The sequence below is a fragment of the Coloeus monedula genome (assembly GCF_965178545.1).
Source record: "Coloeus monedula genome assembly, contig: HAP1_SCAFFOLD_67, whole genome shotgun sequence".
Classification (NCBI taxonomy): domain Eukaryota; kingdom Metazoa; phylum Chordata; class Aves; order Passeriformes; family Corvidae; genus Coloeus; species Coloeus monedula.
In genome coordinates this window covers 580,503-865,980 of record NW_028120824.1, presented here as the reverse complement: position 1 = coordinate 865,980, position 285,478 = coordinate 580,503, and the positions used below count along the sequence as shown (strand labels likewise).

The 285,478-nt window shown below is 51.5% G+C and overlaps 2 pseudogenes across 2 annotated transcripts; both read left to right on the top strand.

The window, feature by feature from the left end:
* The first annotated feature begins 54,771 nt into the window (after nucleotides 1-54,771).
* Nucleotides 54,772-194,500, top strand: LOC309585542 (epidermal growth factor receptor kinase substrate 8-like protein 2; annotated as a pseudogene). The gene is made up of 11 exons: nucleotides 54,772-54,780; nucleotides 179,165-179,239; nucleotides 179,901-180,049; nucleotides 180,195-180,321; nucleotides 180,676-180,791; nucleotides 190,297-190,408; nucleotides 191,175-191,294; nucleotides 192,145-192,292; nucleotides 193,380-193,563; nucleotides 193,970-194,102; nucleotides 194,429-194,500. The product of its transcript is annotated as an epidermal growth factor receptor kinase substrate 8-like protein 2 (transcript).
* Nucleotides 194,501-204,178: 9,678 nt separating this feature from the next.
* Nucleotides 204,179-280,524, top strand: LOC309585541 (epidermal growth factor receptor kinase substrate 8-like protein 2; annotated as a pseudogene). Its single transcript has 11 exons — nucleotides 204,179-204,187; nucleotides 265,109-265,183; nucleotides 265,845-265,993; nucleotides 266,139-266,265; nucleotides 266,619-266,734; nucleotides 276,321-276,432; nucleotides 277,199-277,318; nucleotides 278,169-278,316; nucleotides 279,404-279,587; nucleotides 279,994-280,126; nucleotides 280,453-280,524. The product of its transcript is annotated as an epidermal growth factor receptor kinase substrate 8-like protein 2 (transcript).
* Nucleotides 280,525-285,478: the final 4,954 nt, after the last annotated feature.

The window sequence follows — 285,478 nt, the reverse complement described above, 5'->3', positions numbered from 1 at the left end:
AACAGCAACACAGAAGTTCTAAACCAGCTGTCTGGATTTGAAAAGACATATGTCTTTGGAAGTGAACATAGAGTTCAACCTGATGTAGTGATCGACTTAGGTTCAGCTTAAAAAAGGCCCTACCGACATTTTATTGTATCTAATCCCTGCTTTCCCCTGCGTTTTAGTTCTTGCCTCTCGGCCCACTCTGTTTCACGGGGCTGTACATGGTAAAACACTTCCCTGTGTGCTTTCTGGGTTTGAGCTGCCCTGCCCCGGCACGGTTAAGTAGAAGAGTTATCAAACTTAGTGGTTCATCTCTTTTTCATGGGTTTTTGGGCAGAAGACTTATGGGCCCGGTGTGGGAATAACTCCCAGCCCTCGGCGTCTCGTTGACCGCCTCCCGTTGTCTCGCAGGTCCCCGAGGCGGCTCCGGATCTCCGCGGTCACCGACGCTGCCGATTTTCCCGGCGCGCGCCGTTCGACGTCGAGGAGCGGCATCCAGAAGCTGTGTCGGAGCATCTCCATGGCTGGGATGTTTGGAGTAAGGGCTGCAGTCAGGGTGTAAGCTGAAGGGTGTGTGACTGTGTGTGTGTGTGCCTGTGTCTGTCTGCCTGCGAGAAGAGTGCGGGTGTGGAATGGTCCTAACCTTGTGTGTGTGAGTTTTGCCTTTCAGGCTTTTCAGCTGCTTTTTAAACTCAGAGTAAAAACAACCCAGCTGCGCTGTCTGGGGATGTTTTCCCTCCTGGCTGGGTTTGTTTATCTGGGACCCGGCCGGTCTGTGAGGTGCCGTTCATCGCCAGGGTTTGGGTGCCGACCGTGCCGGGGATTTGTCAGGCGGGATGATTTTGGGGCTCCCGGGAACCGCGTTCCCATGGGGTGCTCTCGAGACGAGAGCGAGGGTGGGTTTGTGTGTCAGCTGAAGGAGGTGTGTGGTGGATGAGTGTTTTCTTCTCCCTGTGCTGCTGTTGTTTTGGGTTTCCTGAAACAATAAAATGTAATGAATTTTCCAGAAATAGAACAATTGTTCCATTGTACTGATAGGGGGTTGGCTTGTGTTGCTCTGTGTTGGTGTTTGCTGCTGCACTTGCACATATTGCTCTGTATGTCAATTGGACTTTGACCAGTGTGCATATGGATTGTATTTGTGCTTGTGCTTGTGTATGTTGTTATTTCCACTTGCTTTGCTGAAGTGTAAATAAAAAACCCTCGTTCAGTAAAGTTGAATAAACCCTAATAAAGATACCCCCCCTCCCCCCTTTTGGTTGCTCTCTTCCTTTGGTGTGGTTTAGTAATTTTTTCGCCGTATTTCTTGCTTTGCTGCTCTGCTTTGCTTTACTTTTCAGTCTATTCCTCCCTTGACTTTTTCTAACTCTTTATCTTTTTCTCACTGTTTAACTGTTTCTGGATGTCTCTGTCACTCTATTTCTCAGTTTCTTTTTTTCTCTTCAACAGTAATTCTCTTTTAAACTCGATTTCTTTTTCTCTCAAACCCTATTCTGTTTCTCTATTCCTTTTTCTCTCTATTTTTCTTTCTCTTTCTTTGTGACTCTGACTTTCTTTCTCTCTGACTTTCTTTCTTTTCTCTGACTTTCTCTCTCCGACTTTGACTTTCTCTCTCTGACTTTGACTTTCTTTCTCTCTCTCTCTCTGACTTTGACTTTCAAACGACCTTTCTCACCTTCCCTCCTTTGTTCATTTTTACCTTTCTACCTTTGTTTGTTTCTGTAGCAGCTTGGAAAAAAACAGAGACCACTCTTTCTTCAGGCATGATCTGCCCCAGTCTTTGGTTAACAGAGCACAGAGGTGTTCAGTGCCATCGTGAGTCTTTAGGGCTGTGGCTCCTGCAGAGGTCCTTGGTGCTCTGATGGACGTGCTCCAAGCGTCCATCCTGGACTCCTGTATCGGGGGCGAGAAGGAAAGCATGTTTTTCCATGTCACAATTGTGACTTCTGCTACTGTGCGCGTAGTAGCCTTTCTCTGTGCGCTACCCTCACCTGCCGGGTCGTTTGCACCGCGCTGACCTGCGTTGTTTCAAACGTTCGTCTTGCGCGTTGCTGCACTCCTCCCGAACCCAAGCACGGGCTGGGCTCTTCTCCTTCTCGCTAACACCGCAAGTAAGAACACCGCACCCGTGCATGTGAACTCAGCAGCGCCGTGCACGTGCAGTTAAAAAGCAGTAATAAAACTCCTCAAACCTAAAAAACCCCCAGCAAAAATACCTGCACATAAGCGGCAGAACTCAAAAAAGCAAAGGAATGAGCAACGACTTGGAGAGCGGCACACGCGCAGTAAATTGAGAAGCCGTGCCCGTGCAGTAACGCGGAAAACCGCACGGGTGCAATGACAGAAAGCGACGTGCGCGCAGGGAAGCGGGAGAGCTGCGTGGTGCTGCTCGCTGCTTCCACCTGCTGGTGCACAGGAGGCACTGCAGCCACCCCGGGGAGCAGCTGCAGGCGCGCATTGGCCCAACGATGCCGGCTGAAGAAAGCTGCGCGTGTGCAGGGAGCGGCCGCAGCTACCCACGCGCAGCGCCGCGGGAAGGCCGTGCGGGCGCAGCGGCTTTTTACGCTCGGTGCTGCCGCTCAGGGGGTAACATCCCGTACCGCAGGCCACGACCTCACGATTTCCGTGGGTGCCGCCGCCTCATGCTTGTCCCGGCCGTGTGGGGCTTCAGTGGCCAGAGCGCAAATCGCGGAGCGGTGGCGCTGCTGGGGCCAGGCATTCGCGGTCCTGTTGCTCGGATGCTGGGCACGTTCTGTAGGGGATAAAACGAACGTTTTGGGGGTAAAATGTGAGTTAATTTGTATGGGAGGAAATGAACGTTTTGAGGTAAAATCGGGGCAATTAGTAGGTGACATTTGGGATGAAAATTGAGGTTCTTATCGGTAGGGGACAGTCAGAGACAATTTGAGGGAAAAGACCTGAGCTAATCTGTGAGGGACAGAATGAACGTTTTGAAGGTACATACGAGGAAAACTACAGGGGACAGAGTGAAAATTTTGGTTTTAATATAAGAAGGGCAGCGCGCCCGCGCAGGCGCAGTAGGCAGCGCGCCCGCGCAGGCGCAGTAGGCAGCGCGCCCGCGCATGCGCAGTAGCCACCGGGCCCGCGCATGCGCAGTAGGCAGCGCGCCCGCGCATGCGCAGTAGGCAGCGCGCCCGCGCATGCGCAGTAGCCACCGGGCCCGCGCATGCGCAGTAGGCAGCGCGCCCGCGCATGCGCAGTAGCCACCGGGCCCGCGCATGCGCAGTAGGCAGCGCGCCCGCGCATGCGCAGTAGCCACCGGGCCCGCGCATGCGCAGTAGGCAGCGCGCCCGCGCATGCGCAGTAGCCACCGGGCCCGCGCATGCGCAGTAGGCAGCGCGCCCGCGCATGCGCAGTAGCCACCGGGCCCGCGCATGCGCAGTAGCCACCGGGCCCGCGCATGCGCAGTAGCCACCGGGCCCGCGCATGCGCAGTAGCCACCGGGCCCGCGCATGCGCAGTAGCCACCGGGCCCGCGCATGCGCAGTAGCCACCGGGCCCGCGCATGCGCAGTAGCCACCGGGCCCGCGCATGCGCAGTAGCAACCACGCCCGCGCGGGCACGCCCGCGCGGGGGCCGCGCGCAGTGGGGCAGCGCGCCCGCGCATGATGCGCAGAGGTTTCTTTCGGACCTGGGCTGCATTTCCATCCCCTGCTCTGGGAGTCACCAGGTGCGTTAGGAGCGAGCCGATCCCGCTCCCTGAGACACAAGGGCTTGCTCGAGGAGACTGTTCCTGTTCCTCTCTTCCAGCCACTCTGCTCTCCCCAAAACACCCATTTCCTCGGAGCTCCTCTGCAACTGCATTTCCATGGACCCAGGGCTCCAGAAGCTGCAGAGTCGTGCAATGGGGTTTCTTTGGGAAGGGACCTTAAGCTCTTGCAGTTCCACCTCTGTCATGAGAATTTCAGGGCTCTAAGACTCACAGAACCATTTGGGCTTGGAAGGACCTTCAAGCTCATCCAGTGCCAGCACTGCCACGGGCAGGGACACCTCCCACTGTCCCGGGCTGCTCCCAGCCCCAGTGTCCAGCCTGGCCTGGAACATTCCAGGGCATCCAGGGGCAAATCCTCCTCTCTGGGCAGACAGAATGAGCTAAACCTGGCTATTCCTGAGGGAGTGATGGCAGCACAGCCGAGTCCTGCATCCCTGATTCCCACGGGGTTGTGGTTTGGGGATTTCTTTTCCATCCATTAAAGCTCCTTTCTAGTTCCGGGAGCTGGAAGTTTGGGAGGATGTGACACCTGGCATTAGAGCCCCCATTCCAGCAGCATCCATTGCACCTGAACGTTGTGCTCGAGTCCACTTTAGACTCAGCCCAGTTTTGATTAAGTCTACCAAGGCTTTTGAGGCCATGAGATGTTGCCTGGAAATCAGAAAATGCCAAAGGGGACTGGAGATCCGTGTTGGAATCACGGGATCGCTGCTGCAGAGGGGAGGTGGAATTCAAAACCCCTCATGAAGAGATTATGTGCAGAGTTTTGACTGAAATATAACTGTTTAACGAGCTCCAAATTGTGTGCTTTATTATATAAACATTCTATTTGCAGGAGAATGTCTGGAAAAGACCTTTGGGATCGCCAAGTCCAACCCTCAACCCAGCCCCACCAGCACGCTCCCCAGCCACCCCTGTCCTCCAGCGCCACATCCACGGTTTTTGAAGCCTTGCAGGGATGGCGTCTCCACCCCTGGCCCGGCCTTGGTCATCCAGGGACAAGGATTCCTCTGCTTTTGCAGGAAGAGGGAAGGGGAAGCGTTTCCCTCGCAGATGGGACAGGAACATGTTCCACAGGCTCCAGGCGTGGGTGAGTGACAGCTGAAGGCTGAGCCACGGTGAGCAGCAGAGCCAATTACCACCTTCCCCCAGTGCTCTAATTACCACCTTCCCCCAGTGCTCTAATTAGCACCTCCCTCAGCTCACCCTTCCACCCAGCCACTTCCTCAAGCCTGTTTTTCAGGGGTTTTGTCACCCGGCATTCGGCTGCCGCGCAGCTTTGTCCTCCAGGTGCTGCTCCTGCCCGGAATTGGACCCAAGGGGATGGAAAACGCCGTGGTTCCAGTGGGATTTGGGTCTCCGGCACATCCCGCCCGCTGTGCCCTCAGCCTGGTGCCCCCAGCCACAGGGAAAGGGAGCAGGTGGTGTAATCCCCCACCTAATCCTAAAGATTTCTCTCCAGGAATGCCGGGGCCTCCCAGCTCAGCAGAGCATTCCCTGGTGCCAGGCGCTTCCTCACACGCAGGGAAAAGGTGGAAACCCAACGCTTTTCCCAAAAGCCCAAAATATTCCCCAATGTGGCAGCCGGGAGCTGAGGGAATGGGCACCTTCCCCTTCTGTCTGGGTGCCTGCGGCAGCTCCGAGGTGTTGCTCGGGGATTTTCAGTGCTGGGGCTCCTGCAGGGCCAGGGAAGTGCTTTGGGCCCCGTCATCCGTGCAGGGAAAAGCAGATATTCCATTAACCCCTTAGAGACCATTGCAGGAGCTTCCTGGGAGAACTGGGAATGGGGATCCGTAGGGGGATTGACTCCCAATTAATGCTGTCAGAAACCCTTCAGCCACCCCAAACCACCCCAAACCTTCCACAAACAAACCTGGAGGAGAACCCAGGGCCTCCTTGTGCCCTGGCCGTGTCACACCCTGGCAGTGCCACTCTGTGCTTCCCCTTCTTTGGGCCAGAATTGTTCCCAGAATGATAAACCCGGAGGGAAGTGTTTCCACCTGGGAAAGTGAGGCTGTTCCCACACCACCCTCCTATTTATTTCATGAGGAATTTTGAAATTTTGGTTTTCTGCTCCAGCCAGGGACAGAAGAAAGTTTGGGCAGCAAAAAAAATCTGAAGTTGAATCAGATCTTAAGCCTGGATTTAAAATGGATCACATTAAAAGAACCCAAAAAATCCAGAAAAGAATGAAAGAATTCGTAATTCTCTTTCTGATCTCCCTCTGCTGCATCCCTGTCCTCCCATCCACTCTTCCCATCTCCAATTATAGATCCCTCCAGGCAGAGCCCTGCCAGTGTTTCTGTCAGGGAAGTGCCAAGCCCATCCACAATGCTTTACAAATAATCACAGGGAACACAGATTTTGTGAAATATTGAAGCTTTTGCTGTTAAAAAAAATGAAGTCTCTCTGCCATATCAGCCACGATGAAATGTCAGTGTGCCACCCTTCCCCAAGTAACATCCTTCCCTCTGTCACTCTCGCTCTGGCACATGGCAGGCCGGGATCATCTCCTCCTTCCCACAGGGAAGGAGTTGGGTTTAAATTCGAGACACAAACTTGGACAAAATTGAATGTCTGAGGTGTGTAAGAATAAGGGAAAATCGTCTCAGATCTTCTTCAGCTGCCTTTGTTTCCTGCCCTGTAACTCTTCACTCCCTGAAATGACTCAGAACTTCTGTCCCTGTTCCCTGGGAGCAGAGCCCGCCCCCCCCCCCCCCCAGCTGCCCCCTCCTGTCAGGGAATTCCAGAGAGAGAAAAGGTCTCTCTGGAGCCTCCTTTTCTCCAGGCTGAGCCCCTGGGAGAGCAGGGATTGAGCAGGTGTGGGGGCTGAGGTGCTCCAGCTTTAAGGTCTCACTCTGAGAGCACTCCGAGTTTGTTTCCAGGCTGGAAATGGTGCCTGGAATTTTGGGTGGCCAACGGGGATCTCGAGGATTTGAGGTGGCAGCTGGGAGAGAAACCTGCTGCCCAAATGGTACTGGAGGTTATTTCCCTCTCTCTGGAATCTCTGTCAATTAAGAGCCCAGCCTTCTCCGGGGCTGCAGTTGCATTATTTGCTTTCACCTCCGATCTGCCCGAGGTGGAGTGAACTCCTCTGGAGCTGGCAAACGCCAACAGATCCCATCTCCACAGGGTTAAGGGATGGAATTGTATTTCTCTTAACCTCTTTTGACCGGGAAGTTGGGATTTTCCCCCTCTGCCTGATCCCTGTTTCTCCTTTCTCGAGTCTTGAGTTGTTTTGGGGAGCAGAAGGTTCAGGGCTGTGCCCCTGAAGCAGCTCTGGCTGTGTGAACACAGCAACTTTCTGCAAGTTAAATCTGCTGCTATTTCTGTATTTGAAAAGGAGCTGAAATGCCAGTGGTGATGTAATGTTCATTTACATTTAGGGTCTGTTTCTATTTATTTTTGCTCCTATTAACTTCATCTTGATTCCAACAGTTTGGGGTTTGTTTTTTTTTTACCCGCTGAGGCTCTCTTTGCTGTGAACAGCTCGTTTTTTACTTCAAGCCTGCCAGATTTCCTGCCTTATCGAGTCCATGAATGAAGAAGAATGACAGGTAGAAGGGGAAATGGATGTCTCCTCCCCAAGGGAAGGCTCCTGAATTGGATAGGAGCCGTTTCTCTAGGAACTGCTGCCTCTGGTTGCCGCTGGAATGGCTCTGGAAGGAGCTTGGAGGGGATCATTCACCTCGGCTTTGTCCCGGGTGTGCAGAGCTGGGGAGATGCTTTCGGGCTGAGAGATTTCCTGTGCCATCTTCCATGAACATGAAGAGAGGTGGATTAAAAGTGCCTGCAGAGCTCTGATGTGCAGCCTGTGGCTCCCTGCTCCCACTGCTGCTCCGCTCAAGGAGTTTCTCAGCCCCAGAGCAGGGGAAAAAGGCAGAAAATCATGGAATCCTGGGGTTGTTGAGGCTGGCAAAGGCCTCTAGCATCATCAAGTCTAAACATCAACCACCACCATGGTCACACCAACCCATGACCTCAAGTGCCATGTATTTATCCATACATATTTATCCCTACATATTTATCCCTATATTTATCCATATGTTTATCCATGTATTTACCCATGTATTTATTCCTATATTTACCTATGTATTTCCCCAGGTATTTTATGAACACTCAAGTGCCATATCCATGTATTTTATGAGCACTTCCAGGGTTGGTGACTCCACCACTGCCCTGGGCAGCTGTTCCAGCGCTGGACAACCCTTCCCATGCTGGGCCAGGAGATGGATTCTGGAAATGCAGACTCTGAGGAGCTGGGGATTAAGGCAGCATTGGATTCCTTTATTCTCCCAGAAGGATAAAGGAGATTTATCCCCAGACGAACCAGAGGTGATCACACTGAGGTCATTAGTGGGATTTCTTCCTTACTCCCACAAATACCCACTGGGGTGACAGAGTTCCCTACAAGGGCGGTGTTGGAAGGAGCTGCTGGAATGTTTTGCTGTTTATTGGGATCCACAGGATGTTTGGTGTCTCTCAGAGCTGTTCCAGGCTTTCCACAGACCCAAACGCTCCTCACACTTCTCCTCAGAGTAGAGAGGTTTCCCAGAGTGCTGGTTTTTAATTTCAGATGCTGGGATAACGACAGCGCTTCAGGAGGCAGGAGACTCATTGTGCTGTGCCTCAGTCCAGGCAGGGACAACCCCCAGCTAATAAAAACCTCTTTAAAGCACAAAAAGTCCCATTAAGCTGATATTATAAAGGCTGCAAATTGAAGCAGGCCTCAATCAGAAAGCAGCAGAATTTAATTCCTCCCCCTTGCCCATTTGCATGATGATCTCCTTCCTAATGGCCCATCTACGCTTTTCCCACAGAAGTGCTGTCCCGAGGTTGGAGATGGTTCCAGCTTTATGGAGCTTTGATCTTTATCTGCTTTTACTTTTTACAGGGCACAGAACCCGAGAGTGGCAGCTGCTTTCCTCTTGTTCCTCCTGTGGCAGTGAACTGCTCTTCCCAAGGACGGCTGCAGGAACTCTCAGGCAGCAGAACGTATGGAATGCCAGACACGCTACAGAATTCCAGTGGGAGCAGCAGGAACTTCTGTTCTTTACTGGCAGGGCTGTGCCATGAAGGGGAGCTCGGAGATATTGGTCAGCTCAGGGAATGAGCCTGGCTCATGGTAAGGAAATTCACTGTGCAGTTACTTCGGGCCCTTCTCCTTCTCCTTCTCCTTCTCCTTCTCCTCCTTCTCCTCCTCCTTCTCCTCCTTCTCCTCCTTCTCCTCCTTCTCCTCCTCCTTCTCCTTCTCCTCCTCCTTCTCCTTCTCCTTCTCCTCCTCCTTCTCCTTCTCCTTCTCCTTCTCCTTCTCCTTCTCCTTCTCCTTCTCCTTCTCCTTCTCCTTCTCCTTCTCCTTCTCCTTCTCCTTCTCCTTCTCCTTCTCCTTCTCCTTCTCCTTCTCCTTCTCCTTCTCCTTCTCCTTCTCCTTCTCCTTCTCCCTCTCTTCCCAACACCAGTTCCAGACCTCAGTATAATCCATGTTCCCACAGCCTGACCTTGCAGTTTTCCCAGTTTAGCAGCCCCAGCCACACTTGCAGCCTCTCTGTCTGGACTTTGTCTTGCTGAAATCTCCCTTTGTTGATCCTTTGCTGCCTCACCTTTTATCCAGCAATAACGTGCAGTGGGTGGAAGCTTCTCAGAATTCCCTCCCTGTTCCACTGGAAACATTCCCAAGTGGAAGCAGCTGCACTGCCCATCAGCACTTGCCTGCTTTTAGGGGTGGTTGAGGCATGAAGGATGCAACAAATGGAGTTGGCTCCAAGGGGATGAAATGCTCCCCCTGAGGCTGCTCAGAGAGCTGGAGCTGAGGAATCCGGGTGGGAATCACTCCAAGAAAAAGGAAGGAAAAGAGAGCAGAGGAACAGGGATGCAATTCCAACCTCTCCAAGGACTGGGATGGGCACATTCACCAACACCATTTAATCTAGACACGATTTCTTCTTTGCCTCTGGCTGCCAGGAGCAGGATGAGCAGTTTAATGAGTTTAAATAGTGAATAGTTTAATTAGCTGGAAGAGACTGGATCAATAGCTGCTTAAACAAACAACTGGATCCCTGTTTCCAAGCTTGGATGTAGTTTTGGAAGGTTCCTGGCAGTTTGGCAGGGATTAGTGATGCTGAGAATGTGCTTTTTTGTGGGTTTGGGGCTTTTACTCCTGTTCACATGGCTGCTCTTTTTCTTGTTGAGTGGAAAACAGGAGGGAAAGAGCAACGATGGAAGGAATTCCACTCTTGCTGCTTGAAGGGATGGATCAGGAAGGGAACAGGCTGCAGGGAATTTGGAGTGCAAACTGAGATCTCTCCGATATTTTCGGCTCAGTCAGTCCATCAGTGCTTGGTGGCTGTTTAGGCCACGTGCAAGGTGAATGATGGTGCACATGGCAGAGCTGCTGGTGGCTCCTTCCCCTGCCCGGCTGTCAGTCACCCTGCAGGGTGCTGGAGCAGCGTGCCAGAGGCCGTGGATCCTATGGATCCCATGGATCCCAGGGGCGTGATCAGGAGCCTGGGCCTGCTGGCCACTCCTTGCTCTCTCTTACCCTGATTTTTCAGCTCTGCAGCGAATCCAGCTTGAGTTTTTCAACCCCCTAGAAACCCAGGGACCTTTCATGTCTGTTCTCAGATCTGGGATTTAAATCCAGCCCTTATCAAAGCACCCCGTGACCAGGCAGGCCCTGAATCCCAGCAGGGATCTGATAAAGAGGGACCTGACATCCTAAAGAAACCCTTTGAAATCCTGCTGGGATTGATTTGTATCCATAATGGAGCCCCGAGCTCTCTGCCAGGGAGAGATGAAGCTGCTCCTTTGCTTTATTATCCTCAGGCCCTTCCCAGCTTTGAGGGAAATTCAGTCCCTCTTCAAGCCCCAAAATCATGGAAAAGCTCCTTTGTATCCTCTCCACAGCCCCTACGTGGATTAATCAACTTTTTATTTGATATGGTGTCATTCTCCTTTTTTTTCCATGGCTAAAACTCCACGGTGAGCAATCAGAGCAGAAATAGGAAATGCAGGAGTCTTGGATTCCACAGTGGGATTAACTTCCCTTTTCTGCTCTCTTTCAGGACAGGAAAAACCACTGAACTCGCCCCATCTTTGGGACCAAGAGCTGTGGTGCTGGAGTAGGCAAAGCCAGCTAGGGCCCCCCTTGTCCTGCCCATGGTGTGGGTCAGGGACAGGCTCCTCTTCTCCTCTGTGCTGGGATGAACTGCCTAGGGAATGCTATTTTTGACAGCCCGGTCCTAGCCCCGGCTACTGGAAATGGGCAGAGGTGAAGAGGCAAGTGCCAGAGTTGCTTGGGGATGATGGAATTGTGGTGTTTGGCTGTGCCCAGAGGGGCAGGTTGGGCATTTCTGTGTGTCTGAGGACCGGTTTGGGTGCTGGGGAGCCCGGGGAGCCGAGCTCTCAGTGCATTCCCAGCTCACCCGGGGGTGGGAGCTGGTGCAGGGCTCTGGTCGGGCTCGGGGCAGGCCCTGGCCCCGGCACAGACACGCTGGGGTGGTTTGGGGATGCTTGGGGAGCCGTGGGAGGAAAATGAGGGATGGTGCTGGGCGGAACGGTCGGCCTGCGCTCGTGTCAGCGCAGCCGTGCAGGGCACTGGGATCTGGGTAAAACACCGGCTCTCCTGGTGTTCAGGGAAGCAAGGTCTGTATTTATCCATACATATTTATCCCTACATATTTATCCCTATATTTATCCATGGATTATCCATATATGTTTATCCATATACATTTATCCATATTTTTATCCACGTATTTACCCATGAATTTATCCCTATATTTACGCATGTATTTCCCCAGGTATTTTATGAACACTCAAGTGCCATATCCATGTATTTTATGAGCACTTCCAGGGTTGGTGACTCCACCACTGCCCTGGGCAGCTGTTCCAGTGCTGGACAACCCTTCCCATGCTGGGCCAGGAGATGGATTCTGGAAATGCAGACTCTGAGGAGCTGGGGATTAAGGCAGCATTGGATTCCTTTATTCTCCCAGAAGGATAAAGGAGATTTATCCCCAGACGAACCAGAGGTGATCACACTGAGGTCATTAGTGGGATTTCTTCCTTACTCCCACAAATACCCACTGGGGTGACAGAGTTCCCTACAAGGGCGGTGTTGGAAGGAGCTGCTGGAATGTTTTGCTGTTTATTGGGATCCACAGGATGTTTGGTGTCTCTCAGAGCTGTTCCAGGCTTTCCACAGACCCAAACGCTCCTCACACTTCTCCTCAGAGTAGAGAGGTTTCCCAGAGTGCTGGTTTTTAATTTCAGATGCTGGGATAACGACACGGCTTCAGGAGGCAGGAGACTCATTGTGCTGTGCCTCAGTCCAGGCAGGGACAACCCCCAGCTAATAAAAACCTCTTTAAAGCACAAAAAGTCCCATTAAGCTGATATTATAAAGGCTGCAAATTGAAGCAGGCCTCAATCAGAAAGCAGCAGAATTTAATTCCTCCCCCTTGCCCATTTGCATGATGATCTCCTTCCTAATGGCCCATCTACGCTTTTCCCACAGAAGTGCTGTCCCGAGGTTGGAGATGGTTCCAGCTTTATGGAGCTTTGATCTTTATCTGCTTTTACTTTTTACAGGGCACAGAACCCGAGAGTGGCAGCTGCTTTCCTCTTGTTCCTCCTGTGGCAGTGAACTGCTCTTCCCAAGGACGGCTGCAGGAACTCTCAGGCAGCAGAACGTATGGAATGCCAGGCACGCTACAGAATTCCAGTGGGAGCAGCAGGAACTTCTGTTCTTTACTGGCAGGGCTGTGCCATGAAGGGGAGCTCGGAGATACTGGTCAGCTCAGGGAATGAGCCTGGCTCATGGTAAGGAAATTCACTGTGCAGTTACTTCGGGCCCTTCTCCTTCTCCTCCTTCTCCTCCTTCTCCTCCTTCTCCTCCTCCTTCTCCTTCTCCTCCTCCTCCTTCTCCTTCTCCTTCTCCTTCTCCTTCTCCTTCTCCTTCTCCTTCTCCTTCTCCTTCTCCTTCTCCTTCTCCTTCTCCTTCTCCTTCTCCTTCTCCTTCTCCTTCTCCTTCTCCTTCTCCTTCTCCTTCTCCTTCTCCTTCTCCCTCTCTTCCCAACACCAGTTCCAGACCTCAGTATAATCCATGTTCCCACAGCCTGACCTTGCAGTTTTCCCAGTTTAGCAGCCCCAGCCACACTTGCAGCCTCTCTGTCTGGACTTTGTCTTGCTGAAATCTCCCTTTGTTGATCCTTTGCTGCCTCACCTTTTATCCAGCAATAACGTGCAGTGGGTGGAAGCTTCTCAGAATTCCCTCCCTGTTCCACTGGAAACATTCCCAAGTGGAAGCAGCTGCACTGCCCATCAGCACTTGCCTGCTTTTAGGGGTGGTTGAGGCATGAAGGATGCAACAAATGGAGTTGGCTCCAAGGGGATGAAATGCTCCCCCTGAGGCTGCTCAGAGAGCTGGAGCTGAGGAATCCGGGTGGGAATCACTGCAGGAAAAAGGAAGGAAAAGAGAGCAGAGGAACAGGGATGCAATTCCAACCTCTCCAAGGACTGGGATGGGCACATTCACCAACACCATTTAATCTAGACACGATTTCTTCTTTGCCTCTGGCTGCCAGGAGCAGGATGAGCAGTTTAATGAGTTTAAATAGTGAATAGTTTAATTAGCTGGAAGAGACTGGATCAATAGCTGCTTAAACAAACAACTGGATCCCTGTTTCCAAGCTTGGATGTAGTTTTGGAAGGTTCCTGGCAGTTTGGCAGGGATTAGTGATGCTGAGAATGTGCTTTTTTGTGGGTTTGGGGCTTTTACTCCTGTTCACGTGGCTGCTCTTTTTCTTGTTGAGTGGAAAACAGGAGGGAAAGAGCAACGATGGAAGGAATTCCACTCTTGCTGCTTGAAGGGATGGATCAGGAAGGGAACAGGCTGCAGGGAATTTGGAGTGCAAACTGAGATCTCTCCGATATTTTCGGCTCAGTCAGTCCATCAGTGCTTGGTGGCTGTTTAGGCCACGTGCAAGGTGAATGATGGTGCACATGGCAGAGCTGCTGGTGGCTCCTTCCCCTGCCCGGCTGTCAGTCACCCTGCAGGGTGCTGGAGCAGCGTGCCAGAGGCCGTGGATCCTATGGATCCCGTGGATCCCAGGGGCGTGATCAGGAGCCTGGGCCTGCTGGCCACTCCTTGCTCTCTCTTACCCTGATTTTTCAGCTCTGCAGCGAATCCAGCTTGAGTTTTTCAACCCCCTAGAAACCCAGGGACCTTTCATGTCTGTTCTCAGATCTGGGATTTAAATCCAGCCCTTATCAAAGCACCCCGTGACCAGGCAGGCCCTGAATCCCAGCAGGGATCTGATAAAGAGGGACCTGACATCCTAAAGAAACCCTTTGAAATCCTGCTGGGATTGATTTGTATCCATAATGGAGCCCCGAGCTCTCTGCCAGGGAGAGATGAAGCTGCTCCTTTGCTTTATTATCCTCAGGCCCTTCCCAGCTTTGAGGGAAATTCAGTCCCTCTTCAAGCCCCAAAATCATGGAAAAGCTCCTTTGTATCCTCTCCACAGCCCCTACGTGGATTAATCAACTTTTTATTTGATATGGTGTCATTCTCCTTTTTTTTCCATGGCTAAAACTCCACGGTGAGCAATCAGAGCAGAAATAGGAAATGCAGGAGTCTTGGATTCCACAGTGGGATTAACTTCCCTTTTCTGCTCTCTTTCAGGACAGGAAAAACCACTGAACTCGCCCCATCTTTGGGACCAAGAGCTGTGGTGTTGGAGTAGGCAAAGCCAGCTAGGGCCCCCCTTGTCCTGCCCATGGTGTGGGTCAGGGACAGGCTCCTCTTCTCCTCTGTGCTGGGATGAACTGCCTAGGGAATGCTATTACTGACAGCCCGGTCCTAGCCCCGGCTACTGGAAATGGGCGGAGGTGAAGAGGCAAGTGCCAGAGTTGCTTGGGGATGATGGAATTGTGGTGTTTGGCTGTGCCCAGAGGGGCAGGTTGGGCATTTCTGTGTGTCTGAGGACCGGTTTGGGTGCTGGGGAGCCCGGGGAGCCGAGCTCTCAGTGCATTCCCAGCTCACCCGGGGGTGGGAGCTGGTGCAGGGCTCTGGTCGGGCTCGGGGCAGGCCCTGGCCCCGGCACAGACACGCTGGGGTGGTTTGGGGATGCTTGGGGAGCCGTGGGAGGAAAATGAGGGATGGTGCTGGGCGGAGCGATCGGCCTGCGCTCGTGTCAGCGCAGCCGTGCAGGGCACTGGGATCTGGGTAAAACACCGGCTCTCCTGGTGTTCAGGGAAGCAAGGTCTGTATTTATCCATACATATTTATCCCTACATATTTATCCCTATATTTATCCATGGATTATCCATATATGTTTATCCATATACATTTATCCATATTTTTATCCACGTATTTACCCATGAATTTATCCCTATATTTACGCATGTATTTCCCCAGGTATTTTATGAACACTCAAGTGCCATATCCATGTATTTTATGAGCACTTCCAGGGTTGGTGACTCCACCACTGCCCTGGGCAGCTGTTCCAGCGCTGGACAACCCTTCCCATGCTGGGCCAGGAGATGGATTCTGGAAATGCAGACTCTGAGGAGCTGGGGATTAAGGCAGCATTGGATTCCTTTATTCTCCCAGAAGGATAAAGGAGATTTATCCCCAGACGAACCAGAGGTGATCACACTGAGGTCATTAGTGGGATTTCTTCCTTACTCCCACAAATACCCACTGGGGTGACAGAGTTCCCTACAAGGGCGGTGTTGGAAGGAGCTGCTGGAATGTTTTGCTGTTTATTGGGATCCACAGGATGTTTGGTGTCTCTCAGAGCTGTTCCAGGCTTTCCACAGACCCAAACGCTCCTCACACTTCTCCTCAGAGTAGAGAGGTTTCCCAGAGTGCTGGTTTTTAATTTCAGATGCTGGGATAACGACACGGCTTCAGGAGGCAGGAGACTCATTGTGCTGTGCCTCAGTCCAGGCAGGGACAACCCCCAGCTAATAAAAACCTCTTTAAAGCACAAAAAGTCCCATTAAGCTGATATTATAAAGGCTGCAAATTGAAGCAGGCCTCAATCAGAAAGCAGCAGAATTTAATTCCTCCCCCTTGCCCATTTGCATGATGATCTCCTTCCTAATGGCCCATCTATGCTTTTCCCACAGAAGTGCTGTCCCGAGGTTGGAGATGGTTCCAGCTTTATGGAGCTTTGATCTTTATCTGCTTTTACTTTTTACAGGGCACAGAACCCGAGAGTGGCAGCTGCTTTCCTCTTGTTCCTCCTGTGGCAGTGAACTGCTCTTCCCAAGGACGGCTGCAGGAACTCTCAGGCAGCAGAACGTATGGAATGCCAGGCACGCTACAGAATTCCAGTGGGAGCAGCAGGAACTTCTGTTCTTTACTGGCAGGGCTGTGCCATGAAGGGGAGCTCGGAGATATTGGTCAGCTCAGGGAATGAGCCTGGCTCATGGTAAGGAAATTCACTGTGCAGTTACTTCGGGCCCTTCTCCTTCTCCTCCTCCTTCTCCTTCTCCTTCTCCTCCTTCTCCTCCTTCTCCTCCTCCTTCTCCTTCTCCTTCTCCTCCTCCTTCTCCTTCTCCTTCTCCTTCTCCTTCTCCTTCTCCTTCTCCTTCTCCTTCTCCTTCTCCTTCTCCTTCTCCTTCTCCTTCTCCTTCTCCTTCTCCTTCTCCTTCTCCTTCTCCTTCTCCTTCTCCTTCTCCTTCTCTTCCCAACACCAGTTCCAGACCTCAGTATAATCCATGTTCCCACAGCCTGACCTTGCAGTTTTCCCAGTTTAGCAGCCCCAGCCACACTTGCAGCCTCTCTGTCTGGACTTTGTCTTGCTGAAATCTCCCTTTGTTGATCCTTTGCTGCCTCACCTTTTATCCAGCAATAACGTGCAGTGGGTGGAAGCTTCTCAGAATTCCCTCCCTGTTCCACTGGAAACATTCCCAAGTGGAAGCAGCTGCACTGCCCATCAGCACTTGCCTGCTTTTAGGGGTGGTTGAGGCATGAAGGATGCAACAAATGGAGTTGGCTCTAAGGGGATGAAATGCTCCCCCTGAGGCTGCTCAGAGAGCTGGAGCTGAGGAATCCGTGTGGGAATCACTGCAGGAAAAAGGAAGGAAAAGAGAGCAGAGGAACAGGGATGCAATTCCAACCTCTCCAAGGACTGGGATGGGCACATTCACCAACACCATTTAATCTAGACACGATTTCTTCTTTGCCTCTGGCTGCCAGGAGCAGGATGAGCAGTTTAATGAGTTTAAATAGTGAATAGTTTAATTAGCTGGAAGAGACTGGATCAATAGCTGCTTAAACAAACAACTGGATCCCTGTTTCCAAGCTTGGATGTAGTTTTGGAAGGTTCCTGGCAGTTTGGCAGGGATTAGTGATGCTGAGAATGTGCTTTTTTGTGGGTTTGGGGCTTTTACTCCTGTTCACGTGGCTGCTCTTTTTCTTGTTGAGTGGAAAACAGGAGGGAAAGAGCAACGATGGAAGGAATTCCACTCTTGCTGCTTGAAGGGATGGATCAGGAAGGGAACAGGCTGCAGGGAATTTGGAGTGCAAACTGAGATCTCTCCGATATTTTCGGCTCAGTCAGTCCATCAGTGCTTGGTGGCTGTTTAGGCCACGTGCAAGGTGAATGATGGTGCACATGGCAGAGCTGCTGGTGGCTCCTTCCCCTGCCCGGCTGTCAGTCACCCTGCAGGGTGCTGGAGCAGCGTGCCAGAGGCCGTGGATCCTATGGATCCCATGGATCCCAGGGGCGTGATCAGGAGCCTGGGCCTGCTGGCCACTCCTTGCTCTCTCTTACCCTGATTTTTCAGCTCTGCAGCGAATCCAGCTTGAGTTTTTCAACCCCCTAGAAACCCAGGGACCTTTCATGTCTGTTCTCAGATCTGGGATTTAAATCCAGCCCTTATCAAAGCACCCCGTGACCAGGCAGGCCCTGAATCCCAGCAGGGATCTGATAAAGAGGGACCTGACATCCTAAAGAAACCCTTTGAAATCCTGCTGGGATTGATTTGTATCCATAATGGAGCCCCGAGCTCTCTGCCAGGGAGAGATGAAGCTGCTCCTTTGCTTTATTATCCTCAGGCCCTTCCCAGCTTTGAGGGAAATTCAGTCCCTCTTCAAGCCCCAAAATCATGGAAAAGCTCCTTTGTATCCTCTCCACAGCCCCTACGTGGATTAATCAACTTTTTATTTGATATGGTGTCATTCTCCTTTTTTTTCCATGGCTAAAACTCCACGGTGAGCAATCAGAGCAGAAATAGGAAATGCAGGAGTCTTGGATTCCACAGTGGGATTAACTTCCCTTTTCTGCTCTCTTTCAGGACAGGAAAAACCACTGAACTCGCCCCATCTTTGGGACCAAGAGCTGTGGTGCTGGAGTAGGCAAAGCCAGCTAGGGCCCCCCTTGTCCTGCCCATGGTGTGGGTCAGGGACAGGCTCCTCTTCTCCTCTGTGCTGGGATGAACTGCCTAGGGAATGCTATTACTGACAGCCCGGTCCTAGCCCCGGCTACTGGAAATGGGCGGAGGTGAAGAGGCAAGTGCCAGAGTTGCTTGGGGATGATGGAATTGTGGTGTTTGGCTGTGCCCAGAGGGGCAGGTTGGGCATTTCTGTGTGTCTGAGGACCGGTTTGGGTGCTGGGGAGCCCGGGGAGCCGAGCTCTCAGTGCATTCCCAGCTCACCCGGGGGTGGGAGCTGGTGCAGGGCTCTGGTCGGGCTCGGGGCAGGCCCTGGCCCCGGCACAGACACGCTGGGGTGGTTTGGGGATGCTTGGGGAGCCGTGGGAGGAAAATGAGGGATGGTGCTGGGCGGAACGGTCGGCCTGTGCTCGTGTCAGCGCAGCCGTGCAGGGCACTGGGATCTGGGTAAAACACCGGCTCTCCTGGTGTTCAGGGAAGCAAGGTCTGTATTTATCCATACATATTTATCCCTACATATTTATCCCTATATTTATCCATGGATTATCCATATATGTTTATCCATATACATTTATCCATATTTTTATCCACGTATTTACCCATGAATTTATCCCTATATTTACGCATGTATTTCCCCAGGTATTTTATGAACACTCAAGTGCCATATCCATGTATTTTATGAGCACTTCCAGGGTTGGTGACTCCACCACTGCCCTGGGCAGCTGTTCCAGCGCTGGACAACCCTTCCCATGCTGGGCCAGGAGATGGATTCTGGAAATGCAGACTCTGAGGAGCTGGGGATTAAGGCAGCATTGGATTCCTTTATTCTCCCAGAAGGATAAAGGAGATTTATCCCCAGACGAACCAGAGGTGATCACACTGAGGTCATTAGTGGGATTTCTTCCTTACTCCCACAAATACCCACTGGGGTGACAGAGTTCCCTACAAGGGCGGTGTTGGAAGGAGCTGCTGGAATGTTTTGCTGTTTATTGGGATCCACAGGATGTTTGGTGTCTCTCAGAGCTGTTCCAGGCTTTCCACAGACCCAAACGCTCCTCACACTTCTCCTCAGAGTAGAGAGGTTTCCCAGAGTGCTGGTTTTTAATTTCAGATGCTGGGATAACGACACGGCTTCAGGAGGCAGGAGACTCATTGTGCTGTGCCTCAGTCCAGGCAGGGACAACCCCCAGCTAATAAAAACCTCTTTAAAGCACAAAAAGTCCCATTAAGCTGATATTATAAAGGCTGCAAATTGAAGCAGGCCTCAATCAGAAAGCAGCAGAATTTAATTCCTCCCCCTTGCCCATTTGCATGATGATCTCCTTCCTAATGGCCCATCTACGCTTTTCCCACAGAAGTGCTGTCCCGAGGTTGGAGATGGTTCCAGCTTTATGGAGCTTTGATCTTTATCTGCTTTTACTTTTTACAGGGCACAGAACCCGAGAGTGGCAGCTGCTTTCCTCTTGTTCCTCCTGTGGCAGTGAACTGCTCTTCCCAAGGACGGCTGCAGGAACTCTCAGGCAGCAGAACGTATGGAATGCCAGGCACGCTACAGAATTCCAGTGGGAGCAGCAGGAACTTCTGTTCTTTACTGGCAGGGCTGTGCCATGAAGGGGAGCTCGGAGATATTGGTCAGCTCAGGGAATGAGCCTGGCTCATGGTAAGGAAATTCACTGTGCAGTTACTTCGGGCCCTTCTCCTTCTCCTCCTCCTTCTCCTTCTCCTTCTCCTCCTTCTCCTCCTTCTCCTCCTCCTTCTCCTTCTCCTTCTCCTCCTCCTTCTCCTTCTCCTTCTCCTTCTCCTTCTCCTTCTCCTTCTCCTTCTCCTTCTCCTTCTCCTTCTCCTTCTCCTTCTCCTTCTCCTTCTCCTTCTCCTTCTCCTTCTCCTTCTCCTTCTCCTTCTCCTTCTCCTTCTCCTTCTCCTTCTCCTTCTCCTTCTCCTTCTCTTCCCAACACCAGTTCCAGACCTCAGTATAATCCATGTTCCCACAGCCTGACCTTGCAGTTTTCCCAGTTTAGCAGCCCCAGCCACACTTGCAGCCTCTCTGTCTGGACTTTGTCTTGCTGAAATCTCCCTTTGTTGATCCTTTGCTGCCTCACCTTTTATCCAGCAATAACGTGCAGTGGGTGGAAGCTTCTCAGAATTCCCTCCCTGTTCCACTGGAAACATTCCCAAGTGGAAGCAGCTGCACTGCCCATCAGCACTTGCCTGCTTTTAGGGGTGGTTGAGGCATGAAGGATGCAACAAATGGAGTTGGCTCTAAGGGGATGAAATGCTCCCCCTGAGGCTGCTCAGAGAGCTGGAGCTGAGGAATCCGTGTGGGAATCACTGCAGGAAAAAGGAAGGAAAAGAGAGCAGAGGAACAGGGATGCAATTCCAACCTCTCCAAGGACTGGGATGGGCACATTCACCAACACCATTTAATCTAGACACGATTTCTTCTTTGCCTCTGGCTGCCAGGAGCAGGATGAGCAGTTTAATGAGTTTAAATAGTGAATAGTTTAATTAGCTGGAAGAGACTGGATCAATAGCTGCTTAAACAAACAACTGGATCCCTGTTTCCAAGCTTGGATGTAGTTTTGGAAGGTTCCTGGCAGTTTGGCAGGGATTAGTGATGCTGAGAATGTGCTTTTTTGTGGGTTTGGGGCTTTTACTCCTGTTCACGTGGCTGCTCTTTTTCTTGTTGAGTGGAAAACAGGAGGGAAAGAGCAACGATGGAAGGAATTCCACTCTTGCTGCTTGAAGGGATGGATCAGGAAGGGAACAGGCTGCAGGGAATTTGGAGTGCAAACTGAGATCTCTCCGATATTTTCGGCTCAGTCAGTCCATCAGTGCTTGGTGGCTGTTTAGGCCACGTGCAAGGTGAATGATGGTGCACATGGCAGAGCTGCTGGTGGCTCCTTCCCCTGCCCGGCTGTCAGTCACCCTGCAGGGTGCTGGAGCAGCGTGCCAGAGGCCGTGGATCCTATGGATCCCGTGGATCCCAGGGGCGTGATCAGGAGCCTGGGCCTGCTGGCCACTCCTTGCTCTCTCTTACCCTGATTTTTCAGCTCTGCAGCGAATCCAGCTTGAGTTTTTCAACCCCCTAGAAAACCCAGGGACCTTTCATGTCTGTTCTCAGATCTGGGATTTAAATCCAGCCCTTATCAAAGCACCCCGTGACCAGGCAGGCCCTGAATCCCAGCAGGGATCTGATAAAGAGGGACCTGACATCCTAAAGAAACCCTTTGAAATCCTGCTGGGATTGATTTGTATCCATAATGGAGCCCCGAGCTCTCTGCCAGGGAGAGATGAAGCTGCTCCTTTGCTTTATTATCCTCAGGCCCTTCCCAGCTTTGAGGGAAATTCAGTCCCTCTTCAAGCCCCAAAATCATGGAAAAGCTCCTTTGTATCCTCTCCACAGCCCCTACGTGGATTAATCAACTTTTTATTTGATATGGTGTCATTCTCCTTTTTTTTCCATGGCTAAAACTCCACGGTGAGCAATCAGAGCAGAAATAGGAAATGCAGGAGTCTTGGATTCCACAGTGGGATTAACTTCCCTTTTCTGCTCTCTTTCAGGACAGGAAAAACCACTGAACTCGCCCCATCTTTGGGACCAAGAGCTGTGGTGCTGGAGTAGGCAAAGCCAGCTAGGGCCCCCCTTGTCCTGCCCATGGTGTGGGTCAGGGACAGGCTCCTCTTCTCCTCTGCGCTGGGATGAACTGCCTAGGGAATGCTATTACTGACAGCCCGGTCCTAGCCCCGGCTACTGGAAATGGGCAGAGGTGAAGAGGCAAGTGCCAGAGTTGCTTGGGGATGATGGAATTGTGGTGTTTGGCTGTGCCCAGAGGGGCAGGTTGGGCATTTCTGTGTGTCTGAGGACCGGTTTGGGTGCTGGGGAGCCCGGGGAGCCGAGCTCTCAGTGCATTCCCAGCTCACCCGGGGGTGGGAGCTGGTGCAGGGCTCTGGTCGGGCTCGGGGCAGGCCCTGGCCCCGGCACAGACACGCTGGGGTGGTTTGGGGATGCTTGGGGAGCCGTGGGAGGAAAATGAGGGATGGTGCTGGGCGGAACGGTCGGCCTGTGCTCGTGTCAGCGCAGCCGTGCAGGGCACTGGGATCTGGGTAAAACACCGGCTCTCCTGGTGTTCAGGGAAGCAAGGTCTGTATTTATCCATACATATTTATCCCTACATATTTATCCCTATATTTATCCATGGATTATCCATATATGTTTATCCATATACATTTATCCATATTTTTATCCACGTATTTACCCATGAATTTATCCCTATATTTACCCATGTATTTCCCCAGGTATTTTATGAACACTCAAGTGCCATATCCATGTATTTTATGAGCACTTCCAGGGTTGGTGACTCCACCACTGCCCTGGGCAGCTGTTCCAGCGCTGGACAACCCTTCCCATGCTGGGCCAGGAGATGGATTCTGGAAATGCAGACTCTGAGGAGCTGGGGATTAAGGCAGCATTGGATTCCTTTATTCTCCCAGAAGGATAAAGGAGATTTATCCCCAGACGAACCAGAGGTGATCACACTGAGGTCATTAGTGGGATTTCTTCCTTACTCCCACAAATACCCACTGGGGTGACAGAGTTCCCTACAAGGGCGGTGTTGGAAGGAGCTGCTGGAATGTTTTGCTGTTTATTGGGATCCACAGGATGTTTGGTGTCTCTCAGAGCTGTTCCAGGCTTTCCACAGACCCAAACACTCCTCACACTTCTCCTCAGAGTAGAGAGGTTTCCCAGAGTGCTGGTTTTTAATTTCAGATGCTGGGATAACGACACGGCTTCAGGAGGCAGGAGACTCATTGTGCTGTGCCTCAGTCCAGGCAGGGACAACCCCCAGCTAATAAAAACCTCTTTAAAGCACAAAAAGTCCCATTAAGCTGATATTATAAAGGCTGCAAATTGAAGCAGGCCTCAATCAGAAAGCAGCAGAATTTAATTCCTCCCCCTTGCCCATTTGCATGATGATCTCCTTCCTAATTGCCCATCTACGCTTTTCCCACAGAAGTGCTGTCCCGAGGTTGGAGATGGTTCCAGCTTTATGGAGCTTTGATCTTTATCTGCTTTTACTTTTTACAGGGCACAGAACCCGAGAGTGGCAGCTGCTTTCCTCTTGTTCCTCCTGTGGCAGTGAACTGCTCTTCCCAAGGACGGCTGCAGGAACTCTCAGGCAGCAGAACGTATGGAATGCCAGGCACGCTACAGAATTCCAGTGGGAGCAGCAGGAACTTCTGTTCTTTACTGGCAGGGCTGTGCCATGAAGGGGAGCTCGGAGATATTGGTCAGCTCAGGGAATGAGCCTGGCTCATGGTAAGGAAATTCACTGTGCAGTTACTTCGGGCCCTTCTCCTTCTCCTCCTCCTTCTCCTTCTCCTTCTCCTCCTTCTCCTCCTTCTCCTCCTCCTTCTCCTTCTCCTTCTCCTCCTCCTTCTCCTTCTCCTTCTCCTTCTCCTTCTCCTTCTCCTTCTCCTTCTCCTTCTCCTTCTCCTTCTCCTTCTCCTTCTCCTTCTCCTTCTCCTTCTCCTTCTCCTTCTCTTCCCAACACCAGTTCCAGACCTCAGTATAATCCATGTTCCCACAGCCTGACCTTGCAGTTTTCCCAGTTTAGCAGCCCCAGCCACACTTGCAGCCTCTCTGTCTGGACTTTGTCTTGCTGAAATCTCCCTTTGTTGATCCTTTGCTGCCTCACCTTTTATCCAGCAATAACGTGCAGTGGGTGGAAGCTTCTCAGAATTCCCTCCCTGTTCCACTGGAAACATTCCCAAGTGGAAGCAGCTGCACTGCCCATCAGCACTTGCCTGCTTTTAGGGGTGGTTGAGGCATGAAGGATGCAACAAATGGAGTTGGCTCCAAGGGGATGAAATGCTCCCCCTGAGGCTGCTCAGAGAGCTGGAGCTGAGGAATCCGTGTGGGAATCACTGCAGGAAAAAGGAAGGAAAAGAGAGCAGAGGAACAGGGATGCAATTCCAACCTCTCCAAGGACTGGGATGGGCACATTCACCAACACCATTTAATCTAGACACGATTTCTTCTTTGCCTCTGGCTGCCAGGAGCAGGATGAGCAGTTTAATGAGTTTAAATAGTGAATAGTTTAATTAGCTGGAAGAGACTGGATCAATAGCTGCTTAAACAAACAACTGGATCCCTGTTTCCAAGCTTGGATGTAGTTTTGGAAGGTTCCTGGCAGTTTGGCAGGGATTAGTGATGCTGAGAATGTGCTTTTTTGTGGGTTTGGGGCTTTTACTCCTGTTCACATGGCTGCTCTTTTTCTTGTTGAGTGGAAAACAGGAGGGAAAGAGCAACGATGGAAGGAATTCCACTCTTGCTGCTTGAAGGGATGGATCAGGAAGGGAACAGGCTGCAGGGAATTTGGAGTGCAAACTGAGATCTCTCCGATATTTTCGGCTCAGTCAGTCCATCAGTGCTTGGTGGCTGTTTAGGCCACGTGCAAGGTGAATGATGGTGCACATGGCAGAGCTGCTGGTGGCTCCTTCCCCTGCCCGGCTGTCAGTCACCCTGCAGGGTGCTGGAGCAGCGTGCCAGAGGCCGTGGATCCTATGGATCCCGTGGATCCCAGGGGCGTGATCAGGAGCCTGGGCCTGCTGGCCACTCCTTGCTCTCTCTTACCCTGATTTTTCAGCTCTGCAGCGAATCCAGCTTGAGTTTTTCAACCCCCTAGAAAACCCAGGGACCTTTCATGTCTGTTCTCAGATCTGGGATTTAAATCCAGCCCTTATCAAAGCACCCCGTGACCAGGCAGGCCCTGAATCCCAGCAGGGATCTGATAAAGAGGGACCTGACATCCTAAAGAAACCCTTTGAAATCCTGCTGGGATTGATTTGTATCCATAATGGAGCCCCGAGCTCTCTGCCAGGGAGAGATGAAGCTGCTCCTTTGCTTTATTATCCTCAGGCCCTTCCCAGCTTTGAGGGAAATTCAGTCCCTCTTCAAGCCCCAAAATCATGGAAAAGCTCCTTTGTATCCTCTCCACAGCCCCTACATGGATTAATCAACTTTTTATTTGATATGGTGTCATTCTCCTTTTTTTTCCATGGCTAAAACTCCACGGTGAGCAATCAGAGCAGAAATAGGAAATGCAGGAGTCTTGGATTCCACAGTGGGATTAACTTCCCTTTTCTGCTCTCTTTCAGGACAGGAAAAACCACTGAACTCGCCCCATCTTTGGGACCAAGAGCTGTGGTGTTGGAGTAGGCAAAGCCAGCTAGGGCCCCCCTTGTCCTGCCCATGGTGTGGGTCAGGGACAGGCTCCTCTTCTCCTCTGTGCTGGGATGAACTGCCTAGGGAATGCTATTTCTGACAGCCCGGTCCTAGCCCCGGCTACTGGAAATGGGCGGAGGTGAAGAGGCAAGTGCCAGAGTTGCTTGGGGATGATGGAATTGTGGTGTTTGGCTGTGCCCAGAGGGGCAGGTTGGGCATTTCTGTGTGTCTGAGGACCGGTTTGGGTGCTGGGGAGCCCGGGGAGCCGAGCTCTCAGTGCATTCCCAGCTCACCCGGGGGTGGGAGCTGGTGCAGGGCTCTGGTCGGGCTCGGGGCAGGCCCTGGCCCCGGCACAGACACGCTGGGGTGGTTTGGGGATGCTTGGGGAGCCGTGGGAGGAAAATGAGGGATGGTGCTGGGCGGAGCGATCGGCCTGCGCTCGTGTCAGCGCAGCCGTGCAGGGCACTGGGATCTGGGTAAAACACCGGCTCTCCTGGTGTTCAGGGAAGCAAGGTCTGTATTTATCCATACATATTTATCCCTACATATTTATCCCTATATTTATCCATGGATTATCCATATATGTTTATCCATATACATTTATCCATATTTTTATCCACGTATGTACCCATGAATTTATCCCTATATTTACCCATGTATTTCCCCAGGTATTTTATGAACACTCAAGTGCCATATCCATGTATTTTATGAGCACTTCCAGGGTTGGTGACTCCACCACTGCCCTGGGCAGCTGTTCCAGCGCTGGACAACCCTTCCCATGCTGGGCCAGGAGATGGATTCTGGAAATGCAGACTCTGAGGAGCTGGGGATTAAGGCAGCATTGGATTCCTTTATTCTCCCAGAAGGATAAAGGAGATTTATCCCCAGACGAACCAGAGGTGATCACACTGAGGTCATTAGTGGGATTTCTTCCTTACTCCCACAAATACCCACTGGGGTGACAGAGTTCCCTACAAGGGCGGTGTTGGAAGGAGCTGCTGGAATGTTTTGCTGTTTATTGGGATCCACAGGATGTTTGGTGTCTCTCAGAGCTGTTCCAGGCTTTCCACAGACCCAAACGCTCCTCACACTTCTCCTCAGAGTAGAGAGGTTTCCCAGAGTGCTGGTTTTTAATTTCAGATGCTGGGATAACGACACGGCTTCAGGAGGCAGGAGACTCATTGTGCTGTGCCTCAGTCCAGGCAGGGACAACCCCCAGCTAATAAAAACCTCTTTAAAGCACAAAAAGTCCCATTAAGCTGATATTATAAAGGCTGCAAATTGAAGCAGGCCTCAATCAGAAAGCAGCAGAATTTAATTCCTCCCCCTTGCCCATTTGCATGATGATCTCCTTCCTAATGGCCCATCTACGCTTTTCCCACAGAAGTGCTGTCCCGAGGTTGGAGATGGTTCCAGCTTTATGGAGCTTTGATCTTTATCTGCTTTTACTTTTTACAGGGCACAGAACCCGAGAGTGGCAGCTGCTTTCCTCTTGTTCCTCCTGTGGCAGTGAACTGCTCTTCCCAAGGACGGCTGCAGGAACTCTCAGGCAGCAGAACGTATGGAATGCCAGGCACGCTACAGAATTCCAGTGGGAGCAGCAGGAACTTCTGTTCTTTACTGGCAGGGCTGTGCCATGAAGGGGAGCTCGGAGATATTGGTCAGCTCAGGGAATGAGCCTGGCTCATGGTAAGGAAATTCACTGTGCAGTTACTTCGGGCCCTTCTCCTTCTCCTCCTCCTTCTCCTTCTCCTTCTCCTCCTTCTCCTCCTTCTCCTCCTCCTTCTCCTTCTCCTTCTCCTCCTCCTTCTCCTTCTCCTTCTCCTTCTCCTTCTCCTTCTCCTTCTCCTTCTCCTTCTCCTTCTCCTTCTCCTTCTCCTTCTCCTTCTCCTTCTCCTTCTCCTTCTCCTTCTCCTTCTCCCTCTCTTCCCAACACCAGTTCCAGACCTCAGTATAATCCATGTTCCCACAGCCTGACCTTGCAGTTTTCCCAGTTTAGCAGCCCCAGCCACACTTGCAGCCTCTCTGTCTGGACTTTGTCTTGCTGAAATCTCCCTTTGTTGATCCTTTGCTGCCTCACCTTTTATCCAGCAATAACGTGCAGTGGGTGGAAGCTTCTCAGAATTCCCTCCCTGTTCCACTGGAAACATTCCCAAGTGGAAGCAGCTGCACTGCCCATCAGCACTTGCCTGCTTTTAGGGGTGGTTGAGGCATGAAGGATGCAACAAATGGAGTTGGCTCCAAGGGGATGAAATGCTCCCCCTGAGGCTGCTCAGAGAGCTGGAGCTGAGGAATCCGGGTGGGAATCACTCCAAGAAAAAGGAAGGAAAAGAGAGCAGAGGAACAGGGATGCAATTCCAACCTCTCCAAGGACTGGGATGGGCACATTCACCAACACCATTTAATCTAGACACGATTTCTTCTTTGCCTCTGGCTGCCAGGAGCAGGATGAGCAGTTTAATGAGTTTAAATAGTGAATAGTTTAATTAGCTGGAAGAGACTGGATCAATAGCTGCTTAAACAAACAACTGGATCCCTGTTTCCAAGCTTGGATGTAGTTTTGGAAGGTTCCTGGCAGTTTGGCAGGGATTAGTGATGCTGAGAATGTGCTTTTTTGTGGGTTTGGGGCTTTTACTCCTGTTCACGTGGCTGCTCTTTTTCTTGTTGAGTGGAAAACAGGAGGGAAAGAGCAACGATGGAAGGAATTCCACTCTTGCTGCTTGAAGGGATGGATCAGGAAGGGAACAGGCTGCAGGGAATTTGGAGTGCAAACTGAGATCTCTCCGATATTTTCGGCTCAGTCAGTCCATCAGTGCTTGGTGGCTGTTTAGGCCACGTGCAAGGTGAATGATGGTGCACATGGCAGAGCTGCTGGTGGCTCCTTCCCCTGCCCGGCTGTCAGTCACCCTGCAGGGTGCTGGAGCAGCGTGCCAGAGGCCGTGGATCCTATGGATCCCGTGGATCCCAGGGGCGTGATCAGGAGCCTGGGCCTGCTGGCCACTCCTTGCTCTCTCTTACCCTGATTTTTCAGCTCTGCAGCGAATCCAGCTTGAGTTTTTCAACCCCCTAGAAAACCCAGGGACCTTTCATGTCTGTTCTCAGATCTGGGATTTAAATCCAGCCCTTATCAAAGCACCCCGTGACCAGGCAGGCCCTGAATCCCAGCAGGGATCTGATAAAGAGGGACCTGACATCCTAAAGAAACCCTTTGAAATCCTGCTGGGATTGATTTGTATCCATAATGGAGCCCCGAGCTCTCTGCCAGGGAGAGATGAAGCTGCTCCTTTGCTTTATTATCCTCAGGCCCTTCCCAGCTTTGAGGGAAATTCAGTCCCTCTTCAAGCCCCAAAATCATGGAAAAGCTCCTTTGTATCCTCTCCACAGCCCCTACGTGGATTAATCAACTTTTTATTTGATATGGTGTCATTCTCCTTTTTTTTCCATGGCTAAAACTCCACGGTGAGCAATCAGAGCAGAAATAGGAAATGCAGGAGTCTTGGATTCCACAGTGGGATTAACTTCCCTTTTCTGCTCTCTTTCAGGACAGGAAAAACCACTGAACTCGCCCCATCTTTGGGACCAAGAGCTGTGGTGTTGGAGTAGGCAAAGCCAGCTAGGGCCCCCCTTGTCCTGCCCATGGTGTGGGTCAGGGACAGGCTCCTCTTCTCCTCTGTGCTGGGATGAACTGCCTAGGGAATGCTATTACTGACAGCCCGGTCCTAGCCCCGGCTACTGGAAATGGGCGGAGGTGAAGAGGCAAGTGCCAGAGTTGCTTGGGGATGATGGAATTGTGGTGTTTGGCTGTGCCCAGAGGGGCAGGTTGGGCATTTCTGTGTGTCTGAGGACCGGTTTGGGTGCTGGGGAGCCCGGGGAGCCGAGCTCTCAGTGCATTCCCAGCTCACCCGGGGGTGGGAGCTGGTGCAGGGCTCTGGTCGGGCTCGGGGCAGGCCCTGGCCCCGGCACAGACACGCTGGGGTGGTTTGGGGACGCTTGGGGAGCCGTGGGAGGAAAATGAGGGATGGTGCTGGGCGGAGCGATCGGCCTGCGCTCGTGTCAGCGCAGCCGTGCAGGGCACTGGGATCTGGGTAAAGCACCGGCTCTCCTGGTGTTCAGGGATGCAAGGTCTGTATTTATCCATACATATTTATCCCTACATATTTATCCCTATATTTATCCATGGATTATCCATATATGTTTATCCATATACATTTATCCATATTTTTATCCACGTATGTACCCATGAATTTATCCCTATATTTACCCATGTATTTCCCCAGGTATTTTATGAACACTCAAGTGCCATATCCATGTATTTTATGAGCACTTCCAGGGTTGGTGACTCCACCACTGCCCTGGGCAGCTGTTCCAGCGCTGGACAACCCTTCCCATGCTGGGCCAGGAGATGGATTCTGGAAATGCAGACTCTGAGGAGCTGGGGATTAAGGCAGCATTGGATTCCTTTATTCTCCCAGAAGGATAAAGGAGATTTATCCCCAGACGAACCAGAGGTGATCACACTGAGGTCATTAGTGGGATTTCTTCCTTACTCCCACAAATACCCACTGGGGTGACAGAGTTCCCTACAAGGGCGGTGTTGGAAGGAGCTGCTGGAATGTTTTGCTGTTTATTGGGATCCACAGGATGTTTGGTGTCTCTCAGAGCTGTTCCAGGCTTTCCACAGACCCAAACGCTCCTCACACTTCTCCTCAGAGTAGAGAGGTTTCCCAGAGTGCTGGTTTTTAATTTCAGATGCTGGGATAACGACACGGCTTCAGGAGGCAGGAGACTCATTGTGCTGTGCCTCAGTCCAGGCAGGGACAACCCCCAGCTAATAAAAACCTCTTTAAAGCACAAAAAGTCCCATTAAACTGATATTATAAAGGCTGCAAATTGAAGCAGGCCTCAATCAGAAAGCAGCAGAATTTAATTCCCCCCCCTTGCCCATTTGCATGATGATCTCCTTCCTAATTGCCCATCTACGCTTTTCCCACAGAAGTGCTGTCCCGAGGTTGGAGATGGTTCCAGCTTTATGGAGCTTTGATCTTTATCTGCTTTTACTTTTTACAGGGCACAGAACCCGAGAGTGGCAGCTGCTTTCCTCTTGTTCCTCCTGTGGCAGTGAACTGCTCTTCCCAAGGACGGCTGCAGGAACTCTCAGGCAGCAGAACGTATGGAATGCCAGGCACGCTACAGAATTCCAGTGGGAGCAGCAGGAACTTCTGTTCTTTACTGGCAGGGCTGTGCCATGAAGGGGAGCTCGGAGATATTGGTCAGCTCAGGGAATGAGCCTGGCTCATGGTAAGGAAATTCACTGTGCAGTTACTTCGGGCCCTTCTCCTTCTCCTCCTCCTTCTCCTTCTCCTTCTCCTCCTTCTCCTCCTTCTCCTCCTCCTTCTCCTTCTCCTTCTCCTCCTCCTTCTCCTTCTCCTTCTCCTTCTCCTTCTCCTTCTCCTTCTCCTTCTCCTTCTCCTTCTCCTTCTCCTTCTCCTTCTCCTTCTCCTTCTCCTTCTCTTCCCAACACCAGTTCCAGACCTCAGTATAATCCATGTTCCCACAGCCTGACCTTGCAGTTTTCCCAGTTTAGCAGCCCCAGCCACACTTGCAGCCTCTCTGTCTGGACTTTGTCTTGCTGAAATCTCCCTTTGTTGATCCTTTGCTGCCTCACCTTTTATCCAGCAATAACGTGCAGTGGGTGGAAGCTTCTCAGAATTCCCTCCCTGTTCCACTGGAAACATTCCCAAGTGGAAGCAGCTGCACTGCCCATCAGCACTTGCCTGCTTTTAGGGGTGGTTGAGGCATGAAGGATGCAACAAATGGAGTTGGCTCCAAGGGGATGAAATGCTCCCCCTGAGGCTGCTCAGAGAGCTGGAGCTGAGGAATCCGTGTGGGAATCACTGCAGGAAAAAGGAAGGAAAAGAGAGCAGAGGAACAGGGATGCAATTCCAACCTCTCCAAGGACTGGGATGGGCACATTCACCAACACCATTTAATCTAGACACGATTTCTTCTTTGCCTCTGGCTGCCAGGAGCAGGATGAGCAGTTTAATGAGTTTAAATAGTGAATAGTTTAATTAGCTGGAAGAGACTGGATCAATAGCTGCTTAAACAAACAACTGGATCCCTGTTTCCAAGCTTGGATGTAGTTTTGGAAGGTTCCTGGCAGTTTGGCAGGGATTAGTGATGCTGAGAATGTGCTTTTTTGTGGGTTTGGGGCTTTTACTCCTGTTCACGTGGCTGCTCTTTTTCTTGTTGAGTGGAAAACAGGAGGGAAAGAGCAACGATGGAAGGAATTCCACTCTTGCTGCTTGAAGGGATGGATCAGGAAGGGAACAGGCTGCAGGGAATTTGGAGTGCAAACTGAGATCTCTCCGATATTTTCGGCTCAGTCAGTCCATCAGTGCTTGGTGGCTGTTTAGGCCACGTGCAAGGTGAATGATGGTGCACATGGCAGAGCTGCTGGTGGCTCCTTCCCCTGCCCGGCTGTCAGTCACCCTGCAGGGTGCTGGAGCAGCGTGCCAGAGGCCGTGGATCCTATGGATCCCGTGGATCCCAGGGGCGTGATCAGGAGCCTGGGCCTGCTGGCCACTCCTTGCTCTCTCTTACCCTGATTTTTCAGCTCTGCAGCGAATCCAGCTTGAGTTTTTCAACCCCCTAGAAAACCCAGGGACCTTTCATGTCTGTTCTCAGATCTGGGATTTAAATCCAGCCCTTATCAAAGCACCCCGTGACCAGGCAGGCCCTGAATCCCAGCAGGGATCTGATAAAGAGGGACCTGACATCCTAAAGAAACCCTTTGAAATCCTGCTGGGATTGATTTGTATCCATAATGGAGCCCCGAGCTCTCTGCCAGGGAGAGATGAAGCTGCTCCTTTGCTTTATTATCCTCAGGCCCTTCCCAGCTTTGAGGGAAATTCAGTCCCTCTTCAAGCCCCAAAATCATGGAAAAGCTCCTTTGTATCCTCTCCACAGCCCCTACGTGGATTAATCAACTTTTTATTTGATATGGTGTCATTCTCCTTTTTTTTCCATGGCTAAAACTCCACGGTGAGCAATCAGAGCAGAAATAGGAAATGCAGGAGTCTTGGATTCCACAGTGGGATTAACTTCCCTTTTCTGCTCTCTTTCAGGACAGGAAAAACCACTGAACTCGCCCCATCTTTGGGACCAAGAGCTGTGGTGTTGGAGTAGGCAAAGCCAGCTAGGGCCCCCCTTGTCCTGCCCATGGTGTGGGTCAGGGACAGGCTCCTCTTCTCCTCTGCGCTGGGATGAACTGCCTAGGGAATGCTATTTCTGACAGCCCGGTCCTAGCCCCGGCTACTGGAAATGGGCGGAGGTGAAGAGGCAAGTGCCAGAGTTGCTTGGGGATGATGGAATTGTGGTGTTTGGCTGTGCCCAGAGGGGCAGGTTGGGCATTTCTGTGTGTCTGAGGACCGGTTTGGGTGCTGGGGAGCCCGGGGAGCCGAGCTCTCAGTGCATTCCCAGCTCACCCGGGGGTGGGAGCTGGTGCAGGGCTCTGGTCGGGCTCGGGGCAGGCCCTGGCCCCGGCACAGACACGCTGGGGTGGTTTGGGGACGCTTGGGGAGCCGTGGGAGGAAAATGAGGGATGGTGCTGGGCGGAGCGATCGGCCTGTGCTCGTGTCAGCGCAGCCGTGCAGGGCACTGGGATCTGGGTAAAGCACCGGCTCTCCTGGTGTTCAGGGATGCAAGGTCTGTATTTATCCATACATATTTATCCCTACATATTTATCCCTATATTTATCCATGGATTATCCATATATGTTTATCCATATACATTTATCCATATTTTTATCCACGTATGTACCCATGAATTTATCCCTATATTTACCCATGTATTTCCCCAGGTATTTTATGAACACTCAAGTGCCATATCCATGTATTTTATGAGCACTTCCAGGGTTGGTGACTCCACCACTGCCCTGGGCAGCTGTTCCAGCGCTGGACAACCCTTCCCATGCTGGGCCAGGAGATGGATTCTGGAAATGCAGACTCTGAGGAGCTGGGGATTAAGGCAGCATTGGATTCCTTTATTCTCCCAGAAGGATAAAGGAGATTTATCCCCAGACGAACCAGAGGTGATCACACTGAGGTCATTAGTGGGATTTCTTCCTTACTCCCACAAATACCCACTGGGGTGACAGAGTTCCCTACAAGGGCGGTGTTGGAAGGAGCTGCTGGAATGTTTTGCTGTTTATTGGGATCCACAGGATGTTTGGTGTCTCTCAGAGCTGTTCCAGGCTTTCCACAGACCCAAACGCTCCTCACACTTCTCCTCAGAGTAGAGAGGTTTCCCAGAGTGCTGGTTTTTAATTTCAGATGCTGGGATAACGACACGGCTTCAGGAGGCAGGAGACTCATTGTGCTGTGCCTCAGTCCAGGCAGGGACAACCCCCAGCTAATAAAAACCTCTTTAAAGCACAAAAAGTCCCATTAAGCTGATATTATAAAGGCTGCAAATTGAAGCAGGCCTCAATCAGAAAGCAGCAGAATTTAATTCCTCTCCCTTGCCCATTTGCATGATGATCTCCTTCCTAATGGCCCATCTACGCTTTTCCCACAGAAGTGCTGTCCCGAGGTTGGAGATGGTTCCAGCTTTATGGAGCTTTGATCTTTATCTGCTTTTACTTTTTACAGGGCACAGAACCCGAGAGTGGCAGCTGCTTTCCTCTTGTTCCTCCTGTGGCAGTGAACTGCTCTTCCCAAGGACGGCTGCAGGAACTCTCAGGCAGCAGAACGTATGGAATGCCAGGCACGCTACAGAATTCCAGTGGGAGCAGCAGGAACTTCTGTTCTTTACTGGCAGGGCTGTGCCATGAAGGGGAGCTCGGAGATATTGGTCAGCTCAGGGAATGAGCCTGGCTCATGGTAAGGAAATTCACTGTGCAGTTACTTCGGGCCCTTCTCCTTCTCCTCCTCCTTCTCCTTCTCCTTCTCCTCCTTCTCCTCCTTCTCCTCCTCCTTCTCCTTCTCCTTCTCCTCCTCCTTCTCCTTCTCCTTCTCCTTCTCCTTCTCCTTCTCCTTCTCCTTCTCCTTCTCCTTCTCCTTCTCCTTCTCCTTCTCCTTCTCCTTCTCCTTCTCCTTCTCCTTCTCCTTCTCCTTCTCCTTCTCCCTCTCTTCCCAACACCAGTTCCAGACCTCAGTATAATCCATGTTCCCACAGCCTGACCTTGCAGTTTTCCCAGTTTAGCAGCCCCAGCCACACTTGCAGCCTCTCTGTCTGGACTTTGTCTTGCTGAAATCTCCCTTTGTTGATCCTTTGCTGCCTCACCTTTTATCCAGCAATAACGTGCAGTGGGTGGAAGCTTCTCAGAATTCCCTCCCTGTTCCACTGGAAACATTCCCAAGTGGAAGCAGCTGCACTGCCCATCAGCACTTGCCTGCTTTTAGGGGTGGTTGAGGCATGAAGGATGCAACAAATGGAGTTGGCTCCAAGGGGATGAAATGCTCCCCCTGAGGCTGCTCAGAGAGCTGGAGCTGAGGAATCCGGGTGGGAATCACTCCAAGAAAAAGGAAGGAAAAGAGAGCAGAGGAACAGGGATGCAATTCCAACCTCTCCAAGGACTGGGATGGGCACATTCACCAACACCATTTAATCTAGACACGATTTCTTCTTTGCCTCTGGCTGCCAGGAGCAGGATGAGCAGTTTAATGAGTTTAAATAGTGAATAGTTTAATTAGCTGGAAGAGACTGGATCAATAGCTGCTTAAACAAACAACTGGATCCCTGTTTCCAAGCTTGGATGTAGTTTTGGAAGGTTCCTGGCAGTTTGGCAGGGATTAGTGATGCTGAGAATGTGCTTTTTTGTGGGTTTGGGGCTTTTACTCCTGTTCACGTGGCTGCTCTTTTTCTTGTTGAGTGGAAAACAGGAGGGAAAGAGCAACGATGGAAGGAATTCCACTCTTGCTGCTTGAAGGGATGGATCAGGAAGGGAACAGGCTGCAGGGAATTTGGAGTGCAAACTGAGATCTCTCCGATATTTTCGGCTCAGTCAGTCCATCAGTGCTTGGTGGCTGTTTAGGCCACGTGCAAGGTGAATGATGGTGCACATGGCAGAGCTGCTGGTGGCTCCTTCCCCTGCCCGGCTGTCAGTCACCCTGCAGGGTGCTGGAGCAGCGTGCCAGAGGCCGTGGATCCTATGGATCCCGTGGATCCCAGGGGCGTGATCAGGAGCCTGGGCCTGCTGGCCACTCCTTGCTCTCTCTTACCCTGATTTTTCAGCTCTGCAGCGAATCCAGCTTGAGTTTTTCAACCCCCTAGAAAACCCAGGGACCTTTCATGTCTGTTCTCAGATCTGGGATTTAAATCCAGCCCTTATCAAAGCACCCCGTGACCAGGCAGGCCCTGAATCCCAGCAGGGATCTGATAAAGAGGGACCTGACATCCTAAAGAAACCCTTTGAAATCCTGCTGGGATTGATTTGTATCCATAATGGAGCCCCGAGCTCTCTGCCAGGGAGAGATGAAGCTGCTCCTTTGCTTTATTATCCTCAGGCCCTTCCCAGCTTTGAGGGAAATTCAGTCCCTCTTCAAGCCCCAAAATCATGGAAAAGCTCCTTTGTATCCTCTCCACAGCCCCTACGTGGATTAATCAACTTTTTATTTGATATGGTGTCATTCTCCTTTTTTTTCCATGGCTAAAACTCCACGGTGAGCAATCAGAGCAGAAATAGGAAATGCAGGAGTCTTGGATTCCACAGTGGGATTAACTTCCCTTTTCTGCTCTCTTTCAGGACAGGAAAAACCACTGAACTCGCCCCATCTTTGGGACCAAGAGCTGTGGTGTTGGAGTAGGCAAAGCCAGCTAGGGCCCCCCTTGTCCTGCCCATGGTGTGGGTCAGGGACAGGCTCCTCTTCTCCTCTGTGCTGGGATGAACTGCCTAGGGAATGCTATTTCTGACAGCCCGGTCCTAGCCCCGGCTACTGGAAATGGGCGGAGGTGAAGAGGCAAGTGCCAGAGTTGCTTGGGGATGATGGAATTGTGGTGTTTGGCTGTGCCCAGAGGGGCAGGTTGGGCATTTCTGTGTGTCTGAGGACCGGTTTGGGTGCTGGGGAGCCCGGGGAGCCGAGCTCTCAGTGCATTCCCAGCTCACCCGGGGGTGGGAGCTGGTGCAGGGCTCTGGTCGGGCTCGGGGCAGGCCCTGGCCCCGGCACAGACACGCTGGGGTGGTTTGGGGACGCTTGGGGAGCCGTGGGAGGAAAATGAGGGATGGTGCTGGGCGGAGCGATCGGCCTGCGCTCGTGTCAGCGCAGCCGTGCAGGGCACTGGGATCTGGGTAAAGCACCGGCTCTCCTGGTGTTCAGGGATGCAAGGTCTGTATTTATCCATACATATTTATCCCTACATATTTATCCCTATATTTATCCATGGATTATCCATATATGTTTATCCATATACATTTATCCATATTTTTATCCACGTATGTACCCATGAATTTATCCCTATATTTACCCATGTATTTCCCCAGGTATTTTATGAACACTCAAGTGCCATATCCATGTATTTTATGAGCACTTCCAGGGTTGGTGACTCCACCACTGCCCTGGGCAGCTGTTCCAGCGCTGGACAACCCTTCCCATGCTGGGCCAGGAGATGGATTCTGGAAATGCAGACTCTGAGGAGCTGGGGATTAAGGCAGCATTGGATTCCTTTATTCTCCCAGAAGGATAAAGGAGATTTATCCCCAGACGAACCAGAGGTGATCACACTGAGGTCATTAGTGGGATTTCTTCCTTACTCCCACAAATACCCACTGGGGTGACAGAGTTCCCTACAAGGGCGGTGTTGGAAGGAGCTGCTGGAATGTTTTGCTGTTTATTGGGATCCACAGGATGTTTGGTGTCTCTCAGAGCTGTTCCAGGCTTTCCACAGACCCAAACGCTCCTCACACTTCTCCTCAGAGTAGAGAGGTTTCCCAGAGTGCTGGTTTTTAATTTCAGATGCTGGGATAACGACACGGCTTCAGGAGGCAGGAGACTCATTGTGCTGTGCCTCAGTCCAGGCAGGGACAACCCCCAGCTAATAAAAACCTCTTTAAAGCACAAAAAGTCCCATTAAACTGATATTATAAAGGCTGCAAATTGAAGCAGGCCTCAATCAGAAAGCAGCAGAATTTAATTCCCCCCCCTTGCCCATTTGCATGATGATCTCCTTCCTAATTGCCCATCTACGCTTTTCCCACAGAAGTGCTGTCCCGAGGTTGGAGATGGTTCCAGCTTTATGGAGCTTTGATCTTTATCTGCTTTTACTTTTTACAGGGCACAGAACCCGAGAGTGGCAGCTGCTTTCCTCTTGTTCCTCCTGTGGCAGTGAACTGCTCTTCCCAAGGACGGCTGCAGGAACTCTCAGGCAGCAGAACGTATGGAATGCCAGGCACGCTACAGAATTCCAGTGGGAGCAGCAGGAACTTCTGTTCTTTACTGGCAGGGCTGTGCCATGAAGGGGAGCTCGGAGATATTGGTCAGCTCAGGGAATGAGCCTGGCTCATGGTAAGGAAATTCACTGTGCAGTTACTTCGGGCCCTTCTCCTTCTCCTCCTCCTTCTCCTTCTCCTTCTCCTCCTTCTCCTCCTTCTCCTCCTCCTTCTCCTTCTCCTTCTCCTCCTCCTTCTCCTTCTCCTTCTCCTTCTCCTTCTCCTTCTCCTTCTCCTTCTCCTTCTCCTTCTCCTTCTCCTTCTCCTTCTCCTTCTCCTTCTCCTTCTCCTTCTCTTCCCAACACCAGTTCCAGACCTCAGTATAATCCATGTTCCCACAGCCTGACCTTGCAGTTTTCCCAGTTTAGCAGCCCCAGCCACACTTGCAGCCTCTCTGTCTGGACTTTGTCTTGCTGAAATCTCCCTTTGTTGATCCTTTGCTGCCTCACCTTTTATCCAGCAATAACGTGCAGTGGGTGGAAGCTTCTCAGAATTCCCTCCCTGTTCCACTGGAAACATTCCCAAGTGGAAGCAGCTGCACTGCCCATCAGCACTTGCCTGCTTTTAGGGGTGGTTGAGGCATGAAGGATGCAACAAATGGAGTTGGCTCCAAGGGGATGAAATGCTCCCCCTGAGGCTGCTCAGAGAGCTGGAGCTGAGGAATCCGTGTGGGAATCACTGCAGGAAAAAGGAAGGAAAAGAGAGCAGAGGAACAGGGATGCAATTCCAACCTCTCCAAGGACTGGGATGGGCACATTCACCAACACCATTTAATCTAGACACGATTTCTTCTTTGCCTCTGGCTGCCAGGAGCAGGATGAGCAGTTTAATGAGTTTAAATAGTGAATAGTTTAATTAGCTGGAAGAGACTGGATCAATAGCTGCTTAAACAAACAACTGGATCCCTGTTTCCAAGCTTGGATGTAGTTTTGGAAGGTTCCTGGCAGTTTGGCAGGGATTAGTGATGCTGAGAATGTGCTTTTTTGTGGGTTTGGGGCTTTTACTCCTGTTCACGTGGCTGCTCTTTTTCTTGTTGAGTGGAAAACAGGAGGGAAAGAGCAACGATGGAAGGAATTCCACTCTTGCTGCTTGAAGGGATGGATCAGGAAGGGAACAGGCTGCAGGGAATTTGGAGTGCAAACTGAGATCTCTCCGATATTTTCGGCTCAGTCAGTCCATCAGTGCTTGGTGGCTGTTTAGGCCACGTGCAAGGTGAATGATGGTGCACATGGCAGAGCTGCTGGTGGCTCCTTCCCCTGCCCGGCTGTCAGTCACCCTGCAGGGTGCTGGAGCAGCGTGCCAGAGGCCGTGGATCCTATGGATCCCGTGGATCCCAGGGGCGTGATCAGGAGCCTGGGCCTGCTGGCCACTCCTTGCTCTCTCTTACCCTGATTTTTCAGCTCTGCAGCGAATCCAGCTTGAGTTTTTCAACCCCCTAGAAAACCCAGGGACCTTTCATGTCTGTTCTCAGATCTGGGATTTAAATCCAGCCCTTATCAAAGCACCCCGTGACCAGGCAGGCCCTGAATCCCAGCAGGGATCTGATAAAGAGGGACCTGACATCCTAAAGAAACCCTTTGAAATCCTGCTGGGATTGATTTGTATCCATAATGGAGCCCCGAGCTCTCTGCCAGGGAGAGATGAAGCTGCTCCTTTGCTTTATTATCCTCAGGCCCTTCCCAGCTTTGAGGGAAATTCAGTCCCTCTTCAAGCCCCAAAATCATGGAAAAGCTCCTTTGTATCCTCTCCACAGCCCCTACGTGGATTAATCAACTTTTTATTTGATATGGTGTCATTCTCCTTTTTTTTCCATGGCTAAAACTCCACGGTGAGCAATCAGAGCAGAAATAGGAAATGCAGGAGTCTTGGATTCCACAGTGGGATTAACTTCCCTTTTCTGCTCTCTTTCAGGACAGGAAAAACCACTGAACTCGCCCCATCTTTGGGACCAAGAGCTGTGGTGTTGGAGTAGGCAAAGCCAGCTAGGGCCCCCCTTGTCCTGCCCATGGTGTGGGTCAGGGACAGGCTCCTCTTCTCCTCTGTGCTGGGATGAACTGCCTAGGGAATGCTATTACTGACAGCCCGGTCCTAGCCCCGGCTACTGGAAATGGGCAGAGGTGAAGAGGCAAGTGCCAGAGTTGCTTGGGGATGATGGAATTGTGGTGTTTGGCTGTGCCCAGAGGGGCAGGTTGGGCATTTCTGTGTGTCTGAGGACCGGTTTGGGTGCTGGGGAGCCCGGGGAGCCGAGCTCTCAGTGCATTCCCAGCTCACCCGGGGGTGGGAGCTGGTGCAGGGCTGGGTGACAGCCTCTGGTCGGGCTCGGGGCAGGCCCTGGCCCCGGCACAGACACGCTGGGGTGGTTTGGGGACGCTTGGGGAGCAATGGGAAGAAAATGAGGGATGGTGCTGGGCGGAGCGATCGGCCTGCGCTCGTGTCAGCGCAGCCGTGCAGGGCACTGGGATCTGGGTAAAACACCGGCTCTCCTGGTGTTCAGGGAAGCAAGGTCTGAGGGACCGGATTTACTTGGGGTTTTCCAGGACAGCAGGAAGAAGAGGAAATGTGGTGCCAGAGGTGCGTCCCATCAGGTTGCAGTTCCCTCTTTCCCATTTCCATTTCCTCCTCAGTGCGGGTGTCCCCTGCAGCCCATGAGCACGGGGCCGGTGACAACTCCCTGTCTGTAGAGGGATTCCTTATGGAACAAGGGCAGATGACACTTGTGTGAGGCTTACGACTGTTAGAATTAGACCGGGATGGGTTTAAGGAAAACTAGAATCGTGTGTTAATCTTACTGGTCAATGAACAAATGGAATCCACACTTCTATAAGAAAAAATAGAGTGTATGGAGCATATAGAAGAAGCTGTTTTTGCCTGCTGCTGCTGCTTGGCTTTATCATGTAACCCCATTCGAACTCTGCCTTCAAGACAGCTGTGAGACCGTGAAATAAAGAACTTAGCAGAACAGCAGCCTCCTCTGCTCTTTCACCCTGGTCCGAGAAGGAGGGGTACCCTGTCAAAGGCTCAACACTTGCCTTTCTGACTTTGTTTCTAAATTTCTACCTTTCTAATTTTGTTTGTTTCTAATTTTTTTGTTTGTTTGTTTCTAACTTTGTTTGTTTTCAACTTTCTCCCTTTAGAAATTTGTTTGTTTCTTGTATTTTACCTCTTTGTTTGTTTCTAAATTTCTGCCGTTGTAACTTTGTTTCTAACTTTCTACTTTTAAAATTTCATTTGTTTTTAACTTTTTACCATTCCTCCCAGCGAGGGCTGTGTGCAGAATACTAAAACCTGTTAAGTTCTTCACTTTTACGTCTATAGGCAAATGCTACTGATTTAGATGTAAATTCATTTTGAAATGAGCCAGCCCTCTCTCTCTACTCTGTCGCATACAGGAATATAAGAAGCTGGGAATAGAGATCCGCAGGTTTTGAGAATAACGAGCCGGCGTTTTTCTGTAGGAAGGAAAGCAGCAAGCGCCTGGCCCCAGGAGCCGAGATGCTCGGGCTGCAGGAGCTGCAGAGCGCCCGGAGCCGGCTTTTCCCTGTGCTCTGTGCCTGCCCCCGGGCTGAGCTGGGCGGCGCTGCTGCCGCCCGGTGGCGGCTGAGCCGAGAGGGCGGCGGCCTCGGTGGCTGCCGAGCGTGGCAAGGAGCGGGAGCGAGCGGGGCCGGGTCTGTCAGCGGAGGGGAGGGGCGAAGGGCGGTTCGCAGTGCCAAGGGACACGGCCGTGCGTGAGCGGGGCCACAGCTATGGAAAGGAACGGGCGCCGTGCGGGGCGGTGACCGCGGGGAATGACAGCGCGGGGGGCGGCCCGGCGGGGCCGGTTTTGCCGGGCAGCAGAGGCGCGGTCGCAGCGCGACCCGGGCGGGAGGCACCGGGCGGGCACGGTCGGAATCGAGCCGCCCGCGTGTCGCTCTCAAGGAGGCGGCTCGGAAAGGAAGGCGCAGTTCCGCGCTCTCGGGACGGCGTTAAGTGACGTTTTTATTAGAATATGACAGTCTTTATTTTATTTTATTATTTTATTATCTGCCAGGACCTTGCAGAGGGTGGTTTACACTTCCGCCACACTCAAGATGGCGGACGCAGTAGGCCCCCTGCGAGAGGTGTCCCTGCCGATGCCTGCCGCCGGTCGCGGAGCCGTCGCCCGCCTCCGGCGCGGCTGACCCCGCCAGCCGTGTCCTCGCACCGGGAAGCACGGCGGAAAATCGCGCGGAAAGCGCGGGGCCGGCGTCGGAGTCCGGGCCGGATTCAGGCAGCCGACTAGACAGAAGCCCTTGTGAGGGGCGGCGGGGGCCCTAAGTGTACCACACTAAAGATGGCGGCTCGACCGGAAGTGGCTTCTGCCAGCACCCAATATGGCGGCGAAGGGCGGAAGTGTCGTCACTGCCACACTAAAGATGGCGGCCGTGTGCACTGTTTTCTGACCTTCTCAATATGGCGGCAGGGAAGGCCCCCCCCCCCCCCCAAGCTGCGTCTACTCGGCTGCCTGAACGCGACGCCGACGCCGACGCCAGCCCAGCGCTTGCACGCAATTTTCTGAGGCGTTTCCCGCTACGCGGACACCGACTGTGGGGTCAGCGGCGCCTGGGGCAGGCGGGAGCATTCAGGCAGTCGAATAGACGGAGCGGTGGTGTCCTTCCGGCCGCCATCTTGAGAAGGTCGAATAGCCACATCGGTGCCGTATCGGTGACTTCCGCCCTTCTTCGCCAGGAGCGGCGATGGCGGGGAGCCCGGGGAGCAGCGCTGCCGGGCCGGGGGCACCGGGGCGGGTGCTCCGGGCTCGGAGGTGAGCGGGGAACGGGGACAGCCCCGAGCGGACGGTGGGGGCCGCGGGGGATCGGTATTCCGGCCCAGGGATGAGTGTTCCGGCACAGGGGTGGCTGTCCCGGCACAGGGATGCGTTCATGGACTGTCTAATAATGTTATTTAACGATCGTGCAAGGAGATCTGTATAAAAAAATCCTCCATGGTCATCCTTCTCCCAGCCCCGCTGTGTTTTCAGGATCTTGGGGGAAGCGTTTGGGTCTGGACAAGGCTCTCGGGCACAGGGTGGGATTCTTGGGGTGCAGGGCCAGGATTTGGACTCGATGCTCCCTGTGGGTCCCTTGCAGCCCAGGAAATGCTGCGATCCTGTGCCTCTGAGGGTGAAATAAAGGGGAGCGGTGGCGTTTGTGCCCGCTGTGTTCACGGCCCCGCCGGCTCAGGGCGGGTTAAAGGCGCAGCTGCCCCGAGACAGCGGGACCGGCCGGGGCTGCTCGCTCCCGGTGCTGCCGCCCCGTGGGGAGAGCCCGGCACTGCAGCCCGGAACGGCGCTGGACCACGGGATGGGCGTGGAACAGCAGCGCAGGGGATGCTGAGGCAGCCCAGGGAATGCTGCGGTCCCAGGGAAGGCTGAGGCGTCCCCTGCCCGGGGCACTCGGCAGCAAAGCCCTGATGTTGAGCAGAAAAAGGAAAGTTCTGGGTTAGTGGGAGGAGGTTTCTGGAATGGAGCTGGGACAGGTGCTGATCCACGCATGGAATCACGGGCTGGTTTGGCTTGGAAGGGACCACCAGGATCATTTACACTCTGTTTGTTGTCTGATTGCACAGCGAAGAACATCCAGAACTGCCGCCTCACCCTCACGGACAGCAGGAATGTCTTCCATAGCTCTTGTTTTGGAATGGGAATGGCTGTTGGGAGCTCTGGCAGGACCAGGTAAGAAGAGAAATGGGATCATTGTGGCTGCTGCTGGAGGTGGTTTTCTGCTTTCCGGCTGTTCTTCTCATTGATCCTTTCACAGCAGTGTTCTAGGGCACATTTGAGGGTAATTCCAGGAATCTGAAACCAGATAAAAACTGGTGGGGAAAAAATGTGAACGCGATCCATTTCTGGTAGTTCCAAGCTTCTCCCACAACACCGTTCCAGGGGAAAGCTGATAAAAGGGTAAAGATGCAGAGGAACAAGTGCTGTAAAGCCCCCTGGCGCTCTGAGAGAGCAAACCTTCCAGTACTCCCAGCAGATCTCTTGGAGAAAGTGTGGGATCGCAAGGTTTTCCAGGAAAGCAAAACAAGGGTGGAGATGAGGGAATGGGCTTCCAGTTCTTCCTTGAGCTGAAAGCCTGGGGGAATTGAGAGGGGCCACAAGAACTGTTTGTGTAGGAAAATGGGAGTTTGGGGGCTGAATCTGAGTTTCCCTCTGGGGCATTTTTGAGGGAAAAGCTGAGGTGCTGTTTAAGGGAGAGAATGCACATTTTTGGGGTGGAAAAGGTTGAATCAATATTGTAGAGGAAGTAAAACGCTGGGGGTAAAAGTGGATGCAATCTGGAGGGGACAGAAGGAATATTTTGGAGGCAAAATGGGGAACTGAGTAGTGGAGAGATGGGGAACATTTTGGAGGCAACACTTGACAAACTCTCTGGGGTGGAGAACGACCACATTGAGGGAAAAATGAGGTGATGAGCAGTGGGCACGTAGGGAAGGTCGTGGGGGTAAATCTTGAGAAAAGCCCCGTGGTATTCAAGAAATGCTTGAAAGCAGGACTGAGGAATTCAGTGGTGGAAAAATAGGGGAATTTTGCGGGGGTAAAACTTTAAAAGATCTAAGAGTTGAGAGTGTGTGTTTTTAGGTAGAAAGGATGTCTTGTTGAAGTTGGGCGTCTGGATTGTGGCATTTATGGATCCAGAAAGTAGAAGATAAAGGAGACTCCCAAAGCCTCGGTAGCTGTGTTAAGAAATCCGTCCCAGGGAAGAAAGGTACCTAAACCTCCTAGAAGTAGGGACTAATTAGCATGGGAAGGGGAAAACCCACCCCCAGTGGGAGAGAGCACGCCGGGTAAGGGAAGAGAAGGATGCCCTTAAGAAGAAGTAGGGAAGGTGAATTTCTCGGCTTGCTGAAATGTATCCAAAAGTTTGGAACCTGGGTCTGTGTGGAGGCCGGGATTTTCTCGGCCATATGCAGAGCCCAGCACTAGGAATAGAGTAATTCCAGGCTTTACAACGCCAAAAATGCAGTACCAGAGAGTTCTGTTATCCCGAGGACTTGGGGGATATTTGGCAAAAATTTCCGGGGGCCCAGGCTGGACCGAGCTTTTAACGCTCCCCGGATTCACGGGATCGGGGATTCCAGCGTGCCCTGCACGGGTTTTTTCAGGGAAGTCCCAAATCCTTCGTGTGAGCACGAAGCAGAATCCCCTGGGAGCTGTGAAGGCAACAGGATATTTCTTGGGAATTTTGAAGGGTTGGGTGAGTCCTCAGTGTTAGGTTGGAATGAACGCAAATTGTCCGGGAGTTGCTGGTTTGGGGATGGCCGGGTCTGGGTTTGGATTTGTGGGCACCGAGTGTTCCTTGTGTCAGCTTTAGGTCTTCTGGATTGGTGGGAATTGTCAGAGAAAAGAGAAGGCAATTGAAATGCGGAGCTCCATTCCCGGAGAAATGGTCGGGATGGGAGAGGAAAGGCTGTGGAGCTGCTGGGAGCTCCTGGAGAACGAAAGGATCTGAGGCCTGGAGGCAAAAGCTGTGGAACAAAGCCTGAAAAGGGTGTGGGGTGGGGCGGGAGGGGGAGGAGGGCACCGTGGTGGGGGGAAAGAGGGAAAGGATCCCTGCTCCGGGAATCCAGCAGGGACCAGGAGAGGATCATTTTCCATCCACTGCTCTCAGTGGAATCCTAATAAGGACGGTGGAAGGGAAGTGATTCGTTTGTTCTTAGGTTTGGAATGAAAGGTGCTCTTGCAGAGGGGACTATTGACCTGTTAAAATTCCGTTGGATACAGGAAAAGAGGGAGGAAGCAAGCAGCTGGGGAATGAAGGGGTGGATTTTTTGGTGGATACAGGGAAAGACACGGGAAGGGGCTCTCAAGTAAAATACACCTCATGGGCAGCACCAGGAGAAGCCTCAAGTGCCCTTTTTTTCCAAGCTCTGACATTCCAGAGGAGTAAGCAGTGGTCAGCCCATCACTTTCTGTATTCCTTGGATGCCCAGTGCTTTGTTGGGAAGAGATAATATTTGGAAATGAACGAATCCGGGGATGTAATTTCCTGATAGTAAAGCCCCAGAGAGCCTGGTTTTGATATCCTTCCAGCACCCAAACGCAGCAGAGGGAATCCTGGCGGAGCTGGAAAACGCTGTCGCTCCGTCGGTGGAATTCCTGGGAACTGGAAAGCAGCAGAAGCAGCAAGAACAGAGTTGGAAGCAGGCTCCAGCCGGGTAAGGCAGACACCAAATCCTTTGGAACTGGGCAGGGGTGGGAAGAACGAATTCTTACATTTGTAGCCCAGGGATTCCTGAGCAGGATCCCGGCAGGGAAGACTGCAGGGATCAGGCTGGGGCCTGATCGCAGCTGGGGGCAGCGAGCCTTGGAATTGGCTGAAGGGAAGAAAGAGGGATCCTTTGAGCACAAGGATCAGGTGCCAAATGCGGAGATGGCATCAGACAATTCCTCGGGAGGGTTTAGTTCCTGGGCCAAATCGATCTCCTGCCTTGTGAAGGAGCTCAGAGAGCTGGGAAGAGCCCAAGCAACGCAGGGAATGCACCGGCAGATAAAAGTGCCGGGGAACGGTGGGGAAAAGCATCCGAACAGGGGGCCTCGTTTTGTACAGGGACGGTGCAAAAAATTGTCCGAAAGAATAGGAATGGAATGGGATTTTACGTATTCCTCGGAGGCCACAATCCAGTGGGAAGGCTGAGAGAAAGAAACAAGGCCTAAAAAGGCAGATGAGCCAAATCTGCCCAAAGCCTCCAATGGCCACATTCCCTGGCATTGCTGAGGACTTCAGCCAAGCTCCAAGCAAAAGGTGAGCCCCTGATTTTGGTGCCAAGGGAAACTCCAAGTTAAGAATGATCCAAATATGAAGCGCTTCTCACAAAACTCAGCTTTGCAAACCTTTCTTTGGGCTAAAAAAGAAAAGATGGGAATGCCCTTGGCAGAAAAGCAGCTGTGAGGCACAGCAGGCTTCAAATGCCTGTCAGCAGGAGCTCCAGGAGAAACGGCTGCTGGCTCCGGGCATCCTGGGCTTTCCAGGCAGGTTTTGTAGCGGATTGCAAGGCAGTTTTCCTGCCTCTGGGGGGTGGCACCTGCATCCCGCTGGAAAGGGAAAATGTGGAGAGAGGGGCAAGCGGGAAGACGGTTGCTGATGTGTGTCCTTGGATCGCAGTTCCTCCCGGTGAGTCTGTGCTGCTGGAAGTTTGAAGGAGATCAGTCCTGGAGTACGTGTGGGTTCACCTGTGGGGTTTGGGAGCGACGCCGGACATGAAATTCCAGGGATGTTCCCTTTGCTGGAGTGAGAAGCAGTGGAAGCACTTTGCTGTCTGCTTCTTCATCGCCTTCGCCTCGGTCCCCTGGGGCTCCAGGTAATCCCCTCTCACCTTTGCTTTTCCAAGGGTCTCTAAATGAGGGCTTGAGCTTTGGTGTAGCTCCCTTTACAGGGAAGATCTGTTCCAGGAAAGGTCTCCTGGTCTGGCCCGATGGCGTTGCAGGAAGAGCAGGAAACCCCGCAGCTCCTGTGGCTCCCTCATCCGATTTGCCTGCAGGCAGCAGCAAGGATCATTCCCAAGTGTCATCCCCTGGCTCCGTGACTCGGTGAGGTTGTGTTCCCCCAAAGGCCAGGGGCCGCTTTGTTTTGCAGCTCACGAAAGTCCAGCTCGGTGGTGCTGGGTTTGGTTTTTGTGTGTAATGAAGGCACTAAAAAATTCCCCTCCTTCACTGGCACAGCCCTGGAGTGGGAGCAGATTCCCCTTATCCCGCAGTTATCCCGCTCCTGCCCTGGATCCCTGCGGTGCCGTGTGTTCTCCAAGCTCACAGCACTGCTGGCTCTAAACAAGAAAAACAATCCCTGTTCCTTCTCCGTCCTTGATGTTCCCAGGCCCTGCATCTCCCTGGCTATTCCCTGTGGGAGTCTTCATCTCCATCCCACCTTATCCCGATCAGGTAAGGGTCTGAGACGTGTTTAGCAGCAAATGCATTCCTGTGAAGAAAGCCAAGAGCAAAGAGCATCCAGATGCAGAGAAGTCTTTAGAAAAGCGTTCCAGACGTGCAAATGAGGGATGTGTCTTCCTGCATGTCCTGTTGTTTTTCTCTGTCGCGTTTTGGAAGGGTTTCTCTCAGTGATTTCCTGCAGTCCAGGTGCGTCCCTTCTTTTGTCCAAATCCAGTGCCAGAGGATCGAACAACTGACGAGTGGGGCCTGGGATAAAAACGGTTCTCCTAAAATGAGGGAAACAATGCTAGAAGAGAAATGAGCATCCTTTTAATGCCTGGAATAAAAATGCTGGGAAAGGGCACTTTTTATTTGATATGGTGTCATTCTCCTTTTTTTTTCCATAGCTAAAACTCCACGGTGAGCAATCAGAGCAGAAATAGGAAATGCAGGAGTCTTGGATTCCACAGTGGGATTAACTTCCCTTTTCTGCTCTCTTTCAGGACAGGAAAAACCACTGAACTCGCCCCATCTTTGGGACCAAGAGCTTTGGTGCTGGAGTAGGCAAAGCCAGCTAGGGCCCCCCTTGTCCTGCCCATGGTGTGGGTCAGGGACAGGCTCCTCTTCTCCTCTGTGCTGGGATGAACTGCCTAGGGAATGCTATTTCTGACAGCCCGGTCCTAGCCCCGGCTACTGGAAATGGGCGGAGGTGAAGAGGCAAGTGCCAGAGTTGCTTGGGGATGATGGAATTGTGGTGTTTGGCTGTGCCCAGAGGGGCAGGTTGGGCATTTCTGTGTGTCTGAGGACCGGTTTGGGTGCTGGGGAGCCCGGGGAGCCGAGCTCTCAGTGCATTCCCAGCTCACCCGGGGGTGGGAGCTGGTGCAGGGCTCTGGTCGGGCTCGGGGCAGGCCCTGGCCCCGGCACAGACACGCTGGGGTGGTTTGGGGCCGCTTGGGGAGCAATGGGAAGAAAATGAGGGATGGTGCTGGGCGGAGCGATCGGCCTGTGCTCGTGTCAGCGCAGCCGTGCAGGGCACTGGGATCTGGGTAAAACTCCAGCTCTCCTGGTGTTCAGGGATGCAAGGTCTGAGGGACTGGATTTACTTGGGGCTTTCCAGGACAGCAGGAAGAAGAGGAAATGTGGTGCCAGAGGTGCGTCCCATCAGGTTGCAGTTCCCTCTTTCCCATTTCCATTTCCTCCTCAGTGCGGGTGTCCCCTGCAGCCCATGAGCACGGGGCCGGTGACAACTCCCTGTCTGTAGAGGGATTCCTTATGGAACAAGGGCAGATGACACTTGTGTGAGGCTTACGACTGTTAGAATTAGACCAGGATGGGTTTAAGGAAAACTAGAATCGTGTGTTAATCTTACTGGTCAATGAACAAATGGAATCCACACTTCTATAAGAAAAAATAGAGTGTATGGAGCATATAGAAGAAGCTGTTTTTGCCTGCTGCTGCTGCTTGGCTGTATCATGTAACCCCATTCGAACTCTGCCTTCAAGACAGCTGTGAGACCGTGAAATAAAGAACTTAGCAGAACAGCAGCCTCCTCTGCTCTTTCACCCTGGTCCGAGAAGGAGGGGTACCCTGTCAAAGGCTCAACACTTGCCTTTCTGACTTTGTTTCTAAATTTCTACCTTTCTAATTTTGTTTGTTTCTAATTTTTTTGTTTGTTTGTTTCTAACTTTGTTTGTTTTCAACTTTCTCCCTTTAGAAATTTGTTTGTTTCTTGTATTTTACCTCTTTGTTTGTTTCTAAATTTCTGCCGTTGTAACTTTGTTTCTAACTTTCTACTTTTAAAATTTCATTTGTTTTTAACTTTTTACCATTCCTCCCAGCGAGGGCTGTGTGCAGAATACTAAAACCTGTTAAGTTCTTCACTTTTACATCTATAGGCAAATGCTACTGATTTAGATGTAAATTCATTTTGAAATGAGCCAGCCCTCTCTCTCTACTCTGTCGCATACAGCAATATAAGAAGCTGGGAATAGAGATCCGCAGGTTTTGAGAATAACGAGCCGGCGTTTTTCTGTAGGAAGGAAAGCAGCAAGCGCCTGGCCGCAGGAGCCGAGACGCTCGGGCTGCAGGAGCTGCAGAGCGCCCGGAGCCGGCTTTTCCCTGTGCTCTGTGCCTGCCCCCGGGCTGAGCTGGGCGGCGCTGCTGCCGCCCGGTGCCGGCTGAGCCGAGAGGGCGGCGGCCTCGGTGGCTGCCGAGCGTGGCAAGGAGCGGGAGCGAGCGGGGCCGGGTCTGTCAGCGGAGGGGAGGGGCGAAGGGCGGTTCGCAGCGCCAAGGGACACGGCCGTGCATGAGCGGGGCCACAGCTATGGAAAGGAGCGGGCGCCGTGCGGGGCGGCGACCGCGGGGAATGACAGCGCGGGGGGCGGCCCGGCGGGGCCGGTTTTGCCGGGCAGCAGAGGCGCGGTCGCAGCGCGACCCGGGCGGGAGGCACCGGGCGGGCACGGTCGGAATCGAGCCGCCCGCGTGTCGCTCTCAAGGAGGCGGCTCGGAAAGGAAGGCGCAGTTCCGCGCTCTCGGGACGGCGTTAAGTGACGTTTTTATTAGAATATGACAGTCTTTATTTTATTTTATTATTTTATTATCTGCCAGGACCTTGCAGAGGGTGGTTTACACTTCCGCCACACTCAAGATGGCGGACGCAGTAGGCCCCCTGCGAGAGGTGTCCCTGCCGATGCCTGCCGCCGGTCGCGGAGCAGTCGCCCGCCTCCGGCGCGGCTGACCCCGCCAGCCGTGTCCTCGCGCCGGGAAGCACCGCGGAAAATCGCGCGGAAAGCGCGGGGCCGGCGTCGGAGTCCGGGCCGGATTCAGGCAGCCGACTAGACAGAAGCCCTTGTGAGGGGCGGCGGGGGCCCTAAGTGTACCACACTAAAGATGGCGGCTCGACCGGAAGTGGCTTCTGCCAGCACCCAAGATGGCGGCGAAGGGCGGAAGTGTCGTCACTGCCACACTAAAGATGGCGGCCGTGTGCACTGTTTTCTGACCTTCTCAATATGGCGGCAGGAAAGGCCCCCCCCCCCCCCCAAGCTGCGTCTACTCGGCTGCCTGAACGCGACGCCGACGCCGATGCCAGCCCAGCGCTTGCACGCAATTTTCTGAGGCGTTTCTCGCTACGCGGACAGCGACTGTGGGGTCAGCGGCGCCTGGGGCAGGCGGGAGCATTCAGGCAGTCGAATAGACGGAGCGCGGGAGGGGGGGGGGGGGGGTCCTTCCGGCCGCCATCTTGAGAAGGTCGAATAGCCACATCGGTGCGGTACCGGTGACTTCCGCCCTTCTTCGCCAGGAGCGGCGATGGCGGGGAGCCCGGGGAGCAGCGCTGCCGGGCCGGGGGCACCGGGGCGGGTGCTCCGGGCTCGGAGGTGAGCGGGGAACGGGGACAGCCCCGAGCGGACGGTGGGGGCCGCGGGGGATCGGTATTCCGGCCCAGGGATGAGTGTTCCGGCACAGGGGTGGCTGTCCCGGCACAGGGATGCGTTCATGGACTGTCTAATAATGTTATTTAACGATCGTGCAAGGAAATCTGTATAAAAAAATCCTCCGTGGTCATCCTTCTCCCAGCCCCGCTGTGTTTTCAGGATCTTGGGGGAAGAGTTTGGGTCTGGACAAGGCTCTCGGGCACAGGGTGGGATTCTTGGGGTGCAGGGCCAGGATTTGGACTCGATGCTCCCTGTGGGTCCCTTGCAGCCCAGGAAATGCTGCGATCCTGTGCCTCTGAGGGTGAAATAAAGGGGAGCGGTGGCGTTTGTGCCCGCTGTGTTCACGGCCCCGCCGGCTCAGGGCGGGTTAAAGGCGCAGCTGCCCCGAGACAGCGGGACCGGCCGGGGCTGCTCGCTCCCGGTGCTGCCGCCTCGTGGGGAGAGCCCGGCACTGCAGCCCGCGCAGGCGCTGGACCACGGGATGGGCGTGGAACAGCAGCGCAGGGGATGCTGAGGCAGCCCAGGGAATGCTGCGGTCCCAGGGAAGGCTGAGGCGTCCCCTGCCCGGGGCACTCGGCAGCAAAGCCCTGATGTTGAGCAGAAAAAGGAAAGTTCTGGGTTAGTGGGAGGAGGTTTCTGGAATGGAGCTGGGACAGGTGCTGATCCACGCATGGAATCACGGGCTGGTTTGGCTTGGAAGGGACCACCAGGATCATTTGCACTCTGTTTGTTGTCTGATTGCACAGCGAAGAACATCCAGAACTGCCACCTCACCCTCACGGACAGCAGGAATGTCTTCCATAGCTCTTGTTTTGGAATGGGAATGGCTGTTGGGAGCTCTGGCAGGACCAGGTAAGAAGAGAAATGGGATCATTGTGGCTGCTGCTGGAGGTGGTTTTCTGCTTTCCGGCTGTTCTTCTCATTGATCCTTTCACAGCAGTGTTCTAGGGCACATTTGAGGGTAATTCCAGGAATCTGAAACCAGATAAAAACTGGTGGGGAAAAAATGTGAACGTGATCCATTTCTGGTAGTTCCAAGCTTCTCCCACAACACCGTTCCAGGGGAAAGCTGATAAAAGGGTAAAGATGCAGAGGAACAAGTGCTGTAAAGCCCCCTGGCGCTCTGAGAGAGCAAACCTTCCAGTACTCCCAGCAGATCTCTTGGAGAAAGTGTGGGATCACAAGGTTTTCCAGGAAAGCAAAACAAGGGCGGAGATGAGGGAATAGGCTTCCAGTTAAGAATGGTTTGGTGGGTGTAGGAATGATTCTTGTATGTTTGATGCTTCCCTTTTTATTCCTGAATAATTTAAAAATGATTCCTTGAATAAATCATCTAAATTTGGGAATTTAAATTTGAGAGGGAACAGTGCAACATTAATACAGGCAGAGATCATGGAATGATGGAATGGTTTGCATTGAAAGCCCCATCTCTGAGCCTGTTCTGGGCAGGCTCCTGCCCATCGGCCACTCGTTGCAGGTGGACATGGAAGTGATGGAGGCGTTCAGGGAACGCTGATTGGTTTTCCCTGCCTCTGGCAGTCAGGTCATTAAAAAGACTAATTGACCTCTTCCAGTGGGGAGACATTTAAACAAGAGGTGCCAAAAAGAATTGGAGCTTCTGCACGATGAAATCTGCAAGTATCCAACTTAAGATCCCCCCTGGATCGTCACCGGTCCGACTCCCACGGACTGGTCACCTTGGCCAGGAGTGTCCAATCCTGCTGTCAATGCACTGGGCCGGGGTCTCATTTTCATTTCATGTAAAGACCCTCTGGGTGCCCCCCAGTCACTGGAAAGACCGGACTGGGCTCCCAGGGCAGTAATTCCAGGTGTTCTCTTCATGGGAATAGCACAGGAGCCTTCCCCTTGGCCAGAGGAGCGGCCAGTGCCTCCCTCAGTCCACAAATCCCCAGGACAGAACACAGAGAAAGCAACAGGAATATGGAAATCCCCCACAGTGGGAGATTCTGGTGCTCTGGATTAGATTTTGGATTTATAACGTTAAAGGGAGGGGTTTCAAAGACTGAAATATTATGTTTTATGACTCAAACATTTTCTTAAAAGACTTTTAAAACTGTATTACAAAAGCTGCAGAAGACTCCCACACCCTGAATGGGGCCCCGAGGCCTGACACTGCTCGCTGATGAAGGTAAGATAAAGTAACAGCTCAGGGCTGGGGATATTCACGGAGCTCAGGCTTAACACCTCCAAGATGAGGAGCACAGCCCCAGGGCTATCAGCTGCCCGGGCTGGCACCAAGGGGTGGAGGGAGGAGAGGCTTTGGGTACCTTGGAAAAGCCGGTGGTCACAGCCGCAGTGACTGCCCATCCTGCACTGTGCAGAGCCCGGCTGCGGGGTCCTCACCGGGGGGAGGAAGCTCATCCACAGCAGAAGGGGTGACATGGCCCAGCACAGGGGCCCCCAGACCCTGCACCAGAGCACCAGAGATGATGCAGCAGACCCTCAGTGTTGCAAGGGACAGCGTCAAGCCGGCCCCTGCAAGAGAGGCACGTGGGCGTTCCCAGCTGGCCCAAAGTGTGCATTAACCCACGGAATTCTGCACCCTTCGGCTGGGGCAGCGTGTGGCGGCGTGGCCACGGCGCCCACGGGGGACCCTCCCCACCGGCAGGGCGGATGGAGGGGAGCAACGAGACGTCGTTGGCACCCTCAGATGGGTGATGGGCTTCCATCCAACCCCTCTCCCTGTTCCCCACGCACCCTACCCTTCTGTTTTCTATTTCTCTCTCTTCCCTTCTCTTTGTCTCTCTACTATTAAATAAAATACATCCATTTTTTTGGCAACAACATCTAGCCTCGTTTGGTTTTAATCTCGTTTCTGGGGATATTTTGAACCTTCTAAGTTCTTTCTGGTTTAGGCACAGAGACTGAGCTTGCTTTGCTTTTCTGCGTTTAAACCGGATCATAACAGGGCAGGTGTGGAGGGGTTTTTCTCCCTCTCCTGTTCATTAGTGTTACCACTGCTCTTGTTGCTCTCACTGTTACTATGTGTTGTCATTAATCTCAAATGATTGTATTTGTCTTGGTTTCCATTCTTAAACTGTTCTGAGCTGGAATTTTGTCTCTGGTCTCTTCCCCATCCCACGGGGGGGTGAGGGAGCGGCTGCTGGTGCCCAGCTGGGGTCCAGCCATGGCCCCGGGCACTTCTGGGGGCTCCGAACCCGAGGGACAGGAGCGGTTTTGGGCTCACAAAAAGAGACCCAGTGCTGCGTTTCTGGGGCTCAGAAGCAGGCGCAGAGCTCAAAAGCAGAGACTAAATCCTGCATTGTGGAGTCCTATTAGCGCAGGCCGAGGCCCTAGGGTATATCACTGTCCCACAGCCGTAGGGAGGAGGAGGAGGAGAGAAGATCCAGCAGGCAGGAATTGTGCAGCAAGATTGATTAATTATTTTACAAACTCTTTTATAGACTTCTTTCTTCATAGTCTAATTGGACAAAGGATCAGCCTCCCCTTGGGGGTGATTGGCTAAAATCCTAAAACATCCATTGTCAAAATATTTTTCTACTGTACTTACATAAAGAAGACTTTTCAAGGTTGCAGGTGGCTTGGTTGTTTACATAATTCTGCTACCTCTTCTGTGAGAGAGAAAAGTCTCTCACAGAAAATAGCAAGAAAATCCTTGCTAGCAGCATTTCTCGATCTACAGAGTCCTGAGAGCAGGCTGGTATGGCCAGAGTTGGGACTCAGAAACAGTGACTAAATCCTGTTCTCAGGGCTTGAGGAAGAGAGCGAGTCCTGTGTGTTTGGGCTCACAAAGAGAAACGGAAGTGCTGCGTTTTGCTGGACCTGAATTAAAGGCCAAGTGCCGTGTTTTGATGCTCAAAGCGGGCTCTTCGGGCCAGGGCGAGTGTGTGTCTCTGAGCTCCGAGTCCTGCCTCAGGCACAGCCCGAAGCCGGGCTCGCCGGCCCCACGCAGAGCTCGGGAGCAGCGACTCAGCGCCGCGTCCGGGGCTGGCGGCAGAGCCCGGGGCCGCGTCGTGGGGCCCAAGGCGGGCTCCGGGAGGGGCTCAGGGCTGAGAGCGGAGCCCGGCCCGGCGCGTCGGGCCCGGCTCGGGATCCCGGGGCTGCCCGGGCGCCGGCACAGCCCCGGCTCCCCACGGAGAGCCGGCCGGAGCAGGAGCGGCAGCGCCGGGCTCGGCCCCAGCGCCCGTCCCGGAGCGGCTCCTGCCGGTGCCGATCCCAGCCCCGATCCCGCCGGGGGAGAGGCGGCACCGCCCGGGACCCGCAGCGGCCGCCGGCACGACCCGGAGCCCCGGTCCCGGGAGCGGCCCCGGTGCGGCCCCGGTGCGCGGGGCGGGCCCGGCCCGGGAGAGAGGGGCGGGGCCCCGAGCGATGGAGCCGCCCCCGGGCCGGGCAGGGCGGGCCCCGGGGCCGGGCGGGGCCGGGGCTCTGGGGCGGGGCCGAGCGGGGCCGAGCGGGGCCGGGCCCGGCTCAGGTGCGCGGGGCGGGGTCCGCACAGGTGCGCGGGGTCCCAGGGCGGCTGCGCAGGGCGGGGCCGAGGTGATTTAAGCCCCCGAAATCGCCCCTGCCGCCATTTGCTCCCTCAGAGCTCGGGGAGGCTGCGGCCGGGCCGGGCTCCCCCGGCGTGGCCCGGGAGAGGCCCCCGCTCCCCCTCTTTCTTCCCCGTCTTTCTTCCCCCTGTTTCTCCTGCCCTTATCCTCCTCCTTCTTCCCCCGCTTATCACCTCTTTCCTACCCCCCCCAGTTTCTTTCTCTCTCCCCCACACCCTCCCTGTCTCTCCCAGCCCCCTGCCTGCCCTCTCCCCAGCGCCCCCCCACCCTCTCTCCCTGCTCCCCTGTGCATCCCCGACCCCCCCCGCCTCCTTTCTCCCTCACCCCTCCTTTCTCCCCTCTCCGTACCCCGCTCCCCAACCCGACTCCCCTCTCTTCCCCCTCCTCTGACCATCATCCCTCCCCCTCACCGGACCTTTCCCTTCCCCCCTCGTTCTCCCCAACCCACCCCGACTCCTCTCCCTACCCCATCTCATCCCTCCCCGTTCCCTCTTTCCCCCGCAGCCGCGGGGCTCGGGGCGCCGGAGAATAAAGCCCAGAGGGCCGGAGCCCGGCGCCCCTGCCCTCGCTGGAGCCTCGCACGGGGGACCCGCTCGGCGGGTCCCCCGTGCAGTACAAAAACAGCGCCGGGGCTCCGGCTTTCCACACATCACACTGGGGATCCCCTCCTCAGGAGGGGTTCCCGGGGGGGGTGGTGGGTTTTGGGGAGGGTGGTGTGTTGGGGTGGGCCCCCTCCTCAGGAGGGGTTCCCGGGGGGGTGGTGGGTTTCGGGGAGGGGGGTGGGTTGGGGTTGGGGTGGGCCCCCTCCTTAGGAGGGGGTCCCGGGGGGGTGGGTGGGATGGGCCCCCTCCGGAGGAGGGGGTCCCGGGAGGGGGTCAGGGTGGGCCCCCTCCGGAGGAGGGGGTCCGGGGGAGGGGGGTGGGGCGGAGGGGGGACTTTCCCCCCCTCCAGTCCCCGCCCCCTCTCCCGGACCCCCTCCTCCGTACGGGGCTCACCCCGGCCCCCTCCCGGGACCCCCTCCTCCGGACCGGGGCCCCGGGGGGAGGGAGGGGGGGGCGGGTGGGGTGGGGGGGTCCGGGCGGGAGGGGCTGTTGGTTTGGCCTGTGGTCTCTATGTCTGTTCATGCCACAGAGTGACGTGACCCCCCTCTGCTTCCCCCCCCACCCCCCCTCCCCGAGGCCCCGGTCCGGAGGAGGGGGTCCCGGGGAGGGGGCTGGGGTGAGCCCCGTCCGGAGGAGGGGGTCCGGGAGAGGGGGCGGGGACCGGAGGGGGGGAAAGTCCCCCCTCCGCCCCACCCCCCTCCCCCCGACCCCCTCCTCCGGAGGGGGCCCACCCTGACCCCCTCCCGGGACCCCCTCCTCCGGAGGGGGCCCACCCCAACCCACCACCCTCCCTGAAACCCACCCACCCCCCCGGGAACCCCTCCTGAGGAGGGGGCCCACCCCAACCCACCACCCTCCCTGAAACCCACCACCCCCTCGGGAACCCCTCCTGAGGAGGGGATCCCCAGTGTGATGTGTGGAAAGCCGGAGCCCCGGCGCTGTTGTTGTACTGCACGGGGGACCCGCCGAGCGGGCCCGGCCCGTGTGGGGCTCCAGCGAGGGCAGGGGCGCCGGGCTCCGGCCCTCTGGGCTTTATTCTCCGGCGCCCCGTGCCCCGCGGCTGCGGGGGAATGACGGGACAGAGGATGGGAATAAGGGAGCAGAGGGGGTCAAAGAAGGAGCGCAGGTGGGGGGTTCGGGGTGTGCAGGGAGAGGTGGGATGGGGGGACAGGAAAGGAGGCGGGGGGAAGACGAGGACGGAGCACAAGTGGGGGGTCAAGGTGCAGAGGGGAAACGAGGGAAGAGGAACAGGGGGAGGTGGAGGGGGAAGGAAAGGTGGGAGACGGAGGGAGAGGATTGAGGGCAGGTGGGGGGAACTGGGAGGGGAAGGGGAGCAGGGTGAGGGGGCAGGGAGGACCCGGGATGGGGGCGAAGGAACGGTGGAGAAGGGGAGAGAGGGTGGAGGGGTAGGGCAGGGTTGGGGTGTGTAGGGGGACAGGGAGGGGGGATGGGGGGGACCGGGCCGGGGGGGGAGGGAGGGGAGGGCTAGGGGGGAGAGGGGGGGGGGGTGGGGGGGGGGGTGTAGGGGGTAGGGGAGGGGAGGCAGAGGGGGGAGAACGGAGAAGGGTTAGAAGAAGACAAACAAACACAAATATAAAGGAAAAGAACTACAGAGACATAGAAATATGGAAATACAGAGATCTAGAGCCCGGTCCGGCCACAACCGTTCCCACCGAGCGCCGAGGGAGCAAATGGCGGCGGCGCCGATTCCCGAGGCTTAAATCCCCTCGGCCCCGCCCCGCGCAGCCGCTCTGGGGCCCCGCGCACCTGTGCGGACCCCGCCCTTCACACCTGTGCCGGGCCCGCCCCGCCCCGCCCGCGCCCGTAAATGCCGGCGGATCCGCGCCCGCTCCGCTTTGTGCGGTGGATGCTCATCCTGCTCCTCCCGGGCTGTGGCGGGACCGTCGTTCGGAGCGCTGTGCGGAGCCCGGCACCGGGGGCTGCTCCCGGCGCTGCGCCGAGCCCGAGGCGCTGAGGTGGGAACGGGACCCGGGCCCTGGGATTCGGGGCTGGGTCCTGTCGGTGTCTGCTGGGGGTCCCGGGCCGAGCCGCTTGTCTCTCGGCGGGCGGGGTGCGGCTGCCGGGCTCGGAGAACTGAGGTGGGATGGGGGATGGCATTAGGCATCGGGATCGCCGCGGCTGGCAAGTGCCGCTCCGGGATTGGCGCTGGCGCCGAGCCCGGCGCTGCCGCTCCGGCTGCGGCCAGCGCGGGGCTGGGCTCCCGCCGGAGCTCCGGCTACGCTCCCGCTGCGGCCGCGGGGAGCCGGGGCCGTGCCGGTGCCGGGCCCGCCGGGAGGGCGGCGCTTCCCCGCAGCAGGCGCTGGATCGCGCCTGGAAGCGGCCGGGCCGCGGGGACCGCCCGTGCCCGCCCCGGCACCCCCCGAGGCCGCCGCTCCCTCAGCGCCGCCCGCCCTGTGGGGCGCCCCCTGGCGCAACCGGAGCGCCGGCGCTCCCGGCCCGGCCCCGCCCGCAGCCCCCGCGGGGACGCGGAGCTCCCCCAGCCCCGGCACTGCTGAGGCCGCCGCACCCCCTGCCCCGGGCCGCTCCCCCGGGGCCTCCCGCCCGCCGCGCCCCCGCCCAACCAGCGCGCCTGCAGCGGGACGAGCCGCTCCCCCGGCCCGGCCGCTGGCGCCGAGGCCGCTGCTGCCGCTCCTGCTCTGACTGCGCCCGCTGCGGGACCGGGGCCTCGCCGGGGCTCGCTGCTGCTTGAGCCGTTCATCCCACAACTGCCGCTTGAGACCTGATGCTCTCCTTCCTCCCCCCCGCTTTCTCTGCGGCTTGCACGCTCCACTGCAAAAACCTCTGGCTTTAAAAGGCCAGGGAAAAATGTTTCTTCTTTATTTCCAGAGCACAGGAGATCCTGAGTGGCAATGGCTACACAAGGACCACCAAGTCGAACCCTTATGTGAATGGCTCCTCTGGCCACTGAACCCACACCTGGGCACTCTCAGCACCCTGCTCCAGCCAAGCCAATCTCAGCTCCTGGCAATGTCCTGCCTGGGATAGGAATGCCAAGTGCCAGCAAGATCATTCCTATGCAAATATAACTCCTTCTTTTATGCTAATGCTGCTTGCCACACCAGCCCCTGTAATTGCCATAGGGCAGAGCTCCATGGCGAGCACCTGATCATGCAACAACACAGGTGAGCAGTTGTGTGACAGCACTGAACTCTTCCCATAACCCTGATTTCCTGCCCTTTCCAGGATTTACCCAACAGCTGCAAAGGTGCTTGTTCCATGGCCCTTTCCAGGGAGAAATGAGCAAGGCAAGTCCTGAGGGTTCACTTGGTCCATGGCCAAAGCTCTTCTGGAGAAGGTCAGGGCTGCTCCTGCCTGCAGAGGGGCCTTTCCCACAGGTGAGTGTTCACAGCCCAAAATCCCAGGGGCTGCTGAGGCCGGGCCAGCTTTTGTGGCCCAGAGCTGCACAGAGCTCTCAGCAACTCCTGCTCACTGCCAGGAGTGTTCCTTGGTGCTCCTTCCGTGTGTCCCAGCTGGCAGGGAATGGGGGGAAGGAGAAGGCCAGGAGGCCCAGGAAGGGAAGCAGCAGCTCTTGTGCTTTGGATTTGCAGAGAGGAGCTGTGCCTGCAGTGTCCTGCCCGTGGCACGTAGTGTGCCAAACACACATCCCCGGAACGGGCACTGGGCTGCCCGGGCAGCGCTGGGATGGACATGGATAAAGGGCTGCCCGTGGCCCCTCAGCCAGGGGCTGCTCTGAACAGGCACCCAGAGATGCTTCAGTCCTGACAGACCCCACTGACACCCCAAAAATGCCCCAAGGAACAGCTGGCACTGGGCAATGTCAGAATGGGCTGTTTGCAGAGGGGCTCAGACAGCAATTCCCAGTGCTGACCTCCCACACACCTGCCAGCTATGTCCCAGCCACCCAAAATGCCTTCCCTTCCAGCCTGAGGCCATCATCCCTCAGCAGTGTTAAAGCCAAGGCAAGCTTCCCCCACAGCAATGAAATGCCAAGCAATGCCCTCAGAGATGCCTTCAAATGAAAGGTCAGAGTCAGAGAAATCTCTTTGGATTGAGTTGGGAGTTTTTGGGGAGCCAGCTGGAACTGCACAACTGATGGAAAGCTTTCCCAGGTGGCTCCCACTGCAGGTGCCCTGAAGGCAGGGATGTGCATCCCTTTCCTGAGGGAAAAGAACTTGCAGAGGCCACTCCTGAGGCTCTGGAATGAAATCAACTCCTGCAGGGAGAGAAGTCCTCCCGTGGGCACAGGGGCTGCCTCAGCACGGGCTGGGAGCGTGTCCAGCCAGCGCCTGTTCCTGCTTTCAAATATCACCTGGAGCCCCAGCTCGGGGGGTGCAGGCAGCTGAATTCCAGGGAACTCTGTCAGGTGCCCCCAGGGACATTGGGGGGGGGGGCTGGGGGATGAGGGTTACAAACAGCAAATTCTATGGAACATGAAGCTGTCCTTGCCCTGACCCTGCTGAGCTTCCCTGGAAGCTCTGCTGGGTCCTGCCACAGCTGGTGTTAAATAGGCAGCTCTGCATGGGAATACCCATGCTCCAGGAGGCACTGGGAGGCTATGCCAGTGGCAATTCAGCAGGGAATTCAGGGCTTTGGGTAGAATTCATCTGAACTAGCAAAGCCAACCCCCAAATCTGCGCACCACCCAGGGAACAATCTTTGTGCTGCCCTGGCAGCCAAAGCCCCTGGGCTGGGAAATGTCAGCAGGCAAATGGATGGAATGATCTAAATGCCAGCATCCCCCAAAGGGACAATGCCATCACCTCCCTTTGCTCCCAAAGTGTCCACTGTGTTCCCCACAGGTACCCTGGGGATGCCAGGGAGGTGCCTTTGCCCACAGTGCCTTTCTCCTGCCCCTCTCCAGCCTGAGGCCTCTTCTCCCTTCCCTGCCAGCTGCTGCCAAGGAAGGAAGACACAGTGAGTGCTGAGTTGACCTCCAAATAGTCCTTCCCTCACCTTGAGATGACCTGAGATTTTACCCCCAAAATGTCCCCATCTGCCTCCTTCTGAGTTCCTCATTTTTTACAAGGAAGCATTCTTTGCTCTGGAGATTACCACAAGATTTGCCCCCAAAACTTTCCCCACCTGTCCACTACCTCTTTCCTCATTTCCACCTCAATCTTTTCATTCTTTGCCCTACAGATGCTTTCAATTTTTACCCCTCTGAACTTCCCTACCTGTCCATAAGTGATTACCTCAGTTTACCCCATCAAGTGCATTCTCTCTGCTACAGATCACCTCAGATTTTACCTCCAACATTTTCCGTACATCTCCAGCACTGACTGAGTACTTTATTTTTACCTCCAAATACTCATTTTCTACCATGGAGATTCCCTCAAGTTTTACCTGCCAGATTTACCCACCTGTCCACAGCAATTCCCTCAGTTTACCTCAGGATGCTCCTGCTCTCTCCTAGAGATGACCTCACATTTTACCCCCTCAGTTTTCCCTACCTGCCCAGTTCTGATCACCTCCTTTTTACCTCAAAACATGAGTTCTTTCTTCTACAGATGAACTCGGATTTTATCACCAAAATGTCTATTTTGTCCCCTGTGCACTGACTAGATTTTAAAACCCAAACCACGCAGGTTATGTCTGTCTTACCCCCAAAATGTTCATTCTGTCCCCTACAAATTAGGTCAGATTTTTTCTCAAAACCACTTATGGTTCCTACATAATTACCTCAGGGTTTGCCCCCCACATTCTACCTCATCTTGACTACTGATCACCTCATTGCTTCCTCAATATGTTCATTCTTTGCCCTACAGATCTTCCCAAGTTTTACACCCCAAATTTCCTTGCCTAGCCCCAGTGATTGCCTCAGTTCATGTCAGTGGTCACACTCTCCCTAGAGATTACCTCAAGTTTAACCCCCAAAATTTTCCTGAACTGTCCACAACTTATTACCTCATTTTTACCAAAAAAGATTCATTCTCAACCTTTAGATCATTTCAAATTTGACCCCCCAAAATTCCCCTACCTGTCCACTACTGATTCCCTCATTCTTCCTTCAATATTTATTTCCTTTCTACCATGTAGCTTCTATCAAGATTTACCCCCAAAGTTTTCCATCTGTCTACTACTGCTTACCTCATTTTTACCTCAAAATGTTCTTTCTACAGCTTATTTAATATTATTTTTACACAAGTTTCCCTATCTGCCCACAACTGATTCCCTCATGTCACCTCAGTGTGTTCATGCTCTCCCCTAGAGATTAGCTCAGATTTAGCCCCCAAATTTTCCCCACATGCTCAGTATTCATCACCTCCTTTTTCCCTCCAAGTGTTCATTCTCTGCTCTTGAGACTTTGTCAAGTTTGGCCTCCAAAATTTTCCTTCTTTGTCTATTACTGAGTACCTCATTTTTGCTCCAAAATATTCATTCTGTCCCCTACAGATTACATCAAGTTTTACCCCCCAGTTTTTCCTTCCTGTACAATATTAACTCTTTTCTGCCCCAAAAATGTGCATTCGTTCCCCTAAACATCACCTCAGCTTTTCCCTCAAAAATGCCACCTTGCTCTGCTTGACATCACCTCCCATTTTCCTACACAAACAATTCTTGTGTCCCCTCTCAGTCACCCCAGGTTTTCAGCTGAAAATGTCTCCTCTGTCCCCTCAAAGTCATCCCAGGTTTTCCCAGTGAGGAGCTGCAAGGAATTCAGGCAGGGCCAATGACACCAGGGAACAGCTGTAAATTCAGAGGCAGAGAGAGAAGATCTATCAGGAAAGGGGAAAGGTTCAGAAAACATTTCTGCAATTAATTAATAATTATTTCCAGTTCCCCACTGAGAAGAACACAACCTCACAGCTGTTAAGGCCTGACAGTTCCCTGCAGGGAGAGCTCAGCCCATGTGCCCAGAGGCAATCCCAGCATCTGCAAGAAAGAAAGAAGCAGCAAAAGGTGATTGCTTCTCTTTCAAAGTTATTTCAAGTGCTCACACCCAAACCCACCTTTGCTCTTGATTCTGGCCAGGTGCATGGTGAGCAGTGGGCACAGGTCATGTCATCCATGCTGGTGTGAGTGATGCTTTCTGGGGGAAAGCAGCTGATCTCCAAAGTTCCCTTCCTGCCCTGTGCCTGATCTGCACAGGAGAAAACCTCTTCCAGGAAGGGACTGTGCTCCCTCTAATGCCATTTGCCCAGTCTGTTCCATGGGGATACTGCCAGCCTGGGGCAGCAGAGGCACATGCAGCTCTCAGCACTCCCTGCTCCAAGCACAGCTCTGGGCTCCTTTGCACACTGCCTCTGCCATGGGGTTTTCTCCAGGAGAAGCCAAGGAATTGCTCCTGGAAGGGTGCAGATTAAGTTATCCCAAAGGGAAGCAAAGAGTAAGTACTCCAGGAAGAGCCCTTGGGATCTGCTGGGCTGAGGTGGGAAGGGGACATTCATTCCCTGCAGGGCCAATACACAACAACCTCCAAGCCAAAGCACAGACTGGCAGGTGGGGTCTGACAGCAGCACTCTGACAAACCTCCTTGTCATTCTTCCCTGCAGTGACTTTTGCAAGCAAACTCTGAAGCTGACAAGCCCAGAAGCTCCATCCAGCCACTCTGGAAGGAAAGGATACTCCCAGGGATGAGGCACATTCCCAGCAAACTCTCCCAACACAGCCTGGAGGCAGCGCTGGAGCTCGGGTGTGGGGCTGGGAAGGGCTGCCAGGAGCACGCAGCCCCCAGGTGGGGTGGCAGCGGCAGCAGCAAATTCCCACAGGCTGATGGCACAGCAGAGAGACAAAGGCCAGCAGTGCCCACGGGAGGTGCAGGGTTAATTCTGCTCCCTGCCCTGCCCCATCCCTGCAGGAAATCTCCAAGGGGGAGAGAAACTCTCAGGGTGCCCAAAATGCAGCATCTGTCACCCTGATCCAGCTTCAACTCAGCATGGGGGGCCAAACTCCCCCCACAGGTAAACACTGAGCTGAGCTGGTCAGTCTCAAACACAGCCCCAGTTCTCACCTCCAGCCTGCTCCTGGGGCTGCTGCCACATTCCTGACAAGGAGCCCCTTTGGACAGGGCTCTCTCTGTGTCTCAGGTGCTGGGCACTGCAGGGACCAGGGCAGCCCCCTCTGGGGACAATTGGGGATTCATCCCACACCATGGGCAGGACCAGGGGCCCTCCAGTACAGGCTGGTGGGGCCAGAGCCCCTTGGGTTTGGCTGCTCAAACACCAAAGCTTTTGGCAAAGATGGGACAAGTTAAGTGGGTTTTCCTGGCCTGAGAGAGAGAAGAAATTGTTGAAATTAAGCATGGCAATTAAGTCCACTGTGGAAGTCAAAGGCTCCTGGCTTTCCCACTCCTGTTCTGATTGCTCACTAGAGGGTTTTATCCATAAAAAAATGAGAGGTGGCACCAAATAAAAGAGCTCTTTTTCAACATTTTTCCCCTACTTACTTTCATACCTAAAAAGGATGTCCATTTTTTCTTAGTGCATTCTTTGCCTAATTTTAACAGAACTGTTTTCCTTCCAGGCCCCACTTGTGGGTTCTTCACTCCTTTGCCATTGGACTTTGGACAAAGGAAGAGAAGCATCTGCTCCAAACGGGTGTCATCCTATGGGAAACACACGCTGCCTCACTCTCCCCATTCTGGATGCTGGCTCCAATCCAGTCTGAGTTTTCCCCTGTTTTCCATGTCTAAGGACAGGAACTTGTCCTGGTCAGGGTGTAAGGCCTTAAACTGCACCTTGATCTGGGGGGCTGGGACTGGGATTCCAGCAGGGAATTCATTGTTTTACAAATAAAAGTTATTCCAGGGAGCTGCTGCTTCACCACACAGTGTCAGCAAAAGAGAGAGAACACCAAAGGTGTATCCAAAACCAAGGATGGAATGATTCCTCCTGCTTTGAGTGGGACCAGGGCTTATGGTGCCCTGGAATGACAAAGAACTTCTCCCTCAGCCCCCTAGAGAGCCCTCAAAAAGCCAAAGTGCAGCAGGGAAGGAAGGAAAGGCACCTGCTGGGGACAGCACAGCTCCAGCTGCTCATGGGGACTGGGACTGAGTCTGGAGCCAAAAGCCCCTTCCCAGGCTGGAGGGGCTTGCCTAAAGCACCACCTCTGGGAAGCAAAGGGCTATGGAAGAAATGGAGTGGGAATTTACAATAATAATCATAATGGATCGGGAAAGAGCAACAACAGAAGCAACAATCATTCCAAGGGAGCAGGAGGGATGCTGAGCTTTAAACAAGGTTTGAGTGAGGCAGCAGCTCCTGGCAGTTCTAACCCACAGCTCCAGCTCTGCGATTCCAGGAGCACTGCAAGCTCCTCCTGCCCAGTCCCTGGCTTTGCCTCCTGCCAGTACTCGGCACCTCGGGCACGGGTGGCTGCGAGTGCTCCAGTGCTGCTGCCCCGAGGGAGCGGGAAAATGGCCACTAAACCCCTTCCCACTGGGCTGGCTCCGAGCTCTGCCTGGGGAAAACATTTGGCACCCCTGGCATTTCAATGCAATCAGTTTCCATCACTTTGAAGATGCACTGAATAAACCCAGGGCACATAAGTAAACCTCTCCCCATAAGGAGAGCCCCAGGGAATACACAATTCTTCCTATGCCTGGCCAAAGAAACCAGGAGCCAGGTTTTGGGGAAGAGACTCCAGACTCTTATCTCCTTCCCTGGCTGTAAACCACTTGCAGAGGCTTTGGAGTTCATACAAGCTTGTCAGGATTTGGCTACTTCATTTAAATTCTATTCAGATACTGGAATGGAAGTGTCCTAAAGGCACCTCACTCAGACTTTAAGCCCTCTACCACCAAAGAATTTAGATGCTCTTTTCTTAGGAACACCCCACCTCTGCTTCTTTAGGTGTCTCCATGTGGGACATCAATTAAATGCGGACAAATTTTAGAATGCAGCTTCCAAGTCAAGTTACCTGCTAGGAAATTACTCCAGCTCTCTGGCACCTTGGGCTGTTTTAAACACAGCCTGGCCCTTCATGGCTGAGGCTCTGAGCTACACAACTTGTGAGCTGGCAAGTAACAGCAGCTGAGGTCTCATCCCAGCTGTACACAAAAACAGGGAGTGGGGGCTGCACTTGGATACATGCAGGCAGGGTTGGGCCCCTTCTGAAAGCTTCAATCCCTGTTTTTCAGAGACTCAATCAGGGATAATGACATTTTAGCAAAGCTCTCTTAAGGCACGTGAAAACCCGAGCAAGAAAATGGAATCAAAGCCTTTGTTCCACTGGCCTCACGCCCCAAATTCCAACGGGACAGACAAGTCCCTCTCCTCGCAAGGCAACGTCTCCTACCTGGATCTGTGCCTTCCCCAGCCTTTGGTGGCCGTTGTCTCCATCCTCCCACACCTCCTCATCTTCCTCCTCAGCAGGCCTGGCTTCCTCGTCCTGCAGAGCAAGCACAGGGACACTCACCAGCCTGCTCATCCCAAACCTGGGCAGCAGGGATGGACTGCTGGGACCCCCTGGACACTCACCCCTCTGCTGGCCACCATCCCTGCTCTGCAGTCCATTCCCGTTCCTGGCCTGGCATCTCCTTTGAACGGGATGTTAAACCACAACCACTTGCTCTGCTGGGTTTTGGGACATCAGAGACTCCTCCAAGGCAGTGGACAAAGCTCCTGTTCCCACAGCCTCTGCCTCCCAAAGCCCTGCTAGGGGCAGGCAGAGCAAGGGAAACCCCTCAGTTCCTGCTGGAAATTTCCTCTTGTGCCCGTAAACCCAGGGAAATCGTGGCTGCCCCATCCCTGGAAGTGTTCAAGGCCAGGCTGGCCGCAGCTTGGAGCACCCTGGGGATGGAATGAGGTGATCCTTAAGGTCCCTTCCCACCCAAACTATTCTGCCATTCCAGGATGATTCTGTGATCTCTCCCTGCATTTATTTTGCATCGTTTCCTCTCTAATCTGAATTCCCAAATCGAAATGATTTTTTAAAGAAATCATTTAAAATTATCCCAGGAATAAAAAGGGGTGCATCAAACATACAAGAATCATTCCTACCTCCATCAAATCATTGTTAATTGGAAGCCTATTTCCTCATCTCTGTCCTTAGTTTTCCTTTCCTAGGAAACCTTATGATCCCACAGTTTCTCCAAGAGATTTACTGGGATTGCAGAAAGGTTTGCTTTGTCAGGGAGGCTGGGGGGTTTACAACACTTGTTCCTCTGCATCTTTATCCTTTCACCAGCTTTCCCCTGGAACGGTGCTGCAAGAGAAGTTCAGAATTACTAGAAATGGATCAGGTTCACCTTTTTTCCTCATTCTTTTCCAACGACTTCCAAATTCTTGGAATTATCCTCAAATGAGGCCTAGCAAGCTACTGTGAAAACATCAATCAGAGGAACATCTTGACAAGAGAAAACCACATCCAGCAGCAGCCAAAACAATGCCACTGCTATTCTTACCTGGTCTCCAGGTGCTCCAGCCAGAGCTCCCAACACCCACTGCCATTCCATGGGGGTGAGGAGGCAGTTTTGGACGTGTTCTTTGCCACGGGATGGGATAACAGAGCCCAGAGGGTCTTTGTGTCCCTTCCAAGCCACCCCATGATTCCATGATACCATCAGCACCTATAGCAATTCCATTCTGGAAAGCCCAATTCCATTCCTCCCATCAACTCAGAATTTCTCCCTTCCTCTCTCTGCTCCACATCAGGCATGTGTTGCCACAGGCATGGGATGCCTCAGCATTGCCTGGGAATGCCACTCAAGGCTGCCCTGGTGGCCTCAGTGCTCCAAAATGCCCAGCTGGCTCCCGTTCCAGTCAGGAATGTCCCAAACAGCAGCGTGGGGTGTGCCCTCTGCCATCCCACCATTGGGGCAGCTCCCATAGAATGTGACCGACTTACTGGGTTTGGAATTCCTGGCTTAAAAGTCAGGTGGTGGAATATCCTCTCCTGGGAATATCCAGAAGACCAGAAGGCTCCCTGGAAGCCACAGGTCAGGGACAGAGTCAGATGAATGATCCTGAACTGGTTTTCAGGGGATGCATCCCCAGCCTGTGGCTGCAAAAACTCCAGAGCTGTTCCTTCCCCTTGGGACAGCCAGGGAAAACATCCCCAGCATGGATTTCTGACAGGAAAAACCTCACTGCTCCAGGCTACTTGGCTCCTCCCAAATCCAGGCCAGCACTCCAACAGGCTCTAAGGACAAAACAACAGCAAAGACCATCTCAGGGCACACGCCACGAGCTGGGCGTCACATTCCTCACTGGAACTGGGCTGTTCCCACATCCCTGGGACAGTCGGGAGCATCCCCCGTTCCTCACTCTTCCATTCAGGACAAAGAGACAACAGAGCTGTCAAACAGCCAGTGTGTAACCCCAACAATCCAGGGAAAACCACCTTGCTCTGGGGAGAAACATCATGCCCAGTTATGGAAAAAGCCAAAGAGCAGTACTGGAAACACTCCCGGGCATGGAGGCTCCCAGCTCCAGAAATGCAGCTCACAGGCTTCTTCCCATGGGAACCCCAATCTTGCCCGGGACTGGGCTCAGGGAGAAAGTCCTGCCCATTCCACCACTCTGGCACAGACACCCCAGGAAGGTGTCCCTGACCATGGCAAGGGGCTGAACAGGATGGTCTGTAAGGTTCTTGCCAGCACAGACCATTCCAGGAGTTTAAGGTGGATTTGACCAGCTCCTGGGGACATGAACACCACCCACACCTCCCACCTGGCTCAGCCCAGAGTCCATCCAGCACTCACAGAGAGCTGCTGGGAGCTGAAATTCTCCCTGCTCCCCCTGCCTGGGAAACCCTGCCTCCAGCTCCTGGGAAAGAGGAGCTGCATCCTGCTGGGTGCCCCTGGCTCTGGGCAGCTGCCGCCTTCAGGCGGGGGGATGGCTCGGGCAGCTCTGGTGACTGTTCCACCTCAATGATTTTGTGTTTTCCTGCATTTCCCTGGGCTGGAGGGGAGCAGGGGGTGCGGTGGGAGTGCGGGAAGGCAGCGGCGGGGAGGGCAAGGAGTGGGGCCGGGCACCGCACGGCGCAGGGGGGCTTCTGCTGGCACTGGAGGGGCGCGACCGTACGGAGGCGTCCCCGCCGCTGCCGGCCACTGCCCACGGGGCTCCTGCCCGCCCCCAGCGCCACTGACCCCACACCCCGTGTCCCCACACTGGGAACCACCACGGAAAATCATGCTGGAACCTCTAATCCTGAGCCCGAGCCTTGACCTTTTATCCCCTGACCTTTGACCCCTTGACCCATTCCTTGACAACCCGACCTTTGATCCCTTACCTTTGACCATCCAGCAAGTGGCCAAGATGCCCGCGGGTGGCTACGCCAGCGAGTAGGTGAAATGGAGACCGTGGCGATCGTGCCAGACCCGAAGGCGAGCTCCTCGGGCAAAAAGATCCACGATGATGTCGAGACTCAAAGGCCGATGACAGAGATGGGTGGGAACTGCCCTGCCCAGCAAAGGCTCGGGTGATGCTGAGGAGAAACCCTCTCCCTTTACTTCCAAGGGGCCCTCCCACAACAGCCCTCTCCTCTAAGCTAACTTCCAATTGCCTCCTGGAACTCCAAAGGCCTTTCCCTTCTCCCAACCACCGCTCCCAACACTTAGCTTTCTGAAGACAAACGGACAAAATCCATCCTTGGCAGAAAAAATGCATCAGCACCTCGGATGTCAACACGTTCCCCACGGTCCGCTTTGGCAGCTGCGAAAGATGGAGAACAAGGAGAAAATTCAGCCTCTGACAACACACGCCAAAAGAGACCCCTTCCGCAAGGCCCCCTCCCTCAAAACTGCCGAGGCTCAGCGCTTACCTGCTCTCTCCAAACTTCAGCTCCACACCTGCTCACGGTACCTAAGACAACAAAACAGAAAACGTCACTGTTGCCCTCCAGAAGAGCATCCCCGGGCTACTCCACACCACTGCCCCGGCTCACCTCAAATCCTGATCTGACTCTGGAGGTGGCCAGGACAAACCTGCACAATGAAAAGGGACACGCTCAGCACGCTGCCATAGACCGCTGGCCTATCAGCCACCCCACCTAAATGCCAACTCACCTGCTCGCCTCTGGCCCTTGGCACGCCCAGGGCAGCAGCAGCACCTGCAGAGAAGCAAAGCAAAAACACACAAAACATGCTGAGAGACTGTGAAACCACAGCCTCCCTGCTCCGACTGAAGTACACCACACCTATACCTTAGGCTTGCACGCTCCAGCATCCAGGGCCAGGACATCCTGCAAGTGGACCACCTAAAACACACAAACAACAATGGATGCTTAGAGCTGCTCCAAAACACACAAACAACAACGGATGCTTAGAGCTGCTCCAAACATTGAGACCGAGGCCGTAACAACTCATTCTGTCCACCGGTCACTGCTCACCTCGCTCCATCGCCCCTGACTGCCAATATCCGGCACTACTTCCAAAAAAAAAAAAAGACATGGAACAATGCTGTAACATAGTAGCATGACATAGCCCAGCAGGACTGCAGAGAGGGGCAGAGAGGGAAAGCCGGCCAGGATCTCGTTCCCAGCCCTGAGCAGGGGCTTTACTGGCCTGACTGTCCTGTACTACCCGAGCTCTGGGGACAATGAACCAGGCTCAGTCCCTGCCTCACCACTGGCACCCTGAAATTCTGGCACTGCAAGAGTCAGGGGAGGTTTCAGCAGTGATTTCAGCAAGGTCAGAGCCACTCCCAGCAAAAGCTGTTCTTAGACTACTCCTGGCAGAAGAACCCAGAGTACCTGCCACTGCAGGATGCTTGTGACTTCCAGGTGGAGGAGAAGGGTGGAAACAATCCAAGATGAAGACAGAATGATGAACACAGCAAAGAGGATTTCTGTATGCTCTGCACTGTTTTGTCACGTTCAGCCCTTCCTGGGCTGTTCTCTGCTTGTTGTTCTCAAGATCAACATCTCCGACTAAGGGCGGGTGATGTGAATTCCAAGGAAGTACAATTCAATTCTCCCCTAGATCTTTCCCTAAAGTACAAGATACTGATTCACCTCCCTTCCCACCAGAGTCAATCAAAGACTATCCAAAAACGTAAATGATGATCATGCGGAATCTGGTCTCCATTAGAAAAATTAATGTAGTATTTTTTATCAGAGCTTTGGTTAAATGTAACAACGCAGGAAGTGCCTGTGCTCAGGTTATTGGAGAGTGCGAGGTTTTCTCATCGCATCAGCCCTGTCAGCTGACAAATGTGGCTGTGCACTAAGGCACAAAGCACCGACGTTTGCACACTACAGCTGGAATCTGCTATCTCCGTGTGCAGACACAACCACTGCTCATCACAGATAAACCCACAAGGGCTGCTCCAGCACTGACTTACCTGGGGAAAAACCAGCACTAAGAGGAGCAAAATAAAAAGCATGGGAGTAGTAGTTTCACCCTGAGCAGCTCCGTGAGATGGGCAGGAATCAGAGAATCCCCTGAGTAACTCTGAACTTGCTTTTCCTGATCACCTTTCACAGAATCCATAGCAGCAACCCATGGACATCCCGTGTGTAGGTTTATTCCAAAACCCACTCCCAGAAACATCAGGATATTGCACCTAAAGCTGCCTCTGCCAGAGGGAAGCAAGAGCTGGGGCTGGGAGAGGAAACAGGCAGGAACTTGCTCTCAGGAGAGGCAGCACGTGGGCTGCTGGCACTGCCAGCAGGAGGACGCAGGTGGGAGCAGGTAAAATTCCAATACAAAATGCAACTGGGGAATGTGACGGTGCAGAGGCTGTAGGTTGGCAGTCTAAGACTTTGGGGTTTATCACAGCTCTGCAAAAGCACCGAATTTCGCCAGCAGGTACCACTCATCCTCCTCAGGACAAGCTTCCAAGAGTTCATCTCTCAATTTGTGCCCCAGTGTGGGCCAAGTGCTGGTGGAGCCTGGGCTGGCACCCCGAGCTCTCACCCCAGCTGGCACCCCCAGGCCTTTCCAATGTGCCACTGCCACCCAAGCCACAATGGTGGGGCCTGAGGAAAGGAAGGAATGAGGAGGGACTTAGGACACAATCCTGCCCTTCAGACAGGCAGATTTACCTGTGCTCCAGTCTCAAGGGGGCTCTCAGTGGATAACTCAAGCATCCCGCGTGGGACACTGGGGCCAAGGAGCAGCTGGAGGCAGCTCTGTCACCTGGGCTACCTGTGTGTAGCCATATTTAGCAATAACTGAATTGATTGAAATAAAGGGTAAAAGCTTGACTCAGCCTGTAACTTTCACCTTTCTTTCAAGTGCAAAAAGAAGCAGAAAAATCCATTCATATTGATGCTTTCCAGCTATGTCTCTTTCAGATTCCCAGGTATTCATCCCCTCACAGAGTTTTAGCGGTGACACAGAAGAAAGTTCTTTGCGTGCTGCCAGAAAAACGAGATTTCTCCCATTTTTTATTTTCACACCTAAAGTATGAAAACATTATCATCACACAGAAGAGTTCTGCACACTCTCCTCTGGGCAAGGGGAAGATTCCCTGATAGGCAGATTCCAACCCCTCCTGTCCATATTTACATCCCTAAGGCCTCAGACCCTCTGGAGGTAACCACGGGGTTCCCAGGTGAGAGGAGTCACTGTGAGAACAGAATTAAACCCCAAAGCACCTCTGAGGAGACAGCGCCTGACTCTGGGAGTGCCTCCCTCTCGCGTGGAAGGTGTGGCTTACTCAGGAGTTACTCCAGGAGTTCCTACTCTGCCCAGGCCAGGCCTGCTCCAGACACTCCCCGTGCCCTCAGAGCCACAAACCCAGCTCAGGGCTGGGCTCAGAGCTCCAACACCACCAGGAATGAGCACTCCCTGAGCCCCCTGCCCTCCCAGCCCTGCTCTAGGCTGGGCAGGCACTGAGGGGCTCACTGACACCTCCAGGGTGGCTCTTTAAAGGTGGTGGCACAGGTGCTCCACAGCAGACCTGTGCCAGACCCAACTTCTCCACGGGCAAGGAAGAACCTCCCAAAGCAGGTGACACAAAAAGCTCTGGTGTGGCCCAGGGACTGCTCAAGGTCACAACCAAAATTAGTTCTGAGCTCAGGGTGGTGTCACTTCAGTTCCCTGCCACTGCTGCCACTTCCTGCCACCTTCAGCTTTTGCTCCAGGCACCAAAATATGATTTTTTCAAGGCCAGCCCATCTAAACTATCTGAAATTGCAGCCTGGCCAATCTCGGGAGCTCCCACACTCACTCATGAGGATGAAGTGACAGACCAGCAGTGAGCACTTCTCCCTCTTCCAGCCAAGCTGTGAATTGCTCCTCCCTCAGCTTCAGCAACCACTTTTTGTGCCAGTTCCTGAAGAGAATCTCGTGCTGAACATCCATCACTTTTTCAGTGCAGAGCATTTGGCTTCATCCTCAAGCCCTAGAAACACTCAGCTAAACCAGCACTAAAACCTGATTAAACTCGCATCCTGCACAGCACAATGAACTTGGACTTGGGCAGGAATCAGAATATCTGGGAATGAAGAGAACCCAAGAGCTCGGAGAGGTGTGCTTTGCCCTTGTCCTGCCTTGGGCTCCTGGCTCTGCCACAGCAGTTACAAGAAGCAGAGCAGCGACCTCCCCTCCCCTCCTCATCAACACAAACCCCCAAAAGCAGAGTTTGTCTCTCTCAGACCCACCTTGAGCTGTGTCCGCAGCAACAACGAGGCTGTTGAAAGCAGCAACCCCACAGCTCGGCGTCTGCAGGGCTGCACCCTCTCCATCCTACAGCCTCTCCATCTCCCCACAGCTTGGAGTGATCTGTTCTCCCAGTTTAGAGAAGGTGACACCAACCTCACTTTGGTTTGGGTACAAACTCTGAGGCAGACACTGAAGGCAAAGGAAGACGAGGCCTTGGTGGGAAGGGACCTTAAAGCCCATCCAGTGCCACCCCTGCCAAGGGCAGGGACACCTTCCACTGTCCCAGGCTGCTCCAAGCCCCAGTGTCCAGCCTGGCCTTGGACACTGCCAGGGATCCAGGGGCAGCCACAGCTCTCTGGGCACCCTGTGCCAGGGCCTGCCCACCCTCACAGGGAAGGATTTCTTCCATGTATCTACTCTGAACTGAAGTTTAAGTATCTAAGCTCAAGTTTAGTTATTGCTGAGCCTCTGCTGAAGATAACTGAGACACCATAGTAGGAGAGAAAGGAAACAGGCCTGTAGAACAAACCACAGGCGAGTAACAAACCAAAATGATGTGGCCAAGAACAATTATTGCCACAGAAAAGAAACCTCAGTCACCAAAAACTCCAGTCTATTCCTACATCCTCACCCAGGGGGACTCCAAACACGACACTGCAACTCATGCTCCTCCCAGCTCCACACACACATTGCTGGGACCTCTTGCAAGCTGCTCGAGCTCTCTCCACGTGCCAAATCTGCCCATGGCAGAGGTGCTGCTTTCCTGGCTCAGCTCCCAAGACTCAACTCTCAGTATTTCCGCCCTCAATACTGTAAATTTCTGGTGATCTGGAGCAAAGATTTCTGGCTTGCTGTGTGGCTTCTCACACAGAACCTGACCCCAGGGGCTCAGTCTCACTCTCTCCGTGTTTGACACAAGTCATAAAGCAAGAACTGCAAAGACATTTCGAGGCAGTATCAGGGGCCTGAGACAGCTTTTGAGATCAAAGTTGAAATCTACTGTTTTCTTTCCTTGCTGTTAAACTGTACTGGAGTCCTGGGGGCACTTTTGGGCGCCACAGTATACAAAAGATACAAAGCTGACAGCATCCAAAGAAGGGACATGGGGATGGGGAAGGGTGTGGAAGGACCATGAAAGAGCTGCTGAGGGCACTGGGTTTGTTCTGGTAGAGAAGTGTGAGGTCAGAACACATCGGGGCCTACAGCTCTGATCTCCGCTCCCTGGGACACAGACAGGACCCAGGGAGCAGCTGGAGCTGGGCCAGGGCAGGCTCACGCTGAGATCAGGGAAAGGCTCTTCCCCCAGAGGCTGCTGGGCACTGCCCAGGCTCCCCAGGGAATGGGCACGGCCCCGAGGCTGCCAGAGCTCCAGGAGCGTTTGGACAGCGCTGCCAGGGATGCCCAGGCTGGGGCTGTTGGGGGGTCTGGGCAGGGACGGGGGTGGGACTGGGTGATCCCTGTGGGTCCCTTCCAGCTCAGGATATTCCAGGATTGTCTCACTCCCCAACAGGGGAGAGTCTGCTCTCACACAGAGCTGCACACACACTGTGCAGGAGGCAGCAAATGACAACAATTGACATTGATACATTAATAAAGCCAAGATATTAAGCAAGCCAAAAGATAAATTTTCCCTTTTGTTCCTGACCAACAAGACCTGTCCCAGTCCCAGTCCAGCCACTAAGCAACTCCAGTGTGACACAGGGACTGTCTCACACCTCGAGGCCGACACACAACAGCAGCACAGCACCGGGAGTTTAATCACGTTTCCCTCATTAGAGGAGACAATTAATGACCGCTCAGGTGCACAACCACTCCTGCAGAGCGCTTCACTAGACCCCGTTTTGCAAGAACTCCCCCAGGCTGCAAAGACCCATTTGCCAGGGACCTGAGAGAAGAATTCGGTAGTTTTAAAGGAATGTCAGGAACTAGGAATACACCTGAGTGTAGGAACCGAGAGTGCCGAGAATATTTCTCGGTTTCCATCTCGCCCGATCCATCTGTTACGGCGCAAGGCAGAGGCAGGTCCCTACCTCCCGAGCCTGGGGTCCTCCCATCAGATGAGCCATGCGCGCGGCCAGGGGCGGTCCCGGAGCTTCCATCGGGCCCTCCCGCTATCCCCACGCGGCCCGGGTTCGCGGCCGCTTCCGCGTTTGAACGGCGGCGCCTGCTGCTGACGTCATCACTCCCGCCGCTTCCATCCCGGCCTTACTTCCGCCTTCGGGAGCCCTCGCTTCCACGCCTGCGCGGCGCGGCATCGGCCGCCCCTCCTCAGTGCCGGTTACCCCGGCAACGCCGCTCGCGGCTCGAGCCGCTCCTGGCCCGGCCCCGGCCCTGCCCGGGACGTCAGCCCCGGCCCCGCTGCCAGCCCAGCCCCGGCCCCGCTGCCAGCCCAGCCCCGGCCCCGCTTCCAGCCCCGGCCCCGCTGCCAGCCCAGCCCCGGCCCCGCTTCCAGCCCAGCCCCCGCTGCCAGCCCAGCCCCGGCCCCGCTGCCAGCCCAGCCCCGGCCCCGCTTCCAGCCCAGCCCCGCCCCCGCTTCCAGCCCAGCCCCGCTCCCGCTTCCAGCCCCGCCCCCGCTGCCAGCCCAGCCCCGGCCCCGCTTCCAGCCCAGCCCCGCTCCCGCTTCCAGCCCCGCCCCGGCCCCGCCCCCGCTTCCAGCCCAGCCCCGGCCCCGCTTCCAACCCAGCCCCGGCCCCGCTTCCAGCCCCGCCCCCGCTTCCAGCCCCGCCCCGCCCCCGCTTCCAGCCCAGCCACGGCCCCGCTGCCAGCCCAGCCCCGGCCCCGCTTCCAGCCCAGCCCCGCTCCCGCTTCCAGCCCCGGCCCCGCTGCCAGCCCAGCCCCGGCCCCGCTGCCCGGCACCAGCGCTTCCCAGGCCAGCCCGGTCCCGCCCACGGTCCCGGCCGCCCGCCCGGCACCTCCAGCCACACACGGACGCTTCAGCTGCCACGCCGATACGACCGATAAGCACAGCACCTCCAGCCAGCAGTGCAATTCGTTCGGCTACTGCAGTTCCATCCTAGGAGCTTTCGGCAGCTACACCTCCTACCAGCTCTGTGTCCACACAGCCCCCGTCTGCACCGCAGCCACAGCCGTGGACACACAGCAGAGACATTTCAACAGCTGCCGTGTCACCACGGCATGTACCCCCTATCATCACTCTGATAACACCACTCAGAGGATTATCACAACAATCACACGATGCTGAACCATGTTTCCCGTGCCATTTCAGCGAAACAAATACGATTTTATCTCCAGAACAGAAAGAGGACTTTCTCAACTATACGTGGACACCTCTTCCATCACAACAGGACCAAGCACGTGTTATTAATAGTGACGTCTCGCATCGAGACATTCCATTTCATGCACATTCTTCTCGAACTTCTCAGGGACATTCAGCTGATTTTATGGGACTTTTTCATCCTCAAATGCCTGCTCAACACTTCAGTGAGAAGGATATAGTGACCAGCACAGCTTCAGAAAGCATTCCTCTATCTTCCCAAGCTTCATCTCCTTTTTTTACAACAACCAATACAACTCCAACTTCTCATATGCCTTCTTCACAGCTTCGAAATCCACAACAGGCATCTGATCCCTCATTTTTCCACCGTCGCTTTCAGCTTTCGGATGACTTTGTTCGTCACCTTTATTTCCGACTCAGAGAACGTGCAGATTATCTGCCTCCAGAGGTTGCAGCACTGGGTCCCCACCCCTCACCCATCCCGCCTGCTGGCAGTACCCTACCCAGATCCACTGCACCCTCTCCTCCAGTGGCCAGATCACAGCCACCTGCGATGGCAGGTTCAGCCACTCCTCGTTTATTTCCTTACAGTGCACAGCCGCAAATACCGACCCCTATTCCTCATCCAGGAGGGGGAGAAGAACATGGAATAATAATAAAATAAGAATTTTAAAGTTGTTTATTTTATATTAATTTTTTTTAATTTTATGAGAGAACTACATACCCCATGACATTTGAGTTTCAATTATTAATTCAGTTAAGGTTCTCTTTAAAGTTTGTTTCATCCTCTCTACCCGTCCTGAACTCTGTGGGTGCCATGGGATATGTAGTTCTCTCATAAAATAAAAAAAAAAAAAACAAAAACCAAAAAAAAACAAAAAAAAAACTTTAAAATTCTTATCCCTTAGACCCTGTGTTTCCCACCCAGCATGAAGCATACTTGCTTTCTTCTGTGTTAATGAGTTCTTTTGAATTTATAAATACTTGTATTAGCGGTGATGGCGCCCGCCCGCGGAGTGATCCGCCGGAGGGACTATTTGTGATGCGCTCCTGCCCGCGGAGGGATCAGCGCTGATGCCGCCCCGCCCGCCCAGCTGCTCTCGCTGCCTTTTCCCGCTCTCCCCTCTGCTCCCAGCGCTTCTCCTGCAAAGGGCGCGGCTTTTCCTGGGCTCTTTTCCTGCCGGGCTGCAGCGAGCGCTCCCCTCAAGGAGCAGGGGCAGCTTTGCTCGCGGCGGCAGCGATTCAACAGAGCAGGCCCGGAACAATTCCTGCTTAGCCGGGCTTTGAGCACATTCCTGAGCCAGCACCAGCAGCAGCGAGTGAGGCAGCGGCACATGAAGGAGGCTGCGGCTCTGGCCAGGCTGGGGAGGGGTTCCTCTGTAAAAGAAGAACATGGAGAGACAAACCAGAAAGGGCAGGAAAAAAAGAAAAAGCCAAGACAAACTAAACTTTTTTTTAAAAATAATCCGGATCCAGAGGGACTTCTGGCTGGAGAACTTCCTGGGGAGCAATCCTGCCCCTCTGGGAGGCAATGCCAGGGCAACTCCAGCTGAAACCTGCACACAAACACCACAAAGATTTCAGATATTTGCAGGAAGCATCCACTTAGCAACTGCTGCTTAATAATTTATTCCCTTTCCCATTCAATGGTACATTCAGTCCACAAGACTTCAACACCTTTCTGGTAGTTTTATTTACAGTCTGCAGCGTGTTCTGTAAAACACAGGAGTGCTCACAGACACACACGCACAACATAGGGATTTGCAAACATTTAAAGAAGTACAGTTTATTCCAAAGGAAGTCTACGCACTACCTTTTCCATAAAAATTATAAAAAATACTTTAGTTACTGTATTTTACCTAAACCAAGATACTTGAGAATTCTTCCACAAGTGATGCCCCCTCCCCACAAAGGGCACTCCGACAAGAAGAAATTCAGGAGACTGCATCACCAAATAAAATCCTAATGGCAACTGCTTCAATCCCCCAGAAGAACAACGAATTCCCACTCTGCATCCAGCAATCCCTGCTCTGCAGCCTGTCTGCATCTGCTTTTGTAGGGCTTGTGGGGCTTTTGCATTCACTTCCTTCTCCAGGGCAGTTCCCACAAACAAAGAATGACTGAATTTCTGCAGACTGTCACTCGGCAATCCTGCATTTCACACATGCAAAGGGAAACACTTTCCTTTGAGCCCTTTATTTCAAGGAGTCTCTTTTTTACTGAGCATCCAGTGAGAACAGTGCCCAGTTGTGGCTGTTATTATTTCTCTGCTTTTGCTGTGTGGCAATATTGAGCTGGAGCTCTGCAGAACACCCACTGCAGCCCTTGTCTCACTGGGGCACACCGAATTGACAAAAAAAAGGCACAAAGATGAAACTCCTAAAGCAGCAGCAGCCCCAAGTCACTGAGCTGCTGCTTCCCACCACCAACACTCTGTGTCTCAGCAAACACTTCCAACGCACGAGCCAAGGCCACAGGGGAGTGAAAAGCCCAGAGCCTGCGGGCAGGACAAGCACTCCATTGATCAGTAACAAACCAACACAGCTCAGCTGGATGGTGCACTTAAGACTGGACCTGGAAGCATCAGGAAAAGCCATTGGAACACAAGCTCAGCAGCACAGAATCCATTTGGCACCAGCTGATGAGATGGGAGGCTCTGTGTGGGACACGTTGTGCATTCAGCTTCAACAATGCCACAGCTCCACAGCAGCGCTGAAAAACTTCTGCTTTTAACAGTTGGAGAGGATTTTCTCAATGGAAGTGAAGCTGTCATTAACAGAGGCACAGCACACGATGCACAACATAACCTGCAATAAAAAGCTTTTGCTTTCCAGCATGTAAGCATCCAGGTTACTGGACTTCAGCTCATGGAAACGAATCTGATGATTTTTTTTTAATTTTTCTTGGAACTAAAAAAGTAAAATCTTCCATAAAAGGATAAAGCACAAAAATACTCTCTCAGTACATCTCAGGAAGCCATTTAATACCTTCCATGTCCTAGGAACAACTAGGCAAAACACTTGGAAAGTGTGAGCAGTAGAAATGTTGACCATTGAATGTTTGGCAGCCGTGTGCTCCAGCCCCTGGGAGGGGCTTGTCCCCCACTCCACACCAGTCCTGCAGCTCCCCAGCTATTTCTTCTTCTTCTTCTTTGGGGGCTCATCCTCAGAGCTGCTGCTGCTGCTGCTGCTGCTGGAGGAGCTCGGATCCGAGTCGAAGTCGGAGGAGGAGGAAGAGCTGCTGGAGGAGGAGGAGGGGGAGGAGGAGGAGTGTTGGGTGGAGTCGCGGGAGACAAGCACTCAAGGCATCGTGTTCAGCAAGTCTCGATTTATTTTTCAAAACTACACTTACTTATAGTACCTTTAATTAGCTCATACATATTGCAAAAGTCGAGCTCCTCATTGGTGGGAGCTATTCCGTGGGATCTGCAAACACGGTGGTCTTATCTTCCTCTTCCATATGGTTTCTGTCTGCTTACTTATCTGAATGCACATTCTGTTATCTATGCAACCTCTTGCTCAAGGACTCAGTGTCTGCATCTTTACTAAGCCTGCTGTGTTATCATGACCTTTGCTTTTTAGCCATTCTTCAGAAAGACTCTCAACAGAGGAGGAGCTGTCCTCACTGTCGCTGTCCTCGGAGGAGGTAGAGGAGTCCTGGCTGTCAGAGGAGTCGCTGGCTGAGCTGTCACTGCTGCTGCTGCTGCTGGAACTGGTCACACTTTTGGACCTGGGAGAGAACAAAGAGCTGAGCACAGCCCTGCCAGAGCCCATGGCACCGTGTTCTCTGCTCTGCTGTAATTATCCAAAGATCAATTTGTTGCCTTGAAAATTTCCAGGCCTCACCACCTAAGATGAATTCCTGTGCCCTCCCTCCCTTTCCCACTCCTGGATGAGTGGATTTTGGCCATTTGAGCAACGGCAGAGTGGCCCCAGGGCATGACATAGGCCAGCAGGACTGCAGAGAGGGGCAGAGAGGGAAAGCTGGCCAGGATCTCGTTCCCAGCCCTGAGCAGGGGCTTTACTGGCCTGACTGTCCTGTACTACCTGAGCTCTGGGGACAGTGAACCAGGCTCAGTCCCTGCCTCACCACTGCAGCAGGAATTCTGTCAGTTGTGACCAAACTTGTCCAGCGAACACATCCTACAAGCTCCTTCCTGGGCAGTTATTAATAAGGAAAACCAAGAGACTGTAAACAACCTTAAAGCAGGATACCAAGCTCCAGCCTTTTCTTTGAGAAGCAAATATGGCTAATTTGTGCCTGCTCAGAATCAGAAGGAGCAGCTGATCTCCTGGCAAGAGCCCAGGGTGGAGCACGCAGCAGAGCTGGGACACTGTGGTGGGGTCCTGCCACGTTCCTCACCATGGGGCTGCCGAGTCCCTGGGAAGTGCCCGTTCATTGGGTCACCCTGCTGCCAGCAGTTGTTTCGCACTTCCCACTCCACATTAATGTTTCATCTCCGGCATTTCAAATGCTTTGCATTTCGGTAGGAGCGGGGAGCCTGTCTCCCATGGCAACAGTGCCAGGAGTCCAGGACAGGAGAAGGAGCTGAATGGGAGCACAAACTGGAGAGGTTTCTCACCACAGCTCAGCTGATTGCTGTTACTGAAACCCAGTTCTTGCAGTAAATCAATCCCAAGTGTTTGCTCCTCCATTCTGCCACAGCTCACCTCAAATACCACTGGATTTGGAGCCTTTCAGTGGCCAGGGCAGCTCCGGGTGCCCCAGGCAAGACCTTGGTGGAGACTTTCCCTTGTCAGCAGTTTGCCAGGGGACCCTCAGAACACCTATCCTGTTGTTTTCATCCATGGAACTAGTGGGATTCTCAACCCTGCAAGAGGCAGAAGCACCAGCAATCCTGGCCCTTCCTCACTAGGACTTTCAAAATAAGCCAAGGTCTTCTGTGTCTGTTCAAATTAGCTTTAAAGGCACTGATTTAACAGAGAGGGTATTCCCCCCCGCCTGAAATTCACTGGGAATTAGAAATGGACACAAAATAAAAATGAATGATTCCTACTCCTCCATCCCTTACTCTTCTCATCAGTCCACAACACTCGCCCCATGTGACAGAAAAGAGAAGGCACACTCAGGTTAGGGTTAAACTGTGTTTACGTTCTCTTTTCAGGCCAAACTAAGGAAGCACATCCAAAACCCCCGTGCTTCAGAGTTGGTGCATTTCCTCTTCAGGCCGCTGGAACTGGTAAATCTTATTCCCAGGTCTCACTGGGAACTCCTTTTATTTCTAGTTCACACTTACAAGTAGATAGATTGTGCAACAGGGTTGGAAAACTGCTCATACCTGGCCACAGCTTTCTCAGGAACTTCCAGAAGCGATGCCGGTTGTTCCTGGCCTCTGATCCGGTTTGAAGCTTGAAGTAAATACAGGAATCCCAGCAAATATGAATCCTTCCACCGGGTCAATAAGGCATTACTGTGAACAAAAGGGGCAGCCAGCTGGAATCCCCACTGGGAATCTGTCTGGTCTCACCTTCAGGCAAATACAGCTCAGTATTTGCACTGAAAATGCTTGGAAGCAGAAATTCCAACTTGGAAAAGGAGCCACAAAGGAATAGCAAGATACTTTCCATTTTTTGAAGTGTCAGCTTCTGACACTTCACTCGTCTGTAACAACAGCTCATTTGTAGATCAGCTCTTCCTTTGACTCCAATCCAAAAAAATCTCATGTTCCCTTGAACTGTCCAGTCTCCTTCAAAGACTTAGGTTGATGTTTCTTGCAGTGACTGAGCTGATCCAAGGATCAGCTTTGTCTTCGATTCCTGCTCGTCTGTGTGTCCCTGGTTTGACATTTTGACCGTTTCCTGCAAGTTCTCTCCTCTTTGTGTGGTTTGTGTGTGACTCAGATCATCAACAGCTGCAGTGGCCCCGAGCTGGGCCCGTCTGTCCTCAGCCCACTGCTTTCTAAAGACACCACCGATTTCCTGAGAGGACACCTGACACCCAAAGAGATAAACCTCTGGGATTCCCTGGGGGAGACATGGACCAGATCCAGGTAAGGACAGAGCTGCCATCTCCCCAGGCTCCCCACGCAGACGGGATGCTTGGATTCCCTGATGCTCCTGCTTCTTCTTTCAGGGGATGCCCTGAAAGACACATTCTTCGTGAATGTCCCCTCATATTCCCACTTTCTGTCCTAGAGCCGAGTGGCCCCGAGACACGAACATCCCCACCTACATCCCCAAATTCCACAACGGCTGGGAACCACCCACAGAAATCTTCCATGGAGCTCCCTGGGAAATAGACATTGGACACTTGCAAGAGGAAGGTTAGTCCTGTGTCCTTGTCTCTTCACTCTCCCTCCTCCTTTTCCAGAGAAATGGAGCTGCAGGGGTAGTGGTGGCATGCAACAAGTAGTTGGCTCAAAACTCAGTTGGATCTGGTTGCCCCAGTTAAATACAGAAAGCAAATGAGGCTGGAAAAAGGCAGCAATAATGAGCCTCTCCCAATCCAAGGCAACAGCACCCTACAGCGTAACTGAGCTCCAGGGACACAGGCTTCCCTGGAGAACACCTTGACCAAAATCTGCCAGACCATGACTCATCTACCACTATCCCTCTCCTTTTCTCCGATCAGCTTTCCCCTTTCCTGGTAACACTGACTCCATGTCTGCCTTTCCAGCTCTCCTCAGCCAATGGATATCCTTACTGGAACTCCTCACTCAAGTGTGGCCAGACGGCTGAGCAGACACAGGTCGGGGATGCCTTCAAACAGAACATCACTCCACATGGAAATAGGTGATGGATCCGCACGCCCGGAGCTTTGGCTCCCACCTCGGAACCTCATGAACGCACACGGACACGTACAGTGACACTGGGACGTTTGGGCATCCTGGAGACAACTCCCTGCCACTGTTAATAACCACCAAGGGAAGACAAAGATCAGCTGAGGGCTTATTCCCATAAGCACTGTCTGCTGTTTAACCCCCAGCAGCTCTGCAAGGAAAGGAATCGCAGGTGTTTTCCACTGCAGGAGGCAAAAATATTGACTGACTTCATCAGTCCATCCATAGGTCTTGTTTCCCAACATCAGCCCAGCAAAGTGACCTTAAGGATCAGGTGGCAAAGATGCTGCACTGCGCTTTGGCTCTCCATGTGTGTAGAGACGCTGGAATCATGGAATCACAGAAGGGATTGGGTGGGAAGGGACCTTAAAGATTATCCCGTTCCAACCCCCTGCCATGGCCAGAGACACCTTTCACTATCCCAGGTTGCTTCAAGCTCTGTCCAGCCTGGCCTTGGACACTGCCAGGGATCCAGGGGCAGCCACAGCTTCTCTGGGCAACCTGTGCCAGGGCCTCAGCACCTTCACAGGGAAGGATTTCTTCCCAATATCCCATCTAAACCCACCCTCTGGCAGCGGGAAGCCATTCCTCCTTGTCCTTTCACTCCAGGCTCTTCAAGTCCCTCTCCAGCTCTCTTGGGGCGCCTTTAGGCACTGGAAAGGGCTCTAAGGGCTCTCCAGAGCCTTCTCTTCTCCAGGCTGAACATTCCCAGCCCTCCCAGCCCATCTGTGTAATGCTCTAGCTCTTGGAGCACTTCCTGGCCCTTCCTGTCTGATATTGCGCTGGTTTATTAAAGGAAATTCTGACTCTTTCTGCTATCTCTGTGTATTTATCTCCAAAGGACTGTGAGTACGGAAGAGTCATCCCCTATGTTCCTCAGCTCTTCTTTGGGGAACTCACCTACAAATGGAACTGCAGAAATGGGGAGGGAGGAAAAGGAAACAGGATGTGAATCGAGCACCTGCATAGTGACCACAGATGTCCACTGCTAGACAGACACTGATGTCAGGCAGATCATGCCCTCCAAATAGTGCTCAGAAAGAGAACAAGTTTGGGATTTCTGAAACTGCTCTGAATTGGATTTGCTTAAACAGATGTCATTAGTAAAAGCAATCAAAGAAAGAGTTTTGATTCCTCTTCCAAGCTGATGCCACTTACCATGTATCTTCCCTGCATTCTTCTAGGGAAGCTGTTTTTGATGTTGTCCTGTCCTTCTTTTTATAAGGGAGCAAAAATACTTTATTAAGTATTACTCTTTCAGTTTTGTTTCCTCTCATCTTCTGAGATACAGTAAAGTGAACATTCAGCAGAATAGTTTTGTATTTTTTGAACACAATTCTTCTTTTATCCAACTGAGGCCCTTCTGTGATCATGAAAAAACAGAAACTGTTGTGAACTACAGTTTACACTCATAAGAGGTTGACATGGGTCAGTTCTCCAAGGTTATTCTTAGTTCAACTGCTGTGTAACTGTTGATGTCACTGACTGGAGGCTGCTCTTCAGGACATTATAGATATGATAATTATATGACAGAAAATGCAACATATAGTTGAATCTGACCTTCAAGTTCACTAGCTTAAAAAAGGAAAAAAATGTCTGTAAGAAATTTGCTGCTTTTCCCATTACTAAGATGTAATAGATGCCTTCAAGTTTATACTCAGTCGACAGCATATACACATGGACAGCAGTGCCCATCCATCTTCAAGCTAGGGTACATTTTAAGTCTCAATGATCACTGCCTCCAGAAAGCATTTTTGAGACAAAACAGGCAAAGTCTTTTGCATATCTAGACAATCATCCAATACTAGGATCTTCACTCTCACATAAACACTTCATGTTTTTCCACAGAGGAATCTGAGATAGATTTTTCTGAGAAATAACAAACCACCAAAAATTAATTAAATGACAAACAAGGGAAAAGCACCACTTCCTCACTCAGCACATTTTCCTTGATTTTCATTAAGCATTCAGATTTACAGATGCTGATATTGCCACAAGAGCAGTTTTTTTCTGGTTTAACTTCCTCTTCCAGTAGAGCAAGCACAGCTGCAAAATGCAAGCTCATTTCCAGGCTCTCTTACACATCACCAGTTTACCACATTCCAACCAGTCACAGCTGTGCAACACCCCGTCAGGGTACTGGGATTACTGCAGTGCCACAGACAGTTTAAGTGAGGCTCATGGAGCTGTACAATTTTAACTATGTTTTATATGTATAATTAAATGATGCATGACATAGAAATAAGCCAGCTGTACTGAAACTGAACAAACTAACTGCTCTGATGCAACAGTTAAGCATCTCATCAGTTCTAAAATGAAACAGGTTTAAAGCAAAAACAATATAGAGAACAGAATGCTTGACACTGTTAAATAGCATGGTCAAAGGATAATTTTTGAACATTAAGGAAATGCACTCACCCAGTCAAATTTTCAAAAGAATTCCTGGCACCAAAATGTTCTCTGTTTGCTTTTTCACCATGTTTTAAGAATGGATCACTCTGGGGGAAGAAAATCCTGTGCGCAAAACACTGCGTGAAACTAAACAATCCTTAAACATGGCTAATTTCCATGTGGAGCTGATGATTTAGCACTGTCATCCTTCAGCAGAGGAGAAAGAACTACCTGTCTTTAGTTTATTTAGGTAAGATGAAAAAAGTGAGGAGCGTGAATTTGATCTTGCTTCAATTTACTTCAGTGGAAAAACTCTTGCCATGACTTCAGTGAGAATGAGACTGCATCTTAATTCATTCTATATGGAGAAAAACAAATCAGCTGAGAATAATGCTTTTGTTTATTAGATGTAAATTACTACCATAGTCGTTTCTAACAGTGCTAAGTAAATCCTGCTTTAAAAGCCAAACGTTGCCTTCAGTCCTGCTTATTCCTCTGTACTGTGTCACAATGCAGGATTCCTGGTCCTCTGACCAAGTCACCGCTGTCACAGTAAGCATGGCTTGCTCTGGGGAATGGCCACATTCCCACACGGGAATGATAGATGTTTGTGGATGTCACTGGTGACAATGTCCAAATCTGGGCTAGGGCATGCCCCCCAGCCAAGAAACTAGGGTGCACACTTTTGTAATATAAATGCATTCACTGAGAACACAGACTACACTTACTAAAATGTCCATGAAAAGCAGCCAAGTAAATCAAATCAATAGGGTTAAATTTGCAATTAGGATTCTCTCTTTCGGCAGGAAAATTTTAGGATAGCCACAAATTGAGAAAAATTTGCTTTTTTTTCTTCTTTTTCTCAGAAGGCAATCAACCTTCTGGTCTGGCTATTCTTTACTTCTCCCTATGAAGTAAAATCTAAAAAGACACACACACGATATTTATGGAAGGACCTCCCAATGCATTAGGAAAAATTATTACTCAGAAGATCAAACAGAAACAAGACTGTCTACACTGTATGAATTAAACATACATGAATTAGGACACTGAGCCTTCCATTCTTTAGTAACAGAACTGATGCTGTCCTGAAAATGACATTAATGAATTACACTGGTATATGAAAACCTTCTGCATCTGCTCTAGAGGTTGGAATGAGGATGTTAAATGAGGCAGCAGACAACAAGGACGTGCTGCTTAGGGAAGCTGAATATCACTTCTGTGCTTGTGGAGTTCTGCAGTTTGGATGAAGGTCACAGGTTATCTCCAGCTACATGAAAATGAGTGATAAATACACACTGTTGGTCTTAGACTGAAAGCAGTACTAGGCAAAGAGAGTCAAAATATGGAATATTACTCAAAATCATCCCCTGGTTTTCTAAAGATCATAATCTTCTATTAGAAGACAGTTTGTTACCTTCTCCTAATAGTAAAGCTGTAATAGTAAAAGCACCTCAATCTTGTAGAAGTATCTAAGATACACAGAATAAGTAAGGTATATGGAGTGAGAGCACCCTAAAAACATCACAAGAGGAGTGACAATTTCTGGGATAGTAATGACATGAACGAGTATCTAAACGTTAAGTCTGAGTGAATAAGAGAATTTTTCAACTAATGGATCAGGGAAAATGTGAAAGGATGAGATATGTGATTAAAGATCATAGTGTATTCGGTTAACACAGGTGGAAAATATATGACTTTGATTCTGTACTACAACATATTTTAATTGATTTGTGTGTAGTTTTAGTTTTATACATGCACAATTTTTTAGAACACATCTTTAGACTGGGACAAACAATAAAGGAAATCCATTGTATGACTTTACATTGATCCCAACATCACTCACTGGAATATCTTAACATTTCCTGCACAGATTCCCATTCGTTAAGATGACAACCTTGAGAAGAAGGAAACCTATAACTGCCATTCAGAGAAGGTCTAAAATTTCAATTGCTGTTTGAACACAAAGGAGCTTTGACATGCTGTGGTTTATTGAAGCACTCCTGCAGTTATAGACACATCTTTAACCACCCTACCCTCTCCCTCTTCCTCCATCCACCACTGATTGATGCAACTGGAAGATTCAGTAACTGCAGAGCAAAGTCCCGCTTACTTCCAGCTCTCCTGCCCCAGCAAATGCTCAGCTCTTCTGGGAAGATGGAGCTATGCCATAAGCACATTGCACCTGAAAGGAGATGAAACCTTCCCTTCAAAGACACATGTGACCAGGTTTTTGGAACTGCCTGATGTGGCCAGTTCTCATCTGTTTTCCATAAAGAAGGAAAAGAGCCCTGTATTCTCCTCTTCATGATAGTTCAAGTATGAATTCCAAAGAACAGAGATGCCAGGACTTGTCAGTGACATGACTAACAATTTTATGAGAACTGGCAAAACAGTTCATTTCTCCTACATCTTATTCTCAGAAACCTTGGAATTGTTTTGTCTGAAAGATTTGGGGGGAGGAAGGTGGACTTAATTCTCACAACTATATTAAATATTCAGTACATCTGATATTCTGTTGTCAACACGCAAAATATAGTTTAATTATGATAAGCCATACTGGAATCATTTACAATACATAAATGTGAAAAAACAGCATTAAATTATTTCTTGTTCCATGTGGAAAAATATACACCTTCCAACCCCCCAAGAAAGTAAGACAAGGCACAATAAATTCTGGTAATTCTCTTTCTTCTGACTTTTCAGTTCCATCACAGCTCTCAAAACTAAGATTTATGTGCTGTTTTGCATCTGTATCTGTTGTTGATTTTCCCCCCCTACAGGGATATAGGTGAATAAGTTTGGACAGGAAACGGTATCCCTCAAGCCAAACTGAAAGGTTTATAAAGTTGCTAAGAAAAGTTTGGGTCAGGGCCTAAATATCAATCATCTGCTCACTGTCTTTTTAAACGAGCTCAGGCATTTTCCCAACTGTTCCCAGCAGGTCTCTGCCACTATTTTAAACTAAGATTTCAGCCATTTTTTTTCCCCTGTGTTGACCTCACTAATTTTTCTTTCTCCCCCTCTTTACCTGCCAAAGGCATCCATCAGGATTTTGCCAAAGGCTATCTGCTTTTGAAGTTGAGAGGAATTCACTAATCGTGAGTGTCAAATCCACAGTAAATGCCATGGCCATATGGTATATGCTGCTTTTGGGAATTAGCTCAAAAGGCCTAGCTGTGAGAAGGCCGGCTGTATGTCAGGAGGGTTTCACTGCTAACTTTCATAACTCATGTCAGCTCTTTCAGTTTCTGTATGCATTGGCTTCAGGGAGTGCAACTGTTCCCTGAATTTATAAAAATGTTGTCAAGATCCCTTGATCTTGCTTCCTCTGTCTCTCTCGCACAAACACATCCAAACACATTTATATACACAGTGGAATAGCATGCACAGTGGCATGCAAATCTAGCAAAAGAGAAGCTTGTAAATAAATAGCACGTCATTCTGCTTACTCAATACATTTCTCTGGGTGTTAAACTCATGATAAACATATCATAAGCCCCGATGAAGGCTCTACAGCCTGTCCCATCACACCATCCTGAGTGTAACTCTGCAATGCATAGGAAGACATAAGTTTGAAAAACAGAGCAGAAATAGCTCCCCTAAGGGCAAGGGGCTGACATAGCTGAAACATAACTAACTGGAGAGCATTTGTTTTCACTAAAGAAGGAAGTGTCAGTGACACATCTCTGTGCCTGTGGAGGTGTACTGTACATTCAAAGCAAAAAGAAATCCACCTTCTTTAAAAAATTGGCCATTAATACATAAATATGTCTGTGTTGAAATCCCTCAGACGGTACCATTCTTAACAAGAACTACACACAAGACTAAGAAATTCTGCAGAGAATCACGCTTTTGTGATCCAAAGAGGCAAGGAGAAAGAAAACCACATATGAAGAGTTTAACATACCCACTTAGTGATAGAAAAAGAATTATTACAAAAATAAATGTCAGTCCCCTTGAAACACTTGAGTCAGCGCTCTCAACTTTCTCTGATGCTGTAGGAAGGTGTGAATGTCCTCCATGTGTCACATCATCCGCACCAGCCACACAGGAATGTCTCCAATGCACCTCAGAGCCTTTCAAGGACCACTCCCCTCTAATTTATGTATAGTCTGTTAACATCCTCTTGGAGCAAACAGAAATAATACTTTTAAAAGACATTTATACTTCAGAAACATGTGCCCCGACACAACAAAAAACCCAGATTTTAATACTGCCCCGAGGCAGAATTCATCCATCTTTAAGGCTTCTATTATGTATTTCCTGGTTAGTAATACAAAAAGAACTGCTGGCAGTATCACATCGAAACCAAAGTGCCAGAATCAGAAAAACTACTGAAAAGTTTACCTTTATAGGAAAGCTTCAGTCTTGGGATATTTTGTTTTGACGTTCCAGTGACTGGAAGGAACAGCATCGCTAAAGACAGCAGGCTGCAGGCATGTGGCACTTGCAAAGCTCTCATTCTGCTCTCCTCTTCTGTATCTTCTTTTGTACTATGGTGAAATATCTCCCCACTTTTCAAACAATCCAAGTTTTATCTGGAAGAAAAAAAGAAAACATCTGTAGATCTGCTTTACTGCATAAGCAACAATTCTGTAAGCAAGCCAGACCTATTTCTAAAGAGCACCTCAGTTAATTTCTTTGCTACGAAAGTATTTTTCCTCTAGTACAAGTAAATATGTTTTGTTTCTTTAATACTAAATTTACACATTTTGACATTGGAAAAATATGTAAACTTTTCAGACACCAATGTCTAGCCTAGCTAACGTTTAAGCACAAATTAAATTAATGCAGTATCCATAAAAAGAACATTTGACATTCAAAAGTGACCATGCAACTTGATAGTTAATACCAGTCCATTGGATATCTTACATGTTTTATAACTCTTTTTGTCTCAGTACAACAGCTATTGTGTGTTTATGCTATGACTAGAATGAACTGTAATGTCTCAGATGCCATGGGGGTACAAGCTGAGTTAACAGTGAGTACTTACCCATCAAAAACTAAACTAAGAAAACTGGAAAGAGCAAGCAGTTGTGTTTAGTTTTAATAGAGAAAAAAGTCAAAGCGGATGATGGATTTAAAAGTGCTTTCAGTATGATATTTCCAGCAGAACAACTGCCTCAACTCATCCACCAAAATGTCCTATAAACTTTAATGAGTGTTTCAGGCTGGGGTCAATAGGCTGATACGGGATTTTGTTAGCACAGTGTGCAACTAAGCCAGCTTTGCAACACTTTTCACTTAGTAAGAATCATTCATATTCCATAAATCTTGAAGTGTTTTACAACTGAAAGCAATTATCACTGCCCTTATTTTCCCTATGCAAAAACGGAACCATAAAGCTGCAGTGAACCTATTTCCTCAAGGTCACACAGCAAGCACAGTAGTTGAAAAGAAAAGAGCAACAGCAGTCCTGCTGTCCTTTGTACCCAGCTATCAAGGATCCCTTTTGCCCAATAACTCGACTTTTGCACATGAAATTATTTGAAATGGCATCTTGAGTTCTGAAGGCAAAACTTCATGGTTAATAAATCACAGAGATCAGAGTATGAAAATATTTGTGAGACCAGATCCTTCCCCCTGCAAGTGCCTGATGCTAGAGGTCAAGGGAGATGGCTGGTGAAATGACAAATGTCAGTGTTTGAGTAATGCTGTAAAACCAAGGAGTAAGGAAATGTTATGGTTAGTCAAGAGATTAATGGCTCATGATGTGCCATGAAAATTCTTTTCTGAAAGGTACTGGAGCTGCCTGATTAAAAGAGCAATCCTAGTGCCCACATCAGCCAGCACTTGCACAGACACCAAAGGAGAGGTTCCTTGCAAGTCCATGAGAGATGCAGCACAGCTTGTGGCCCCTGAGCCTTTCCACCGGTCTGTTATTTGAACTCCTGCAGCACTGGGTCTTGCAATTCTGTGAGCTACAGCAGCACCCAGAACCAATTCGGCACCTCCTGATACAGGCAGTTCATCCTTCCTGGCATGAAAGGATGGAAACAGAATCCCTTCCGTTCTCTCTGACACAGGAAATCTTTCTCAGATGAAACTTGGGCTTTCTGAGCCTCCAGACTTTCGCTCAATAGCAAAAGACAAGGAAGTGTGCAAGAAGAGCATGATGGTGAAAAAGAGGGAAACAATTCGTAAAATCCCCAAAGCATAATTCCTATTGCAGAACACTAAGCTTCTTCCTTCTCAGTCCCCTCTTCAACACTCATATTCAGTGTCTGAATGCACTACTCTTGGCCAAGTGTGAGTACATGTTCACGAAATGACATGGAGAGAAAACAGACAAACATGAAATGCCTGTTTCATCTTTCTCTTCCCTTTATTACAGTATCAGATCCTAAAGGAACACCCTTACTTCTTCTGTGCCAACACATCTATCTGAGGGTGGACCACGAAGGACTAAAGTGGATTAGACTATCCCAGGGTTAAATCGCCTTGAAGAAATTTATTTAGAGGTGAAAAAGGGGAAAAGAAGGAGAGGGGAGGAGGGGGAAGAATACATGAAGATGAGACACCAGCCCTGTTCATCTTCAGCAGGATGATAGTGACAAACCATACTTCAAAAAGAAGCAATTAAGAGGGAGCCAGTCTCACTGCAAGTATGTTGAGAAGTCACGGCCTGAAGGTCTGGGCCTCAGCCAACAGGGAACTCACCAAAGGATATGGGGCTCATTTTCTTGAGGCAAATTACTGTGAAGAATCAGGACTAAATTTGACTAAAAAAACAGTTGCATCATTGCACTGTCATTTGCTGAATTGATTGAGAATCAGCACCAAACTCGGCCCTTCGGCCATAGCTCACAACCTCACTTTTTCATGTAGGCTTTTTTTGCTAATGGGAACCTTCCTTTTTTCTTGGTTGGGTTATTTTTCCCCTTTCCCCTTTTATTTGAATAATGTCTGTGAAAAACCATTTGCTTTCACGAGGCGGTTAGTTTACACTGGAGGCAGCAGCTCTGTGAGCTCGAGCCAACCCTGTCCTGTCTTTAGATTCATTGCAATCTGGCCACATTGTCACATATATTTTTAGTTTATGATGGTCCTCTAATACAATTCCAGCTTCCACACAGAGTCCTTCCAACAGTCTAGCTCAGGTTAATGAACTTCAGGCCACTTCTCTTCTGCAGGAATTTCGAGGCCCAGGGGGTGGCTGTGCCCAAGAGATTTGCCAAAATCCGCTACGATTTCACCGCGCGAAACGCCAGTGAGCTCTCGGTGCTGAAGGATGAAATCCTGGAGGTACGTGACCGCTCCTGGAAAAGGTGTGTCCCCCAGGGGCAGGAGAGAGCTCGGGATAGCAACAAGCACCAACTCCATTTTCCCTGGTGGTATCTCAGCAGTGACACAAAGCTTTGCTCAAACCCAAAGCTGGAGCAGGCTGCCTGTGCTGTGTCGTGTCATTTCCTCAGCTCAAAGACATCGGTCCCATTTTAACCACAGTGAGGAGGGAGGACAACAACTCGCTCTAGAGCCCTGCTCATCCCCCGCTGGGTCGGTTCCTTATCACCACTTCCTCCTCCACGAGGATTTGTTTTCTCTGAAAAGCACCTTTCTCATAACCTTTCTCTTACTGCAGCACTGTTGGCAGCTGGACAAGGTGGGACGTGACTTGGGCTGACACTGATCTGTGACCTGAGGAAAAGGTTTCTCTGCAAAATGTGGCTTTTTATTTATTTAATTATTTATTTTAATGCAAAAAGACATCAGAAACTCAGTCATTAGGAAAAAAAGGTCTGGAGAAACAGGGACATTATGTAGGAACTATGAGTTCTTCAGCACGCAGAGGTGCTCTCCTGTTCATCCTTACGATACATTCTGATGCTTTCCAGGAAAAGTTTCAGTCCTGGATTGCATCTGAGAGCAACAGATCTGATTAGAGCTCCTGGCCTCAGTGATGTCCTTCTGGCAACTTCACCTTTTGGATGGTTCGGCCCCGCTATATCCTGGTTGTTTATGCCTGAAATCCCATTTTCCCACAGCAGATTTATTTTTGTCCCTCTCTCAGGTGTTGGAAGATAATAAGCAGTGGTGGAAGTTGCTCAACCGGAGTGGGCAGGCCGGTTATGTTCCGTACAATATCCTGGATGTGGTGAAACTGGAAGAGCTCAAACAGGTCTGTAGTCAGGTAATACCTGACTGGTATCAGCTGCAGGGCACAATCTGCCTCTGGGAATAATGTTGGCATTAGACCTCCCTGATTTCTTAGGATACTATGCACCAATCAGGACAGACCTTCAGAAGTAGACAAAGCCAGGAGATTCCTGAGTCTCCTATGATAAAATTCACATTTTGCTACGATCGTCTTCCCAAATAAGGCCTATCCTTCCTATTTGTGCACCAGCCTCCTGCTTTCCATATTTTTCCACATCAAGATTTTTCTTGGGGGTTAAATTAAAGATGGACACTTCCCTCAGCCAGTTCAGTTCAGCACCAGGAACACGTTACTGGAGTGGAGGCAGATGGAAACACCATCTAAGTGAGAATTAACTGAATACTGCAACTTGCACTGCAGAAATGTGGAGCTGGAGTGTTCTAAACACCCTAGGGAAGCATGGAATTGCTTCCCCATTTTGGTATTGCAGCGTTTGGGCAAAGCCTAAGGCGGCCCAGCAGGCTTCTGGATAAATCCCTGCTAGTTTAATCAAAACGTCAAAAAACTTTCCAGTCCGCTCCAGGCCCTTGGCAGTGGTCCCGCTTCACATCCCAGCTACGGAGCAGTGAGGCTCTGCCTTCCAATGAGATCGAACACGTTTGGCACAACTAGGAATTCCCTTGCGCAAACTTCAGACTTTGCTTTGGGTTCTTCATTCCCAGAAATTAACTTCTTCCATGCAGCTCCACCTGAGGTCTCCCCAGCCCCACATCAGCACAAGGAGAACACGGCAGTTTGTCCCTCCGTGGGTGTGAGGCAGAAAGCTTAAGAAAATTAAAAACGACCAAAAAAAATTCTTACTTTTCTTTCCCTTTCTAACCAGTCTAACCAGAGGTACAAAGGAGACCTGAGCCCCAGGGGCCATGGCCCATCCAGCCCAACCCACAAGCTGCCTGCCAGCTACGCCGGGGATAAGTGGGGCACTGAGATGTTGTCGCGCCACTCTGCACAGGACGCCAAAGAACGCACGTGTGTGTCCCACTCTGGGCTCCCCTGGGTTTGGGCGCTCGGGGGACCAGACCTGCCCAAGGGGCTCCCCTGCACCTTTTACTGATCACAGCAATGCAGCAGCACTGTGTCTGGAGGCCATTCCAGGCAGGACAAGAGCCAAGAGAGCAGCCCTGGGGCTTGTGACACCGCCGGGGCTCTCGGGCGGCCCGGGCCGAGCAGGGCAATAAGTGATCACCCCATGCCTCCTTCCTCCAGTTCTAACTTCCTCCTCCTCCTCCCAAGGAGAGAGTTTCCTTTCTCTTCCAAAATGTTTAAGTGTGTCTAAGGAACAGCTCAGGTCAATCCCTTTCTCTCACTTCCTTTTGCTCATCTCCCGGCACACACACAGTGCCCGCCTGGCCGCTTCCTTCATGTGGTTCCACAGAATTCCCGGCCAAACAGGAGATCCGCATCACTCCCTCACCCTGCACGTGCTGTGGGGCTCACAGAGCAGGAGAGAGATCAGGGGCCCTGCTCACCTCACCCCTTATCCCACCCTGTCCACTCCTGGAAGCAGGAGCCCTTCTGGGACGACAGGAAGCCCCACAATACAAGGACACAAATCTGTTCGTATCACTGAGTTATTCTCCACAGTCTTCAGGAGTTTCATGGGGAAAGCGATACTGGATGAAGAGTCACTGGAGTTTTCACAGAAGCACAGGATGCCCTGGGCTGGAAGGGACCTTCAAGCTCATCCCATCATGAGTGTGTTGCTCATTCCCAGTTTGTGCTTCCTGCCGCTTCTGTTCTGTTGCGGAGCAAAACCTGGAGCTCTGCGATCAGCAAATTAGTGACTAGAAGCAGCAGAGAGGACTGAAAAGGTCTCAATTGCAAACCTCCAATTGTAGATTCTCACAGAACTGTGCTTCCACATCAGGCAACAGCCAAGGGGTGATGGGAGCAAAATAAATGGCAACACAGGGGCACAGGAAAATGGGAATCACTTTTCTGGGCTGAATTTAAATAAGAATGTTGAGCCACATCCCCATTTGCCTTACAGTTTCCCCACAAACATTTAATGGCATTTTTGACTGAAGACTTGCTTTCATTCCCTACTTGTTTCTACAGAACTTATTCACCAAACGGATGAGCTGAACGACGAGCTGCTAAAGAAGATCACAAACAATAAAATTCAGCCTCCCCACAGGAATTTCAAAGTGGAAAAGCCTCAGCAAGTTTTCGTGCCCCTCACCTTTGAATCCAGCACTGAAGAAGTCAAAGCCTGGCTGGAGGCCAAGTCATTCAGCAAAGAGTAAGATTTGCCCTATTGCCACGTGCAATGCTCGTCCTTCCCTGGAGAAGGAGCGGGGGAGGCCACCGGCACCATCTCACCTGGGACAAGCCACTTGGATTTACTTACAGAGCCTGTGTTGCAAATTAGATTTCAACCCTGTTCAATCCAGGCTCTATAACCAGAATGTTCAGAGCCCAAAGTCACTCCCTTTCTCTGGTATAAATATTTTCTTGGAGATAAACAGTTAACTAACTAAATCCAAGGCCTGAAATGCTACTGGAATTGCAGCTGCCACCTTGGAACAGCCCCAGGGCCCCGTGATATGGTCCCACTGCAGCTCCTGGCCTCCCATCTCCAACTCCTCACCTCTGGCACAAGGCCATGTGCAGCACAATCGTCACCTCCCTACTTTGTGTCTCCCCAGGACCGTGGAACACCTGGGCATCCTCACCGGAGCTCAGCTCTTCTCCCTCAACAGAGAGGAGCTGAAGAAGGTGTGCGGTGATGAGGGAAACAGAGTCTACAGCAAGATCACAGTGGAGAAAAACCAGCTGGAGGTAAGCATTTTTCTGGATAATTCCTGCTGGAATGGGGGCTGTACCAGCAGCGTCAGATAGCTCATTAAACAGGCATTTTAAAAAATACAATTGTGGGGAAAAAAAATGCAACCAAACCTACACCAGCAATAAAACACACGTAAAAATTCCGAAGTGTCTTTTGAGCAAATCTGTAAGATCCCCCTGTTTCCACTAATTAATCTGCTTTTTACTGATATCACTTATCTCTTTGAAACTAGCTCTACTTTTACAGCATTAATTAAATACTGTCACTTAACTGCAGCTTGAAGTTCAAATCCAAACTGCCTGTTTTGTTTCCATTCCAGAAAAGCAGAGGGGAGTCGGAGCTCCAAGAAATCACGAAGCGCCGCCAGGAAAGGATTGATTCTGCAAATTAAAGTCTCTCTGCTTTATTTCAGCTCTTAGCCCTAAGTAGTGCAGAAAAAAAGGGAATGAAAGCAATGATTCCTGGCCCAGGCCAGATGCAGCAGAGCTCCCCTTGGGGTCCAGCTGCCATCAGAGTGACAATTCCTTGAACACTGTTGGGAAGGGTTGACAATAAGACCATGTCCCACTGGGAAAGGTGTTTTAATTTTGCATGAAGTATTTTTTTTATAACTATATATTTTATACTGAAATTTTCCATGCATGCGATCAGAGCAGGATTCACACGGGGCTGGATGTACAAGGGCTGGCTTCAAGCAAAAAAAGACCCCCAAAGCTTTTCTCCGAGGGCTGTCCCCTGCTCCCCACTCTCCCCTGGCAGAGCAGGCGTGGCACACAGCACAAGAGAGGCCAGCCTCAAGGCTTGGAGCCTGGACCAGAGGAATAAGGCTTTAGAACCCTGCAATGGTTTGGGTTTAAGGAAAGGACATTAAAGCTCATCCCACTCCACCCCCCTGCCATGGGCAGGAATGCCTGTCACAAGCCCAAGTTGTTCCAAATCTTGTCCAACCTGGCCTCGGACACTTCCAGGAATGGTGAGTCATGACCTCTCTGGGCAACCTAACCCTTTCTATTTCCATTTCCATTTCCTCCTCAGTGCAGGTGTCCCCTGCAGCCCACGAGCACAGGGCCGGTGACAACTGCCTGTCCTTGTCCTGTCCCCCTGTGCCCCCTCGTTGGACAAGGCTAGAATGGCAACACACATTCCCGAAGTCTGGCTGCTTCCTTAAATCCATGGACCAGCTAGTGCTATCTCTGAACAGCTGAAATGAGCTTTCAGTGCCTAGAAATGAGCAGGAGTGACAAACAAAGGGATTTGAATCTGGAAATAGGTGAGTTCCACCCGCCCACCGCTGCTGATGCAGAGGCTGGGGCTCGGGGCAGCTGTGCAGCCCTTCCCTGGGGCACGGATCCTGCACTGGAATGTTGCGGTGGTGTTGCCAAACCGGGCCTCAAACCAGGAGAAGATAAGCCCTGACCGTTTGCTCCCGACCCAGGCACACCCACAGCCCTTCCCAGGGTGTTGGTCACTTGTCCCCATCTTCACATTTTCACTGCAAAAAGTCAGCTGAAATGATTCCCAAAGAGCTGAAACCCCAAAGCACACTGGGAAAGGCAGGTTTAACACAAATTAAATGGCCACAAGAAAAAAACCCCTCTAATTTAGCACAGGGTGTTGCTCTTTACTTCCCGTTTTCCTTCATAAAGTTATGTGCATTTGTATATAGCAATCTGTAAATAGGGGTGAGGAAAATCCCTCTCCCTAGAAGCAGAATTAAGTGATTATGCTTCCAAAATTTACTCACCATTTCAAAACTCAAGCAAGCAGCGTAGTTCCTGTCCACAGCAAGTTTGGCACATTGCATTTCTAGCTCTGTTTGACTGACAGACCAATCTGATTGCAAAGCAGTGAAGCACACAGAGCTCCAGAGCTGCCCACAGCCCAGGGACAGCTGGGTTTTCTCTCTCAGCACATGCTGAGTCTTTGTCCAAATTTGTGCCTGTCATTGCACATTTAATGGAAAAAGCTTTAAAACAGCATCTGGGGAGCTCATGTCTAAAACTGAGAACACCAGTGCACCTTAGTTTTGGCTTCATTCTTAAGCGTCTCCAATGGATAATCTGTTTTCTTCATTTGAAACAGGACACTGCTCTCACCAGCAGAATTAGGGTGCAGGCAGGGGAGGATCCTGGGTTTAGTCACAGCCCTGCTAGGATCTGAGAAGGGCACTCACCTTGTCAGGGAGGGATGAAGAGGACAATCCTCCTGAGAAGCCCTGGCTCCGGATTAGGGTGGAGATGGGAGGCAGGATGGCAAGCACGGGAGGCGAAAAAGTTTCTAAAATGAAAATAAAAACGAATGTTGAGCTAGGAAACACACCATCTTCTAGTCCTGGGGTGTAGAGGAAAGCAAATCACAGGGAATTACGGTTATCTGGGATTTTAACAGGAGTGTACATGACAGCTCTGTAAAGCCGGGAGCCACAGGAGCACTTCCTAAAACAAATAGCTCAGTAGACCTTATTGCAGAGGCCACTTTTACAAATTTCCACGCGACTGAGCTGTGCATCTGTTCTGTTTGTACTGCCTGCAGACACTGCTATAAACTACTGTACATTGATGTAACTGAGCGAAGGAGACAATGATATAACCATGCACTGTACAAGATTTATTAAAATAGTTAAGTTATAACTCCATCTCCGTCTCTTTCACTGGGTTTTCATAATGCTTTGTCACTGAGAGTCTCAGAAACTCAGCAGAATGTCTGAAACCACACATTTCCTTTTGGGTTTGGGGACTGACATTCAACAGGAAGGATGTTACGGCCTGGATAGCTGTGTCTTAAGAATAGGGGCAAAGCATGAGAAGGCTGCACAAAAGCACATTCTTGCCTCTCTGGAAGGGGAACGACTGTGGCAGCTGTCCCAAGTGGAACCATACAGAAAGAGGGAACAGCATAACCCCATGACTAGGAGCCTGTTACACGGATTCTCCAACATTTCCAGCCAAGAGCCATCCTGTTTCCAGAAGCAAAAGTTTGTCTTCTCTTTTCCTTAACAATTAAATTACCCAGCTGAAATAACTGGTAATTCCTTCTGTAGATGTTTTGGAGAGTACAATTTCCAAGTGGGCCCACACTAACAAGATCACCTCTTTTACAGCCTAAATAAAGTTCAGGCGAACCACGAGCCCAAAACACCTGCCTTACTGGGCCGAGGGCTCTCTCAGCGCCTGGAGCTGCACTCGATAAGCCATTTCGAACCTTGCCACAACGGCGGGGAAGGGAGCCCAGAGCGCTCAGCTCCTGCAGCGGGGCACCACCGACGCGGCCCCGAGCCTTCCCTCACGGCCGCCTCCCTCAGGGGCTGCCCGCCGCCACCTTGCGGCACCGGCCGCGCCCGGGCCCCGCGCGGCCACGAGGGACGGGTGGCTCAGGGGCGGGTCGGGCGCCGTACCGGCCGCGGGGAAGACTGCCGGGGGTTCTGGCGACACGGAGACTCCGGGGACAGGAGGTTCCGGGCCCGAGAGATCTCGGGGCCAGGAGACTCCCCCGATACGCTCCGTCGGGGACGATGGCGGCGTCACGGTCGCCAAGGCGAACCCCCGCCCGGCCCTCACGAACCAGCCAATCAGAATCGCTCTCCCTCCCGCGGCCTCGTCCGTCTCCTGTCCGCGCTCCTGATTGGCCGCTGCCGCCCAGCCAGGCTGGGATTGGCGGCGGGCGGCGGGAGCGCGCGGGCCGGTGCCCTTCGGGCACGTACCGTCCCTCCTGGGCGCGCGAGTCCCCCGGAGCCGCGGACGTGTCGGTGTCCCCCGTGAAGCGGCAGAAGGTGGAGTCGGCGCTGGACCAGCTCAAGCACCACACCACGGTGGTGGCCGACACCGGGGACTTCAACGGTGAGAAGCGGCATGAGGGGATCCTGTCTCCGCAGCTTCTGCTTAGCCCCCTCTCCCGCCCCTCTTCACGGAGAGTGGGCGAGCCCGGCCGAAGGGGCGCGCGCTGCGGGGACCGACCCACCCTGGGGCCGGAGGGGGGGCGAGCGGGACGGCGCTGGGTCTCCATCCCAGGGCAGATCCCGCCCAGCCAGGACATTGTCCAGAGCCCGCCGTGATTTCTCCCAGTTTGCCCTCGAGTGTGCCCTGACCACTCCGTTCAGCTCTGTGTGCTGTCAAGGAGAAGTGCCAGACTGAAGCCAGGCTCTGCTGCTCTAATTAATTTTGGGTTTTCTTCCAGTGGGCTGTCTAGATCTGGGACTTGTTTGGGGTTTTTCAGACTCACGCTTGGACGGGGCTTGGAGCAGCCTGGCCCAGTGGAAGCGAGTGGAACTGGATGAGCTTCAAGACTCCTTCCAACCCAAACCATTCCAGGATTCCATGATATGCTTAAAAACTGATTTGGGGTTGGAGAGAAAGAAGGGAAATGATGCTTTTTATTTGTTTTACTTGAGCTGTACATTGATCTTCTCCCTTTTTGCATTTCCAGGATGCAGAAAGTGAGAAGGAACTTGAGGAGATGTGCTCGGTCCAAGAGAAATAATTTTGAAAAAACTCATCTCACTGGATACTGCAGCAACAGTAAAATCCCAAATGGATTTCATGATCCTGACAATTCTGAGTGCACTTCAGGGATAAGGCACAAGATCTTACAGAAAAACAGATGCAGCAGCACACATCCAGGAAAACATCTTGGAATTAATGGCATAAAATCGTGGTTTATTTTCCTGCATCTGTTTGATTTTAGGATCCCTAAAAATGTTACATTCCTAGCATCAGGGGTCAGGGGGTAATTTAGAGGTAGTTGGTGAAAAATATTTTTGGTTATATGTAGGGCAGATATTTATGCCTTACATAACTCTAATATAAATATGTATTATATATTAGGGCATATAGCTATCTATTTATATATAACCTATTTTTTATGTGTGCCCAGATATAGTTTATATCAGACACTGTGCCTGTCTGAAGGCCTTGCTACTGCGCTCCTAACTCATTCCTGAGGAAAACATCAGGCAAAAGCTGTTAGGTTTAACTGGTTCCTCTTTTCCTTAATAATTATTTTACTCAGTTGGAATAACTGAGAACAGCTGTTAGAGATGTGCAGTTGCCAGTGGGACCAAGGCACTTTTTTGCACAACGCAGAGTGGCGTTTAAGGTATTCAGTAGTCAGAGAAGTGAGGATTAGGATTTTGAATGCTCTTGGGCAACAAGGCTGGCCAGAGATCCCTCCTAACTCACTGTGGGACAGCAAAAACCCCACAGCCAAGGGGAACCAGGGATTGTGGGGATGGAGAATTTAATGGCATCAGGTGGCAGCAGTGCCAGTTCAACTGATAAAAAAGTAAATCCACGCCTGCTCTAGAGGAGTATTGTTCCTGGACGTGTGTAAATACAGGGACACCTCTTTACTCTCAACTGAGGGAGGTTTGTGGTTGTGGTGCCAGTTCACCCTTGAGAGTTCCAGGCTTTATTTCAGCTCCCCTGGCCGGGCCTGATGTGCAGCAGTGGTGCGAGGGCCGGAGCCGTTCGCTGGCTCTGGGAATGCAGATGCCATCATGGCCCAGTGGGGGGGGGGGGGGAGCTTAGGCTGTGGTGGCAACCTCAGAAAGGGATCAGATGGCTCCTGGAACTGCCCAGAGTGCAGGAAGGGAGGGGGAAGTGAACTGGTCCCACAGACCCCTGCTGGGCTATGGTTCTGGGCCAGGCCCATCAGAAAAGTGGCAGCATCAGTGGCACCTCAGTTGTTACTGTCCTTGGAGCTCTCAGGATCAGGATGAAATCATGTTCATGCACTACTGGGAAAGCAGGGAGCAGGATCAGTGCTCTAACTCTCTACACTCTCTCTCCAGGAGTGCCTTGGGTCACGGCAATTTAATGTGTGGAATAGTTTCCTGTGCCTGCCTGGGCAGCTGCAGTTATTGCACAGGCATTCAGGGCTGACAGTTCCCTGCAGGGAGAGCTCAGCACATGTGCCCAGAGGCAATCCCAGCATCTGCAAGAAAGAAAAAAGCAGCAAAAGGTGATTGCTTCTCTTTCAAAGTTATTTCAAGTGCTCACACCCAAACCCACCTTTGCTCTTGATTCTGGCCAGGTGCATGGTGAGCAGTGGGCACAGGTCATGTCATCCATGCTGGTGTGAGTGATGCTTTCTGGGGGAAAGCAGCTGATCTCCAAAGTTCCCTTCCTGCCCTGTGCCTGATCTGCACAGGAGAAAACCTCTTCCAGGAAGGGATTGTGCTCCCTCTAATGCCATTTGCCCAGTCTGTTCCATGGGGATATTGCCAGCCTGGGGCAGCAGAGGCACACGCAGCTCTCAGCACTCTCTGCTCCAAGCACAGCTCTGGGCTCCTTTGCACACTGCCTCTGCCATGGGGGTTTTCTCCAGGAGAAGCCAAGGAATTGCTCATGGAAGGGTGCAGATTAAGTTATCCCAAAGGGAAGCAAAGAATAAATATCTCATTTTTCCATCAAAATGCTCATGCTCTTTCCTACAGATTATTTCAAGTTTTTCCCACAAGCTTTGCACTACCCATCATCCCATTTTTACCCCCAAAAGTAATTTTCTCTGTCCTCCAGAATGTCTCAGTGTCTATCCCCAAAATTTTCACTGTGTCTTTGCAAGTGACTACCTCAGTTTACCTCATGCTGTTCATTCTCTTCCCTGGGGATTGCTTCAGATTTTCCCTCCAAGCTGTCCCTGTCTGTGCACTTCTGATTTCTTCTTTTTTACAAGAAAGTATTCATTCACTACTCTGGAGATTAGCTCCAGTTTTACCCCCCCCAAAATTGCCCTAACATTCACTAGTCATTGCCTGATTTTTACCTCACTATGTTCATTCTCTCCCCCTAGAGATAACCTCAGGTTTTACCCCCAGTATTTTCCCTACCTGCCCACTAACTATTTACTCTTTTTGACCTATAAATATTCTCTTTCTATCCTGGAGATTTCATCAAGTTTTACCCTGAAATATTTCACTATCTTTCCAGTACTGTCTCACTTTACCTCAGGATGTACGCTCTCCCTGCCACACATCACCCCAGCTTTCACCTCCAAAATTATTGCTACTTGTCCACTACTTATTACCTGATTTTCACCTCAGTATGTCCATTCTCTGCCCAACAGGTCATTTTAATTTCTACCCCCCAAAACTTGTCCAACCTGTCACCTAGTGACTGCCTCAGTTTACCTCAAAAATGTTGTCTCCCCTAGAGATTACCTCAGACTTGACCCCCACATTTTTTCCCTGTCTGCAAGTTACTACCTCCATTTAACTTCAGTATGTTCATTCTCTGGACTACAGACTCAAGTTTACTCAATCTCCCTGCCTCTCCAACACTGATTACTTCCTTTTTACCTCAAAAGATTCATTTATTTTCTACCATGGAGGTTACATCAAGTTTCACCCCCAGAATTTACTAATACTTCCACAACTGATTCACTCAGTTTACCTCAACAAGTGTTCATTCCCTCACCTAGAGGTGACCTTGTATTTTACCCCCAAAGGTTTCCCTACCTGTGCACAACTGATTGCTATAGTTTACTTCAAAATCTTCATGCTCTCCATTACAGGTCACCTCAAGTTCACTTCAAAAGTTTTCCCTACCATTTCCATTAGTGATTATCTCAATTTTTACCTCCAATAAGTCATTCTCTACCTACAGACACTGGATAGTAAATCATACAAAGATCTAAAACACTGCACAAGAAACAGCAGAAAGTTTTCCATGAATAACACAAGTTCCTTTTTTCCCCTCCTCCGCCTAGGACTGCTACCAGGAGACTGGAGAGCTGCTATCAACACTCAAACCTCCCAAGCGTTGTTATTGCTCAGAGAGCTGCGCTGGCACTGAGCTACTCCCATGCGCCTGCAGGGCTCTGGGGAGGGGCAAGACAACCTCCCACTCCTGCCTGGAGAAATTTCAATGCCCTAAAAAGTCATTTCCCTTCTCTCTCTCTGACCCACGGCCAAAGCAGCTGTGTAGAACAACATGGACTACTCATGGAAGGGATGATTCAGTTGTGGGAAAAACGCTAAAGAAAGACTATCACCCCAAATTTCAGGGTGAAAACACACTGCTTGTTAACAGGAGCACACAAACTCATTTAAACCAGAGAGCAAACCGCACACCAGGAAAAGAGCTGAAAGATAGGCCCTGCCTTGATTGATAATTCCAAAGGAAATTCCCCACAGATCATAGGCAATTACCTATAATTTTACCTCCCTAATCACTGGATTTCTGCCTTGGGTTGCTGTGGAAGTGTTTCACAGATGCCTTAAGGGGTCAGGGGCTTGGCTGGATTCTTTGTGGTTAGTCCTGACAGGCCCAGGCCAAACCCACCCACCTGCATTGCTGCTCCACCCCAAATTTGCATGAAATACTGAGAACAGGTTATAAATACTCCCCTTCCCTGTCCTTCCTGACACATCCATGGAGCAAATGTACTCTATCCATTGTTCCCAAGAGCACCTCTCCAGCCCAAATCCCAGTTTTCACCAACACAAACCAAACAGACCTAAGACAATTATTCCATCAGTGCCTGCAATTCTGAGCTCCCTGTTCCCTGCCACTCACACAGCAATCTCACCTCAGCCCAGAGACTCCCTGTCCCCAAAGGGAAACACAACCTGATAGGGCACAGCTCTGGCACCACATTTCCCCTTGTTCCTGAAAAGCCCTAGGTAAATCCAGTCCCTCAGACCTTGCATCCCTGAACACCAGGAGAGCTGGAGTTTTACCCAGATCCCAGTGCCCTGCACGGCTGCGCTGACACGAGCACAGGCCGATCGCTCTGCCCAGCACCATCCCTCATTCTCCTCCCCTGGCTCCCCAAGTGGCCCCAAAGCACCCCAGCGTGTCTGTGCCGGGGCCAGGGCCCGCCCCAAGGCCAACCAGAGGCTGTCACCCAGCCCTGCACCAGCTCCCACCCCTGGGAGAGCTGGGAATGCACTGAGAGCTCAGCTCCCCAGTCCTCAGACACACAAATAATGCCCAACCTGCCCCTCTGGGCACAGCCAAACACCACAACTCCATCATCCCCAAGGAACTCTGGCAGTCGCCTCTTCACCTCTGCCCTTGTCCAAAGGACACAGGTAGGACTGGGCTGTCAGAAATGGTATTCCCTAGGCAGTTCATCCCAGCACAAAGGAGAAGAGGAACCCTGTGTCCCTCTGACTGACCCCACAGCATGGGCAGGACCAGCTGGGTTCTTCGTATTCTAAATTTTAAAATGAACTGAAGAACCTGAAAGGCAAAAAACAACACACATATAAGGTTAGAGCCAGTCAACACACACAGACAGACACACTCTCAGACACCCCTTCTTCAGCTTACACGCTGACTGCAGCCCTTACTAGAAACACTCCCCCCTAAAGAAGATGCTTTAACATCTTCTTCCATCTGCTGCTCCTTGATGTGGAACAGTAGATCCTGGGAAAATTGGTAGCATCAGTGACCATAGGGATCAAAATTTGCCTCAGGGACCTGCAAGACAGCATGAGGCAGTCTGCAAGTAGCTGACAGCTAGGAGTTATCCCCACACCAGCCCCATAAACTTTCTACCCAAAAGCCCATAGACAGGAGAGGAGAGTTCTAAAACTGTTCAAACTAGCCAGGACTGAATGTGCCAGGGCAGGGCAGCTCCAAGCATAAGTGGCACATGGACACACAGTGCATCAAATATAAGCAAAGATGACATGAAGACTTGAGATAACGCTTCAGAAGATAAATTTTTGAGACCAGGATGCTTTGAGGCAACGGAAGCTACGAAACTACTGCAGTGAGGAGGGTCTAGTACACTTCATACAGAAGTCCAAGGGAACGGCACATGAAAAAAAAGATACTACCAAAACTGAGAAGGAAGATGGATAGGAACACCTTGTGTACTTCTTCTGGTCTCAAAAAGCAAAACCATAAAGATGCCAGAATAAGCCCAATCCAGGAAAGTATGCAAGTGCTCCTGCTGCCAATATGGCCCATAACGATGCCTGTAAAGCACTGAGACATCACAAAGCCCTATGACACTGAAGACAACGGACACAGACCACATCACATAGACACAAACTGAAACTGCCCAGCAGTTTTACCTGATGGACCCAAGATTGCTAGTGCAAGATAAGCCAGAGGCCCATGACGCCGAAGGAAAGAAGGCTCTACAGCAGTAGTACGTGACAGTGAAAGGTAAACTCCTTATGAGAAGTTAGTGCCAAAGCTGGTAAGAGGATGCTCAAGAAGTGCAGTAGGCCTAGAGAAGGAGGCAACAACTGCCAGCTGATACAAAGGGATCCCTAGAGAAGGATTCTGCTGCCAAAGGCTGAAGTGACATCACAAAACATGACCGACCCACAAATGGCCAAGATGCAAGATGTCCACGTGCTTGCTATGCTCAAAAGTGCTCAAAAGCGTGGCTACACTGAAGAGTAGGCACAATTTATACCATGGCAATCGTGCCAGACCCGAAGGCAGGCTCCTCGGGTGAAAAGATGGACAATGACATCGAGACTCAAAATCCAATGATGCAAAGCTCACGAGAACATGGAGATGGGTTGGAACTGCCCGGCCCGGCAAAGGCTCGAGTGATGCTGAAGAGAAACCCTCTCTCCCTTAACCTCCAAGGGGCCTGGCCCACTACAGCCCTCTCCTCTCAGCTAACTTCAAATTGCCTCCTGTGATTCCAAAGGTTTTTGCCTTCTCCCAACCAACAGTCCCCACACTTAGCTCTCTGAAGACCAGCAGACGAAATCCATCCTCAACAGAAAAGAACGCTTCAGCACCGTGGATGTCAATACATGGCCCACAGCCCACTTGGGTGGCTGCAAAAGATGGAGAATAATGACAAAATTCAGACTGTGATGACATGTCCCAGAAGTGACCCCTTGCACAATGCCTCTCTCCCTCATAACTGCTGAGGCTCATCGCTCACCGGCCGTTTCCAAACTTAGGCTCTGCACCTACTTGTGGTACCTAAGACAACAAAACAGAAACTGCAACTATTGCCCTCCAGAAGAATAAATGCACGGGCTGGGCTCCCTCTGCACCACTGGCCCAGGCTCACCTCAAATCTCCATCCGACTCCGGAGGTGGCCCGGACGATACCCGCAAAGCAAAAAGGGACACGCTTCGCATGCTGCCACGTACCTCTCACCTATCAGTCGCCCCACCTAAATGCCAACTCACCTGCTCGCCTCTGTCCCTTGGCATGCCCAGGGCAGCAGCAGCACCTGCAGAGAAGCAAAGCAATAAAACATGCTGAGAGACTGAAACCACAGCCTCCCCGCTCCAACTCAAGTACACCACACCTACAGCTTAAGCTTGCACCCACCTGGCCTCCAGCATTCCCAGGGCCGGGACACCTTCCCAGTGGACCACCTAAAATGCACAAACAAAAACGGATGCTTAGAGCTGCACCAGAAACTGATACCCAAGCAGTAACAACTCATTCTGGCCACCAGTCACCGCTCACCTCGCTCCATCGACCTCAACCACTGATCTTCAGCATTACTTCCTACAAATAAAGATGAAGAACAAAGCTGTAACATAGTCACCATTTACACTTGCCCTGCAAAGACAAACGGTGACTGACCTTCCTGTGGGAACCACCTCACCTGGTATGGGGCACTCTGCCACAGATTCAATCCATCTGCATCTGAAAGAAAGTGATGACAAAAGTCAAAGTACTGCATCATAACTTAGCAGCTCCAAACATTTTGTGTTAATCTAGAAATACCATCTTGAGTCCAACTAATCCCTACATTACAAATGTCAAGTCCCTAGGACTTATCCTATTACACCTACACCCAGACTATGTAGCAGGGCAAAGCAGCCCCAGGCCAAACACACAGACACCTGTGACACAGGAGATGACAAACAAGGGGATGCAACAAGGAAAGGAAAGTCTCAGCAAGAAGAATTACCAATGACATGACCTAGATGAAGCTCAAAGAACTCTGGCAGGAAAAGACCTTAACAGAAGGACTTATGCCAAGAACCGCAAAGATGGACGCCCGAGAATCGTACGGTTGGAATCCTCTACCTATCCTCACATTCTCCCAAGTCCTAATCTGTTATAAGGGATCATTGCGGTGCACAGCTGTCAATACAGCTCAGAACAAGACTGTAAAAGGTGTCTGACTCAATAGTGCTAAAGAGAGATGCGATTCCGATGCATGTCCGAGCTTGCAAGTCAAAGGTTCAAGGGTACCAGCGTCGGGCCAAGGAACGCAAAGGAGCTGCTGAGGATGATGCCCAGCATTTCTGATAAGCCCCTCAAAGGGGTAAGGCAAAAGACATGTGACACAAGATGCCCACAATAGAGACACAGAACACACAATAGACAAGTGACACAACACGCACCGGGACTGCTCTGCCCTGCACACCTCAGCATTGCTATCAACAGCGAGACTTTGCCTTTACGTGGCCTAAGGGGCCCTCTCGTGGACATCCCCATCTCCAAAGCTAATTCAAAGATCCCTCCCACCAAGTCCTGACCCAGCACCCCACTCTCATCCCCCTCCCTGAGGTGTAGCCCTCGACTTAGCTCTCAGATATCCAGGGATGCAAATCCTCATCAGGTGCAAAACAAGGCCACCTCATCATCTGGAAAGTTCCTGCCCTCAGAGGGCTGTTCTCTCTCAGTCTACTACAATAAAGAAAACCAAACATCAGTGCCTGAACTCAGCAGCACATCAGCCAAAACCCAACAATTCCACTACTCACCGGCTCCTGAGAACGCCCCGGTCCTCGGCTCACACGCTGGGGCCGCACTCCGAGGCCGACGTCGCAGGGTATCCCTGGGTTAAGGGGAGACAAGGTGATGTGGCATTACTGAAACTTGAGGGGACCCTCGCTCCTCCCTCCCTCCCCGACTCTCCACAACTCCTCAGCCATTGCCAAAGGCTGCCCAGATGGCACCTTCAAACAGAAAAGGTACAGGCTTCATCGCAGAGCCCTGTAATACTTCTGGAAGGCTCACAGGGACAGGCAGCTCAAGGGTGATAAACTGGCTCCATCAGCTGGTCCATGAGGGGGTTCAGCCCCTGTAGGCATAATACAAGTGGGCCACCTAAAACACACAAATGGATGCTCAGACAATGCATGCTTTGAGCTGCCCCAGAATTTGGCACCCGAGCAATAACTGGTTGCGTCCACTGGTCACTGCTTACCTCACTCACTTGACCTTGACTGCTGATATCCAGGTTTACTTCCTAAAAATAAAGACAAAGAACAGCCCTGCAACATAACCAAAATGAAACACCACCCCTGAAAAGCTGAATGATGACCAACCTTCCCAGGGGAGAAGGGGCAAAACAAAATGGAAAGGCACATGCCCATGTAGTGTCCAAAAGGGTTGCATTGCCGAGATAGGTTCCACCTGAAAGTGCTTGACTGTGACCTCTTTCTGCAAGGGTGTCTGTCATGTTGGAGTAGCGATTTGAATGCTGCAGACCACCTGTAAAACACAAAAAAAAAAAAAAAATCAAAGGCTACTTATAGTTTCATCACTAATACAACAACTCCAGTAGCATCCAGTTCTGTGCTGGAATCAATACTCATCCAGCTCATGGTCCCCCCGGTGCCAATAACCTGCTGTGCCAAGTGCTTTGCATCTTCAAAATGAAAATCCCAACAGTGAGGTAAACATAGAGCCCAAAGTCAGGCCGTAGCTTGGACTTCAGGCACTGACCCACCTCGCTGCTGTGCTCCTCTGGTCTCCTCCATTCATATCAGGTTTACATGCTCTCCCTCTGCAAAAGAATTATTTGTCAAAGTTACCCAGACAGACAGGGAAAGCTTAGCCTCTCCCAAGTTCTCATTCCTCAAAGCAAACTGCCTAGGATCCCACAGTAGTCGGCCTTAGGACAAACTACTATGAAACTGCAAGACACCACTGCACCACTCCCACATCTCCACTGAACACCACACAGACTGGCCACAGTCACTCCATCCGAGGCGTGGCTCAGGTGGCTGAGCAAAGCAAAAGGCTCCCTGTAAAGTCTCCTTTCTTCTCCACCTAACCCCCCCCCCCCCAAGACTACTCTACAGAGCAGAGCAATTCCAGGCTAGACACAAACTCAAACAACACATTATACTACAAGCAGTGTGACATGAGGATGATAAAAAAAGCTCTCGGCAAGAAGAACAATGGCAAGGACAGGGACGACGCCAAAAGAGACAACTGATGATATGGCAATGGTGGATGAAAGAGGCTCTAAGGAGCAGAAGAAAAGACTGGAACAGTGACCTGTTCTAAGAACTGTCAGTCACAATGATCAAGATGGCTGTGAGAGACAAGGCCACATTTAGAATGCTCCCATATCCTGACAATCTTACAAGCCCCAGGACATTACAGCTCAAGGCTGGAAAGGATGGATGGCAGTACAGCCAGGAACAAGGCCTCCAAAGAGATGCGACTCAATGCTTTCAAGATGTGATTCCAAGATGTGGCCAAGCCCACTGGTAAAAGAACAAGTGATATTGGCATCCTACCGAGAAGTACAAAAGTTCAAGAAGCTAGAGATGATGGCCAATGCTTATGATGAGCCCCTTAAGGGTAAAAGGCAGAGATATCTGATCCAAGGGAAGCCAAAGACACAGAACACACACCGGACAAGACAACACACACTGGAACTGCTCTGCGCTGCACACCCTACAGTTGCAGTCAAAAGTAGGGCTACTCCCTTTAGCTTACCTAAGAAGCCCCTTGGAGAGCATCCCTTTCCCCTACACTACTTTTTAAATCTCTCCCAGCAATTTCCAACCCACTACCCTGCTATCATCCCTTCTCCAGGCCCTGGCCCCCAACTTAGCTTTCAGATGACCGGTGATGAGAATCCACACTGGATGCAAAGGAGTCCACCTCAGCCATCTCCAAAGGCACTGGGATCACCAGGTTGGCCTCTTAGTCAGCTATGACAAAGAAAACCAAAATCAATCCACCAGTGTAGTGGCATACAAGCCAAATCCCAACAAGTCAGCTGCTAACTGGGACCCTGCTCCCGCTCCCACTCATACTTGCAGTCTTTAACTTACCTATCAGAAGCCTCCATCTCCAATGTCATCTCTGACCCAGGGTAGCTCCCTCTTGCAGTACAATGAACCTGCTGAAAAATTTGGAGTGTAATACTGACACAATCTGGAATTTCAGGAAATTGCAGTGCTTCTAAGAAAAACAAGGCAAAGGAAAAAAAAAATACAAAAAGCACCAGGCACCTTAACAACCTTGAACACTCGATCCAAAAATCATGAACTATGCACTCAATGCTATCTTCTTCACAGTGTCTTCAAAGCCTCTATTGCTTTAGATGCCAAAAGCACCTGCTGAAAGAAAACTGAGAAAACCTGAACGACCCCCCCCCTTCATGGAAATAAGAAGACACCCTCAACCCAACTAACCCCACGGAAAGAATGAGCCTCTTTTTACCCAGGGCTGGGGTTAATATACCCCTGGCCGGGCCCGCCTCTCGTTCCCACAATGCCCGGGAAAAGGGAGGAGGCAATTTTACCAGAAGGGATAAAAGCACTGGGAGGAGCTGCAGCTGTTTGGCTGCTCTGCCTTAAATTCCAGGTGACTAAAGGGCTCTGTAGATGCCTTCTGTTTTACTACAGCTGCATCCACTGAAAGGGTAAAAAAGCTTCTTGTTTTGGCAGCGTAGACACATGAGTTGCATGATTCCTTGTTAAGTTCTGTAATTGTTCATTGGTGGCTATTGAGTCACAGGACTATGGAGGGTGGAGAAGAATAGTAATAATATACATGGTGTAACTCCTGTTGGGGTCTCTAATTAGGGATGTATTCATTATAAATAAAACTGAAAAAATAATGGGCTCTCTGGCAGCAGGAAGGTTTTGTGAGTGCTGGGCTCGCTCCCTTGTGAGAGATTAGGTGCCAGTACCCAGCTAGAAGTGCCCTGAAGTACAGATTGAAATTCTTAAAATGCTGAAAAAGGGGGAGCTTCCTTCAATTGAACCCCTTAAAATGAGAGACTAGGGAGTGTTTATCTCTACTTAAATAGATGCCATAGCAATAAATGGGTTCTCTCCTCTGAATCCCCTAAAATACTGGAAAAAGAGGGGTTTTCCTTACTTCAGGTCTCTCCAGTGATGGAAAAAGGGGGATTTCTCCCTCAATTCACACCCTTATAAAGGAGGGACAACCGGGCTTTCCCCTCAATTTAAACCTTGGGATGATGAAAATGGGGGAGTTATGCTCAATTCCAATCAATAAAATAGCATTGTCAAGGTTTTCCCCTTCTATTTAAACTGGAGAATAATGGAAAATGGGGATTCCCTGTCAAGTGATACCCCTAAGAGCATGGAAAAGGCAGGGTTTCCTTCAACTGATGCCCTTAAAATTGCAGAGGAAGGGGATTCCCCCTCAATTTAAACACAGACAATTATGGAAAAGGAAGTTTTTTTCCCTCCGTTTAAATCCCTTTTCTCCTCATAACCCCCCTTTTTTTGGGGGGGGCACTGGGGAAGGGCTGCCAAGATGAAAGGGGAAAGTGGAATGTTTCCCTGGGACCCCACATGCTGCCCTGCCTGCTCAGGTGCTGCCCCTTGGCACGAGGGGTTTTCCCTGGGCATTTTCTGGGAGCAGTGCTCTGTGCCCAGGTGCCTCCGGCTGCTCCCCAGCTCCTGCCGGATGCTCCGACCATTGTCCCTGGAGGGACACTGGGGATGCCCCCATTGCCCCTCTGGACCAGCAGCTCCCTGCACAGCTGTGCCCGGGGAACCCTCGGAGAGCGGCCTCTGGCAGGAGCCGCCCCCTCCTCATCCTGGCCGCTCACCCCTGGGGCTGCTGCGGGCTGTGGGGTCAGCGGCGTCGGGGGCGGGCGGGAGGCGCGTGGGCGCCGGCCAGCAGGCATCGGCGGGGACACCTCCGTGCCGCGCGCGCCGCGCCTCTCCCACGAGAGGTCCCCGCGCCCCGCGGTGCCGTGCCGGGCTCTCGTTCCCCCCCCCCGCGCCGCCGCCGCCGCCCGCTCCCTCCGGCCCGGGGAGCTGCAGGAAAACGCAAAAGCATCGAGGAAGAGCGGGCACCGGAGCTGCCCGAGCCATCGGCTTGCCCGAAGGGCGGCGGCTGCCCGCAGCCGGGAGCAGCCACCAAGGATGGAGCTGCTGTTTGCCGGGAGGTGAGAGCTGGGGGCAGCCGGAGCCGGAGGCAGGCTTTCCCCGGGAGGTGAGAGCTGGGGGCAGCCGGAGCCGGAGGCAGGCTTTCCCCGGGAGGTGGGAGCTGGGGGCAGCCGGAGCCGGAGGCAGGCTTTCCCCGGGAGGTGGGAGCTGGGGGCAGCCGGAGCCGGAGGCAGGCTTTCCCCGGGAGGTGGGAGCTGGGGGCAGCCGGAGCCGGAGGCAGGCTTTCCCCGGCAGGAGGGGCCGGGAGGATTTCAGCTCGCAGCGGCTCTCGGTGGGTGCTGGATGGAGCCCGGGCTGAGCCAGGTGGCCGGTGCGGGTGCTGTTCCTGTCCCCAGGCGCCGATGAAATGGCAGCTCGGAGCAGCCTCGTGTGTCTGTGTGGAAGCAGCTCCGATGCTGGCAGCCAAATCAAATCAAATTGCTGTCAGATTTGTATTAAATGTGGTGTTTAAATCTGGAACTGCTCAGCTCCCCAGGTGGGAAAGTGCTTGGAGTAGCCAAGCTGAGCCGTTGTTGAGAATTCCAAGCATTGTGTCTTTACTCTCCTTAATACAGCGTTTAAATAATTGATACTTGATGGAGACAGTATCAGGGGGATTTGTTAGAGGGGCAGGGATGTTTTTTCACCTGGCAGTGTGTTGGGATAGTCAAGACTCCTTATGTCAAAATTAATTGATCTTCCTTCTTTTCCTTTTTTTTCCTTTCTAGGTTGTGGCTGAGTGGGAAGAATATTTCGGATAAAGAAATGAAATGCACGAGGGAAGCTTCGTGTTCCCGTGGAGATGCTTTAGGCGCGTGCAGCTTCTGAGCTGCACCGAAACTTGAGGCTGCCACAGAAGCTTCCTGGTAAGCCTGAGTGGGTTTACTGCATGGGGGTTCCAGTCACTGCTGGACATACTCTGAAGTCCTGGGAAAACATGGAACAATAGCTCTGAGTGGAAAAAATATATGCTCAGCATTCTCTAGGGAAAATTATAGTTGGCCTGTAAGTGTACCCCCACGTCTGCATTGGTTAAAAAGTCAGTCCCACACACTTTCCTGGCTGGTGTGAAGTTGTATAGTTCATCAGATCTGATCCAGTGTGTAAAGAAATGTTTACTGTGGACTTTCAGGAGATTATCAGCAGTCCTGGGGAGGCTGCTGAACTTGATCTCCCTGGATTGACAGAATGAATCCACATAGGATGCAGAGCAGGATGTGGTTTCTCAAACAGAATAGTGACATTCTCGAAGGAGGCTACAAGCAAAGGGAATCTTAATTTTAGTTATTGAACACAGAAACATTTATATCTGCTTATGCAACTCTTAGAAGGGAAGTAGAACATGGCTATTCTGTGCAGTCCTATGTGGAAGTGTACTGGCTCAAATTGTCTTTCAAACAGCCAAGTGGCACCGGGTGTCACCTGGAAAAATTAAGTACTGGGGACACTTTACACTCATAAATGGCCTGACCTTGTGTACATGGAAATCAAGGGACTTCTGTAATGTTAGAATGGGTCTCAAATGATGGGTTTTTGCAGATTAGCAATCTATCCAAGGAATGATATCATAAAATTTTGTCTAGCAAAACCTGCTGCCAACATTTAAAAATATCTACCAAATGCTATTCCCGTTAAAACAGTCTTGTTAAAATTGTCTGTTCCAAACAGAACAAGATTTTACTGTTCTTGGTGATGTCGTTTTCCTCCTCAGATTTCTGTGAAAGCATGTGTTTCACAAGGCATATCAAAGTTGTCTCATGGGCAAAAACATGTAAACATCAAGCGTGTCATTTTCTTGAAATCCCCTGTAAAATGGCTCGCCACGCTGCCTTAACCATTCAGAAGCATAAGAGGAAAAAAGGAATTTGCAGGCACTCCAAGGCTGGGTCTGTGGGAGATCTGAGATGAGCCTGTGGCTCTGCAGTCACCCATCAAGAAGTCACCCAAATGTGCTTTTTATCTTGCAGTTTCCACATTTGGGAGGCAACTACTGCGTAAAGGATCTGGGTTCTGCTAATGAAAAATATATCACAAGGTCCGTGTGTGGCTGGGTTGGTTCCATAGTTCCAGCCGTACCTGCTGTTGTGATACATAATCCCAGTTCATACTCCTGGGAAGAGTTTCCTGCAGCAGTGCAGGTGGGAAGTTTCTCTCTTGCACTGGCTCCACATTGAGCTCTTTCTTCTTAATGCAGCCAGTGCACTGAAGGAGAACAAGCTCGCTTCTTCCTTGCCTGGTTGTTCAGGGTGAATCATTAACCAAGCACTTGAGTGACAAACCAAAATTGTTTGTTGAGTGCCTTCTGCAGTCTGCACGGACAGTTTGCCTTCTGCAGGAGGTACGGTTTTCTTCTCTCACGGAATGAAAGCGCCACAGACCCCCTCTGCTTGCCGCTGTGCTTTAACCAGACCTGAAGTATGTACATAATAATACATAGATCTATATCTATCTACGTACATATATGTACTGAAGTATATAATCTATCTATCTATAGAACTTCTTTATATGTATAGAAGTTCTGTGTTGCTCCTGCTTTATGCATGAGGAAAGGGCATACATATAATGAAGACAGAAGTTAACTTTTCCTTGTACTCTTCCTTTGTAGCCTGTTGAGGCTTTTGGTGAGAGGAATTATAATCTTTTTCCTAGCAGCACTTAATGAACTGAAATCATTCTCCAGGATGATGATGACATGCCAGTTCTCGGTATATGGATATGAGTCCTGAGATCCCACACACGGATACACAGAAGGACTGCATAATGTGCTGAAGATGGGGAGAAGGTATGCTTGGGTGAAAGGTGGGACTGTTTCTTCTAATGGCTGCTTACATCCAACAGCAAATACTGATTTCTCCCTTTTTAATGCAAGAGCACTTATCTGCCAGTGTTCAAACTGCATTTCCATGACATAAGAAGAGTTGTCTGGATAATTAACTAATACAGTTAAAACACATCAGTTTGAGCAGATGTTCTTGTCTGTGCTTTTAACGTGAATGGCCTTGATTTTGCAGCAAAGTCCGAGAGATGGCACCTGAATGCAAGGGTTTGGGTTTGTGAAGCTTTGCAGAATGATGGCCTATATTTATATTTCTTTCAGAAACTCCCCATAAGCTGCACACAAACCTCGTTTAGAGAGTTTTACTGAGACAGCAGATTCAAGCCTTCGTTATTAGGGGACGTCTGCAATGCCGTTGTCTGCTTGACATTAATTCTTCCAGCTGTGCATCGATGTATTGTAATGGCCCTGGGTTTTTTGGTCGCAGTTTGTTTCCTGCAGTGCCCTCGTGCCTGCGCAGCACTCGTGATGCTGACGTTGACCCTGGGCTGTGTGGCAGATGGGGCTGTCCCGTATCCGAAAGTTACGGGAATGTATGTAGGCGTCAGATGGAATGCTGGTCTCTCCGCTCACCCCTGGCTCTGTAATTTCGTCATCCAGCCATGGAGGACCTGTGCAGCCATAACTGGCCAAGGCAGTGGGTGAGCACAAGCTGCAGCTCTGCAGGAGATCAGGGACCTCTTGCCCACAGCAGAAACAGCAAGTAACTGCAGTTCTCAGAACTCGTTACTGTGCCCTTAACTGCAGTATTTCCCTGCTCTGTAATCTGGCCAAAGGTAGGTAGGTTTTGATAGGGATAGACACATTTCTACCACAAAGGTCACCTCTCTGCCAGATTTCAAAATTTCCCTTCCGAAGCTAGAGATCCTCATATAAAAGGTTGCCTGAATTTAGGTAGCGTGTGCCAAGCAGTATATTTTTCCTTTAATAATATTCCTGGAAATAGCGGAACTGTTTTGGCCAAAGCAGATGCTGAACTGTTCAGAATGAAATTCTCAGAGCTGAAATCTGGCGAAGCAGAGTAACGTGCCCTTTTGTTAACCCTGGGGAAGGCTGAGCACCGTGGCAGCAGGGAGGGGAGGTGGCACTGCTGGTCGGCAAACCAAGGAAACCAAGGAGCGCTGCTTTTAGCAAACTGCCAGCTTGAAGCCAGTGAGGAACATCCTTGGGCTCCTGCACTCTGTGTTTTTATGTTCACCTTAAATAATGAACAGAGAAACCCAGAGGCACCAGTGCTACTTCCAGCTGCCTTGAACTGCTTAAATAGGTAGTTTTAATCACCCAGGCTCCGTTCTCCCCACCTGTATTGCTCCTGGGCTTAAGGCTGGATGTATCTATGGAATCTCTAGTTATGTATTGGAGTTTGGCCTGAAGTAATTTGTGTTGCCGACTTGGTACTCTTTCCCCACCCTGGAAGTCTATCTGCAGAACCCCTCTGTGCCAGGCAAGAGAGTCCCCCATAGATGTTTCACTATACAGTTACATCTTTTGGGTTAGAGCCTTACAGGGCTATCATGTGAATGAGGACAAAGCTCTGTTTTTCTTCTTTGCTTTCTGCCCTGTCTTCTTTCTCTGTATTTTAGGACCCAAGTAACAGGGACATATAGCTCCTGTTCTGCTTCCTGGTTGTGTCACTGAAACTGCAGGAAAAACAAAAAGCCTCCAACAACATTTTTAATGTTAGAGAGTCAAGGCACTACTTTCTTCTCTGGCCAGGATGTACCACAGAAATCATCTCATCCGCACATAGCCCGGGTGTGCAGAGAGAATCATTCCATGACACATGATCTTTACTAGAATTTTCAGATCTTTTTTGCAGTCAAAACTCATAGAAACGAATTGGGTCAGTGTTCATTGGTCTCAAGTTGTGTAGTTCCTAGTATCTGCTCTCCTATTAGATCCGGATTTCTTCGCTTCTGATGTTAATTAGATCTTCATTGCTTGAATTTCTTATCAGTCTTTGCCGGAGGCAGAGTCTGGGGTAGATGTTCCTAGATGGCCACTGAGGTTCTGTTGGTTCTGTTGATGTTCCATCGATGGCCTTATCTTGTTGGGGCTACTCCCAGTCTGTTGAAATGCTAAGCCCATCAGGCCTCACCTAGAGAAACAATGCCCTGGAAAGAAGCTTCAGTTCCCTTCCCCTGGGGCAAAGATGAGCAAACCTGGCTAAAGTCATAGATAAAAGATTTTTAAACTGGTATGTTTTCCAACAGTTGTATATAATGCTTTATTACATAAACGGGCTGGGAAAAGCTCTGGTACCCCTGACCAAGCTGGTTTTGTCTCAGACAGTGCTGTTATTTTGGGGCTAGACATGAAGCTGCTGTCTCTGGACTTGAAAATGAATATAGGAATGACTGAACAAACAAACGTGGTACACTCTTAAAAAATTGTGTGCCCATTGACCAAGCTGGATTACCATGCTCTTTCCAAATTCTTGCCGTGCAAGTTCTTCCATGCCCTCACTTGCAACTCAAACTTTTTTTTGTTTTGTTTTGTTTTAAATGATACTGGTACCAGAGCACGGGCACAGCACTTCTATGAGCTGCAGAGCTATGAATATCTCTTTTTATGGATACAGTGTGTGCATGCTGTGGCTTTGGGCACAGGGTATGTCAGTGCTAGTGCGAGACTGATAATAGCCTCTAAAGATCATTTGAGAAGTTGCTTACCTTTCCCCAGGGAACAGGACACGTCTTTGTATTTCCACCTTCAGATACACAACCCACTTGTGGGCTTGACTGCATAGCAAATAGTGTGAGAGTCATCCTTGCTTATGTGGATTTTTTTTTCCCCCCTCTCCTTTATGTTTTGCTTTGCCCTCTTGTTTGCTTTCTGCCTGTTTTCTCTGAGGCTAGTGATTTCTTGGCAAGTTATTGTTCATAATCAAAGAAAGGTAGTGGGCAAGCAGCAACTGCTGTCTTAGGTAGCCCAAGCTGACCCTGCCACTGCTTTGGCAGGAGAAAGAAGCTTCTTTGGGAGGAGCACAGCTGTCCTGGGCTTTGTGCACACAAGGGCTGCTCAGAGCAGCCCCTTGACCCCATGCTGGCTCTGTGAGCTCTGCCACTGACTGGTAACAGTGATGGCAGTTTGTGTTGAGGCTTTGTTCTCTGCTCCCCAGAGAGAAACATTCAACTGCAGAGTGACTAAGTGGCTTTTCAAAGGCTACATGATGATTCAGTGAATGAACAACAACCCCCAGCAGCTCCAGGCCCCCTTCTCTCTGCAGAACAATGCCTTTCTCCCTGTATGAAGATGCGCACGTAGGATAGGTTGCATACAGAGTTATGTATTTCAAAAGAAATTTGAATATTAATCTTTATATTGTAGTGATGCCACTGTCCTCTAGGCTCTGTAAATAGCAGCACCACAACAATGTGAATGATTCCTTTTATGCAAAACCCTGGCCAGTGAAATAGCTTGTCAATACGAAATAAAATTGCTGCACAAAGGTTTGACAGCTACCTTCATTATATATGTCAATCAAAAGATCCTAAAAGCTTTATTGTCCCTGTACAGAGTCTGAACAATATGCTAGCCCAATATGCCTCAAAGCTATGTTCCCTCTACTCCTTTCATTTAAAAAATAGCCACCAATAACTTTTGACAAACAGTCTGAGAAAACTGCATGAGCAGCAAGGAAATCTTAGATTTTCTTGGGGATCTGTGGGCTGGAGCCTTCCACTCACTGGGCTCTGTCACATGTCACGGTAGATGAGATCTGGTCAGAAACACGGAGCCCTAAAATTACTCTACAAAACCCAGGCTGGCTGGGGTCATGGGGAGGGCATGGGGAATTAGGGAGGAAAACTTATGCTGAATATGAACTACTTAAATAATTTTGGGTTAAGGCTTTTTGTTGCTTTCCCAGGTATGGGACATTCAAGCTCCTCTGTCGCAGGTCTCCCCCAGGTTAGGCTGGGCCTGTCTTGATGAGCTCTTGCTCTCATCAGAGCCCACCCTACAGCTTGGGAGTGTGAGGCGTGCAGATTTCGGCTGGATTCCCTTTTTCCATGGCGCTCGGTCCTGCGAAGCCCAGCTGTCACTTAGGGCTCGAGGTGCTGTAAGCGGGGCCGGGGTCGGGCGGGAGCGGGGCTGTGTCCCGGGAGGCGGGTCCGGCGGCCGGTGCTCCCGCACGGGCGGTGGGGCCCAGGCCGGGCCCTGCCGGGAGCGAGGGCCCGGCAGCCGCAGCGCTGCGAGCCCAGCGCGGCCCCGCGGCCGCGAGAGGGAGCGGCCGGCGCGCCCCGCTCCTGCCCGGCCCTCACACAGGCCGCCGGAGCCTCCCCGGGAGGGACGGACCCCGCGCCTTCGCTCGGCCCTGCTGAGGCCGCATCTGGAGTGCTGTGTGCAGTTCTGGGCTCCTCAGGACAGGAGAGACATGGAGCCTCTGGAGAGGGTCCAGCTTAGAGTGACAAAGATGATTAAGGAGAATCTCATGTGTGAGGAAAGGCAGAGGGTGCTGGCCCTGGTCAGCCTCGAGAAGAGACGACAGAGAGGGAACCTCATCAAAGTCTATCAGTATCTGAAGGGAGAGTGCCAAGAGGATGGAGCCAGGCTCTGGTTGGGTTTTGCCCAACGATAGTACGAAAGGCAGCGGGCAGAAAGTGATGTACACGAGCAAGAACTTTACTGTGTGGATGCCCAAGCACTGGAACAGATTGCCTAGAGAAGTTGTGGAGTCTCCCTCTTTGGAGGTATTCAGAAGGTATCTGGACACAATCCTCAATAAGCTGCTTTGGGGGACCCTTGCATGTCTGGGAACTAGGTGACCTCCAGTGGTCCCTTTCCAATCTTTAACCATTCTGTGAAAGTGTGACATTGTAATCTTGTGCCATGACAGAGCAGACTAAATCTGGTTTATGAGGGTGTCATAACTTCTTTGTTCTGGGCTGTAGCTTAAGTTAAGTTTCACAATTCAAAATATCCTGGAGGTTGGTTGTTTCCTCTAAGCCCTCAGCTTGCTTCTTAGCATGTGCTGGTGCGTGGCTTTGCTCTCAGACCTGGTCATGGGCAGTGCAGCAGCAGTACCTCAGGAGGTTACTTCCTGCGTGCGTATCTGCCTGTGCCTTTCTGACAGCTGCTTTTGGGATGAGCTGCTGCTCTTGGCCTGTGCTAAAGGGCTGACCTAAAAGTGTAAAGAATAGCCTTGCTCTTGTGTTGGGGAGCGAACCATGGGGATGCTCTGTGAGGATGCATGCAGAGGAGATATTGCAACAGGACTGCTGATCACGACAACTAGTGCTGGTGAAGAAACTGGTAAAATGGAAACTTTTAAAGAATTGAGGTGTTAATTCATGTGCTGAGAAAGCTGTGCTGCCCACTTACCATCCCAAAAACTGTGTGACGTTTCCCTGAGGTGCACTGCTTGCTGCTGCATCATGGCTGTGTCTTTGATCACAGGCAAAATTAAGCATGCTTTTGTCATCAGTAGACTCCACAAGTAGTTTCAAGATACATGGGAGTATATGGGAGTAAAAAGACATAGACTGACACTTCTCACAGTGTTGAAGTTTACATGGTGTGGTGTGTTCTCTCCCCATGCAGCACTGCCCTCCTGTACAGAGCCCTTTTATTCATGTTTTAAAGAATTACCACTGTTGTGGCAATGGCATAGAAGTTGTTTCGGTGCAATTTGTGGCGAGCACCAAATAATTGTGCAACAGAATGTCTGTTATCTGTGACAACAGCTGTCTTTCATAACTACCTTTGATTTCAGGTGTGCAAGACTGGACTAAGCTGAACGTAGGTGGTGCTGACAGGATGCAAAAGGCTTTCTGTAAGCAGAGTGGGCTGTGCTTTTCTCGCTTGTCCACCTCTGGCCAAGGACGTACTCTGTAGTGTGTGGGTGCAATGGTCAGGACACTGCAAACACTTTTGCTCCTGTGGTAAGGCTAGGAGCTTGGTGTTGTACATGGAAAAAAAAGCCTACACAAGTCTGAAGCTTCTGCTGTGAGCACCACTGCTTCATCTTGTTATTCTGGCCCTAAAGGAAACCCTCCTGAAGGAATGCTGTACCCAGCCCCTCTGTTTCTGTGAACAGGAGGTAGCGGTGGCTTCCCAGGGGGAATAAACCAGGCTTTGGTGCTTGCCTGTCTTACTCCTCTGCCTTGTGGGAAAATGTTATGAATCCCTCTGTTTGGGTGATTGCTCACGCTTCTGCACCCTCAGACTTCATCTGTAAACTTTTAGCAGTTTATTATGCACTGATGCTGGGATGGCTCTTGCCAGCTAGGAACTGTTTTCCAGTGTCACTCCCTTGTAGTTGGCATGTGGAACTGCTGTGGCATTTTCTCGATGTTTAATGTGACCTAATTGTGTACTTCCACTGTCTGGGAGGATCAGCTCTCCTGGTGTGACAGTTGCCATAAAATCAGCGGTGCATCTCCGGCATTTGCAGCTGGGTGCAAGGCACAAGTTCCTTGATTTTGCTGCATCAGCCCAGTGAAACATTGCGGGGCTGTGTGTGCAGCCAACTGCCTTTTGTTACGCCTGGTAACAGCTTGGCAATGTTAAAAAAAATGTAACCTCCAGCTGTTTAATTTGCTCTAGGGAAATAAAAAGGCTTCCTAATAATCTTCATATTTACTTGGCACGTTTGGTTTGAAAGCAGATGGGTTGATTTACGAGATAAATGACAAAGCAAGAGAAGAAGAAGTGTGTCAGTGGCTTTACCATTAGAGAGGAAGGCATTTCTGATATGTGGTTAATCACGATGAACCGTTCTAGGTTTTGGGGTTTTTTTACAAGTCAGCTTCTTGGACCTTCTGCCCGCCCGCTTGCTCAGCCAACTAATTCCCTCAGTGCCCATTGTCACCTCTCCCTATGACCTACAGGTAGGGGAAGGTGCAGAGCTGTAATGAAGGAGAGGGGCTGAGGTGGCCATTCCTTCTCAGTTGTGCCTTCTTTGCCCACTCCAAACTTGTGCAGGAGCCTCCCCGTTGCAGCACTCACCCCCTCCCTGTGGCCAGACCAGTAAGTGCCTATGTCCTTTTGGATGGGCTGGGAAAGGGTCCTTCCTGAGGCACTGCTGCTTGAGGCACTGAGCAGAGCTAGGTTCTCCAAGCAGGCTGGTGCTGAGGCTGTGCCCTCCCTGCCAGAGCCATGCACCCCTCTGCCCTGGCAGGCAGCTGGCAAGTTGTGAAATATGGTTCAGCACTTTTTTTTTTTTTTTAATTAAATTGTGCAGCTGTCTTGGAAAGGATTAGAAATCAGTTCTGGAAAAGACTACAGTAGATTTTAGTGAAGAATTCTGCTGTGTCCTTAATTATTTATAAGCATCAGGATATAAGGACACCATGTTAACCCTTCAGCAGCGAGGAAGATTACAAATAATCTAATAAATGACATATGCAAATCTTCAGATTGAGTAGGTTTAGTTGCAAGTTCTGAGACTTAGAAGTGAGGAAATATCAGAAATAAGGTTTCTGCTTATTGTTTTGTATGTCAGATAGCGTGTTTGGTAAGGCAACTGGATGTCACAGATTTGCTTACCACCCCTGCCCTGGTTGCTCTCACCACCTTTCACTAGCGGGTTTTGCTCAGGGGATGAATCAGGGGCAGGTTCATGCCCACAAGGCTCCTGCTCTATGGCCCCAGGGCCAGGCAAGGCTGCAGGAGCACTGTGGAGGGGTTACTGGTTTTGGCAGCTGAATGGTGTCAGGAAAAGCAGCTTCCCTCCCTGCCACGTGTTTCCAGAGGGCTGCTGAATAAGTCAGGGAAGCCAAAGCAAGGCTCCTTTCTGGGCTCAGAAACCTCTGTGCTAGAAGAACCCGTCCCTGCCAGCTAGGGCCCCCCTTGTCCTGCCCATGGTGTGGGTAAGTCACAGGCTCCTCTTCTCTGTGCTGGGATGAACTGCCATGGGAATGCCATTGCCAGCAGCCTGGTGTGCTGGAAAAAGGGAGAAGGGAAGAGGGAATGTGGTGCCAGAGCTGCGTGCCATCGGGTTGTGTTTCCCTCTGAGGACAGAGGGTGTCTGGGCCGAGGTGAGATTGCTGGGAGTGCTTGGATGAGCTGTGCAGGAGACAGGGAGCTCGGGATTGCAGCTGCTGCTGGAACCATTGCCTTAGGTCTGCTTAGTCAGTGTCTGTGTGAAGCGGGATTTGCGCTGGAGAGGTGCTGTCGGGAACAAAGGACGGAGTAAATCCTCTCCGGGGATGCGCAGGGAGGGACTGAGTTTCAGGGAAGGAGAGTATTTCTAAGCCGTATCAATATTTCCCTGAACCTGGGGCTGGAGCAGTGAGGGGGGTGCTTGGGTTTGGCCTGGGCCTGTCAGGAAGAGCCATAAACGAGCCAGCCGAGGCCCTGAACCCTCCCTGGATGTTTGAAACACTTCCACAGAAAGCCAAGGCAGTCATGATTGCAGAGGACAAATTGTAGGCGACTGCTGACGATCCGTGGGGAATTTCCTGTGGAATTACCAGTCAGAGAGTGCATGCAAGCAGAGCACATCTTTTGGCTTTTGCCGGTCTGTCACCTCCTGTCTGGCTCTAGAGAGTTTTGTGCGCTCCCGTTCAGGAGGCAGCGTGTTTCCAGCTGGAAATTTGGGGTGGTTTTGTTTCCTCAGGGTCTGGGGTCTTTCCTGAGAGAATCAGCCCTCCCATAAATCCCCCGGGTTGTTCTACACAGCTGCTTTGGCCGTGGCTCAGAGAGAGAGAAGGGAAATGACTTTTTAGGGTGTTGAAATTTCTCCAGGCAGGAGTGGGAGGTCGTCTTGCCCCTCCCCAGAGCCCTGCAGGCGCATGGGAGTAGCTCAGTGCCGGCGCAGCTCTCTGAGCAATAACAACGCTTGGGAGGTTCGGGTGTTGATAACAGCTCTCCTGTCTCCTGGGGCCCAAGGTTCGGTCTCACGGTCCCGGACCGGTGAGGGAGAGAAGGAACTTGTGCTATTCCTGGAAAAGCTTCTGTTATTCCTTGTGCAGCCTTTTAATTCTGTGTTCTGATGGACTGTCCGCTGTTTTTCTAACAGGACTTGTCAGAGATTCAGATTTAGGAATTGAATTTGGGTCCGTTCACTTCAGGATCTTGCCAAGCCTGAAGGCCTGGGGCGATGACTGCTCTCAGCGAGGGCTCTTTATGAATCCTCTGTCAGATTTCCCTCAGTGCTGGGCAGGAAAGGCGAGGGTTTGGATCAGGAATTCTGCAAGGGGGCCCTGTGTGACCATTGGCTTCTTGTGTGTGTGTGTGCATCAGTGAGCCAAAATCAAGAGCAAAGGCTGGTTTGGTTTTACGAACTTAGAGTAACTTTTAAAAAAAGTAATCAACTTTTTCTTCTTTTTTTAATTTAGGTGCTGGACTTGCCTGTCTGGACGTGTGCTGAGCTCTCGCTGCTGTGGACTGTGCAGCCTTAATTGCTGCAGGTTCCTGTTCTTCTCACCAGCTCAAAGTACACGTGGGGTTTTTTCCCCTTCTATATAGAGCTGTTGAGTTTGGTGATTTTCCTGAATTGAGGATATTGAAGGTCGAGAAGGAAGATTTGTGTCTTTTTGTGCTTTTCTGTTGTTATTTTTAGCACCTGCTCACCATCTGGACATGGTTGGAATACTGGAAACATAAAAGTTTTTAGGTTCAGTGCTTATTTATGCAAACCCAGGTTTTTGGTTTTGTTTTTTTTTTTTTGAAAGGTCTCCATTTGTCTGGGCACTGTTCCTGGTAGTTTGATGTAGAAAAGGTCACGTGAACAGCAGGGAGCAGTGAGCACTTGGAAGGGGGGGTGCAGGTATTTCATCCAGGGTGGGGCAGTGAATGTGGCCTAGGAACAGCTCTCTGGTCAAGTGAGCAGCAGAGGAACTGAAGGATGCTCTTCCCCAGCAGAGCTGCTGCTTTGTGCTCTGGGCCAGCGCTGCCGCTGCTGGGCTTCCTCGGGGAAAACAGCTCCTTTGGGATGTGCTTTGCTGCAAAGGTTTCCCTGAGCTGGGTGTCTGCAGGAGGCAGAGTCGGGATACCAGTGTCAGGAGTTTTCCATGGTTTCCAGGCTGTTGTACACAGCACGTTCCGGGCAATTTGCGAGCGTGAGGCAGAGCAAAATGGGTGCAATTGGACTCTGCAAATGCAGTTCAGGCAGACGTTGATCTTTTAACTTTTCCATGGCAGGTGCGAATTCTTGGGCATTTGTGAGTCTGCCTTGACTTGCAGGGATTGAAGGGTTTAGGTGTGGAATTGTTTGGCCAGCTTGCTCCAAGGCATCGTGTACTTCTGGAAGTGCCACACACCTCGCAGGACCGAGGAGCTGCTGGCTGGGTGCTGGTTCTGCTCTGCCCTGGGAACTGGGAGCCCCTGGGAGGGCTGGGGGTGACACCTGGAGATGGGCTGGGGAAGCCTGGAATTGTATCTCAGCACTTTTCTATGCAGCTCTATGGACCGGTGTGTGCTGAACGAAGCGGCTCTTCAGCACAATAAATTCAGCAGTTTGGAAAAACCATGGAATATCTCCGAGTTAATGATGGGAGAGGGTTGGGGCTGCTCCCTGATAACGTGCAGGGCTCGGGGGTGCAAAACGAAGATGGGGAGAGGAGTGGGGGCTGCTCCTCGTTGTCGGGGCGCCGCGGGCGCTGGGCAGCCTTCCCCTTTTACTTCCCAATTCCTCATTTTGTGCCTCCTTTTCCCTTGGGGATGTGCCCGGGCCGCATTCCAGCGGCCGCCGTGGGACAGCGCCTGCGGGCGGCGGGGTTTCCCGCGTGATTGACGGCCCCAACGGCCAATGGGAAGGCGGGGCGGGCCGAGGGCTGGCCAATGGGGAGGCGGCTCGGGGCTGCGCGTGGCCAGTTGGAATCGGCGGGAGCGGTTGGGGCGGGCGGGCACGGACGGGCCCGGGCGGTGAGCGAGGAGCGGGAGAGCGGGATGGGGAACGGGACGGGGAACGGGATGGGGAACGGGATGGGGAACGGGATGGGGAACGGGATGGGGGAGTGGGGGAACAGGATGGAGAGCGGGGGATGGGATGGGGAACTGGGGAACGGGATGGGGAGCGGCATCATATTTATTTTTATTTTGGGGTTTAATATTATTTCTATGTCTAATTTTTCCTTTCCCTTCCCTTCCCTTTCCTTTCCCTTTCTCTCTTCCACCTTTCTTTCCCTTTCCCTTTCCCTTCACACTCCCTTTCTCTTTCTCTTTTCCATCTCTTTCTTTCCCTGATTCCTGAATTTTTTTTGCCCCAGAATCCACAGCCCAAGCCACGTGCACACACTGCAGATGTGAAGTGTATTTTTACTGCCAGCAAGCACCTGGGAATAAAAAAACCTCAGCCCCAAAGCTTGATGTCTAAACAGCAACACAGAAGTTCTAAACCAGCTGTCTGGATTTGAAAAGACATATGTCTTTGGAAGTGAACATAGAGTTCAACCTGATGTAGTGATCGACTTAGGTTCAGCTTAAAAAAGGCCCTACCGACATTTTATTGTATCTAATCCCTGCTTTCCCCTGCGTTTTAGTTCTTGCCTCTCGGCCCACTCTGTTTCACGGGGCTGTACATGGTAAAACACTTCCCTGTGTGCTTTCTGGGTTTGAGCTGCCCTGCCCCGGCACGTAGGGTCACGGTTAAGTAGAAGAGTTATCAAACTTAGTGGTTCATCTCTTTTTCATGGGTTTTTGGGCAGAAGACTTATGGGCCCGGTGTGGGAATAACTCCCAGCCCTCGGCGTCTCGTTGACCGCCTCCCGTTGTCTCGCAGGTCCCCGAGGCGGCTCCGGATCTCCGCGGTCACCGACGCTGCCGATTTTCCCGGCGCGCGCCGTTCGACGTCGAGGAGCGGCATCCAGAAGCTGTGTCGGAGCATCTCCATGGCTGGGATGTTTGGAGTAAGGGCTGCAGTCAGGGTGTAAGCTGAAGGGTGTGTGACTGTGTGTGTGTGTGCCTGTGTCTGTCTGCCTGCGAGAAGAGTGCGGGTGTGGAATGGTCCTAACCTTGTGTGTGTGAGTTTTGCCTTTCAGGCTTTTCAGCTGCTTTTTAAACTCAGAGTAAAAACAACCCAGCTGCGCTGTCTGGGGATGTTTTCCCTCCCGGCTGGGTTTGTTTATCTGGGACCCGGCCGGTCTGTGAGGTGCCGTTCATCGCCAGGGTTTGGGTGCCGACCGTGCCGGGGATTTGTCAGGCGGGATGATTTTGGGGCTCCCGGGAACCGCGTTCCCATGGGGTGCTCTCGAGACGAGAGCGAGGGTGGGTTTGTGTGTCAGCTGAAGGAGGTGTGTGGTGGATGAGTGTTTTCTTCTCCCTGTGCTGCTGTTGTTTTGGGTTTCCTGAAACAATAAAATGTAATGAATTTTCCAGAAATAGAACAATTGTTACATTGTACTGATAGGGGGTTGGCTTGTGTTGCTCTGTGTTGGTGTTTGCTGCTGCACTTGCACATATTGCTCTGTATGTCAATTGGACTTTGACCAGTGTGCATATGGATTGTATTTGTGCTTGTGCTTGTGTATGTTGTTATTTCCACTTGCTTTGCTGAAGTGTAAATAAAAAACCCTCGTTCAGTAAAGTTGAATAAACCCTAATAAAGATACCCCCCCTCCCCCCTTTTGGTTGCTCTCTTCCTTTGGTGTGGTTTAGTAATTTTTTCGCCGTATTTCTTGCTTTGCTGCTCTGCTTTGCTTTACTTTTCAGTCTATTCCTCCCTTGACTTTTTCTAACTCTTTATCTTTTTCTCACTGTTTAACTATTTCTGGATGTCTCTGTCACTCTATTTCTCAGTTTCTCTTTTTCTCTTCAACACTAATTCTCTTTTAAACTCGATTTCTTTTTCTCTCAAACCCTATTCTGTTTCTCTATTCCTTTTTCTCTCTATTTTTCTTTCTCTTTCTTTGTGACTCTGACTTTCTTTCTCTCTTTCTTTCTTTTCTCTGACTTTCTCTCTCCGACTTTGACTTTCTCTCTCTGACTTTGACTTTCTTTCTCTCTCTCTCTCTCTGACTTTGACTTTCAAACGACCTTTCTCACCTTCCCTCCTTTGTTCATTTTTACCTTTCTACCTTTGTTTGTTTCTGTAGCAGCTTGGAAAAAAACAGAGACCACTCTTTCTTCAGGCATGATCTGCCCCAGTCTTTGGTTAACAGAGCACAGAGGTGTTCAGTGCCATCGTGAGTCTTTAGCGCTGTGGCTCCTGCAGAGGTCCTTGGTGCTCTGATGGACGTGCTCCAAGCGTCCATCCTGGACTCCTGTATCGGGGGCGAGAAGGAAAGCATGTTTTTCCATGTCACAATTGTGACTTCTGCTACTGTGCGCGTAGTAGCCTTTCGCTGTGCGCTACCCTCACCTGCCAGGTCGTTTGCACCGCGCTGACCTGCGTTGTTTCAAACGTTCGTCTTGCGCGTTGCTGCACTCCTCCCGAACCCAAGCACGGGCTGGGCTCTTCTCCTTCTCGCTAACACCGCAAGTAAGAACACCGCACCCGTGCATGTGAACTCAGCAGCGCCGTGCACGTGCAGTTAAAAAGCAGTAATAAAACTCCTCAAACATAAAAAACCCCCAGCAAAAATACCTGCACATAAGCGGCAGAACTCAAAAAAGCAAAGGAATGAGCAACGACTTGGAGAGCGGCACACGCGCAGTAAATTGAGAAGCCGTGCCCGTGCAGTAACGCGGAAAACCGCACGGGTGCAATGACAGAAAGCGACGTGCGCGCAGGGAAGCGGGAGAGCTGCGTGGTGCTGCTCGCTGCTTCCACCTGCTGGTGCACAGGAGGCACTGCAGCCACCCCGGGGAGCAGCTGCACGCGCGCATTGGCCCAACGATGCCGGCTGAAGAAAGCTGCGCGTGTGCAGGGAGCGGCCGCAGCTACCCACGCGCAGCGCCGCGGGAAGGCCGTGCGGGCGCAGCGGCTTTTTACGCTCGGTGCTGCCGCTCAGGGGGTAACATCCCGTACCGCAGGCCACGACCTCACGATTTCCGTGGGTGCCGCCGCCTCATGCTTGTCCCGGCCGTGTGGGGCTTCAGTGGCCAGAGCGCAAATCGCGGAGCGGTGGCGCTGCTGGGGCCAGGCATTCGCGGTCCTGTTGCTCGGATGCTGGGCACGTTCTGTAGGGGATAAAACGAACGTTTTGGGGGTAAAATGTGAGTTAATTTGTATGGGAGGAAATAAACGTTTTGAGGTAAAATCGGGGCAATTAGTAGGTGACATTTGGGATGAAAATTGAGGTTCTTATCGGTAGGGGACAGTCAGAGACAATTTGAGGGAAAAGACCTGAGCTAATCTGTGAGGGACAGAATGAACGTTTTGAAGGTACATACGAGGAAAACTACAGGGGACAGAGTGAAAATTTTGGTTTTAATATAAGAAGGGCAGCGCGCCCGCGCATGCGCAGCAGGCAGCGCGCCCGCGCATGCGCAGCAGGCAGCGCGCCCGCGCATGCGCAGTAGCCACCGCGCCCGCGCATGCGCAGTAGCCACCGCGCCCGCGCATGCGCAGTAGCCACCGCGCCCGCGCATGCGCAGTAGCAACCGCGCCCGCGCATGCGCAGTAGCAACCGCGCCCGCGCATGCGCAGTAGCAACCGCGCCCGCGCATGCGCAGTAGCCCGCGCGCCCGCGCATGCGCAGTAGCAACCGCGCCCGCGCATGCGCAGTAGCAACCGCGCCCGCGCGGGCGTGCCCGCGCGGGGGCCGCGCGCAGTGGGGCAGCGCGCCCGCGCATGATGCGCAGAGGTTTCTTTCGGACCTGGGCTGCATTTCCATCCCTCGCTCTGGGAGTCACCAGGTGCGTTAGGAGCGAGCCGATCCCGCTCCCTGAGACACAAGGGCTTGCTCGAGGAGACCGTTCCTGTTCCTCTGTTCCAGCCACTCTGCTCTCCCCAAAACACCCATTTCCTCGGAGCTCCTCTGAAACTGCATTTCCATGGACCCAGGGCTCCAGAAGCTGCAGAGTCGTGCAATGGGGTTTCTTTGGGAAGGGACCTTAAGCTCTTGCAGTTCCACCTCTGTCATGAGAATTTCAGGGCTCTAAGACTCACAGAACCATTTGGGCTTGGAAGGACCTTAAAGCTCATCCAGTGCCAGCACTGCCACGGGCAGGGACACCTCCCACTGTCCCGGGCTGCTCCCAGCCCCAGTGTCCAGCCTGGCCTGGAACATTCCAGGGCATCCAGGGGCAAATCCTCCTCTCTGGGCAGACAGAATGAGCTAAACCTGGCTATTCCTGAGGGAGTGATGGCAGCACAGCCGAGTCCTGCATCCCTGATTCCCACGGGGTTGTGGTTTGGGGATTTCTTTTCCATCCATTAAAGCTCCTTTCTAGTTCCGGGAGCTGGAAGTTTGGGAGGATGTGACACCTGGCATTAGAGCCCCCATTCCAGCAGCATCCATTGCACCTGAACGTTGTGCTCGAGTCCACTTTAGACTCAGCCCAGCTTTGATTAAGTCTACCAAGGCTTTTGAGGCCATGAGATGTTGCCTGGAAATCAGAAAATGCCAAAGGGGACTGGAGATCCGTGTTGGAATCACGGGATCGCTGCTGCAGAGGGGAGGTGGAATTCAAAACCCCTCATGAAGAGATTATGTGCAGAGTTTTGACTGAAATGTAACTGTTTAACGAGCTCCAAATTGTGTGCTTTATTATATAAACATTCTATTTGCAGGAGAATATCTGGAAAAGACCTTTGGGATCGCCAAGTCCAACCCTCAACCCAGCCCCACCAGCACGCTCCCCAGCCACCCCTGTCCTCCAGCGCCACATCCACGGTTTTTGAAGCCTTGCAGGGATGGCGTCTCCACCCCTGGCCCGGCCTTGGTCATCCAGGGACAAGGATTCCTCTGCTTTTGCAGGAAGAGGGAAGGGGAAGCGTTTCCCTCGCAGATGGGACAGAAACGTGTTCCACAGGCTCCAGGCGTGGGTGAGTGACAGCTGAAGGCTGAGCCACGGTGAGCAGCAGAGCTAATTACCACCTTCCTCCAGTGCTCTAATTACCACCTTCCCCCAGTGCTCTAATTAGCACCTCCCTCAGCTCACCCTTCCACCCAGCCACTTCCTCAAGCCTGTTTTTCAGGGGTTTTGTCACCCGGCATTCGGCTGCCGCGCAGCTTTGTCCTCCAGGTGCTGCTCCTGCCCGGAATTGGACCCAAGGGGATGGAAAACGCCGTGGTTCCAGTGGGATTTGGGTCTCCGGCACATCCCGCCCGCTGTGCCCTCAGCCTGGTGCCCCCAGCCACAGGGAAAGGGAGCAGGTGGTGTAATCCCCCACCTAATCCTAAAGATTTCTCTCCAGGAATGCCGGGGCCTCCCAGCTCAGCAGGGCATTCCCTGGTGCCAGGCGCTTCCTCACACACAGGGAAAAGGTGGAAACCCAACGCTTTTCCCAAAAGCCCAAAATATTCCCCCATCTGGCAGCCGGGAGCTGAGGGAATGGGCACCTTCCCCTTCTGTCTGGGTGCCTGCGGCAGCTCCGAGGTGTTGCTCGGGGATTTTCAGTGCTGGGGCTCCTGCAGGGCCAGGGAAGTGCTTTGGGCCCCGTCATCCGTGCAGGGAAAAGCAGATATTCCATTAACCCCTTAGAGACCATTGCAGGAGCTTCCTGGGAGAACTGGGAATGGGGATCCGTAGGGGGATTGACTCCCAATTAATGCTGTCAGAAACCCTTCAGCCACCCCAAACCACCCCAAACCTTCCACAAACAAACCTGGAGGAGAACCCAGGGCCTCCTTGTGCCCTGGCCGTGTCACACCCTGGCAGTGCCACTCTGTGCTTCCCCTTCTTTGGGCCAGAATTGTTCCCAGAATGATAAACCCGGAGGGAAGTGTTTCCACCTGGGAAAGTGAGGCTGTTCCCACACCACCCTCCTATTTATTTCATGAGGAATTTTGAAATTTTGGTTTTCTGCTCCAGCCAGGGACAGAAGAAAGTTTGGGCAGCAAAAAAAATCTGAAGTTGAATCAGATCTTAAGCCTGGATTTAAAATGGATCACATTAAAAGAACCCAAAAAATCCAGAAAAGAATGAAAGAATTCGTAATTCTCTTTCTGATCTCCCTCTGCTGCATCCCTGTCCTCCCATCCACTCTTCCCATCTTCAATTATAGATCCCTCCAGGCAGAGCCCTGCCAGTGTTTCTGTCAGGGAAGTGCCAAGCCCATCCACAATGCTTTACAAATAATCACAGGGAACACAGATTTTGTGAAATACTGAAGCTTTTGCTGTTAAAAAAAATGAAGTCTCTCTGCCATGAAATGTCAGTGTGCCACCCTTCCCCAAGTAACATCCTTCCCTCTGTCACTCTCGCTCTGGCACATGGCAGGCCGGGATCATCTCCTCCTTCCCACAGGGAAGGAGTTGGGTTTAAATTCGAGACACAAACTTGGACAAAATTGAATGTCTGAGGTGTGTAAGAATAAGGGAAAATCGTCTCAGATCTTCTTCAGCTGCCTTTGTTTCCTGCCCTGTAACTCTTCACTCCCTGAAATGACTCAGAACTTCTGTCCCTGTTCCCTGGGAGCAGAGCCCGCCCCCCCCCCCCCCCGCCCCCAGCTGCCCCCTCCTGTCAGGGAATTCCAGAGAGAGAAAAGGTCTCTCTCGAGCTTCCTTTTCTCCAGGCTGAGCCCCTGGGAGAGCAGGGATTGAGCAGGTGTGGGGGCTGAGGTGCTCCAGCTTTAAGGTCTCGCTCTGAGAGCACTCCGAGTTTGTTTCCAGGCTGGAAATGGTGCCTGGAATTTTGGGTGGCCAACGGGGATCTCGAGGATTTGAGGTGGCAGCTGGGAGAGAAACCTGCTGCCCAAATGGTACTGGAGGTTATTTCCCTCTCTCTGGAATCTCTGTCAATTAAGAGCCCAGCCTTCTCCGGGGCTGCAGTTGCATTATTTGCTTTCACCTCCGATCTGCCCGAGGTGGAGTGAACTCCTCTGGAGCTGGCAAACGCCAACAGATCCCATCTCCACAGGGTTAAGGGATGGAATTGTGTTTCTCTTAACCTCTTTTGACCGGGAAGTTGGGATTTTCCCCCTCTGCCTGATCCCTGTTTCTCCTTTCTCGAGTCTTGAGTTGTTTTGGGGAGCAGAAGGTTCAGGGCTGTGCCCCTGAAGCAGCTCTGGCTGTGTGAACACAGCAACTTTCTGCAAGTTAAATCTGCTGCTATTTCTGTATTTGAAAAGGAGCTGAAATGCCAGTGGTGATGTAATGTTCATTTACATTTAGGGTCTGTTTCTATTTATTTTTGCTCCTATTAACTTCATCTTGATTCCAACAGTTTGGGGTTTGTTTTTTTTTTTACCCGCTGAGGCTCTCTTTGCTGTGAACAGCTCGTTTTTTACTTCAAGCCTGCCAGATTTCCTGCCTTATCGAGTCCATGAATGAAGAAGAATGACAGGTAGAAGGGGAAATGGATGTCTCCTCCCCAAGGGAAGGCTCCTGAATTGGATAGGAGCCGTTTCTCTAGGAACTGCTGCCTCTGGTTGCCGCTGGAATGGCTCTGGAAGGAGCTTGGAGGGGATCATTCACCTCGGCTTTGTCCCGGGTGTGCAGAGCTGGGGAGATGCTTTCGGGCTGAGAGATTTCCTGTGCCATCTTCCATGAACATGAAGAGAGGTGGATTAAAAGTGCCTGCAGAGCTCTGATGTGCAGCCTGTGGCTCCCTGCTCCCACTGCTGCTCCGCTTAAGGAGTTTCTCAGCCCCAGAGCAGGAGAAAAAGGCAGAAAATCATGGAATGCTGGGGTTGTTGAGGCTGGCAAAGGCCTTTAGCATCATCAAGTCCAAACATCAACCACCACCATGGTCACACCAACCCATGACCTCAAGTGCCATGTATTTATCCATACATATTTATCCATACATATTTATCCCTATATTTATCCATATGTTTATCCATGTATTTACCCATGTATTTATTCCTATATTTACCCATGTATTTACCCAGGTATTTTATGAACACTCAAGTGCCATATCCATGTATTTTATGAGCACTTCCAGGGTTGGTGACTCCACCACTGCCCTGGGCAGCTGTTCCAGCGCTGGACAACCCTTCCCATGCTGGGCCAGGAGATGGATTCTGGAAATGCAGACTCTGAGGAGCTGGGGATTAAGGCAGCATTGGATTCCTTTATTCTCCCAGAAGGATAAAGGAGATTTATCCCCAGACGAACCAGAGGTGATCACACTGAGGTCATTAGTGGGATTTCTTCCTTACTCCCACAAATACCCACTGGGGTGACAGAGTTCCCTACAAGGGCGGTGTTGGAAGGAGCTGCTGGAATGTTTTGCTGTTTATTGGGATCCACAGGATGTTTGGTGTCTCTCAGAGCTGTTCCAGGCTTTCCACAGACCCAAACGCTCCTCACACTTCTCCTCAGAGTAGAGAGGTTTCCCAGAGTGCTGGTTTTTAATTTCAGATGCTGGGATAACGACACGGCTTCAGGAGGCAGGAGACTCATTGTGCTGTGCCTCAGTCCAGGCAGGGACAACCCCCAGCTAATAAAAACCTCTTTAAAGCACAAAAAGTCCCATTAAGCTGATATTATAAAGGCTGCAAATTGAAGCAGGCCTCAATCAGAAAGCAGCAGAATTTAATTCCCCCCCTTGCCCATTTGCATGATGATCTCCTTCCTAATGGCCCATCTACGCTTTTCCCACAGAAGTGCTGTCCCGAGGTTGGAGATGGTTCCAGCTTTATGGAGCTTTGATCTTTATCTGCTTTTACTTTTTACAGGGCACAGAACCCGAGAGTGGCAGCTGCTTTCCTCTTGTTCCTCCTGTGGCAGTGAACTGCTCTTCCCGAGGACGGCTGCAGGAACTCTCAGGCAGCAGAACGTATGGAATGCCAGGCACGCTACAGAATTCCAGTGGGAGCAGCAGGAACTTCTGTTCTTTACTGGCAGGGCTGTGCCATGAAGGGGAGCTCGGAGATATTGGTCAGCTCAGGGAATGAGCCTGGCTCATGGTAAGGAAATTCACTGTGCAGTTACTTCGGGCCCTTCTCCTTCTCCTCCTTCTCCTCCTTCTCCTCCTTCTCCTCCTTCTCCTTCTCCTTCTCCTTCTCCTTCTCCTTCTCCTTCTCCTTCTCCTTCTCCTTCTCCTTCTCCTTCTCCTTCTCCTTCTCCTTCTCCTCCTCCTCCTCCTCCTCCTTCTCCTTCTCCTTCTCCTTCTCCTTCTCCTTCTCCTTCTCCTTCTCCTTCTCCTTCTCCTTCTCCTTCTCCTTCTCCTTCTCCTTCTCCTTCTCCTTCTCTTCCCAACACCAGTTCCAGACCTCAGTATAATCCATGTTCCCACAGCCTGACCTTGCAGTTTTCCCAGTTTAGCAGCCCCAGCCACACTTGCAGCCTCTCTGTCTGGACTTTGTCTTGCTGAAATCTCCCTTTGTTGATCCTTTGCTGCCTCACCTTTTATCCAGCAATAACGTGCAGTGGGTGGAAGCTTCTCAGAATTCCCTCCCTGTTCCACTGGAAACATTCCCAAGTGGAAGCAGCTGCACTGCCCATCAGCACTTGCCTGCTTTTAGGGGTGGTTGAGGCATGAAGGATGCAACAAATGGAGTTGGCTCTAAGGGGATGAAATGCTCCCCCTGAGGCTGCTCAGAGAGCTGGAGCTGAGGAATCCGGGTGGGAATCACTGCAGGAAAAAGGAAGGAAAAGAGAGCAGAGGAACAGGGATGCAATTCCAACCTCTCCAAGGACTGGGATGGGCACATTCACCAACACCATTTAATCTAGACACGATTTCTTCTTTGCCTCTGGCTGCCAGGAGCAGGATGAGCAGTTTAATGAGTTTAAATAGTGAATAGTTTAATTAGCTGGAAGAGACTGGATCAATAGCTGCTTAAACAAACAACTGGATCCCTGTTTCCAAGCTTGGATGTAGTTTTGGAAGGTTCCTGGCAGTTTGGCAGGGATTAGTGATGCTGAGAATGTGCTTTTTTGTGGGTTTGGGGCTTTTACTCCTGTTCACGTGGCTGCTCTTTTTCTTGTTGAGTGGAAAACAGGAGGGAAAGAGCAACGATGGAAGGAATTCCACTCTTGCTGCTTGAAGGGATGGATCAGGAAGGGAACAGGCTGCAGGGAATTTGGAGTGCAAACTGAGATCTCTCCGATATTTTCGGCTCAGTCAGTCCATCAGTGCTTGGTGGCTGTTTAGGCCACGTGCAAGGTGAATGATGGTGCACATGGCAGAGCTGCTGGTGGCTCCTTCCCCTGCCCGGCTGTCAGTCACCCTGCAGGGTGCTGGAGCAGCGTGCCAGAGGCCGTGGATCCTATGGATCCCATGGATCCCAGGGGCGTGATCAGGAGCCTGGGCCTGCTGGCCACTCCTTGCTCTCTCTTACCCTGATTTTTCAGCTCTGCAGCGAATCCAGCTTGAGTTTTTCAACCCCCTAGAAACCCAGGGACCTTTCATGTCTGTTCTCAGATCTGGGATTTAAATCCAGCCCTTATCAAAGCACCCCGTGACCAGGCAGGCCCTGAATCCCAGCAGGGGTCTGATAAAGAGGGACCTGACATCCTAAAGAAACCCTTTGAAATCCTGCTGGGATTGATTTGTATCCATAATGGAGCCCCGAGCTCTCTGCCAGGGAGAGATGAAGCTGCTCCTTTGCTTTATTATCCTCAGGCCCTTCCCAGCTTTGAGGGAAATTCAGTCCCTCTTCAAGCCCCAAAATCATGGAAAAGCTCCTTTGTATCCTCTCCACAGCCCCTACGTGGATTAATCAACTTTTTATTTGATATGGTGTCATTCTCCTTTTTTTTCCATGGCTAAAACTCCACGGTGAGCAATCAGAGCAGAAATAGGAAATGCAGGAGTCTTGGATTCCACAGTGGGATTAACTTCCCTTTTCTGCTCTCTTTCAGGACAGGAAAAACCACTGAACTCGCCCCATCTTTGGGACCAAGAGCTGTGGTGCTGGAGTAGGCAAAGCCAGCTAGGGCCCCCCTTGTCCTGCCCATGGTGTGGGTCAGGGACAGGCTCCTCTTCTCCTCTGCGCTGGGATGAACTGCCTAGGGAATGCTATTTCTGACAGCCCGGTCCTAGCCCCGGCTACTGGAAATGGGCAGAGGTGAAGAGGCAAGTGCCAGAGTTGCTTGGGGATGATGGAATTGTGGTGTTTGGCTGTGCCCAGAGGGGCAGGTTGGGCATTTCTGTGTGTCTGAGGACCGGTTTGGGTGCTGGGGAGCCCGGGGAGCCGAGCTCTCAGTGCATTCCCAGCTCACCCGGGGGTGGGAGCTGGTGCAGGGCTCTGGTCGGGCTTGGGGCAGGCCCTGGCCCCGGCACAGACACGCTGGGGTGGTTTGGGGCCGCTTGGGGAGCCGTGGGAGGAAAATGAGGGATGGTGCTGGGCGGAGCGATCGGCCTGTGCTCGTGTCAGCGCAGCCGTGCAGGGCACTGGGATCTGGGTAAAACACCGGCTCTCCTGGTGTTCTGGGATGCAAGGTCTGAGGGACTGGATTTACTTGGGGTTTTCCGGGACAGCAGGAAGAAGAGGAAATGTGGTGCCAGAGGTGCGTCCCATCAGGTTGCAGTTCCCTCTTTCCCATTTCCATTTCCTCCTCAGTGCAGGTGTCCCCTGCAGCCCATGAGCACGGGGCCGGTGACAACTCCCTGTCTGTAGAGGGATTCCTTATGGAACAAGGGCAGATGACACTTGTGTGAGGCTTACGACTGTTAGAATTAGACCAGGATGGGTTTAAGGAAAACTAGAATCGTGTGTTAATCTTACTGGTCAATGAACAAATGGAATCCACACTTCTGTAAGAAAAAATAGAGTGTATGGAGCATATAGAAGAAGCTGTTTTTGCCTGCTGCTGCTGCTTGGCTTTATCATGTAACCCCATTCGAACTCTGCCTTCAAGACAGCTGTGAGACCGTGAAATAAAGAACTTAGCAGAACAGCAGCCTCCTCTGCTCTTTCACCCTGGTCCGAGAAGGAGGGGTACCCTGTCAAAGGCTCAACACTTGCCTTTCTGACTTTGTTTCTAAATTTCTACCTTTCTAATTTTGTTTGTTTCTAATTTTTTTGTTTGTTTGTTTCTAACTTTGTTTGTTTTCAACTTTCTCCCTTTAGAAATTTGTTTGTTTCTTGTATTTTACCTCTTTGTTTGTTTCTAAATTTCTGCCGTTGTAACTTTGTTTCTAACTTTCTACTTTTAAAATTTCATTTGTTTTTAACTTTTTACCATTCCTCCCAGCGAGGGCTGTGTGCAGAATACTAAAACCTGTTAAGTTCTTCACTTTTACGTCTATAGGCAAATGCTACTGATGTAGATGTAAATTCATTTTGAAATGAGCCAGCCCTCTCTGTCTACTCTGTTGCATACAGCAATATAAGAAGCTGGGAATAGAGATCCGCAGGTTTTGAGAATAAGGAGCCGGCGTTTTTCTGTAGGAAGGAAAGCAGCAAGCGCCTGGCCGCAGGAGCCGAGACGCTCGGGCTGCAGGAGCTGCAGAGCGCCCGGAGCCGGCTTTTCCCTGTGCTCTGTGCCTGCCCCCGGGCTGAGCTGGGCGGCGCTGCTGCCGCCCGGTGCCGGCTGAGCCGAGAGGGCGGCGGCCTCGGTGGCTGCCGAGCGTGGCAAGGAGCGGGAGCGAGCGGGGCCGGGTCTGTCAGCGGAGGGGAGGGGCGAAGGGCGGTTCGGAGCCGAGGGACACGGCCGTGCACGAGCGGGGCCACAGCTATGGAAAGGAACGGGCGCCGTGCGGGGCGGCGACCGCGGGGAATGACAGCGCGGGGGGCGGCCCGGCGGGGCCGGTTTTGCCGGGCAGCAGAGGCGCGGTCGCAGCGCGACCCGGGCGGGAGGCACCGGGCGGGCACGGTCGGAATCGAGCCGCCCGCGTGTCGCTCTCAAGGAGGCGGCTCGGAAAGGAAGGCGCAGTTCCGCGCTCTCGGGACGGCGTTAAGTGACGTTTTTATTAGAATATGACAGTCTTTATTTTATTTTATTATTTTATTATCTGCCAGGACCTTGCAGAGGGTGGTTTACACTTCCGCCACACTCAAGATGGCGGACGCAGTAGGCCCCCTGCGAGAGGTGTCCCTGCCGATGCCTGCCGCCGGTCGCGGAGCCGTCGCCCGCCTCCGGCGCGGCTGACCCCGCCAGCCGTGTCCTCGCACCGGGAAGCACCGCGGAAAATCGCGCGGAAAGCGCGGGGCCGGCGTCGGAGTCCGGGCCGGATTCAGGCAGCCGACTAGACAGAAGCCCTTGTGAGGGGCGGCGGGGGCCCTAAGTGTACCACACTAAAGATGGCGGCTCGACCGGAAGTGGCTTCTGCCAGCACCCAAGATGGCGGCGAAGGGCGGAAGTGTCGTCACTGCCACACTCAAGATGGCGGTCGTGTGCACTGTTTTCTGACCTTCTCAATATGGCGGCAGGGAAGGCCCCCCCAAGCTGCGTCTATTCGGCTGCCTGAACGCGACGCCGACGCCGACGCCAGCCCAGCGCTTGCACGCAATTTTCTGAGGCGTTTCCCGCTACGCGGACAGCGACTGTGGGGTCAGCGGCGCCTGGGGCAGGCGGGAGCATTCAGGCAGTCGAATAGACGGAGCGGGGGGGGGGGGGGGGGGGTCCTTCCGGCCGCCATCTTGAGAAGGTCGAATAGCCACATCGGTGCGGTACCGGTGACTTCCGCCCTTCTTCGCCAGGAGCGGCGATGGCGGGGAGCCCGGGGAGCAGCGCTGCCGGGCCGGGGGCACCGGGGCGGGTGCTCCGGGCTCGGAGGTGAGCGGGGAACGGGGACAGCCCCGAGCGGACGGTGGGGGCCGCGGGGGATCGGTATTCCGGCCCAGGGATGAGTGTTCCGGCACAGGGGTGGCTGTCCCGGCACAGGGATGCGTTCATGGACTGTCTAATAATATTATTTAACGATCGTGCAAGGAGATCTGTATAAAAAAATCCTCCGTGGTCATCCTTCTCCCAGCCCCGCTGTGTTTTCAGGATCTTGGGGGAAGAGTTTGGGTCTGAACAAGGCTCTCGGGCACAGGGTGGGATTCTTGGGGTGCAGGGCCAGGATTTGGACTCGATGCTCCCTGTGGGTCCCTTGCAGCCCAGGAAATGCTGCGATCCTGTGCCTCTGAGGGTGAAATAAAGGGGAGCGGTGGGGTCTGTGCCCGCTGTGTTCACGGCCCCGCCGGCTCAGGGCGGGTTAAAGGCGCAGCTGCCCCGAGACAGCGGGACCGGCCGGGGCTGCTCGCTCCCGGTGCTGCCGCCCCGTGGGGAGAGCCCGGCACTGCAGCCCGCGCAGGCGCTGGACCACGGGATGGGCGTGGAACAGCAGCGCAGGGGATGCTGAGGCAGCCCAGGGAATGCTGCGGTCCCAGGGAAGGCTGAGGCGTCCCCTGCCCGGGGCACTCGGCAGCAAAGCCCTGATGTTGAGCAGAAAAAGGAAAGTTCTGGGTTAGTGGGAGGAGGTTTCTGGAATGGAGCTGGGACAGGTGCTGATCCACGCATGGAATCACGGGCTGGTTTGGCTTGGAAGGGACCACCAGGATCATTTACACTCTGTTTGTTGTCTGATTGCACAGCGAAGAACATCCAGAACTGCCGCCTCACCCTCACGGACAGCAGGAATGTCTTCCATAGCTCTTGTTTTGGAATGGGAATGGCTGTTGGGAGCTCTGGCAGGACCAGGTAAGAAGAGAAATGGGATCATTGTGGCTGCTGCTGGAGGTGGTTTTCTGCTTTCCGGCTGTTCTTCTCATTGATCCTTTCACAGCAGTGTTGTAGGGCACATTGGAGGGTAATTCCAGGAATCTGAAACCAGATAAAAACTGGTGGGGAAAAAATGTGAACGTGATCCATTTCTGGTAGTTCCAAGCTTCTCCCACAACACCGTTCCAGGGGAAAGCTGATAAAAGGGTAAAGATGCAGAGGAACAAGTGCTGTAAAGCCCCCTGGCGCTCTGAGAGAGCAAACCTTCCAGTACTCCCAGCAGATCTCTTGGAGAAAGTGTGGGATCGCAAGGTTTTCCAGGAAAGCAAAGCAAGGGTGGAGATGAGGGAATAGGCTTCCAGTTCTTCCTTGAGCTGAAAGCCTGGGGGAATTGAGAGGGGCCACCAGAACTGTTTGTTTAGGCAAATGGGAGTTTGGGGGCTGAATCTGAGTTTCCCTCTGGGGCATTTTTGAGGGAAAAGCTGAGGTGCTGTTTAAGGGAGAGAATGCAGATTTTTGGGGTGGAAAAGGTTGAATCAATATTGTAGAGGAAGTAAAACGCTGGGGGTAAAAGTGGATGCAGTCTGGAGGGGACAGATTGAATATTTTGGAGGCAAAATGGGGAACTGAGTAGTGGAGAGATGGGGAACATTTTGGAGGCAACACTTGACAAACTCTCTGGGGTGGAGAACGACCACATTGAGGGAAAAATGAGGTGATGAGCAGTGGGCACGTAGGGAAGGTCGTGGGGGTAAATCTTGAGAAAAGCCCCGTGGTATTCAAGAAATCCTTGGAAGCAGGACTGAGGAATTCAGTGGTGGAAAATTAGGGGAATTTTGCGGGGGTAAAACTTTAAAAGATCTAAGAGTTGAGAGTGTGTGTTTTTAGGTAGGAAGGATGTCTTGTTGAAGTTGGGCGTCTGGATTGTGGCATTTATGGATCCAGAAAGTAGAAGATAAAGGAGACTCCCAAAGCCTCGGTAGCTGTGTTAAGAAATCCGTCCCAGGGAAGAAAGGTACCTAAACCTCCTAGAAGTAGGGACTAATTAGCATGGGAAGGGGAAAACCCACCCCCAGTGGGAGAGAGCGCGCCGGGTAAGGGAAGAGAAGGATGCCCTTAAGAAGAAGTAGGGAAGGTGAATTTCTCGGCTTGCTGAAATGTATCCAAAAGTTTGGAATCTGGGTCTGTGTGGAGGCCGGGATTTTCTCGGCCATATGCAGAGCCCAGCACTAGGAATAAAGGAATTCCAGGCTTTACAACGCCAAAAATGCAGTACCAGAGAGTTCTGTTATCCCGAGGACTTGGGGGATACTTGGCAAAAATTTCCGGGGGCCCAGGCTGGACCGAGCTTTTAACGCTCCCCGGATTCACGGGATCGGGGATTCCAGCGTGCCCTGCACGGGTTTTTTCAGGGAAGTCCCAAATCCTTCGTGTGAGCACGAAGCAGAATCCCCTGGGAGCTGTGAAGGCAACAGGATATTTCTTGGGAATTTTGAAGGGTTGGGTGAGTCCTCAGTGTTAGGTTGGAATGAACGCAAATTGTCCGGGAGTTGCTGGTTTGGGGATGGCCGGGTCTGGGTTTGGATTTGTGGGCACCGAGTGTTCCTTGTGTCAGCTTTAGGTCTTCTGGATTGGTGGGAATTGTCAGAGAAAAGAGAAGGCAATTGAAATGCGGAGCTCCATTCCCGGAGAAATGGTCGGGATGGGAGAGGAAAGGCTGTGGAGCTGCTGGGAGCTCGTGGAGAACGAAAGGATCTGAGGCCTGGAGGCAAAAGCTGTGGAACAAAGCCTGAAAAGGGTGTGGGGTGGGGCGGGAGGGGGAGGAGGGCACCGTGGTGGGGGGAAAGAGGGAAAGGATCCCTGCTCCGGGAATCCAGCAGGGACCAGGAGAGGATCATTTTCCATCCACTGCTCTCAGTGGAATCCTAATAAGGACGGTGGAAGGGAAGTGATTCGTTTGTTCTTAGGTTTGGAATGAAAGGTGCTCTTGCGGAGGGGACTATTGACCTGTTAAAATTCTGTTGGATACAGGAAAAGAGGGAGGAAGCAAGCAGCTGGGGAATGAAGGGGTGGATTTTTTGGTGGATACAGGGAAAGACATGGGAAGGGGCTCTCAAGTAAAATACACCTCACGGGCAGCACCAGGAGAAGCCTCAAGTGCCCTTTTTTTCCAAGCTCTGACATTCCAGAGGAGTAAGCAGTGGTCAGCCCATCACTTTCTGTATTCCTTGGATGCCCAGTGCTTCGTTGGGAAGAGATAATATTTGGAAATGAACAAATCCGGGGATGTAATTTCCTGATAGTAAAGCCCCAGAGAGCCTGGTTTTGATATCCTTCCAGCACCCAAACGCAGCAGAGGGAATCCTGGCGGAGCTGGAAAACGCTGTCGCTCCGTCGGTGGAATTCCTGGGAACTGGAAAGCAGCAGAAGCAGCAAGAACAGAGTTGGAAGCAGGCTCCAGCCGGGTAAGGCAGACACCAAATCCTTTGGAACTGGGCAGGGGTGGGAAGAACGAATTCTTACATTTGTAGCCCAGGGATTCCTGAGCAGGATCCCGGCAGGGAAGACTGCAGGGATCAGGCTGGGGCCTGATCGCAGCTGGGGGCAGCGAGCCTTGGAATTGGCTGAAGGGAAGAAAGAGGGATCCTTTGAGCACAAGGATCAGGTGTCAAATGCGGAGATGGCATCAGACAATTCCTCGGGAGGGTTTAGTTCCTGGGCCAAATCGATCTCCTGCCTTGTGAAGGAGCTCAGAGAGCTGGGAAGAGCCCAAGCAACGCAGGGAATGCACCGGCAGATAAAAGTGCCGGGGAACGGTGGGGAAAAGCATCCGAACAGGGGGCCTCGTTTTGTACAGGGACGGTGCAAAAAATTGTCCGAAAGAATAGGAATGGAATGGGATTTTACGTATTCCTCGGAGGCCACAATCCAGTGGGAAGGCTGAGAGAAAGAAACAAGGCCTAAAAAGGCAGATGAGCCAAATCTGCCCAAAGCCTCCAATGGCCACATTCCCTGGCATTGCTGAGGACTTCAGCCAAGCTCCAAGCAAAAGGTGAGCCCCTGATTTTGGTGCCAAGGGAAACTCCAAGTTAAGAATGATCCAAATATGAAGCGCTTCTCACAAAACTCAGCTTTGCAAACCTTTCTTTGGGCTAAAAAAGAAAAGATGGGAATGCCCTTGGCAGAAAAGCAGCTGTGAGGCACAGCAGGCTTCAAATGCCTGTCAGCAGGAGCTCCAGGAGAAACGGCTGCTGGCTCCGGGCATCCTGGGCTTTCCAGGCAGGTTTTGTAGCGGATTGCAAGGCAGTTTTCCTGCCTCTGGGGGGTGGCACCTGCATCCCGCTGGAAAGGGAAAATGTGGAGAGAGGGGCAAGCGGGAAGACGGTTGCTGCTGTGTGTCCTTGGATTGCAGTTCCTCCCGGTGAGTCTGTGCTGCTGGAAGTTTGAAGGAGATCAGTCCTGGAGTACGTGTGGGTTCACCTGTGGGGTTTGGGAGCGACGCCGGCCATGAAATTCCAGGGATGTTCCCTTTGCTGGAGTGAGAAGCAGTGGAAGCACTTTGCTGTCTGCTTCTTCATCGCCTTCGCCTCGGTCCCCTGGGGCTCCAGGTAATCCCCTCTCACCTTTGCTTTTCCAAGGGTCTCTAAATGAGGGCTTGAGCTTTGGTGTAGCTCCCTTTACAGGGAAGATCTGTTCCAGGAAAGGTCTCCTGGTCTGGACCGATGGCGTTGCAGGAAGAGCAGGAAACCCCGCAGCTCCTGTGGCTCCCTCATCCGATTTGCCTGCAGGCAGCAGCAAGGATCATTCCCAAGTGTCATCCCCTGGCTCCGTGACTCGGTGAGGTTGTGTTCCCCCAAAGGCCAGGGGCCGCTTTGTTTTGCAGCTCACGAAAGTCCAGCTCGGTGGTGCTGGGTTTGGTTTTTGTGTGTAATGAAGGCACTAAAAAATTCCCCTCCTTCCCTGGCACAGCCCTGGAGTGGGAGCAGATTCCCCTTATCCCGGAGTTATCCCGCTCCTGCCCTGGATCCCTGCGGTGTGTTCTCCAAGCTCACAGCACTGCTGGCTCTAAACAAGAAAAACAATCCCTGTTCCTTCTCTTCTCCGTCCTTGATGTTCCCAGGCCCTGCATCTCCCTGGCTATTCCCTGTGGGAGTCTTCATCTCCATCCCACCTTATCCCGATCAGGTAAGGGTCTGAGACGTGTTTAGCAGCAAATGCATTCCTGTGAAGAAAGCCAAGAGCAAAGAGCATCCAGATGCAGAGAAGTCTTTAGTAAAGCGTTGCAGACGTGCAAATGAGGGATGTGTCTTCCTGCATCTCCTGTTGTTTTTCTCTGTCACGTTTTGGAAGGGTTTCTCTCAGTGATTTCATGCAGTCCAGGTGCGTCCCTTCTTTTGTCCAAATCCAGTGCCAGAGGATCGAACAACTGACGAGTGGGGCCTGGGATGAAAACGGTTCTCCTAAAATGAGGGAAACAATGCTAGAAGAGAAATGAGCATCCTTTTAATGCCTGGAATAAAAATGCTGGAAAAGGGCACTTTTTATTTGATATGGTGTCATTCTCCTTTTTTTTTCCATAGCTAAAACTCCACGGTGAGCAATCAGAGCAGAAATAGGAAATGCAGGAGTCTTGGATTCCACAGTGGGATTAACTTCCCTTTTCTGCTCTCTTTCAGGACAGGAAAAACCACTGAACTCGCCCCATCTTTGGGACCAAGAGCTTTGGTGCTGGAGTAGGCAAAGCCAGCTAGGGCCCCCCTTGTCCTGCCCATGGTGTGGGTCAGGGACAGGCTCCTCTTCTCCTCTGCGCTGGGATGAACTGCCTAGGGAATGCTATTACTGACAGCCCGGTCCTAGCCCCGGCTACTGGAAATGGGCGGAGGTGAAGAGGCAAGTGCCAGAGTTGCTTGGGGATGATGGAATTGTGGTGTTTGGCTGTGCCCAGAGGGGCAGGTTGGGCATTTCTGTGTGTCTGAGGACCGGTTTGGGTGCTGGGGAGCCCGGGGAGCCGAGCTCTCAGTGCATTCCCAGCTCACCCGGGGGTGGGAGCTGGTGCAGGGCTCTGGTCGGGCTCGGGGCAGGCCCTGGCCCCGGCACAGACACGCTGGGGTGGTTTGGGGACGCTTGGGGAGCAATGGGAAGAAAATGAGGGATGGTGCTGGGCGGAGCGATCGGCCTGTGCTCGTGTCAGCGCAGCCGTGCAGGGCACTGGGATCTGGGTAAAACACCGGCTCTCCTGGTGTTCAGGGAAGCAAGGTCTGTATTTATCCATACATATTTATCCCTACATATTTATCCCTATATTTATCCATGGATTATCCATATATGTTTATCCATATACATTTATCCATATTTTTATCCACGTATGTACCCATGAATTTATCCCTATATTTACCCATGTATTTCCCCAGGTATTTTATGAACACTCAAGTGCCATATCCATGTATTTTATGAGCACTTCCAGGGTTGGTGACTCCACCACTGCCCTGGGCAGCTGTTCCAGCGCTGGACAACCCTTCCCATGCTGGGCCAGGAGATGGATTCTGGAAATGCAGACTCTGAGGAGCTGGGGATTAAGGCAGCATTGGATTCCTTTATTCTCCCAGAAGGATAAAGGAGATTTATCCCCAGACGAACCAGAGGTGATCACACTGAGGTCATTAGTGGGATTTCTTCCTTACTCCCACAAATACCCACTGGGGTGACAGAGTTCCCTACAAGGGCGGTGTTGGAAGGAGCTGCTGGAATGTTTTGCTGTTTATTGGGATCCACAGGATGTTTGGTGTCTCTCAGAGCTGTTCCAGGCTTTCCACAGACCCAAACGCTCCTCACACTTCTCCTCAGAGTAGAGAGGTTTCCCAGAGTGCTGGTTTTTAATTTCAGATGCTGGGATAACGACACGGCTTCAGGAGGCAGGAGACTCATTGTGCTGTGCCTCAGTCCAGGCAGGGACAACCCCCAGCTAATAAAAACCTCTTTAAAGCACAAAAAGTCCCATTAAGCTGATATTATAAAGGCTGCAAATTGAAGCAGGCCTCAATCAGAAAGCAGCAGAATTTAATTCCTCCCCCTTGCCCATTTGCATGATGATCTCCTTCCTAATGGCCCATCTACGCTTTTCCCACAGAAGTGCTGTCCCGAGGTTGGAGATGGTTCCAGCTTTATGGAGCTTTGATCTTTATCTGCTTTTACTTTTTACAGGGCACAGAACCCGAGAGTGGCAGCTGCTTTCCTCTTGTTCCTCCTGTGGCAGTGAACTGCTCTTCCCAAGGACGGCTGCAGGAACTCTCAGGCAGCAGAACGTATGGAATGCCAGGCACGCTACAGAATTCCAGTGGGAGCAGCAGGAACTTCTGTTCTTTACTGGCAGGGCTGTGCCATGAAGGGGAGCTCGGAGATATTGGTCAGCTCAGGGAATGAGCCTGGCTCATGGTAAGGAAATTCACTGTGCAGTTACTTCGGGCCCTTCTCCTTCTCCTTCTCCTCCTTCTCCTCCTTCTCCTCCTCCTTCTCCTCCTCCTTCTCCTTCTCCTTCTCCTTCTCCTTCTCCTTCTCCTTCTCCTTCTCCTTCTCCTTCTCCTTCTCCTTCTCCTTCTCCCTCTCTTCCCGACACCAGTTCCAGACCTCAGTATAATCCATGTTCCCACAGCCTGACCTTGCAGTTTTCCCAGTTTAGCAGCCCCAGCCACACTTGCAGCCTCTCTGTCTGGACTTTGTCTTGCTGAAATCTCCCTTTGTTGATCCTTTGCTGCCTCACCTTTTATCCAGCAATAACGTGCAGTGGGTGGAAGCTTCTCAGAATTCCCTCCCTGTTCCACTGGAAACATTCCCAAGTGGAAGCAGCTGCACTGCCCATCAGCACTTGCCTGCTTTTAGGGGTGGTTGAGGCATGAAGGATGCAACAAATGGAGTTGGCTCCAAGGGGATGAAATGCTCCCCCTGAGGCTGCTCAGAGAGCTGGAGCTGAGGAATCCGGGTGGGAATCACTCCAAGAAAAAGGAAGGAAAAGAGAGCAGAGGAACAGGGATGCAATTCCAACCTCTCCAAGGACTGGGATGGGCACATTCACCAACACCATTTAATCTAGACACGATTTCTTCTTTGCCTCTGGCTGCCAGGAGCAGGATGAGCAGTTTAATGAGTTTAAATAGTGAATAGTTTAATTAGCTGGAAGAGACTGGATCAATAGCTGCTTAAACAAACAACTGGATCCCTGTTTCCAAGCTTGGATGTAGTTTTGGAAGGTTCCTGGCAGTTTGGCAGGGATTAGTGATGCTGAGAATGTGCTTTTTTGTGGGTTTGGGGCTTTTACTCCTGTTCACGTGGCTGCTCTTTTTCTTGTTGAGTGGAAAACAGGAGGGAAAGAGCAACGATGGAAGGAATTCCACTCTTGCTGCTTGAAGGGATGGATCAGGAAGGGAACAGGCTGCAGGGAATTTGGAGTGCAAACTGAGATCTCTCCGATATTTTCGGCTCAGTCAGTCCATCAGTGCTTGGTGGCTGTTTAGGCCACGTGCAAGGTGAATGATGGTGCACATGGCAGAGCTGCTGGTGGCTCCTTCCCCTGCCCGGCTGTCAGTCACCCTGCAGGGTGCTGGAGCAGCGTGCCAGAGGCCGTGGATCCTATGGATCCCATGGATCCCAGGGGCGTGATCAGGAGCCTGGGCCTGCTGGCCACTCCTTGCTCTCTCTTACCCTGATTTTTCAGCTCTGCAGCGAATCCAGCTTGAGTTTTTCAACCCCCTAGAAAACCCAGGGACCTTTCATGTCTGTTCTCAGATCTGGGATTTAAATCCAGCCCTTATCAAAGCACCCCGTGACCAGGCAGGCCCTGAATCCCAGCAGGGATCTGATAAAGAGGGACCTGACATCCTAAAGAAACCCTTTGAAATCCTGCTGGGATTGATTTGTATCCATAATGGAGCCCCGAGCTCTCTGCCAGGGAGAGATGAAGCTGCTCCTTTGCTTTATTATCCTCAGGCCCTTCCCAGCTTTGAGGGAAATTCAGTCCCTCTTCAAGCCCCAAAATCATGGAAAAGCTCCTTTGTATCCTCTCCACAGCCCCTACGTGGATTAATCAACTTTTTATTTGATATGGTGTCATTCTCCTTTTTTTTCCATGGCTAAAACTCCACGGTGAGCAATCAGAGCAGAAATAGGAAATGCAGGAGTCTTGGATTCCACAGTGGGATTAACTTCCCTTTTCTGCTCTCTTTCAGGACAGGAAAAACCACTGAACTCGCCCCATCTTTGGGACCAAGAGCTTTGGTGCTGGAGTAGGCAAAGCCAGCTAGGGCCCCCCTTGTCCTGCCCATGGTGTGGGTCAGGGACAGGCTCCTCTTCTCCTCTGTGCTGGGATGAACTGCCTAGGGAATGCTATTTCTGACAGCCCGGTCCTAGCCCCGGCTACTGGAAATGGGCGGAGGTGAAGAGGCAAGTGCCAGAGTTGCTTGGGGATGATGGAATTGTGGTGTTTGGCTGTGCCCAGAGGGGCAGGTTGGGCATTTCTGTGTGTCTGAGGACCGGTTTGGGTGCTGGGGAGCCCGGGGAGCCGAGCTCTCAGTGCATTCCCAGCTCACCCGGGGGTGGGAGCTGGTGCAGGGCTCTGGTCGGGCTCGGGGCAGGCCCTGGCCCCGGCACAGACACGCTGGGGTGGTTTGGGGACGCTTGGGGAGCAATGGGAAGAAAATGAGGGATGGTGCTGGGCAGAGCGATCGGCCTGTGCTCGTGTCAGCGCAGCCGTGCAGGGCACTGGGATCTGGGTAAAACACCGGCTCTCCTGGTGTTCAGGGATGCAAGGTCTGAGGGACCGGATTTACTTGGGGTTTTCCAGGACAGCAGGAAGAAGAGGAAATGTGGTGCCAGAGGTGCGTCCCATCAGGTTGCAGTTCCCTCTTTCCCATTTCCATTTCCTCCTCAGTGCGGGTGTCCCCTGCAGCCCATGAGCACGGGGCCGGTGACAACTCCCTGTCTGTAGAGGGATTCCTTATGGAACAAGGGCAGATGACACTTGTGTGAGGCTTACGACTGTTAGAATTAGACCGGGATGGGTTTAAGGAAAACTAGAATCGTGTGTTAATCTTACTGGTCAATGAACAAATGGAATCCACACTTCTATAAGAAAAAATAGAGTGTATGGAGCATATAGAAGAAGCTGTTTTTGCCTGCTGCTGCTGCTTGGCTGTATCATGTAACCCCATTCGAACTCTGCCTTCAAGACAGCTGTGAGACCGTGAAATAAAGAACTCAGCAGAACAGCAGCCTCCTCTGCTCTTTCACCCTGGTCCGAGAAGGAGGGGTACCCTGTCAAAGGCTCAACACTTGCCTTTCTGACTTTGTTTCTAAATTTCTACCTTTCTAATTTTGTTTGTTTCTAATTTTTTTTTGTTTGTTTCTAACTTTGTTTGTTTTCAACTTTCTCCCTTTAGAAATTTGTTTGTTTCTTGTATTTTACCTCTTTGTTTGTTTCTAAATTTCTGCCGTTGTAACTTTGTTTCTAACTTTCTACTTTTAAAGTTTCATTTGTTTTTAACTTTTTACCATTCCTCCCAGCGAGGGCTGTGTGCAGAATACTAAAACGTGTTAAGTTCTTCATTTTTACATCTATAGGCAAATGCTACTGATGTAGATGTAAATTCATTTTGAAATGAGCCAGCCCTCTCTCTCTACTCTGTCACATACAGCAATATAAGAAGCTGGGAATAGAGATCCGCAGGTTTTGAGAATAAGGAGCCGGCGTTTTTCTGTAGGAAGGAAAGCAGCAAGCGCCTGGCCGCAGGAGCCGAGACGCTCGGGCTGCAGGAGCTGCAGAGCGCCCGGAGCCGGCTTTTCCCTGTGCTCTGTGCCTGCCCCCGGGCTGAGCTGGGCGGCGCTGCTGCCGCCCGGTGCCGGCTGAGCCGAGAGGGCGGCGGCCTCGGTGGCTGCCGAGCGTGGCAAGGAGCGGGAGCGAGCGGGGCCGGGTCTGTCAGCGGAGGGGAGGGTCCCGGGAGCGGCCCCGGTGCGGCCCCGGTGCGCGGGGCGGGCCCGGCCCGGGAGAGATGGGCGGGGCCCCGAGCGATGGAGCCGCCCCCGTGCCGGGCAGGGCGGGCCCCGGGGCCGGGCGGGGCCGGGGCTCTGGGGCGGGGCCGAGCGGGGCCGGGGGCGGCTTCAGGGGCGGGGCCGGGCCCGGCTCAGGTGCGCGGGGCGGGGTCCGCACAGGTGCGCGGGGTCCCAGGGCGGCTGCGCAGGGCGGGGCCGAGGTGATTTAAGCCCCCGAAATCGCCCCTGCCGCCATTTGCTCCCTCAGAGCTCGGGGAGGCTGCGGCCGGGCCGGGCTCCCCCGGCGTGGCCCGGGAGAGGCCCCCGCTCCCCCTCTTTCTTCCCCGTCTTTCTTCCCCCTGTTTCTCCTGCCCTTATCCTCCTCCTTCTTCCCCCGCTTATCACCTCTTTCCTACCCCCCCCAGTTTCTTTCTCTCTCCCCCACACCCTCCCTGTCTCTCCCAGCCCCCTGCCTGCCCTCTCCCCAGCGCCCCCCCACCCTCTCTCCCTGCTCCCCTGTGCATCCCCGACCCCCCCCGCCTCCTTTCTCCCCCACCCCTCCTTTCTCCCCTCTCCGTACCCCGCTCCCCAACCCGACTCCCCTCTCTTCCTCCTCCTCTGACCATCATCCCTCCCCCTCACCCGACCTTTCCCTTCCCCCCTCGTTCTCCCCAACCCACCCCGACTCCTCTCCCTACCCCATCTCATCCCTCCCCGTTCCCTCTTTCCCCCGCAGCCGCGGGGCTCGGGGCGCCGGAGAATAAAGCCCAGAGGGCCGGAGCCCGGCGCCCCTGCCCTCGCTGGAGCCTCGCACGGGGGACCCGCTCGGCGGGTCCCCCGTGCAGTACAAAAACAGCGCCGGGGCTCCGGCTTTCCACACATCACACTGGGGATCCCCTCCTCAGGAGGGGTTCCCGGGGGGGGTGGTGGGTTTTGGGGAGGGTGGTGGGTTGGGGTGGGCCCCCTCCTCAGGAGGGGTTCCCGGGGGGGTGGTGGGTTTCGGGGAGGGTGGTGGGTTGGGGTTGGGGTGGGCCCCCTCCTTAGGAGGGGGTCCCGGGGGGGTGGGTGGGATGGGCCCCCTCCGGAGGAGGGGGTCCGGGGGAGGGGGGTGGGGCGGAGGGGGGACTTTCCCCCCCTCCAGTCCCCGCCCCCTCTCTCGGACCCCCTCCTCCGGACGGGGCTCCCCCCGGCCCCCTCCCGGGACCCCCTCCTCCGGACCGGGGCCCCGGGGGGAGGGAGGGGGGGGCGGGTGGGGTGGGGGGGGTCCGGGCGGGAGGGGCTGTTGGTTTGGCCTGTGGTCTCTATGTCTGTTCATGCCACAGAGTGACGTGACCCCCTCTGCTTCCCCCCCCCCACCCCCAGGCCCCGGTCCGGAGGAGGGGGTCCCGGGGAGGGGGCTGGGGTGAGCCCCGTCCGGAGGAGGGGGTCCGGGAGAGGGGGCGGGGACTGGAGGGGGGGAAAGTCCCCCCTCCGCCCCACCCCCCTCCCCCGGACCCCCTCCTCCGGAGGGGGCCCACCCTGACCCCCTCCCGAGACCCCCTCCTCTGGAGGGGGCCCCCCCCAACCCACCACCCTCCCTGAAACCCACCCACCCCCCGGGACCCCCTCCTGAGGAGGGGGCCCACCCCAACCCACCACCCTCCCTGAAACCCACCACCCCCCCGGGAACCCCTCCTGAGGAGGGGATCCCCAGTGTGATGTGTGGAAAGCCGGAGCCCCGGCGCTGTTGTTGTACTGCACGGGGGACCCGCCGAGCGGGCCCGGCCCGTGTGGGGCTCCAGCGAGGGCAGGGGCGCCGGGCTCCGGCCCTCTGGGCTTTATTCTCCGGCGCCCCGTGCCCCGCGGCTGCGGGGGAAAGACGGGACAGAGGACGGGAATAAGGGAGCAGAGGGGGTCAAAGAAGGAGCGCAGGTGGGGGGTTCGGGGTGTGCAGGGAGAGGTGGGATGGGGGGACAGGAAAGGAGGCGGGGGGAAGACGAGGACGGAGCACAAGTGGGGGGTCAAGGTGCAGAGGGGAAACGAGGGAAGAGGAACAGGGGGAGGTGGAGGGGGAAGGAAAGGTGGGAGACGGAGGGGGAGGATTGAGGGCAGGTGGGGGGAACTGGGAGGGGAAGGGGAGCAGGGTGAGGGGGCAGGGGGGACCCGGGATGGGGGCGAAGGAACGGTGGAGAAGGGGAGAGAGGGTGGAGGGGTAGGGCAGGGTTGGGGTGTGTAGGGGGACAGGGAGGGGGGATGGGGGGGACCGGGCCGGGGGGGGAGGGAGGGGAGGGCTAGGGGGGAGAGGGGGGGGGGTAGGGGGGGGGGTGTAGGGGGTGGGGGAGGGGAGGCAGAGGGGGGAGAACGGAGAAGGGTTAGAAGAAGACAAACAAACACAAATATAAAGGAAAAGAACTACAGAGACATAGAAATATGGAAATACAGAGATCTAGAGCCCGGTCCGGCCACAACCGTTCCCACCGAGCGCCGAGGGAGCAAATGGCGGCGCCGCCGATTCCCGAGGCTTAAATCCCCTCGGCCCCGCCCCGCGCAGCCGCTCTGGGGCCCCGCGCACCTGTGCGGACCCCGCCCTTCACACCTGTGCCGGGCCCGCCCCGCCCCGCCCGCGCCCGTAAATGCCGGCGGATCCGCGCCCGCTCCGCTTTGTGCGGTGGATGCTCATCCTGCTCCTCCCGGGCTGTGGCGGGACCGTCGTTCGGAGCGCTGTGCGGAGCCCGGCACCGGGGGCTGCTCCCGGCGCTGCGCCGAGCCCGAGGCGCTGAGGTGGGAACGGGACCCGGGCCCTGGGATTCGGGGCTGGGTCCTGTCGGTGTCTGCTGGGGGTCCCGGGCCGAGCCGCTTGTCTCTCGGCGGGCGGGGTGCGGCTGCCAGGCTCGGAGAACTGAGGTGGGATGGGGGATGGCATTAGGCATCGGGATCGCCGCGGCTGGCAAGTGCCGCTCCGGGATTGGCGCTGGCGCCGAGCCCGGCGCTGCCGCTCCGGCTGCGGCCAGCGCGGGGCTGGGCTCCCGCCGGACCTCCGGCTACGCTCCCGCTGCGGCCGCGGGGAGCCGGGGCCGTGCCGGTGCCGGGCCCGCCGGGAGGGCGGCGCTTCCCCGCAGCAGGCGCTGGATCGCGCCTGGAAGCGGCCGGGCCGCGGGGACCGCCCGTGCCCGCCCCGGCACCCCCCGAGGCCGCCGCTCCCTCAGCGCCGCCCGCCCTGTGGGGCGCCCCCTGGCGCAACCGGAGCGCCGGCGCTCCCGGCCCGGCCCCGCCCGCAGCCCCCGCGGGGACGCGGAGCTCCCCCAGCCCCGGCACTGCTGAGGCCGCCGCACCCCCTGCCCCGGGCCGCTCCCCCGGGGCCTCCCGCCCGCCGCGCCCCCGCCCAACCAGCGCGCCTGCAGCGGGACGAGCCGCTCCCCCGGCCCGGCCGCTGGCGCCGAGGCCGCTGCTGCCGCTCCTGCTCTGACTGCGCCCGCTGTGGGACCGGGGCCTCGCCGGGGCTCGCTGCTGCTTGAGCCGCTCATCCCACAACTGCCGCTTGAGACCTGATGCTCTCCTTCCTCCCCCCCGCTTTCTCTGCGGCTTGCACGCTCCACTGCAAAAACCTCTGGCTTTAAAAGGCCAGGGAAAAATGTTTCTTCTTTATTTCCAGAGCACAGGAGATCCTGAGTGGCAATGGCTACACAAGGACCACCAAGTCGAACCCTTATGTGAATGGCTCCTCTGGCCACTGAACCCACACCTGGGCACTCTCAGCACCCTGCTCCAGCCAAGCCAATCTCAGCTCCTGGCAATGTCCTGCCTGGGATAGGAATGCCAAGTGCCAGCAAGATCATTCCTATGCAAATATAACTCCTTCTTTTATGCTAATGCTGCTTGCCACACCAGCCCCTGTAATTGCCATAGGGCAGAGCTCCATGGCCAGCACCTGATCATGCAACAACACAGGTGAGCAGTTGTGTGACAGCACTGAACTCTTCCCATAACCCTGATTTCCTGCCCTTTCCAGGATTTACCCAACAGCTGCAAAGGTGCTTGTTCCATGGCCCTTTCCAGGGAGAAATGAGCAAGGCAAGTCCTGAGGGTTCACTTGGTCCATGGCCAAAGCTCTTCTGGAGAAGGTCAGGGCTGCTCCTGCCTGCAGAGGGGCCTTTCCCACAGGTGAGTGTTCACAGCCCAAAATCCCAGGGGCTGCTGAGGCCGGGCCAGCTTTTGTGGCCCAGAGCTGCACAGAGCTCTCAGCAACTCCTGCTCACTGCCAGGAGTGTTCCTTGGTGCTCCTTCCGTGTGTCCCAGCTGGCAGGGAATGGGGGGAAGGAGAAGGCCAGGAGGCCCAGGAAGGGAAGCAGCAGCTCTTGTGCTTTGGATTTGCAGAGAGGAGCTGTGCCTGCAGTGTCCTGCCCGTGGCACGCAGTGTGCCAAACACACATCCCCAGAACGGGCACTGGGCTGCCCGGGCAGCGCTGGGATGGACATGGATAAAGGGCTGCCCGCGGCCCCTCGGCCAGGGGCTGCTCTGAACAGGCACCCAGAGATGCTTCAGTCCTGACAGACCCCACTGACACCCCAAAAATGCCCCAAGGAACAGCTGGCACTGGGCAATGTCAGCATGGGCTGTTTGCAGAGGGGCTCAGACAGCAATTCCCAGTGCTGACCTCCCACACACCTGCCAGCTATGTCCCAGCCACCCAAAATGCCTTCCCTTCCAGCCTGAGGCCATCATCCCTCAGCAGTGTTAAAGCCAAGGCAAGCTTCGCCCACAGCAATGAAATGCCAAGCAATGCCCTCAGAGATGCCTTCAAATGAAAGGTCAGAGTCAGAGAAATCTCTTTGGATTGAGTTGGGAGTTTTTGGGGAGCCAGCTGGAACTGCACAACTGATGGAAAGCTTTCCCAGGTGGCTCCCACTGCAGGTGCCCTGAAGGCAGGGATGTGCATCCCTTTCCTGAGGGAAAAGAACTTGCAGAGGCCACTCCTGAGGCTCTGGAATGAAATCAACTCCTGCAGGGAGAGAAGTCCTCCCGTGGGCACAGGGGCTGCCTCAGCAGGGGCTGGGAGCGTGTCCAGCCAGCGCCTGTTCCTGCTTTCAAATATCACCTGGAGCCCCAGCTCGGGGGGTGCAGGCAGCTGAATTCCAGGGAACTCTGTCAGGTGCCCCCAGGGACATTGGGGGGGGGGGGGCTGGGGGATGAGGGTTACAAACAGCAAATTCTATGGAACATGAAGCTGTCCTTGCCCTGACCCTGCTGAGCTTCCCTGGAAGCTCTGCTGGGTCCTGCCACAGCTGGTGTTAAATAGGCAGCTCTGCATGGGAATATCCATGCTCCAGGAGGCGCTGGGAGGCTATGCCAGTGGCAATTCAGCAGGGAATTCAGGGCTTTGGGTAGAATTCATCTGAACTAGCAAAGCCAACCCCCAAATCTGCCCACCACCCAGGGAACAATCTTTGTGCTGCCCTGGCAGCCAAAGCCCCTGGGCTGGGAAATGTCAGCAGGCAAATGGATGGAATGATCTAAATGCCAGCATCCCCCAAAGGGACAATGCCATCACCTCCCTTTGCTCCCCAAGTGTCCGCTGTGTTCCCCACAGGTACCCTGGGGATGCCAGGGAGGTGCCTTTGCCCACAGTGCCTTTCTCCTGCCCCTCTCCAGCCTGAGGCCTCTTCTCCCTTCCCTGCCAGCTGCTGCCAAGGAAGGAAGACACAGTGAGTGCTGAGTTGACCTCCAAATAGTCCTTCCCTCACCTTGAGATGACCTGAGATTTTACCCCCAAAATGTCCCCATCTGCCTCCTTCTGAGTTCCTCATTTTTTACAAGGAAGCATTCTTTCTCTGCTCTGGAGATTACCACAAGATTTGCCCCCAAAACTTTCCCCACCTGTCCACTACCTCTTTCCTCATTTCCACCTCAATCTTTTCATTCTTTGCCCTACAGATGCTTTCAATTTTTACCCCTCTGAACTTCCCTACCTGTCCATAAGTGATTACCTCAGTTTACCCCATCAAGTGCATTCTCTCTGCTACAGATCACCTCAGATTTTACCTCCAACATTTTCCGTACATCTCCACCACTGACTGAGTACTTTATTTTTACCTCCAAATACTCATTTTCTACCATGGAGATTCCCTCAAGTTTTACCTGCCAGATTTACCCACCTGTCCACAGCAATTCCCTCAGTTTACCTCAGGATGCTCCTGCTCTCTCCTAGAGATGACTTCACATTTTACCCCCTCAGTTTTCCCTACCTGCCCAGTTCTGATCACCTCCTTTTTACCTCAAAACATGAGTTCTTTCTTCTACTGATGAACTCGGATTTTATCACCAAAATGTCTATTTTGTCCCCTGTGCACTGACTAGATTTTAAAACCCAAACCACGCAGGTTATGTCCGTCTTACCCCCAAAATGTTCATTCTGTCCCCTACAAATTAGGTCAGATTTTTTCTCAAAACCACTTATGGTTCCTACATAATTACCTCAGGGTTTGCCCCCCACATTCTACCTCATCTTGACTACTGATCACCTCATTGCTTCCTCAATATGTTCATTCTTTGCCCTACAGATCTTCCCAAGTTTTACACCCCAAATTTCCTTGCCTAGCCCCAGTGATTGCCTCAGTTCATGTCAGTGGTCACACTCTCCCTAGAGATTACCTCAAGTTTAACCCCCAAAATTTTCCTTAACTGTCCACAACTTATTACCTCATTTTTACCAAAAAAGATTCATTCTCAACCTTTAGATCATTTCAAGTTTGACCCCCCAAAATTCCCCTACCTGTCCACTACTGATTCCCTCATTCTTCCTTCAATATTTATTTCCTTTCTACCATGTAGCTTCTATCAAGATTTACCCCCAAAGTTTTCCATCTGTCTACTACTGCTTACCTCATTTTTACCTCAAAATGTTCTTTCTACAGCTTATTTAATATTATTTTTACACAAGTTTCCCTATCTGCCCACAACTGATTCCCTCATGTTACCTCAGTGTGTTCATGCTCTCCCCTAGAGATTAGCTCAGATTTAGCCCCCAAATTTTCCCCACATGCTCAGTATTCATCACCTCCTTTTTCCCTCCAAGTGTTCATTCTCTGCTCTTGAGACTTTGTCAAGTTTGGCCTCCAAAATTTTCCTTCTTTGTCTATTACTGAGTACCTCATTTTTGCTCCAAAATATTCATTCTGTCCCCTACAGATTACATCAAGTTTTACCCCCCAGTTTTTCCTTCCTGTACAATATTAACTCTTTTCTGCCCCAAAAATGTGCATTCGTTCCCCTAAACATCACCTCAGCTTTTCCCTCAAAAATGCCACCTTGCTCTGCTTGACATCACCTCCCATTTTCCTACACAAACAATTCTTGTGTCCCCTCTCAGTCACCCCAGGTTTTCAGCTGAAAATGTCTCCTCTGTCCCCTCAAAGTCATCCCAGGTTTTCCCAGTGAGGAGCTGCAAGGAATTCAGGCAGGGCCAATGACACCAGGGAACAGCTGTAAATTCAGAGGCAGAGAGAGAAGATCTACCAGGAAAGGGGAAAGATTCAGAAAACATTTCTGCAATTAATTAATAATTATTTCCAGTTCCCCACTGAGAAGAACACAACCTCACAGCTGTTAAGGCCTGACAGTTCCCTGCAGGGAGAGCTCAGCCCATGTGCCCAGAGGCAATCCCAGCATCTGCAAGAAAGAAAGAAGCAGCAAAAGGTGATTGCTTCTCTTTCAAAGTTATTTCAAGTGCTCACCCCCAAACCCACCTTTGCTCTTGATTCTGGCCAGGTGCATGGTGAGCAGTGGGCACAGGTCATGTCATCCATGCTGGTGTGAGTGATGCTTTCTGGGGGAAAGCAGCTGATCTCCAAAGTTCCCTTCCTGCCCTGTGCCTGATCTGCACAGGAGAAAACCTCTTCCAGGAAGGGACTGTGCTCCCTCTAATGCCATTTGCCCAGTCTGTTCCATGGGGATACTGCCAGCCTGGGGCAGCAGAGGCACATGCAGCTCTCAGCACTCCCTGCTCCAAGCACAGCTCTGGGCTCCTTTGCACACTGCCTCTGCCGTGGGGTTTTCTCCAGGAGAAGCCAAGGAATTGCTCCTGGAAGGGTGCAGATTAAGTTATCCCAAAGGGAAGCAAAGAGTAAGTACTCCAGGAAGAGCCCTTGGGATCTGCTGGGCTGAGGTGGGAAGGGGACATTCATTCCCTGCAGGGCCAATACACAACAACCTCCAAGCCAAAGCACAGACTGGCAGGTGGGGTCTGACAGCAGCACTCTGACAAACCTCCTTGTCATTCTTCCCTGCAGTGACTTTTGCAAGCAAACTCTGAAGCTGACAAGCCCAGAAGCTCCATCCAGCCACTCTGGAAGGAAAGGATACTCCCAGGGATGAGGCACATTCCCAGCAAACTCTCCCAACACAGCCTGGAGGCAGCGCTGGAGCTCGGGTGTGGGGCTGGGAAGGGCTGCCAGGAGCACGCAGCCCCCAGGTGGGGTGGCAGCGGCAGCAGCAAATTCCCACAGGCTGATGGCACAGCAGAGAGACAAAGGCCAGCAGTGCCCACGGGAGGTGCAGGGTTAATTCTGCTCCCTGCCCTGCCCCATCCCCGCAGGAAATCTCCAAGGGGGAGAGAAACTCTCAGGGTGCCCAAAATGCAGCATCTGTCACCCTGATCCAGCTTCAACTCAGCATGGGGGGCCAAACTCCCCCCACAGGTAAACACTGAGCTGAGCTGGTCAGTCTCAAACACAGCCCCAGTTCTCACCTCCAGCCTGCTCCTGGGGCTGCTGCCACATTCCTGACAAGGAGCCCCTTTGGACAGGGCTCTCTCTGTGTCTCAGGTGCTGGGCACTGCAGGGACCAGGGCAGCCCCCTCTGGGGACAACTGGGGATTCATCCCACACCATGGGCAGGACCAGGGGCCCTCCAGTACAGGCTGGTGGGGCCAGAGCCCCTTGGGTTTGGCTGCTCAAACACCAAAGCTTTTGGCAAAGATGGGACAAGTTAAGTGGGTTTTCCTGGCCTGAGAGAGAGAAGAAATTGTTGAAATTAAGCATGGCAATTAAGTCCACTGTGGAAGTCAAAGGCTCCTGGCTTTCCCACTCCTGTTCTGATTGCTCACTAGAGGGTTTTATCCATAAAAAAATGAGAGGTGGCACCAAATAAAAGAGCTCTTTTTCAACATTTTTCCCCTACTTACTTTCATACCTAAAAAGGATGTCCATTTTTTCTTAGTGCATTCTTTGCCTAATTTTAACAGAACTGTTTTCCTTCCAGGCCCCACTTGTGGGTTCTTCACTCCTTTGCCATTGGACTTTGGACAAAGGAAGAGAAGCATCTGCTCCAAACGGGTGTCATCCTATGGGGAACACCCCCTGTACCAGCCCCAGCCTGGGCCAAGCATGCTGCCTCACTCTCCCCATTCTGGATGCTGGCTCCAATCCAGTCTGAGTTTTCCCCTGTTTTCCATGTCTAAGGACAGGAACTTGTCCTGGTCAGGGTGTAAGGCCTTAAACTGCACCTTGATCTGGGGGGCTGGGACTGGGATTCCAGCAGGGAATTCATTGTTTTACAACTAAAAGTTATTCCAGGGAGCTGCTGCTTCACCACACAGTGTCAGCAAAAGAGAGAGAACACCAAAGGTGTATCCAAAACCAAGGATGGAATGATTCCTCCTGCTTTGAGTGGGATCAGGGCTTATGCTGCCCTGGAATGACAAAGAACTTCTCCCTCAGCCCCCTAGAGAGCCCTCAAAAAGCCAAAGTGCAGCAGGGAAGGAAGGAAAGGCACCTGCTGGGGACAGCACAGCTCCAGCTGCTCATGGGGACTGGGCCTGAGTCTGGAGCCAAAAGCCCCTTCCCAGGCTGGAGGGGCTTGCCTAAAGCACCACCTCTGGGAAGCAAAGGGCTATGGAAGAAATGGAGTGGGAATTTACAATAATAATCATAATGGATCAGGAAAGAGCAACAACAGAAGCAACAATCATTCCAAGGGAGCAGGAGGGATGCTGAGCTTTAAACAAGGTTTGAGTGAGGCAGCAGCTCCTGGCAGTTCTAACCCACAGCTCCAGCTCTGCGATTCCAGGAGCACTGCAAGCTCCTCCTGCCCAGTCCCTGGCTTTGCCTCCTGCCAGTACTCGGCACCTCGGGCACGGGTGGCTGCGAGTGCTCCAGTGCTGCTGCCCCGAGGGAGCGGGAAAATGGCCACTAAACCCCTTCCCACTGGGCTGGCTCCGAGCTCTGGCTGGGGAAAACATTTGGCACCCCTGGCATTTCAATGCAATCAGTTTCCATCACTTTGAAGATGCACTGAATAAACCCAGGGCACATAAGTAAACCTCTCCCCATAAGGAGAGCCCCAGGGAATACGCAATTCTTCCTATGCCTGGCCAAAGAAACCAGGAGCCAGGTTTTGGGGAAGAGACTCCAGACTCTTATCTCCTTCCCTGGCTGTAAACCACTTGCAGAGGCTTTGGAGTTCATACAAGCTTGTCAGGATTTGGCTACTTCATTTAAATTCTATTCAGATACTGGAATGGAAGTGTCCTAAAGGCACCTCACTCAGACTTTAAGCCCTCTACCACCAAAGAATTTAGATGCTCTTTTCTTAGGAACACCCCACCTCTGCTTCTTTAGGTGTCTCCATGTGGGACATCAATTAAATGCGGACAAATTTTAGAATGCAGCTTCCAAGTCAAGTTACCTGCTAGGAAATGACTCCAGCTCTCTGGCACCTTGGGCTGTTTTAAACACAGCCTGGCCCTTCATGGCTGAGGCTCTGAGCTACACAACTTGTGAGCTGGCAAGTAACAGCAGCTGAGGTCTCATCCCAGCTGTACACAAAAACAGGGAGTGGGGGCTGCACTTGGATACATGCAGGCAGGGTTGGGCCCCTTCTGAAAGCTTCAATCCCTGTTTTTCAGAGACTCAATCAGGGATAATGACATTTTCACAAAGCTCTCTTAAGGCACGTGAAAACCCGAGCAAGAAAATGGAATCAAAGCCTTTGTTCCGCTGGCCTCACGCCCCAAATTCCAACGGGACAGACAAGTCCCTCTCCTCGCAAGGCAACGTCTCCTACCTGGATCTGTGCCTTCCCCAGCCTTTGGTGGCCGTTGTCTCCATCCTCCCACACCTCCTCATCTTCCTCCTCAGCAGGCCTGGCTTCCTCATCCTGCAGAGCAAGCACAGGGACACTCACCAGCCTGCTCATCCCAAACCTGGGCAGCAGGGATGGACTGCTGGGACCCCCTGGACAGTCACCCCTCTGCTGGGCACCATCCCTGCTCTGCAGTCCATTCCCGTTCCTGGCCTGGCATCTCCTTTGAACGGGATGTTAAACCACAACCACTTGCTCTGCTGGGTTTTGGGACATCAGAGACTCCTCCAAGGCAGTGGACAAAGCTCCTGTTCCCACAGCCTCTGCCTCCCAAAGCCCTGCTAGGGCCAGGCAGAGCAAGGGAAATTTCCTGCTGGAAATTTCCTCTTGTGCCCGTAAACCCAGGGAAATCGTGGCTGCCCCATCCCTGGAAGTGTTCAAGGCCAGGCTGGCCGCAGCTTGGAGCACCCTGGGGATGGAATGAGGTGATCCTTAAGGTCCCTTCCCACCCAAATTATTCCGCCATTCCAGGATGATTCTGTGATCTCTCCCTGCATTTATTTTGCATCGTTTCCTCTCTAATCTGAATTCCCAAATCGAAATGATTTTTAAAAGAAATCATTTAAAATTATCCCAGGAATAAAAAGGGGTGCATCAAACATACAAGAATCATTCCTACCTCCATCAAATCATTGTTAATTGGAAGCCTATTTCCTCATCTCTGTCCTTAGTTTTCCTTTCCTAGGAAACCTTATGATCCCACAGTTTCTCCAAGAGATTTACTGGGATTGCAGAAAGGTTTGCTTTGTCAGGGAGGCTGGGGGGTTTACAACACTTGTTCCTCTGCATCTTTATCCTTTCACCAGCTTTCCCCTGGAACGGTGCTGCAAGAGAAGTTCAGAATTACTAGAAATGGATCAGGTTCACCTTTTTTCCTCATTCTTTTCCAACGACTTCCAAATTCTTGGAATTATCCTCAAATGAGGCCTAGCAAGCTACTGTGAAAACATCAATCAGAGGAACATCTTGACAAGAGAAAACCACATCCAGCAGCAGCCAAAACAATGCCACTGCTATTCTTACCTGGTCTCCAGGTGCTCCAGCCAGAGCTCCCAACACCCACTGCCATTCCATGGGGGTGAGGAGGCCGTTTTGGACGTGTTCTTTGCCACGGGATGGGATAACAGAGCCCAGAGGGTCTTTGTGTCCCTTCCAAGCCACCCCATGATTCCATGATACCATCAGCACCTATACCAATTCCATTCTGGAAAGCCCAATTCCATTCCTCCCATCAACTCAGAATTTCTCCCTTCCTCTCTCTGCTCCACATCAGGCATGTGTTGCCACAGGCATGGGATGCCTCAGCATTGCCTGGGAATGCCACTCAAGGCTGCCCTGGTGGCCTCAGTGCTCCAAAATGCCCAGCTGGCTCCCGTTCCAGTCAGGAATGTCCCAAACAGCAGCGTGGGGTGTGCCCTCTGCCATCCCACCATTGGGGCAGCTCCCATAGAATGTGACCGACTTACTGGGTTTGGAATTCCTGGCTTAAAAGTCAGGTGGTGGAATATCCTCTCCTGGGAATATCCAGAAGACCAGAAGGCTCCCTGGAAGCCACAGGTCAGGGACAGAGTCAGATGAACGATCCTGAACTGGTTTTCAGGGGATGCATCCCCAGCCTGTGGCTGCAAAAACTCCAGAGCTGTTCCTTCCCCTTGGGACAGCCAGGGAAAACATCCCCAGCATGGATTTCTGACAGGAAAAACCTCACTGCTCCAGGCTACTTGGCTCCTCCCAAATCCAGGCCAGCACTCCAACAGGCTCTAAGGACAAAACAACAGCAAAGACCATCTCAGGGCACACGCCACGAGCTGGGCGTCACATTCCTCACTGGAACTGGGCTGTTCCCACATCCCTGGGACAGTCGGGAGCATCCCCCGTTCCTCACTCTTCCATTCAGGACAAAGAGACAACAGAGCTGTCAAACAGCCAGTGTGTAACCCCAACAATCCAGGGAAAACCACCTTGCTCTGGGGAGAAACATCATGCCCAGTTATGGAAAAAGCCAAAGAGCAGTACTGGAAACACTCCCGGGCATGGAGGCTCCCAGCTCCGGAAATGCAGCTCACAGGCTTCTTCCCATGGGAACCCCAATCTTGCCCGGGACTGGGCTCAGGGAGAAAGTCCTGCCCATTCCACCACTCTGGCACAGACACCCCAGGAAGGTGTCCCTGACCATGGCAAGAGGCTGAACAGGATGGTCTGTAAGGTTCTTGCCAGCACAGACCATTCCAGGAGTTTAAGGTGGATTTGAGCAGCTCCTGGGGACATGAACACCACCCACACCTCCCAGCTGGCTCAGCCCAGAGTCCATCCAGCACTCACAGAGAGCTGCTGGGAGCTGAAATTCTCCCTGCTCCCCCTGCCTGGGAAACCCTGCCTCCAGCTCCTGGGAAAGGAGAGCTGCATCCTGCTGGGTGCCCCTGGCTCTGGGCAGCTGTTGCCTTCAGGCGGGGGGATGGCTCGGGCAGCTCCGGTGACTGTTCCACCTCAATGATTTTGTGTTTTCCTGCATTTCCCTGGGCTGGAGGGGAGCAGGGGGTGCGGTGGGAGTGCGGGAAGGCAGCGGCGGGGAGGGCAAGGAGTGGGGCCGGGCACCGCACGGCGCAGGGGGGCTTCTGCTGGCACTGGAGGGGCGCGACCGTACGGAGGCGTCCCCGCCGCTGCCGGCCACTGCCCACGGGGCTCCTGCCCGCCCCCGGCGCCACTGACCCCACACCCCGTGTCCCCACACTGGGAACCACCACGGAAAATCATGCTGGAACCTCTAATCCTGAGCCCGAGCCTTGACCTTTTATCCCCTGACCTTTGACCCCTTGACCCATTCCTTGACAACCCGAGCTTTGATCCCTTACCTTTGACCATCCAGCAAGTGGCCAAGATGCCCGCGGGTGGCTACGCCAGCGAGTAGGTGAAATGGAGACCGTGGCGATCGTGCCAGACCCGAAGGCGAGCTCCTCGGGCAAAAAGATCCACGATGACGGCGAGACTCAAAGGCCGATGACAGAGATGGGTGGGAACTGCCCTGCCCAGCAAAGGCTCGGGTGATGCTGAGGAGAAACCCTCTCCCTTTACTTCCAAGGGGCCCTCCCACAACAGCCCTCTCCTCTAAGCTAACTTCCAATTGCCTCCTGGAACTCCAAAGGCCTTTCCCTTCTCCCAACCACCGCTCCCAACACTTAACTTTCTGAAGACAAACGGACAAAATCCATCCTTGGCAGAAAAAATGCATCAGCACCTCGGATGTCAACACGTTCCCCACGGTCCGCTTTGGCAGCTGCGAAAGATGGAGAACAAGGAGAAAATTCAGCCTCTGACAACACACGCCAAAAGAGACCCCTTCCGCAAGGCCCCCTCCCTCGAAACTGCCGAGGCTCAGCGCTTACCTGCTCTCTCCAAACTTCAGCTCCACACCTGCTCACGGTACCTAAGACAACAAAACAGAAAACGTCACTGTTGCCCTCCAGAAGAGCATCCCCGGGCTACTCCACACCACTGCCCCGGCTCACCTCAAATCCTGATCTGACTCTGGAGGTGGCCAGGACAAACCTGCACAATGAAAAGGGACACGCTCAGCACGCTGCCATAGACCGCTGGCCTATCAGCCACCCCACCTAAATGCCAACTCACCTGCTCGCCTCTGGCCCTTGGCACGCCCAGGGCAGCAGCAGCACCTGCAGAGAAGCAAAGCAAAAACACACAAAACATGCTGAGAGACTGTGAAACCACAGCCTCCCTGCTCCGACTGAAGTACACCACACCTATACCTTAGGCTTGCACCCTCCAGCATCCAGGGCCAGGACATCCTGCAAGTGGACCACCTAAAACACACAAACAACAACGGATGCTTAGAGCTGCACCAAAAATTGAGACCGAGGCCGTAACAACTCATTCTGTCCACCGGTCACTGCTCACCTCGCTCCATCGCCCCTGACTGCCAATATCCGCCATTACTTCCAAAAAAAAAAAAAAGACACGGAACAATGCTGTAACATAGTAGCATGACATAGCCCAGCAGGACTGCAGAGAGGGGCAGAGAGGGAAAGCCGGCCAGGATCTCGTTCCCAGCCCTGAGCAGGGGCTTTACTGGCCTGACTGTCCTGTACTACCCGAGCTCTGGGGACAATGAACCAGGCTCAGTCCCTGCCTCACCACTGGCACCCTGAAATTCTGGCACTGCAAGAGTCAGGGGAGGTTTCAGCAGTGATTTCAGCAAGGTCAGAGCTGCTCCCAGCAAAAGCTGTTCTTAGACTACTCCTGGCAGAAGAACCCAGAGTACCTGCCACTGCAGGATGCTTGTGACTTCCAGGTGGAGGAGAAGGGTGGAAACAATCCAAGATGAAGACAGAATGATGAACACAGCAAAGAGGATTTCTGTATGCTCTGCACTGTTTTGTCACGTTCAGCCCTTCCTGGGCTGTTCTCTGCTTGTTGTTCTCAAGATCAACATCTCCGACTAAGGGCGGGTGATGTGAATTCCAAGGAAGTACAATTCAATTCTCCCCTAGATCTTTCCCTAAAGTACAAGATACTGATTCACCTCCCTTCCCACCAGAGTCAATCAAAGACTATCCAAAAACGTAAATGATGATAATGCGGAATCTGGTCTCCATTAGAAAAATTAATGTAGTATTTTTTATCAGAGCTTTGGTTAAATGTAACAACGCAGGAAGTGCCTGTGCTCAGGTTATTGGAGAGTGCGAGGTTTTCTCATCGCATCAGCCCTGTCAGCTGACAAATGTGGCTGTGCACTAAGGCACAAAGCACCGACGTTTGCACACTACAGCTGGAATCTGCTATCTCCGTGTGCAGACACAACCACTGCTCATCACAGATAAACCCACAAGGGCTGCTCCAGCACTGACTTACCTGGGGAAAAACCAGCACTAAGAGGAGCAAAATAAAAAGCATGGGAGTAGTAGTTTCACCCTGAGCAGCTCCGTGAGATGGGCAGGAATCAGAGAATCCCCTGAGTAACTCTGAACTTGCTTTTCCTGATCACCTTTCACAGAATCCATAGCAGCAACCCATGAACATCCCGTGTGTAGGTTTATTCCAAAACCCACTTGCAGAAACATCAGGATATTGCACCTAAAGCTGCCTCTGCCAGAGGGAAGCAAGAGCTGGGGCTGGGAGAGGAAACAGGCAGGAACTTGCTCTCAGGAGAGGCAGCACGTGGGCTGCTGGCACTGCCAGCAGGAGGACGCAGGTGGGAGCAGGTAAAATTCCAATACAAAATGCAACTGGGGAATGTGACGGTGCAGAGGCTGTAGGTTGGCAGTCTAAGACTTTGGGGTTTATCACAGCTCTGCAAAAGCACCGAATTTCGCCAGCAGGTACCACTCATCCTCCTCAGGACAAGCTTCCAAGAGTTCATCTCTCAATTTGTGCCCCAGTGTGGGCCAAGTGCTGGTGGAGCCTGGGCTGGCACCCCGAGCTCTCACCCCAGCTGGCACCCCCAGGCCTTTCCAATGTGCCACTGCCACCCAAGCCACAATGGTGGGGCCTGAGGAAAGGAAGGAATGAGGAGGGACTTAGGACACAATCCTGCCCTTCAGACAGGCAGATTTACCTGTGCTCCAGTCTCAAGGGGGCTCTCAGTGGATAACTCAAGCATCCCGCGTGGGACACTGGGGCCAAGGAGCAGCTGGAGGCAGCTCTGTCACCTGGGCTACCTGTGTGTAGCCATATTTAGCAATAACTGAATTGATTGAAATAAAGGGTAAAAGCTTGACTCAGCCTGTAACTTTCACCTTTCTTTCAAGTGCAAAAAGAAGCAGAAAAATCCATTCATATTGATGCTTTCCAGCTATGTCTCTTTCAGATTCCCAGGTATTCATCCCCTCACAGAGTTTTAGCGGTGACACAGAAGAAAGTTCTTTGCGTGCTGCCAGAAAAACGAGATTTCTCCCATTTTTTATTTTCACACCTAAAGTATGAAAACATTATCATCACACAGAAGAGTTCTGCACACTCTCCTCTGGGCAAGGGGAAGATTCCCTGATAGGCAGATTCCAACCCCTCCTGTCCATATTTACATCCCTAAGGCCTCAGACCCTCTGGAGGTAACCACGGGGTTCCCAGGTGAGAGGAGTCACTGTGAGAACAGAATTAAACCCCAAAGCACCTCTGAGGAGACAGCGCCTGACTCTGGGAGTGCCTCCCTCTCGCGTGGAAGGTGTGGCTTACTCAGGAGTTACTCCAGGAGTTCCTACTCTGCCCAGGCCAGGCCTGCTCCGGACACTCCCCATGCCCTCAGAGCCACAAACCCAGCTCAGGGCTGGGCTCAGAGCTCCAACACCACCAGGAATGAGCACTCCCTGAGCCCCCTGCCCTCCCAGCCCTGCTCTAGGCTGGGCAGGCACTGAGGGGCTCACTGACACCTCCAGGGTGGCTCTTTAAAGGTGGTGGCACAGGTGCTCCACAGCAGACCTGTGCCAGACCCAACTTCTCCACGGGCAAGGAAGAACCTCCCAAAGCAGGTGACACAAAAAGCTCTGGTGTGGCCCAGGGACTGCTCAAGGTCACAACCAAAATTAGTTCTGAGCTCAGGGTGGTGTCACTTCAGTTCCCTGCCACTGCTGCCACTTCCTGCCACCTTCAGCTTTTGCTCCAGGCACCAAAATATGATTTTTTCAAGGCCAGCCCATCTAAACTATCTGAAATTGCAGCCTGGCCGATCTCGGGAGCTCCCAGACTCACTCATGAGGATGAAGTGACAGACCAGCAGTGAGCACTTCTCCCTCTTCCAGCCAAGCTGTGAATTGCTCCTCCCTCAGCTTCAGCAACCACTTTTTGTGCCAGTTCCTGAAGAGAATCTTGTGCTGAACATCCATCACTTTTTCAGTGCAGAGCATTTGGCTTCATCCTCAAGCCCTAGAAACACTCAGCTAAACCAGCACTAAAACCTGATTAAACTCGCATCCTGCACAGCACAATGAACTTGGACTTGGGCAGGAATCAGAATATCTGGGAATGAAGAGAATCCAAGAGCTCGGAGAGGTTTGCTTTGCCCTTGTCCTGCCTTGGGCTCCTGGCTCTGCCACAGCAGTTACAAGAAGCAGAGCAGCGACCTCCCCTCCCCTCCTCATCAACACAAACCCCCAAAAGCAGAGTTTGTCTCTCTCAGACCCACCTTGAGCTGTGTCCGCAGCAACAACGAGGCTGTTGAAAGCAGCAACCCCACAGCTCGGCGTCTGCAGGGCTGCACCCTCTCCATCCTACAGCCTCTCCATCTCCCCACAGCTTGGAGTGATCTGTTCTCCCAGTTTAGAGAAGGTGACACCAACCTCACTTTGGTTTGGGTACAAACTCTGAGGCAGACACTGAAGGCAAAGGAAGACGAGGCCTTGGTGGGAAGGGACCTTAAAGCCCATCCAGTGCCACCCCTGCCAAGGGCAGGGACACCTTCCACTGTCCCAGGCTGCTCCAAGCCCCAGTGTCCAGCCTGGCCTTGGACACTGCCAGGGATCCAGGGGCAGCCACAGCTGCTCTGGGCACCCTGTGCCAGGGCCTGCCCACCCTCACACGGAAGGATTTCTTCCATGTATCTACTCTGAACTGAAGTTTAAGTATCTAAGCTCAAGTTTAGTTATTGCTGAGCCTCTGCTGAAGATAACTGAGACACCATAGTAGGAGAGAAAGGAAACAGGCCTGTAGAACAAACCACAGGCGAGTAACAAACCAAAATGATGTGGCCAAGAACAATTATTGCCACAGAAAAGAAACCTCAGTCACCAAAAACTCCAGTCTATTCCTACATCCTCACCCAGGGGGACTCCAAACACGACACTGCAACTCATGCTCCTCCCAGCTCCACACACACATTGCTGGGACCTCTTGCAAGCTGCTCGAGCTCTCTCCACGTGCCAAATCTGCCCATGGCAGAGGTGCTGCTTTCCTGGCTCAGCTCCCAAGACTCAACTCTCAGTATTTCCGCCCTCAATACTGTAAATTTCTGGTGATCTGGAGCAAAGATTTCTGGCTTGCTGTGTGGCTTCTCACACAGAACCTGACCCCAGGGGCTCAGTCTCACTCTCTCCGTGTTTGACACAAGTCATAAAGCAAGAACTGCAAAGACATTTCGAGGCAGTATCAGGGGCCTGAGACAGCTTTTGAGATCAAAGTTGAAATCTACTGTTTTCTTTCATTGCTGTTAAACTGTACTGGAGTCCTGGGGGCACTTTTGGGCGCCACAGTATACAAAAGATACAAAGCTGACAGCATCCAAAGAAGGGACATGGGGATGGGGAAGGGTGTGGAAGGACCATGAAAGAGCTGCTGAGGGCACTGGGTTTGTTCTGGTAGAGAAGTGTGAGGTCAGAACACATCGGGGGCTACAGCTCTGATCTCCGCTCCCTGGGACACAGACAGGACCCAGGGAGCAGCTGGAGCTGGGCCAGGGCAGGCTCACGCTGAGATCAGGGAAAGGCTCTTCCCCCAGAGGCTGCTGGGCACTGCCCAGGCTCCCCAGGGAATGGGCACGGCCCTGAGGCTGCCAGAGCTCCAGGAGCGTTTGGACAGCGCTGCCAGGGATGCCCAGGCTGGGGCTGTTGGGGGGTCTGGGCAGGGACGGGGGTGGGACTGGGTGATCCCTGTGGGTCCCTTCCAGCTCAGGATATTCCAGGATTGTCTCACTCCCCAACAGGGGAGAGTCTGCTCTCACACAGAGCTGCACACACACTGTGCAGGAGGCAGCAAATGACAACAATTGACATTGATACATTAATAAAGCCAAGATATTAAGCAAGCCAAAAGATAAATTTTCCCTTTTGTTCCTGACCAACAAGACCTGTCCCAGTCCCAGTCCAGCCACTAAGCAACTCCAGTGTGACACAGGGACTGTCTCACACCTCGAGGCCGACACACAACAGCAGCACAGCACCGGGAGTTTAATCACGTTTCCCTCATTAGAGGAGACCGCTATTAATGACCGCTCAGGTGCACAACCACTCCTGCAGAGCGCTTCACTAGACCCCGTTTTGCAAGAACTCCCCCAGGCTGCAAAGACCCATTTGCCAGGGACCTGAGAGAAGAATTCGGTAGTTTTAAAGGAATGTCAGGAACTAGGAATACACCTGAGTGTAGGAACCGAGAGTGCCGAGAATATTTCTCGGTTTCCATCTCGCCCGATCCATCTGTTACGGCGCAAGGCAGAGGCAGGTCCCTACCTCCCGAGCCTGGGGTCCTCCCATCAGATGAGCCATGCGCGCGGCCAGGGGCGGTCCCGGAGCTTCCATCGGGCCCTCCCGCTATCCCCACGCGGCCCGGGTTCGCGGCCGCTTCCGCGTTTGAACGGCGGCGCCTGCTGCTGACGTCATCACTCCCGCCGCTTCCATCCCGGCCTTACTTCCGCCTTCGGGAGCCCTCGCTTCCACGCCTGCGCGGCGCGGCATCGGCCGCCCCTCCTCAGTGCCGGTTACCCCGGCAACGCCGCTCGCGGCTCGAGCCGCTCCTGGCCCGGCCCCGGCCCTGCCCGGGACGTCAGCCCCGGCCCCGCTGCCAGCCCAGCCCCGGCCCCGCTGCCAGCCCCGGCCCCGCTTCCAGCCCAGCCCCGGCCCCGCTTCCAGCCCCGCCCCGGCCCCGCTGCCAGCCCAGCCCCGGCCCCGCTTCCAGCCCCGGCCCCGCTGCCAGCCCAGCCCCGCCCCCGCTGCCAGCCCAGCCCCGGCCCCGCTTCCAGCCCCGGCCCCGCTGCCAGCCCAGCCCCGGCCCCGCTGCCAGCCCAGCCCCGGCCCCGCTTCCAGCCCCGGCCCCGCTTCCAGCCCAGCCCCGGCCCCGCTGCCAGCCCAGCCCCGCCCCCGCTGCCAGCCCAGCCCCGGCCCCGCTGCCAGCCCAGCCCCGGCCCCGCTTCCAGCCCAGCCCCGGCCCCGCTTCCAGCCCAGCCACGGCCCCGCTGCCAGCCCAGCCCCGGCCCCGCTTCCAACCCAGCCCAGCCCCGGCCCCGCTTCCAACCCAGCCCAGCCCCGCCCCCGCTGCCAGCCCAGCCCCGCTCCCGCTTCCAGCCCAGCCCCGGCCCCGCCCCCGCTTCCAGCCCAGCCCCGGCCCCGCTTCCAGCCCAGCCCCGGCCCCGCTGCCCGGCACCAGCGCTTCCCAGGCCAGCCCGGTCCCGCCCACGGTCCCGGCCGCCCGCCCGGCACCTCCAGCCACACACGGACGCTTCAGCTGCCACGCCGATACGACCGATAAGCACAGCACCTCCAGCCAGCAGTGCAATTCGTTCGGCTACTGCAGTTCCATCCTAGGAGCTTTCGGCAGCTACACCTCCTACCAGCTCTGTGTCCACACAGCCCCCGTCTGCACCGCAGCCACAGCCGTGGACACACAGCAGAGACATTTCAACAGCTGCCGTGTCACCACGGCATGTACCCCCTATCATCACTCTGATAACACCACTCAGAGGATTATCACAACAATCACACGATGCTGAACCATGTTTCCCGTGCCATTTCAGCGAAACAAATACGATTTTATCTCCAGAACAGAAAGAGGACTTTCTCAACTATACGTGGACACCTCTTCCATCACAACAGGACCAAGCACGTGTTATTAATAGTGACGTCTCGCATCGAGACATTCCATTTCATGCACATTCTTCTCGAACTTCTCAGGGACATTCAGCTGATTTTATGGGACTTTTTCATCCTCAAATGCCTGCTCAACACTTCAGTGAGAAGGATATAGTGACCAGCACAGCTTCAGAAAGCATTCCTCTATCTTCCCAAGCTTCATCTCCTTTTTTTACAACAACCAATACAACTCCAACTTCTCATATGCCTTCTTCACAGCTTCGAAATCCACAACAGGCATCTGATCCCTCATTTTTCCACCGTCGCTTTCAGCTTTCGGATGACTTTTTTCGTCACCTTTATTTCCGACTCAGAGAACGTGCAGATTATCTGCCTCCAGAGGTTGCAGCACTGGGTCCCCACCCCTCACCCATCCCGCATGCTGGCAGTACCCTACCCAGATCCACTGCACCCTCTCCTCCAGTGGCCAGATCACAGCCACCTGCGATGGCAGGTTCAGCCACTCCTCGTTTATTTCCTTACAGTGCACAGCCGCAAATACCGACCCCTATTCCTCATCCAGGAGGGGGAGAAGAACATGGAATAATAATAAAATAAGAATTTTAAAGTTGTTTATTTTATATTATTTTTTTTTAATTTTATGAGAGAACTACATACCCCATGACATTTGAGTTTCAATTATTAATTCAGTTAAGGTTCTCTTTAAAGTTTGTTTCATCCTCTCTACCCGTCCTGAACTCTGTGGGTGCCATGGGATATGTAGTTCTCTCATAAAATAAAAAAAAAAAAATAAATAAAATAAACAACTTTAAAATTCTTATCCCTTAGACCCTATGTTTCCCACCCAGCATGAAGCATACTTGCTTTCTTCTGTGTTAATGAGTTCTTTTGAATTTATAAATACTTGTATTAGCGGTGATGGCGCCCGCCCGCGGAGTGATCCGCCGGAGGGACTATTTGTGATGCGCTCCTGCCCGCGGAGGGATCAGCGCTGATGCCGCCCCGCCCGCCCAGCTGCTCTCGCTGCCTTTTCCCGCTCTCCCCTCTGCTCCCAGCGCTTCTCCTGCAAAGGGCGCGGCTTTTCCTGGGCTCTTTTCCTGCCGGGCTGCAGCGAGCGCTCCCCTCAAGGAGCAGGGGCAGCTTTGCTCGCGGCGGCAGCGATTCAACAGAGCAGGCCCGGAACAATTCCTGCTTAGCCGGGCTTTGAGCACATTCCTGAGCCAGCACCAGCAGCAGCGAGTGAGGCAGCGGCACATGAAGGAGGCTGCGGCTCTGGCCAGGCTGGGGAGGGGTTCCTCTGTAAAAGAAGAACATGGAGAGACAAACCAGAAAGGGCAGGAAAAAAAGAAAAAGCCAAGACAAACTAAACTTTTTAAAAAAAATAATCTGGATCCAGAGGGACTTCTGGCTGGAGAACTTCCTGGGGAGCAATCCTGCCCCTCTGGGAGGCAATGCCAGGGCAACTCCAGCTGAAACCTGCACACAAACACCACAAAGATTTCAGATATTTGCAGGAAGCATCCACTTAGCAACTGCTGCTTAATAATTTATTCCCTTTCCCATTAAATGGTACATTCAGTCCACAAGACTTCAACACCTTTCTGGTAGTTTTATTTACAGTCTGCAGCGTGTTCTGTAAAACACAGGAGTGCTCACAGACACACACGCACAAACATTTAAAGAAGTACAGTTTATTCCAAAGGAAGTCTACGCACTACTTTTTCCATAAAAATTATTAAAAATACTTTAGTTACTGTATTCTACCTAAACCAAGATACTTGAGAATTCTTCCACAAGTGATGCCCCCTCCCCACAAAGGGCACTCCGACAAGAAGAAATTCAGGAGACTGCATCACCAAATAAAATCCTAATGGCAACTGCTTCAATGCACCAGAAGAACAACGAATTCCCACTCTGCATCCAGCAATCCCTGCTCTGCAGCCTGTCTGCATCTGCTTTTGTAGGGCTTGTGGGGCTTTTGCATTCACTTCCTTCTCCAGGGCAGTTCCCACAAACAAAGAATGACTGAATTTCTGCAGACTGTCACTCGGCAATCCTGCATTTCACACATGCAAAGGGAAACACTTTCCTTTGAGCCCTTTATTTCAAGGAGTCTCTTTTTTACTGAGCATCCAGTGAGAACAGTGCCCAGTTGTGGCTGTTATTATTTCTCTGCTTTTGCTGCGTGGCAATATTGAGCTGGAGCTCTGCAGAACACCCACTGCAGCCCTTGTCTCACTGGGGCACACCGAATTGACAAAAAAAGGCACAAAGATGAAACTCCTAAAGCAGCAGCAGCCCCAAGTCACTGAGCTGCTGCTTCCCACCACCAACACTCTGTGTCTCAGCAAACACTTCCAACGCACGAGCCAAGGCCACAGGGGAGTGAAAAGCCCAGAGCCTGCGGGCAGGACAAGCACTCCATTGATCAGTAACAAACCAACACAGCTCAGCTGGATGGTGCACTTAAGACTGGACCTGGAAGCATCAGGAAAAGCCATTGGAACACAAGCTCAGCAGCACAGAATCCATTTGGCACCAGCTGATGAGATGGGAGGCTCTGTGTGGGACACGTTGTGCATTCAGCTTCAACAATGCCACAGCTCCACAGCAGCGCTGAAAAACTTCTGCTTTTAACAGTTGGAGAGGATTTTCTCAATGGAAGTGAAGCTGTCATTAACAGAGGAACAGCACACGATGCACAACATAACCTGCAATAAAAAGCTTTTGCTTTCCAGCATGTAAGCATCCAGGTTACTGGACTTCAGCTCATGGAAACGAATCTGATGATAGATTTTTTTAAAATTTTTCTTGGAACTAAAAAAGTAAAATCTTCCATAAAAGGATAAAGCACAAAAATACTCTCTCAGTACGTCTCAGGAAGCCATTTAATACCTTCCATGTCCTAGGAACAACTAGGCAAAACACTTGGAAAGTGTGAGCAGTAGAAATGTTGACCATTGAATGTTTGGCAGCCGTGTGCTCCAGCCCCTGGGAGGGGCTTGTCCCCCACTCCACACCAGTCCTGCAGCTCCCCAGCTATTTCTTCTTCTTCTTCTTCGGGGGCTCATCCTCAGAGCTGCTGCTGCTGCTGCTGCTGGAGGAGCTCGGATCCGAGTCGAAGTCGGAGGAGGAGGAAGAGCTGCTGGAGGAGGAGGAGGGGGAGGAGGAGGAGTGTTGGGTGGAGTCGCGGGAGACAAGCACTCAAGGCATCATGTTCAGCAAGTCTCGATTTCTTTTTCAAAACTACACTTACTTATAGTACCTTTAATTAGCTCATACATATTGCAAAAGTCGAGCTCCTCATTGGTGGGAGCTATTCCGTGGGATCTGCAAACACGGTGGTCTTATCTTCCTCTTCCATATGGTTTCTGTCTTCTTACTTATCTGAATGCACATTCTGTTATCTATGCAACCTCTTGCTCAAGGACTCAGTGTCTGCATCTTTACTAAGCGTGCTGTGTTATCATGACCTTTGCTTTTTAGCCATTCTTCAGAAAGACTCTCAACAGAGGAGGAGCTGTCCTCACTGTCACTGTCCTCGGAGGAGGTAGAGGAGTCCTGGCTGTCAGAGGAGTCGCTGGCTGAGCTGTCACTGCTGCTGCTGCTGCTGGAACTGGTCACACTTTTGGACCTGGGAGAGAACAAAGAGCTGAGCACAGCCCTGCCAGAGCCCATGGCACCGTGTTCTCTGCTCTGCTGTAATTATCCAAAGATCAATTTGTTGCCTTGAAAATTTCCAGGCCTCACCACCTAAGATGAATTCCTGTGCCCTCCCTCCCTTTCCCACTCCTGGATGAGTGGATTTTGGCCATTTGAGCAACGGCAGAGTGGCCCCAGGGCATGACATAGCCCAGCAGGACTGCAGAGAGGGGCAGAGAGGGAAAGCTGGCCAGGATCTCGTTCCCAGCCCTGAGCAGGGGCTTTACTGGCCTGACTGTCCTGTACTACCCGAGCTCTGGGGACAATGAACCAGGCTCAGTCCCTGCCTCACCACTGCAGCAGGAATTCTGTCAGTTGTGACCAAACTTGTCCAGCGAACACATCCTACAAGCTCCTTCCTGGGCAGTTATTAATAAGGAAAACCAAGAGACTGTAAACAACCTTAAAGCAGGATACCAAGCTCCAGCCTTTTCTTTGAGAAGCAAATATGGCTAATTTGTGCCTGCTCAGAATCAGAAGGAGCAGCTGATCTCCTGGCAAGAGCCCAGGGTGGAGCACGCAGCAGAGCTGGGACACTGTGGTGGGGTCCTGCCACGTTCCTCACCATGGGGCTGTCGAGTCCCTGGGAAGTGCCCGTTCATTGGGTCACCCTGCTGCCAGCAGTTGTTTCGCACTTCCCACTCCACATTAATGTTTCATCTCCGGCATTTCAAATGCTTTGCATTTCGGTAGGAGCGGGGAGCCTGTCTCCCATGGCAACAGTGCCAGGAGTCCAGGACAGGAGAAGGAGCTGAATGGGAGCACAAACTGGAGAGGTTTCTCACCACAGCTCAGCTGATTGCTGTTACTGAAACCCAGTTCTTGCAGTAAATCAATCCCAAGTGTTTGCTCCTCCATTCTGCCACAGCTCACCTCAAATACCACTGGATTTGGAGCCTTTCAGTGGCCAGGGCAGCTCCGGGTGCCCCAGGCAAGACCTTGGTGGAGACTTTCCCTTGTCAGCAGTTTGCCAGGGGACCCTCAGAACACCTATCCTGTTGTTTTCATCCATGGAACTAGTGGGATTCTCAACCCTGCAAGAGGCAGAAGCACCAGCAATCCTGGCCCTTCCTCACTAGGACTTTCAAAATAAGCCAAGGTCTTCTGTGTCTGTTCAAATTAGCTTTAAAGGCACTGATTTAACAGAGAGGGTATTCCCCCCCGCCTGAAATTCACTGGGAATTAGAAATGGACACAAAATAAAAATGAATGATTCCTACTCCTCCATCCCTTACTGTTCTCATCAGTCCACAACACTCGCCCCATGTGACAGAAAAGAGAAGGCACACTCAGGTTAGGGTTAAACTGTGTTTACGTTCTCTTTTCAGGCCAAACTAAGGAAGCACATCCAAAACCCCTGTGCTTCAGAGTTGGTGCATTTCCTCTTCGGGCCGCTGGAACTGGTAAATCTTATTCCCAGGTCTCACTGGGAACTCCTTTTATTTCTAGTTCACACTTACAAGTAGATAGATTGTGCAACAGGGTTGGAAAACTGCTCATACCTGGCCACAGCTTTCTCAGGAACTTCCAGAAGTGATGCCGGTTGTTCCTGGCCTCTGATCCGGTTTGAAGCTTGAAGTAAATACAGGAATCCCAGCAAATATGAATCCTTCCACCGGGTCAGTAAGGCATTACTGTGAACAAAAGGGGCAGCCAGCTGGAGTCCCCACTGGGAATCTGTCTGGTCTCACCTTCAGGCAAATACGGCTCAGTATTTGCACTGAAAATGCTTGGAAGCAGAAATCCCAACTTGGAAAAGGAGCCACAAAGGAATAGCAAGATACTTTCCATTTTTTGAAGTGTCAGCTTCTGACACTTCACTCGTCTGTAACAACAGCTCATTTGTAGATCAGCTCTTCCTTTGACTCCAATCCAAAAAAATCTCATGTTCCCTTGAACTGTCCAGTCTCCTTCAAAGACTTAGGTTGATGTTTCTTGCAGTGACTGTGCTGATCCAAGGATCAGCTTTGTCTTCGCTTCCTGCTCATCTGTGTGTCCCTGGTTTGACATTTTGACCGTTTCCTGCAAGTTCTCTCCTCTTTGTGTGGTTTGTGTGTGACCCAGATCATCAACAGCTGCGGTGGCCCCGAGCTGGCCCCGTCTGTCCTCAGCCCACTGCTTTCTAAAGACACCACCGATTTCCTGAGAGGACACCTGACACCCAAAGAGATAAACCTCTGGGATTCCCTGGGGGAGACATGGACCAGATCCAGGTAAGGACAGAGCTGCCATCTCCCCAGGCTCCCCACGCAGACGGGATGCTTGGATTCCCTGATGCTCCTGCTTCTTCTTTCAGGGGATGCCCTGAAAGACACATTCTTTGTGAATGTCACCTCATATTCCCACTTTCTGTCCTAGAGCCGAGTGGCCCCGAGACACGAACGTCCCCACCTACATCCCCAAATTCCGCAACGGCTGGGAACCACCCACAGAAATCTTCCCTGGAGCTCCCTGGGAAATAGACATTGGACACTTGCAAGAGGAAGGTTAGTCCTGTGTCCCTGTCTCTTCACTCTCCCTCCCCCTTTTCCGGAGAAATGGAGCTGCAGGGGTAGTGGTGGCATGCAACAAGTAGTTGGCTCAAAACTCAGTTGGATCTGGTTGCCCCAGTTAAATACAGAAAGCAAATGAGGCTGGAAAAGGGCAGCAATAATGAGCCTCTCCCAATCCAAGGCAACAGCACCCTACAGCGTAACTGAGCTCCAGGGACACAGGCTTCCCTGGAGAACACCTTGACCAAAATCTGCCAGACCATGACTCATCTACCACTATCCCTCTCCTTTTCTCCGATCAGCTTTCCCCTTTCCTGGTAACACTGACTCCATGTCTGCCTTTCCAGCTCTCCTCAGCCAATGGATATCCTTACTGGAACTCCTCACTCAAGCGTGGCCAGACGGCTGAGCAGACACAGGTCGGGGATGCCTTCAAACAGAACATCACTCCACATGGAAATAGGTGATGGATCCGCACGCCCGGAGCTTTGGCTCCCACCTCGGAACCTCATGAACGCACACGGACACGTACAGTGACACTGGGACGTTTGGGCATCCTGGAGACAACTCCCTGCCACTGTTAATAACCACCAAGGGAAGACAAAGATCAGCTGAGGGCTTATTCCCATAAGCACTGTCTGCTGTTTAACCCCCAGCAGCTCTGCAAGGAAAGGAATCGCAGGTGTTTTCCACCGCAGGAGGCAAAAATATTGACTGACTTCATCAGTCCATCCATAGGTCTTGTTTCCCAACATCAGCCCAGCAAAGTGACCTTAAGGATCAGGTGCCAAAGATGCTGCACTGCGCTTTGGCTCTCCATGTGTGTAGAGATGCTGGAATCATGGAATCACAGAAGGGATTGGGTGGGAAGGGACCTTAAAGATTATCCCGTTCCAACCCCCTGCCATGGCCAGAGACACCTTTCACTATCCCAGGTTGCTTCAAGCTCTGTCCAGCCTGGCCTTGGACACTGCCAGGGATCCAGGGGCAGCCACAGCTTCTCTGGGCAACCTGTGCCAGGGCCTCAGCACCTTCACAGGGAAGGATTTCTTCCCAATATCCCATCTAAACCCACCCTCTGGCAGCGGGAAGCCATTCCTCCTTGTCCTTTCACTCCAGGCTCTTCAAGTCCCTCTCCAGCTCTCTTGGGGCGCCTTTAGGCACTGGAAAAGGCTCTAAGGGCTCTCCAGAGCCTCCTCTTCTCCAGGCTGAACATTCCCAGCCCTCCCAGCCCGTCTGTGTAATGCTCTAGCTCTTGGAGCACTTCCTGGCCCTTCCTGTCTGATATTGCGCTGGTTTATTAAAGGAAATTCTGACTCTTTCTGCTATCTCTGTGTATTTATCTCCAAAGGACTGTGAGTACGGAAGAGTCATCCCCTATGTTCCTCAGCTCTTCTTTGGGGAACTCACCTACAAATGGAACTGCAGAAATGGGGAGGGAGGAAAAGGAAACAGGATGTGAATCGAGCACCTGCATAGTGACCACAGATGTCCACTGCTAGACAGACACTGATGTCAGGCAGATCATGCCCTCCAAATAGTGCTCAGAAAGAGAACAAGTTTGGGATTCCTGAAACTGCTCTGAATTGGATTTGCTTAAACAGATGTCATTAGTAAAAGCAATCAAAGAAAGAGTTTTGATCCCTCTTCCAAGCTGATGCCACTTATCATGTATCTTCCCTGCATTCTTCTAGGGAAGCTGTTTTTGATGTTGTCCTGTCCTTCTTTTTATAAGGGAGCAAAAATACTTTATTAAGTATTACTCTTTCAGTTTTGTTTCCTCTCCTCTTCTGAGATACAGTAAAGTGAACATTCAGCAGAATAGTTTTGTATTTTTTGAACACAATTCTTCTTTTATCCAACTGAGGCCCTTCTGTGATCATGAAAAAACAGAAACTGTTGTGAACTACAGTTTACACTCATAAGAGGTTGACATGGGTCTGTTCTCCAAGGTTATTCTTAGTTCAACTGCTGTGTAAACTGTTGATGTCACTGACTGGAGGCTGCTCTTCAGGACATTATAGATATGATAATTATATGACAGAAAATGCAACATATAGTTGAATCTGACCTTCAAGTTCACTAGCTTAAAAAAGGAAAAAAATGTCTGTAAGAAATTTGCTGCTTTTCCCATTACTAAGATGTAATAAATGCCTTCAAGTTTATACTCAGTCGACAGCATATACACATGGACAGCAGTGCCCATCCATCTTCAAGCTAGGGTACATTTTAAGTGTCAATGATCACTGCCTCCAGAAAGCATTTTTGAGACAAAACAGGCAAAGTCTTTTGCATATCTAGACAATCATCCAATACTAGGATCTTCACTCTCACATAAACACTTCATGTTTTTCCACAGAGGAATCTGAGATAGATTTTTCTGAGAAATAACAAACCACCAAAAATTAATTAAATGACAAACAAGGGAAAAGCACCACTTCCTCACTCAGCACATTTTCCTTGATTTTCATTAAGCATTCAGATTTACAGATGCTGATATTGCCACAAGAGCAGTTTTTTTCTGGTTTAACTTCCTCTTCCAGTAGAGCAAGCACAGCTGCAAAATGCAAGCTCACTTCTAGGCTCTCTTACACATCACCAGTTTACCACATTCCAACCAGTCACAGCTGTGCAACACCCCGTCAGGGTACTGGGATTACTGCAGTGCCACAGACAGTTTAAGTGAGGCTCATGGAGCTGTACAATTTTAACTATGTTTTATATGTATAATTAAATGATGCATGACATGGAAATAAGCCAGCTGTACTGAAACTGAACAAACTAACTGCTCTGATGCAACAGTTAAGCATCTCATCAGTTCTAAAATGAAACAGGTTTAAAGCAAAAACAATATAGAGAACAGAATGCTTGACACTGTTAAATAGCATGGTCAAAGGATAATTTTTGAACATTAAGGAAATGCACTCACCCAGTCAAATTTTCAAAAGAATTCCTGGCACCAAAATGTTCTCTGTTTGCTTTTTCACCATGTTTTAAGAATGGATCACTCTGGGGGAAGAAAATCCTGTGCGCAAAACACTGCGTGAAACTAAACAATCCTTAAACATGGCTAATTTCCATGTGGAGCTGATGATTTAGCACTGTCATCCTTCAGCAGAGGAGAAAGAACTACCTGTCTTTAGTTTATTTAGGTAAGATGAAAAAAGTGAGGAGCGTGAATTTGATCTTGCTTCAATTTACTTCAGTGGAAAAACTCTTGCCATGACTTCAGTGAGAATGAGACTGCATCTTAATTCATTCTATATGGAGAAAAACAAATCAGCTGAGAATAATGCTTTTGTTTATTAGATGTAAATTACTACCATAGTCGTTTTTAACAGTGCTAAGTAAATCCTGCTTTAAAAGCCAAACGTTGCCTTCAGTCCTGCTTATTCCTCTGTACTGTGTCACAATGCAGGATTCCTGGTCCTCTGACCAAGTCACCGCTGTCACAGTAAGCATGGCTTGCTCTGGGGAATGGCCACATTCCCACACGGGAATGATAGATGTTTGTGGATGTCACTGGTGACAATGTCCAAATCTGGGCTAGGGCATGCCCCCCAGCCAAGAAACTAGGGTGCACACTTTTGTAATATAAATGCATTCACTGAGAACACAGACTGCACTTACTAAAATGTCCATGAAAAGCAGCCAAGTAAATCAAATCAATAGGGTTAAATTTGCAATTAGGATTCTCTCTTTCGGCAGGAAAATTTTAGGATAGCCACAAATTGAGAAAAATTTGCTTTTTTTTCTTCTTTTTCTCAGAAGGCAATCAACCTTCTGGTCTGGCTATTCTTTACTTCTCCCTATGAAGTAAAATCTAAAAAGACACACACACGATATTTATGGAAGGACCTCCCAATGAATTAGGAAAAATTATTACTCAGAAGATCAAACAGAAACAAGACTGTCTACACTGTATGAATTAAACATACATGAATTAGACTGGTATATGAAAACCTTCTGCATCTGCTCTAGAGGTTGGAATGAGGATGTTAAATGAGGCAGCAGACAACAAGGACGTGCTGCTTAGGGAAGCTGAATATCACTTCTGTGCTTGTGGAGTTCTGCAGTTTGGATGAAGGTCACAGGTTATCTCCAGCTACATGAAAATGAGTGATAAATACACACTGTTGGTCTTAGACTGAAAGCAGTACTGGGCAAAGAGAGTCAAAATATGGAATATTACTCAAAATCATCCCCTGGTTTTCTAAAGATCATAATCTTCTATTAGAAGACAGTTTGTTACCTTCTCCTAATAGTAAAGCTGTAATAGTAAAAGCACCTCAATCTTGTAGAAGTATCTAAGATACACAGAATAAGTAAGGTATATGCAGTGAGAGCACCCTAAAAACATCACAAGAGGAGTGACAATTTCTGGGATAGTAATGACATGAACGAGTATCTAAACGTTAAGTCTGAGTGAATAAGAGAATTTTTCAACTAATGGATCAGGGAAAATGTGAAAGGATGAGATATGTGATTAAAGATCATAGTGTATTCGGTTAACACAGGTGGAAAATATATGACTTTGATGCTGTACTACAACATATTTTAATTGATTTGTGTGTAGTTTTAGTTTTATACATGCACAATTTTTTAGAACACATCTTTAGACTGGGACAAACAATAAAGGAAATCCATTGTATGACTTTACATTGATCCCAACATCACTCACTGGAATATCTTAACATTTCCTGCACAGATTCCCATTCGTTAAGATGACAACCTTGAGAAGAAGGAAACCTATAACTGCCATTCAGAGAAGGTCTAAAATTTCAATTGCTGTTTGAACACAAAGGAGCTTTGACATGCTGTGGTTTATTGAAGCACTCCTGCAGTTATAGACACATCTTTAACCACCCTACCCTCTCCCTCTTCCTCCATCCACCACTGATTGATGCAACTGGAAGCTTCAGTAACTGCAGAGCAAAGTCCCGCTTACTTCCAGCTCTCCTGGCCCAGCAAATGCTCAGCTCTTCTGGGAAGATGGAGCTATGCCATAAGCACATTGCACCTGAAAGGAGATGAAACCTTCCCTTCAAAGACACATGTGACCAGGTTTTTGGAACTGCCTGATGTGGCCAGTTCTCATCTGTTTTCCATAAAGAAGGAAAAGAGCCCTGTATTCTCCTCTTCATGATAGTTCAAGTATGAATTCCAAAGAACAGAGATGCCAGGACTTGTCAGTGACATGACTAACAATTTTATGAGAACTGGCAAAACAGTTCATTTCTCCTACATCTTATTCTCAGAAACCTTGGAATTGTTTTGTCTGAAAGATTTGGGGGGAGGAAGGTGGACTTAATTCTCACAACTATATTAAATATTCAGTACATCTGATATTCTGTTGTCAACACGCAAAATATAGTTTAATTATGATAAGCCATACTGGAATCATTTACAATACATAAATGTGAAAAAACAGCGTTAAATTATTTCTTGTTCCATGTGGAAAAATATACACCTTCCAACCCCCCAAGAAAGTAAGACAAGGCATAATAAATTCTGGTAATTCTCTTTCTTCTGACTTTTCAGTTCCATCACAGCTCTCAAAACTAAGATTTATGTGCTGTTTTGCATCTGTATCTGTTGTTGATTTTCCCCCCCTACAGGGATATAGGTGAATAAGTTTGGACAGGAAACGGTATCCCTCAAGCCAAACTGAAAGGTTTATAAAGTTGCTAAGAAAAGTTTGGGTCAGGGCCTAAATATCAATCATCTGCTCACTGTCTTTTTAAACGAGCTCAGGCATTTTCCCAACTGTTCCCAGCAGGTCTCTGCCACTATTTTAAACTAAGATTTCAGCCATTTTTTTTCCCCTGTGTTGACCTCACTAATTTTTCTTTCTCCCCCTCTTTACCTGCCAAAGGCATCCATCAGGATTTTGCCAAAGGCTATCTGCTTTTGAAGTTGAGAGGAATTCACTAATCGTGAGTGTCAAATCCACAGTAAATGCCATGGCCATATGGTATATGCTGCTTTTGGGAATTAGCTCAAAAGGCCTAGCTGTGAGAAGGCTGGCTGTATGTCAGGAGGGTTTTACTGCTAACTTTCATAACTCATGTCAGCTCTTTCAGTTTCTGTATGCATTGGCTTCAGGGAGTGCAACTGTTCCCTGAATTTATAAAAATGTTGTCAAGATCCCTTGATCTTGCTTCCTCTGTCTCTCTCGCACAAACACATCCAAACACATTTATATACACAGTGGAATAGCATGCACAGTGGCATGCAAATCTAGCAAAAGAGAAGCTTGTAAATAAATAGCATGTCATTCTGCTTACTCAATACATTTCTCTGGGTGTTAAACTCATGATAAACATATCATAAGCCCCGATGAAGGCTCTACAGCCTGTCCCATCACACCATCCTGAGTGTAACTCTGCAATGCATAGGAAGACATAAGTTTGAAAAACAGAGCAGAAATAGCTCCCCTAAGGGCAAGGTGCTGACATAGCTGAAACATAACTAACTGGAGAGCATTTGTTTTCACTAAAGAAGGAAGTGTCAGTGACACATCTCTGTGCCTGTGGAGGTGTACTGTACATTCAAAGCAAAAAGAAATCCACCTTCTTTAAAAAATTGGCCATTAATACATAAATATGTCTGTGTTGAAATCCCTCAGACGGTACCATTCTTAACAAGAACTACACACAAGACTAAGAAATTCTGCAGAGAATCACGCTTTTGTGATCCAAAGAGGCAAGGAGAAAGAAAACCACATATGAAGAGTTTAACATATCCACTTAGTGATAGAAAAAGAATTATTACAAAAATAAATGTCAGTCCCCTTGAAACACTTGAGTCAGCTCTCTCAACTTTCTCTGATGCTGTAGGAAGGTGTGAATGTCCTCCATGTGTCACATCATCCGCACCAGCCACACAGGAATGTCTCCAATGCACCTCAGAGCCTTTCAAGGACCACTCCCCTCTAATTTATGTACAGTCTGTTAACATCCTCTTGGAGCAAACAGAAATAATACTTTTAAAAGACATTTATACTTCAGAAACATGTGCCCCGACACAACAAAAAACCCAGATTTTAATACTGCCCCGAGGCAGAATTCATCCATCTTTAAGGCTTCTATTATGTATTTCCTGGTTAGTAATACAAAAAGAACTGCTGGCAGTATCACATCGAAACCAAAGTGCCAGAATCAGAAAAACTACTGAAAAGTTTACCTTTATAGGAAAGCTTCAGTCTTGGGATATTTTGTTTTGACGTTCCAGTGACTGGAAGGAACAGCATCGCTAAAGACAGCAGGCTGCAGGCATGTGGCACTTGCAAAGCTCTCATTCTGCTCTCCTCTTCTGTATCTTCTTTTGTACTATGGTGAAATATCTCCCCACTTTTCAAACAATCCAAGTTTGATCTGGAAGAAAAAAAGAAAACATCTGTAGATCTGCTTTACTGCATAAGCAACAATTCTGTAAGCAAGCCAGACCTATTTCTAAAGAGCACCTCAGTTAATTTCTTTGCTACGAAAGTATTTTTCCTCTAGTACAAGTAAATAGTTTTGTTTCTTTAATACTAAATTTACACATTTTGACATTGGAAAAATATGTACTTTTCAGACACCAATGTCTAGCCTAGCTAACGTTTAAGCACAAATTAAATTAATGCAGTATCCATAAAAAGAACATTTGACATTCAAAAGTGACCATGCAACTTGATAGTTAATACCAGTCCATTGGATATCTTACATGTTTTATAACTCTTTTTGTCTCAGTACAACAGCTATTGTGTGTTTATGCTATGACTAGAATGAACTGTAATGTCTCAGATGCCATGGGGGTACAAGCTGAGTTAACAGTGAGTACTTACCCATCAAAAACTAAACTAAGAAAACTGGAAAGAGCAAGCAGTTGTGTTTAGTTTTAATAGAGAAAAAAGTCAAAGCGGATGATGGATTTAAAAGTGCTTTCAGTATGATATTTCCAGCAGAACAACTGCCTCAACTCATCCACCAAAATGTCCTATAAACTTTAATGAGTGTTTCAGGCCGGGGTCAATAGGCTGATACGGGATTTTGTTAGCACAGTGTGCAACTAAGCCAGCTTTGCAACACTTTTCACTTAGTAAGAATCATTCATATTCCATAAATCTTGAAGTGTTTTACAACTGAAAGCAATTATCACTGCCCTTATTTTCCCTATGCAAAAACGGAACCATAAAGCTGCAGTGAACCTATTTCCTCAAGGTCACACAGCAAGCACAGTAGTTGAAAAGAAAACAGCAACAGCAGTCCTGCTGTCCTTTGTACCCAGCTATCAAGGGTCCCTTTTGCCCAATAACTCGACTTTTGCACATGAAATTATTTGAAATGGCATCTTGAGTTCTGAAGGCAAAACTTCATGGTTAATAAATCACAGAGATCAGAGTATGAAAATATTTGTGAGACCAGATCCTTCCCCCTGCAAGTGCCTGATGCTAGAGGTCAAGGGAGATGGCTGGTGAAATGACAAATGTCAGTGTTTGAGTAATGCTGTAAAACCAAGGAGTAAGGAAATGTTATGGTTAGTCAAGAGATTAATGGCTCATGATGTGCCATGAAAATTCTTTTCTGAAAGGTACTGGAGCTGCCTGATTAAAAGAGCAATCCTAGTGCCCACATCAGCCAGCACTTGCACAGACACCAAAGGAGAGGTTCCTTGCAAGTCCATGAGAGATGCAGCACAGCTTGTGGCCCCTGAGCCTTTCCACCGGTCTGTTATTTGAACTCCTGCAGCACTGGGTCTTGCAATTCTGTGAGCTACAGCAGCACCCAGAACCAATTCGGCACCTCCTGATACAGGCAGTTCATCCTTCCTGGCATGAAAGGATGGAAACAGAATCCCTTCCGTTCTCTCTGACACAGGAAATCTTTCTCAGATGAAACTTGGGCTTTCTGAGCCTCCAGACTTTCGCTCAATAGCAAAAGACAAGGAAGTGTGCAAGAAGAGCATGATGGTGAAAAAGAGGGAAACAATTCATAAAATCCCCAAAGCATAATTCCTATTGCAGAACACTAAGCTTCTTCCTTCTCAGTCCCCTCTTCAACACTCATATTCAGTGTCTGAATGCACTACTCTTGGCCAAGTGTGAGTACATGTTCACGAAATGACATGGAGAGAAAACAGACAAACATGAAATGCCTGTTTCATCTTTCTCTTCCCTTTATTACAGTATCAGATCCTAAGAGAACACCCTTACTTCTTCTGTGCCAACACATCTATCTGAGGGTGGACCACGAAGGACTAAAGTGGATTAGACTATCCCAGGGTTAAATCGCCTTGAAGAAATTTATTTAGAGGTGAAAAAGGGGAAAAGAAGGAGAGGGGACGAGGGGGAAGAATATATGAAGATGAGACACCAGCCCTGTTCATCTTCAGCAGGATGATAGTGACAAACCATACTTCAAAAAGAAGCAATTAAGAGGGAGCCAGTCTCACTGCAAGTATGTTGAGAAGTCACGGCCTGAAGGTCTGGGCCTCAGCCAACAGGGAACTCACCAAAGGATATGGGGCTCATTTTCTTGAGGCAAATTACTGTGAAGAATCAGGACTAAATTTGACTAAAAAAACAGTTGCATCAATGCACTGTCATTTGCTGAATTGATTGAGAATCAGCACCAAACTCGGCCCTTCGGCCATAGCTCACAACCTCACTTTTTCATGTAGGCTTTTTTTGCTAATGGGAACCTTCCTTTTTTCTTGGTTGGGTTTTTTTTCCCCTTTCCCCTTTTATTTGAATAATGTCTGTGAAAAACCATTTGCTTTCACGAGGCGGTTAGTTTACACTGGAGGCAGCAGCTCTGTGAGCTCGAGCCAACCCTGTCCTGTCTTTAGATTCATTGCAATCTGGCCACATTGTCACATATATTTTTAGTTTATGATGATCCTCTAATACAATTCCAGCTTCCACACAGAGTCCTTCCAACAGTCTAGCTCAGGTTAATGAACTTCAGGACACTTCTCTTCTGCAGGAATTTCGAGGCCCAGGGGGTGGCTGTGCCCAAGAGATTTGCCAAAATCCGCTACGATTTCACCGCGCGAAACGCCAGTGAGCTCTCGGTGCTGAAGGATGAAATCCTGGAGGTACGTGACCGCTCCTGGAAAAGGTGTGTCCCCCAGGGGCAGGAGAGAGCTCGGGATAGCAACAAGCACCAACTCCATTTTCCCTGGTGGTATCTCAGCAGTGACACAAAGCTTTGCTCAAACCCAAAGCTGGAGCAGGCTGCCTGTGCTGTGTCGTGTCATTTCCTCAGCTCAAAGACATCGGTCCCATTTTAACCACAGTGAGGAGGGAGGACAACAACTCGCTCTAGAGCCCTGCTCATCCCCCGCTGGGTCGGTTCCTTATCACCACTTCCTCCTCCACGAGGATTTGTTTTCTCTGAAAAGCACCTTTCTCATAACCTTTCTCTTACTGCAGCACTGTTGGCAGCTGGACAAGGTGGGACGTGACTTGGGCTGACACTGATCTGTGACCTGAGGAAAAGGTTTCTCTGCAAAATGTGGCTTTTTATTTATTTAATTATTTATTTTAATGCAAAAAGACATCAGAAACTCAGTCATTAGGAAAAAAAGGTCTGGAGAAACAGGGACATTATGTAGGAACTATGAGTTCTTCAGCACGCAGAGGTGCTCTCCTGTTCATCCTTACGATACATTCTGATGCTTTCCAGGAAAAGTTTCAGTCCTGGATTGCATCTGAGAGCAACAGATCTGATTAGAGCTCCTGGCCTCAGTGATGTCCTTCTGGCAACTTCACCTTTTGGATGGTTCGGCCCCGCTATATCCTGGTTGTTTATGCCTGAAATCCCATTTTCCCACAGCAGATTTATTTTTGTCCCTCTCTCAGGTGTTGGAAGATAATAAGCAGTGGTGGAAGTTGCTCAACCGGAGTGGGCAGGCCGGTTATGTTCCGTACAATATCCTGGATGTGGTGAAACTGGAAGAGCTCAAACAGGTCTGTAGTCAGGTAATACCTGACTGGTATCAGCTGCAGGGCACAATCCGCCTCTGGGAATAATGTTGTCATTAGACCTCCCTGATTTCTTAGGATACTATGCACCAATCAGGACAGACCTTCAGAAGTAGACAAAGCCAGGAGATTCCTGAGTCTCCTATGATAAAATTCACATTTTGCTACGATCGTCTTCCCAAATAAGGCCTATCCTTCCTATTTGTGCACCAGCCTCCTGCTTTCCATATTTTTCCACATCAAGATTTTTCTTGGGGGTTAAATTCAAGATGGACACTTCCCTCAGCCAGTTCAGTTCAGCACCAGGAACACGTTACTGGAGTGGAGGCAGATGGAAACACCATCTAAGTGAGAATTAACTGAATACTGCAACTTGCACTGCAGAAATGTGGAGCTGGAGTGTTCTAAACACCCTAGGGAAGCATGGAATTGCTTCCCCATTTTGGTATTGCAGCGTTTGGGCAAAGCCTAAGGCGGCCCAGCAGGCTTCTGGATAAATCCCTGCTAGTTTAATCAAAACGTCAAAAAACTTTCCAGTCCGCTCCAGGCCCTTGGCAGTGGTCCCGCTTCACATCCCAGCTACGGAGCAGTGAGGCTCTGCCTTCCAATGAGATCGAACACGTTTGGCACAACTAGGAATTCCCTTGCGCAAACTTCAGACTTTGCTTTGGGTTCTTCATTCCCAGAAATTAACTTCTTCCATGCAGCTCCACCTGAGGTCTCCCCAGCCCCACATCAGCACAAGGAGAACACGGCAGTTTGTCCCTCCGTGGGTGTGAGGCAGAAAGCTTAAGAAAATTAAAAACGACCAAAAAAAATTCTTACTTTTCTTTCCCTTTCTAACCAGTCTAACCAGAGGTACAAAGGAGACCTGAGCCCCAGGGGCCATGGCCCATCCAGCCCAACCCACAAGCTGCCTGCCAGCTACGCCGGGGATAAGTGGGGCACTGAGATGTTGTCGCGCCACTCTGCACAGGACGCCAAAGAACGCACGTGTGTGTCCCACTCTGGGCTCCCCTGGGTTTGGGCGCTCGGGGGACCAGACCTGCCCAAGGGGCTCCCCTGCACCTTTTACTGATCACAGCAATGCAGCAGCACTGTGTCTGGAGGCCATTCCAGGCAGGACAAGAGCCAAGAGAGCAGCCCTGGGGCTTGTGACACCGCCGGGGCTCTCGGGCGGCCCGGGCCGAGCAGGGCAATAAGTGATCACCCCATGCCTCCTTCCTCCAGTTCTAACTTCCTCCTCCTCCTCCCAAGGAGAGAGTTTCCTTTCTCTTCCAAAATGTTTAAGTGTGTCTAAGGAACAGCTCAGGTCAATCCCTTTCTCTCACTTCCTTTTGCTCATCTCCCGGCACACACACAGTGCCCGCCTGGCCGCTTCCTTCATGTGGTTCCACAGAATTCCCGGCCAAACAGGAGATCCGCATCACTCCCTCACCCTGCACGTGCTGTGGGGCTCACAGAGCAGGAGAGAGATCAGGGGCCCTGCTCACCTCACCCCTTATCCCACCCTGTCCACTCCTGGAAGCAGGAGCCCTTCTGGGACGACAGGAAGCCCCACAATACAAGGACACAAATCTGTTCGTATCACTGAGTTATTCTCCACAGTCTTCAGGAGTTTCATGGGGAAAGCGATACTGGATGAAGAGTCACTGGAGTTTTCACAGAAGCACAGGATGCCCTGGGCTGGAAGGGACCTTCAAGCTCATCCCATCATGAGTGTGTTGCTCATTCCCAGTTTGTGCTTCCTGCCGCTTCTGTTCTGTTGCGGAGCAAAACCTGGAGCTCTGCGATCAGCAAATTAGTGACTAGAAGCAGCAGAGAGGACTGAAAAGGTCTCAATTGCAAACCTCCAATTGTAGATTCTCACAGAACTGTGCTTCCACATCAGGCAACAGCCAAGGGGTGATGGGAGCAAAATAAATGGCAACACAGGGGCACAGGAAAATGGGAATCACTTTTCTGGGCTGAATTTAAATAAGAATGTTGAGCCACATCCCCATTTGCCTTACAGTTTCCCCACAAACATTTAATGGCATTTTTGACTGAAGACTTGCTTTCATTCCCTACTTGTTTCTACAGAACTTATTCACCAAACGGATGAGCTGAACGACGAGCTGCTAAAGAAGATCACAAACAATAAAATTCAGCCTCCCCACAGGAATTTCAAAGTGGAAAAGCCTCAGCAAGTTTTCGTGCCCCTCACCTTTGAATCCAGCACTGAAGAAGTCAAAGCCTGGCTGGAGGCCAAGTCATTCAGCAAAGAGTAAGATTTGCCCTATTGCCACGTGCAATGCTCGTCCTTCCCTGGAGAAGGAGCGGGGGAGGCCACCGGCACCATCTCACCTGGGACAAGCCACTTGGATTTACTTACAGAGCCTGTGTTGCAAATTAGATTTCAACCCTGTTCAATCCAGGCTCTATAACCAGAATGTTCAGAGCCCAAAGTCACTCCCTTTCTCTGGTATAAATATTTTCTTGGAGATAAACAGTTAACTAACTAAATCCAAGGCCTGAAATGCTACTGGAATTGCAGCTGCCACCTTGGAACAGCCCCAGGGCCCCGTGATATGGTCCCACTGCAGCTCCTGGCCTCCCATCTCCAACTCCTCACCTCTGGCACGAGGCCACGTGCAGCACAATCGTCACCTCCCTACTTTGTGTCTCCCCAGGACCGTGGAACACCTGGGCATCCTCACTGGAGCTCAGCTCTTCTCCCTCAACAGAGAGGAGCTGAAGAAGGTGTGCGGTGATGAGGGAAACAGAGTCTACAGCAAGATCACAGTGGAGAAAAACCAGCTGGAGGTAAGCATTTTTCTGGATAATTCCTGCTGGAATGGGGGCTGTACCAGCAGCGTCAGATAGCTCATTAAACAGGCATTTTAAAAAATACAATTGTGGGGAAAAAAAATGCAACCAAACCTACACCAGCAATAAAACACACGTAAAAATTCCGAAGTGTCTTTTGAGCAAATCTGTAAGATCCCCCTGTTTCCACTAATTAATCTGCTTTTTACTGATATCACTTATCTCTGTGAAACTAGCTCTACTTTTACAGCATTAATTAAATACTGTCACTTAACTGCAGCTTGAAGTTCAAATCCAAACTGCCTGTTTTGTTTCCATTCCAGAAAAGCAGAGGGGAGTCGGAGCTCCAAGAAATCACGAAGCGCCGCCAGGAAAGGATTGATTCTGCAAATTAAAGTCTCTCTGCTTTATTTCAGCTCTTAGCCCTAAGTAGTGCAGAAAAAAAGGGAATGAAAGCAATGATTCCTGGCCCAGGCCAGATGCAGCAGAGCTCCCCTTGGGGTCCAGCTGCCATCAGAGTGACAATTCCTTGAACACTGTTGGGAAGGGTTGACAATAAGACCATGTCCCACTGGGAAAGGTGTTTTAATTTTGCATGAAGTATTTTTTTTATAACTATATATTTTATACTGAAATTTTCCATGCATGCGATCAGAGCAGGATTCACACGGGGCTGGATGTACAAGGGCTGGCTTCAAGCAAAAAAAGACCCCCAAAGCTTTTCTCCGAGGGCTGTCCCCTGCTCCCCACTCTCCCCTGGCAGAGCAGGCGTGGCACACAGCACAAGAGAGGCCAGCCTCAAGGCTTGGAGCCTGGACCAGAGGAATAAGGCTTTAGAACCCTGCAATGGTTTGGGTTTAAGGAAAGGACATTAAAGCTCATCCCACTCCACCCCCCTGCCATGGGCAGGAATGCCTGTCACAAGCCCAAGTTGTTCCAAATCTTGTCCAACCTGGCCTCGGACACTTCCAGGAATGGTGAGTCATGACCTCTCTGGGCAACCTAACCCTTTCTATTTCCATTTCCATTTCCTCCTCAGTGCAGGTGTCCCCTGCAGCCCACGAGCACAGGGCCGGTGACAACTGCCTGTCCTTGTCCTGTCCCCCTGTGCCCTCTCGTTGGACAAGGCTAGAATGGCAACACACATTCCCGAAGTCTGGCTGCTTCCTTAAATCCATGGACCAGCTAGTGCTATCTCTGAACAGCTGAAATGAGCTTTCAGTGCCTAGAAATGAGCAGGAGTGACAAACAAAGGGATTTGAATCTGGAAATAGGTGAGTTCCACCCGCCCACCGCTGCTGATGCAGAGGCTGGGGCTCGGGGCAGCTGTGCAGCCCTTCCCTGGGGCACGGATCCTGCACTGGAATGTTGCGGTGGTGTTGCCAAACCGGGCCTCAAACCAGGAGAAGATAAGCCCTGACCGTTTGCTCCCGACCCAGGCACACCCACAGCCCTTCCCAGGGTGTTGGTCACTTGTCCCCATCTTCACATTTTCACTGCAAAAAGTCAGCTGAAATGATTCCCAAAGAGCTGAAACCCCAAAGCACACTGGGAAAGGCAGGTTTAACACAAATTAAATGGCCACAAGAAAAAAACCCCTCTAATTTAGCACAGGGTGTTGCTCTTTACTTCCCGTTTTCCTTCATAAAGTTATGTGCATTTGTATATAGCAATCTGTAAATAGGGGTGAGGAAAATCCCTCTCCCTAGAAGCAGAATTAAGTGATTATGCTTCCAAAATTTACTCACCATTTCAAAACTCAAGCAAGCAGCGTAGTTCCTGTCCACAGCAAGTTTGGCACATTGCATTTCTAGCTCTGTTTGACTGACAGACCAATCTGATTGCAAAGCAGTGAAGCACACAGAGCTCCAGAGCTGCCCACAGCCCAGGGACAGCTGGGTTTTCTCTCTCAGCACATGCTGAGTCTTTGTCCAAATTTGTGCCTGTCATTGCACATTTAATGGAAAAAGCTTTAAAACAGCATCTGGGGAGCTCATGTCTAAAACTGAGAACACCAGTGCACCTTAGTTTTGGCTTCATTCTTAAGCGTCTCCAATGGATAATCTGTTTTCTTCATTTGAAACAGGACACTGCTCTCACCAGCAGAATTAGGGTGCAGGCAGGGGAGGATCCTGGGTTTAGTCACAGCCCTGCTAGGATCTGAGAAGGGCACTCACCTTGTCAGGGAGGGATGAAGAGGACAATCCTCCTGAGAAGCCCTGGCTCCGGATTAGGGTGGAGATGGGAGGCAGGATGGCAAGCACGGGAGGCGAAAAAGTTTCTAAAATGAAAATAAAAACGAATGTTGAGCTAGGAAACACACCATCTTCTAGTCCTGGGGTGTAGAGGAAAGCAAATCACAGGGAATTACGGTTATCTGGGATTTTAACAGGAGTGTACATGACAGCTCTGTAAAGCCGGGAGCCACAGGAGCACTTCCTAAAACAAATAGCTCAGTAGACCTTATTGCAGAGGCCACTTTTACAAATTTCCACGCGACTGAGCTGTGCATCTGTTCTGTTTGTACTGCCTGCAGACACTGCTATAAAGTACTGTACATTGATGTAACTGAGCGAAGGAGACAATGATATAACCATGCACTGTACAAGATTTATTAAAATAGTTAAGTTATAGCTCCATCTCCGTCTCTTTCACTGGGTTTTCATAATGCTTTGTCACTGAGAGTCTCAGAAACTCAGCAGAATGTCTGAAACCACACATTTCCTTTTGGGTTTGGGGACTGACATTCAACAGGAAGGATGTTATGGCCTGGATAGCTGTGTCTTAAGAATAGGGGCAAAGCATGAGAAGGCTGCACAAAAGCACATTCTTGCCTCTCTGGAAGGGGAACGACTGTGGCAGCTGTCCCAAGTGGAACCATACAGAAAGAGGGAACAGCATAACCCCATGACTAGGAGCCTGTTACACGGATTCTCCAACATTTCCAGCCAAGAGCCATCCTGTTTCCAGAAGCAAAAGTTTGTCTTCTCTTTTCCTTAACAATTAAATAACCCAGCTGAAATAACTGGTAATTCCTTCTGTAGATGTTTTGGAGAGTACAATTTCCAAGTGGGCCCACACTAACAAGATCACCTCTTTTACAGCCTAAATAAAGTTCAGGCGAACCACGAGCCCAAAACACCTGCCTTACTGGGCCGAGGGCTCTCTCAGCGCCTGGAGCTGCACTCGATAAACCATTTCGAACCTTGCCACAACGGCGGGGAAGGGAGCCCAGAGCGCTCAGCTCCTGCAGCGGGGCACCACCGACGCGGCCCCGAGCCTTCCCTCACGGCCGCCTCCCTCAGGGGCTGCCCGCCGCCACCTTGCGGCACCGGCCGCGCCCGGGCCCCGCGCGGCCACGAGGGACGGGTGGCTCAGGGGCGGGTCGGGCGCCGTACCGGCCGCGGGGAAGACTGCCGGGGGTTCTGGCGACACGGAGACTCCGGGGACAGGAGGTTCCGGGCCCGAGAGATCTCGGGGCCAGGAGACTCCCCCGATACGCTCCGTCGGGGACGATGGCGGCGTCACGGTCGCCAAGGCGAACCCCCGCCCGGCCCTCACGAACCAGCCAATCAGAATCGCTCTCCCTCCCGCGGCCTCGTCCGTCTCCTGTCCGCGCTCCTGATTGGCCGCTGCCGCCCAGCCAGGCTGGGATTGGCGGCGGGCGGCGGGAGCGCGCGGGCCGGTGCCCTTCGGGCACGTACCGTCCCTCCTGGGCGCGCGAGTCCCCCGGAGCCGCGGACGTGTCGGTGTCCCCCGTGAAGCGGCAGAAGGTGGAGTCGGCGCTGGACCAGCTCAAGCACCACACCACGGTGGTGGCGACACCGGGGACTTCAACGGTGAGAAGCGGCATGAGGGGATCCTGTCTCCGCAGCTTCTGCTTAGCCCCCTCTCCCGCCCCTCTTCACGGAGAGTGGGCGAGCCCGGCCGAAGGGGCGCGCGCTGCGGGGACCGACCCACCCTGGGGCCGGAGGGGGGGGCGAGCGGGACGGCGCTCGGTGGCGGCGCTGGGTCTCCATCCCAGGGCAGACCCCGCCGTGATTTCTCCCAGTTTGCCCTCGAGTGTGCCCTGACCACTCCGTTCAGCTCTGCGTGCTGTCAAGGAGAAGTGCCAGACTGAAGCCAGGCTCTGCTGCTCTAATTAATTTTGGGTTGTCTTCCAGTGGGCTGTCTAGATCTGGGACTTGTTTGGGGTTTTTCAGACTCACGCTTGGACGGGGCTTGGAGCAGCCTGGCCCAGTGGAAGCGAGTGGAACTGGATGAGCTTCAAGACTCCTTCCAACCCAAACCATTCCAGGATTCCATGATATGCTTAAAAACTGATTTGGGGTTGGAGAGAAAGAAGGGAAATGATGCTTTTTATTTGTTTCACTTGAGCTGTACATTGATCTTTTCCCTTTTTGCATTTCCAGGATGCAGAAAGTGAGAAGGAACTTGAGGAGATGTGCTCGGTCCAAGAGAAATAATTTTGAAAAAACTCATCTCACTGGATACTGCAGCAACAGTAAAATCCCAAATGGATTTCATGATCCTGACAATTCTGAGTGCACTTCAGGGATAAGGCACAAGATCTTACAGAAAAACAGACGCAGCAGCACAGATCCAGGAAAACATCTTGGAATTAATGGCATAAAATCGTGCTTTATTTTCCTGCATCTGTTTGATTTTTGGATCCCTAAAAATGTTACATTCCTAGCATCAGGGGTCAGGGGGTAATTTAGAGGTAGTTGGTGATAAATATTTTTGGTTAGATGTAGGGCAGATATTTATGCCTTACATAACTCTGTAATATAAATATGTATTATATATTAGGGCATATAGCTATCTATTTATATATAACCTATTTTTTATGTGTGCCCAGATATAGTTTATATCAGACACTGTGCCTGGCTGAAGGCCTTGCTACTGCGCTCCTAACTCATTCCTGAGGAAAACATCAGGCAAAAGTTGTTAGGTTTAACTGGTTCCTCTTTTCCTTAATAATTATTTTACTCAGTTGGAATAACTGAGAACAGCTGTTAGAGATGTGCAGTTCCCAGTGGGACCAAGGCACTTTTTTGCACAACGCAGAGTGGCGTTTAAGGTAGTCAGTAGTCAGAGAAGTGAGGATTAGGATTTTGAATGCTCTTGGGCAACAAGGCTGGCCAGAGATCCCTCCTAACTCACTGTGGGACAGCAAAAACCCCACAGCCAAGGGTAACCAGGGATTGTGGGGATGGAGAATTTAATGGCATCAGGTGGCAGCAGTGCCAGTTCAACTGATAAAAAAGTAAATCCACGCCTGCTCTAGAGGAGTATTGTTCCTGGACGTGTGTAAATACAGGGACACCTCTTTACTCTCAACTGAGGGAGGTTTGTGGTTGTGGTGCCAGTTTACCCTTGAGAGTTCCAGGCTTTATTTCAGCTCCCCTAGCCCGGCCTGATGTGCAGCAGTGGTGCGAGGGCCGGAGCCGTTCGCTGGCTCTGGGAACGCAGATGCCATCATGGCCCAGTGGGGGGGGGGAGCTTAGGCTGTGGTGGCAACCTCAGAAAGGGATCAGATGGCTCCTGGAACTGCCCAGAGTGCAGGAAGGGAGGGGGAACTGAACTGCTCCCACAGACCCCTGCTGGGCTATGGTTCTGGGCCAGGCCCATCAGAAAAGTGGCAGCATCAGTGGCACCTCAGTTGTTACTGTCCTTGGAGCTCTCAGGATCAGGATGAAATCATGTTCATGCACTACTGGGAAAGCAGGGAGCAGGATCAGTGCTCTAACTCTCTACACTCTCTCTCCAGGAGTGCCTTGGGTCATGGCAATTTAATGTGTGGAATAGTTTCCTGTGTCTGCCTGGGCAGCTGCAGTTATTGCACAGGCATTCAGGGCTGACAGTTCCCTGCAGGGAGAGCTCAGCACATGTGCCCAGAGGCAATCCCAGCATCTGCAAGAAAGAAAGAAGCAGCAAAAGGTGATTGCTTCTCTTTCAAAGTTATTTCAAGTGCTCACCCCCAAACCCACCTTTGCTCTTGATTCTGGCCAGGTGCATGGTGAGCAGTGGGCACAGGTCATGTCATCCATGCTGGTGTGAGTGATGCTTTCTGGGGGAAAGCAGCTGATCTCCAAAGTTCCCTTCCTGCCCTGTGCCTGATCTGCACAGGAGAAAACCTCTTCCAGGAAGGGATTGTGCTCCCTCTAATGCCATTTGCCCAGTCTGTTCCATGGGGATACTGCCAGCCTGGGGCAGCAGAGGCACACGCAGCTCTCAGCACTCTCTGCTCCAAGCACAGCTCGGGGCTCCTTTGCACACTGCCTCTGCCATGGGGGTTTTCTCCAGGAGAAGCCAAGGAATTGCTCATGGAAGGGTGCAGATTAAGTTATCCCAAAGGGAAGCAAAGAATAAATATCTCATTTTTCCATCAAAATGCTCATGCTCTTTCCTACAGATTATTTCAAGTTTTTCCCACAAGCTTTGCCCTACCCATCATCCCATTTTTACCCCAAAAAGTAATTTTCTCTGTCCTCCAGAATGTCTCAGTGTCTATCCCCAAAATTTTCACTGTGTCTCTGCAAGTGACTACCTCAGTTTACCTCATGCTGTTCATTCTCTTCCCTGGGGATTGCTTCAGATTTTCCCTCCAAGCTGTCCCTGTCTGTGCACTTCTGATTTCTTCTTTTTTACAAGCAAGTATTCATTCACTACTCTGGAGATTAGCTCCAGTTTTACCCCCCCCAAAATTGCCCTAACATTCACTAGTCATTGCCTGATTTTTACCTCACTATGTTCATTCTCTCCCCCTAGAGATAACCTCAGGTTTTACCCCCAGTATTTTCCCTACCTGCCCACTAACTATTTACTCTTTTTGACCTATAAATATTCTCTTTCTATCCTGGAGATTTCATCAAGTTTTACCCTGAAATATTTCACTATCTTTCCAGTACTGTCTCACTTTACCTCAGGATGTACGCTCTCCCTGCCACACAGGGAGAGCACCTCCAAAATTATTGCTACTTGTCCACTACTTATTACCTGATATTCACCTCAGTATGTCCATTCTCTGCCCAACAGGTCATTTTAATTTCTACCCCCCAAAACTTGTCCAACCTGTCACCTAGTGACTGCCTCAGTTTACCTCAAAAATGTTGTCTCCCCTAGAGATTACCTCAGACTTGACCCCCACATTTTTTCCCTGTCTGCAAGTTACTACCTCCATTTAACTTCAGTATGTTCATTCTCTGGACTACAGACTCAAGTTTACTCTCAATCTCCCTGCCTCTCCAACACTGATTACTTCCTTTTTACCTCAAAAGATTCATTTATTTTCTACCATGGAGGTTACATCAAGTTTCACCCCCAGAATTTACTAATACTTCCACAACTGATTCACTCAGTTTACCTCAACAAGTGTTCATTCCCTCACCTAGAGGTGACCTTGTATTTTACCCCCAAAGGTTTCCCTACCTGTGCACAACTGATTGCTATAGTTTACTTCAAAATCTTCATGCTCTCCATTACAGGTCACCTCAAGTTCACTTCAAAAGTTTTCCCTACCATTTCCATTAGTGATTATCTCAATTTTTACCTCCAATAAGTCATTCTCTACCTACAGACACTGGATAGTAAATCATACAAAGATCTAAAACACTGCACAAGAAACAGCAGAAAGTTTTCCATGAATAACACAAGTTCCTTTTTTCCCCTCCTCCGCCTAGGACTGCTACCAGGAGACAGGAGAGCTGCTATCAACACTCAAACCTCCCAAGCGTTGTTATTGCTCAGAGAGCTGCGCTGGCACTGAGCTACTCCCATGCGCCTGCAGGGCTCTGGGGAGGGGGAAGACGACCTCCCACTCCTGCCTGGAGAAATTTCAATGCCCTAAAAAGTCATTTCCCTTCTCTCTCTCTGACCCACGGCCAAAGCAGCTGTGTAGAACAACATGGACTACTCATGGAAGGGATGATTCAGTTGTGGGAAAAACGCTAAAGAAAGACTATCACCCCAAATTTCAGGGTGAAAACACACTGCTTGTTAACAGGAGCACACAAACTCATTTAAACCAGAGAGCAAACCGCACACCAGGAAAAGAGCTGAAAGATAGGCCCTGCCTTGATTGATAATTCCAAAGGAAATTCCCCACAGATCATAGGCAATTACCTATAATTTTACCTCCCTAATCACTGGATTTCTGACTTGGGTTGCTGTGGAAGTGTTTCACAGATGCCTTAAGGGGTCAGGGGCTTGGCTGGATTCTTTGTGGTTAGTCCTGACAGGCCCAGGCCAAACCCACCCACCTGCATTGCTGCTCCACCCCAAATTTGCATGAAATACTGAGAACAGGTTATAAATACTCCCCTTCCCTGTCCTTCCTGACACATCCATGGAGCAAATGTACTCTATCCATTGTTCCCAAGAGCACCTCTCCAGCCCAAATCCCAGTTTTCACCAACACAAACCAAACAGACCTAAGACAATTATTCCATCAGTGCCTGCAATTCTGAGCTCCCTGTTCCCTGCCACTCACACAGCAATCTCACCTCAGCCCAGAGACTCCCTGTCCCCAAAGGGAAACACAACCTGATAGGGCACAGCTCTGGCACCACATTTCCCCTTGTTCCTGAAAAGCCCTAGGTAAATCCAGTCCCTCAGACCTTGCATCCCTGAACACCAGGAGAGCTGGAGTTTTACCCAGATCCCAGTGCCCTGCACGGCTGCGCTGACACGAGCACAGACCGATCGCTCCGCCCAGCACCATCCCTCATTTTCCTCCCATTGCTCCCCAAGCGTCCCCAAACCACCCCAGCGTGTCTGTGCCGGGGCCAGGGCCCGCCCCAAGGCCAACCAGAGGCTGTCACCCAGCCCTGCACCAGCTCCCACCCCTGGGAGAGCTGGGAATGCACTGAGAGCTCGGCTCCCCAGTCCTCAGACACACAAATAATGCCCAACCTGCCCCTCTGGGCACAGCCAAACACCACAACTCCATCATCCCCAAGGAACTCTGGCAGTCGCCTCTTCACCTCTGCCCTTTTCCAAAGGACACAGGTAGGACTGGGCTGTCAGAAATGGTATTCCCTAGGCAGTTCATCCCAGCAGAGAGGAGAAGAGGAACCCTGTGTCCCTCTGACTGACCCCACAGCATGGGCAGGACCAGCTGGGTGCTTCGTATTCTAAATTTTAAAATGAACTGAAGAACCTGAAAGGCAAAAAACAACACACATATAAGGTTAGAGCCAGTCAACACACACAGACAGACACACTCTCAGACACCCCTTCTTCAGCTTACACGCTGACTGCAGCTCTTACTAGAAACAGTCCCCCCTAAAGAAGATGCTTTAACATCTTCTTCCATCTGCTGCTCCTTGATGTGGAACAGTAGATCCTGGGAAAATTGGTAGCATCAGTGACCATAGGGATCAAAATTTGCCTCAGGGACCTGCAAGACAGCATGAGGCAGTCTGCAAGTAGCTGACAGCTAGGAGTTATCCCCACACCAGCCCCATAAACTTTCTACCCAAAAGCCCATAGACAGGAGAGGAGAGTTCTAAAACTGTTCAAACTAGCCAGGACTGAATGTGCCAGGGCAGGGCAGCTCCAAGCATAAGTGGCACATGGACACACAGTGCATCAAATATAAGCAAAGATGACATGAAGACTTGAGATAACGCTTCAGAAGATAAATTTTTGAGACCAGGATGCTTTGAGGCGACGGAAGCTACAAAACTACTGCAGTGAGGAGGGTCTAGTACACTTCATACAGAAGTCCAAGGGAACGGCACATGAAAAAAAAGATACTACCAAAACTGAGAAGGAAGATGGATAGGAACACCTTGTGTACTTCTTCTGGTCTCAAAAAGCAAAACCATAAAGATGCCAGAATAAGCCCGATCCAGGAAAGTATGCAAGTGCTCCTGCTGCCAATATGGCCCATAACGATGCCTGTAAAGCACTGAGACATCACAAAGCCCTATGACACTGAAGACAACGGACACAGACCACATCACATAGACACAAACTGAAACTGCCCAGCAGTTTTACCTGATGGACCCAAGATTGCTAGTGCAAGATGAGTCAGAGGCTGATGACGCCAAAGGAAAGAAGGCTCTATGGCAATAGTACGTGACAGTAAAAGGTAAACTCCTTATGAGAAGTTAGTGCCAAAGCTGGTAAGAGGATGCTCAAGAAGTGCAGTAGGCCTAGAGAAGGAGGCAACGACTGCCAGCTGATACAAAGGGATCCCTAGAGAAGGATTCTGCTGCCAAAGGCAGAAGTGACATCACAAAACATGACCGACCCACAAATGGCCAAGATGCAAGATGTCCACGTGCTTGCTATGCTCAAAAGTGCTCAAAAGCGTGGCTACACTGAAGAGTAGGCACAATTTATACCATGGCAATCGTGCCAGACCCGAAGGCAGGCTCCTCGGGTGAAAAGATGGACAATGACATCGAGACTCAAAATCCAATGATGCAAAGCTCACGAGAACATGGAGATGGGTTGGAACTGCCCGGCCCGGCAAAGGCTCGAGTGATGCTGAAGAGAAACCCTCTCTCCCTTAACCTCCAAGGGGCCTGGCCCACTACAGCCCTCTCCTCTCAGCTAACTTCAAATTGCCTCCTGTGATTCCAAAGGTTTTTGCCTTCTCCCAACCAACAGTCCCCACACTTAGCTCTCTGAAGACCAGCAGACGAAATCCATCCTCAACAGAAAAGAACGCTTCAGCACCGTGGATGTCAATACATGGCCCACAGCCCACTTGGGTGGCTGCAAAAGATGGAGAATAATGACAAAATTCAGACTGTGATGACATGTCCCAGAAGTGACCCCTTGCACAATGCCTCTCTCCCTCATAACTGCTGAGGCTCATCGCTCACCGGCCGTTTCCAAACTTAGGCTCTGCACCTACTTGTGGTACCTAAGACAACAAAACAGAAACTGCGACTATTGCCCTCCAGAAGAATAAATGCACGGGCTGGGCTCCCTCTGCACCACTGGCCCAGGCTCACCTCAAATCTCCATCCGACTCCGGAGGTGGCCCGGACGATACCCGCAAAGCGAAAAGGGACACGCTTCGCATGCTGCCACGTACCTCTCACCTATCAGTCGCCCCACCTAAATGCCAACTCACCTGCTCGCCTCTGTCCCTTGGCATGCCCAGGGCAGCAGCAGCACCTGCAGAGAAGCAAAGCAATAAAACATGCTGAGAGACTGAAACCACAGCCTCCCCGCTCCAACTCAAGTACACCACACCTATAGCTTAAGCTTGCACCCACCTGGCCTCCAGCATCCCCAGGGCCGGGACACCTTCCCAGTGGACCACCTAAAATGCACAAACAAAAACGGATGCTTAGAGCTGCACCAGAAACTGATACCCAAGCAGTAACAACTCATTCTGGCCACCAGTCACCGCTCACCTCGCTCCATCAACCTCGACCACTGATCTTCAGCATTACTTCCTACAAATAAAGATGAAGAACAAAGCTGTAACATAGTCACCATTTACACTTGCCCTGCAAAGACAAACGGTGACTGACCTTCCTGTGGGAACCACCTCACCTGGTATGGGGCACTCTGCCACAGATTCAATCCATCTGCATCTGAAAGAAAGTGATGACAAAAGTCAAAGTACTGCATCATAACTTAGCAGCTCCAAACATTTTGTGTTAATCTAGAAATACCATCTTGAGTCCAACTAATCCCTACATTACAAATGTCAAGTCCCTAGGACTTATCCTATTACACCTACACCCAGACTATGTAGCAGGGCAAAGCAGCCCCAGGCCAAACACACAGACACCTGTGACACAGGAGATGACAAACAAGGGGATGCAACAAGGAAAGGAAAGTCTCAGCAAGAAGAATTACCAATGACATGACCTAGATGAAGCTCAAAGAACTCTGGCAGGAAAAGACCTTAACAGAAGGACTTATGCCAAGAACCGCAAAGATGGACGCCCGAGAATCGTACGGTTGGAATCCTCTACCTATCCTCACATTCTCCCAAGTCCTAATCTGTTATAAGGGATCGTTGCAGTGCACAGCTGTCAATACAGCTCAGAACAAGACTGTAAAAGGTGTCTGACTCAATAGTGCTAAAGAGAGATGCGATTCCGATGCATGTCCGAGCCTGCAAGTCAAAGGTTCAAGGGTACCAGCGTCGGGCCAAGGAACGCAAAGGAGCTGCTGAGGATGATGCCCAGCATTTCTGATAAGCCCCTCAAAGGGGTAAGGCAAAAGACATGTGACACAAGATGCCCACAATAGAGACACAGAACACACAATAGACAAGTGACACAACACGCACCAGGACTGCTCTGCCCTGCACACCTCAGCATTGTGATCAACAGCGAGACTTTGCCTTTACGTGGCCTAAGGGTCCCTCTCGTGGACATCCCCAACTCCAAAGCTAATTCAAAGATCCCTCCCACCAAGTCCTGACCCAGCACCCCACTCTCATCCCCCTCCCTGAGGTGTAGCCCTTGACTTAGCTCTCAGATATCCAGGGATGCAAATCCTCATCAGGTGCAAAACAAGGCCACCTCATCATCTGGGAAGTTCCTGCCCTCAGAGGGCTGTTCTCTCTCAGTCTACTACAATAAAGAAAACCAAACATCAGTGCCTGAACTCAGCAGCACATCAGCCAAAACCCAACAATTCCACTACTCACTGGCTCCTGAGAACGCCCCGGTCCTTGGCTCATACTCTGTGGCCGCACTCCAAGGCCGACGTCGCAGGGTATCCCTGGGTTAAGGGGAGACAAGGTGATGTGGCATTACTGAAACTTGAGGGGACCCTCGCTCCTCCCTCCCTCCCCGACTCTCCACAACTCCTCAGCCATTGCCAAAGGCTGCCCAGATGGCACCTTCAAACAGAAAAGGTACAGGCTTCATCGCAGAGCCCTGTAATACTTCTGGAAGGCTCACAGGGACAGGCAGCTCAAGGGTGATAAACTGGCTCCATCAGCTGGTCCATGAGGGGGTTCAGCCCCTGTAGGCATAATACAAGTGGGCCACCTAAAACACACAAATGGATGCTCAGACAATGCATGCTTTGAGCTGCCCCAGAATTTGGCACCCGAGCAATAACTGGTTGCGTCCACTGGTCACTGCTTACCTCACTCACTTGACCTTGACTGCTGATATCCAGGTTTACTTCCTAAAAATAAAGACAAAGAACAGCCCTGCAACATAACCAAAATGAAACACCACCCCTGAAAAGCTGAATGATGACCAACCTTCCCAGGGGAGAAGGGGCAAAACAAAATGGAAAGGCACATGCCCATGTAGTGTCCAAAAGGGTTGCATTGCCGAGATAGGTTCCACCTGAAAGTGCTCGACTGTGACCTCTTTCTGCAAGGGTGTCTGTCATGTTGGAGTAGCGATTTGAATGCTGCAGACCACCTGTAAAACACAAAAAAAAAAAAAAATCAAAGGCTACTTATAGTTTCATCACTAATACAACAACTCCAGTAGCATCCAGTTCTGTGCTGGAATCAATACTCATCCAGCTCATGGTCCCCCCGGTGCCAATAACCTGCTGTGCCAAGTGCTTCGCATCTTCAAAATGAAAATCCCAACAGTGAGGTAAACATAGAGCCCAAAGTCAGGCCGTAGCTTGGACTTCAGGCACTGACCCACCTCGCTGCTGTGCTCCTCTGGTCTCCTCCATTCATATCAGGTTTACATGCTCTCCCTCTGCAAAAGAATTATTTGTCAAAGTTACCCAGACAGACAGGGAAAGCTTAGCCTCTCCCAAGTTCTCATTCCTCAAAGCAAACTGCCTAGGATCCCACAGTAGTCGGCCTTAGGACAAACTACTATGAAACTGCAAGACACCACTGCACCACTCCCACATCTCCACTGAACACCACACAGACTGGCCACAGTCACTCCATCCGAGGCGTGGCTCAGGCGGCTGAGCAAAGCAAAAGGCTCCCTGTAAAGTCTCCTTTCTTCTCCACCTAACCCCCCCCCCCCCCCCAGACTACTCTACAGAGCAGAGCAATTCCAGGCTAGACACAAACTCAAACAACACATTATACTACAAGCAGTGGGACATGAAGATGATAAAAAAAGCTCTCGGCAAGAAGAACAATGGCAAGGACAGGGACGACGCCAAAAGAGACAACTGATGATATGGCAATGGTGGATGAAAGAGGCTCTAAGGAGCAGAAGAAAAGACTGGAACAGTGACCTGTTCTAAGAACTGTCAGTCACAATGATCAAGATGGCTGTGAGAGACAAGGCCACATTTAGCATGCTCCCATATCCTGACAATCTTACAAGCCCCAGGACATTACAGCTCAAGGCTGGAAAGGATGGATGGCAGTACAGCCAGGAACAAGGCCTCCAAAGAGATGCGACTCAATGCTTTCAAGATGTGATTCCAAGATGTGGCCAAGCCCACTGGTAAAAGAACAAGTGATATTGGCATCCTACCGAGAAGTACAAAAGTTCAAGAAGCTAGAGATGATGGCCAATGCTTATGATGAGCCCCTTAAGGGTAAAAGGCAGAGAGATCTGATCCAAGGGAAGCCAAAGACACAGAACACACACCGGACAAGACAACACACACTGGAACTGCTCTGCGCTGCACACCCTACAGTTGCAGTCAAAAGTAGGGCTACTCCCTTTAGCTTACCTAAGAAGCCCCTTGGAGAGCATCCCTTTCCCCTACACTACTTTTTAAATCTCTCCCAGCAATTTCCAACCCACTACCCTGCTATCATCCCTTCTCCAGGCCCTGGCCCCCAACTTAGCTTTCAGATGACCGGTGATGAGAATCCACACTGGATGCAAAGGAGTCCACCTCAGCCATCTCCAAAGGCACTGGGATCACCAGGTTGGCCTCTTAGTCAGCTATGACAAAGAAAACCAAAATCAATCCACCAGTGTAGTAGCATACAAGCCAAATCCCAACAAGTCAGCTACTAACTGGGACCCTGCTCCCGCTCCCACTCATACTTGCAGTCTTTAACTTACCCATCAGAAGCCTCCATCTCCGATGTCATCTCTGACCCAGGGTAGCTCCCTCTTGCAGCACAATGAACCTGCTGAAACATTTGGAGTGTAATACTGACACAATCTGGAATTTCAGGAAATTGCAGTGCTTCTAAGAAAAACAAGGCAAAGGAAAAAAAAATACAAAAAGCACCAAGCACCTTAACAACCTTGAACACTCGATCCAAAAATCACGAACTATGCACTCAATGCTATCTTCTTCACAGTGTCTTCAAAGCCTCTATTGCTTTAGATGCCAAAAGCACCTGCTGAAAGAAAGATGAGAAAACCTGAATGACCCCCCCTTCATGGAAATAAAAAGACACCCTCAACCCAACTAACCCCACAGAAAGAATGAGCCTCTTTTTACCCAGGGCTGGGGTTAATATACCCCTGGCCGGGCCCGCCTCTCGTTCCCACAATGCCCGGGAAAAGGGAGGAGGCAATTTTACCAGAAGGGATAAAAGCACTGGGAGGAGCTGCAGCTGTTTGGCTGCTCTGCCTTAAATTCTAGGTGACTAAAGGGCTCTGTAGATGCCTTCTGTTTCACTACAGCTGCATCCACTGAAAGGGTAAAAAAGCTTCTTGTTTTGGCAGCGTAGACACATGAGTTGCATGATTCCTTGTTAAGTTCTGTAATTGTTCATTGGTGGCTATTGAGTCACAGGACTATGGAGGGTGGAGAAGAATAGTAATAATATACATGGTGTAACTCCTGTTGGGGTCTCTAATTAGGGATGTATTCATTATAAATAAAACTGAAAAAATAATGGGCTCTCTGGCAGCAGGAAGGTTTTGTGAGTGCTGGGCTTGCTCCCTTGTGAGAGATTAGGTGCCAGTACCCAGCTAGAAGTGCCCTGAAGTACAGATTTAAATTCTTAAAATGCTGAAAAAGGGGGAGCTTCCTTCAATTGAACCCCTTAAAATGAGACACTAGGGAGTGTTTGTCTCTACTTAAATAGATGCCATAGCAATAAATGGGTTCTCTCCTCTGAATCCCCTAAAATACTGGAAAAAGAGGGGTTTTCCTTACTTCAGGTCTCTCCAGTGATGGAAAAAGGGGGATTTCTCCCTCAATTCACACCCTTATAAAGGAGGGACAACCGGGCTTTCCCCTCAATTTAAACCTTGGGATGATGAAAATGGGGGAGTTATGCTCAATTCCAATCAATAAAATAGCATTGTCAAGGTTTTCCCCTTCTATTTAAACTGGAGAATAATGGAAAATGGGGATTCCCTGTCAAGTGATACCCCTAAGAGCATGGAAAAGTCAGGGTTTTCTTCAACTGATGCCCTTAAAATTGCAGAGGAAGGGGATTCCCCCTCAATTTAAACACAGACAATTATGGAAGTTTTTTTCCCTCCGTTTAAATCCCTTTTCTCCTCATAACCCCCCTTTTTTTCTGGGGGCACTGGGGAAGGGCTACCAAGATGAAAGGGGAAAGTGGAATGTTTCCCTGGGACCCCACATGCTGCCCTGCCTGCTCAGGTGCTGCCCCTTGGCACGAGGGGTTTTCCCTGGGCATTTTCTGGGAGCAGTGCTCTGTGCCCAGGTGCCTCCGGTTGCTCCCCAGCTGCTGCCGGATGCTCCGACCATTGTCCCTGGAGGGACACTCGGGATGCCCCCATTGCCCCTCTGGACCAGCAGCTCCCTGCACAGCTGTGCCCGGGGAACCCTCGGAGAGCGGCCTCTGGCAGGAGCCGCCCCCTCCTCATCCTGGCCGCTCACACCTGGGGCTGCTGCGGGCTGTGGGGTCAGCGGCGTCGGGGGCGGGCGGGAGGCGCGTGGGCGCCGGCCAGCAGGCATCGGCGGGGACACCTCCGTGCCGCGCGCGCCGCGCCTCTCCCACGAGAGGTCCCCGCGCCCCGCGGTGCCGTGCCGGGCTCTCGTTCCCCCCCCCCCGCGCCGCCGCCGCCCCCCGCTCCCTCCGGCCCGGGGAGCTGCAGGAAAACGCAAAAGCATCGAGGAAGAGCGGGCACCGGAGCTGCCCGAGCCATCGGCTTGCCCGAAGGGCGGCGGCTGCCCGCAGCCGGGAGCAGCCACCAAGGATGGAGCTGCTGTTTGCCGGGAGGTGAGAGCTGGGGGCAGCCGGAGCCGGAGGCAGGCTTTCCCCGGGAGGTGAGAGCTGGGGACAGCCGGAGCCGGAGGCAGGCTTTCCCCGGGAGGTGAGAGCTGGGGGCAGCCGGAGCCGGAGGCAGGCTTTCCCCGGGAGGTGAGAGCTGGGGACAGCCGGAGCCGGAGGCAGGCTTTCCCCGGGAGGTGGGAGCTGGGGGCAGCCGGAGCCGGAGGCAGGCTTTCCCCGGGAGGTGGGAGCTGGGGGCAGCCGGAGCCGGAGGCAGGCTTTCCCCGGGAGGTGGGAGCTGGGGGCAGCCGGAGCCGGAGGCAGGCTTTCCCCGGGAGGTGAGAGCTGGGGGCAGCCGGAGCCGGAGGCAGGCTTTCCCCGGGAGGTGAGAGCTGGGGGCAGCCGGAGCCGGAGGCAGGCTTTCCCCGGCAGGAGGGGCCGGGAGGATTTCAGCTCGCAGCGGCTCTCGGTGGGTGCTGGATGGAGCCCGGGCTGAGCCAGGTGGCCGGTGCGGGTGCTGTTCCTGTCCCCAGGCGCCGATGAAATGGCAGCTCGGAGCAGCCTCATGTGTCTGTGTGGAAGCAGCTCCGATGCTGGCAGCCAAATCAAATCAAATTGCTGTCAGATTTGTATTAAATGTGGTGTTTAAATCTGGGACTGCTCAGCTCCCCGGGTGGGAAAGTGCTTGGAGTAGCCAAGCTGAGCCGTTGTTGAGAATTCCAAACATTGTGTCTTTACTCTCCTTAATACAGCGTTTAAATAATTGATACTTGATGGAGACAGTATCAGGGGGATTTGTTAGAGGGGCAGGGATGTTTTTTCACCTGGCAGTGTGTCGCGATAGTCAAGACTCCTTATGTCAAAATTAATTGATCTTCCTTCTTTTCCTTTTTTTTCCTTTCTAGGTTGTGGCTGAGTGGGAAGAATATTTCGGATAAAGAAATGAAATGCACGAGGGAAGCTTCGTGTTCCCGTCGGGATGCTTTGGGCACGTGCAGCTTCTGAGCTGCACCAAAAATTGAGGCTCCCACAGAAGCTTCCTGGTAAGCCTGAGTGGGTTTACTGCATGGGGGTTCCAGTCACTGCTGGACACACTCTGAAGTCCTGGGAAAACATGGAACAATAGCTCTGAGTGGAAAAAATATATGCTCAGCATTCTCTAGGGAAAATTATAGTTGGCCTGTAAGTGTACCCCCACGTCTGCATTGGTTAAAAAGTCAGTCCCACACACTTTCCTGGCTGGTGTGAAGTTGTATAGTTCATCAGATCTGATCCAGTGTGTAAAGAAATGTTTACTGTGGACTTTCAGGAGATTATCAGCAGTCCTGGGAGGCTGCTGAACTTGATCTCCCTGGATTGACAGAATGAATCCACATAGGATGCAGAGCAGGATGTGGTTTCTCAAACAGAATAGTGACATTCTCGAAGGAGGCTACAAGCAAAGGGAATCTTAATTTTAGTTATTGAACACAGAAACATTTATATCTGCTTATGCAACTCTTAGAAGGGAAGAAGAACATGGCCATTCTGTGCAGTCCTTTGTGGAAGTGTACTGGCTCAAATTGTCTTTCAAACAGCCAAGTGGCACCGGGTGTCACCTGGAAAAATTAAGTACTGGGGACACTTTACACTCATAAATGGCCTGACCTTGTGTACATGGAAATCAAGGGACTTCTGTAATGTTAGAATGGGTCTCAAATGATGGGTTTTTGCAGATTAGCAATCTATCCAAGGAATGATATCATAAAATTTTGTCTAGCAAAACCTGCTGCCAACATTTAAAAATATCTACCAAATGCTATTCCCGTTAAAACAGTCTTGTTAAAATTGTCTGTTCCAAACAGAACAAGATTTTACTGTTCTTGGTGATGTCGTTTTCCTCCTCAGATTTCTGTGAAAGCATGTGTTTCACAAGGCATATCAAAGTTGTCTCATGGGCAAAAACATGTAAACATCAAGCGTGTCATTTTCTTGAAATCCCCTGTAAAATGGCTCGCCACGCTGCCTTTAACCATTCAGAAGCATAAGAGGAAAAAAGGAATTTGCAGGCACTCCAAGGCTGGGTCTGTGGGAGATCTGAGATGAGCCTGTGGCTCTGCAGTCACCCATCAAGAAGTCACCCAAATGTGCTTTTTATCTTGCAGTTTCCACATTTGGGAGGCAACTACTGCGTAAAGGATCTGGGTTCTGCTAATGAAAAATATATCACAAGGTCCGTGTGTGGCTGGGTTGGTTCCATAGTTCCAGCCATACCTGCTGTTGTGATACATAATCCCAGTTCATACTCCTGGGAAGAGTTTCCTGCAGCAGTGCAGGTGGGAAGTTTCTCTCTTGCACTGGCTCCACATTGAGCTCTTTCTTCTTAATGCAGCCAGTGCACTGAAGGAGGACAAGCTCGCTTCTTCCTTGCCTGGTTGTTCAGGGTGAATCATTAACCAAGCACTTGAGTGACAAACCAAAATTGTTTGTTGAGTGCCTTCTGCAGTCTGCACGGACAGTTTGCCTTCTGCAGGAGGTACGGTTTTCTTCTCTCACGGAATGAAAGCACCACAGACCCCCTCTGCTCGCCGCTGTGCTTTAACCAGACCTGAAGTATGTACATAATAATACATAGATCTATATCTATCTACGTACATATATGTACTGAAGTATATAATCTATCTATCTATAGAACTTCTTTATATGTATAGAAGTTCTGTGTTGCTCCTGCTTTATGCATGAGGAAAGGGCATACATATAATGAAGAAAGAAGTTAACTTTTCCTTGTACTCTTCCTTTGTAGCCTGTTGAGGCTTTTGGTGAGAGGAATTATAATCTTTTTCCTAGCAGCACTTAATGAACTGAAATCATTCTCCAGGATGATGATGACATGCCAGTTCTCGGTATATGGATATGAGTCCTGAGATCCCACACACGGATACACAGAAGGACTGCATAATGTGCTGAAGATGGGGAGAAGGTATGCTTGGGTGAAAGGTGGGACTGTTTCTTCTAATGGCTGCTTACATCCAACAGCAAATACTGATTTCTCCCTTTTTAATGCAAGAGCATTTATCTGCCAGTGTTCAAACTGCATTTCCATGACATAAGAAGAGTTGTCTGGATAATTAACTAATACAGTTAAAACACATCAGTTTGAGCAGATGTTCTTGTCTGTGCTTTTAACGTGAATGGCCTTGATTTTGCAGCAAAGTCCGAGAGATGGCACCTGAATGCAAGGGTTTGGGTTTGTGAAGCTTTGCAGAATGATGGCCTATATTTATATTTCTTTCAGAAACTCCCCATAAGCTGCACACAAACCTCGTTTAGAGAGTTTTACTGAGACAGCAGATTCAAGCCTTCGTTATTAGGGGACGTCTGCAATGCCGTTGTCTGCTTGACATTAATTCTTCCAGCTGTGCATCGATGTATTGTAATGGCCCTGGGTTTTTTGGTCGCAGTTTGTTTCCTGCAGTGCCCTCGTGCCTGCGCAGCACTCGTGATGCTGACGTTGACCCTGGGCTGTGTGGCAGATGGGGCTGTCCCGTATCCGAAAGTTACGGGAATGTATGTAGGCGTCAGATGGAATGCTGGTCTCTCCGCTCACCCTTGGCTCTGTAATTTCGTCATCCAGCCATGGAGGACCTGTGCAGCCGTAACTGGCCAAGGCAGTGGGTGAGCACAAGCTGCAGCTCTGCAGGAGATCAGGGACCTCTTGCCCACAGCAGAAACAGCAAGTAACTGCAGTTCTCAGAACTCGTTACCGCGCCCTTAACTGCAGTATTTCCCTGCTCTGTAATCTGGCCAAAGGTAGTTAGGTTTTGATAGGGATAGACACATTTCTACCACAAAGGTCACCTCTCTGCCAGATTCCAAAATTTCCCTTCCGAAGCTAGAGATCCTCATATAAAAGGTTGCCTGAATTTAGGTAGCGTGTGCCAAGCAGTATATTTTTCCTTTAATAATATTCCTGGAAATAGCGGAACTGTTTTGGCTAAAGCAGATGCTGAACTGTTCAGAATGAAATTCTCAGAGCTGAAATCTGGCGAAGCAGAGTAACGTGCCCTTTTGTTAACCCTGGGGAAGGCTGAGCACCGTGGCAGCAGGGAGGGGAGGTGGCACTGCTGGTCGGCAAACCAAGGAAACCAAGGAGCGCTGCTTTTAGCAAACTGCCAGCTTGAAGCCAGTGAGGAACATCCTTGGGCTCCTGCACTCTGTGTTTTTATGTTCACCTTAAATAATGAACAGAGAAACCCAGAGGCACCAGTGCTGCTTCCAGCTGCCTTGAACTGCTTAAATAGGTAGTTTTAATCACCCAGGCTCCGTTCTCTCCACCTGTATTGCTCCTGGGCTTAAGGCTGGATGTATCTATGGAATCTCTAGTTATGTATTGGAGTTTGGCCTGAAGTAATTTGTGTTGCCGACTTGGTACTCTTTCCCCACCCTGGAAGTCTATCTGCAGAACCCCTCTGTGCCAGGCAAGAGAGTCCCCCATAGATGTTTCACTATACAGTTACATCTTTTGGGTTAAAGCCTTACAGGGCTATCATGTGAATGAGGACAAAGCTGTTTTTCTTCTTTGCTTTCTGCCCTGTCTTCTTTCTCTGTATTTTAGGACCCAAGTAACAGGGACATATAGCTCCTGTTCTGCTTCCTGGTTGTGTCACTGAAACTGCAGGAAAAACAAAAAGCCCTCCAACAACATTTTTAATGTTAGAGAGTCAAGGCACTACTTTCTTCTCTGGCCAGGATGTACCACAGAAATCATCTCATCCGCACATAGCCCGGGTGTGCGGAGAATCATTCCATGACACATGATCTTTACTAGAATTTTCAGATCTTTTTTGCAGTCAAAACTCACAGAAACGAATTGGGTCAGTGTTCATTGGTCTCAAGTTGTGTAGTTCCTAGTATCTGCTCTCCTATTAGATCCGGATTTCTTCGCTTCTGATGTTAATTAGATCTTCATTGCTTGAATTTCTTATCAGTCTTTGCCGGAGGCAGAGTCTGGGGTAGATGTTCCTAGATGGCCACTGAGGTTCTGTTGGTTCTGTTGATGTTCCATCGATGGCTTTATCTTGTTGGGGCTACTCCCAGTCTGTTGAAATGCTAAGCCCATCAGGCCTCACCTAGAGAAACAATGCCCTGGAAAGAAGCTTCAGTTCCCTTCCCCTGGGGCAAAGATGAGCAAACCTGGCTAAAGTCATAGATAAAAGATTTTTAAACTGGTATGTTTTCCAACAGTTGTATATAATGCTTTATTACATAAACGGGCTGGGAAAAGCTCTGGTACCCCTGACCAAGCTGGTTTTGTCTCAGACAGTGCTGTTATTTTGGGGCTAGACATGAAGCTGCTGTCTCTGGACTTGAAAATGAATATAGGAATGACTGAACAAACAAACGTGGTACACTCTTAAAAAATTGTGTGCCCATTGACCAAGCTGGATTACCATGCTCTTTCCAAATTCTTGCCGTGCAAGTTCTTCCATGCCCTCACTTGCAACTCAAACTTTTTTTTTGTTTGTTTTGTTTTGTTTTAAATGATACTGGTACCAGAGCACGGGCACAGCACTTCTATGAGCTGCAGAGCTATGAATATCTCTTTTTATGGATACAGTGTGTGCATGCTGTGGCTTTGGGCACAGGGTATGTCAGTGCTAGTGCGAGACTGATAATAGCCTCTAAAGATCATTTGAGAAGTTGCTTACCTTTCCCCAGGGAACAGGACACGTCTTTGTATTTCCACCTTCAGATACACAACCCACTTGTGGGCTTGACTGCATAGCAAATACAGTGTGAGAGTCATCCTTGCTTATGTGGATTTTTTTTCCCCCCCCCCTCCTTTATGTTTTGCTTTGCCCTCTCGTTTGCTTTCTGCCTGTTTTCTCTGAGGCTAGTGATTTCTTGGCAAGTTATTGTTCATAATCAAAGAAAGGTAGTGGGCAAGCAGCAACTGCTGTCTTAGGTAGCCCAAGCTGACCCTGCCACTGCTTTGGCAGGAGAAAGAAGCTTCTTTGGGAGGAGCACAGCTGTCCTGGGCTTTGTGCACACAAGGGCTGCTCAGAGCAGCCCCTTGACCCCATGCTGGCTCTGTGAGCTCTGCCACTGACTGGTAACAGTGATGGCAGTTTGTGTTGAGGCTTTGTTCTCTGCTCCCCAGAGAGAAACATTCAACTGCAGAGTGACTAAGTGGCTTTTCAAAGGCTACATGATGATTCAGTGAATGAACAACAACCCCCAGCAGCTCCAGGCCCCCTTCTCTCTGCAGAACAATGCCTTTCTCCCTGTATGAAGATGCGCACGTAGGATAGGTTGCATACAGAGTTATGTATTTCAAAAGAAATTTGAATATTAATCTTTATATTGTAGTGATGCCACTGTCCTCTAGGCTCTGTAAATAGCAGCACCACAACAATGTGAATTATTCCTTTTATGCAAAACCCTGGCCAGTGAAATAGCTTGTCAATACGAAATAAAATTGCTGCACAAAGGTTTGACAGCTACCTTCATTATATATGTCAATCAAAGGATCCTAAAAGCTTTATTGTTCCTGTACAGAGTCTGAACAATATGCTAGCCCAATATGCCTCAAAGCTATGTTCCCTCTACTCCTTTCATTTAAAAAATAGCCACCAATAACTTTTGACAAAGAGTCTGAGAAAACTGCATGAGCAGCAAGGAAATCTTAGATTTTCTTGGGGATCTGTGGGCTGGAGCCTTCCACTCACTGGGCTCTGTCACATGTCACAGTAGATGAGATCTGGTCAGAAACACGGAGCCCTAAAATTACTCTACAAAACCCAGGCTGGCTGGGGTCGTGGGGAGGGCATGGGGAATTAGGGAGGAAAACTTATGCTGAATATGAACTACTTAAATAATTTTGGGTTAAGGCTTTTTGTTGCTTTCCCAGGTATGGGACATTCAAGCTCCTCTGTCCCAGCTCTCCCCCAGGTTAGGCTGGGCCTGTCTTGATGAGCTCTTGCTCTCATCAGAGCCCACCCTACAGCTTGGGAGTGTGAGGCGTGCGGATTTCGGCTGGATTCCCTTTTTCCATGGCGCTCGGTCCTGCGAAGCCCAGCTGTCACTTAGGGCTCGAGGTGCTGTAAGCGGGGCCGGGGTCGGGCGGGAGCGGGGCTGTGTCCCGGGAGGCGGGTCCGGCGGCCGGTGCTCCCGCACGGGCGGTGGGGCCCAGGCCGGGCCCTGCCGGGAGCGAGGGCCCGGCAGCCGCAGCGCTGCGAGCCCAGCGCGGCCCCGCGGCCGCGAGAGGGAGCGGCCGGCGCGCCCCGCTCCTGCCCGGCCCTCACACAGGCCGCCGGAGCCTCCCCGGGAGGGACGGACCCCGCGCCTTTGCTCGGCCCTGCTGAGGCCGCATCTGGAGTGCTGTGTGCAGTTCTGGGCTCCTCAGGACAGGAGAGACATGGAGCCTCTGGAGAGGGTCCGGCTTAGAGTGACAAAGATGATTAAGGAGAATCTCATGTGTGAGGAAAGGCAGAGGGTGCTGGCCCTGGTCAGCCTCGAGAAGAGACGACAGAGAGGGAACCTCATCAAAGTCTATCAGTATCTGAAGGGAGAGTGCCAAGAGGATGGAGCCAGGCTCTGGTTGGGTTTTGCCCAACGATAGTACAAAAGGCAGCGGGCAGAAACTGATGTACATGAGCAAGAGCTTCACTGTGTGGATGCCCAAGCACTGGAACAGATTGCCTAGACAAGTTGTGGAGTCTCCCTCTTTGGAGGTATTCAGAAGGTATCTGGACACAATCCTCAATAAGCTGCTTTGGGGGACCCTTGCATGTCTGGGAACTAGGTGACCTCCAGTGGTCCCTTTCCAATCTTTAACCATTCTGTGAAAGTGTGACATTGTAATCTTGTGCCATGACAGAGCAGACTAAATCTGGTTTATGAGGGTGTCATAACTTCTTTGTTCTGGGCTGTAGCTTAAATTAAGTTTCACAATTCAAAATATCCTGGAGGTTGGTTGTTTCCTCTAAGCCCTCAGCTTGGTTCTTAGCATGTGCTGGTGCGTGGCTTTGCTCTCAGACCTGGTCATGGGCAGTGCAGCAGCAGTACCTCAGGAGGTTACTTCCTGCATGCGTATCTGCCTGTGCCTTTCTGACAGCTGCTTTTGGGATGAGCTGCTGCTCTTGGCCTGTGCTAAAGGGCTGACCTAAAAGTGTAAAGAATAGCCTTGCTCTTGTGTTGGGGAGCGAACCATGGGGATGCTCTGTGAGGATGCATGCAGAGGAGATATTGCAACAGGACTGCTGATCACGACAACTAGTGCTGGTGAAGAAACTGGTAAAATGGAAACTTTTAAAGAATTGAGGTGTTAATTCATGTGCTGAGAAAGCTGTGCTGCCCACTTACCATCTGAAAAACTGTGTGATGTTTCCCTGAGGTGCACTGCTTGCTGCTGCATCATGGCTGTGTCTTTGATCACAGGCAAAATTAAGCATGCTTTTGTCATCAGTAGACTCCACAAGTAGTTTCAAGATACATGGGAGTATATGGGAGTAAAAAGACATAGACTGACACTTCTCACAGTGTTGAAGTTTACATGGTGTGGTGTGTTCTCTCCCCATGCAGCATTGCCCTCCTGTACAGAGCCCTTTTATTCATGTTTTAAAGAATTACCACTGTTGTGGCAATGGCATAGAAGTTGTTTCGGTGCAATTTGTGGCGAGCACCAAATAATTGTGCAACAGAATGTCTGTTATCTGTGACAACAGCTGCCTTTCATAACTACCTTTGATTTCAGGTGTGCAAGACTGGACTAAGCTGAACGTAGGTGGTGCTGACAGGATGCAAAAGGCTTTCTGTAAGCAGAGTGGGCTGTGCTTTTCTCGCTTGTCCACCTCTGGCCAAGGACGTACTCTGTAGTGTGTGGGTGCAATGGTCAGGACACTGCAAACACTTTTGCTCCTGTGGTAGGGCTAGGAGCTTGGTGTTGTACATGGAAAAAAAAGCCTACACAAGTCTGAAGCTTCTGCTGTGAGCACCACTGCTTCGTCTTGTTATTCTGGCCCTAAAGGAAACCCTCCTGAAGGAATGCTGTACCCAGCCCCTCTGTTTCTGTGAACAGGAGGTAGCGGTGGCTTCCCAGGGGGAATAAACCAGGCTTTGGTGCTTGCCTGTCTTACTTCTCTGCCTTGTGGGAAAATGTTACGAATCCCTCTGTTTGGGTGATTGCTCACGCTTCTGCACCCTCAGACTTCATCTGTCAACTTTTAGCAGTTTATTATGCACTGATGCTGGGATGGCTCTTGCCAGCTAGGAACTGTTTTCCAGTGTCACTCCCTTGTAGTGGGCATGTGGAACTGCTGTGGCATTTTCTCGATGTTTAATGTGACCTAATTGTGTACTTCCACTGTCTGGGAGGATCAGCTCTCCTGGTGTGACAGTTGCCATAAAATCAGCGGTGCGTCTCTGGCATTTGCAGCTGGGTGCAAGGCACAAGTTCCTTGACTTTGCTGCATCAGCCCAGTGAAACATTGCGGGGCTGTGTGTGCAGCCAACTGCCTTTTGTTACGCCTGGTAACAGCTTGGCAATGTTAAAAAAAATGTAACCTCCAGCTGTTTAATTTGCTCTAGGGAAATAAAAAGGCTTCCTAATAATCTTCATATTTACTTGGCACGTTTGGTTTGAAAGCAGATGGGTTGATTTACGAGATAAATGACAAAGCAAGAGAAGAAGAAGTGTGTCAGTGGCTTTACCATTAGAGAGGAAGGCATTTCTGATATGTGGTTAATCACGATGAACCGTTCTAGGTTTTGGGGTTTTTTTGCAAGTCAGCTTCTTGGACCTTCTGCCCACCAGCTTGCTCAGCCAACTAATTCCCTCAGTGCCCATTGTCACCTCTCCCTATGACCTACAGGTAGGGGAAGGTGCAGAGCTGTAATGAAGGAGAGGGGCTGAGGTGGCCATTCCTTCTCAGTTGTGCCTTCTTTGCCCACTCCAAACTTGTGCAGGAGCCTCCCCGTTGCAGCACTCACCCCCTCCCTGTGGCCACCAGTAAGTGCCTATGTCCTTTTGGATGGGCTGGGAAAGGGTCCTTCCTGAGGCACTGCTGCTTGAGGCACTGAGCAGAGCTAGGTTCTCCAAGCAGGCTGGTGCTGAGGCTGTGCCCTCCCTGCCAGAGCCATGCACCCCTCTGCCCTGGCAGGCAGCTGGCAAGTTGTGAAATATGGTTCAGCACTTTTTTTTTTAATAATAAATTGTGCAGCTGTCTTGGAAAGGATTAGAAATCAGTTCTGGAAAAGACTACAGTAGATTTTAGTGAAGAATTCTGCTGTGTCCTTAATTATTGATAAGCATCAGGATGTAAGGACACCATGTTAACCCTTCAGCAGCAAGGACGATTACAAATAATCTAATAAATGACATTCGCAGATTTTCAGATGGAGTAGGTTTAGTTGCAAGTTCTGAGACTTAGAAGTGAGGAAATATCAGAAATAAGGTTTCTGCTTATTATTTTGTATGTCAGATAGCGTGTTTGGTGAGGCAACTGGGTTAGATGAACACTGTATGTCCCCTTCAACTGAAAGACACCATTCTACATTTCTGGTGGCACAGGCCTCTCCTAAGGGGTCCCAGATTTGCTTACCACCCCTGCCCTGGTTGCTCTCACCACCTTTCACTAGCGGGTTTTGCTCAGGGGATGAATCAGGGGCAGGTTCATGCCCACAAGGCTCCTGCTCTATGGCCCCAGGGCCAGGCAAGGCTGCAGGAGCACTGTGGAGGGGTTACTGGTTTTGGCAGCTGAATGGTGTCAGGAAAAGCAGCTTCCCTCCCTGCCACGTGTTTCCAGAGGGCTGCTGAATAAGTCAGGGAAGCCAAAGCAAGGCTCCTTTCTGGGCTCAGAAACCTCTGTGCTAGAAGAACCCGTCCCTGCCAGCTAGGGCCCCCCTTGTCCTGCCCATGGTGTGGGTAAGTCACAGGCTCCTCTTCTCTGTGCTGGGATGAACTGCCATGGGAATGCCATTGCCAGCAGCCTGGTGTGCTGGAAAAAGGGAGAAGGGAAGAGGGAATGTGGTGCCAGAGCTGCGTGCCATCGGGTTGTGTTTCCCTCTGAGGACAGAGGGTGTCTGGGCCGAGGTGAGATTGCTGGGAGTGCTTGGATGAGCTGTGCAGGAGACAGGGAGCTCGGGATTGCAGCTGCTGCTGGAACCATTGCCTTAGGTCTGCTTAGTCAGTGTCTGTGTGAAGCGGGACTTGCGCTGGAGAGGTGCTGTCGGGAACAAAGGACGGAGTAAATCCTCTCAGGGGATGTGCAGGGAGGGACTGAGTTTCAGGGAAGGAGAGTATTTCTAAGCCGTATCAATATTTCCCTGAACCTGGGGCTGGAGCAGTGAGGGGGGTGCTTGGGTTTGGCCTGGGCCTGTCAGGAAGAGCCATAAACGAGCCAGCCGAGGCCCTGAACCCTCCCTGGATGTTTGAAACGCTTCCACAGAAAGCCAAGGCAGTCATGATTGCAGAGGACAAGTTGTAGGCGACTGCTGACGATCCGTGGGGAATTTCCTGTGGAATTACCAGTCAGAGAGTGCATGCAAGCAGAGCACATCTTTTGGCTTTTTCCGGTCTGTCACCTCCTGTCTGGCTCTAGAGAGTTTTGTGCGCTCCCGTTCAGGAGGCAGCGTGTTTTCAGCTGGAAATTTGGGGTGGTTTTGTTTCCTCAGGGTCTGGGGTCTTTCCTGAGAGAATCAGCCCTCCCATAAATCCCCCGGGTCGTTCTACACAGCTGCTTTGGCCGTGGCTCAGAGAGAGAGAAGGGAAATGACTTTTTAGGGTGTTGAAATTTCTCCAGGCAGGAGTGGGAGGTCGTCTTGCCCCTCCCCAGAGCCCTGCAGGCGCATGGGAGTAGCTCAGTGCCGGCGCAGCTCTCTGAGCAATAACAACGCTTGGGAGGTTCGGGTGTTGATAACAGCTCTCCTGTCTCCTGGGGCCCAAGGTTCGGTCTCACGGTCCCGGACCGGTGAGGGAGAGAAGGAACTTGTGCTATTCCTGGAAAAGCTTCTGTTATTCCTTGTGCAGCCTTTTAATTCTGTGTTCTGATGGACTGTCCGCTGTCTTTCTAACAGGACTTGTCAGAGATTCAGATTTAGGAATTGAATTTGGGTCCGTTCACTTCAGGATCTTGCCAAGCCTGAAGGCCTGGGGCGATGACTGCTCTCAGCGAGGGCTCTTTATGAATCCTCTGTCAGATTTCCCTCAGTTCTGGGCAGGAAAGGCGAGGGTTTGGATCAGGAATTCTGCAAGGGGGCCCTGTGTGACCATTGGCTTCTTGTGTGTGTGTGTGTGCATCAGTGAGCCAAAATCAAGAGCAAAGGCTGGTTTGGTTTTACTAACTTAGAGTAACTTTTAAAAAAAGTAATCAACTTTTTATTCTTTTTTTAATTTAGGTGCTGGAATTGCCTGTCTGGACGTGTGCTGAGCTCTCGCTGCTGTGGACTGTGCAGCCTTAATTGCTGCAGGTTCCTGTTCTTCTCACCAGCTCAAAGTACACGTGGGGTTTTTTCCCCTTCTATATAGAGCTGTTGAGTTTGGTGATTTTCCTGAATTGAGGATATTGAAGGTCGAGAAGGAAGATTTGTGTCTTTTTGTGCTTTTCTGTTGTTATTTTTAGCACCTGCTCACCATCTGGACATGGTTGGAATACTGGAAACATAAAAGTTTTTAGGTTCAGTGCTTATTTATGCAAACCCAGGTTTTTTATTTTTTTTTTTTTGAAAGGTCTCCATTTGTCTGGGTACTGTTCCTGGTAGTTTGATGTAGAAAAGGTCACGTGAACAGCAGGGAGCAGTGAGCACTTGGAAGGGGGGGGTGCAGGTATTTCATCCAGGGTGGGGCAGTGAATGTGGCCTAGGAACAGCTCTCTGGTCAAGTGAGCAGCAGAGGAACTGAAGGATGCTCTTCCCCAGCAGAGCTGCTGCTTTGTGCTCTGGGGCAGCGCTGCCGCTGCTGGGCTTCCTCGGGGAAAACAGCTCCTTTGGGATGTGCTTTGCTGCAAAGCTTTCCCTGAGCTGGGTGTCTGCAGGAGGCAGAGTCGGGATACCAGTGTCAGGAGTTTTCCATGGTTTCCAGGCTGTTGTACACAGCACGTTCCGGGCAATTTGCGAGCGTGAGGCAGAGCAAAATGGGTGCAATTGGACTCTGCAAATGCAGTTCAGGCAGACGTTGATCTTTTAACTTTTCCATGGCAGGTGCGAATTCTTGGGCATTTGTGAGTCTGCCTTGACGTGCAGGGATTGAAGGGTTTAGGTGTGGAATTGTTTGGCCAGCTTGCTCCAAGGCATCGTGTACTTCTGGAAGTGCCACACACCTCGCAGGACCGAGGAGCTGCTGGCTGGGTGCTGGTTCTGCTCTGCCCTGGGAACTGGGAGCCCCTGGGAGGGCTGGGGGTGACACCTGGAGATGGGCTGGGGAAGCCTGGAATTGTATCTCAGCACTTTTCTATGCAGCTCTATGGACCGGTGTGTGCTGAACGAAGCGGCTCTTCAGCACAATAAATTCAGCAGTTTGGAAAAACCATGGAATATCTCCGAGTTAATGATGGGAGAGGGTTGGGGCTGCTCCCTGATAACGTGCAGGGCTCGGGGGTGCAAAACGAAGATGGGGAGAGGAGTGGGGGCTGCTCCTCGTTGTCGGGGCGCCGCGGGCGCTGCGCAGCCTTCCCCTTTTACTTCCCAATTCCTCATTTTGTGCCTCCTTTTCCCTTGGGGATGTGCCCGGGCCGCATTCCAGCGGCCGCCGTGGGACAGCGCCTGCGGGCGGCGGGGTTTCCCGCGTGATTGACGGCCCCAGCGGCCAATGGGAAGGCGGGGCGGGCCGAGGGCTGGCCAATGGGGAGGCGGCTCGGGGCTGCGCGTGGCCAGTTGGAATCGGCGGGAGCGGTTGGGGCGGGCGGGCACGGACGGGCCCGGGCGGTGAGCGAGGAGCGGGAGAGCGGGATGGGGAACGGGACGGGGAACGGGATGGGGAACGGGGGGGAACGGGACGGGGAACGGGATGGGGAACGGGGGGGAACGGGACGGGGAACGGGATGGGGGAGCGGGGGAACGGGATGGGGGAGTGGGGGAACGGGATGGAGAGCGGGGGATGGGATGGGGAACTGGGGAACGGGATGGGGAGCGGCATCATATTTATTTTTATTTTTGGGTTTAATATTATTTTTATGTCTAATTTTTCCCTTCCCTTCCCTTTCCTTTCCCTTTCTCTCTTCCACCTTTCTTTCCCTTTCCCTTTCCCTTCACACTCCCTTTCTCTTTCTCTTTTCCGTCTCTTTCTTTCCCTGATTCCTGAATTTTTTTTGCCCCAGAATCCACAGCCCAAGCCACGTGCACACACTGCAGATGTGAAGTGTATTTTTACTGCCAGCAAGCACCTGGGAATAAAAAAACCTCAGCCCCAAAGCTTGATGTCTAAACAGCAACACAGAAGTTCTAAACCAGCTGTCTGGATTTGAAAAGACATATGTCTTTGGAAGTGAACATAGAGTTCAACCTGATGTAGTGATCGACTTAGGTTCAGCTTAAAAAAGGCCCTACCGACATTTTATTGTATCTAATCCCTGCTTTCCCCTGCGTTTTAGTTCTTGCCTCTCGGCCCACTCTGTTTCACGGGGCTGTACATGGTAAAACACTTCCCTGTGTGCTTTCTGGGTTTGAGCTGCCCTGCCCCGGCACGTAGGGTCACGGTTAAGTAGAAGAGTTATCAAACTTAGTGGTTCATCTCTTTTTCATGGGTTTTTGGGCAGAAGACTTATGGGCCCGGTGTGGGAATAACTCCCAGCCCTCGGCGTCTCGTTGACCGCCTCCCGTTGTCTCGCAGGTCCCCGAGGCGGCTCCGGATCTCCGCGGTCACCGACGCTGCCGATTTTCCCGGCGCGCGCCGTTCGACGTCGAGGAGCGGCATCCAGAAGCTGTGTCGGAGCATCTCCATGGCTGGGATGTTTGGAGTAAGGGCTGCAGTCAGGGTGTAAGCTGAAGGGTGTGTGACTGTGTGTGTGTGTGCCTGTGTCTGTCTGCCTGCGAGAAGAGTGCGGGTGTGGAATGGTCCTAACCTTGTGTGTGTGAGTTTTGCCTTTCAGGCTTTTCAGCTACTTTTTAAACTTAGGGTAAAAACAACCCAGCTGCGCTGTCTGGGGATGTTTTCCCTCCCGGCTGGGTTTGTTTATCTGGGACCCGGCCGGTCTGTGAGGTGCCGTTCATCGCCAGGGTTTGGGTGCCGACCGTGCCGGGGATTTGTCAGGCGGGATGATTTTGGGGCTCCCGGGAACCGCGTTCCCATGGGGTGCTCTCGAGACGAGAGCGAGGGTGGGTTTGTGTGTCAGCTGAAGGAGGTGTGTGGTGGATGAGTGTTTTCTTCTCCCTGTGCTGCTGTTGTTTTGGGTTTCCTGAAACAATAAAATGTAATGAATTTTCCAGAAATAGAACAATTGTTCCATTGTACTGATAGGGGGTTGGCTTGTGTTGCTCTGTGTTGGTGTTTGCTGCTGCACTTGCACATATTGCTCTGTATGTCAATTGGACTTTGACCAGTGTGCATATGGATTGTATTTGTGCTTGTGTATGTTGTTATTTCCACTTGCTTTGCTGAAGTGTAAATAAAAAACCCTCGTTCAATCAAGTTGAATAAACCCTAATAAAGATACCCCCCCTCCCCCCTTTTGGTTGCTCTCTTCCTTTGGTGTGGTTTAGTAATTTTTTCGCCGTATTTCTTGCTTTGCTACTCTGCTTTGCTTTACTTTTCACTCTATTCCTCACTTGACTTTTTCTAACTCTTTATCTTTTTCTCACTGTTTAACTGTTTCTGGATGTCTCTGTCACTCTATTTCTCAGTTTCTCTTTTTCTCTTCAACACTAATTCTCTTTTAAACTCGATTTCTTTTTCTCTCAAACCCTATTCTGTTTCTCTATTCCTTTTTCTCTCTATTTTTCTTTCTCTTTCTTTGTGACTCTGACTTTCTTTCTCTCTGACTTTCTTTCTTTTCTCTGACTTTCTCTCTCCGACTTTGACTTTCTCTCTCTGACTTTGACTTTCTTTCTCTCTCTCTCTCTGACTTTGACTTTCAAACGACCTTTCTCACCTTCCCTCCTTTGTTCATTTTTACCTTTCTACCTTTGTTTGTTTCTGTAGCAGCTTGGAAAAAAACAGAGACCACTCTTTCTTCAGGCATGATCTGCCCCAGTCTTTGGTTAACAGAGCACAGAGGTGTTCAGTGCCATCGTGAGTCTTTAGGGCTGTGGCTCCTGCAGAGGTCCTTGGTGCTCTGATGGACGTGCTCCAAGCGTCCATCCTGGACTCCTGTATCGGGGGCGAGAAGGAAAGCATGTTTTTCCATGTCACAATTGTGACTTCTGCTACTGTGCGCGTAGTAGCCTTTCTCTGTGCGCTACCCTCACCTGCCAGGTCGTTTGCACCGCGCTGACCTGCGTTGTTTCAAACGTTCGTCTTGCGCGTTGCTGCACTCCTCCCAAACCCAAGCACGGGCTGGGCTCTTCTCCTTCTCGCTAACACCGCAAGTAAGAACACCGCACCCGTGCATGTGAACTCAGCAGCGCCGTGCACGTGCAGTTAAAAAGCAGTAATAAAACTCCTCAAACATAAAAAACCCCCAGCAAAAATACCTGCACATAAGCGGCAGAACTCAAAAAAGCAAAGGAATGAGCAACGACTTGGAGAGCGGCACACGCGCAGTAAATTGAGAAGCCGTGCCCGTGCAGTAACGCGGAAAACCGCACCGGTGCAATGACAGAAAGCGACGTGCGCGCAGGGAAGCGGGAGAGCTGCGTGGTGCTGCTCGCTGCTTCCACCTGCTGGTGCACAGGAGGCACTACAGCCACCCCGGGGAGCAGCTGCAGGCGCGCATTGGCCCAACGATGCCGGCTGAAGAAAGCTGCGCGTGTGCAGGGAGCGGCCACAGCTACCCACGCGCAGCGCCACGGGAAGGCCGTGCGGGCGCGGCGGCTTTTTACGCTCGGTGCTGCCGCTCAGGGGGTAACATCCCGTACCGCAGGCCACGACCTCACGATTTCCGTGGGTGCCGCCGCCTCATGCTTGTCCCGGCCGTGTGGGGCTTCAGTGGCCAGAGTGCAAATCGCGGAGCGGTGGCGCTGCTGCCGCCAGGCATTCGCGGTCCTGTTGCTCGGATGCTGGGCACGTTCTGTAGGGGATAAAACGAACGTTTTGGGGGTAAAATGTGAGTTAATTTGTATGGGAGGAAATGAACGTTTTGAGGTAAAATCGGGGCAATTAGTAGGTGACATTTTGGGATGAAAATTGAGGTTCTTATCGGTAGGGGACAGTCAGAGACAATTTGAGGGAAAAGACCTGAGCTAATCTGTGAGGGACAGAATGAACGTTTTGAAGGTACATACGAGGAAAACTACAGGGGACAGAGTGAAAATTTTGGTTTTAATATAAGAAGGGCAGCGCGCCCGCGCATGCGCAGTAGCCCGCGCGCCCGCGCATGCGCAGTAGCCCGCGCGCCCGCGCATGCGCAGTAGCCCGCGCGCCCGCGCATGCGCAGTAGCCCGCGCGCCCGCGCATGCGCAGTAGCCCGCGCGCCCGCGCATGCGCAGTAGCCCGCGCGCCCGCGCATGCGCAGTAGCCCGCGCGCCCGCGCATGCGCAGTAGCCCGCGCGCCCGCGCATGCGCAGTAGCCCGCGCGCCCGCGCATGCGCAGTAGGCCGCGCGCCCGCGCATGCGCAGTAGGCCGCGCGCCCGCGCATGCGCAGTAGGCCGCGCGCCCGCGCATGCGCAGTAGGCCGCGCGCCCGCGCATGCGCAGTAGGCCGCGCGCCCGCGCATGCGCAGTAGGCCGCGCGCCCGCGCATGCGCAGTAGGCCGCGCGCCCGCGCATGCGCAGTAGGCCGCGCGCCCGCGCATGCGCAGTAGGCCGCGCGCCCGCGCATGCGCAGTAGGCCGCGCGCCCGCGCATGCGCAGTAGGCCGCGCGCCCGCGCATGCGCAGTAGGCCGCGCGCCCGCGCATGCGCAGTAGGCCGCGCGCCCGCGCATGCGCAGTAGGCCGCGCGCCCGCGCATGCGCAGTAGGCAGCGCGCCCGCGCATGCGCAGTAGCCACCGGGCACGCGCATGCGCAGTAGGCAGCGCGCCCGCGCATGCGCAGTAGCCACCGGGCACGCGCATGCGCAGTAGGCAGCGCGCCCGCGCATGCGCAGTAGCCACCGGGCACGCGCATGCGCAGTAGCCACCGGGCCCGCGCATGCGCAGTAGCCACCGGGCCCGCGCATGCGCAGTAGCCACCGCGCCCGCGCATGCGCAGTAGCCACCGCGCCCGCGCATGCGCAGTAGCAACCGCGCCCGCGCATGCGCAGTAGCCCGCGCGCCCGCGCATGCGCAGTAGCAACCGCGCCCGCGCATGCGCAGTAGCCACCGGGCCCGCGCATGCGCAGTAGCAACCGCGCCCGCGCATGCGCAGTAGCCACCGGGCCCGCGCATGCGCAGTAGCAACCGCGCCCGCGCATGCGCAGTAGCCACCGGGCCCGCGCATGCGCAGTAGCAACCGCGCCCGCGCGGGCGTGCCCGCGCGGGGGCCGCGCGCAGTGGGGCAGCGCGCCCGCGCATGATGCGCAGAGGTTTCTTTCGGACCTGGGCTGCATTTCCATCCCCCGCTCTGGGAGTCACCAGGTGCGTTAGGAGCGAGCCGATCCCGCTCCCTGAGACACAAGGGCTTGCTCGAGGAGACCGTTCCTGTTCCTCTGTTCCAGCCACTCTGCTCTCCCCAAAACACCCATTTCCTCGGAGGTCCTCTGCAACTGCATTTCCATGGACCCAGGGCTCCAGAAGCTGCAGAGTCCTGCAATGGGGTTTCTTTGGGAAGGGACCTTAAGCTCTTGCAGTTCCACCTCTGTCATGAGAATTTCAGGGCTCTAAGACTCACAGAACCATTTGGGCTTGGAAGGACCTTCAAGCTCATCCAGTGCCAGCACTGCCACAGGCAGGGACACCTCCCACTGTCCCGGGCTGCTCCCAGCCCCAGTGTCCAGCCTGGCCTGGAACATTCCAGGGCATCCAGGGGCAAATCCTCCTCTCTGGGCAGACAGAATGAGCTAAACCTGGCTATTCCTGAGGGAGTGATGGCAGCACAGCCGAGTCCTGCATCCCTGATTCCCACGGGGTTGTGGTTTGGGGATTTCTTTTCCATCCATTAAAGCTCCTTTCTAGTTCCGGGAGCTGGAAGTTTGGGAGGATGTGACACCTGGCATTAGAGCCCCCATTCCAGCAGCATCCATTGCACCTGAACGTTGTGCTCGAGTCCACTTTAGACTCAGCCCAGTTTTGATTAAGTCTACCAAGGCTTTTGAGGCCATGAGATGTTGCCTGGAAATCAGAAAATGCCAAAGGGGACTGGAGATCCGTGTTGGAATCACGGGATCGCTGCTGCAGAGGGGAGGTGGAATTCAAAACCCCTCATGAAGAGATTATGTGCAGAGTTTTGACTGAAATATAACTGTTTAACGAGCTCCAAATTGTGTGCTTTATTATATAAACATTCTATTTGCAGGAGAATATCTGGAAAAGACCTTTGGGATCGCCAAGTCCAACCCTCAACCCAGCCCCACCAGCACGCTCCCCAGCCACCCCTGTCCTCCAGCGCCACATCCACGGTTTTTGAAGCCTTGCAGGGATGGCGTCTCCACCCCTGGCCCGGCCTTGGTCATCCAGGGACAAGGATTCCTCTGCTTTTGCAGGAAGAGGGAAGGGGAAGCGTTTCCCTCGCAGATGGGACAGGAACGTGTTCCACAGGCTCCAGGCGTGGGTGAGTGACAGCTGAAGGCTGAGCCACGGTGAGCAGCAGAGCTAATTACCACCTTCCCCCAGTGCTCTAATTACCACCTTCCCCCAGTGCTCTAATTACCACCTCCCTCAGCTCACCCTTCCACCCAGCCACTTCCTCAAGCCTGTTTTTCAGGGGTTTTGTCACCCCGCATTCGGCTGCCGCGCAGCTTTGTCCTCCAGGTGCTGCTCCTGCCCGGAATTGGACCCAAGGGGATGGAAAACGCCGTGGTTCCAGTGGGATTTGGGTCTCCGGCACATCCCGCCCGCTGTGCCCTCAGCCTGGTGCCCCCAGCCACAGGGAAAGGGAGCAGGTGGTGTAATCCCCCACCTAATCCTAAAGATTTCTCTCCAGGAATGCCGGGGCCTCCCAGCTCAGCAGAGCATTCCCTGGTGCCAGGCGCTTCCTCACACGCAGGGAAAAGGTGGAAACCCAACGCTTTTCCCAAAAGCCCAAAATATTCCCCAATGTGGCAGCCGGGAGCTGAGGGAACGGGCACCTTCCCCTTCTGTCTGGGTGCCTGTGGCAGCTCCGAGGTGTTGCTCGGGGATTTGCAGTGTTGGGATCCTGCAGGGCCAGGGAAGTGCTTTGGGCCCCTTCATCCGTGCAGGGAAAAGCAGATATTCCATTAACCCCTTAGAGACCATTGCAGGAGCTTCCTGGGAGAACTGGGAATGGGGATCCGTAGGGGGATTGACTCCCAATTAATGCTGTCAGAAACCCTTCAGCCACCCCAAACCACCCCAAACCTTCCACAAACAAACCTGGAGGAGAACCCAGGGCCTCCTTGTGCCCTGGCCGTGTCACACCCTGGCAGTGCCACTCTGTGCTTCCCCTTCTTTGGGCCAGAATTGTTCCCAGAATGATAAACCCGGAGGGAAGTGTTTCCACCTGGGAAAGTGAGGCTGTTCCCACACCACCCTCCTATTTATTTCATGAGGAATTTTGAAATTTTGGTTTTCTGCTCCAGCCAGGGACAGAAGAAAGTTTGGGCAGCAAAAAAAATCTGAAGTTGAATCAGATCTTAAGCCTGGATTTAAAATGGATCACATTAAAAGAACCCAAAAAATCCAGAAAAGAATGAAAGAATTCGTAATTCTCTTTCTGATCTCCCTCTGCTGCATCCCTGTCCTCCCATCCACTCTTCCCATCTCCAATTATAGATCCCTCCAGGCAGAGCCCTGCCAGTGTTTCTGTCAGGGAAGTGCCAAGCCCATCCACAATGCTTTACAAATAATCACAGGGAACACAGATTTTGTGAAATATTGAAGCTTTTGCTGTTAAAAAAAATGAAGTCTCTCTGCCATATCAGCCACGATGAAATGTCAGTGTGCCACCCTTCCCCAAGTAACATCCTTCCCTCTGTCACTCTCGCTCTGGCACATGGCAGGCCGGGATCATCTCCTCCTTCCCACAGGGAAGGAGTTGGGTTTAAATTCGAGACACAAACTTGGACAAAATTGAATGTCTGAGGTGTGTAAGAATAAGGGAAAATCGTCTCAGATCTTCTTCAGCTGCCTTTGTTTCCTGCCCTGTAACTCTTCACTCCCTGAAATGACTCAGAACTTCTGTCCCTGTTCCCTGGGAGCAGAGCCTGCCCCCCCCCCCCCCCCCCCCCAGCTGCCCCCTCCTGTCAGGGAATTCCAGAGAGAGAAAAGGTCTCTCTGGAGCCTCCTTTTCTCCAGGCTGAGCCCCTGGGAGAGCAGGGATTGAGCAGGTGTGGGGGCTGAGGTGCTCCAGCTTTAAGGTCTCACTCTGAGAGCACTCTGAGTTTGTTTCCAGGCTGGAAATGGTGCCTGGAATTTTGGGTGGCCAACGGGGATCTCGAGGATTTGAGGTGGCAGCTGGGAGAGAAACCTGCTGCCCAAATGGTACTGGAGGTTATTTCCCTCTCTCTGGAATCTCTGTCAATTAAGAGCCCAGCCTTCTCCGGGGCTGCAGTTGCATTATTTGCTTTCACCTCCGATCTGCCCGAGGTGGAGTGAACTCCTCTGGAGCTGGCAAACGCCAACAGATCCCATCTCCACAGGGTTAAGGGATGGAATTGTGTTTCTCTTAACCTCTTTTGACCGGGAAGTTGGGATTTTCCCCCTCTGCCTGATCCCTGTTTCTCCTTTCTCGAGTCTTGAGTTGTTTTGGGGAGCAGAAGGTTCAGGGCTGTGCCCCTGAAGCAGCTCTGGCTGTGTGAACACAGCAACTTTCTGCAAGTTAAATCTGCTGCTATTTCTGTATTTGAAAAGGAGCTGAAATGCCAGTGGTGATGTAATGTTCATTTACATTTAGGGTCTGTTTCTATTTATTTTTGCTCCTATTAACTTCATCTTGATTCCAACAGTTTGGGGTTTGTTTTTTTTTTACCCGCTGAGGCTCTCTTTGCTGTGAACAGCTCGTTTTTTACTTCAAGCCTGCCAGATTTCCTGCCTTATCGAGTCCATGAATGAAGAAGAATGACAGGTAGAAGGGGAAATGGATGTCTCCTCCCCAAGGGAAGGCTCCTGAATTGGATAGGAGCCGTTTCTCTAGGAACTGCTGCCTCTGGTTGCCGCTGGAATGGCTCTGGAAGGAGCTTGGAGGGGATCATTCACCTCGGCTTTGTCCCGGGTGTGCAGAGCTGGGGAGATGCTTTCGGGCTGAGAGATTTCCTGTGCCATCTTCCATGAACATGAAGAGAGGTGGATTAAAAGTGCCTGCAGAGCTCTGATGTGCAGCCTGTGGCTCCCTGCTCCCACTGCTGCTCCGCTCAAGGAGTTTCTCAGCCCCAGAGCAGGAGAAAAAGGCAGAAAATCATGGAATCCTGGGGTTGTTGAGGCTGGCAAAGGCCTCTAGCATCATCAAGTCCAAACATCAACCACCACCATGGTCACACCAACCCATGACCTCAAGTGCCATGTATTTATCCATACATATTTATCCCTACATATTTATCCCTATATTTATCCATATGTTTATCCATGTATTTACCCATGTATTTATTCCTATATTTACCTATGAATTTACCCAGGTATTTTATGAACACTCAAGTGCCATATCCATGTATTTTATGAGCACTTCCAGGGTTGGTGACTCCACCACTGCCCTGGGCAGCTGTTCCAGCGCTGGACAACCCTTCCCATGCTGGGCCAGGAGATGGATTCTGGAAATGCAGACTCTGAGGAGCTGGGGATTAAGGCAGCATTGGATTCCTTTATTCTCCCAGAAGGATAAAGGAGATTTATCCCCAGACAAACCAGAGCTGATCACACTGAGGTCATTAGTGGGATTTCTTCCTTACTCCCACAAATACCCACTGGGGTGACAGAGTTCCCTACAAGGGCGGTGTTGGAAGGAGCTGCTGGAATGTTTTGCTGTTTATTGGGATCCACAGGATGTTTGGTGTCTCTCAGAGCTGTTCCAGGCTCTCCACAGACCCAAACGCTCCTCACACTTCTCCTCAGAGTAGAGAGGTTTCCCAGAGTGCTGGTTTTTAATTTCAGATGCTGGGATAACGACACGGCTTCAGGAGGCAGGAGACTCATTGTGCTGTGCCTCAGTCCAGGCAGGGACAACCCCCAGCTAATAAAAACCTCTTTAAAGCACAAAAAGTCCCATTAAACTGATATTATAAAGGCTGCAAATTGAAGCAGGCCTCAATCAGAAAGCAGCAGAATTTAATTCCCCCCCTTGCCCATTTGCATGATGATCTCCTTCCTAATTGCCCATCTACGCTTTTCCCACAGAAGTGCTGTCCCGAGGTTGGAGATGGTTCCAGCTTTATGGAGCTTTGATCTTTATCTGGTTTTACTTTTTACAGGGCACAGAACCCGAGAGTGGCAGCTGCTTTCCTCTTGTTCCTCCTGTGGCAGTGAACTGCTCTTCCCAAGGACGGCTGCAGGAATTCTCAGGCAGCAGAACGTATGGAATGCCAGGCACGCTACAGAATTCCAGTGGGAGCAGCAGGAACTTCTGTTCTTTACTGGCAGGGCTGTGCCATGAAGGGGAGCTCGGTGATATTGGTCAGCTCAGGGAATGAGCCTGGCTCATGGTAAGGAAATTCACTGTGCAGTTACTTCGGGCCCTTCTCCTCCTTCTCCTCCTTCTCCTCCTTCTCCTTCTCCTTCTCCTTCTCCTCCTCCTCCTCCTCCTCCTCCTTCTCCTCCTTCTCCTCCTCCTTCTCCTCCTCCTTCTCCTCCTCCTTCTCCTCCTCCTTCTCCTCCTCCTTCTCCTCCTCCTTCTCCTCCTCCTTCTCCTCCTCCTTCTCCTCCTTCTCCTCCTTCTCCTTCTCCCTCTCTTCCCAACACCAGTTCCAGACCTCAGTATAATCCATGTTCCCACAGCCTGACCTTGCAGTTTTCCCAGTTTAGCAGCCCCAGCCACACTTGCAGCCTCTCTGTCTGGACTTTGTCTTGCTGAAATCTCCCTTTGTTGATCCTTTGCTGCCTCACCTTTTATCCAGCAATAACGTGCAGTGGGTGGAAGCTTCTCAGAATTCCCTCCCTGTTCCACTGGAAACATTCCCAAGTGGAAGCAGCTGCACTGCCCATCAGCACTTGCCTGCTTTTAGGGGTGGTTGAGGCATGAAGGATGCAACAAATGGAGTTGGCTCCAAGGGGATGAAATGCTCCCCCTGAGGCTGCTCAGAGAGCTGGAGCTGAGGAATCCGGGTGGGAATCACTCCAAGAAAAAGGAAGGAAAAGAGAGCAGAGGAACAGGGATGCAATTCCAACCTCTCCAAGGACTGGGATGGGCACATTCACCATCACCATTTAATCTAGACACGATTTCTTCTTTGCCTCTGGCTGCCAGGAGCAGGATGAGCAGTTTAATGAGTTTAAATAGTGAATAGTTTAATTAGCTGGAAGAGACTGGATCAATAGCTGCTTAAACAAACAACTGGATCCCTGTTTCCAAGCTTGGATGTAGTTTTGGAAGGTTCCTGGCAGTTTGGCAGGGATTAGTGATGCTGAGAATGTGCTTTTTTGTGGGTTTGGGGCTTTTACTCCTGTTCACGTGGCTGCTCTTTTTCTTGTTGAGTGGAAAACAGGAGGGAAAGAGCAACGATGGAAGGAATTCCACTCTTGCTGCTTGAAGGGATGGATCAGGAAGGGAACAGGCTGCAGGGAATTTGGAGTGCAAACTGAGATCTCTCCGATATTTTTGGCTCAGTCAGTCCATCAGTGCTTGGTGGCTGTTTAGGCCACGTGCAAGGTGAATGATGGTGCACGTGGCAGAGCTGCTGGTGGCTCCTTCCCCTGCCCGGCTGTCAGTCACCCTGCAGGGTGCTGGAGCAGCGTGCCAGAGGCCGTGGATCCTATGGATCCCATGGATCCCAGGGGCGTGATCAGGAGCCTGGGCCTGCTGGCCACTCCTTGCTCTCTCTTACCCTGATTTTTCAGCTCTGCAGCGAATCCAGCTTGAGTTTTTCAACCCCCTAGAAAACCCAGGGACCTTTCATGTCTGTTCTCAGATCTGGGATTTAAATCCAGCCCTTATCAAAGCACCCCGTGACCAGGCAGGCCCTGAATCCCAGCAGGGATCTGACAAAGAGGGACCTGACATCCTAAAGAAACCCTTTGAAATCCTGCTGGGATTGATTTGTATCCATAATGGAGCCCCGAGCTCTCTGCCAGGGAGAGATGAAGCTGCTCCTTTGCTTTATTATCCTCAGGCCCTTCCCAGCTTTGAGGGAAATTCAGTCCCTCTTCAAGCCCCAAAATCATGGAAAAGCTCCTTTGTATCCTCTCCACAGCCCCTACGTGGATTAATCAACTTTTTATTTGATATGGTGTCATTCTCCTTTTTTTTTCCATAGCTAAAACTCCACGGTGAGCAATCAGAGCAGAAATAGGAAATGCAGGAGTCTTGGATTCCACAGTGGGATTAACTTCCCTTTTCTGCTCTCTTTCAGGACAGGAAAAACCACTGAACTCGCCCCATCTTTGGGACCAAGAGCTTTGGTGCTGGAGTAGGCAAAGCCAGCTAGGGCCCCCCTTGTCCTGCCCATGGTGTGGGTCAGGGACAGGCTCCTCTTCTCCTCTGTGCTGGGATGAACTGCCTAGGGAATGCTATTACTGACAGCCCGGTCCTAGCCCCGGCTACTGGAAATGGGCGGAGGTGAAGAGGCAAGTGCCAGAGTTGCTTGGGGATGATGGAATTGTGGTGTTTGGCTGTGCCCAGAGGGGCAGGTTGGGCATTTCTGTGTGTCTGAGGACCGGTTTGGGTGCTGGGGAGCCCGGGGAGCCGAGCTCTCAGTGCATTCCCAGCTCTCCCAGGGGTGGGAGCTGGTGCAGGGCTGGGTGACAGCCTCTGGTCGGGCTCGGGGCAGGCCCTGGCCCCGGCACAGACACGCTGGGGTGGTTTGGGGCCGCTTGGGGAGCAATGGGAAGAAAATGAGGGATGGTGCTGGGCGGAGCGATCGGCCTGTGCTCGTGTCAGCGCAGCCGTGCAGGGCACTGGGATCTGGGTAAAACACCGGCTCTCCTGGTGTTCAGGGATGCAAGGTCTGAGGGACCGGATTTACTTGGGGTTTTCCAGGACAGCAGGAAGAAGAGGAAATGTGGTGCCAGAGGTGCGTCCCATCAGGTTGCAGTTCCCTCTTTCCCATTTCCATTTCCTCCTCAGTGCAGGTGTCCCCTGCAGCCCATGAGCACGGGGCCGGTGACAACTCCCTGTCTGTAGAGGGATTCCTTATGGAACAAGGGCAGATGACACTTGTGTGAGGCTTACGACTGTTAGAATTAGACCGGGATGGGTTTAAGGAAAACTAGAATCGTGTGTTAATCTTACTGGTCAATGAACAAATGGAATCCACACTTCTATAAGAAAAAATAGAGTGTATGGAGCATATAGAAGAAGCTGTTTTTGCCTGCTGCTGCTGCTTGGCTGTATCATGTAACCCCATTCGAACTCTGCCTTCAAGACAGCTGTGAGACCGTGAAATAAAGAACTCAGCAGAACAGCAGCCTCCTCTGCTCTTTCACCCTGGTCCGAGAAGGAGGGGTACCCTGTCAAAGGCTCAACACTTGCCTTTGTGACTTTGTTTCTAAATTTCTACCTTTCTAATTTTGTTTGTTTCTAATTTTTTTGTTTGTTTGTTTCTAACTTTGTTTGTTTTCAACTTTCTCCCTTTAGAAATTTGTTTGTTTCTTGTATTTTACCTCTTTGTTTGTTTCTAAATTTCTGCCGTTGTAACTTTGTTTCTAACTTTCTACTTGTAAAGTTTCATTTGTTTTTAACTTTTTACCATTCCTCCCAGGGAGGGATGTGTGCAGAATACTAAAACGTGTTAAGTTCTTCATTTTTACATCTATAGGCAAATGCTACTGATGTAGATGTAAATTCATTTTGAAATGAGCCAGCCCTCTCTCTCTACTCTGTCGCATACAGCAATATAAGAAGCTGGGAATAGAGATCAGCAGGTTTTGAGAATAACGAGCCGGCGTTTTTCTGTAGGAAGGAAAGCAGCAAGCGCCTGGCCCCAGGAGCCGAGACGCTCGGGCTGCAGGAGCTGCAGAGCGCCCGGAGCCGGCTTTTCCCTGTGCTCTGTGCCTGCCCCCGGGCTGAGCTGGGCGGCGCTGCTGCCGCCCGGTGCCGGCTGAGCCGAGAGGGCGGCGGCCTCGGTGGCTGCCGAGCGTGGCAAGGAGCGGGAGCGAGCGGGGCGGTGTCTGTCAGCGGAGGGGAGGGTCCCGGGAGCGGCCCCGGTGCGGCCCCGGTGCGCGGGGCGGGCCCGGCCCGGGAGAGAGGGGCGGGGCCCCGAGCGATGGAGCCGCCCCCGTGCCGGGCAGGGCGGGCCCCGGGGCCGGGCGGGGCCGGGGCTCTGGGGCGGGGCCGAGCGGGGCCGGGCGGGGCCGGGGGCGGCTTCAGGGGCGGGGCCGGGCCCGGCTCAGGTGCGCGGGGCGGGGTCCGCACAGGTGCGCGGGGTCCCAGGGCGGCTGCGCAGGGCGGGGCCGAGGTGATTTAAGCCCCCGAAATCGCCCCTGCCGCCATTTGCTCCCTCAGAGCTCGGGGAGGCTGCGGCCGGGCCGGGCTCCCCCGGCGTGGCCCGGGAGAGGCCCCCGCTCCCCCTCTTTCTTCCCCGTCTTTCTTCCCCCTGTTTCTCCTGCCCTTATCCTCCTCCTTCTTCCCCCGCTTATCACCTCTTTCCTACCCCCCCCAGTTTCTTTCTCTCTCCCCCACACCCTCCCTGTCTCTCCCAGCCCCCTGCCTGCCCTCTCCCCAGCGCCCCCCCACCCTCTCTCCCTGCTCCCCTGTGCATCCCCGACCCCCCCCGCCTCCTTTCTCCCCCACCCCTCCTTTCTCCCCTCTCCGTACCCCGCTCCCCAACCCGACTCCCCTCTCTTCCTCCTCCTCTGACCATCATCCCTCCCCCTCACCCGACCTTTCCCTTCCCCCCTCGTTCTCCCCAACCCACCCCGACTCCTCTCCCTACCCCATCTCATCCCTCCCCGTTCCCTCTTTCCCCCGCAGCCGCGGGGCTCGGGGCGCCGGAGAATAAAGCCCAGAGGGCCGGAGCCCGGCGCCCCTGCCCTCGCTGGAGCCTCGCACGGGGGACCCGCTCGGCGGGTCCCCCGTGCAGTACAAAAACAGCGCCGGGGCTCCGGCTTTCCACACATCACACTGGGGATCCCCTCCTCAGGAGGGGTTCCCGGGGGGGGTGGTGGGTTTCGGGGAGGGTGGTGGGTTGGGGTGGGCCCCCTCCTCAGGAGGGGTTCCCGGGGGGGTGGTGGGTTTCGGGGAGGGGGGTGGGTTGGGGTTGGGGTGGGCCCCCTCCTTAGGAGGGGGTCCCGGGGGGGTGGGTGGGATGGGCCCCCTCCGGAGGAGGGGGTCCCGGGAGGGGGTCTGGGTGGGCCCCCTCCGGAGGAGGGGGTCCGGGGGAGGGGGGTGGGGCGGAGGGGGGACTTTCCCCCCCTCCAGTCCCCGCCCCCTCTCCCGGACCCCCTCCTCCGGACGGGGCTCACCCCGGCCCCCTCCCGGGACCCCCTCCTCCGGACCGGGGCCCCGGGGGGAGGGTGGGGGGGTCCGGGCGGGAGGGGCTGTTGGTTTGGCCTGTGGTCTCTATGTCTGTTCATGCCACAGAGTGACGTGACCCCGCTCTGCTTCCCCCCCCCCCCCCACCCCGAGGCCCCGGTCCGGAGGAGGGGGTCCCGGGGAGGGGGCTGGGGTGAGCCCCGTCCGGAGGAGGGGGTCCGGGAGAGGGGGCGGGGACTGGAGGGGGGGAAAGTCCCCCCTCCGCCCCACCCCCCTCCCGGGACCCCCTCCTCCGGAGGGGGCCCATCCCACCCACCCCCCCGGGACCCCCTCCTAAGGAGGGGGCCCACCCCAACCCACCACCCTCCCCGAAACCCACCACCCCCTCGGGAACCCCTCCTGAGGAGGGGATCCCCAGTGTGATGTGTGGAAAGCCGGAGCCCCGGCGCTGTTGTTGTACTGCACGGGGGACCCGCCGAGCGGGCCCGGCCCGTGTGGGGCTCCAGCGAGGGCAGGGGCGCCGGGCTCCGGCCCTCTGGGCTTTATTCTCCGGCGCCCCGTGCCCCGCGGCTGCGGGGGAAAGACGGGACAGAGGATGGGAATAAGGGAGCAGAGGGGGTCAAAGAAGGAGCGCAGGTGGGGGGTTCGGGGTGTGCAGGGAGAGGTGGGATAGGGGGACAGGAAAGGAGGCGGGGGGAAGACGAGGACGGAGCACAAGTGGGGGGTCAAGGTGCAGAGGGGAAACGAGGGAAGAGGAACAGGGGGAGGTGGAGGGGGAAGGAAAGGTGGGAGACGGAGGGGGAGGATTGAGGGCAGGTGGGGGGAACTGGGAGGGGAAGGGGAGCAGGGTGAGGGGGCAGGGGGGACCCGGGATGGGGGCGAAGGAACGGTGGAGAAGGGGAGAGAGGGTGGAGGGGTAGGGCAGGGTTGGGGTGTGTAGGGGGACAGGGAGGGGGGATGGGGGGGACCGGGCCGGGGGGGGAGGGAGGGGAGGGCTAGGGGGGAGAGGGGGGGGGGGTGGGGGGGGGGGGTGTAGGGGGTGGGGGAGGGGAGGCAGAGGGGGGAGAACGGAGAAGGGTTAGAAGAAGACAAACAAACACAAATATAAAGGAAAAGAACTACAGAGACATAGAAATATGGAAATACAGAGATCTAGAGCCCGGTCCGGCCACAACCGTTCCCACCGAGCGCCGAGGGAGCAAATGGCGGCGGCGCCGATTCCCGAGGCTTAAATCCCCTCGGCCCCGCCCCGCGCAGCCGCTCTGGGGCCCCGCGCACCTGTGCGGACCCCGCCCTTCACACCTGTGCCGGGCCCGCCCCGCCCCGCCCGCGTCCGTAAATGCCGGCGGATCCGCGCCCGCTCCGCTTTGTGTGGTGGATGCTCATCCTGCTCCTCCCGGGCTGTGGCGGGACCGTCGTTCGGAGCGCTGTGCGGAGCCCGGCACCGGGGGCTGCTCCCGGCGCTGCGCCGAGCCCGAGGCGCTGAGGTGGGAACGGGACCCGGGCCCTGGGATTCGGGGCTGGGTCCTGTCGGTGTCTGCTGGGGGTCCCGGGCCGAGCCGCTTGTCTCTCGGCGGGCGGGGTGCGGCTGCCGGGCTCGGAGAACTGAGGTGGGATGGGGGATGGCATTAGGCATCGGGATCGCCGCGGCTGGCAAGTGCCGCTCCGGGATTGGCGCTGGCGCCGAGCCCGGCGCTGCCGCTCCGGCTGCGGCCAGCGCGGGGCTGGGCTCCCGCCGGAGCTCCGGCTACGCTCCCGCTGCGGCCGCGGGGAGCCGGGGCCGTGCCGGTGCCGGGCCCGCCGGGAGGGCGGCGCTTCCCCGCAGCAGGCGCTGGATCGCGCCTGGAAGCGGGCGGGCCGCGGGGACCGCCCGTGCCCGCCCCGGCACCCCCCGAGGCCGCCGCTCCCTCAGCGCCGCCCGCCCTGTGGGGCGCCCCCTGGCGCAACCGGAGCGCCGGCGCTCCCGGCCCGGCCCCGCCCGCAGCCCCCGCGGGGACGCGGAGCTCCCCCAGCCCCGGCACTGCCGAGGCCGCCGCACCCCCTGCGCACGGCAGCGCCCGCCTCCCCCTGCCCCGGGCCGCTCCCCCGGGGCCTCCCGCCCGCCGCGGCCCCGCCCAACCAGCGCGCCTGCAGCGGGACGAGCCGCTCCCCCGGCCCGGCCGCTGGCGCCGAGGCCGCTGCTGCCGCTCCTGCTCTGACTGCGCCCGCTGCGGGACCGGGGCCTCGCCGGGGCTCGCTGCTGCTTGAGCCGCTCATCCCACAACTGCCGCTTGAGACCTGATGCTCTCCTTCCTCCCCCCCGCTTTCTCTGCGGCTTGCACGCTCCACTGCAAAAACCTCTGGCTTTAAAAGGCCAGGGAAAAATGTTTCTTCTTTATTTCCAGAGCACAGGAGATCCTGAGTGGCAATGGCTACACAAGGACCACCAAGTCGAACCCTTATGTGAATGGCTCCTCTGGCCACTGAACCCACACCTGGGCACTCTCAGCACCCTGCTCCAGCCAAGCCAATCTCAGCTCCTGGCAATGTCCTGCCTGGGATAGGAATGCCAAGTGCCAGCAAGATCATTCCTATGCAAATATAACTCCTTCTTTTATGCTAATGCTGCTTGCCACACCAGCCCCTGTAATTGCCATAGGGCAGAGCTCCATGGCCAGCACCTGATCATGCAACAACACAGGTGAGCAGTTGTGTGACAGCACTGAACTCTTCCCATAACCCTGATTTCCTGCCCTTTCCAGGATTTACCCAACAGCTGTAAAGGTGCTTGTTCCATGGCCCTTTCCAGGGAGAAATGAGCAAGGCAAGTCCTGAGGGTTCACTTGGTCCACGGCCAAAGCTCTTCTGGAGAGGGTCAGGGCTGCTCCTGCCTGCAGAGGGGCCTTTCCCACAGGTGAGTGTTCACAGCCCAAAATCCCAGGGGCTGCTGAGGCCGGGCCAGCTTTTGTGGCCCAGAGCTGCACAGAGCTCTCAGCAACTCCTGCTCACTGCCAGGAGTGTTCCTTGGTGCTCCTTCCGTGTGTCCCAGCTGGCAGGGAATGGGGGGAAGGAGAAGGCCAGGAGGCCCAGGAAGGGAAGCAGCAGCTCTTGTGCTTTGGATTTGCAGAGAGGAGCTGTGCCTGCAGTGTCCTGCCCGTGGCACGCAGTGTGCCAAACACACATCCCCGGAACGGGCACTGGGCTGCCCGGGCAGCGCTGGGATGGACATGGATAAAGGGCTGCCCGCGGCCCCTCGGCCAGGGGCTGCTCTGAACAGGCACCCAGAGATGCTTCAGCCCCGACAGACCCCACTGACACCCCAAAAATGCCCCAAGGAACAGCTGGCACTGGGCAATGTCAGAATGGGCTGTTTGCAGAGGGGCTCAGACAGCAATTCCCAGTGCTGACCTCCCACACACCTGCCAGCTATGTTCCAGCCACCCAAAATGCCTTCCCTTCCAGCCTGAGGCCATCATCCCTCAGCAGTGTTAAGGCCAAGGCAAGCTTCCCCCACAGCAATGAAATGCCAAGCAATGCCCTCAGAGATGCCTTCAAATGAAAGGTCAGAGTCAGAGAAATCTCTTTGGATTGAGTTGGGAGTTTTTGGGGAGCCAGCTGGAACTGCACAACTGATGGAAAGCTTTCCCAGGTGGCTCCCACTGCAGGTGCCCTGAAGGCAGGGATGTGCATCCCTTTCCTGAGGGAAAAGAACTTGCAGAGGCCACTCCTGAGGCTCTGGAATGAAATCAACTCCTGCAGGGAGAGAAGTCCTCCCGTGGGCACAGGGGCTGCCTCAGCACAGGCTGGGAGCGTGTCCAGCCAGCGCCTGTTCCTGCTTTCAAATATCACCTGGAGCCCCAGCTCGGGGGGTGCAGGCAACTGAATTCCAGGGAACTCTGTCAGGTGCCCCCAGGGACATTGGGGGGGGGGGCTGGGGGATGAGGGTTACAAACAGCAAATTCTATGGAACATGAAGCTGTCCTTGCCCTGACCCTGCTGAGCTTCCCTGGAAGCTCTGCTGGGTCCTGCCACAGCTGGTGTTAAATAGGCAGTTCTGCATGGGAATATCCATGCTCCAGGAGGCGCTGGGAGGCTATGCCAGTGGCAATTCAGCAGGGAATTCAGGGCTTTGGGTAGAATTCATCTGAACTAGCAAAGCCAACCCCCAAATCTGCGCACCACCCAGGGAACAATCTTTGTGCTGCCCTGGCAGCCAAAGCCCCTGGGCTGGGAAATGTCAGCAGGCAAATGGATGGAATGATCTAAATGCCAGCATCCCCCAAAGGGACAATGCCATCACCTCCCTTTGCTCCCCAAGTGTCCACTGTGTTCCCCACAGGTGCCCTGGGGATGCCAGGGAGGTGCCTTTGCCCACAGTGCCTTTCTCCTGCCCCTCTCCAGCCTGAGGCCTCTTCTCCCTTCCCTGCCAGCTGATGCCAAGGAAGGAAGACACAGTGAGTGCTGAGTTGACCTCCAAATAGTCCTTCCCTCACCTTGAGATGACCTGAGATTTTACCCCCAAAATGTCCCCATCTGCCTCCTTCTGAGTTCCTCATTTTTTACAAGGAAGCATTCTTTCTCTGCTCTGGAGATTACCACAAGATTTGCCCCCAAAACTTTCCCCACCTGTCCACTACCTCTTTCCTCATTTCCACCTCAATCTTTTCATTCTTTGCCCTACAGATGCTTTCAATTTTTACCCCTCTGAACTTCCCTACCTGTCCATAAGTGATTACCTCAGTTTACCCCATCAAGTGCATTCTCTCTGCTACAGATCACCTCAGATTTTACCTCCAACATTTTCTGTACATCTCCACCACTGACTGAGTACTTTATTTTTACCTCCAAATACTCATTTTCTACCATGGAGATTCCCTCAAGTTTTACCTGCCAGATTTACCCACCTGTCCACAGCAATTCCCTCAGTTTACCTCAGGATGCTCCTGCTCTCTCCTAGAGATGACCTCACATTTTACCCCCTCAGTTTTCCCTACCTGCCCAGTTCTGATCACCTCATTTTTACCTCAAAACATGAGTTCTTTCTTCTACAGATGAACTCAGATTTTATTACCAAAATGTCTATTTTGTCCCCTGTACACTGACTAGATTTTAAAACCCAAACCACGCAGGTTATGTCTGTCTTACCCCCAAAATATTCATTCTGTCCCCTACAAATTAGGTCAGATTTTTTCTCAAAACCACTTATGGTTCCTACATAATTACCTCAGGGTTTGCCCCCCACATTCTACCTCATCTTGACTACTGATCACCTCATTGCTTCCTCAATATGTTCATTCTTTGCCCTACAGATCTTCCCAAGTTTTACACCCCAAATTTCCTTGCCTAGCCCCAGTGATTGCCTCAGTTCATGTCAGTGGTCACACTCTCCCTAGAGATTACCTCAAGTTTAACCCCCAAAATTTTCCTGAACTGTCCACAACTTATTACCTCATTTTTACCAAAAAAGATTCATTCTCAACCTTTAGATCATTTCAAGTTTGACCCCCCAAAATTCCCCTACCTGTCCACTACTGACTCCCTCATTCTTCCTTCAATATTTATTTCCTTTCTACCATGTAGCTTCTATCAAGATTTACCCCCAAAGTTTTCCATCTGTCTACTACTGCTTACCTCATTTTTACCTCAAAATGTTCTTTCTACAGCTTATTTAATATTATTTTTACACAAGTTTCCCTATCTGCCCACAACTGATTCCCTCATGTTACCTCAGTGTGTTCATGCTCTCCCCTAGAGATTAGCTCAGATTTAGCCCCCAAATTTTCCCCACATGCTCAGTATTCATCACCTCCTTTTTCCCTCCAAGTGTTCATTCTCTGCTCTTGAGACTTTGTCAAGTTTGGCCTCCAAAATTTTCCTTCTTTGTCTATTACTGAGTACCTCATTTTTGCTCCAAAATATTCATTCTGTCCCCTACAGATTACATCAAGTTTTACCCCCCAGTTTTTCCTTCCTGTACAATATTAACTCTTTTCTGCCCCAAAAATGTGCATTCTTTCCCCTAAACATCACCTCAGCTTTTCCCTCAAAAATGCCACCTTGCTCTGCTTGACATCACCTCCCATTTTCCTACACAAACAATTCTTGTGTCCCCTCTCAGTCACCCCAGGTTTTCAGCTGAAAATGTCTCCTCTGTCCCCTCAAAGTCATCCCAGGTTTTCCCAGTGAGGAGCTGCAAGGAATTCAGGCAGGGCCAATGACACCAGGGAACAGCTGTAAATTCAGAGGCAGAGAGAGAAGATTACCAGGAAAGGGGAAAGGTTCAGAAAACATTTCTGCAATTAATTAATAATTATTTCCAGTTCCCCACTGAGAAGAACACAACCTCACAGCTGTTAAGGCCTGACAGTTCCCTGCAGGGAGAGCTCAGCCCATGTGCCCAGAGGCAATCCCAGCATCTGCAAGAAAGAAAGAAGCAGCAAAAGGTGATTGCTTCTCTTTCAAAGTTATTTCAAGTGCTCACACCCAAACCCACCTTTGCTCTTGATTCTGGCCAGGTGCATGGTGAGCAGTGGGCACAGGTCATGTCATCCATGCTGGTGTGAGTGATGCTTTCTGGGGGAAAGCAGCTGATCTCCAAAGTTCCCTTCCTGCCCCGTGCCTGATCTGCACAGGAGAAAACCTCTTCCAGGAAGGGACTGTGCTCCCTCTAATGCCATTTGCCCAGTCTGTTCCATGGGGATATTGCCAGCCTGGGGCAGCAGAGGCACACGCAGCTCTCAGCACTCTCTGCTCCAAGCACAGCTCTGGGCTCCTTTGCACACTGCCTCTGCCATGGGGTTTTCTCCAGGAGAAGCCAAGGAATTGCTCCTGGAAGGGTGCAGATTAAGTTATCCCAAAGGGAAGCAAAGAGTAAGTACTCCAGGAAGAGCCCTTGGGATCTGCTGGGCTGAGGTGGGAAGGGGACATTCATTCCCTGCAGGGCCAATACACAACAACCTCCAAGCCAAAGCACAGACTGGCAGGTGGGGTCTGACAGCAGCACTCTGACAAACCTCCTTGTCATTCTTCCCTGCAGTGACTTTTGCAAGCAAACTCTGAAGCTGACAAGCCCAGAAGCTCCATCCAGCCACTCTGGAAGGAAAGGATACTCCCAGGGATGAGGCACATTCCCAGCAAACTCTCCCAACACAGCCTGGAGGCAGCGCTGGAGCTCGGGTGTGGGGCTGGGAAGGGCTGCCAGGAGCACGCAGCCCCCAGGTGGGGTGGCAGCAGCAGCAGCAAATTCCCACAGGCTGATGGCACAGCAGAGAGACAAAGGCCAGCAGTGCCCACGGGAGGTGCAGGGTTAATTCTGCTCCCTGCCCTGCCCCATCCCTGCAGGAAATCTCCAAGGGGGAGAGAAACTCTCAGGGTGCCCAAAATGCAGCATCTGTCACCCTGATCCAGCTTCAACTCAGCATGGGGGGCCAAACTCCCCCCACAGGTAAACACTGAGCTGAGCTGGTCAGTCTCAAACACAGCCCCAGTTCTCACCTCCAGCCTGCTCCTGGGGCTGCTGCCACATTCCTGACAAGGAGCCCCTTTGGACAGGGCTCTCTGTGTGTCTCAGGTGCTGGGCCCTGCAGGGACCAGGGCAGCCCCCTCTGGGGACAATTGGGGATTCATCCCACACCATGGGCAGGACCAGGGGCCCTCCAGTACAGGCTGGTGGGGCCAGAGCCCCTTGGGTTTGGCTGCTCAAACACCAAAGCTTTTGGCAAAGATGGGACAAGTTAAGTGGGTTTTCCTGGCCTGAGAGAGAGAAGAAATTGTTGAAATTAAGCATGGCAATTAAGTCCACTGTGGAAGTCAAAGGCTCCTGGCTTTCCCACTCCTGTTCTGATTGCTCACTAGAGGGTTTTATCCATAAAAAAATGAGAGGTGGCACCAAATAAAAGAGCTCTTTTTCAACATTTTTCCCCTACTTACTTTCATACCTAAAAAGGATGTCCATTTTTTCTTAGTGCATTCTTTGCCTAATTTTAACAGAACTGTTTTCCTTCCAGGCCCCACTTGTGGGTTCTTCACTCCTTTGCCATTGGACTTTGGACAAAGAAAGAGAAGCATCTGCTCCAAACAGGTGTCATCCTATGGGGAACACCCCCTGTACCAGCCCCAGCCTGGGCCAAGCATGCTGCCTCACTCTCCCCATTCTGGATGCTGGCTCCAATCCAGTCTGAGTTTTCCCCTGTTTTCCATGTCTAAGGACAGGAACTTGTCCTGGTCAGGGTGTAAGGCCTTAAACTGCACCTTGATCTGGGGGGCTGGGACTGGGATTCCAGCAGGGAATTCATTGTTTTACAAATAAAAGTTATTCCAGGGAGCTGCTGCTTTACCACACAGTGTCAGCAAAAGAGAGAGAACACCAAAGGTGTATCCAAAAACAAGGATGGAATGATTCCTCCTGCTTTGAGTGGGATCAGGGCTTATGCTGCCCTGGAATGACAAAGAACTTCTCCCTCAGCCCCCTAGAGAGCCCTCAAAAAGCCAAAGTGCAGCAGGGAAGGAAGGAAAGGCACCTGCTGGGGACAGCACAGCTCCAGCTGCTCATGGGGACTGGGACTGAGTCTGGAGCCAAAAGCCCCTTCCCAGGCTGGAGGGGCTTGCCTAAAGCACCACCTCTGGGAAGCAAAGGGCTATGGAAGAAATGGAGTGGGAATTTACAATAATAATCATAATGGATCGGGAAAGAGCAACAACAGAAGCAACAATCATTCCAAGGGAGCAGGAGCGATGCTGAGCTTTAAACAAGGTTTGAGTGAGGCAGCAGCTCCTGGCAGTTCTAACCCACAGCTCCAGCTCTGCGATTCCAGGAGCACTGCAAGCTCCTCCTGCCCAGTCCCTGGCTTTGCCTCCTGCCAGTACTCGGCACCTCGGGCACGGGTGGCTGCGAGTGCTCCAGTGCTGCTGCCCCGAGGGAGCGGGAAAATGGCCACTAAACCCCTTCCCACTGGGCTGGCTCCGAGCTCTGCCTGGGGAAAACATTTGGCACCCCTGGCATTTCAATGCAATCAGTTTCCATCACTTTGAAGATGCACTGAATAAACCCAGGGCCCATAAGTAAACCTCTCCCCATAAGGAGAGCCCCAGGGAATACACAATTCTTCCTATGCCTGGCCAAAGAAACCAGGAGCCAGGTTTTGGGGAAGAGACTCCAGACTCTTATCTCCTTCCCTGGCTGTAAACCACTTGCAGAGGCTTTGGAGTTCATACAAGCTTGTCAGGATTTGGCTACTTCATTTAAATTCTATTCAGATACTGGAATGGAAGTGTCCTAAAGGCACCTCACTCAGACTTTAAGCCCTCTACCACCAAAGAATTTAGATGCTCTTTTCTTAGGAACACCCCACCTCTGCTTCTTTAGGTGTCTCCATGTGGGACATCAATTAAATGCGGACAAATTTTAGAATGCAGCTTCCAAGTCAAGTTACCTGCTAGGAAATTACTCCAGCTCTCTGGCACCTTGGGCTGTTTTAAACACAGCCTGGCCCTTCATGGCTGAGGCTCTGAGCTACACAACTTGTGAGCTGGCAAGTAACAGCAGCTGAGGTCTCATCCCAGCTGTACACAAAAACAGGGAGTGGGGGCTGCACTTGGATACATGCAGGCAGGGTTGGGCCCCTTCTGAAAGCTTCAATCCCTGTTTTTCAGAGACTCAATCAGGGATAATGACATTTTCACAAAGCTCTCTTAAGGCACCTGAAAACCCGAGCAAGAAAATGCAATCAAAGCCTTTGTTCCACTGGCCTCACGCCCCAAATTCCAACGGGACACACAAGTCCCTCTCCTCGCAAGGCAACGTCTCCTACCTGGATCTGTGCCTTCCCCAGCCTTTGGTGGCCGTTGTCTCCATCCTCCCACACCTCCTCATCTTCCTCCTCAGCAGGCCTGGCTTCCTCATCCTGCAGAGCAAGCACAGGGACACTCACCAGCATGCTCATCCCAAACCTGGGCAGCAGGGATGGACTGCTGGGACCCCCTGGACAGTCACCCCTCTGCTGGCCACCATCCCTGCTCTGCAGTCCATTCCCGTTCCTGGCCTGGCATCTCCTTTGAACGGGATGTTAAACCACAACCACTTGCTCTGCTGGGTTTTGGGACATCAGAGACTCCTCCAAGGCAGTGGACAAAGCTCCTGTTCCCACAGCCTCTGCCTCCCAAAGCCCTGCTAGGGCCAGGCAGAGCAAGGGAAACCCCTCAGTTCCTGCTGGAAATTTCCTCTTGTGCCCGTAAACCCAGGGAAATCGTGGCTGCCCCATCCCTGGAAGTGTTCAAGGCCAGGCTGGCCGCAGCTTGGAGCACCCTGGGGATGGAATGAGGTGATCCTTAAGGTCCCTTCCCACCCAAATTATTCCGCCATTCCAGGATGATTCTGTGATCTCTCCCTGCATTTATTTTGCATCGTTTCCTCTCTAATCTGAATTCCCAAATCAAAATGATTTTTTAAAGAAATCATTTAAAATTATCCCAGGAATAAAAAGGGGTGCATCAAACATACAAGAATCATTCCTACCTCCATCAAATCATTGTTAACTGGAAGCCTATTTCCTCATCTCTGTCCTTAGTTTTCCTTTCCTAGGAAACCTTATGATCCCACAGTTTCTCCAAGAGATTTACTGGGATTGCAGAAAGGTTTGCTTTGTCAGGGAGGCAAGGGGGTTTACAACACTTGTTCCTCTGCATCTTTATCCTTTCACCAGCTTTCCCCTGGAACGGTGCTGCAAGAGAAGTTCAGAATTACTAGAATTGGATCAGGTTCACCTTTTTTCCTCATTCTTTTCCAACGACTTCCAAATTCTTGGAATTATCCTCAAATGAGGCCTAGCAAGCTACTGTGAAAATATCAATCAGAGGAACATCTTGACAAGAGAAAACCACATCCAGCAGCAGCCAAAACAATGCCACTGCTATTCTTACCTGGTCTCCAGGTGCTCCAGCCAGAGCTCCCAACACCCACTGCCATTCCATGGGGGTGAGGAGGCAGTTTTGGACGTGTTCTTTGCCACGGGATGGGATAACAGAGCCCAGAGGGTCTTTGTGTCCCTTCCAAGCCACCCCATGATTCCATGATACCATCAGCACCTATAGCAATTCCATTCTGGAAAGCCCAATTCCATTCCTCCCATCAACTCAGAATTTCTCCCTTCCTCTCTCTGCTCCACATCAGGCATGTGTTGCCACAGGCATGGGATGCCTCAGCATTGCCTGGGAATGCCACTCAAGGCTGCCCTGGTGGCCTCAGTGCTCCAAAATGCCCAGCTGGCTCCCGTTCCAGTCAGGAATGTCCCAAACAGCAGCGTGGGGTGTGCCCTCTGCATCCCACCATTGGGGCAGCTCCCATAGAATGTGACCGACTTACTGGGTTTGGAATTCCTGGCTTAAAAGTCAGGTGGTGGAATATCCTCTCCTGGGAATATCCAGAAGACCAGAAGGCTCCCTGGAAGCCACAGGTCAGGGACAGAGTCAGATGAACGATCCTGAACTGGTTTTCAGGGGATGCATCCCCAGCCTGTGGCTGCAAAAACTCCAGAGCTGTTCCTTCCCCTTGGGACAGCCAGGGAAAACATCCCCAGCATGGATTTCTGACAGGAAAAACCTCACTGCTCCAGGCTACTTGGCTCCTCCCAAATCCAGGCCAGCACTCCAACAGGCTCTAAGGACAAAACAACAGCAAAGACCATCTCAGGGCACACGCCACGAGCTGGGCGTCACATTCCTCACTGGAACTGGGCTGTTCCCACATCCCTGGGACAGTCGGGAGCATCCCCCGTTCCTCACTCTTCCATTCAGGACAAAGAGACAACAGAGCTGTCAAACAGCCAGTGTGTAACCCCAACAATCCAGGGAAAACCACCTTGCTCTGGGGAGAAACATCATGCCCAGTTATGGAAAAAGCCAAAGAGCAGTACTGGAAACACTCCCGGGCATGGAGGCTCCCAGCTCCGGAAATGCAGCTCACAGGCTTCTTCCCATGGGAACCCCAATCTTGCCCGGGACTGGGCTCAGGGAGAAAGTCCTGCCCATTCCACCACTCTGGCACAGACACCCCAGGAAGGTGTCCCTGACCATGGCAAGGGGCTGAACAGGATGGTCTGTAAGGTTCTTGCCAGCACAGACCATTCCAGGAGTTTAAGGTGGATTTGAGCAGCTCCTGGGGACATGAACACCACCCACACCTCCCAGCTGGCTCAGCCCAGAGTCCATCCAGCACTCACAGAGAGCTGCTGGGAGCTGAAATTCTCCCTGCTCCCCCTGCCTGGGAAACCCTGCCTCCAGCTCCTGGGAAAGAGGAGCTGCATCCTGCTGGGTGCCCCTGGCTCTGGGCAGCTGCCGCCTTCAGGCGGGGGGATGGCTCGGGCAGCTCCGGTGACTGTTCCACCTCAATGATTTTGTGTTTTCCTGCATTTCCCTGGGCTGGAGGGGAGCAGGGGGTGCGGTGGGAGTGCGGGAAGGCAGCGGCGGGGAGGGCAAGGAGTGGGGCCGGGCACCGCACGGCGCAGGGGGGCTTCTGCTGGCACTGGAGGGGCGCGACCGTACGGAGGCGTCCCCGCCGCTGCCGGCCACTGCCCACGGGGCTCCTGCCCGCCCCCGGCGCCACTGACCCCACACCCCGTGTCCCCACACTGGGAACCACCATGGAAAATCATGCTGGAACCTCTAATCCTGAGCCCGAGCCTTGACCTTTTATCCCCTGACCTTTGACCCCTTGACCCATTCCTTGACAACCCGAGCTTTGATCCCTTACCTTTGACCATCCAGCAAGTGGCCAAGATGCCCGCGGGTGGCTACGCCAGCGAGTAGGTGAAATGGAGACTGTGGCGATCGTGCCAGACCCGAAGGCGAGCTCCTCGGGCAAAAAGATCCACGATGATGTCGAGACTCAAAGGCCGATGACAGAGATGGGTGGGAACTGCCCTGCCCAGCAAAGGCTCGGGTGATGCTGAGGAGAAACCCTCTCCCTTTACTTCCAAGGGGCCCTCCCACAACAGCCCTCTCCTCTAAGCTAACTTCCAATTGCCTCCTGGAACTCCAAAGGCCTTTCCCTTCTCCCAACCACCGCTCCCAACACTTAGCTTTCTGAAGACAAACGGACAAAATCCATCCTTGGCAGAAAAAATGCATCAGCACCTCGGATGTCAACACGTTCCCCACGGTCCGCTTTGGCAGCTGCGAAAGATGGAGAACAAGGAGAAAATTCAGCCTCTGACAACACACGCCAAAAGAGACCCCTTCCGCAAGGCCCCCTCCCTCGAAACTGCCGAGGCTCAGCGCTTACCTGCTCTCTCCAAACTTCAGCTCCACACCTGCTCACGGTACCTAAGACAACAAAACAGAAAACGTCACTGTTGCCCTCCAGAAGAGCATCCCCGGGCTACTCCACACCACTGCCCCGGCTCACCTCAAATCCTGATCTGACTCTGGAGGTGGCCAGGACAAACCTGCACAATGAAAAGGGACACGCTCAGCACGCTGCCATAGACCGCTGGCCTATCAGCCACCCCACCTAAATGCCAACTCACCTGCTCGCCTCTGGCCCTTGGCACGCCCAGGGCGGCAGCAGCACCTGCAGAGAAGCAAAGCAAAAACACACAAAACATGCTGAGAGACTGTGAAACCACAGCCTCCCTGCTCCGACTGAAGTACACCACACCTATACCTTAGGCTTGCACGCTCCAGCATCCAGGGCCAGGACATCCTGCAAGTGGACCACCTAAAACACACAAACAACAACGGATGCTTAGAGCTGCTCCAAAAATTGAGACCGAGGCCGTAACAACTCATTCTGTCCACCGGTCACTGCTCACCTCGCTCCATCGCCCCTGACTGCCAATATCCGGCATTACTTCCAAAAAAAAAAAAAAGACATGGAACAATGCTATAACATAGTAGCATGACATAGCCCAGCAGGACTGCAGAGAGGGGCAGAGAGGGAAAGCCGGCCAGGATCTCGTTCCCAGCCCTGAGCAGGGGCTTTACTGGCCTGACTGTCCTGTACTACCCGAGCTCTGGGGACAATGAACCAGGCTCAGTCCCTGCCTCACCACTGGCACCCTGAAATTCTGGCACTGCAAGAGTCAGGGGAGGTTTCAGCAGTGATTTCAGCAAGGTCAGAGCCGCTCCCAGCAAAAGCTGTTCTTAGACTACTCCTGGCTGAAGAACCCAGAGTACCTGCCACTGCAGGATGCTTGTGACTTCCAGGTGGAGGAGAAGGGTGGAAACAATCCAAGATGAAGACAGAATGATGAACACAGCAAAGAGGATTTCTGTATGCTCTGCACTGTTTTGTCACGTTCAGCCCTTCCTGGGCTGTTCTCTGCTTGTTGTTCTCAAGATCAACATCTCCGACTAAGGGCGGGTGATGTGAATTCCAAGGAAGTACAATTCAATTCTCCCCTAGATCTTTCCCTAAAGTACAAGATACTGATTCACCTCCCTTCCCACCAGAGCCAATCAAAGACTATCCAAAAACGTAAATGATGATAATGCGGAATCTGGTCTCCATTAGAAAAATTAATGTAGTATTTTTTATCAGAGCTTTGGTTAAATGTAACAACGCAGGAAGTGCCTGTGCTCAGGTTATTGGAGAGTGCGAGGTTTTCTCATCGCATCAGCCCTGTCAGCTGACAAATGTGGCTGTGCACTAAGGCACAAAGCACCGACGTTTGCACACTACAGCTGGAATCTGCTATCTCCGTGTGCAGACACAACCACTGCTCATCACAGATAAACCCACAAGGGCTGCTCCAGCACTGACTTACCTGGGGAAAAACCAGCACTAAGAGGAGCAAAATAAAAAGCATGGGAGTAGTAGTTTCACCCTGAGCAGCTCCGTGAGATGGGCAGGAATCAGAGAATCCCCTGAGTAACTCTGAACTTGCTTTTCCTGATCACCTTTCACAGAATCCATAGCAGCAACCCATGAACATCCCGTGTGTAGGTTTATTCCAAAACCCACTCGCAGAAACATCAGGATATTGCACCTAAAGCTGCCTCTGCCAGAGGGAAGCAAGAGCTGGGGCTGGGAGAGGAAACAGGCAGGAACTTGCTCTCAGGAGAGGCAGCACGTGGGCTGCTGGCACTGCCAGCAGGACGCAGGTGGGAGCAGGTAAAATTCCAATACAAAATGCAACTGGGGAATGTGACGGTGCAGAGGCTGTAGGTTGGCAGTCTAAGACTTTGGGGTTTATCACAGCTCTGCAAAAGCACCGAATTTCGCCAGCAGGTACCACTCATCCTCCTCAGGACAAGCTTCCAAGAGTTCATCTCTCAATTTGTGCCCCAGTGTGGGCCAAGTGCTGGTGGAGCCTGGGCTGGCACCCCGAGCTCTCACCCCAGCTGGCACCCCCAGGCCTTTCCAATGTGCCACTGCCACCCAAGCCACAATGGTGGGGCCTGAGGAAAGGAAGGAATGAGGAGGGACTTAGGACACAATCCTGCCCTTCAGACAGGCAGATTTACCTGTGCTCCAGTCTCAAGGGGGCTCTCAGTGGATAACTCAAGCATCCCACGTGGGACACTGGGGCCAAGGAGCAGCTGGAGGCAGCTCTGTCACCTGGGCTACCTGTGTGTAGCCATATTTAGCAATAACTGAATTGATTGAAATAAAGGGTAAAAGCTTGACTCAGCCTGTAACTTTCACCTTTCTTTCAAGTGCAAAAAGAAGCAGAAAAATCCATTCATATTGATGCTTTCCAGCTATGTCTCTTTCAGATTCCCAGGTATTCATCCCCTCACAGAGTTTTAGAGGTGACACAGAAGAAAGTTCTTTGCGTGCTGCCAGAAAAACGAGATTTCTCCCATTTTTTATTTTCACACCTAAAGTATGAAAACATTATCATCACACAGAATAGTTCTGCACACTCTCCTCTGGGCAAGGGGAAGATTCCCTGATAGGCAGATTCCAACCCCTCCTGTCCATATTTACATCCCTAAGGCCTCAGACCCTCTGTAGGTAACCACGGGGTTCCCAGGTGAGAGGAGTCACTGTGAGAACAGAATTAAACCCCAAAGCACCTCTGAGGAGACAGCGCCTGACTCTGGGAGTGCCTCCCTCTCGCGTGGAAGGTGTGGCTTACTCAGGAGTTACTCCAGGAGTTCCTACTCTGCCCAGGCCAGGCCTGCTCCAGACACTCCCCGTGCCCTCAGAGCCACAAACCCAGCTCAGGGCTGGGCTCAGAGCTCCAACACCACCAGGAATGAGCACTCCCTGAGCCCCCTGCCCTCCCAGCCCTGCTCTAGGCTGGGCAGGCACTGAGGGGCTCACTGACACCTCCAGGGTGGCTCTTTAAAGGTGGTGGCACAGGTGCTCCACAGCAGACCTGTGCCAGACCCAACTTCTCCACGGGCAAGGAAGAACCTCCCAAAGCAGGTGACACAAAAAGCTCTGGTGTGGCCCAGGGACTGCTCAAGGTCACAACCAAAATTAGTTCTGAGCTCAGGGTGGTGTCACTTCAGTTCCCTGCCACTGCTGCCACTTCCTGCCACCTTCAGCTTTTGCTCCAGGCACCAAAATATGATTTTTTCAAGGCCAGCCCATCTAAACTATCTGAAATTGCAGCCTGGCCAATCTCGGGAGCTCCCACACTCACTCATGAGGATGAAGTGACAGACCAGCAGTGAGCACTTCTCCCTCTTCCAGCCAAGCTGTGAATTCTCCCTCAGCTTCAGCAACCACTTTTCGTGCCAGTTCCTGAAGAGAATCTCGTGCTGAACATCCATCACTTTTTCAGTGCAGAGCATTTGGCTTCATCCTCAAGCCCTAGAAACACTCAGCTAAACCAGCACTAAAACCTGATTAAACTCGCATCCTGCACAGCACAATGAACTTGGACTTGGGCAGGAATCAGAATATCTGGGAATGAAGAGAACCCAAGAGCTCGGAGAGGTTTGCTTTGCCCTTGTCCTGCCTTGGGCTCCTGGCTCTGCCACAGCAGTTACAAGAAGCAGAGCAGCGACCTCCCCTCCCCTCCTCATCAACACAAACCCCCAAAAGCAGAGTTTGTCTCTCTCAGACCCACCTTGAGCTGTGTCCGCAGCAACAACGAGGCTGTTGAAAGCAGCAACCCCACAGCTCGGCGTCTGCAGGGCTGCACCCTCTCCATCCTACAGCCTCTCCATCTCCCCACAGCTTGGAGTGATCTGTTCTCCCAGTTTAGAGAAGGTGACACCAACCTCACTTTGGTTTGGGTACAAACTCTGAGGCAGACACTGAAGGCAAAGGAAGACGAGGCCTTGGTGGGAAGGGACCTTAAAGCCCATCCAGTGCCACCCCTGCCAAGGGCAGGGACACCTTCCACTGTCCCAGGCTGCTCCAAGCCCCAGTGTCCAGCCTGGCCTTGGACACTGCCAGGGATCCAGGGGCAGCCACAGCTCTCTGGGCACCCTGTGCCAGGGCCTGCCCACCCTCACAGGGAAGGATTTCTTCCGTGTATCTACTCTGAACTGAAGTTTAAGTATCTAAGCTCAAGTTTAGTTATTGCTGAGCCTCTGCTGAAGATAACTGAGACACCATAGTAGGAGAGAAAGGAAACAGGCCTGTAGAACAAACCACAGGCGAGTAACAAACCAAAATGATGTGGCCAAGAACAATTATTGCCACAGAAAAGAAACCTCAGTCACCAAAAACTCCAGTCTATTCCTACATCCTCACCCAGGGGGACTCCAAACACGACACTGCAACTCATGCTCCTCCCAGCTCCACACACACATTGCTGGGACCTCTTGCAAGCTGCTCGAGCTCTCTCCACGTGCCAAATCTGCCCATGGCAGAGGTGCTGCTTTCCTGGCTCAGCTCCCAAGACTCAACTCTCAGTATTTCCGCCCTCAATACTGTAAATTTCTGGTGATCTGGAGCAAAGATTTCTGGCTTGCTGTGTGGCTTCTCACACAGAACCTGACCCCAGGGGCTCAGTCTCACTCTCTCCGTGTTTGACACAAGTCATAAAGCAAGAACTGCAAAGACATTTCGAGGCAGTATCAGGGGCCTGAGACAGCTTTTGAGATCAAAGTTGAAATCTACTGTTTTCTTTCATTGCTGTTAAACTGTACTGGAGTCCTGGGGGCACTTTTGGGCACCACAGTATACAAAAGATACAAAGCTGACAGCATCCAAAGAAGGGACATGGGGATGGGGAAGGGTGTGGAAGGACCATGAAAGAGCTGCTGAGGGCACTGGGTTTGTTCTGGTAGAGAAGTGTGAGGTCAGAACACATCGGGGCCTACAGCTCTGATCTCCGCTCCCTGGGACACAGACAGGACCCAGGGAGCAGCTGGAGCTGGGCCAGGGCAGGCTCAGGCTGAGATCAGGGAAAGGCTCTTCCCCCAGAGGCTGCTGGGCACTGCCCAGGCTCCCCAGGGAATGGGCACGGCCCCGAGGCTGCCAGAGCTCCAGGAGCGTTTGGACAGCGCTGCCAGGGATGCCCAGGCTGGGGCTGTTGGGGGGTCTGGGCAGGGACGGGGGTGGGACTGGGTGATCCCTGTGGGCCCCTTCCAGCTCAGGATATTCCAGGATTGTCTCACTCCCCAACAGGGGAGAGTCTGCTCTCACACAGAGCTGCACACACACTGTGCAGGAGGCAGCAAATGACAACAATTGACATTGATACATTAATAAAGCCAACATATTAAGCAAGCCAAAAGATAAATTTTCCCTTTTGTTCCTGACCAACAAGACCTGTCCCAGTCCCAGTCCAGCCACTAAGCAACTCCAGTGTGACACAGGGACTGTCTCACACCTCGAGGCCGACACACAACAGCAGCACAGCACCGGGAGTTTAATCACGTTTCCCTCATTAGAGGAGACAATTAATGACCGCTCAGGTGCACAACCACTCCTGCAGAGCGCTTCACTAGACCCCGTTTTGCAAGAACTCCCCCAGGCTGCAAAGCCCCATTTGCCAGGGACCTGAGAGAAGAATTCGGTAGTTTTAAAGGAATGTCAGGAACTAGGAATACACCTGAGTGTAGGAACCGAGAGTGCCGAGAATATTTCTCGGTTTCCATCTCGCCCGATCCATCTGTTACGGCGCAAGGCAGAGGCAGGTCCCTACCTCCCGAGCCTGGGGTCCTCCCATCAGATGAGCCATGCGCGCGGCCAGGGGCGGTCCCGGAGCTTCCATCGGGCCCTCCCGCTATCCCCACGCGGCCCGGGTTCGCGGCCGCTTCCGCGTTTGAACGGCGGCGCCTGCTGCTGACGTCATCACTCCCGCCGCTTCCATCCCGGCCTTACTTCCGCCTTCGGGAGCCCTCGCTTCCACGCCTGCGCGGCGCGGCATCGGCCGCCCCTCCTCAGTGCCGGTTACCCCGGCAACGCCGCTCGCGGCTCGAGCCGCTCCTGGCCCGGCCCCGGCCCTGCCCGGGACGTCAGCCCCGGCCCCGCTGCCAGCCCAGCCCCGGCCCCGCTGCCAGCCCAGCCCCGGCCCCGCTGCCAGCCCCGCCCCGCTCCCGCTTCCAGCCCCGCCTCCGCTGCCAGCCCAGCCCCGCTCCCGCTTCCAGCCCAGCCCCGGCCCCGCTGCCAGCCCAGCCCCGCTCCCGCGTCCAGCCCCGCCCCCGCTTCCAACCCAGCCCCGGCCCCGCTGCCAGCCCAGCCCCGGCCCCGCTGCCAGCCCAGCCCCGGCCCCGCTTCCAACCCAGCCCCGGCCCCGCTGCCAGCCCAGCCCCGGCCCCGCTTCCAGCCCAGCCCCGGCCCCGCTTCCAGCCCAGCCCCGCCCCCGCTTCCAGCCCCGCCCCGCCCCGCCCCCGCTTCCAGCCCAGCCCCGGCCCCGCTTCCAGCCCAGCCCCGGCCCCGCTGCCCGGCACCAGCGCTTCCCAGGCCAGCCCGGTCCCGCCCACGGTCCCGGCCGCCCGCCCGGCACCTCCAGCCACACACGGACGCTTCAGCTGCCACGCCGATACGACCGATAAGCACAGCACCTCCAGCCAGCAGTGCAATTCGTTCGGCTACTGCAGTTCCATCCTAGGAGCTTTCGGCAGCTACACCTCCTACCAGCTCTGTGTCCACACAGCCCCCGTCTGCACCGCAGCCACAGCCGTGGACACACAGCAGAGACATTTCAACAGCTGCCGTGTCACCACGGCATGTACCCCCTATCATCACTCTGATAACACCACTCAGAGGATTATCACAACAATCACACGATGCTGAACCATGTTTCCCGTGCCATTTCAGCGAAACAAATACGATTTTATCTCCAGAACAGAAAGAGGACTTTCTCTTTTACGTGGACACCTCTTCCATCACAACAGGACCAAGCACGCGTTATTAATAGTGACGTCTCGCATCGAGACATTCCATTTCATGCACATTCTTCTCGAACTTCTCAGGGACATTCAGCTGATTTTATGGGACTTTTTCATCCTCAAATGCCTGCTCAACACTTCAGTGAGAAGGATATAGTGACCAGCACAGCTTCAGAAAGCATTCCTCTATCTTCCCAAGCTTCATCTCCTTTTTTTACAACAACCAATACAACTCCAACTTCTCATATGCCTTCTTCACAGCTTCGAAATCCACAACAGGCATCTGATCCCTCATTTTTCCACCGTCGCTTTCAGCGTTCGGATGACTTTGTTCGTCACCTTTATTTCCGACTCAGAGAACGTGCAGATTATCTGCCTCCAGAGGTTGCAGCACTGGGTCCCCACCCCTCACCCATCCCGCATGCTGGCAGTACCCTACCCAGATCCACTGCACCCTCTCCTCCAGTGGCCAGATCACAGCCACCTGCGATGGCAGGTTCAGCCACTCCTCGTTTATTTCCTTACAGTGCACAGCCGCAAATACCGACCCCTATTCCTCATCCAGGAGGGGGAGAAGAACATGGAATAATAATAAAATAAGAATTTTAAAGTTGTTTATTTTATATTAATTTTTTTTAATTTTATGAGAGAACTACCTACCCCATGACATTTGAGTTTCAATTATTAATTCAGTTAAGGTTCTCTTTAAAGTTTGTTTCATCCTCTCTACCCGTCCTGAACTCTGTGGGTGCCATGGGATATGTAGTTCTCTCATAAAATAAAAAAAATAAATAAAAAAAAATAATAAAAAAAACCCCTTTAAAATTCTTATCCCTTAGACCCTATGTTTCCCACCCAGCATGAAGCATACTTGCTTTCTTCTGTGTTAATGAGTTCTTTTGAATTTATAAATACTTGTATTAGCGGTGATGGCGCCCGCCCGCGGAGTGATCCGCCGGAGGGACTATTTGTGATGCGCTCCTGCCCGCGGAGGGATCAGCGCTGATGCCGCCCCGCCCGCCCAGCTGCTCTCGCTGCCTTTTCCCGCTCTCCCCTCTGCTCCCAGCGCTTCTCCTGCAAAGGGCGCGGCTTTTCCTGGGCTCTTTTCCTGCCGGGCTGCAGCGAGCGCTCCCCTCAAGGAGCAGGGGCAGCTTTGCTCGCGGCGGCAGCGATTCAACAGAGCAGGCCCGGAACAATTCCTGCTTAGCCGGGCTTTGAGCACATTCCTGAGCCAGCACCAGCAGCAGCGAGTGAGGCAGCGGCACATGAAGGAGGCTGCGGCTCTGGCCAGGCTGGGGAGGGGTTCCTCTGTAAAAGAAGAACAGGGAGAGACAAACCAGAAAGGGCAGGAAAAAAAGAAAAAGCCAAGACAAACTAAACTTTTTTAAAAAAATAATCTGGATCCAGAGGGACTTCTGGCTGGAGAACTTCCTGGGGAGCAATCCTGCCCCTCTGGGAGGCAATGCCAGGGCAACTCCAGCTGAAACCTGCACACAAACACCACAAAGATTTCAGATATTTGCAGGAAGCATCCACTTAGCAACTGCTGCTTAATAATTTATTCCCTTTCCCATTAAATGGTACATTCAGTCCACAAGACTTCAACACCTTTCTGGTAGTTTTATTTACAGTCTGCAGCGTGTTCTGTAAAACACAGGAGTGCTCACAGACACACACGCACAAACATTTAAAGAAGTACAGTTTATTCCAAAGGAAGTCTACGCACTACTTTTTCCATAAAAATTATTAAAAATACTTTAGTTACTGTATTCTACCTAAACCAAGATACTTGAGAATTCTTCCACAAGTGATGCCCCCTCCCCACAAAGGGCACTCCGACAAGAAGAAATTCAGGAGACTGCATCACCAAATAAAATCCTAATGGCAACTGCTTCAATGCACCAGAAGAACAACGAATTCCCACTCTGCATCCAGCAATCCCTGCTCTGCAGCCTGTCTGCATCTGCTTTTGTAGGGCTTGTGGGGCTTTTGCATTCACTTCCTTCTCCAGGGCAGTTCCCACAAACAAAGAATGACTGAATTTCTGCAGACTGTCACTCGGCAATCCTGCATTTCACACATGCAAAGGGAAACACTTTCCTTTGAGCCCTTTATTTCAAGGAGTCTCTTTTTTACTGAGCATCCAGTGAGAACAGTGCCCAGTTGTGGCTGTTATTATTTCTCTGCTTTTGCTGCGTGGCAATATTGAGCTGGAGCTCTGCAGAACACCCACTGCAGCCCTTGTCTCACTGGGGCACACCGAATTGACAAAAAAAAGGCACAAAGATGAAACTCCTAAAGCAGCAGCAGCCCCAAGTCACTGAGCTGCTGCTTCCCACCACCAACACTCTGTGTCTCAGCAAACACTTCCAACGCACGAGCCAAGGCCACAGGGGAGTGAAAAGCCCAGAGCCTGCGGGCAGGACAAGCACTCCATTGATCAGTAACAAACCAACACAGCTCAGCTGGATGGTGCACTTAAGACTGGACCTGGAAGCATCAGGAAAAGCCATTGGAACACAAGCTCAGCAGCACAGAATCCATTTGGCACCAGCTGATGAGATGGGAGGCTCTGTGTGGGACACGTTGTGCATTCAGCTTCAACTATGCCACAGCTCCACAGCAGCGCTGAAAAACTTCTGCTTTTAACAGTTGGAGAGGATTTTCTCAATGGAAGTGAAGCTGTCATTAACAGAGGAACAGCACACGATGCACAACATAACCTGCAATAAAAAGCTTTTGCTTTCCAGCATGTAAGCATCCAGGTTACTGGACTTCAGCTCATGGAAACGAATCTGATGATAGATTTTTTTTTAATTTTTCTTGGAACTAAAAAAGTAAAATCTTCCATAAAAGGATAAAGCACAAAAATACTCTCTCAGTACGTCTCAGGAAGCCATTTAATACCTTCCATGTCCTAGGAACAACTAGGCAAAACACTTGGAAAGTGTGAGCAGTAGAAATGTTGACCATTGAATGTTTGGCAGCCGTGTGCTCCAGCCCCTGGGAGGGGCTTGTCCCCCACTCCACACCAGTCCTGCAGCTCCCCAGCTATTTCTTCTTCTTCTTCTTTGGGGGCTCATCCTCAGAGCTGCTGCTGCTGCTGCTGCTGCTGCTGGAGGAGCTCGGATCCGAGTCGAAGTTGGAGGAGGAGGAAGAGCTGCTGGAGGAGGAGGAGGGGCAGGAGGAGGAGTGTTGGGTGGAGTCGCGGGAGACAAGCACTCAAGGCATCATGTTCAGCAAGTCTCGATTTATTTTTCAAAACTACACTTACTTATAGTACCTTTAATTAGCTCATACATATTGCAAAAGTCGAGCTCCTCATTGGTGGGAGCTATTCCGTGGGATCTGCAAACACGGTGGTCTTATCTTCCTCTTCCGTATGGTTTCTGTCTTCTTACTTATCTGAATGCACATTCTGTTATCTATGCAACCTCTTGCTCAAGGACTCAGTGTCTGCATCTTTACTAAGCCTGCTGTGTTATCATGACCTTTGCTTTTTAGCCATTCTTCAGAAAGACTCTCAACAGAGGAGGAGCTGTCCTCACTGTCACTGTCCTCGGAGGAGGTAGAGGAGTCCTGGCTGTCAGAGGAGTCGCTGGCTGAGCTGTCACTGCTGCTGCTGCTGCTGGAACTGGTCACACTTTTGGACCTGGGAGAGAACAAAGAGCTGAGCACAGCCCTGCCAGAGCCCATGGCACCGTGTTCTCTGCTCTGCTGTAATTATCCAAAGATCAATTTGTTGCCTTGAAAATTTCCAGGCCTCACCATCTAAGATGAATTCCTGTGCCCTCCCTCCCTTTCCCACTCCTGGATGAGTGGATTTTGGCCATTTGAGCAACGGCAGAGTGGCCCCAGGGCATGACATAGGCCAGCAGGACTGCAGAGAGGGGCAGAGAGGGAAAGCTGGCCAGGATCTCGTTCCCAGCCCTGAGCAGGGGCTTTACTGGCCTGACTGTCCTGTACTACCTGAGCTCTGGGGACAATGAACCAGGCTCAGTCCCTGCCTCACCACTGCAGCAGGAATTCTGTCAGTTGTGACCAAACTTGTCCAGCGAACACATCCTACAAGCTCCTTCCTGGGCAGTTATTAATAAGGAAAACCAAGAGACTGTAAACAACCTTAAAGCAGGATACCAAGCTCCAGCCTTTTCTTTGAGAAGCAAATATGGCTAATTTGTGCCTGCTCAGGATCAGAAGGAGCAGCTGATCTCCTGGCAAGAGCCCAGGGTGGAGCACGCAGCAGAGCTGGGACACTGTGGTGGGGTCCTGCCACGTTCCTCACCATGGGGCTGCCGAGTCCCTGGGAAGTGCCCGTTCATTGGGTCACCCTGCTGCCAGCAGTTGTTTCCCACTCCACATTAATGTTTCATCTCCGGCATTTCAAATGCTTTGCATTTCGGTAGGAGCGGGGAGCCTGTCTCCCATGGCAACAGTGCCAGGAGTCCAGGACAGGAGAAGGAGCTGAATGGGAGCACAAACTGGAGAGGTTTCTCACCACAGCTCAGCTGATTGCTGTTACTGAAACCCAGTTCTTGCAGTAAATCAATCCCAAGTGTTTGCTCCTCCATTCTGCCACAGCTCACCTCAAATACCACTGGATTTGGAGCCTTTCAGTGGCCAGGGCAGCTCCGGGTGCCCCAGGCAAGACCTTGGTGGAGACTTTCCCTTGTCAGCAGTTTGCCAGGGGACCCTCAGAACACCTATCCTGTTGTTTCCATCCATGGAACTAGTGGGATTCTCAACCCTGCAAGAGGCAGAAGCACCAGCAATCCTGGCCCTTCCTCACTAGGACTTTCAAAATAAGCCAAGGTCTTCTGTGTCTGTTCAAATTAGCTTTAAAGGCACTGATTTAACAGAGAGGGTATTCCCCCCCTCCTGAAATTCACTGGGAATTAGAAATGGACACAAAATAAAAATGAATGATTCCTACTCCTCCATCCCTTACTCTTCTCATCAGTCCACAACACTCGCCCCATGTGACAGAAAAGAGAAGGCACACTCAGGTTAGGGTTAAACTGTGTTTACGTTCTCTTTTCAGGCCAAACTAAGGAAGCACATCCAAAACCCCCGTGCTTCAGAGTTGGTGCATTTCCTCTTCAGGCCGCTGGAACTGGTAAATCTTATTCCCAGGTCTCACTGGGAACTCCTTTTATTTCTAGTTCACACTTACAAGTAGATAGATTGTGCAACAGGGTTGGAAAACTGCTCACACCTGGCCACAGCTTTCTCAGGAACTTCCAGAAGCGATGCCGATTGTTCCTGGCCTCTGATCCGGTTTGAAGCTTGAAGTAAATACAGGAATCCCAGCAAATATGAATCCTTCCACCGGGTCAATAAGGCATTACTGTGAACAAAAGGGGCAGCCAGCTGGAATCCCCACTGGGAATCTGTCTGGTCTCACCTTCAGGCAAATACGGCTCAGTATTTGCACTGAAAATGCTTGGAAGCAGAAATCCCAACTTGGAAAAGGAGCCACAAAGGAATAGCAAGATACTTTCCATTTTTTGAAGTGTCAGCTTCTGACACTTCACTCGTCTGTAACAACAGCTCATTTGTAGATCAGCTCTTCCTTTGACTCCAATCCAAAAAAATCTCATGTTCCCTTGAACTGTCCAGTCTCCTTCAAAGACTTAGGTTGATGTTTCTTGCAGTGACTGTGCTGATCCAAGGATCAGCTTTGTCTTCGCTTCCTGCTCATCTGTGTGTCCCTGGTTTGACATTTTGACCGTTTCCTGCAAGTTCTCTCCTCTTTGTGTGGTTTGTGTGTGACTCAGATCATCAACAGCTGCGGTGGCCCCGAGCTGGCCCCGTCTGTCCTCAGCCCACTGCTTTCTAAAGACACCACCGATTTCCTGAGAGGACACCTGACACCCAAAGAGATAAACCTCTGGGATTCCCTGGGGGAGACATGGACCAGATCCAGGTAAGGACAGAGCTGCCATCTCCCCAGGCTCCCCACGCAGACGGGATGCTTGGATTCCCTGATGCTCCTGCTCCTTCTTTCAGGGGATGCCCTGAAAGACACATTCTTCGTGAATGTCACCTCATATTCCCACTTTCTGTCCTAGAGCCGAGTGGCCCCGAGACACGAACATCCCCACCTACATCCCCAAATTCCACAACGGCTGGGAACCACCCACAGAAATCTTCCGTGGAGCTCCCTGGGAAATAGACATTGGACACTTGCAAGAGGAGGTTAGTCCTGTGTCCCTGTCTCTTCACTCTCCCTCCCCCTTTTCCAGAGAAATGGAGCTGCAGGGGTAGTGGTGGCGTGCAACAAGTAGTTGGCTCAAAACTCAGTTGGATCTGGTTGCCCCAGTTAAATACAGAAAGCAAATGAGGCTGGAAAAGGGCAGCAATAATGAGCCTCTCCCAATCCAAGGCAACAGCACCCTACAGCGTAACTGAGCTCCAGGGACACAGGCTTCCCTGGAGAACACCTTGACCAAAATCTGCCAGACCATGACTCATCTACCACTATCCCTCTCCTTTTCTCCGATCAGCTTTCCCCTTTCCTGGTAACACTGACTCCATGTCTGCCTTTCCAGCTCTCCTCAGCCAATGGATATCCTTACTGGAACTCCTCACTCAAGCGTGGCCAGACGGCTGAGCAGACACAGGTCGGGGATGCCTTCAAACAGAACATCACTCCACATGGAAATAGGTGATGGATCCGCACGCCCGGAGCTTTGGCTCCCGCCTCGGAACCTCATGAACGCACACGGACACGTACAGTGACACTGGGACGTTTGGGCATCCTGGAGACAACTCCCTGCCACTGTTAATAACCACCAAGGGAAGACAAAGATCAGCTGAGGGGTTATTCCCATAAGCACTGTCTGCTGTTTAACCCCCAGCAGCTCTGCAAGGAAAGGAATCGCAGGTGTTTTCCACCGCAGGAGGCAAAAATATTGACTGACTTCATCAGTCCATCCATAGGTCTTGTTTCCCAACATCAGCCCAGCAAAGTGACCTTAAGGATCAGGTGCCAAAGATGCTGCACTGCGCTTTGGCTCTCCATGTGTGTAGAGATGCTGGAATCATGGAATCACAGAAGGGATTGGGTGGGAAGGGACCTTAAAGATTATCCCGTTCCAACCCCCTGCCATGGCCAGAGACACCTTTCACTATCCCAGGTTGCTTCAAGCTCTGTCCAGCCTGGCCTTGGACACTGCCAGGGATCCAGGGGCAGCCACAGCTTCTCTGGGCAACCTGTGCCAGGGCCTCAGCACCTTCACAGGGAAGGATTTCTTCCCAATATCCCATCTAAACCCACCCTCTGGCAGCGGGAAGCCATTCCTCCTTGTCCTTTCACTCCAGGCTCTTCAAGTCCCTCTCCAGCTCTCTTGGGGCGCCTTTAGGCACTGGAAAAGGCTCTAAGGGCTCTCCAGAGCCTCCTCTTCTCCAGGCTGAACATTCCCAGCCCTCCCAGCCCGTCTGTGTAATGCTCTAGCTCTTGGAGCACTTCCTGGCCCTTCCTGTCTGATATTGCGCTGGTTTATTAAAGGAAATTCTGACTCTTTCTGCTATCTCTGTGTATTTATCTCCAAAGGACTGTGAGTACGGAAGAGTCATCCCCTATGTTCCTCAGCTCTTCTTTGGGGAACTCACCTACAAATGGAACTGCAGAAATGGGGAGGGAGGAAAAGGAAACAGGATGTGAATCGAGCACCTGCATAGTGACCACAGATGTCCACTGCTAGACAGACACTGATGTCAGGCAGATCATGCCCTCCAAATAGTGCTCAGAAAGAGAACAAGTTTGGGATTCCTGAAACTGCTCCGAATTGGATTTGCTTAAACAGATGTCATTAGTAAAAGCAATCAAAGAAAGAGTTTTGATCCCTCTTCCAAGCTGATGCCACTTATCATGTATCTTCCCTGCATTCTTCTAGGGAAGCTGTTTTTGATGTTGTCCTGTCCTTCTTTTTATAAGGGAGCAAAAATACTTTATTAAGTATTACTCTTTCAGTTTTGTTTCCTCTCCTCTTCTGAGATACAGTAAAGTGAACATTCAGCAGAATAGTTTTGTATTTTTTGAACACAATTCTTCTTTTATCCAACTGAGGCCCTTCTGTGATCATGAAAAAACAGAAACTGTTGTGAACTAGAGTTTACACTCATAAGAGGTTGACATGGGTCAGTTCTCCAAGGTTATTCTTAGTTCAACTGCTGTGTAACTGTTGATGTCACTGACTGGAGGCTGCTCTTCAGGACATTATAGATATGATAATTATATGACAGAAAATGCAACATATAGTTGAATCTGACCTTCAAGTTCACTAGCTTAAAAAAGGAAAAAAAATGTCTGTAAGAAATTTGCTGCTTTTCCCATTACTAAGATGTAATAAATGCCTTCAAGTTTATACTCAGTCGACAGCATATACACATGGACAGCAGTGCCCATCCATCCAAATGTACCCCAAGCTAGGGTACATTTTAAGTGTCAATGATCACTGCCTCCAGAAAGCATTTTTGAGACAAAACAGGCAAAGTCTTTTGCATATCTAGACAATCATCCAATACTAGGATCTTCACTCTCACATAAACACTTCATGTTTTTCCACAGAGGAATCTGAGATAGATTTTTCTGAGAAATAACAAACCACCAAAAATTAATTAAATGACAAACAAGGGAAAAGCACCACTTCCTCACTCAGCACATTTTCCTTGATTTTCATTAAGCATTCAGATTTACAGATGCTGATATTGCCACAAGAGCAGTTTTTTTCTGGTTTAACTTCCTCTTCCAGTAGAGCAAGCACAGCTGCAAAATGCAAGCTCACTTCTAGGCTCTCTTACACATCACCAGTTTACCACATTCCAACCAGTCACAGCTGTGCAACACCCCGTCAGGGTACTGGGATTACTGCAGTGCCACAGACAGTTTAAGTGAGGCTCATGGAGCTGTACAATTTTAACTATGTTCTATATGTATAATTAAATGATGCATGACATAGAAATAAGCCAGCTGTACTGAAACTGAACAAACTAACTGCTCTGATGCAACAGTTAAGCATCTCATCAGTTCTAAAATGAAACAGGTTTAAAGCAAAAACAATATAGAGAACAGAATGCTTGACACTGTTAAATAGCATGGTCAAAGGATAATTTTTGAACATTAAGGAAATGCACTCACCCAGTCAAATTTTCAAAAGAATTCCTGGCACCAAAATGTTCTCTGTTTGCTTTTTCACCATGTTTTAAGAATGGATCACTCTGGGGGAAGAAAATCCTGTGCGCAAAACACTGCGTGAAACTAAACAATCCTTAAACATGGCTAATTTCCATGTGGAGCTGATGATTTAGCACTGTCATCCTTCAGCAGAGGAGAAAGAACTACCTGTCTTTAGTTTATTTAGGTAAGATGAAAAAAGTGAGGAGCGTGAATTTGATCTTGCTTCAATTTACTTCAGTGGAAAAACTCTTGCCATGACTTCAGTGAGAATGAGACTGCATCTTAATTCATTCTATATGGAGAAAAACAAATCAGCTGAGAATAATGCTTTTGTTTATTAGATGTAAATTACTACCACAGTCGTTTTTAACAGTGCTAAGTAAATCCTGCTTTAAAAGCCAAACGTTGCCTTCAGTCCTGCTTATTCCTCTGTACTGTGTCACAATGCAGGATTCCTGGTCCTCTGACCAAGTCACCGCTGTCACAGTAAGCATGGCTTGCTCTGGGGAATGGCCACATTCCCACACGGGAATGATAGATGTTTGTGGATGTCACTGGTGACAATGTCCAAATCTGGGCTAGGGCATGCCCCCCAGCCAAGAAACTAGGGTGCACACTTTTGTAATATAAATGCATTCACTGAGAACACAGACTACACTTACTAAAATGTCCATGAAAAGCAGCCAAGTAAATCAAATCAATAGGGTTAAATTTGCAATTAGGATTCTCTCTTTCGGCAGGAAAATTTTAGGATAGCCACAAATTGAGAAAAATTTGCTTTTTTTTCTTCTTTTTCTCAGAAGGCAATCAACCTTCTGGTCTGGCTATTCTTTACTTCTCCCTATGAAGTAAAATCTAAAAAGACACACACACGATATTTATGGAAGGACCTCCCAATGAATTAGGAAAAATTATTACTCAGAAGATCTAACAGAAACAAGACTGTCTACACTGTATGAATTAAACATACATGAATTAGGACACTGAGCCTTCCATTCTTTAGTAACAGAACTGATGCTGTCCTGAAAATGACATTAATGAATTAGACTGGTATATGAAAACCTTCTGCATCTGCTCTAGAGGTTGGAATGAGGATGTTAAATGAGGCAGCAGACAACAAGGACGTGCTGCTTAGGGAAGCTGAATATCACTTCTGTGCTTGTGGAGTTCTGCAGTTTGGATGAAGGTCACAGGTTATCTCCAGATACATGAAAATGAGTGATAAATACACACTGTTGGTCTTAGACTGAAAGCAGTACTGGGCAAAGAGAGTCAAAATATGGAATATTACTCAAAATCATCCCCTGGTTTTCTAAAGATCATAATCTTCTATTAGAAGACAGTTTGTTACCTTCTCCTAATAGTAAAGCTGTAGTAGTAAAAGCACCTCAATCTTGTAGAAGTATCTAAGATACACAGAATAAGTAAGGTATATGGAGTGAGAGCACCCTAAAAACATCACAAGAGGAGTGACAATTTCTGGGATAGTAATGACATGAACGAGTATCTAAACGTTAAGTCTGAGTGAATAAGAGAATTTTTCAACTAATGGATCAGGGAAAATGTGAAAGGATGAGATATGTGATTAAAGATCATAGTGTATTCGGTTAACACAGGTGGAAAATATATGACTTTGATTCTGTACTACAACATATTTTAATTGATTTGTGTGTAGTTTTAGTTTTATACATGCACAATTTTTTAGAACACATCTTTAGACTGGGACAAACAATAAAGGAAATCCATTGTATGACTTTACATTGATCCCAACATCACTCACTGGAATATCTTAACATTTCCTGCACAGATTCCCATTCGTTAAGATGACAACCTTGAGAAGAAGGAAACCTGTAACTGCCATTCAGAGAAGGTCTAAAATTTCAATTGCTGTTTGAACACAAAGGAGCTTTGACATGCTGTGGTTTATTGAAGCACTCCTGCAGTTATAGACACATCTTTAACCACCCTACCCTCTCCCTCTTCCTCCATCCAGCACTGATTGATGCAACTGGAAGCTTCAGTAACTGCAGAGCAAAGTCCCGCTTACTTCCAGCTCTCCTGCCCCAGCAAATGCTCAGCTCTTCTGGGAAGATGGAGCTATGCCATAAGCACATTGCACCTAAAAGGAGATGAAACCTTCCCTTCAAAGACACATGTGACCAGGTTTTTGGAACTGCCTGATGTGGCCAGTTCTCATCTGTTTTCCATAAAGAAGGAAAAGAGCCCTGTATTCTCCTCTTCATGAGAGTTCAAGTATGAATTCCAAAGAACAGAGATGCCAGGACTTGTCAGTGACATGACTAACAATTTTATGAGAACTGGCAAAACAGTTCATTTCTCCTACATCTTATTCTCAGAAACCTTGGAATTGTTTTGTCTGAAAGATTTGGGAGGAGGAAGGTGGACTTAATTCTCACAACTATATTAAATATTCAGTACATCTGATATTCTGTTGTCAACACGCAAAATATAGTTTAATTATGATAAGCCATACTGGAATCATTTACAATACATAAATGTGAAAAAACAGCATTAAATTATTTCTTGTTCCATGTGGAAAAATATACACCTTCCAACCCCCCAAGAAAGTAAGACAAGGCACAATAAATTCTGGTAATTCTCTTTCTTCTGACTTTTCAGTTCCATCACAGCTCTCAAAACTAAGATTTATGTGCTGTTTTGCATCTGTATCTGTTGTTGATTTTCCCCCCCTACAGGGATATAGGTGAATAAGTTTGGACAGGAAACGGTATCCCTCAAGCCAAACTGAAAGGTTTATAAAGTTGCTAAGAAAAGTTTGGGTCAGGGCCTAAATATCAATCATCTGCTCACTGTCTTTTTAAACGAGCTCAGGCATTTTCCCAACTGTTCCCAGCAGGTCTCTGCCACTATTTTAAACTAAGATTTCAGCCATTTTTTTTCCCCTGTGTTGACCTCACTAATTTTTCTTTCTCCCCCTCTTTACCTGCCAAAGGCATCCATCAGGATTTTGCCAAAGGCTATCTGCTTTTGAAGTTGAGAGGAATTCACTAATCGTGAGTGTCAAATCCACAGTAAATGCCATGGCCATATGGTATATGCTGCTTTTGGGAATTAGCTCAAAAGGCCTAGCTGTGAGAAGGCCGGCTGTATGTCAGGAGGGTTTTACTGCTAACTTTCATAACTCATGTCAGCTCTTTCAGTTTCTGTATGCATTGGCTTCAGGGAGTGCAACTGTTCCCTGAATTTATAAAAATGTTGTCAAGATCCCTTGATCTTGCTTCCTCTGTCTCTCTCGCACAAACACATCCAAACACATTTATATACACAGTGGAATAGCATGCACAGTGGCATGCAAATCTAGCAAAAGAGAAGCTTGTAAATAAATAGCATGTCATTCTGCTTACTCAATACATTTCTCTGGGTGTTAAACTCATGATAAACATATCATAAGCCCCGATGAAGGCTCTACAGCCTGTCCCATCACACCATCCTGAGTGTAACTCTGCAATGCATAGGAAGACATAAGTTTGAAAAACAGAGCAGAAATAGCTCCCCTAAGGGCAAGGGGCTGACATAGCTGAAACATAACTAACTGGAGAGCATTTGTTTTCACTAAAGAAGGAAGTGTCAGTGACACATCTCTGTGCCTGTGGAGGTGTACTGTACATGCAAAGCAAAAAGAAATCCACCTTCTTTAAAAAATTGGCCATTAATACATAAATATGTCTGTGTTGAAATCCCTCAGACGGTACCATTCTTAACAAGAACTACACACAAGACTAAGAAATTCTGCAGAGAATCACGCTTTTGTGATCCAAAGAGGCAAGGAGAAAGAAAACCACATATGAAGAGTTTAACATACCCACTTAGTGATAGAAAAAGAATTATTACAAAAATAAATGTCAGTCCCCTTGAAACACTTGAGTCAGCGCTCTCAACTTTCTCTGATGCTGTAGGAAGGTGTGAATGTCCTCCATGTGTCACATCATCCGCACCAGCCACACAGGAATGTCTCCAATGCACCTCAGAGCCTTTCAAGGACCACTCCCCTCTAATTTATGTATAGTCTGTTAACATCCTCTTGGAGCAAACAGAAATAATACTTTTAAAAGACATTTATACTTCAGAAACATGTGCCCCGACACAACAAAAAACCCAGATTTTAATACTGCCCCGAGGCAGAATTCATCCATCTTTAAGGCTTCTATTATGTATTTCCTGGTTAGTAATACAAAAAGAACTGCTGGCAGTATCACATCGAAACCAAAGTGCCAGAATCAGAAAAACTACTGAAAAGTTTACCTTTATAGGAAAGCTTCAGTCTTGGGATATTTTGTTTTGACGTTCCAGTGACTGGAAGGAACAGCATCGCTAAAGACAGCAGGCTGCAGGCATGTGGCACTTGCAAAGCTCTCATTCTGCTCTCCTCTTCTGTATCTTCTTTTGTACTATGGTGAAATATCTCCCCACTTTTCAAACAATCCAAGTTTTATCTGGAAGAAAAAAAGAAAACATCTGTAGATCTGCTTTACTGCATAAGCAACAATTCTGTAAGCAAGCCAGACCTATTTCTAAAGAGCACCTCAGTTAATTTCTTTGCTACGAAAGTATTTTTCCTCTAGTACAAGTAAATATGTTTTGTTTCTTTAATACTAAATTTACACATTTTGACATTGGAAAAATATGTAAACTTTTCAGACACCAATGTCTAGCCTAGCTAACGTTTAAGCACAAATTAAATTAATGCAGTATCCATAAAAAGAACATTTGACATTCAAAAGTGACCATGCAACTTGATAGTTAATACCAGTCCATTGGATATCTTACATGTTTTATAACTCTTTTTGTCTCAGTACAACAGCTATTGTGTGTTTATGCTGTGACTAGAATGAACTGTAATGTCTCAGATGCCATGGGGGTACAAGCTGAGTTAACAGTGAGTACTTACCCATCAAAAACTAAACTAAGAAAACTGGAAAGAGCAAGCAGTTGTGTTTAGTTTTAATAGAGAAAAAAGTCAAAGCGGATGATGGATTTAAAAGTGCTTTCAGTATGATATTTCCAGCAGAACAACTGCCTCAACTCATCCACCAAAATGTCCTATAAACTTTAATGAGTGTTTCAGGCTGGGGTCAATAGGCTGATATGGGATTTTGTTAGCACAGTGTGCAACTAAGCCAGCTTTGCAACACTTTTCACTTAGTAAGAATCATTCATATTCCATAAATCTTAAAAGTGTTTTACAACTGAAAGCAATTATCACTGCCCTTATTTTCCCTATGCAAAAACGGAACCATAAAGCTGCAGCGAACCTATTTCCTCAAGGTCACACAGCAAGCACAGTAGTTGAAAAGAAAACAGCAACAGCAGTCCTGCTGTCCTTTGTACCCAGCTATCAAGGATCCCTTTTGCCCAATAACTCGACTTTTGCACATGAAATTATTTGAAATGGCATCTTGAGTTCTGAAGGCAAAACTTCATGGTTAATAAATCACAGAGATCAGAGTATGAAAATATTTGTGAGACCAGATCCTTCCCCCTGCAAGTGCCTGATGCTAGAGGTCAAGGGAGATGGCTGGTGAAATGACAAATGTCAGTGTTTGAGTAATGCTGTAAAACCAAGGAGTAAGGAAATGTTATGGTTAGTCAAGAGATTAATGGCTCATGATGTGCCATGAAAATTCTTTTCTGAAAGGTACTGGAGCTGCCTGATTAAAAGAGCAATCCTAGTGCCCACATCAGCCAGCACTTGCACAGACACCAAAGGAGAGGTTCCTTGCAAGTCCATGAGAGATGCAGCACAGCTTGTGGCCCCTGAGCCTTTCCACCGGTCTGTTATTTGAACTCCTGCAGCACTGGGTCTTGCAATTCTGTGAGCTACAGCAGCACCCAGAACCAATTTGGCACCTCCTGATACAGGCAGTTCATCCTTCCTGGCATGAAAGGATGGAAACAGAATCCCTTCCGTTCTCTCTGACACAGGAAATCTTTCTCAGATGAAACTTGGGCTTTCTGAGCCTCCAGACTTTCGCTCAATAGCAAAAGACAAGGAAGTGTGCAAGAAGAGCATGATGGTGAAAAAGAGGGAAACAATTCGTAAAATCCCCAAAGCATAATTCCTATTGCAGAACACTAAGCTTCTTCCTTCTCAGTCCCCTCTTCAACACTCATATGCAGTGTCTGAATGCACTACTCTTGGCCAAGTGTGAGTACATGTTCACGAAACGACATGGAGAGAAAACAGACAAACATGAAATGCCTGTTTCATCTTTCTCTTCCCTTTATTACAGTATCAGATCCTAAGAGAACACCCTTACTTCTTCTGTGCCAACACATCTATCTGAGGGTGGACCACGAAGGACTAAAGTGGATTAGACTATCCCAGGGTTAAATCGCCTTGAAGAAATTTATTTAGAGGTGAAAAAGGGGAAAAGAAGGAGAGGGGAGGAGGGGGAAGAATATATGAAGATGAGACACCAGCCCTGTTCATCTTCAGCAGGATGATAGTGACAAACCATACTTCAAAAAGAAGCAATTAAGAGGGAGCCAGTCTCACTGCAAGTATGTTGAGAAGTCACGGCCTGAAGGTCTGGGCCTCAGCCAACAGGGAACTCACCAAAGGATATGGGGCTCATTTTCTTGAGGCAAATTACTGTGAAGAATCAGGACTAAATTTGACTAAAAAAACAGTTGCATCAATGCACTGTCATTTGCTGAATTGATTGAGAATCAGCACCAAACTCAGCCCTTCGGCCATAGCTCACAACCTCACTTTTTCATGTAGGCTTTTTTTGCTAATGGGAACCTTCCTTTTTTCTTGGTTGGGTTTTTTTTTCCCCTTTCCCCTTTTATTTGAATAATGTCTGTGAAAAATCATTTGCTTTCACGAGGCGGTTAGTTTACACTGGAGGCAGCAGCTCTGTGAGCTCGAGCCAACCCTGTCCTGTCTTTAGATTCATTGCAATCTGGCCACATTGTCACATATATTTTTAGTTTATGATGATCCTCTAATACAATTCCAGCTTCCACACAGAGTCCTTCCAACAGTCTAGCTCAGGTTAATGAACTTCAGGCCACTTCTCTTCTGCAGGAATTTCGAGGCCCAGGGGGTGGCTGTGCCCAAGAGATTTGCCAAAATCCGCTACGATTTCACCGCGCGAAACGCCAGTGAGCTCTCGGTGCTGAAGGATGAAATCCTGGAGGTACGTGACCGCTCCTGGAAAAGGTGTGTCCCCCAGGGGCAGGAGAGAGCTCGGGATAGCAACAAGCACCAACTCCATTTTCCCTGGTGGTATCTCAGCAGTGACACAAAGCTTTGCTCAAACCCAAAGCTGGAGCAGGCTGCCTGTGCTGTGTCGTGTCATTTCCTCAGCTCAAAGACATCGGTCCCATTTTAACCACAGTGAGGAGGGAGGACAACAACTCGCTCTAGAGCCCTGCTCATCCCCCGCTGGGTCGGTTCCTTATCACCACTTCCTCCTCCACGAGGATTTGTTTTCTCTGAAAAGCACCTTTCTCATAACCTTTCTCTTACTGCAGCACTGTTGGCAGCTGGACAAGGTGGGACGTGACTTGGGCTGACACTGATCTGTGACCTGAGGAAAAGGTTTCTCTGCAAAATGTGGCTTTTTATTTATTTAATTATTTATTTTAATGCAAAAAGACATCAGAAACTCAGTCATTAGGAAAAAAAGGTCTGGAGAAACAGGGACATTATGTAGGAACTATGAGTTCTTCAGCACGCAGAGGTGCTCTCCTGTTCATCCTTACGATAAATTCTGATGCTTTCCAGGAGAAGTTTCAGTCCTGGATTGCATCTGAGAGCAACAGATCTGATTAGAGCTCCTGGCCTCAGTGATGTCCTTCTGGCAACTTCACCTTTCGGATGGTTCGGCCCCGCTATATCCTGGTTGTTTATGCCTGAAATCCCATTTTCCCACAGCAGATTTATTTTTGTCCCTCTCTCAGGTGTTGGAAGATAATAAGCAGTGGTGGAAGTTGCTCAACCGGAGTGGGCAGGCCGGTTATGTTCCGTACAATATCCTGGATGTGGTGAAACTGGAAGAGCTCAAACAGGTCTGTAGTCAGGTAATACCTGACTGGTATCAGCTGCAGGGCACAATCTGCCTCTGGGAATAATGTTGTCATTAGACCTCCCTGATTTCTTAGGATACTATGCACCAATCAGGACAGACCTTCAGAAGTAGACAAAGCCAGGAGATTCCTGAGTCTCCTATGATAAAATTCACATTTTGCTACGATCGTCTTCCCAAATAAGGCCTATCCTTCCTATTTGTGCACCAGCCTCCTGCTTTCCATATTTTTCCACATCAAGATTTTTCTTGGGGGTTAAATTAAAGATGGACACTTCCCTCAGCCAGTTCAGTTCAGCACCAGGAACACGTTACTGGAGTGGAGGCAGATGGAAACACCATCTAAGTGAGATTTAACTGAATACTGCAACTTGCACTGCAGAAATGTGGAGCTGGAGTGTTCTAAACACCCTAGGGAAGCATGGAATTGCTTCCCCATTTTGGTATTGCAGCGTTTGGGCAAAGCCTAAGGCGGCCCAGCAGGCTTCTGGATAAATCCCTGCTAGTTTAATCAAAACGTCAAAAAACTTTCCAGTCCGCTCCAGGCCCTTGGCAGTGGTCCCGCTTCACATCCCAGCTACGGAGCAGTGAGGCTCTGCCTTCCAATGAGATCGAACACGTTTGGCACAACTAGGAATTCCCTTGCGCAAACTTCAGACTTTGCTTTGGGTTCTTCATTCCCAGAAATTAACTTCTTCCATGCAGCTCCACCTGAGGTCTCCCCAGCCCCACATCAGCACAAGGAGAACACGGCAGTTTGTCCCTCCGTGGGTGTGAGGCAGAAAGCTTAAGAAAATTAAAAACGACCAAAAAAAATTCTTACTTTTCTTTCCCTTTCTAACCAGTCTAACCAGAGGTACAAAGGAGACCTGAGCCCCAGGGGCTATGGCCCATCCAGCCCAACCCACAAGCTGCCTGCCAGCTACGCCGGGGATAAGTGGGGCACTGAGATGTTGTCGCGCCACTCTGCACAGGACGCCAAAGAACGCACGTGTGTGTCCCACTCTGGGCTCCCCTGGGTTTGGGCGCTCGGGGGACCAGACCTGCCCAAGGGGCTCCCCTGCACCTTTTACTGATCACAGCAATGGAGCAGCACTGTGTCTGGAGGCCATTCCAGGCAGGACAAGAGCCAAGAGAGCAGCCCTGGGGCTTGTGACACCTCCGGGGCTCTCGGGCGGCCCGGGCCGAGCAGGGCAATAAGTGATCACCCCATGCCTCCTTCCTCCAGTTCTAACTTCCTCCTCCTCCTCCCAAGGAGAGAGTTTCCTTTCTCTTCCAAAATGTTTAAGTGTGTCTAAGGAACAGCTCAGGTCAATCCCTTTCTCTCACTTCCTTTTGCTCATCTCCCGGCACACACACAGTGCCCGCCTGGCAGCTTCCTTCATGTGGTTCCACAGAATTCCCGGCCAAACAGGAGATCCGCATCACTCCCTCACCCTGCACGTGCTGTGGGGCTCACAGAGCAGGAGAGAGATCAGGGGCCCTGCTCACCTCACCCCTTATCCCACCCTGTCCACTCCTGGAAGCAGGAGCCCTTCTGGGACGACAGGAAGCCCCACAATACAAGGACACAAATCTGTTCGTATCACTGAGTTATTCTCCACAGTCTTCAGGAGTTTCATGGGGAAAGCGATACTGGATGAAGAGTCACTGGAGTTTTCACAGAAGCACAGGATGCCCTGGGCTGGAAGGGACCTTCAAGCTCATCCCATCATGAGTGTGTTGCTCATTCCCAGTTTGTGCTTCCTGCCGCTTCTGTTCTGTTGCGGAGCAAAACCTGGAGCTCTGCGATCAGCAAATTAGTGACTAGAAGCAGCAGAGAGGACTGAAAAGGTCTCAATTCCAAACCTCCAATTGTAGATTCTCACAGAACTGTGCTTCCACATCAGGCAACAGCCAAGGGGTGATGGGAGCAAAATAAATGGCAACACAGGGGCACAGGAAAATGGGAATCACTTTTCTGGGCTGAATTTAAATAAGAATGTTGAGCCACATCCCCATTTGCCTTACAGTTTCCCCACAAACATTTAATGGCATTTTTGACTGAAGACTTGCTTTCATTCCCTACTTGTTTCTACAGAACTTATTCACCAAACGGATGAGCTGAACGACGAGCTGCTAAAGAAGATCACAAACAATAAAATTCAGCCTCCCCACAGGAATTTCAAAGTGGAAAAGCCTCAGCAAGTTTTCGTGCCCCTCACCTTTGAATCCAGCACTGAAGAAGTCAAAGCCTGGCTGGAGGCCAAGTCATTCAGCAAAGAGTAAGATTTGCCCTATTGCCACGTGCAATGCTCGTCCTTCCCTGGAGAAGGAGCGGGGGAGGCCACCGGCACCATCTCACCTGGGACAAGCCACTTGGATTTACTTACAGAGCCTGTGTTGCAAATTAGATTTCAACCCTGTTCAATCCAGGCTCTATAACCAGAATGTTCAGAGCCCAAAGTCACTCCCTTTCTCTGGTATAAATATTTTCTTGGAGATAAACAGTTAACTAACTAAATCCAAGGCCTGAAATGCTACTGGAATTGCAGCTGCCACCTTGGAACAGCCCCAGGGCCCCGTGATATGGTCCCACTGCAGCTCCTGGCCTCCCATCTCCAACTCCTCACCTCTGGCACGAGGCCACGTGCAGCACAATCGTCACCTCCCTACTTTGTGTCTCCCCAGGACCGTGGAACACCTGGGCATCCTCACCGGAGCTCAGCTCTTCTCCCTCAACAGAGAGGAGCTGAAGAAGGTGTGCGGTGATGAGGGAAACAGAGTCTACAGCAAGATCACAGTGGAGAAAAACCAGCTGGAGGTAAGCATTTTTCTGGATAATTCCTGCTGGAATGGGGGCTGTACCAGCAGCGTCAGATAGCTCATTAAACAGGCATTTTAAAAAATACAATTGTGGGGAAAAAAAATGCAACCAAACCTACACCAGCAATAAAACACACGTAAAAATTCCGAAGTGTCTTTTGAGCAAATCTGTAAGATCCCCCTGTTTCCACTAATTAATCTGCTTTTTACTGATATCACTTATCTCTTTGAAACTAGCTCTACTTTTACAGCATTAATTAAATACTGTCACTTAACTGCAGCTTGAAGTTCAAATCCAAACTGCCTGTTTTGTTTCCATTCCAGAAAAGCAGAGGGGAGTCGGAGCTCCAAGAAATCACGAAGCGCCGCCAGGAAAGGATTGATTCTGCAAATTAAAGTCTCTCTGCTTTATTTCAGCTCTTAGCCCTAAGTAGTGCAGAAAAAAAGGGAATGAAAGCAATGATTCCTGGCCCAGGCCAGATGCAGCAGAGCTCCCCTTGGGGTCCAGCTGCCATCAGAGTGACAATTCCTTGAACACTGTTGGGAAGGGTTGACAATAAGACCATGTCCCACTGGGAAAGGTGTTTTAATTTTGCATGAAGTATTTTTTTTATAACTATATATTTTATACTGAAATTTTCCGTGCATGCGATCAGAGCAGGATTCACACGGGGCTGGATGTACAAGGGCTGGCTTCAAGCAAAAAAAGACCCCCAAAGCTTTTCTCCGAGGGCTGTCCCCTGCTCCCCACTCTCCCCTGGCAGAGCAGGCGTGGCACACAGCACAAGAGAGGCCAGCCTCAAGGCTTGGAGCCTGGACCAGAGGAATAAGGCTTTAGAACCCTGCAGTGGTTTGGGTTTAAGGAAAGGACATTAAAGCTCATCCCATTCCACCCCCCTGCCATGGGCAGGAATGCCTGTCACAAGCCCAAGTTGTTCCAAATCTTGTCCAACCTGGCCTCGGACACTTCCAGGAATGGTGAGTCATGACCTCTCTGGGCAACCTAACCCTTTCTATTTCCATTTCCATTTCCTCCTCAGTGCAGGTGTCCCCTGCAGCCCACGAGCACAGGGCCGGTGACAACTGCCTGTCCTTGTCCTGTCCCCCTGTGCCCCCTCGTTGGACAAGGCTAGAATGGCAACACACATTCCCAAAGTCTGGCTGCTTCCTTAAATCCATGGACCAGCTAGTGCTATCTCTGAACAGCTGAAATGAGCTTTCAGTGCCTAGAAATGAGCAGGAGTGACAAACAAAGGGATTTGAATCTGGAAATAGGTGAGTTCCACCCGCCCACCGCTGCTGATGCAGAGGCTGGGGCTCGGGGCAGCTGTGCAGCCCTTCCCTGGGGCACGGATCCTGCACTGGAATGTTGTGGTGGTGTTGCCAAACCGGGCCTCAAACCAGGAGAAGATAAGCCCTGACCGTTTGCTCCCGACCCAGGCACACCCACAGCCCTTCCCAGGGTGTTGGTCACTTGTCCCCATCTTCACGTTTTCACTGCAAAAAGTCAGCTGAAATGATTCCCAAAGAGCTGAAACCCCAAAGCACACTGGGAAAGGCAGGTTTAACACAAATTAAATGGCCACAAGAAAAAAACCCCTCTAATTTAGCACAGGGTGTTGCTCTTTACTTCCCGTTTTCCTTCATAAAGTTATGTGCATTTGTATATAGCAATCTGTAAATAGGGGTGAGGAAAATCCCTCTCCCTAGAAGCAGAATTAAGTGATTATGCTTCCAAAATTTACTCACCATTTCAAAACTCAAGCAAGCAGCGTAGTTCCTGTCCACAGCAAGTTTGGCACATTGCATTTCTAGCTCTGTTTGACTGACAGACCAATCTGATTGCAAAGCAGTGAAGCACACAGAGCTCCAGAGCTGCCCACAGCCCAGGGACAGCTGGGTTTTCTCTCTCAGCACATGCTGAGTCTTGGTCCAAATTTGTGCCTGTCATTGCACATTTAATGGAAAAAGCTTTAAAACAGCATCTGGGGAGCTCATGTCTAAAACTGAGAACACCAGTGCACCTTAGTTTTGGCTTCATTCTTAAGCGTCTCCAATGGATAATCTGTTTTCTTCATTTGAAACAGGACACTGCTCTCACCAGCAGAATTAGGGTGCAGGCAGGGGAGGATCCTGGGTTTAGTCACAGCCCTGCTAGGATCTGAGAAGGGCACTCACCTTGTCAGGGAGGGATGAAGAGGACAATCCTCCTGAGAAGCCCTGGCTCCGGATTAGGGTGGAGATGGGAGGCAGGATGGCAAGCACGGGAGGCGAAAAAGTTTCTAAAATGAAAATAAAAACGAATGTTGAGCTAGGAAACACACCATCTTCTAGTCCTGGGGTGTAGAGGAAAGCAAATCACAGGGAATTACGGTTATCTGGGATTTTAACAGGAGTGTACATGACAGCTCTGTAAAGCCGGGAGCCACAGGAGCACTTCCTAAAACAAATAGCTCAGTAGACCTTATTGCAGAGGCCACTTTTACAAATTTCCACGCGACTGAGCTGTGCGTCTGTTCTGTTTGTACTGCCTGCAGACACTGCTATAAAGTACTGTACATTGATGTAACTGAGCGAAGGAGACAATGATATAACCATGCACTGTACAAGATTTATTAAAATAGTTAAGTTATAACTCCATCTCCGTCTCTTTCACTGGGTTTTCATAATGCTTTGTCACTGAGAGTCTCAGAAACTCAGCAGAATGTCTGAAACCACACATTTCCTTTTGGGTTTGGGGACTGACATTCAACAGGAAGGATGTTACGGCCTGGATAGCTGTGTCTTAAGAATAGGGGCAAAGCATGAGAAGGCTGCACAAAAGCACATTCTTGCCTCTCTGGAAGGGGAACGACTGTGGCAGCTGTCCCAAGTGGAACCATACAGAAAGAGGGAACAGCATAACCCCATGACTAGGAGCCTGTTACACGGATTCTCCAACATTTCCAGCCAAGAGCCATCCTGTTTCCAGAAGCAAAAGTTTGTCTTCTCTTTTCCTTAACAATTAAATTACCCAGCTGAAATAACTGGTAATTCCTTCTGTAGATGTTTTGGAGAGTACAATTTCCAAGTGGGCCCACACTAACAAGATCACCTCTTTTACAGCCTAAATAAAGTTCAGGCGAACCACGAGCCCAAAACACCTGCCTTACTGGGCCGAGGGCTCTCTCAGCGCCTGGAGCTGCACTCGATAAACCATTTCGAACCTTGCCACAACGGCGGGGAAGGGAGCCCAGAGCGCTCAGCTCCTGCAGCGGGGCACCACCGACGCGGCCCCGAGCCTTCCCTCACGGCCGCCTCCCTCAGGGGCTGCCCGCCGCCACCTTGCGGCACCGGCCGCGCCCGGGCCCCGCGCGGCCACGAGGGACGGGTGGCTCAGGGGCGGGTCGGGCGCCGTACCGGCCGCGGGGAAGACTGCCGGGGGTTCTGGCGACACGGAGACTCCGGGGACAGGAGGTTCCGGGCCCGAGAGATCTCGGGGCCAGGAGACTCCCCCGATACGCTCCGTCGGGGACGATGGCGGCGTCACGGTCGCCAAGGCGAACCCCCGCCCGGCCCTCACGAACCAGCCAATCAGAATCGCTCTCCCTCCCGCGGCCTCGTCCGTCTCCTGTCCGCGCTCCTGATTGGCCGCTGCCGCCCAGCCAGGCTGGGATTGGCGGCGGGCGGCGGGAGCGCGCGGGCCGGTGCCCTTCGGGCACGTACCGTCCCTCCTGGGCGCGCGAGTACCCCGGAGCCGCGGACGTGTCGGTGTCCCCCGTGAAGCGGCAGAAGGTGGAGTCGGCGCTGGACCAGCTCAAGCACCACACCACGGTGGTGGCCGACACCGGGGACTTCAACGGTGAGAAGCGGCATGAGGGGATCCTGTCTCCGCAGCTTCTGCTTAGCCCCCTCTCCCGCCCCTCTTCACGGAGAGTGGGCGAGCCCGGCCGAAGGGGCGCGCGCTGCGGGGACCGACCCACCCTGGGGCCGGAGGGGGGGCGAGCGGGACGGCGCTGGGTCTCCATCCCAGGGCAGACCCCGCCGTGATTTCTCCCAGTTTGCCCTCGAGTGTGCCCTGACCACTCCGTTCAGCTCTGCGTGCTGTCAAGGAGAAGTGCCAGACTGAAGCCAGGCTCTGCTGCTCTAATTAATTTTGGGTTTTCTTCCAGTGGGCTGTCTAGATCTGGGACTTGTTTGGGGTTTTTCAGACTCACGCTTGGACGGGGCTTGGAGCAGCTTGGCCCAGTGGAAGCGAGTGGAACTGGATGAGCTTCAAGACTCCTTCCAACCCAAACCATTCCAGGATTCCATGATATGCTTAAAAACTGATTTGGGGTTGGAGAGAAAGAAGGGAAATGATGCTTTTTATTTGTTTCACTTGAGCTGTACATTGATCTTTTCCCTTTTTGCATTTCCAGGATGCAGAAAGTGAGAAGGAACTTGAGGAGATGTGCTCGGTCCAAGAGAAATAATTTTGAAAAAACTCATCTCACTGGATACTGCAGCAACAGTAAAATCCCAAATGGATTTCATGATCCTGACAATTCTGAGTGCACTTCAGGGATAAGGCACAAGATCTTACAGAAAAACAGACGCAGCAGCACACATCCAGGAAAACATCTTGGAATTAATGGCATAAAATCGTGGTTTATTTTCCTGCATCTGTTTGATTTTAGGATCCCTAAAAATGTTACATTCCTAGCATCAGGGGTCAGGGGGTAATTTAGAGGTAGTTGGTGATAAATATTTTTGGTTATGTGTAGGGCAGATATTTATGCCTTACATAACTCTGTAATATAAATATGTATTATATATTAGGGCATATAGCTATCTATTTATATATAACCTATTTTTTATGTGTGCCCAGATATAGTTTATATCAGACACTGTGCCTGTCTGAAGGCCTTGCTACTGAGCTCCTAACTCATTCCTGAGGAAAACATCAGGCAAAAGCTGTTAGGTTTAACTGGTTCCTCTTTTCCTTAATAATTATTTTACTCAGTTGGAATAACTGAGAACAGCTGTTAGAGATGTGCAGTTCCCAGTGGGCCCAAGGCACTTTTTTGCACAACGCAGAGTGGCGTTTAAGGTATTCAGTAGTCAGAGAAGTGAGGATTAGGATTTTGAATGCTCTTGGGAAACAAGGCTGGCCAGAGATCCCTCCTAACTCACTGTGGGACAGCAAAAACCCCACAGCCAAGGGTAACCAGGGATTGTGGGGATGGAGAATTTAATGGCATCAGGGGGCAGCAGTGCCAGTTCAACTGATAAAAAAGTAAATCCACGCCTGCTCTAGAGGAGTATTGTTCCTGGACGTGTGTAAATACAGGGACACCTCTTTACTCTCAAGTGAGGGAGGTTTGTGGTT